The sequence below is a fragment of the Pseudogymnoascus destructans genome (assembly GCF_001641265.1).
Source record: "Pseudogymnoascus destructans isolate 20631-21 unplaced genomic scaffold scaffold_29, whole genome shotgun sequence".
In the NCBI taxonomy this organism is placed as follows: Eukaryota; Fungi; Ascomycota; class Leotiomycetes; order Thelebolales; family Thelebolaceae; genus Pseudogymnoascus; species Pseudogymnoascus destructans.
The window spans coordinates 4,372-247,674 of record NW_020167548.1 but is presented as its reverse complement, the minus strand read 5'-3'; the positions used below and the strand labels follow the sequence as shown (position 1 = coordinate 247,674).

Below are 243,303 nucleotides of genomic sequence, written 5' to 3'. Positions count from 1 at the left end.
ACCCATGCACTATCTTCCCTCGGAGGCGTGGAGAACGTGTCTAGTTGCTCCATGGCTCTCCTTTCGATGCGTGGAGTGGGTCTCGCATTTTCCCGTCGGAGCATATCTCTGGCTTTCTCGTCGTACTTCTTCAGGGCTCTCCTGCGGTCCTGGTAGTAAAGTTTGACGCTTTTCATATACTTCAGTTTAGCCATATGCTCGACATCCTTCTCCAGTTCTTCCGCTTCTTGTGCTTCCAACTTAGCTACGTCTTGGGACGTGCCAAGCAGCCTGCGGGTATTCGTTAGTTGGTCGTAGTATCTCCAGAGGTCATCCTTGCAGTCGTCCACCTTGCACTTTAACGGAAGTTCCTGTAACAGGTTCCCGTAGAGGTCTTTAAGCATGGGGATTCTCCTCTGGCCATTGGGCTTGTCTCGTTCGGCCCTAATCTTCGCGTGGGCGTGTTTTGCCATGCGTCTTACTACGCTCTTGCACCGTGGACTCATTGGTTCCATAGGTGCGAGCTCGTCGAAGGTTTCCTGTTCCGAGACGGTGAACGATTCCGCCTCCGACCCTTCGTCTGAGTTCTCGTCTTCTGGGGTGTTTTCGCCGTTTATTCCCCAGTCCTGTTTGCTCACAAACGTTGCGTTCAACTGTCCTGTCCAGGTGGCATTGAGTTGTTTGCCGACTTTGCGTCCGCCGTTCCCTTTCTTTGGCTGTCTGCAGTCTCGGGCCATGTGGCCTGGCTTGTCGCAGTTAAAACAGAGTCGTTCCTTGAATTGTCTGTCTTTCTTAGGGTCACGGGGTCGTCCAGGTTTGAACGTGGCATCGAGTTCCATTGGGTCCGACCAACGGTTGTCTCGCGGGTGTTGATCCCGTCGTCTGCCCTCGTTTCCCCGGTAGGGGTAACTTTTCTTGGGCTTGTCATAGGTCCGACGTTCCTTCTGGAATTCGTATAGTCGATTGTCGATTCGGACCGTATGTTCGATTAGCGCTACCATGTCCGTTGGTTGTTGTTCCAAACGGGCAAGTTCCATACGTATATGGCTCTTCAGCCCACGTCGGTAGTGGCTGATGAGTGCGCTGGCGTCCCATCCTGTCTGATTGCCGTATCTCTGGAATTCTGTGGAGTATGTGAGGGCGCTGCCAGTCTGCTTAAGTGCAAACAGATGGTCTTCTGCGGTCTTAATCTCATCGATGTCTCCGAACATGCGTCGGATTTCCTTACAGAATCCATTCCAGCTGCCAAACATAGTCTGCGTAGTTGTCATGCTTCCATTGGTACTTTCATATTCGAAATAGTCCTTGAGGAATGGTTCGATCCATCGCAGGGCTTCCCCCCTAAGGTAGGACGCAGTCCACAGGGCATAGCTCTCCTGGGTGGGAAACTTCTCGTCGTTGAAGTGCTGGTACAGTTCGACCTGTAGCAAAAACACCTCAAGTTCCTTTCGGTGCCCGGAGTAAGTGTCGGGCAACTTGACGCGTAGAGTTTCCTTGAGTTCGTTGACGGTGGGTGCATCGGGCATCTCTTCATTCTCAGGCTTAGACCTCTGAGACGAAGTTGGCGTGGTGGGGGTTTTCCCCTTCGAACTGACGACAGACATGTTGCTTTGTGTGTAAGCCGGTACCTCGTAGAAGTGGTGCTCAAAGTGTAACGCTGACTTCTAAACGATAGAAGACACAGAGGTTCTCTTGCGTAAAGGTTTACTTATCAGAGGAGGCAGGGGATCAGACACAAAGGCTTCAAGTAACACGTTACTAGTATATAACAAATACTGTATTGAGTTGAGCACGAAGCTCCTATCTAAGGAAATACTATCTACTTATATAGTGGCGTCGTGCCTAGTGGACTCTTGGGAACTCACTCGAGTCCTCGGAGTCCTGGACTCTTAGGACTCTTCTCATCATCCTGCGAGTCCATCACGTGCCTAGTGGACTCCTGGGAACTCACTCGAGTCCTCGGAGTCCTGGACTCTTAGGACTCTTCTCATCATCCTGCGAGTCCGTCACGTGATACTTTCGGAACTACTATTCCCCGCTGCCCCTCCAGGTACCAGGGCCGGTCTCATGCGACCTCCCTCCTTCCTGTCCTGTAGTTGGCCAGCCTTCTTGTTCCGTCGTAACAATAGGCTAGTAAAAGCAGAATGAACTACATTAGGACCCTAGGGATGCTAACCTAACAAGTAGGGTATGTCCTAGACCTTACCTTCTCTAACATACCCTTAGTATAGTCCCTAGTCTGCTATGACCTACATAGTGGTTTAGACTATGAATCCTAAGTCACAACTATCCCTAGACGCTGCCTAACGCCACTAGAGCAACACTACTACTTAAGGCACTACCCTCTACTAGTAAACCTAACATCATCCTAACTAGTAGGGAAGGCACTTAGTTAACAGGCCTTATAGCTACGCAAACATGTAAGAACTGCTCTCTAAGGTCATACTATTCGGGAGGTCTTAGGGCCGTGGGTTACACCTGCGTCCCGCTAGACGTAAATAAATATCATCATCATCATCATCATCAGCAACCTCGTGTAGAAACCCTCCCCTGCAAACCCTCCCGCAGAAAACCCTCCCCTAGAAAACCTTCCCTAGAAACTCTCCCCTAAGCCCCTCCTAGCACACGTCCGCACTCAACCTCAACCGCATACCCGCTCCACCTCCCCCCTCGCACATCAGCTACATAATTTGCCACGAGCCTCCCCTACCATTTTCCACGCCACCACACCCTCTCCTCTACCCCTCTACATTTTCATCTCCGCTAGCACCACAGGCCCTGTTACTAGAACCAAGAAGCATCAGCCTAGCCCTATTCCACCCGATTTTTTCATCCGAGCTTTCTTCCCCCCTGTCACCCCTCCTCTCAGCCCAGCCCTAGACAAGAACGAGCGGTCCAAGCTCACATCGATCACACCCCCTCCATTTCTCTGCCCTTCGCGTGGCATACCGCACCAGTGCACGTCATCAGTGCATCTGTCATCCATGCATACCGCCCGCCATAGGTCCTCCTCACCGCATCGCAGGGGGTCGGGGCGGAGATGGATGTCGATGCAGCTTAGTAGTGATGCGCGGAGGGGGGCAGTGAGGTGGCGGGGGAGCGTGTGCTGCTGGAAGGGGGGGGGTTATTGGATGGGGATGGAGGACGGTAGAAGGGGGTATAGGATGGGATTGAGGGATATACCGGTGAAATGACGGATCTGTGCGTGTTTTTTTAAGGGGGGTTGTGTCGAGGTGGTGTTATGGTGTGCTATTTCTAATACCAGTGTGCGGCACAGATACCTGATTACCTGTGGTGTTCAGGTAATTACCTGGGTAATTACCTACCTGGGCTCATTCTCAAAATACCTGAGTATCCCGGTATTTTCAGATACTTACCCAGATACATGCCAAGTATTGCCAAGTGTAGCCAAGCCGCACAAATGCTAACGTTGAAATACTCGTCTTCATGCTTGATATGGTGATAATTGCCGTGAAAATGAGTGACTCTCCATTGTCAGACGTGCCGACGGACCTTGATGGCTATAATCCTCACGATGAGCCAGCCCTACCAGGGCTTTTTACCCCTTTTCAGCAATCAAATCCAATTCCTGTCCGTCTACACCCGCCTAGCCAAATGCTACCGCCAACACAGTCGCTGCTGTTCACGAAGGAACTATATTCAAGAATACTACTTGAGAGCAACCCGCCAACTATCAAAGTATGCTGTATGCAGCCTAATTGCGGATACTCGCCCGCAGCTCAAACCCATGCTCAAGCTGCTGCTTCAACTGGCAATCTTTGGAAACACTATAGTCTTAAGCATAAAGGAATCTATGATGCTCTTAAACACAAGAATACAGCGCCTTCAAGTCAATCTAGCAGCACATCATCATTTTTTGAGCCTCAGAGACCAGCGACCCATGAATCAAGACCAACAAACAATCCAGCCAAATATAGGGAGTAGTGCTATCGTTTATAGTATCTAATAACCTGTCTTTACGCATTATCGAAAGCTATTCATATCGTCAATTAGTACGGTTCTTAAGTCCATCTGTGTTATCACTTTCGTCAAGAACATTGCACCGAGAACTACAACGCCAATTCTCATATCACCGAGGCATACTACAGCTTGAACTCCATTCTCATATTATACATGGAGGCCGGATATCCATAACGACAGATGCATGGTCTGCACGGAACTATACAGAGTATGCTGCTGTTACCGCTCATTGGATTAATGATAAATGGCAGCAGAAATCAAAATTGCTTGATGTGATACATCTTCAAGAGCCTATTCATAGCGGTGAATACTTAGCTCAGCAATTAGCAGCTGTAACAGATAGTATAGCTATTACAGGCGCTATCTTTACATGCACCCGAGACAACGCATCATCAAATACTGTGATGCTCTCAGAATATGAGAAATTGGCTAGCAACGCCCAAACATCAACTCAACAACCTTGGACATTTACTGTCAAAGAAGGCGATGTCCGGTGTATTGCACATATCATAAATCTCGCAGTTCAAGCCGCTCTTACGAGTTTAAAAGCAGAACCAGATGTAGAGACAGAGACATACCGGTGTGAGCAAGGTGCAGCTCGGATTCCATTTAGTAGAGATAGTCATGTCGAAGTCATGAATGCTCTTGCAAAGCTACGAAGACATATCTATGTCTTTCGTAATCGACGAGCATGGAAGGATGCTTTACAACGACAAGTCAAAGCTATAGGTTTAAAACCACAGCAACTATCACTTGATATGCCAGTACGATGGAATTCAACACATCGTATGCTTGATACAGCATTAAAACTCCAAATACCAATCACAGCAGTATGCATAACACAACAGCTTGATATTAGTATGAAAGATATTGCATTAACTACAGGAGATTGGGCTGTTATTAAAGATCTTGAACGACTGTTCTTAATATTTCTCAAACCATCAAGACGGCTACAAAGTGATACATATCCGTCACTTAACTTTGCTATTCCACTTTATCTTAAAATGATAAATAAAGTTAAGAAGATGCAACAAGAAGTTGGCGAGCACTCAGCAATTGGTATTGCATGCACAGTAGCTTATCAAAAGCTTCACGCGTATTATACTCTTGCAACAAATCAGCAATGTAAGCACTCAGCTGTAGCTACAATTTGCGATCCACGGATGAACCATACAGTGTTTAAAAAGATATATCCAGATAGTACAGATCATGTACGAATCACACGGGCAAGAGCACAGTTTGAAGATGTTTGTAGAACATATAAGACACGGCAATATCATCTTGATACAGAGCGTATTGAACGTGAAACAGCTCTTGCAGATGCATTAGGAAATGCAAATACTAGAGTGCAAGAACCAGATTCTGATGAAGATTTATTTGCATCAGAGGGTATATCATTTGAAGAACCAGAATGGAAACGATGGATGCTTGAACCACGGCCTGGTGAGCATACTGATATTCTCAAATATTGGTCTGCAAAGCAATATCAATATCCAATAATTGCTCAAGTTGCTCGAGACCATCTTGCAATTCCTGCGACATCAGCACCATCAGAACGGGTATTTAGCAATGGTAGCGATATCATTACTAAGAAAAGGAATAGATTGTCGCCATCGACAATTAGATATCTGCTTTGCTTACGGAATTGGGGTTATTTACCAGATGCCGACAGCGACGGTGATGATGCAGATGATGAGGCAGAAGAATAGGAATAGGGGCTGTCTATTTTATTATTATATTTGTCACGAGTTTCACTTTTCTAGTTACATATTCTAGTTACATATCATTATCTATTTCAAATATCAAAAGCGTCATTTTTGTATACGGAATTGAGGCTCAACTACCTGCTAAAGTATCTGTAAATACCTACCTTACCTGAGCAAAGTCGCTCAGATACTTACCTTACCTGGCGAGGACCCAGATACTACCTGGGTAGTATCTGCCGAACACTGTCTAATACTGATCCTCGTTGCCATGCTCAGCGATAGAGCCCATACTCGTGCCGCCGAGAAGTGATTGAGTGAGTCTGATAATTAATACTAGAGATTTAAACTGTTGGAATATTTATACTCTTGGAATATTTATACTCTTAGAATATATCTCTTTAGGGTTTGTGGGGAGATGGGAAAGGATCTAAGGGAGAGGGGGGGGAAGGGGGGGGTAGATCTGGGGTACTGGCGTATGGGATTGACGAGGGAGATGAGAGGGGATGGGAGATGGGGATGTGAGGGATCAACAACCTGCAAGGCGGGGGCTACTGTAGGTCGTTCGCGGGGTATCCCTAACCACACTCGGGTATACATTTTCGGGGCCTGGGACGGGCTGGCGTGGCGACGGTGATGCTGGCGATGGGAGACAGAAGAGGGGTTCTTGGGGATATAACTATAACGACTCGGCGTCCGACACCACCACCGGCGCACCACAGCACCACAGCACCGGCGCACCACCCACCACCACCTTCCTTCAATATCCCCAGCTCGCGCTCGGTCATCAAATAAGCAAGCATCGTAAGGGATCCCTACCTCCCATCCAGCAGCCCTGTCCTTTGTGAGGGATGCCCTACCTCCCATCCAGACTCTCGGACGAACACACACCATACACACACCATATGCATCACGGAGGGGGGTATAAGAGATCCCCATATCACATACATCTACAGGCTCTGACCCGTATGGTGTCCGAGAGCCGGGCGCTTGATGGGTGGATGGTTCAAGCCTGGTTTATCTGTGGACCGCCCATCGGGATGCCTGTCCATATCGGCCGTTTTATATAGCGGGGAGGGCCGGCGGGTTCCACAGCCCACAGCGGGAATTACAACCTACACCCTCCTTCTCGTCTCGTCCATCGCCCATCGTCCATCGTCCATCATCGTCCATCGTCCATCGTCCATCGTCCATCGTCCATCGTCGTCCATCGTCCCTCGTCCATCGTTCCTCGTCCATCGTCCATCGCCCATCGCCCATCGTCCATCGTCCCTCGCAACAAAAAATCCCTCCCATCCATCCATATGCCCTATATCCACCAACACCCCTAGCGCAACGGGCAACCCACGTGGAAAACGCCCAGCCCAGCCCAGCCCCCACTTTCCCTTCGTTTCTTCCTTTCTCCTAACCATCTAATCGTCGTGACCAAATTTTCGCTTCGCTTCAAGGTTGGAGGAAGCGATCCGCGCGGTTTCAAAATGAGCGGAAGCGATGTGTGCGGTTTCGCGACGTGCGTCCGTTCACCGCTACTCCTTAACAAACCATTTTCCATAGATGTAGATAGTAATTTATATTGTAATCCTATACAATTGATTTAATGGAGGGGACTCCTATATCAAATGCCCGTGAGTGGCTTGCAGAAAACCCTTCTGAGTCTATAACTGCTGCCTGTCGCATTTTCAAAGTCCCCAAATCAACACTACGGATGAGCCTCAAACGGCGTGCTCGGAACCTACTACCTAAGGGTGGTAGGAATAAGGTGCTCTCTACTGCAAAGTCAGAAGCCCTTAAGAAATGGATCCTTAAGCAGTATTACCTAGGGCTTAGAGCTACTAGAAGTATGATATTTTCTACAGTCTACTAGCTCTAGAGCCTACACCTACAGCCTCTGCCATCAGAGAGCTGGCTTACTAAATATATTAAGAATGAGTGTAAGGATGCCTCTCCCTCAGTGACGGAAGGTATCTGAGTCGGACAAGTCACGGTCACGTGGTGAGGGTGAAGGCAGGTTAGCCAAGTCGGACCCGTTTCGGGTACTTAAGGAGATTGACCCAATGGGGGTTCCTCTCTTCATCTTTTTTGTATCCTTCGTAGTAGACCTATAGGATAGCATCCGTTTAGCCTCCGACTTGCACTCTCATATGCTATTACTGTGGGTGCCCTGTGTCCTTACAATGAGCTTTAGGAATTCCACTTTATCACTACAAAGCCTATTACACTATAGCGTACGAAAGCTCAAGATGAGCCTACTATTACGCAGTGGTTTTGAGACTACTATGAGTTTATACTAGAGCATGGTATAAAGCTAGAGTTAATTTGGAATATAGATGAAACAGGCTTTAGGATTGGAATTCTAGGAGGTGAGAAGGTTATGGTACCATGAATAGCAAATGATCTCTATACGCCTAGCCCTAAAAATTGTATGTCTATTACTATCCTAGAGGCTGTGTCTATAGTAGGAAAAGCCATACCACCTATACATGTCATTCTAGGCAAAATACATATGGATTCTTAGTACTATACAAACCTCAAAAAGGCATAGAGCTAGTACTGCTCTTAGACTCTGGATTTTCAAATAGCCAGCTTGCTCTTTGGTAGCTAGAGCATTTTGCAAAGCATACAGCTTTAGAGGATACAAAGGTTCTACTACTCGACTCTTATGTGAGCTATACAAACCATGACTTCGTTTTTGCAGTATAAGAACATAACATCATTATAGACACCTTTCCCTCACATCTTACACACGTTTTACAGCCATTAGACGTAGGAGTGTTCTAGCCTTATAAGCACTAGCATAGAGTAGCTGTGCTCGCAGCTATATGAGATATAGACATTACCTACAACCTATATCCTTCATAAGAGATCTTACCCAAATCTAGAAGCAGACTTTTAAGGAGTCTACAATAGTCTCAGCTTCCTTATTAGCTAGAATCTAGCTAATAAGCTGTAATACAGCTATTATAAAGCTATGCACCTACTTACAGCTTATGCCTATGCCTACTATGCCTACCCTACTTAAGGCCTCTACTTTTCAGGCTGTAGAAGAGGGGCTATAGTACTAGAAACACTAGGTTCTAGAGGGCTTTAGTAGCCCCTTAAAAGAGAGCTACTACAATTGGCTTACTACCGAATTAGGTCCTAATCCTCTAGAGGAATTGGGTTACCGCTTTTACCCTGGTTTCTAGCCTAGCGGGCTACCTAGGCTTCTTTGGCTACAAGCTTCTAGGCTTAAAGCTCAGCTTTCTAGGCCTGAAGCTCGTAAGCATAAGCAGCTTAGAGCTCACCTCTGAACTAAAGCTAGGCCTAGCTTTAGCTTGCCTGCTTCTTTGACTCCTCAACCTAGCACTAAATAGCCTGTAGGTCGTGTTCTTAGAGCTAGCTGCCTACTACAACCTAGAAGCTGCTAAGAGTGAGTGCGAGAGTGAGAGCGGTAGTGAGCGTGGGAGTGAGAGTGAGTGTAGGAGTGAGCGTAGGAGTGGTGAAGTGATAATTTATTTACAATGATTGATTTATGTACCTTTACATACAAATTACTATGTAGTGATACTTATAGCCTACATATTGCGAAACCACGCACATCGCCTCCGCTCATTTTGAAACCGCTCGGATCGCTTCATCGAAACGAAAATTTGGTCACGACGACTAATCTCCCCATTGGGACATTCGAAACAAAAGCAGAAAGAAAAGAGGGGATCACGTGATTAAACCCTTCGTGGTTGCTGGATTGGGAAATTAGACTTTTTCTTGTGGGGGGCTTTTTTTTAGTGGTCGTGCGTGGTCGTGGTCGTGGTCGTGTGCTAAGGGATTGGTAAGGGAGGATGGAAGGGGAATGAGTTGTCGATTTTTGACAGATGGTGGTGGTGGCTTCCCTGGCCAGCTGTGATGACGATAGATGTCTCTGGTCAGCTCCAAACCCCAAACGACCTGTCTCCCATGCATTGTCATGATACTGTCTCATCTCACTCATGTCTCAAGCATCCTTACTCGGCAAAATACGCCTCACTTGCGTACATATGCACCGCAGCTCTGCCGTGCCGTCGGAGAGTCCTCCTCGGGGAGAGAGGAAGCCTCGGTGGGGGCAGGGAAGAAGGCATGTCGCGCCCCTATCGCTGATCTAGGCGGAGTATATCGCTCAGTGTGGTGTTAGGGTGCTGGAGAAGGGCAAGACGGGGCTGGATTGGGGTGATGGCGGGTGGGATGGCGTGCGTAGAATGTTTGTACTTGGTAACGCGCTGTTGTGCTTCCGTAGCAGCCCGAGTTGCTCTCAACACCACTTCTAACCTGTAACACTTGTAAGCCTACCAACACCACTGATGCTGCTTACCGCCGCCATTATCAAACGCACATATGATCCTTCCCCGCGGGCTTGTTTCGTGCAATCGATTACACTACTACCACGGTAAACCGAGCGTTCTCCTAACTTACTTGCGTATGGGCGAGAGCAGCTAGCTCGACGGACAGATTGGGACGGCGGATGATGGGTTGTGCATATGGCGCAGCGCTATGGGATCGTTAGCGCCAGGGGGGGGAGCTGCATAGCTCTCCCGTGTGGATGGACTATTTTAGTATGGGAGAGGTGTATTTTTTGTGGCGGGAAGGGGTAGATGGATCGGGGTTATCATACCGATAACCCCGATCCGATAGGATAGATGTGCCGGTGCCGGTGCGGTGCTACGATGTGTGGTGCTGTATCTCTAGCGAGATTTTGTATGGGTGGAAGGGTGGAGATTGACTAGGAATACATGTGGATACCCGCACACCTGGTGCTGGGAGGGAGGAGAGGGAGGAGAGGGAGGAGAGGGAGGAGAGGGAGGAGAGGGAGGAGAGGGAGGAGAGGGAGGAGAGGGAGGAGAGGGAGGAGAGGGAGGAGAGGGAGGAGAGGGAGGAGAGGGAGGAGAGGGAGGAATAGGGAGGAGAGGGACTGGTACCCCTAGAGGGATTTGTGTGGACAGATGGAGAGAGGAGACACTAGGAATACATGTGTGTACCCCCTTGCTTGTGTGACATACGTACAGCCAGCCCAGCATATCGCATCGACGGGGCCGGGACGGACACCAAGGAGACACCAGAATGGGACAGGTAGAGGTACATCTTGATTGTCAGATGTTGTCTCTGCTCCATCTGCAGGTGAATCCCCTCTAATGCACACTTATGCATATACCTCTACTTTTCCACTCTAATTTACAGGGTTACTTGCATTTCTACTACTACTAGCCACTACTAGCCACTACTAGCCACTACTAGCCACTACTAGCCACTACTAGCCACCACTACTAGCCACTACTAGCCACCACTACTCACCACTACTAGCCACTACTAGCCACCACTACTAGCCACCACTAGCCACCACTACTCACCACTACTAGCCACCACTACTATACTAAATAATAATACATCACACAATCTGAACAAATAATCTTAGCTCCATCCCTCCCACCACACCTCCCACCACACCTCCCATCACACCTCCCACCACACCTCCCCTACACCCACACCCCCCACACCACCCCACACCCCCCCACACCACCCCACACCCCCCCTTTACAGTCGGGCGCCATAAGTAATGCATACAGGTCTGTGCTTCTCCCATACAAAAAGACACTTGTTACTGCAATTTAAGCACAGACCTGTATTCATACTTATGCGCCGTACTGTACTGTACTCCCCCCCTTTTACACCCCCCCTTAAAACGCCCCACTTTAGAGTACACCCCCCCCCCCTGCTACCCCTTCCCACTGGACCCATCCCATCTTTCTTATCCTCCCTCCTCTTCTTTTTCGTGATTGTCGTCTGAGAGCCAATTTTTACCTATCCATCCCCAAACACCCACACATCATATCCAGAGAACTTTCAACTTTCATACACATACAAAAGTCTTCAATCATACCAGCAAACCAGCTATCGAATCCATTCCTTAACGACTGCAAACGAAACAAAATCCATAGACACCAACAACCCAGCGAAAACAGAACAGATAAACACGCCCAGTACACGCCTCTTTTTTTAAAAAAAATTAGCAAACGCGTCGACGACCCCCTTCTCACCCCAGATAATACCCCCGAATCCCGAATTCCCAACGAACAATCCAAACCCACCCCCCCCCCCCCTTCTCACACCACGCGAATCCGCGCACCCTATGCCCTCCATCTAACGACCACGACCCTCGGAGACGAGCAACCAGATACCAAAAAGAAAGAATACCATCACATACCCAACGCCCGTTTTGTCGCCGCGATGGCTACCTCTCCGCCGGGGTCGCCGGACGTCCCTGCGCAACGGCCGATGAGCGTGTTGATGCGCCCGTCGACGAGGAGTACGAGCCGGTTGAGCATGACGGGGAAGCTTGGGGGGCAAGGAGCGGGAGGGAGTAGAGCGGGAGGGAGTAGAGCGTCGGATGAGGATGGGAAGACGAGTGTGAGAGTTGGTGAGTCGCCTGCTTTTTGGAGTTCTGTATAATTGCTATGGGGATTGTCGTGTGGGATTATCATGGGATTGTTATTGTTGCTCGAGACGGAAATTGGGAGTGGATGTATGCTAACAGTTCCTAGCTATCCGCGTCAGGCCGCCGCTCCGACCAGAGGACCCTGGATACGAACTTGTCCCGCAGCGATTCCAGCGATCAATGGTGCAAGTCACATCCCCGACGAGCGTCACAATCGACTCCCCACAAGGCCGCAAGCTCTTCGTCTTCGACCGCGTCTTTGGCGAGGATGTCAACCAAGAAGGCGTCTGGGAGTACCTCTCCGAGAGCGTCAACGCCTTCGTCCAGGGCTACAACGTCTCCATGCTCGCCTACGGCCAGTCTGGAGCTGGGAAATCATATACCATGGGAACATCCGGCCCCGACGACCAGGGCGACATGGATGTCATGGGTGAGTCGACAGGTGCTATTCTCTCACACCCTCTTTTAATGGCGCAAATCGACCCCGCTGGCCTAACATGCTGACCAAATCTAGGTGTGATCCCGCGCGCTGCCGCAGCGCTGTTTGAGAAACTCGAAGGCCCCAAGCCAGCGAGCAATCGCGACTCCATATCCGCCCTGCGCGCGCCGAAGAGGTACTCTGCGCAGCCCGGCGCGTATGCCGGGAAGCCGGCCGAGAAGAACTGGACGCTGAAGGCGACGTATGTCGAGATTTACAATGAGCAGCTGCGCGATCTGCTGGTGCCGGAGCATGTGCCCATGGCGGAGCGGGGACAGGTCTCGATTCGCGAGGATACGAAGGGGCATATTTTACTTACGGGCTTGCACGCGGTGGATGTTAATTCGGTGGAGGATCTGCTTAATGCGTTGAATTTCGGGTCGATGATCAGACAGACGGATTCCACGGCCATCAATGCCAAGTCGTCGCGCTCGCACGCTGTTTTCAGCTTGAACCTCCTGCAGCGCAAGAGCAGCACTGGCGGTCCGACGACAAAATCAGAGAAGCGATTCTCCGTCCCGCTTGAGGCCATGACTGGCTCGGAGAGCTGGGTCACGATTGACAGCAAGTTCCACTTCGTCGATCTGGCTGGTAGCGAACGTCTCAAGAACACTGGTGCGCAGGGCGAGCGAGCTAAGGAGGGAATCTCCATCAACGCCGGACTCGCCAGCCTAGGCAAGGTCATCTCGCAACTCTCCTCCCGCCAAGCAGGATCGCATGTCTCATACCGCGACTCGAAGCTCACCCGCATGCTCCAGGACTCGCTCGGAGGGAATGCAATCACCTACATGGTTGCTTGCGTCACGCCCGCGGAGTTCCATCTCAGTGAGACCCTCAACACAGTTCAGTACGCCCAGCGCGCTCGCGCTATTCAGAGCAAACCCCGCATTCAGCAGGTCTCGGACGAGACGGACAAGCAGGCACTCATCGACCGCCTCAAGGCCGAGGTCGCCTTCCTGCGCGAGCAGATCCGCAGCTCGGGCTGTAACGACCACCCAGCCTCGCATGGAGGGACTCCGAGCGCACGCTCTGATCGCCGCAATGACGCGGAGATTGACCTCCAGAACCAGCTCTTGGATAGTCAGGAGAGCTATAATGCGCTCAGCTCGCGCCACGCCAAGCTCATCTCCGAGATGACCAAGGCGCGCGATACGGAGATCGCGGAGAATGCAACGAAGGAGGATAGCCTCGGCGACCGCGCGACGGAGCGTCTACAGCGCTCTAATGCGTTCGCAGAGGCCGTGGAGCAGGTTGTCCTCGAGTACGAGGAGACGATCCGTAGTCTCGAGCAATCGCTATCTAGCACGCGCGCGTCGCTGTCGAACACAGAGACCACGCTGCTCGAGCGCGAGACCAAGTGCGCGTACATCGAGACGGTGAACTCGCAGCTCCAAGCCCGCCTGCAGAAGCTCATGGACCGCGAGGCGAGCACTGAGAATTACCTCCATGATCTTGAGATTAAGCTGGATGGCCATACGAGCGGAGAGGAGAAGAACTCGGCCATTGTGGCGGAGCTGAGGAAGGAGATTGCGAGGGTTAGGGAGAATGAGGCCAGCTGCGAGGATTACATCTCTACTCTCGAAGAGCGCCTCGCTGAGTCTGACTCCGATGCTGAAGTCATGCGCCGTGAGATCGAGCGTCTCGAGCATGTCGTCGAGCGCCAGCGCAGCCTGGGCAAATTAGACAAGCTCCTCTACGAACTCGATAGCGTGCGTCAGGCCGAGTCCACCACCGAGACTCCCGCCCCCGCCACCAACGGCAAGATCCCGCACTCCCGCAACATGAGTTACGCGAGCAGACACGGACAATCCGAGGTTATCCACGAGCGCGACGAGATCGAAGGCTCCGAACCCCGCTCCCTCGACGATGACGACGAAAAGGAGGGACAACGCACCCCCAACGACGTCCCAGCCCTCAGCCCAGACGGCAGCACCCGCTCCGAAACCGACGGCCCCGTCGACAACGGCGAGCCCCTCGACGCAGACGAGGCATTCACCCCCTCTGATGCACGCGCGCGCACCCCTACTTTGAGCCGCAAGCCCACCATCGACGTCGTGACCGCCGAGCTTCTCGACCTGCGCATGACCCACGAGTCGACGGTGAGCGAATATGGGAACCTAGCCGCTAAATACGAAGAAGCGCTGCGTGCGCTGGCCGAGCTCCAGGATGTGGTCGAGGGTCGCCAGTCGTACGGGAATGCGAAGAGGGATAGCATGCTGTCTGCCGCGACGCCGGCGCAGACGAGACCGACGTCTTTTTTAGCCGTTGGAGACTCCGCGGGAGCGCAGTCGAGATCGCTCTCGTCGGAGTTGTGCTTGGTTGGGGAGTCGCCCTCGTTGATTACGCATGCGTCTGAGGGGGGGGATGTGGTTGTTAATGTTCCGCAGACTGAGGAGACCGCTGCGTCGGCGGCGCTGGAGGAGCAGCAGCCGAGGGGCGTTAGTGTCCAGGATGAAGCTATCGCTGCTGAAGTAGAGAGTCTGCGCGCCCTCGCCGCCGAGCGGGAAGCCGCACAACTCGCACTTGCGGAGAAGTACGCGCAGCTCGAGGAACAGCACGCCGAGACGCTGGATGTGGTCGAGGAACTCAAGACGGAGGTGCACAAGGCGAAGATGGACATGGTCCCCAAGTCACCCAAGAACTCCAGCCCCGTCATCCGCCGCAAGTCGAGCCAGGGCATGATGATCATCGACCGCGCGCACCGCTCCTTCGCATCCCTGCGGAACATCGCCACCGAGCACTTCGAGGCGCAGCCGGACGTGATGCAGAATTTCGAACTCAACCTCAATGCCGCGATGCATGAGCTGCACATGCGCTCGGAGCGTGTGCAGGAGCTTGAGGCGGATATGCAGGGTGTGAAGAGGGAGATGGAGACTAAGATGTCGATTATCTCGGGGTTGACGAGGGAGAGGACTAGTATTAGTCAGGCCCCGATTGATATGTCCGCCCTTAGTCGCATGCAGGAACAGATTATGATGAGTGAGAATGAGTTGAGGGTGCAGCAGGAGATGCATGCTGCGAGGGAGGCGGAGTTGGGTGAGGAGGTGGAGGGGCTGAGGAGGGCGATTAAGGAGGCGGGTGATAAGCCTGCTGCTGCTGTTTCTGCTGCTGCTGCGACTGTTGCTGCGAAGGATGTCGAGGCTGAGTCGACTGATCGCTCGGTGCCTTCGCAGGAGCTGGAGAGTGCTAAGAGAGAGCAGGATGGAGCCAATGCTGAGCGCGAGAGCAGGATCGCGGAGTTGGAGGGCGAGCTGAAGAGCTGGGAGGGCAGACACCAGGAGGCTCCCCTGTCGATGCAGGGTAGCGAGAGGCAGCTACAAGATACGATCACCAAGCTCGAGAACCAGATCAAGGCCGTCAAGCGGGACAATGAGATCGCCTCAGCCGCCGCCACCGCCGCAGCAGCTACCGCCGCCGCCGCAGCAGCTACCGCCATCGCAGCAGCAGGCGCAGCCGTCGTCGTCTCAGCCCGCGACACCGAGCCCGAGCCAGAGAAGGAAACCGACCGCGGCATCCCCGTCGCGGAATTCGAGGCCCAACAAACACAGCACGAAGAGCGCGTGTCGAGCCTGCAGAAGGAGATCGAAGAGCACCGCTCTGCGGTCCAGGCGAGCGCATCCCAGATCACCCAGCTGGAGGAGGCGCATGCGCTCACAAAGTCGCAGCTCGCTGATACGGCGAAGGCGCGTGATGTCACTGCCGCCGACGCAGAGGAGCACAAGTCCCTCGTGTCAAGGTTGGAGGAGCAGATTTCCGCACATGAGGGTGTAGTGAAGGCGCACCAGGATGGGTTGGCTGAACTCCACGCTAGCCATGCGAGAGAGGTGGATGGGGTCAAGGAGAGCGGGAAGGCGGAGCAGGAGGTTGTGCTGGCGAATCTGGCGGCGGAACATCAGGTGGGTCTTGAGGCTATGAATAAGGAGCTCATGGATGCACGTGAGGGTCTCATCAGCGCTGCTGAGAGGGTAGCTGCTGCTCTTGGGGTGGAAGCAAGTGTCGACGCGCTGGAGGACCGGATCGCCGAGTTGGCGACCGCCCATGCTGCATTGACCGGCGAGAAGACCCGCGCAGCGGAGATGGAGAGCCACGTCCTCGACTTGTCGTCCATAAACGACAAGGTAATGAAAGAGCTCGAGACCGTCAAATCCGAGCTCGCCACCCTCCTCTCCACCACCACCGCCCACGCAACCGTCAAGGAACAACTCGAAGTCCTCCGCGCCGAGATGTCCGCCCTCGAAACAAAGAACAAGAAGAACTCCCGCCTGGTAGAAGAACTCGAGGACCAGCTCGCCGCGAACTTCGACCAGCACCAAGCCGTACACAACCGCCTCAGCACCCTGCAAAGCGAGCGCAATTCCCAGCTCGACGAGGCGAATGCTGCTAGAGCGCGCGTCGAGCAGGAGCTCAACGCCGTCAGGGAGGAGTACGCAGGGCTCCAGGTGAGTAGTCCCAGCAGCTCTCGCGCGCAGCGCGCAGGGAGCTGGTCGGGCGCTGATGCCGTCGCACAGGCGAAGCTAGATGAGATAGCGCTGTCTGACAACACGGCCGGCGCGCGCACGTCCAACAGCAGCAGCTCCACCATCCGCAAGACGTTGAGCGTGGCGTCGCCCATCCCGTCGCCGCCACCTGCCGGGCCGCTGCCGCCGATCCCGCATATCTCCATCCCGCCGAACTCGCTGAGCCTGAGCGCGCCGCTGAGTCCGAAGGACGCGACGCTGGCGCTGGCGCAGATGCAGGAGGATCAGGAGGCGAAGATTAGGAGTATTGAGAAGCATCTTAGTGCGGAGAAGCAGCTTACTGCTACGCTTGAGGAGGCGCTGACGGATCTGGAGAGGCAGAGTAATAAAGTCAAGGCGGAGGCGGAGGCGTGGAGGAGGCGCGCGATGGAGGCTGAGGCTGCCAAGCGCGGGGGGGAAGAGGCGAAGAGGAGGCTGGAGGAGCAGAGTCGGAAGTTGGAGGAGCAGGTTGCGGAGGCGAAGAGTAGGGAGCTCGAGAAGGTGAAGAGCGAGGCGACGGGGACGGAGGCGAGGTGGAGTATTCAGCGTGGGGAGGCGGAGAGGAGGAAGAGGGGGGAGGCGGAACGGATGACGAAGCAGTTGGAGGATAGGATGGGGAAGGTGGCGAGTAAGAAGAAGAAGGGGAGCTTGAATTGCTTCTAGTCACCCCTTGCTTATGACTTCTGGCTCCTTCTAACCCTTCTGATACCCCCCCCCCTTCTTTTTTTTAATGACCAGGGGATGGGGGATGGGGGATGGGGGGGTTGTATGGATGTACGCGTTTATGTATACGCCTGTTTTTTATCAACGAGGGTTTTTTGTTTTCTATTTCAGGCTCTGTTGGTCGATGCGCTATGCGCGATGCGAATATATCTATCTGGCTTGGGAGCAGGGGGGGATCTTCGTAGTTTTTTTTTGGTTGTTTATGGTTTCTTAGCTTTTTTGGGGGGGGAGAAGAAGAGAGAGGGAGGATGAATGAAGAATCTTTGTTTCTTGATTGTGAGCGTGCTTGCGGATGTGTGTGACTGAGAGAAGTAGTCGGCTGCCGTGGCTATATGAGGAGTAGTCAAGCATCATCACCGGGCGATTAGTAGACAACTACGAGCACTGGATGAGGAGTAGTCGACTATAATCACTCTACACAGGGTAGTCGATAACGACGACTGTGCTGCTACTGTGTGATATCAATGACTGATATCAACACGAAGATTGAGAAGCCATGTGGTGGGGGGTTCATGGGTTGGTTGATGTTCAAGGGGCAGAAGATTATCAGACCTCAAGACTTGTAGACTTGTATGTTGTCGCCGCCGAGTTTATGTAGTAGCTATGGTGATAATTTGATACCATGAGTTAGTTAGCTGGCCAAGTTCTGATATTGCAGTGTGATGTTGCATGTTCTGATCTTGTTATGTGCGGCCCAGGTCTCTCCGTTGCGCACAGTCAGTTTCGAGTTTCAGGGTCCGTCACCTCGGGACTATGCGGGGTACTCGGCGCGGTAACTTAGTCGGAGCGGTACCTCATCGGCTACCAACGACCACACGCGACACCAAGTACCTGCTTTCTTTTCTCCTGGCCGGTATCAAACACTTTCTGTTCTGTTCTGTGCTGTACATATATGTATTGCACATAAGAGACATAAGAGACATAAGAGACATAAGAAACATAAGACATCTCCAGAAGCAGCAAGGCATTGATCCTCTCGTACAGCTGTACATACAAACTTACGCGCCCAGGTGGTTAAATACGCTACCTATCGGCCCGCGAGGCTATTTGATCCTTCTTCCCCACACAGCGACGTGTTGGCGACGACGACAACGACGATAACGACGAAACTGAGCCGCGAAATCTGGGATGATAGCTCTGATTGTGCCCGAGGAGAGTTTGATATACTTGAGCGCAGCCACGGGATTGTTGCTCTGAGACGCCGGTTTGGCTAGACTGCCACGCGAGTGAGCCGCTTCCAGAGAGCTTGATACCCTGTTGGCCACGCCGCCGTATACTCGACTCTCCACTCCAACCCAGCTCAGATAAGACGGTAAGCATATGGAGAAACTGATACTGCGCCTATTCTAACTTCCAGCAGTAGTAGATACGCCTAGAAACCCTCAAATCTCCACTCAGCCCAATAAGCCGCTTTCTACATGACCAAGGATACACAGCAGACAGCCTGCTCATAAGAGACTACCAGCCTTCCACCAAGGAATACAACCAAGCTCCTTCTCCAGTTTAAATACATAAACTCACTCTAACCATGATAACCCCATCCACAAGGCTTTGTGGGGCCTTGGCCAACCACACAGTATGGCTCTCCCAATCCACAGTAACAAGCCTCAACCGCTCCAAACGCCGCCTCTATAACTCTACAACACGCCTCTATGAAGAGAAGAAGCCCTCCGAGCCCGAGCCCGAGCCCGAGCCCGAACACCCAGTCAAATCAATCCCCTACTCCGAGCTCACCATCGGCGTGCCCACCGAGGTCTTCCCCGGCGAGCGCCGCGTCGCCATGACCCCCGCCAACGCCGCCCTCCTCCTCAAGAAAGGATTCAAGCGCGTCATGGTCGAGCACGGCGCCGGCTTCGAGGCCCAGTTCCCCATCCACGACTACGAGGCCGCCGGCGCCACCATCGCCAATTCCCGCAACGTCTGGACCGAGAGTGATATCGTACTTAAAGTGCGACCTCCGCGACTTACGGCCGGGAACCCTACATGGGCGAACGAGGAACCGCAGTTTACGAGCCATGTGAACAATTTCGTGGACGGGTTCAAGCCTGGATCGACTATCATCTCGATGCTGCAGCCGGGTCTGGACCGCAATAGGCCAGTCGTGGATATGATGGCCAAGAAGGGGTTGACGTCGTTTGCTATGGATATGATTCCGCGAATCTCGAGGGCGCAGACCTTCGATGCGCTGAGCTCGATGGCGAATATTGCCGGGTATAAGGCTGTGTTGGAGGCTTCGAATCACTTTGGCCGATTTATGACTGGGCAGACGACTGCGGCGGGGAAGATCCCGCCTTGTAAAGTGCTGGTTATTGGAGCTGGTGTTGCTGGACTTAGTGCTATTGTTACGGTAAGCAGTTAGCTGCAGTTCGTTATGTGGACAGTTCTGACATATGTAGGCTCGCCGCATGGGCGCTATCGTCCGTGGCTTCGATACACGAAGTGCTGCACGCGAGCAGGTCCAATCGCTCGGAGCAGAGTTTATCGAGGTCGATATGGAAGAAGACGGCTCTGGGGGTGGCGGCTATGCCAAGGTCATGTCGAAGGAGTTTATCGCGGCAGAGATGAAGCTCTTCCTCGAGCAGTGCAAGGAGGTTGACATCGTCATCACCACTGCGCTGATTCCTGGCAAACTGGCTCCTACCCTGATTACTGAAGAGGTTCGTTAATCCTGTGTTGCGATTTTAGTAGCTTACAGCTGACAAGTTTTGTAGATGGTGTCCGCGATGAAGCCTGGCTCCGTCGTTGTTGATTTGGCTGCTGAGGCCGGTGGTAATTGCGAGATCACTGTACCAGGCGAACTGGTTACTCACAAAGGCGTGACTGTGATTGGTACGCTCTCATATATTGATTCACTGTATAGACACTAACGTATGAAAGGTTATACGGACTTCCCATCTCGTCTCCCGACACAGTCATCCACACTGTACTCCAACAACATCACCAAATTCCTCCTGTCCATGTCACCCAAAGAGAAGCACTTCGGTATCGACCTGAACGACGAAGTAGTCCGCCGCTCCATCGTCACCTACAACGGCGAATTCCTCCCCGCCCTGCCTCCCCTCGCACCACCTCCCGCACCCGCGCCAAAGGCAGCCGAGGTCAAGGAAGAAGTTCTAGCCCTGACCCCATGGCATAAGGCTTCTCGCGAAGTCATGACCGTCACCGGCGCCATGGGCGCCGTCCTCGCCCTCGGAAAAGCAACCGGCCCCCTCTTCATGGGTAACCTCTTCACCTTCTCTCTCGCTGGTCTGATCGGCTACCGCGTCGTCTGGGGCGTCGCGCCCGCCCTGCACTCCCCGCTCATGAGCGTCACCAACGCCATCTCAGGAATGGTTGGTGTCGGTGGCTTCTTCATCATGGGCGGCAACTATTTACCCGAAACGATCCCGCAGTTCCTCGGCGCGGCTTCTGTGCTCCTTGCGTTTGTTAATGTTACCGGTGGCTTCGTCATCACGAAGCGCATGCTCGATATGTTCCGTCGAAAGACTGACCCCCCGGAGTACCCATGGCTTTACGCCATCCCGGGTATACTCTTTGGTGGTGGTTATATCGCTGCTGCTTCGACTGGCATGGCTGGACTCGTTCAGGCTGGGTACCTGGCTAGCTCTATGCTTTGTATCGGATCTCTCTCTGGACTCGCATCGCAGGCAACTGCTCGCACGGGTAACCTCCTTGGTATCCTCGGTGTGGGATCTGGAATTCTCGCCTCTCTCGCAGCCTGCGGTTTCACCACCCCACAGCTAATCCAAGTTCTCGCCATCGCTGGCCTAGGTTCTGGAATTGGAGGAGTAGTCGGACGACGCATCACCGCGACGGAGCTCCCCCAGACAGTAGCTGCACTGCACTCCGTCGTAGGTCTCGCTGCCGTCCTCACTTCCATCGGCTCCGTTCTGGCCGCCGTGAGTGGTGACCACATTTCGATGCTTCATATGGTGACTGGGTATCTTGGTGTCCTGATCGGTGGTGTCACCTTCACCGGGTCTATTGTGGCTTTCCTCAAGCTCGCCGGTCGTATGTCTTCCAAGCCCACAATCCTGCCTGGCAGGCACCTCATCAATGGCGGCATGCTGGCCCTGAACGCCGCAACAATGGGTGCCTTCGTCACAATGGCGCCAGGCGCCCCGGCGGTTGCTGCTATGTGCCTCAGTGGCAGCGCCATCCTGTCCTTCGCCAAAGGATACACAACCACTGCCGCCATCGGCGGCGCGGACATGCCCGTCGTCATTACCGTCCTCAACGCCTACTCCGGCTTCGCCCTCGTAGCCGAGGGTTTCATGCTGGGCAACCCCCTCCTCACCAGCGTCGGCTCCCTCATCGGCGTCTCCGGTAGCATCCTCTCGTACATCATGTGCAAAGCCATGAACCGCTCTCTCACCAACGTCCTCTTCGGCGGCATCTCCTCCGCGCCCGCACGCACAGACTACAAACTCGAGGGTGAGCTAACCACCACCACAGTCGACGAAGTCGCCACGAAGCTCCTCGAGGCCGAGAGCGTCATCATCGTTGTCGGCTACGGCATGGCGGTAGCCAAAGCGCAATACGCCATCGCAGAATTCACCGCCCTCCTCCGCGCCCGCGGCGCCACCGTCCGCTTCGCCATCCACCCCGTCGCCGGGCGCATGCCAGGCCAATGCAACGTCCTCCTCGCCGAGGCGAGCGTGCCCTACGACGTCGTACTGGAGATGGACGAGATCAACGACGATTTCAACGACACGGATCTGACGATTGTGATTGGGGCGAACGACACGGTGAATCCGATCGCGCTGGAGAAGGATAGTCCGATTGCGGGGATGCCGGTGCTGCATGCGTGGAAGAGTCGGAATACGATTGTGATGAAGAGGGGGATGGGGAGCGGTTATGCGGATGTGCCCAATCCGATGTTTTATAAGCCGAATAATCGCATGTTGTTTGGGGATGCGAAGACGAGCTGTGATGCTATTGTTGCGGCTGTCAAGGCGGGAGTGGAGTTGAAGTAGATGGGGACGGAAATGTACATATTGGAGCTAGAGAGTTTGAATGTAGATAGCTCGATGCGTTTTTTAGAATTTACAGTTTCTGTTCAATTTCTACATTTTCTTTTGGTACATGCTATGACTGTGCCGCCCGAGGGGCTACGTTAACTACCTCGTACGGCGACGACCTATCATGACGTATCAAGATTCCAATTACTTGTGTTACAGCCCAGGTTCGCGTTGACAGTGGACATGTCTTCGAGCCACGAACAATCCTGAAAACAATCCATATTGGGATCTGTCGATTCAAATGCCGCGAACAGATCGTTTGGTGTTTCAACCGGCGGGCTGGTGACGCTTTGCGCCCTTGACCAGAATGGGAATGCTGGACAGCAGCCGGGTTTTATCCGTTTATTACAAGGCTTAGCTTCGCCCACGCCGTCCCATGGACAGGTTCTCCATCAATCGAGCTCGCAGTCCGAGGCAGTTTCTTAAGCCGTTCATACGACGCCTTGACATTTGCGAATATAGGACTCATCAGCGAAAACAGGTGCCGTCCAGCGGGAGCTTATGTAGTCGAACCAGTAATGCGGTAGCAAAGTAGGTCGAGGTAGATGTCTAACCTGACTTTATCTCTGGCAACGCACACGTTCCACAGAGGAAGCTGTGGAGTGCCCATTGATAAATATAGACACTACCGATCAAGCCCCACAATTGAGGCACCGCAAGCTTGGGATACTTGGAGAGGGAGAAGGAAAGAAATGTCTCTACGTAGCATCGCGCGGAGTTAAGGAAGGCCATTATCACGTCGAGCTGACTGGACGTGGGGGGCACATTCTTGCCCCCTATCCTCTCCTTATTCACCATATTTTTACTTAAAGATTTCCATTTCATAGGCATGTAAGGTTGCAAGATGAGATGCTAGGCTTGTCGGCAAGCAATCCGAGGGCCCGTATGGCAGCACTTCATCTATCTTTGCTCGGAACGTTCTAAGATGTGTTTGGACTTGTTCTGAGCTAGATGAGCATGGGTAATCAAGATTGACGGCGAGTAGTAAATCATGAAATTCGTCGCCGAGTCTCTGGGTTTGAAGAAGCGGCAGGATGAGAGAAACTGTCTCATATTCTGGGTCTTTTGATAGGGATTGAGCGCATTGCATCATATACTTCGTATAGTGAATGTTGTTGGGTTTCTGCCAGACCCATGCCGAGGCCGAAGAAAGCTAGTAACACCCAATATACACTCTTCTCGCTGCTCTGCTAAAGAATATATCATCTGGCGTCCCACCAGCTGCGCAGTGGTGATCTAATTGCAACCCAGCCTTTCTAGCGCTGGCCGCAAGGCCCGAGATCCAGTCCCATATCGATGCATATGCTAATAGCAACATGAAGAAGCTGATTGAAGAGTCGTTTCTTCGGGACGTGGAAGAAGTGTTGCCAAGTGAGATAGATGAGAATGGCTTGTAGCAGATCCATGCTTTTCTCTCCTTCGATCATGACTGTCCTTAGCAACCGTTCGCGGAGGCTTCAAGCGTGTTCTGCAAATCTGGGTTCTAACGGGATGCTGCGGCAATCACCGCGTGTAAGAGGAACGGTTGGTCTTGCCTCAGTGACTCAGTTGTCGCCTCTTTGGGTATCACAACGTGGGGAGTATTCACACATTTTCCGGTACTTCAATATGTACCCATTGGCAGTGTCTGTGGTAAGAATACCACATCCCAATAACGTGCTCGTCCTGATCCGCTATCTGGGTACTCGAGGAACTTGATGCGATTGGCGCATCATAGCTGCTTAGACTCGGATTATCCGGACTGAGATTCTCACAAGTCGACCCTTGAAGGGACTGGAGCTGGGCGTTGCTCGCCTCTAGCTGCTTAGCCAAATCTGATAGCTTTGCCTCTAGGGCTTCGACAGTAGTGGGGTCATCGGGCGCCTTCCATTTCTTCCACTATTTTAGCTCCTCGAACACACATCATGCACCTGACCTCTGGCATTTCTGGCAAATATTTCCGCCGTCTGAAGAAGGCAGGCATCTAACTTTCAGGCCGCGGCAAGTCTTGCACACACGTTCGGTCTTCCTGGGCTTGCTTGGGCTGTTATCCATGGTGCCAGTCAATAAATAAGGTTGTGCATTGAACAAATCATCAACTATTGCATTTGTAGGTGAACGGCCATGTGAGAGGCTCTTTCCGGGCTATCTCCGAGGCGGCATTCGAATTTCTCGCTTAATTTCTCGCCGTCGGCGCCTGCTCTAAAAGTAATCTAGGCCGTATATATGGCTTGACATCTAATGATAGGGCCGAACACTACGAGTCTAAATAACATATAGCTCCTACTTGCACTGGACGATCCGGAAGGAATACCTGCATTTGTGAATATACCTCCGCACAGGTATACGAACTGCCACGGCGATCTTTCTGCTTTTACAATTCCTGCAGAAATGATATAGCCGGGTACCTGGGGAATGAGGGGCAACCCCAGATGCCACTGGCAATAGTTGCTGATCCCGAATCCTTCGAGGGTGACCAATGTTGGCGACCCCGCATTCGCTCATGGATAGTCGTACAACGTTGCGCCATCACTGTTGGAGCTGCATTGAAGCTGTAATGTGAGAGAGTGCGGGGTCAAAAGTTGGTTTCTTGGAGGCCAAATTGCAGAAATTTGGTCCCCGAAGGTCTTCCCTTTGACTGCAGATTCAGTATAACGTTAGACTCTCTGGTTCCACCTTGTCGGGTAGCGCTACCGAGCTAGAAACCAACTTCGCATGTATTTCGATGCAAAGCTTTGACTGTGGGTTGGTGGGATAAAGTGTCTCTGGAGGATCCCGCAGAGTGGGGAGCCCTGTCTTAGCCCGCGTCCTCCTAAGACAGAGGTTTGAAGGAAGACGGCTACCGCGTGTCCGGGACTCGCCATACTTCCGAGCACTCCGGCCTGCCTCTCTCATTTTGTGATCTGCAATATCATCCTGGTGAGTTGGTATCACTCGCCATGTCGGTGAGGTAGCTAGCCTTGGCTGCTTGCTGCGAGAGATGACAGACATTTATTGCGGACTCAAGTGAGAGCTAACCTTCTTAAAAGGTCGGTCCTGAACGCCCAAGAATTTTTCTTCTTCCCACTTCTTACTGCCTCTGTCGCTCCAACAAGATTCACGCCCCTGTGTTTTGAAGTTACTATTATTTTCTTATACTTGCTACTGGCAAGATGCATTTCAAAGCCGGCCTTCTTTTGCCGCTGTTGGCAGATGCTGTCCTGGCGCGCAGTCTCTCAGGGGATTATCAAAAGCCCAATATCAACCGAGCCGCTTCGTATGCTGTGAAGGAACCACCGTTGACAACGGACTGGAACTTCAAGGTTGGCACAAACCCTTGGCCCGAATATCCTCGACCTCAGCTTGAGCGCGCTGAATGGCAAAACCTGAATGGAATCTGGAAATATCAAGATGCTGCCAGCTTAAATTCCCTCAATAGCCCTCCATTTGGTCAAGAGTTGGCTCAGGAAGTCTTAATCCCTTCTTGCCTCGAGAGTGCCTTTGCGGAATCCTAGGCAGTAACACGATATATTTGTGGTTCTCCACCTCTTTCAATGTTCCATCGTCTTGGTCCGGACAGCAGCTCCTACTCAACTTTGGCGCAGTGGTTATTTGTTCCGATAATTACTGAGCAATTCTTAGGTTATTTATAACGAAGGCTGGGGAAATTGATTGATGGGTATCCTGAATTTGGCCTCACCAATCTTGTCAGGTCACTCGATCCAACACGACTGATTGACGCCACCAGTGGATGGCACGACCATGGGGCTGGAGACGTGTATCCGTTAGAACCTATATATATATATGGTTTTGGGGATCACGACTACTTGGTATCTTGTGGGCACTGGTGTTACATTCTTCGATTAAATCTCCTTATGATGCCAAAAGTCCTAAGAGGGACCGTGATGACCGCTATCAATTATAGTAACTATGACTAAAATGAAGGCTCTCAATCACCCAGGGTTATATTTATCATATTATAGCCTATCAATGAGCTAGGTACTTGGAGAAGTTGAGTTTCTTCCGCGCCGCCAGTGACGATCGATTCAGAACCCGCGACCCGCGATTTGATAGTAGGTTTCCTCCGCGATCCGCGATTTAGGATCCGTGATGACAGCCAGCGATAATAACAACTATGAGTAAAATGAAGGCTCTCAATCGCTCGGGGCTATAATTATCATATTATAGCCTGTTAATAAGCTCGATACTCAAGAGAAGTTGAGTTTCTTCCGGGCTGGCTCGACCCACAACCCGCGACCCGCGATTTGACAGTAATTCTCCTCTGCGATTCGCGGTCTAGGACCCGCGATTTATCACTTGCAACATCAGAGATCCTCCGTGGCGCCCGTGCTCACATTCCTATAACAACTCATATGCTACCCTTTGTCTTTATAGCTCACTTCACAGACGAAGAACATTTACTTTAAGGGGGCCCCCTTTCGATTCCGATTTATCCAAGATGGCACCCATCCAGTTCGGGATTCTTTTGATCCCTTTCCAAGTCCTAGACGTCGTTGGACCAGTTGATATTCTCTCGTCTTCCTCAATCACGTACCTGAAGAAAAACCAGGAACATATCGGAGAGCCACTAGAATTCGCCAACCGTGGCCTTGATATTCAATTCCATTATATCGGGGACACCATGGATGGGATCACCGGAACGGCAAATTGCACAATTAAGCCAACCACCACCTGTGCGACATGTCCCAAGCTCGATTACCTCCTCATCGGCGAGCCGTACGCCGATTTATTCCTCAACGTACCGGACGTCTTTGCAAACTTCATTCGGGATCGAGTGGATGGACTCCAGGGCCTGTTCACAACATGCAGTGGTAGAATGGTTGCCGCCATAGTTGGTGTTCTTGATGGAAAAACTGCGACTACGAACCATCAGTATCTGGCAAAGGCTGAAACCGGAAGTGAACTGGTCATCGCAGCAGTGGGCTGTTGATGGGAAGTTCTGGACGGCTGGCGGAGCAATTGCTGGAATGGATATGTTTGAGAACTGGGTCACTGAGAAGTGTGGTCAGGATGTCCCGGAGACTGGATACCTTGCGCTGGACTTCGAACCTCGGGATGTGAACGGGAAGCCGGTTCCTTTGAAGACGAGTCTAAGGATAAATAACTAGTGACTCCGCGCCCGATAGGCTCTATCGCAAGAAGTCATCGGATTGGGCCCTAACGATGGACGTTGGGCTTTTAGATATCACAATGAGGCCTAGAGAGCAGAGACACTTAGTGGTTCCATACGGATATACGACATCTTCGAATAAAATTCGGGTATTGATTGCTATGAGCCCTATCAACGCCTTTGTAGCCAGATTTCCTATCAGCTTCCCTGATCCCACTAAACGCCCCCCATAAATTCGTTAAGTCGTCTCTATCTCCTCCTTGACGACCGCGTGCTAGTAACCGGCTCGAAAGCATCATCATCATCACTAATCTCATCATCACTCAACTCTGCCTTTGCCTTCCCCTTTCCCCTCCCACCAACCTGGCTTCCCATTTGGCTAAAATTCAGCTGCGACTGTGTCGAAGGTTTCGCTCTCGTCGATGCAGCCCTCTTTGGCTGGCTTTTCGGAACTGGCGGTTCGTCGAGCATGACTATATCTTCATCGTCATCATCCTCGACGAACATCCCTGTGTTTACCTTCGACTTCGCAGGTGCCTTCTTAGGCGCAGGCGTCTTCTTCGGCGCTGCTGGTTTGCGAGCAGCGGGTGCGGCACGCTTAGCTGGGGCTCGCTTTGCGGGAGCAGGTGCAGGGGCTGGGGTATTGAATGGGTCATCGTCATCCTCCACAATTGGGCTCGCGACCCTTCCTCTCTGCCTCGCTGGTGCAGCTGCGGCAGGCGCTGGGGTATTATCCTCATCACCCTTCTCCCAGGCGCCAGGCTGGTCCTCCCACTCGCCGTCCATATCCGAATCCCAATTGTTCGGCCTCGGCTTGAGCTTCCTGGATGAGCGGCCGCGACGCGCAAGCGTCCCTTCATGGAACTGTTTGTCAATCTGGGCAGCGTAGCGTGCCATGGCAGAGTCAAGATCCTCTTCGTCGTCCTCGAGGGAAAGCAGTGTTTGCACCTGCCCCTCCAGAGACTGGTCCACAAAGACTTGCATGGCATGCTTATCATCCTTGTCCACAAACTGGCTGACAGCGTCGCCGAAAGGCGCCTGAGGGAGGATTTTGAGGCTCTGCGCGTTGAGAAACTCTCGAACGAGCTTGCTGACCTTGATATTATCGATGGAGAGGTTAGCTATGACGGACTCCTCAGGCATGTCAGCCGCGCCATCTTTCTTGCTGTTCGCGCCTCTCCTGCTCTTGCGTCGCCAGAACTGGATCACATCATTCACGTTGGCAACCTTGCCTACAAAGCGGTTGGAAAAGCGCTGTGGGTTTTCGCAATCGTAACGCCCGCCCTCGGGAGCCGTGCATTCAACTTTGAGGCGGACGAGGGGAAGGGGGACCTCGATTGGCTCGTCGCTGTCTCCGTCTTGGATTTCCAGCCAGTCACGTTTTGTTTCTTCAATTAGGTCTTCGACAACCTCCATTAGTCGCCGCGTGAGCTCCTGCTTGTTTTCCTTCTTCTTGTCCAGGCCTTTGAAACGCCGGTCATCAGCGAGAACTATCTCTTTCGTAATGAACGGCCGTACTGTTTTGATGCGGTGCTTTTCGACGGTGAATTCTCGGCCAGTTACGTTCAAGATTGCCACATGCTTTGGTACAGCTTCTCCTGGAACCAGGGATGTAGCAACTGAAGATCCGGGCTGCATGACATGGAATGATGTTTCCGGGTTATATTTAGGGTCAATGAGGCATTCATGCTCGTGCCCCCAAACAACCAGGTCCATAAATTCAGGCAAGAAGTTTTCCGGCAGATATCCCGTTTCGCTGTGAGCATGGTGGTTCTGATGGACTGCCATGATGTTGAACCAATCATCCTGTTGCACCCCAGGCTTAAAGAATGTCACTTTCCCGTCTCTGAAAGTCCTGAATAGTCGCTCATCCCTGACATTACTCATGCCATATAATGCCAGTTTCGTTTGCCCTTTTTGCAGTAGAACCGGTTTTATAGCAATATTATCCGACTCTGGCGTCTTCCCAAAGTAGTTCAGAAGCCCCGAGACTTGCAGAAGGTCGAGGGAGCAAAAGTGTCCATCTCCAGACGGATCGTCGTGGTTTCCATGTATAGAAAAGACCGGTATAGCGACGTTGATATCGGGATCTTCGTAGTTGACGTGATTAAATGCCCCATCAAAGACTTCGTTTGCATCGCTCAGCATCTCGAGCTCGCATGGTTTATCGCCCAGGCAGGTCATTCGAAGAGAACGCATGACTTGGTACATTGCCTTTCTGGAGGGCTTGTTGTCGTGGAAAAGATCGCCCGCGAGAAGAACCATGTCGACCTGCACTTATCAGCTTATGACTCTCTGTGACCGAAGGTGGTGCGAACATCTTGTGTCTTCGCAAGGGTCAAAACTTCATGGAAGCTCTTCCAGCTGTCATCCTTGCGAATCGGATCTCTTTCCTCGTAGCCAACATGGCTGTCCGTTGCAACCAAAATTCGTATGGTATCGGCATCTGCCATGATGTTAGGTTTGTTCACTGGAATCTCTGGAGCAAAGGAGAAATATTACCTCCAAGTTCAGACATCCTGCTGCCTGCCTAGTCGCAGGCACTCAATGCCCACTGCGCAAATTTTGCTTCAAATCTCCATGGACAAAATAACTCTTCAAATTCCACGCCAGCACAATCCTCAATACTATTTGTTGGAGGAATTCGGAGACGAAATGTAAAAAAGTTGTATCAATTCCCAAGAGCTCTCTCTGCCTGAAAGCGTCTAAATCTGGGGAAACGCGACCTCCGAACACTAGCGCGGATAATCCTTGTCAATCTTCCCACCCCTTCCGAAATTTATCGCGAGACGGCTCCTTTGCGACGACCTCATCCAACTCTCGAGTCAATCACCACTGGCAACCATGCTCCCGACACGAGTTCTGCTGGCGCGGTCAGTCTGGAAAGGTATGCTCTTCGTCATCCCATCCGCTCACCCCAATTGAACCCTCACTAACTCTCACGCTCGCAGGACCACATATCGTTCCGTAAGCCTCCCACAGCGACCTCCCAATGCGGACCAAGACTAACAAGCCAGACTTCCAATCGTGCGCTATGCACAGGGCGAGAAGGTGGTCCCCATCAGGACGCAGCAGCGCTCGGCGACGATCCTGCCGAACTTCGTGGGGCTGAAGTTCCAGGTGCATAATGGAAAGGTGTACCACGATGTCACGATCACGGAGGATATGGTGGGACATAAGCTGGGTGAATTTAGCACGTAAGTTTCCTCTTACTTCAGTGGAATGAGAGTGGCGCATGCAGATGGATGGGCTGGATGTTGGCAGCTGGATGAAGACACTGAGAGAGGACTGAATGAACTGAAGACCTGGACTAACTGTGGCAATAGGACGAGGAAGCGATTTTCGTACAAGCTGAGCAAGAACAAATAGACGGTGTATAGATGGGAATTTTTATGGCGTTTGGGAGGTCGCTGTATGATAGCGTTATGTACGATATGGTACACTAGGAGCTTGTAAGAAGAGAAAAGAATCCACAGAATACGACTACAACCAAGCAACCGAGAACTCTTTGCACACTTGTGATACCACCGAAACACAATAGCACCAACGTGTGTGCGCTCACGCTTTTTGTCCATCAGCAGCGGCCCAGTTTATGGTAGCACAATGTTCGTGCCGCCCGAAAGCCTGCCCATCGGACCTTTTGGCAACATCAGTTACCAGCAGCCTCCGTACAATACACCATCCCCCAGTCGATATAAAATTAGTAACTAACTTGGAAAACACGGCCCTGAGTGACCGAGAGCAATGATGATTCTTAGTTGCTGTATACCGTGCCATTGCGCACAGTCACTCTTCGGTCTTTTGGGCGGTATAGTTGCTGTACACTGTGAGATTGCGCAGTCACTCTCCAGTCTTTTGGGCAGCATAAACTGTCAAAGATTAATTCTCAATAATCTCAATTTTTCACTACTCTATCGACACACATATCGGCTCCTCCTGTCTAACGTCCTCGGACAATGTTTCCCATCCTCAATACCCCGAGAGGCCAAACAACGAATCGAGCAACGAGCACACACACGAAGAGAACAATCTGAAGCGAGTCTCATACACAGCATTCCCATAACCCTTCACTTCGTCCCCTCCGTACTAAACGCAGTGGCATCGGGAACACCGTGCCAACCCACCCAACCATTTCATAGCCACAAAAGAAAAAAACAAAGCAGCCGTAGGCTCATAAAATATCATAATCTCCGTCTCGTGCTCCTTCCTACAGTCACTGATATCCCGCTAAACACCCGTATCACCACCCAGCTGCTTAAAAGTCCCAGAAGTCGCCGCCTCCAGTCTGTCCCGCCGAGCCGGCCTTCTTCGGCGCAACACCCTTGCTGAATGCGGTGCCGGCGCCGTTAATGCCTCCCTCCTGCTCGCCATCCGAGTCGTCTCCGAAACCCCAGCTGCGGCCTGCACCCTTCTTGCCGCCCATGCCGTCACCACCGATAACTATGCCCTTTTGCTTCTGTTGACCACCGCGCGAACCCAAAGGCGTGATCTCTTCGCTCAACGCGCTAGGCTTGGGGCGGATTGAAGATGCAGCGGTGATGGGGATGTTCTCCTTCTGGTGACCCGCAGAGTTCTTGGGGGCAGGGGAGTCATCGGTCATCGCGAAATGAGGATCGAAGTCCTTGTGGCGGTCCTTAACGTTTGCAATGTTACCGAGAGGGCGTTGGCCCTGTGTCTTTATGGGTGTGTTTTCGTCAGTCATGGTGAAGTGCGGGTCGAAGTCCTTGCTGCGATCCTTCACGTTGGCCAGGTTGCCGACTTCGCGCTTGTTGCTGACTTCCGGCGATGCGCCATCCTCAGTGTACAAGTTGTTCTTATACAGGCCTAGGCCGTTGTTGGAGCCTGCCCCACGAGGACGACCGATCAGTCTAGGCTGGCCCTCTGGGATTCCGTCATCCTGGAACTCGAAGTGGGTCTTCGCATCTTTGCGTGGCTGATCCAGCTTTGGCTTGCGGATTGGGGAGTCTGGAACCTCATCGTCTTCGTTGCCCCAGTGCACAGCATCCTGTGCCCGGATTGCGAGCCCCTTTGTTGGAACGGACTTTGCAGGTGTGTTGAAGTCATCGAAACCCCATGACGATCCGTGCCTGTTCTTAAGCTGTTGGGTCTCATTTGGCTTTGCTGCGGTTGTGGTATCGTCAGATGCAACTCCCGAACCAATGTCAAAGTGATTATATTTCTTGGGGTTCGGCTTGGTGAGGCTGATAGTAGACTTGTGTCCGGTCGATTGCTTGATAGGGGTATTCTCATCGGTCTCAAAGATCCTCGAGGGGTGGTAGTTCTTTCCCGCTCCAATCTTTGGGGCAATGGCGCCGATAGCAGAGTGCCTGTGGGAGGATTCCGGGCGGCTATCCCTCGCTGACGCAGCTGAGTTATCCTCCTCGTCGTCATCACCATTGTCGAAGATTCTTGATGGCTTGTAGTTCTTTCCGGCTCCGGCTTTGGGCGCAATGGCGCCTACAGCCGAGTGCTTAAATGGAGACTCCGAGCGATTCTCGTTCGCTGGCGCATCCGAGTTCTCTGAATCTTGACCAACAAATAGATCATGGTAGTCGCGTGGTGGGGGCTTCGCAGATGAGCGTGGGGCAATCACTGTTGGCAATAGCTCTGGCTCCTCATCCGCCTCGCGGGGCGCAAACAGGGCTAATGACGAATGCGGGTCGCGAGTAACGTTCGTGGAGTTTTCGCGGGACCGGCGGAGGACCTCGCCCTCCTTCTGATACGGAGCAGCTGATGGCGCCTCAGGCTTCGCGGCTGCAACAACGCTGGATTGGATCAGCTTGACCTGGTCCTTGCCATCGCGTATAGGCCAGTTTCGTCCAGTCTTTCCGATCACGTCAATCAACTTCAGGAGCGAGCCTTGGTCCCAGTTCAGTCGGATTTGAGTTATTTTGCCATCCGCATCGAAGGAGACAATGTGGATCTAGACAGCCAAGTTTATTAGCACACATATCATACAGCAACCCAGTGGAATCAATCGAGTAACATACAACTAGAAATGTGACCTCGCGATCGGCGAGGAAGTTGTCGTCAATCCCGGGAAGGTATCCTCCTCCTCCAGTGAGGAATTCAAGAGTCAACTCGGTCTCAACAGCCAGAGAGCTTGATCCATCAACAACGTCAATGATCTTCTCAGACTTCTTCTTGATCTTTTTCGATTGGGTGTTCAGGTGCTTGATGATCTCGGCTGGGCCGTGGAAGGTCGTGAGCGTCGTAATGTAGTGGAGCGAGGCATTCTCAGCCAGAAAGCTGGAGTTTGGCGTCGCCAAGTACTGCTGGTAGGCAGCTTGAAGCGCCATCTTGTCCACGGTGTGAGAAGGACCTCAGAAGGGAAGAGTATCCCTTTGGTTACCCGATGTAATTGGAAGAGTCGCGTCGAGCAGATAGAGTGGTGAGCGCTTTCTTCTTTGACAGAATGGCAGAAACAATGGCGGGTTGTGTGTGGGATATTGGGGGGGAGACGTGTTATTCGTTTGCGACGTGACTTAGTGGCTATAACCGCCGCAGTTAATATATCAACTTTAATATTTATCCACCACAGTGAGGGCAGAGAAGGAGGAGACCAAACAGTATTTATTGTTTTACAATGTACAGGGGACTAATTCGAAAAAGGTGTTTCAAGGGGAGAGCCTAGCTTGGCCTGGATTGTTTCGTCTCTTTTTGCGATTCCAAAATTGGCAACCCTTATCACGTCTCGAAGTGGCCTAGCAACGGAATGTCGAAACGCCTAGCAACGCCTAGCAACGAGCCAAAATTTGCCATGTGCTAATGTTTTGGATTTTCTGGTATATTCTAGCATCGAACGACGCGTCAAAACAAGCGAATCACGGGCGAGAAAAGTCATCTGAAGACTGTTGAAATGTGAATTGTTCTTTATCTTACATGAAGAGTGAGTGTGTATATCATACTATCTGGCTTCTGATGAAAGGGAACCAGCTTATCCCCTCGGCGAGAAAATAAAGGCTGCTCATGTCCGAGCTCCAGACCATTGCTGCTTGTACTAAAGAAAATGGCTCTGGGCACCTGGGCACTGCCCTCCCAAAGAAAAAGAAAGGGCCGCTCATGTCCGAGTCCCGAATAAGAGTCGCCGTCAATAAAGAAATGCCTTCTGAGCACCAAACTCCAACCACACAAGAACCGAAAGCCTTAGCAGCAGCCCTTGTTGCCCTTCATCCTTCTCCAATTGACCGAATGCGCAGGCTTCCCTTTCTCTATATGACCCGCCTGGAAAACCGCAAGTCCAGGCAGGATGTAATCATGTGAGAATCCGTAAGTAAAAACCTATTGCTGCGCCAACGTTATGTTTGCAGATGGGGGTTACAGACTTACATGGCCCTTTCATCCGTCAATTGGGAAGTTAGCTGGACCCTGCTTGAGGGGTGACAGAGATCCACCGATCCCCTAGCGTCCCGCAGGGTTTATTATTCCCAATGTCTGCCATGTGTTAGCTTTCAAGCGAGGGGGGAGCACTGACCGGATTGAGCAATTTTATATCCCAATTTGCTTTTGATGGCAACTTAGAGATGGCTGACTGTTCGCTCCGGGGGTCTGAATTGGGAATCAAGTGTCCTTTGTGGTACTCCCTGTATTTCGTCAGCGTATGGGTCACAGTGGGGGAAACTCACAGGCGAGTGCTAAAGCCAACGCCATCTCTCACCCCAATATGTTTCTTGTCGAACACATATTGGAGAAACGACAGGGGGCGAAGCCCCCATATATATACAGTTGGTATACAGGGTACGCATGTGCAGCGTACTACTAGGAACGCAGTTCTAACAGTTCTTCTCCTCGCACAGGTATCTGGGTAAGCCTGTGGAAATGTTAGCAAAACACAGTAGTAATTCTTGCACTTCTCTCTCTGCCCTTTTCTGTTGATCTCTGTGTGGGCTGGCTTGATTCCTGTGAGTGTGTTTTCTCGGGAGAAAGGTCGACCTTATATCTACAAACATGTCCTTTCACCTCTGATCATCTCGCCACCTGTTTTGAATTCAATTATTTCGGAGCCTTGTTATCAATTTAGCACAATGAATATGCAGCGCTGCGTGACCCAATGGATCCAATGCCACTCATTGAGTGCTTTGTGTCCCATTGTTTAGATGTGTCAGTGAGAGACACTATCCTTTATGCCATTGGGATGGAATTGCGGCGCAGTTCACTTTGTTTGGATGGATAAAGGAGCATTGTTGAAATGAGATCTCACCGACAACCTGCAAACAATAGCGCCTGTCAAAGGCAGTCTGGAGCAGCTCACACAGCAACCAATTCATTTTGCCTGGAGAGTGGCGGTTATCGAAGTAGAACAGCGCCTGTCAACTGATGCATCTTGCCTGGAGACTGGCGGTTATCATAGTAGAACAGCGCCTGTCAATCCAGGTTTGCAAGTGCAAGCCTACCAATCAATGTATCTTGCCTGGGGACTTGTAACGGGGTGGTGATGACCGACCGTTACAGTATATATAGCGTGTTACGCGTATTCCGGGCGAGCCGGAATATTGTAGTCTTTTTGGCTCAGTGGGATGTAGCGCGAGCGTAACCGTACATCATTACAGGACTGGTGGCCAGGCATCCTCGAGCCGGAGGCAAGAGGCGACGGAAAAATGAAGTGCCTAAAACAACCCGCTTGGTATTCGGCATTGAGCTCATTGAGTGCACTCGACCAAAGTCTTCCATCTTCAACGTACTAACCCGGTTCAAACATGAGAATCACCATGAGAGATGTTGTCCGCGTCATATGCTGTCTGTATCTTCCAGCGGATGAAACCATGGAAGCGAATACCACGGACAGACAAAAAGATAATGACTGGATAAAACCTGTCTCGGCTGCTGGAGTCATTCCTGAACTTGATGCGGCTCCTGCATCTCGGCCAGCGAGATCGACACTTGCTTGGGGCATCAGACGTGGTTCAACAGCAATCACAGGCCGTCTGCCAACGCTTAATGTTGCAGTTCCAGCCGAGCTTCCTCCAAGGCAATCAAATAATAACCAAGAGGATGCTTCGACGCAGACAGATTTCGATGACTGCCTTGGGCAAAACAGCTCTCAAACATCTCGACATCGGACTTCTCTTCCTACAATTCTCCGAGTTGGTAGGGCTGTGCTATCAAGCCAGTAACAAATAAGAGGAGGATGGCTCAGTGTGGCCAAATAAGGGAGGAACAAACTGTTGCCGGGCAAGTGGATCTACAGGAGTCCCAAGGAGATGACGTTGAAGAGAGGAAAGGTGCATCCATACTACAGCGCCCCAGAGAAAACGCTGTTCAGAAAAGGAAAGAAGCAGCCCACCAGTACATCGCATACCGCCCAGGAAACCGAAAGTCTTCTCCACAAGTCCTGGTTTATAGCCTCAACTAAAAATAAATTTGGTTCAGTGAGAGGATGTGATATCGAAATGTGTGAAACTCCCGACGCCAAAAGTATAAGGAGGGGCTATACATAGCAATAATGTTCGTAGGAACTATAGTTCAAGTAACAGCGTTAAGTCACTCAGTGCTCACAAATAGAACTAAAGTGATACATTCTATAACTTTAAATTGCTGATATAAAGCCTGAGCTATACATTGTCCATCGTCAGTCAAGACTTTTGAGAGGAGTATAATTTATATGTCTGTGCGTCCTTCCCTCCCACAATTTAATATTCACATCATGTGACCACGCGTACCACCCTTGCATTGACGCGTCTGTCGCATAACTCAATGTGCACATAAACATACATTCCAATGAAATACGATGGAATCGCGTCGAGTCATTGCTGACTCAGACGATGATTGCTCGTCAATAAGTGTCGAGAGTTCCCCTCAAAAAGACAGGCCAGTCGCCCCAGTCGCACTCCCCAATGGCACTGTAACAGAAGCCACCCCGCCATCGGTTTTGGAGCCAGCCCTACGGCTAGGAACAGGCTCGACAGGTTTGCCTCCAATGCTCCCTGATGCCAGTACCCAGTCGCACTGACAACCCATACAGATTCTGTACTCTTTGAACGAATCCGCAGTGATTATTGCGGTGTTCTTGACATCACATCCACAAACGAGTCGACACCACAACTCTCCCCACGTCCGCCAGGGCTTGACGAAAGAATCATAAACCAAAGAATGTCTTCTTCAGTATCCCAGGAAAGTGTCAAGAAGCTCAAACGGAGCAAAACAATGTATGGCTCGTCGTTTGCCTCTATTTCGGAGCCGACTACCTCAAATAGGAAGGCAAAGCGCTCGAAAAGTATGAAGGCATGGGAAGGGACGACACAAGTTACAAGCCCCGACCAATCCAAAGAGCTTCAACACGAGAACAGAGGCGGAGAAGAAAGAGTAAGGGATGAGTGGGACTTCCCAGGCAGCAGTGGTCCGGGTGCTACAGCTGCGGTTCTGAGGAATACGCGGCTTGAGAAAACAACGGCTGAGAGAACGGACGAGTTGGAGCTTCTGCGGAGCATTCCATCCGCCAGGCCCTCAGAAATAAATAATGTGGGCACAGAGACCGGAAGCAGTGGGTTAATAACTTATGGAAAATTGAGGGGGACGAAGACAATGGGCAACCAAGTGCCAAGTTCGTCACCGTACGTGGAGCCACGACGAAGAACAAAGGATGACAGCGAAACGGCCGTCGAAAATAAAAAGAGGAAAACTAGGCAAGGGGGTGAAGGAGAACCGTTTGCCATGCTGCCAAAACCTAAGCGGAATAAACGAGTCCAGTCTGCCAACGACGAGACTCTCTACAATGCGAGCGTAGCCGTAGATGAGGAGCCACAGCTGCCACGGCTTAGCGCCTTCCCAACGTCCTTGTCACAGCAACTCCGTTATGAAATCGAGAAGGCCAGCACGGAACCAAGCAGCGTTCAAGTTCCTCGTAGTATCAGCCAAGAACTTCGAGCTCAATTAACTTATGACTACGAACATGTTTCAAATGATGTCGGCATCGGCGATGGCTCTGCCGAGCAAGTCTCAATCGTGAAAGCAACAAATTCCGACAAGGTGGGTTCAGATCTCACGGCCCACAAAACGCCAACAGGAACTGTTCCAAACAGCCCTCGGGATACTTCACAGGATGCCTTAGCCATCCCAGACAATAATCTTGGTCATGAGTCTTCCGAGCTACCTTCATTTGATAGAGGTATTACTACGACGTTTATGGTAAATATGTTAACAAGTAGCCAAAATAAGGAGTATATGCACTATGGGGCGGCCTCTAGCGATAACAACCACATCTACTCACTGCCAGATATGATGGAACCAGCCAGAGCATTAAAACTCACAGATGCATCCAGCACGGTTCCAAACCAGACTCCTCGCCCAGACCGTTCGGCCGTTTCTTCCGCAATAAACTCAACAGAAGCAACCTTTCCACTTTCATCATCTCCTGTCGTCAATTCGGGTAGGAAGGTCAAGAGGTCAAAGACTGGGCTTTCATCCTCGGCAAGTAAGCCGAATATGCTGAAACTGTCTCGTCACAAGTCTATGGGCTATTCCGATAGGGAAGTTTCTGTCGATGAACTCTCACTTTCGCAGCCGCAACACCAAATTTCTCCCATTCGTGCCTCTCATACTGTGTCGATTGAGCCTCTGAATGATAAAGAAATTACAGCTGTCGACACTACGATCGCCGTCAATCCGCCCACAAAGCGGAAAGCGCACGATGCAGATCTTCAAAGCTCGCAGGATTTTGGCCAAATAACAGAAATGTACCAACCGCGTCTCAGTGCCAGGAGATCGAAGAGCATGAGCGCCAAAGCAGATATCGTTGCAAACGAAGAGTTTGCGAAGGGGTTGCCTATGAAGAGAAAAAGGAGTAAAATTACCAAGGCGAAGGAGGTCGTAGAGGAACCTTCGGCTGATGAGATCGGCCCTTCAAACGAATCAGCACAGCATCAGGCGGAGGAAACAGAAAAGCCAAAAAAGAAGAGCAAAGCACCACATGCCCTCCCCGATACGCCCAAGTCTGGAACAGATTCACACTATGAAATTGTTGAGATTGACAAGGTTGTGCCCGATAAGCGCCGGGGACGACCTTCAAAGGCTCCTGCGGAGAAATCGGCGCCAATAATCGAAAATTCTGACATGGACGACGATGAGATTGAAGCCCCACAGAAGCCTGTGGGAAATAAATCTCTAAAAACCCAATCAAAATCCAAATCGAAGGAAATAGCAGCGAGCGATGAGGATGAAGATGAAGATTCTGGTGATGTCGGCACAGCCCCCGCACCAAGTCGCAACCATCCCACGAAACCCAACATTCCTGCACCGCCCCAGTCAACGCCACCCCCGAAACAGACGAAGGAATTGCAGACACCGAGCAAGCCATGCACACCGCATAGTCCTCTACAGAGTGGGAAGGTGCCGTATAGGGTTGGGCTGAGTAAGAGGAATCGGATTGCGCCGTTGCTGAAGATTATCAGGAAGTGAGAGGAGTGATATTTGGGAGGCGCCATACCCATTTGCTTGTTTTGACCCTGAAAGGGGGTTGGCTATGATGTATGACTGGGTGGGCTGTTTGCTGGCTTGGGTGTTGGGGGCCATGATTATATTACTCTGCTACTAACCACGAATGTGATTCAGTCATTATGACGAGTTCGAATGATATATTCTCGTGAAATATATGGACACCTAGTGAACTCATGCACCTGTCACAAACCATGCCGCTTATGTTACTCGGATAATAGCTGCGAACTGTCAATTGCAACCTAGCATTATAACGAATAACCTAACGATAACCTCTCATAAAATAAACGCACCGATAATAAACTAACGCGATACATACAGCAGTGAGCCCGCATTGCACTGATATTGCCTTTCCTTTTCGACCTTCAAACCTGGCAATGAGGACACGCGCTCCATGACAAATCAAGTAACAATCGACCCTACAATAATGAGATCATCTCTCGCACCCTCAATATTGAATCATCAAGATCTCGGCCTACCTCTACCGCCTTCACCCTAACATTGTCGAAGTCCTGAATCCCGAAAGTCTTCTTCTGCTGCTCCATGTCCGTTTCCAACCGGATCAACAAATGGTGTAGATCACGAGTTTTTTCAATTGCAGTGTCTGTCTCCAGTCTTGCTTGGATCGTAGCCTGTCTGAGAGGCTCATTTTTGTTGTCGACTTGGGTGGTGCTGTCTGCCGTGCTGCTCGAGTCTGTGCAACTGCCTGTGGCGATATCACTTTCTGGGGTGACATTCCCGGAGCCTACGCATCTTCCCTCAACGAAGTCTGTCTTCATTGCTTTCACCTGCCCCTCAACTTTGTCAGACTTCTCTTTTTCCACATGGCGTGAGACTCGATCCTTATAGTCGGCTACTCTATACTTCTTCAAATCCTCACTTCGTGCCTCGCGAAGTAAGTTCACGAGATCCGAGTTGGGAACCTTCATAAACACTGATTTAGGAATCCTATAGTAAGGAGTGGCTCGTGCTACGCGAAGCAACTCCATAAGGCCTAGTTTGGAAAGTTTCTCAAAAGGCATATTCTGTGCCTTAATAGACGGCGTAGTAAAAGATTTGCCTCGCGCTATGTCGAGTTCCTCCGCGAGATTTGGCCCTCGGGGCGTTAAAGCATCTTCTCGTACTGTGTCAAGAAGCTCTATTAGGTCTGACTTTAGAAGTTTCTCTAGTGACTCGTTTGATGCCGTGTTAAGTCGATTTTGGAGACCGCTGTACAATCGTCGCCTTTTTTCCTTCTCAGCTTCGGTCTCGGAGTTCCACTTCTCAACTATGTCAACCTCCCACTTCTCGGCCTCGGTCCTTTGGTTGACCTTCGACTTCTCTACGTTACTAGGAGACTGGCCCATAGTCCCATAGACATTCTCCTGATTCTTGCTTTCCGAGTATCTGGGTAGTTGCTCGTCATCTGTACAAGGTTGTAGCGCCGCTGTCTCCTCTTGGCGACTAAAATGCTCTTTCCAGCTGTGTTTTGCCATGTTTGTAGCAGAGTAATTGAGCGAAAACTGCTGCTAAGGTGATAATGATTGTGCCTCTTGTATTTTTGCAAAGGTCACGACTAGTTGTGTAGTTTTAGATGTAACGCAAAGAAAGTAGTGCAAGGGCGGATGAATCATATAGGAAATACTTAATTGCATGATAATTAAACCTAATCACATGTTATGTGCACTAACGTTGCTAGCTACAAAGCTAGACACTTCGTTTTAGGTTACTAAAATAGGCTTTTAAAAGCCTCTTAATTTTAGTGTCTTATAAACACACTTGTCTCTAGCCATAGAGCTATATGCTTCGTTAAATAGAAAACTAGTAAAAGGCTAAGTTATAACTAGTTATACAACCATACAGCCATACAACCATACAACCATCCAACCATACAACCATACAATCATACAACCATCCAACCATACAATCATACGACCATCCAACCATACAATCATACAATCATCTAACCATCCAACCATACAATCATACAATCATCCAACCATACAAACTACAAACCACAAACCACATAAACACGCAGCTTTAGGCACCTTGTCTCTACAACTACCACTAGGCCCGCGTTCCCCATCGCCCATCAGTCACACCTCTTTGTCCCGCTCTACCTCCTCTAGCTCCATCTATCTACTCTACCATCCTCCTCACCCCTAGCGACACCTCATCGCGATCCTTTAGAAACTAGATATAACAGTAGACCGGTAAGTTACTAATATAGGTAAGAGATGGCCTCTACAGATCTTCATACTTCTCCTATTACAAACTCTAGAACTCTATCCTAGCGAGATTTAGTACTCGACTGATATTAGGCATAAGAGGGGTGGCACGAGAATATGCCTCTAACTACTACTTAGTAACGTCGCTGGCGTAGAGATAGCTTCACGCGATTGTTAGTTTTTACTAACAATCGCGTGAAGCTATCACAACATGGCCTATTTTTGGAAAGGTATGTTACGATTATTGAGGTCTGGTCTGTGATTCTCATTTCGTCTAGTCGTTCCCCATTTATGGCCTTTCGTTGTCCTCCCTTCCTCTCTCTCACCTACTTCCCACCACAGTTTCCTATCACCATTCCCATCATCACCACAGACACTCGCTCAAACAACCACCAAAATGGCATCCCTCATAACCCTAATCATATTCCTCCTCCTCTCCCTCTCCCACCAATCCCCCCCCCCCTCCACCGCCCCCCCCTCACAACCTGGACCTCCCTAATCCTCACCCACCACGGCGAGCGCCGCCCCCTCCTCACCCACCCCCACTCCACCCTCACCCCCCTCGGCGCCCACCAAGCCCACTCCTCCGGCTCCCTCCTGCGCCGCCGCTACCTCACCGGTCCCTCCGCGTACAACACCTCTTTCGTCCCCCTCCACGGATTCCACAAAAACTACATCGATAACCAGAGAGTCCAGGTCCTGTCGGCGCCGGAGCAACCGGTTGTCGCGAGTGCGTGGGCGTTTTTGCAGGGCTTGTATCCTCCTGTTGATGCACCGGCGATGGTGGGGGGGAGTCCGAAGGCGGGGGTGGGGGGTGGGAGGCGCCGTTGGGGGGGTATCAGTACGGGAGGGTTGAGACGGCGGGGGGGAGGGATTGGAATAACATCTGGATCGCTGGGTCTGACCGGTGCGCTCTGCACGCTGCCTCTACTGCGGCGCAGATCAACAGCAGTGTGTATATCGACACTACCGAAGCAAGCGCGCCGTTTTTCGCGTCTATGATCCCAAGTGTGTTTGGGGGGGTGGTTCCGGAGATGATGGTGACGTACCATAATGCCCCCGCGCTGTACGACTACGCTGCGTACGCTACGCTGCATAACTCCACTGTTGCTGAGACGCTGCCTGCGTCGGCGCTGGCGAGGTTGAGAGCGTTGGCTGGGAAAAGGTTTTGGGGGGTTCACGGTGTGCAGAGAGGCACGGGTGAGGGGGAGGAGGGAGATGGCGAGCAAGACGCTATTCTGAAACCCATAGCCGGCCGCACATTCGCAGAGCGCGTTCTCTACCTCTTAACCCGCACGACAACCTCCGAGCGGCCGGGGGCGCTGAATCTGCTCTTCAGTTCCTCCGCCCCATTCGTGGGCTTCTCCTCCATCTCCGGGCTTGCAGAGCAGGATGCACGGTTTAAAGGCGTGGTGGAGCCGGGGAGTATGATGGTTTTCGAAGTCTTCTCCTATACCGACCCCGAGGCTGGGAGACCGGGGAAGGAGGATCTGTGGGTTAGATTCCTTTATCGGAATGGCACGGCGGAGGGGGCGAGGTTGGTGGGGTACCCGCTTTTTGGACGGGGGAGGAGTAAGATGGATATGCGCTTCTCGGAGTTTGAGAAGGAGATGGGGGCGATTGGGAAGGGGGTGGGGGAGTGGTGTGAGGTTTGTGGGGTGGGACCGGTGTTTTGTCCTGCGTTTGTGGAGGGGTTGGATAAAGGGCGGAAAGAGGAGGAAGAAAAAGGGAAGGATGGGGATGGGGAGGGTGGGAAGAAGAAGAAGAAGGGGACGACGGCGTTGGAGTTGGGACTTGGGCTTGGGGCGGCCGGGTTTGTGGTGGTGTTTGGGGGTTTGGTGATGGTTTTTTGTGCGAGGTCGCGGAGGAGGAAAGAGGTGAGGGATAAGGAGGAGGGGTGGGAGATGGGGGATAGGGGGGCGAAGGAGGAGAGGGTGAGGAGCGGAGCGGATTATGAGGTTAGGAATGAGGATGAGGAGACGGTTAATCCGATGAGGGAGCCGGTGAGGGTTGAGGATCGGGTTTAGGTGTTTGGATGGTTGGTTTACATTGTAATACATTGTGTCTGTCTAATGGACATTAATTCTGGAATTCTAGATCTGAAAGTAGAATCTCTCCTATAAGTGCATCAATTATGAGAGTGAGGGTAGTCTATAACAACCATATATAATTCGATTAAAATACTATAATCCTGTCCTGTCCTGGCCTGGCTGCCGCCCCTTCCCGTCCATTGCCGCTCTCCCTCGGCGCCGGCGCAGCCAAGAAAACGCACGGACCAACATGCACTTCCGCTCATCCATTCCGCACCCACCCCTGCAACCACGCACCCACGAATCACCGCGCCGACATTACGTCACCTGACAGGGACCAACAAGGCTGAAGTTCAGCCTGGTTTTCGTTTATCCTTCGGGTGAAGGGAGGGAGAATGGATGGAGCAACTTGGGACGCTTGTGCTCCGTGTAGACTTATCTTTGTCCGACTAACGATATCTCCTGATTTGTCTTCTTTGTTGACGGGTTTGACGAGAGAAGAGAAGAATCTGAGACACGAAGAGAAAGACAAAGGGGGAAGAGAAAATTCCAGACGAACCTAGGACGATCACAAGCCAACTGAAGCCGATCCAACTCTACGAAAACGCACCACGAATTCAACTATAACTATACTCTCAAACAAAAGACCTACCCCATTAGCGTACCTTCTCAACTTCCAACGACTCTCCGTGCTCAGCGCACCACACATAACGATGCCATCCGCCATCCCACTCCCCCTCCAACCCCCCCAGCCCACAACCATCCTCCAGCCCCTCCTCTCCGCCCTCCCAACCGGCCAACTTCCTCACCCCCCACCCCCCGTCCTCCCACACCTCTCCCCCATCCTCCGACAGCGCGTCAAGCTCCTCGCAGCACCAACGCAGCCATGGCTCCCCCTCCTCACCTACGCCAGCGACGACACGGGGGATAAGCTGATCGAGCTCGCGCACGGGGATAAGTTTGAACCGCACCCTGTGAGCGGGGAGATAGAGGTGGATGTTGATTGGGAGGATGAACGGGACGTAGCGGTGCGGTATCGACGCGTGGATGCGGAGACGATGTGGGCGCGGATTGAGATTGTTGGGCTCGGACTGTGGGTGCGCTGCGTGTACTGTGTGGGTGATTCGGAGGGTCCGGTGGATGGGTGGAGGATTGGGGAGGTGGGAGTGTTAAAAAACTCGGGGGAGGGTGAGAGGGAGTGGTTTGGGGGGTTGGAGGCGGCGGAGCAGGCGTTTACGGCGGGGAAGGTGGACCGGGAGGCGGTGGTGGGGATTCCGACGGTGGCGGAGCCGGTTCAGGATAATGGGGATGAAGATGATGATGCAGCGTACTGGGCTCAATACGATGCTACCCCCGCTGCGACACCAGGGCCGGACAACAGATCTCCTGCTCCAGCAAGCGTGCGCCGGGTACCAGGCAATGGTAGTACCCAAGTCGATGGCAGCGCCGAGGACGCCTATTTCGCGCAATACGCTGGTGTGCAGCCCGCACTCGACGCACATGATCCCGACGAGGCGGGCGCGAATGGAGAGGTGGAGTCGAGTCTAGGAGCACAGCACGAGCGGGAGTTTGCGAGCCTTGCGGTGCTGGGGAACGGGAATGGGAATGGTATTGGGGAGGTGGAGCGGGCAGGGAGGGAGAGGGACGCGCTGATTGAGCAGCCGAGACCGCGGTCGGCGGCGTCCAGTGCGAGTGGGCGGTCGGCGGCAGTGGAGGTGCTGGAGGACAAGGTGGAGAGGGAGGGGAGGCATGATACGGCTGTGAGGCAGCATATTGGGGCGAGTGTGAAGAGCTTGTATCGGTTGGCGCGGGCGGCGGGGATGGGGAGGGGGGAGTTTAGGGCTTTGGTTGAGACGGAGCTGGCGGTTGTTGGGGTGGAGGAGGATGAGGATGAGTACGGAGGAGAGTAGCTGGTGGGATGAGGCACGGTAGCTGTACGTATTGAGAAGGGGAACCAGGTAGTATAAGGTGGGAAATAGACTTCATATGGCTTTTTTTTTTCCATCGTGTACTGTACAATGCGGGTTATCTTTCTCCGTGAGGTAGGTGCTGCCTGTAACGGACTTTCTTGTCGGTACCGATTGTAACTGACCTTTTCTGCCTTTCGCTCCTTCCTTACAACAGGTAAGTAATCGTTTTCTTTCGTTCACTTCATCACTCATTGACTCCTTCCCTCGCTGAAGAATCCGAGGGCGACTCTGGCAAGATAAGTTTCCCATTCCCCTGTCAAAATGCTTTAAAAACTAACACCAAGACTTCTTTGGCCTGCTTTTTTTTTAAAAAAAAATTACATGATGTCTGGTAAGTTTTCCCCCTTTTCTCGACACTTTTAGAGAGTCACTAGCAGCTAACATTAATAGACTCTGCCAACACCACCGTTCCTCCCACCACCACCCAATCAACCTCTTCCGCCGCCGCCGCCACCCCCGATTCTGGTGAGCGCGCACACCCCCTCCAACCACCTCAACTCCCTCTCACTCCAAACCCGCAACCGCCATCCCCGGCTCACACACCGCCAAAGCACGCCGAGGACGCCCGCGGCCGCAGCTCTGCTCCTCCGCCTCTGAGCACTGGCTCGTTTGCGGCACCCTCTTCCAAAGCCCACCCCAGTGACGGCACCGGCCTTCCTCCTCCTCAGTTCCGTGGTTCCCGGTCTGCTTCTCCCGTCCGCAAAAAGGGGGGTCCCGGGCAGTGCTCTGCCCTCGCTGGCTTTGCCGCCGGGGCCTCCCAGGACCAACTCAGTGCTGCTGCCACTGCCGCTGCCGACCCCGCTGCAACCATCTCCAGCGCAGACCCTGCCGCGGCCGCCTCCAGCGTCGTCTCTCCTGCCCCTGGCGGTGAACGGCCGCAATTTCAAATTTGGAGAAGGAGTTGGCGAAGGAGAAGAGGAAGAGGGAGGAGTTGGAGGAGGGGATGAAGAAGGAGAAGAAGGAGAGGAACGAGGAGAGGGAGAGGGAGGGGGAGAAGGGGGAGAGGGAGAAGAGGGAGAGGGAGATGGAGATGGAGTGGGTGAAGAACCGGCTGGCCGCCCTTGATAAGAGCATGGCCGAGACAAATTCGAGGGTGAGGATGTTACTGGGGAAGGTGGTGGATGTGGAGGTGAAGGTGGTGGGTGTGGAGGGGATGGTGAGGGCGGTAGCTGGGGGGATGGAGGGGAATGGGGCGGATGGGGCGGGGGATGGGGTGCGGGGTGGGGAGGGAAATGTTGCGGTTGGGGCGCGGGCGGCGGGGGGGGATGTTGCGGTTGCGGGGAATTGGGGGGTAGGGGGATTTTTGAGGGAGAATGCCGCCGTGATTTCGGCGGTCATGCAATATATGTTTTGATCTAGCGAAGTATGTGGCGAGCTTCATTGTTAGAACGTTGGCACCACAATAGTGGTGTCAACGTCAACTTCCTAACAAGAAGTCTCGCCCATACTTCGCTAGTATTTTTATGTAGTATTAACAACCCCTGAATCCCAAAGGAATCCCAAAGGATCGGCGGCACTTGTGAGAACCTTACACTTATCACAACAACACTCAGTCACCCACAAAAACTCGTAGTCTCATAAAAAGTCATCGATTCAATTTGCCCGGCTACTACAATCCGTAAGCTATCGTACTCATTTAATCCCCCATCTCATACTGTCCCATCCCATACTGTCCCATCCCATCCCAAACACACTTAACCGAACAGGGCATCCCCAAGACGAATCGACACCGTCTTCGTCTGCGTATAGTTCGCCAGCGCCGCCTCGCCCAGCTCGCGTCCCATCCCCGACTCCTTGTACCCTCCAAACGGCGCCTGGTGGTGAATCATGTTGTACGAGTTCACCCACACGGTTCCGGCGCGGATGGAGTTCGCGACTCGCAGCGCCGTGTTGAGGTTGGTGGTGTGCACGGCGGACGCGAGGCCGTAGTTCGAGCCGTTGCTATTAGCGATGGCCTCCTCCTCGGTCTTGAACTTGGAGATGGTGCACACGGGGCCGAAGATCTCCTCCTGGACGATCTTCATGTCCTCAGTGACGTCCGAGAAGATGGTCGGCTGGATGAAGTATCCGACATCGCCGTGGCGGCCACCACCGGTGGTGACGGTCGCGCCGGCCTTCTTGCCCTCATCGATGTATCCCATGATGCGGTCGAATTGCAGCTGCGAGACCTGGGGTCCCTGGAAGGTCTCGGGGTTGAATGGGTCACCGACCTTGTTAGCCTCGGCGCGCGCCTTGAAGCGGGCGATGAACTTGTCGTAGATGCCCTCCTGGACGTAGATGCGGGAGCCGGCGCAGCAGCACTGGCCGTGGTTGAAGAAGATACCGAAGTTGACCCAAGAGATGGCGTTGTCGATGTCGGCGTCGTCGAAGACGATGTTGGGCGACTTGCCGCCCAGCTCGAGGGTCACCTTCTTGAGGTTGGAGTCGGCTGCGGCCTTGAGGATCTGGCGACCGACGAGGGTGGAGCCGGTGAAGGCGACCTTGTCGACATCCATGTGCGAGGAGAGGGCGGCACCGGCGGTCTTGCCGAAACCGGAGATGATGTTGATGACTCCGGGAGGGAAACCAGCCTCCTTGATCAGCTTGGCGGCGAACAGGGCAGAGAGAGGGGTCTGCTCGGCGGTCTTGAGGACGACGGTGTTACCGGTGGCAATGGCTGGGCCGATCTTCCACGACCACATGAGAAGTGGGAAGTTCCATGGGATGATTTGTCCACAGACACCGATCTGGCGGCTGTTAGTATGTTGGACAGGGAGAAGTCGGGTTCCTTGGACAACTTACTGGCTCCTGTCTTGTGTATGTGAAGGTCTCTGTGTTGGTGTCGATGGTCTTGCCCTCGATCTTGTCGGACCAGCCGCCGTAGTACCTCAAGCAGCCGGCCGCAGCGGCCACATCACCCTTGGCCATGGAGATGGCCTTTCCGTTGTCGAGCGACTCGATGGCAGCCAGCTGGTCGAGGTTCGCCTCCATCAGCTCGGACAGCTTGACGAGCAGCTTGCCACGGGCCTCGGGTGTGACCTGTCTCCACTCGCCCTCGAAGGCCTTCCTGGCAGCGGCAACGGCGGCGTCGACATCCTTCTCGGTGGCCTCGGCGACGGAGCAGATGACCTTCTCGGTGGCGGGGTTGATGACCTCGAAGGACTTCTTGTCTACGCCCTCGATGAACTCATTGTTGATGAAGCTGTGAGGAAGGAAGTCAGTTGGCTGTTTGTGATGTTTTGGAAGGGGTCTAGGTTTGATGCGGGAGGAACGGGAGGGTCGGGACGGGGGGGATAAACGTACAGTCCAGTTGGCTGCTGGTACTTGCCGTTGGACGGGGTCTCAAGCTCGATGGTAGTAGCCATTACGTCGTCGATATCGTGAAATTCGTAGGATAGCTTGATATGAAATGGGAAAGAAGTTTTGGGGTATATGGTTGTTTAATAAAGGAAGAAAGATGATAGAGGAGGAAGAAGAAGAAGAAGTAGATTCGTTGGGGAGAAGTACATAAGAGAGGGGAGGGGGAGGGGAGGGGTAGGACGGGGGGGGGAGCGATAAAGGTGGTGTGTACGTTGAAGGCGGGGGGGTCATCTGAGCAAGGTACAGGGGATACATTGTACTCCACCTAACTTTAGGTGGATGAGAAAGTACCGATGACGTCTGTATGTAGTCAGTGTACAGGTTAGTTAGTCATACAAGGTAAACGGCGTTGGTCCTCGGCATTGATGGATGGCATTCATTGGCTCGGGATGAAGCTGCAGCAGTTAGGAGGACACAGCGGCGACAATCGGCGACGATGCCATGGCCATGGCGAGTACGTGGGTACGACTATTGAGTGTATATGGAGAGTATATGGAGTGTCCAGTGGGAGAGATATCAGTGGGAGAGGTATCAAAGATATCCGAGAGATATCCGAGAGATATCCGAGAGATATCCGAGAGATATCAGAGAGGTATCAAAAGAGAGATATCCGAGACATATCAGAGACATATCAAAAGAGGGATATCCGACAGAAAATCATATACAAGTGCGAGTCGCACTGTATTGTATAGCATGTCCAGTATTACCAGTATTATACCCGGTGTACTTCGCATGAACAATCGGTCAAATGGGTCAATATCCAAATTCCAAACAGTCCAGAGTCGCACTTGGTTGATAGAGAGGAGGAGGAGGAGGAGGAGAAGGAGGAGGAGAAGGAGGAGGAGAAGGAGGAGGAGAAGGAGGAGGAGAAAAGAGTCGGATATAAAGAGTCAATTAATAGTCACGTGCACATTCGCTTATATCATCACGTGCATTTCAACTCAATATTGTCACGTGACCCCGCCAGTTGTAGCTTCCTGGGCAAAGATATCTATCGTAGCTGTAAACGCCCAAGTAAATTTCAGAGCCTCAATATATATTTAATAAAAACATTCTACATCCAACTCTACAGACTTATCAATTAATTTTCTTCAAATAAATTTCTTTTTTCCCTTCCCCGGATTGTTCGTTGGTGTATCTCCAATGTGAGGGCACGGGCAAAAGCGACAGGTCTCGCTGATTGGGGCTATGAGCTAATGGACGGCCCCGGCGTTTGCGCGCCGTGGGAAAGAAGTGACGAGAGATGTCGGCAGTTCCTTACCAAAAGACTTCTCACCCGCTTTTGCTCGCCCTCGATCTCGATCTCGCTCAACACCAACGTCTACGGATCCTCCAAACGAGACAGCATAGGGCTGGCCACCACCGATATGGAAGCAATCACCGCCACCATGCCTATCGAACGTGAGTTCTCACCCGCGCGCATTCCAAGCCACTCCACGCGACTCCCCCGTCCATCCACCCCCTTCACCACCACCCCCCTCCCCTACCCCATCTCCTCACCACCAGTAACTAACTCCCCTCCCTCGCAGAGCCCCAAATCAAATACGAATCCCCGTACAGCGCCGACCCCCCCCCGTACGACCCACACCAGCACTCCCCCCTCAAACGCCGCTTCTCCCCCTCGACACCCCACGCCCCAGCCTCAGATGAAAAGCGCCAGCGCATCGAGGTTCCGTCTCCCCCAGCGCTGGCAGGGGATGACATGGATTTCGCTGCTATGATTGCAGCGGCTGCTGCTACGGCGTCTGAGGAGGCTAGTGCACCTGCGCCGCAGCAACAGCACCAGATGCAGCACCAGCAACATGGTTTTGCGCCGCAGGAGCCGTTGCCGTCGGTGGAGGGGTATCAGGCGGGGGAGTTTGGGGGGGGGAGGGAGGCAGCAGCGGAGATCAGCAGTGGGTTTTTGGCGGATCCGCATCTGTACATGCGGATTTTGAGTTTACCTATCTTGGAGAGCCTGTCTACGCAGATCCTGTCGACGCTGGCGCAGGGCCCGTACTCGGAGACGATCAAGATCGTGACGCAGCCCGAGTCAGAGCTGGGCCAGGCCTACGCGACGCTGAAGTCGTTGTTTGACCAGACCAAGAAGATTTACTCGCAGCAGAAACCGTTCCTGTCTGCCGACGAGCTGAATATCCGCGAACCGGAGCACCGCGGGACGATACGCACGACGAATCTGGCGACGTTTGTGTCCTCGGTGGTGGGGGGGCAGGATGTGGGCTTCTATGAGTTGAATGATCATTTTATCGAGACGTTTGTGGCGGATGGGGCGGAGCTGCAGACGGAGCCGGGGTTGTTGTATTTGAATCTTAAGACGCAGATGTACCTCTCTGCGGTGTCGCAGGAGGAGCAGGAGCGGACGAAAGATGAGGTCTTGGATGATCTGTTTCCTGTTAGCCTTGGGGATACGCTTCGTGCGAGGCATCCGGGCTCGGATCTTACGCAGAGTGAGATTGAATTTGTCAAGGAGGCGAATGCGCGGAGGGAATACCTTCAGAATGATTCTACCGATCCAGATTCTATATGTAAGTCAACCATCGCCATCGTACGAAGCACGCTCTAATCTTGTAGCTATCCTCTCGGAGCAATACGCCTGGGAAGATTTCCTCAAGAACCTCAGCGATCATCTCAAGAAGGCGTACGAGCCATTAATAGCTCCATACATGAGGCGGCATGCCTTAACCGCACCACCTCCATCGCTCCATACCCAGCACCAACAGCATCCAAACCCCACCGCCGAGCAAACCGATCCCAAACCCACCCACGACCCCCAACAACCCCAACACCCCGAACCCGAACTCGACCTCGGCGACCTCGACATCGAGCAAGCCACCCGCGCCGCAACCCAACACGCCCTCCAAAGCATAGGCTACTCCCAATACGACCGCCAACAACAACCCCAGCCCCAACACCTCCAACAACACCCGCAACAAATGACAAGCTACGCCCCGGAATACCCCGCCGGCGCAGTCCCCTACCACACACAGACAGCACCCACACAAGTCCTCTACGAACAAGCCCGCCAAGCCGCCGTCGCCAAAGCATCCCCGCACAGCCGCCGTCCCGGCCTCCCCAGCCAACGCCGGCCATGGTCCACCGAGGAGGAAAACGCGCTTATGGCTGGGTTAGACCAAGTCAAGGGTCCGCACTGGTCTCAGATCCTGGCGTTGTACGGCGCAAAGGGGCAGGTTAGCGAGATCCTCAAAGACAGGAACCAAGTGCAACTCAAAGACAAAGCGCGGAACCTCAAACTGTTTTTCTTGAAGAGTAATATTGAAGTACCGTATTACCTCCAGTGCGTCACCGGGGAGCTGAAGACGAGGGCGCCGAGCCAGGCGGCGAGGAAGGAGGCGGAGGAGCGCGCGAGGCTGGCGAGTGATGAGGAGCAGGCGAGGTTTAATGGGATTATGGCGCTGGCGGGGGGGATGCAGAAGGGGGGACTTGGACAGCAGGGGGTGGTGGGGGGGGAGATGCATGGGGGGCATCATTTGCAGATGGAGGGGTTGCAGCAGCAGCAGAGGGGGGAGGAGCAGCAGCAGTTTGATGCGCAGCAGAATGGGCAGCAGCTTGGACAGCAGCTTGGACAGCAGGGGGATGTGAATTGTGAGAGAGAGCAGGGTGGGGTCCAGGGCCAGCAGCAGACGGGAGGGCAGGGACAGGAGGTGTCACAGTTGGATTTTGAGGATGCGTTAGGGGCGAGGCTGATGGAGAGTTTGGAGGATCATGATAAGAGGGCTGCTAGTGTTACGACTTCGTAGTATGGGGTTGGGAGGATGTGAGTGAGTGAGTGGCTTAGCAGAGAAAGAGAGAGTGTTTATTGTTCGGTGTTGGAGCATTGAGCGCTTCAGGTGGAGATTGCCATAGCGATGAGGCTTGAAGGGTTACATTAGCACGAAAATATACAACACAGTAACCCAAACCAAACCAATTTCATGATCTTTGTACTCTGTGCGCCCGAACATTGGAAATTCGGAATTTAATTCAAAGCCCACGCCAAGAAACGATAAGTCCCAATCCCCTTTACATCCCCCTTGCCGCCTTCACGTGTTTACCCCGGCCCGGCCACACTAAGCTCCACCCAACCTGATAAGCGAAAGAACACCTCGACCACTTGCGCCGCCAACCTTCCCAAAGGGCCTCGCTCGCATTGAGAGAGACGACGGAACGAATCACCAGCGGAGGGGCAATCGACGAATCTGTCCTCACGAGCTGCGACGACGACCACATTCCTTTTTGCATTTCTTTTCTCCTTCTACTTCGAGCCTCAACTCATTGAGGTTGGTTTTATTCATCTTCTTCTTCTAAGTAAGTAAGCTTGAACCCCGTGGCCCCTTAGTTAACCCCCGTTTTCGAGCGAGGCTGATACGCTCTTTCTCCCCTTGGATTGCAAACTCCCATCCACCGCGAAGCACACGCTGACGCATCATTATCAATAGATCTATAGTTCCAGCCCGCCATGGCGTCTCCCTCGCCGGCAGGCTCAGTCCGGCACCGCGGCGCCCCGGCCCCGAAGAAAGAGAAATCCCCCGCGGCCGCCACGCTCGCCGTCCCCGCCGACAAAGGGCTCGAGAAGCTGGTCAGGGCGAATAAAGCGAAGGCGCCTGCGTCGGAGTGGGATTATAAGCTTGCGCTTGTCATCATCACGGTTCTGGCTTTTGCGACGAGGTTCTGGGGTATTAGCCATCCGAATGAGGTTGTTTTCGATGAGGTGCATTTCGGGAAGGTGAGTAAACTCTAGGGATGATGGTTTGGTGCCCAGCGAGGAAGCAGTAAGCTGACGAGTGGTGGAATGGATAGTTCGCATCGTACTACCTCGAGCGCACCTACTTCTTCGATGTCCACCCGCCGTTTGGAAAGCTGCTCTTTGCGCTGATGGGATGGTTCGTGGGTTACGATGGACACTTCCACTTCGAGAACATCGGAGACTCGTACATCGCCAACAAAGTCCCCTACGTTGCCTTCCGCGCCATGCCGGCTCTGCTCGGCGCCCTCACCGTCCCGGTCGTCTTCGATATCATGTGGGAGTCGGGATACACACTGCCTGCCTGTATCGTTGCCTCTGGCTTGGTGCTGTTCGATAACGCGCATATTGGACAGACGAGATTGATCCTTCTGGATGCGACGCTCGTCTTTGCGATGGCGTGTAGCTTGCTCTGCTATATCCGATTCTATAAGCTGAGACACCAGCCGTTCGGGAGGAAGTGGTGGAAGTGGCTCCTGCTCACCGGCTTTGCGCTCAGCTGCGTTATTTCGACCAAGTATGTCGGCACCTTCGCCTTCCTCACTGTCGGAGCTGCTGTCGCCATTGACCTGTGGAATCTGCTTGATGTCAACCGTCGCCAGGGCGCGCTGTCTCTGATCGACTTCGGCAAGCACTTCGCAGCCCGCGCGTTCGGTCTCATCTTCGTCCCGTTCCTGTTCTACCTCTTCTGGTTCCAGGTTCACTTCTCCATCCTCACCAAGTCGGGCCCGGGTGATGACTTCATGACCCCGCAGTTCCAGGAGACGCTGAGTGATAACCTCATGACGACCAATGCGGTTACGATTAACTACTTTGACAACATCGTGCTCAGACACAAGGAGACCAAGACATACCTCCACAGCCACCCGGATAAGTACCCTCTTCGTTACGATGACGGACGTGTCTCCAGTCAGGGACAGCAGGTTACGGGCTACCCCTTCAACGACACAAACAACCACTGGGAGATCCTCCCCGCCGACGGCCAAGACACCCTCGACCGCGTCGTCCGCAACCATGAGCTCGTCAAGCTCCGCCACGTCGTCACAAACACCATCCTCCTCTCCCACGACGTCGCCTCGCCCTACTACCCCACGAACCAAGAATTCTCCACCGTCTCCCTCGACGACGCCCACGGCACCCGCCACAACGACACCCTCTTCGAGATCCGCATCGAGAACGGCAAGCCCAACCAGGAATTCAAGAGCCTCGCCGCGCAATTCAAACTCATCCACAACCCCAGCAAAGTCGCTATGTGGACCCACACCACCCCGCTCCCGGACTGGGCCTACAAGCAGCAGGAGATCAACGGAAACAAGAACGTCGCGCAGTCCTCGAACGTCTGGTTCGTCGATGAGATCCCGTCTATCCCAACAGACAGCCCGCGTCTCCAGCGCGAAGCCCGCCAGGTGAAGACAATGCCGTTCTTGAAGAAATGGTTCGAGGTCCAGCGCGCTATGTTCCACCACAACAACGCCCTGACGAGCAGCCACCCGTACGCTAGCCAGCCGTTCCACTGGCCGTTCCTGCTTCGTGGTGTCAGCTTCTGGACGCACAATGATACGCGCTCGCAGATTTACTTCCTCGGGAACCCGGTTGGGTGGTGGCTCGCGTCGTCGCTGCTTGCGGTGTACGTTGGTATCATTGCTGCGGACCAGCTTTCTCTCCGTCGCGGCGCTGATGCGCTTGATATCCGTAAGCCCCCTCCTCCACCCCTCCCCCATTTCCCCTCCCCACTTATCCCTGAGCACAAGCTAACCCACTCCCCTAGGCACCCGCTCCCGCCTCTACAACTCCACAGGCTTCTTCTTCATCGCCTGGGCCCTCCACTACCTCCCCTTCTACCTCATGGGCCGCCAACTCTTCCTGCACCACTACCTCCCCGCGCACCTCGCCTCCTGCCTCGTCACCGGCGCCCTCCTCGAATTCATCTTCACCATCGAGCCCGTCGCTCTCGAGGAAGCCGAGTCGGGAACCAAGCACGGATCCCCCATGGCGGCGAGAGCGCTGCCTGCGCGCGAGAGGCTGGGTGGTCAGAGTCTGCTGGCGAGCTGGGCGGCGGCGGGAGTGATTATGGTCGCGGTGGTGGGGGGGTGGTGGTTTTTTGTGCCGTTGACTTATGGGTTTCCGTTGAGTGTGGAGGAGGTGATGGCGAGGAAGTGGTTGGGGTATGATTTGCATTTTGCAAAATAGGGGGGAGGATAAAAAATATATATAGTAGGAATGAGGGAGTGGGTGCATGGGTGGGAGGAAAAGTGAAAAGCTTGGGAGTAATTTTGGGGGGGGGATGTTGCAGAGAACATATATGATGAGGGGGGGATGTACTTGTAAGATTTATGGGACTTCGTAGCGCTTTTCGTGGTTTATTGAATCGTTGATGATCATATTCTACTCTATGTGCCTGACCCTGGGGGTTCTGTTATAATACCAAGGCCGCTCAAACAATCTTAAGAAGAGCCAAGGAGACATGAAATGTGCAGTATTTTGGATGTATTGGCCATCTATATACGAGTTTACACTTCTAAATCTCTTCCACCATCCACTCCACCCCTTGGACGGCTTTTCTAACCACATTTACCCCTCAAACTCCTCCCTCAAAACCCTATGCCTACTCAACACAACATCCGTATCAATATACCCCCCCTTCAACCACCTCTCCCCCTCCCTAACATCAAACGCCGTCCTCGCATGCAACACCCTCCTATTGTTAAAAATCACCATCTCCCCCTCCCCCATCTTATACTTATATATGTTCTCCTCCCTCTCCGTGATCTCCTGGAACTTCCCCACCATCTCATGGTACTTCGCCAGACGCGCCAGGGATGTCCTGTCGGACGTCCCGTTCGCGAGGTTGAAGGGGCCTTGGAAGGGGGGGGAGTAGTTTACGTATTTTAGGGGGCGGGGAGCGCGAGTGGCGTGCGCGGTGGTGTCGTAGATGATGGTGGGGTGGGAGTGGCGATAGTGTTCCCCGGCGTTCTTGTAATGGTAGTTGACGGGGAACTCTGCTAATACGCTTGTTTCGGCGGGATGGCTCGATTGCAGCTCGTTAACGGCGTAGAAGGCATCGGTGAACATAGATTCCCCACCCTCGCAGCTGTTCTTAATACAGTGCAGTAGCTGGAATCCGGGCGGGTCGGCCATGTATAGGAGGTCCATATGGAAGCCGAGGAATTGGTGAGTGTAGGCGACGTTCTTAGCTTGCGGGACGGACTTGACGTCCCACGTCTCGCCATAGAACGTATCTCGCAGTCTGCCGATCCGCTTCCCCATCGCGGCGGGCCCGTTCTCGCCGGGGACGTTCTTGATGAACACCAGACCGTAGAGTCGCAGCTGCTCCAGGACTTCGAAGAGGGTCTTGTCGTCTTCCATGGACTTGTCGTAGTCGATGAATTGAATTTTCTCAGTGACCTGGTCTCGGTTCCAGATCTTGTATGTGTCTGCTTCGTTTGCTTGAAGGCTCTCGACCGCTACGGGGTTGTTATCGTATCGCTCTAGCTCCTTCTTTTCGTACGTGGATGTATGTTCAGGTCCGAATCCGGGGATGTCATTGTTCCAGGTCACGGAGATGGATTTGCCATCTTTGCTCTCTGTTACGCTTTTGTAGGAGATGTTGGCTGGGATCTTGGGTGTTTCAAAGACCTTCTGTCTTGTTGATGGGTCGACGCAGAGGATGCAGGAGCAGGCGTCACGGAGCCATAGTCGGTAGCCATTTGTTGTCTGGTGGCCTGTCAAAGGAGCTGTTCCTTGTGCTTTGTATGTCGACGCAGGTTGTGTTCCGGTGAGAACTATTGCCTGTTTCTCTGGTTTTGTCAGCACCAATTCACTATATCCGATGCTTGCGCCAGGATGGCACGTAGCACCCTCCTTACTATGCTTTACTGCATTGTGAGAAACTTACGTGTCGTTGTGGATACTGATCTCCGAGACTGCACCGGTGCATACGCTTGCTGAGGGCAGATATGCACTGCAGGCCTAGCAAACCTCCTGCGAACTGCGGTTCGAATTGGGCTTCCTAGGACTGCATTCCTTAAAAGCGACATCGTCGCCGGTATTTCCCACAGCGGCGAGGAAAGCCGTGGGTGGGAGGGAGGGGTAACTGGCAGCCGAGAATATGTAGTGTATTGCAGCGATCAATGGCAGTAAAACGTGCTGTTGAAACTTGTATAGGGATATAAGGGAACACTTCTTAAATATATAAATATATACAGAAATTAGAAGAAGTGAAGCAATTGAACATTTGAAAGAAGTGCTGCCTCGGCTCACAGGCATCGATCTCGTCCAGCTGCTTCTGGAGTAGCGGGTCACCGATTATGGCGGGGGAGGGAAGTCCCGAACTTCTCCCGCGCACCACCCCTGTCGCTATGACGCCTCTCGTCTCTAAGCGGCCAAATCTCCAAATTCAACGAAATAAATAGCTAAATCCCCAACTTTCACAAAACAAACAGTCTCTCGGCAACGTCCCCCGTACGGGACTATCCAGATGTATGTCCAGAAGCGCAGACCACCGCCTGAAGGATGAGGGCTCCAAGACTCAAGTCGTCCTCGCTGGAGCCACGGCCGGATTAATTGCACGGTAAGCACGTTGCCCAGTCTTTATCCTCAACAAGCAGCCCTTTCTTCATACTATCTCCAATGGCTTTCGAATTCTGTGATACTGTAAGTCGCAGAAGCTAACTGTCTCTAGCTTTGTCATCGCCCCCCTCGATGTCGTTAAAATCCGCCTTCAACTCCAAACCCATCCCCGTCGCACGACCATCCTATCCCAACCTCCTTCCACGCAACCGCCCCTCTACAAAGGCACCCTCCAGACTCTCCTCCGAATCTTTCGTGAGGAAGGCCTCACTGCTCTCTGGAAAGGCAACATTCCCGCCGAAGCCCTATACATCACCTACTCCGCCGTGCAATTCACAACCTACCGCTTCATAACACTCGGCCTGCAGTCTCTCTTCCCAACGCATCCCCTCTCCCCGCCCACGGAATCCTTCGTTGCCGGTGCCACCGCCGGCGCCGTCTCTACTACAGCCACATACCCCCTCGATCTATTGCGCACCCGGTTCGCCGCTCAAGGCACCCAGAAAGTCTACCCTAGCCTCTGGTATGGCATCCGTTCCATCGCCACAAACGAAGGTCCCGCGGGCTTCTTCCGCGGCCTGTCCGCAGGAATAATCCAAATCGTGCCGTACATGGGCCTTTTTTTCTCCGTCTACGAGACACTTCGCCCCTACAGCGCGACACTGACGCTGCCGTTTGGGTCCGGAGATGCGGTAGCGGGTGTGGCGGCCAGCGTGTTTGCCAAGACTGCCGTCTTCCCGCTTGATCTAGTGAGGAAGCGGCTGCAGGTGCAGGGGCCTACAAGGCGGCAGTATGTGGTTGGTGGGTTGGCTTATAGAGGCGTTGGAGGAAGCATGAAGGCGACTGTGAGGAGAGAGGGGTGGAGGGGGCTGTACAGGGGATTGACGGTTAGTTTGGTCAAAGCGGCGCCGGCGAGCGCGGTGACGGTGTGGACATATGAGCGCGCGCTGGCATTTTTTATAAGCATGGATCAGGCGAAGGAACAGGAACAGGAGGCGAGATCGCCGTGAATATAGTTGGGAATGGGAACTGGCGCTTTGTGGGTAAATGGATAGGGGTTATTTGTACAATTACTGTAATATGTACTAGATGCTGCTCGTGCGTCTGAGGAAGGGTCTACATAACAGTCACATAAAGGCAAGGAAATGCCAACAAACACCACCATCGATACGTTTAGAAGATTCTAGCAGTAAATATAATGAGGACTCTTTATTACATAGAAATATAATTCTTATATCACAGTCTTTCAACGAACCAGATGCTCAAAAAACGAAGTCAGATATCAATTCGCAGTTCGCTCTATATAGTATCTCTTATCGGGACTTCATTCACGCGCGCGGAATAAATAACCGCTTCTAGCGCCACCGTTGGACCCTTTAGCGTCACCAGTCAACTACCGACCGCGCGGGTCTCATAATCAACCTCGTCACGATCGATCACCACATCAATGATCTGACATTCTGAGGTGAATTCTATCTGAAGCAAAAGAAATCAGACCTCTATTTCATAAATCACTGCAATTATGCCAGATTCACCCCAAGCCAGCGGCGCGGCACGCCCTGCCGAGCCAGTATCAGAAGCCCCAGAGGCAATTGCGCCGGCACCTGAGCCAAAGTTACCAAGCCGCAAAGATGCCAGCTTGAAGGAGTTCCTGGGGAAGATGGATGATTATGCTCCTATTGTATGTTTTGCTTTCCCATATGCCTCCTTTGTCTTTTGCCACAACGGATCCTAGTCTCACTTCTATCTTGAAACGCCTTTCATCTTCCTCGGCATTCTTCTATATCACTTCCCATGCCTATCTCCCCTTTACCAAGCATCATGGTAGCCTACTGTGCAAATTCTAACTGGCACCGATAGATCCCAGACGCAGTAACAAACTACTACCTCACACGCGCCGGGCTTCCCCCACCACCCACAACCGACCCGCGCCTCTCTCGCCTCCTCGCTCTCGCGACCCAAAAGTTCGTTGCTGACATCGCCGCCGATGCATACCAATACTCGCGGATCCGCTCGTCGAACAGCTCCTCAGCCAATAACCCGATGGGAAACCTCGTCGGGGCTGCTGGAGGCGCCAGCGCGGCACCTGTGGGCACGGAGGGGAAGACGCAGAGAGCTGGTGGAGGGGCGTTGGGTGTTCAGCGGCCGGGATATGGAGGAGGTGGACAGGGTGGTGGACAGGGGAGGACTGTGCTGACGATGGAGGATTTGGGGATGGCGGTTGGAGAGTACGGGGTTAATGTTAAGAGGGGAGAGTTCTACCGGTGAGATGGTTGCCAAAGAGCATAATACCACGATGGGAGTTTGGACACGGACTGGGATTGGGGCGCACTGCTGATTATGGCGGGATGGGTTGTGCCTGGTTTGAACCTACACTAAAGGACAATCAGAGGGGCACATGGCGTTTGGGGGGCATATCTCTACATATGCTGCCAGCTTGACTGAGTGGCCAAAATGGGATACTTTCTTTAGACTAGAGCTGGTTATTCTCAATTAAATACATTTTTACAGCCTCCATCCCCAGTGGGAAAGGTTTTTATATCCACGCGTGTGACAATTTTCAGATAATCAACAAGAGAGTGATGAATGCAGCTAAGGACATGCGTTCTATTAGCTTATGCTTCTGGCATCAGTCTTTAGGACACATGGTCATGCTCTAGACTTTTGGATGGCACGATAATTGTTTAGGCTCGTCGTACAACGGCACAGTTTGCAGCCTGGTATAATCAATAACATAGCAAACATCAGATGAACGGGACCGGAACGGCGAATGGCAACTCTGACTCACGAAGACGGCCATTGAAGGTTACAGACTAAGTTATATAGCTCATACAATATTCCGTGGCGGAAGCAGCCTATCGTCCAAACTGTGCCTGAAACCTCAGAATAAACACACGATGCATGTCAAAGGTTAAAGGAAAACATTCACTGTTTTCTATGATAAGACAACAATGCATTGTTCAACATCAACGAACACAAAGAAACACTCGTTTCGGTCTGAATAGCCTCATTTGTTAGTTTCATATATGTCTCTAAACTGTAGAACTATCCACGGACTGTCAAATTTTAGGCGCGGCCATCGCCATGCCAATATTTTATATAAATATGGCCTCGAATGTCTCTTCCCAACCTTTTTTTCCCCTCTTCAGACCACTCGAGAAGCATTACCAAGAGCAAACGACAGCATCGACTCTTACCCAAGGTTCTCCAATACTCCGACTCCAAGCTGCGCAGGCAGCGGCATACAACCACCCAGGCGCTGAGGCACATCCGCCAAGATGTGCCGCACCGTCATCATTTTCAATGTTCATTGTGAGCATGAGCATGCCGAGATACAGAAGTGTTCCGATCTCCTAGCTAGAGAGCTGAAGCGGGACCGAAAAGGCTTCTTCTCGAAGATGTTCAGCTCGCCTCCCAGGAACTGCAGAAGGCCACAGCAGACTCGAGACTGCAACAAGGTCCAGGTATGTCCTGACTGCGCTTTTCGCGGTATTACTTATGAGCAACTCAGAAAAGACCGCGACAGCGCCCAGCGAAGACCGCCGCGCCCAGTCTATCGGCACCAGACAGACCTCGACATTGGTAACCCCATTTCTCACCCGAACCTTCAGAGGAGTAATACCAGGCGCCGACCTGCTGACCGAAGACCGCAGGGCCTAGAGAGGAGCAACGCCGTCCAGTTCCACGGCGAGGCTCCTCGGCTGCCCAACGTCAGAGCCACAGCCATATTTCGCGAGCCGGAGAACCTCCACCCTGACACGCTTCGCCAGTACCTTGGTTCTTCGGGTGTCCCATTTGAGGACCCCAACATTGCTGTCTTCGAGGAATCGCCGATATACTCGTTAGCGAACCGCAGGCTTCGGGGCCGTTCTAATAGCCGCCGGCATCTGCCAAACACACCACATCCGCACGACAATGGTTCCTTTGAATACATGGACAGGCCGTTGCCACCTGCTCCTCTCAGGCCCCACAGAGCGACGACAAACTCGACGTCCACATCCAGGCCACCGCCCGCCCCTAGTCGCTCTTTATCGCAACGCTACGCCCAGTCATCCAGCGAGCGGCAGCCAGACTCCAGGCGTGCTTCCTCGCAACGTCCTTCCCAGCCACCCAACAACGAGCGGCAGCTAGAGCTTTGGCGCTCTTCATCACAACGCCCATCCCAGTCATCCAACCAGCAGCTAGGTCTCGCAATATACGTACCGCAGAGCCACCCACAGAGCCCATCGTACCATCGTGGGATGCCGACCGACAAGGAGCTGAATCGGATGAGCATGGAGATCGAGTCGGTTGAGAGTGCATGGGTCAATGCGGGCAGGAGGTCTTCCCAGCAGCGACCTGTTGACCGCCAATCCATGGGTTCCCTGACCGCTCCACGCCGCCATCGCAGCCAGAGAGACGGTAAATATGCCTGATCTCCCTTTGTTAACTCCCTCACAGTTACTTTGTTGTCGCTAACTCGAAATATAGGCGATGCGCTTGTCGCAGCCAGTTCTGGAAGTATGCTCGATTGTTTCTGTCGTTTCCGATTCTTTCCATACCCATTCTTCGAAATATAGTTAAGTATTCTGACATAATATTAGGTTAGCCTTTGGTAGCAATCAAAGCTATCATGCACAATTTATAGTCTCTGGGTGCAATTAGTGATATGTGAGACCCCGTTGTCAATGGAAAATCGTAATTCATATCAGATCATTACTGACGAAAGGAATATACAAAGAAACGTGTCGCCTTCCGCTTTGCCATATTAGGGAAATCCCCGAGCGAATCTGCTTCAGTCGCTCTTCTCCAGGATGGTATTCTCAATTTCCTGCCAGCACCTGTTTCACTTCCGTCCTTCACCCGCATTCATGCGACGACGACAGTACTGTCCGAAGCCTTTCCACCCCCGAAACTTTGTACAGCCCAGACCGACCTCTCGCTAACCCCTCTTTAAGAGTCTCACAACCGTGTTTCACTACTGTGCCTTCCCGTTCTTCCCAGCAGCCTTAGCCGCCTCGGCTCTCGCAGTTTCTTCAGCAACACTCTTTCTCATTCTTGCCTCCAGCTCGGGCCTATATCCTAGCTTGAAAAGGAGCTCGATCCATTCGAAAAATGGGGCTGTAACAAGTGCCATATGGAGGTTCTCAAAGAGGGCGGGAGCGCGACCTTCTAATGCGCCGTGGCCGATAAACTGGGCGATCCAAGAGAAGATGAAAACGCCAAAGGCAATCTGGTTTGCTGGGTACGCAGACACGGTTGTAAGGTGCTTGGAGTATGCGGTTCCGGCGAGAAGGATAGGCGTTATCATGGAACCGGCCACTGGTTCGAGGAGGATGTAGAAGACGGAGTAATAGAGAGCCATTATGGTGCCCAGATTAAGGTCGAGGTTCGTGATCGTGGCCCATTCTGGCAAGGGAATGATCGTGGGGGAGTTGGTGAGCTACGTAGATGTGAGCTTGGGACGCGGAAACTTCGGACTCGGAGTATTTGACGTACAAGGAGGATGAATGAGAACAGAATCATTGGGATGCATAGCATGTGTATTCCCACATTGACCGGGTGCTGGTGATAAGAGCTATACTGGAGAAGGAACACATCAGCCAGAGGTTGTGGTCTCACAGCAAGAGATACTCACGAAGCATAGCTGCTTCTCCAGGTCAAGAGTACCACCCATCTTTAGGCGGAGAGGAGAAAGGGAATAATATCAGGTATGTAGAATATCAGAAGTCAACCACAGCCGGGAGGGAGCAAAACCATTAATAGCGACGGCGAACAGGGAAATATATTTGTTGCGTTGAGGGGTTTATGATATCCGAGACGCTCCGCACATAAGATGCAGCTCACGTTCACAACGCGGACCTCGGACCGGTGCATAGACCCACCGTTTCCGCAATACATCACATGATCAATTTGTCACGTGCGATACTGTGTTTGAGCCTCACAAAAATGCGCCGCGACCGATTGGGGCGCGTTTACTGCGATCGGCGTCTACCAACGACCTCGACGAGATCTGCAACACTCATTTATTGCCTTGTTCAAACATTGACAACCTTTGTGCACGCTCCGCGATCCAGATCAGAGAGCTTGCCAGAGTGTTTGACCGTTGTTTATAAAGAGAATCTGCTTGCGCCAGGACAAGAGAAGCGCTTCACTGCGCGTCCGTCGGATTCCAAGAGACACCCAACCTCAAGACAGCGCATATTCTGCCGAAATCCCAGGCCAGGCTAGTGCTCTATGTGCTAAATTGCCTTGGAGGTGTCTGTGGAAAGTCTAGCACGGCAGCTTCGTGGATCTTGAGATTGGTGCCTTCTCAACCGACATTGCACCGCTCATCCAAGATCCCAAACCGGCGACATGTTTTTCCTACACAACCTTGAGCGTCAGGTCACCCTGCACCCGTCGTACTTCGGCAAGAACATGCACGAGTTAGTCACTTCGAAGCTCCTCAGCGATGTGGAGGGAACCTGTACCGGACAATACTACATCATCTCTGTGATGGACACATTCAATGTTTCCGAAGGTCGCATCATCCCTGGCAGCGGCCTCGCGGAGTTCACTGTTCGATACAGAGCGGTCGTCTGGCGTCCATTCAAGAATGAGACTGTAAGGCACGCCAGTGCTTTTGTACCTCATAGTAGAGCTGATTTCCAATGCACAGGTTGATGCCATCGTCACGGCGGTGAACCCAGCTGGCTTCCACTGCATGGCTGGACCTCTCGAGTTCTTCGTCTCCAGAGAAGTAAGGACTTTGACCCAGGCCAAGTTCCCAAGATGCTAATCGCACCCCACCACAGCTTATCTCCAAAGACATCAAGTTCGACCCGAACGCGACGCCGTGGCAGTGGACCGACAATGAGGATCAAGTGATCGAGAAGGGTGCGCAGGTCCGGGTCAAGTTGATCGGTCTGCGGTCTGATGTTGGATCCATGTACGCGATTGGTAGCATCAAGGAGGACTACCTCGGGTCAGTCTGGTCCAGTTCCCACCGCAAGAGTATTTGTGCTAAACTACAACAGTGTGCCACCGCCGTGAACGACCTAGGTATACCTAATACCACGTGCGAGTGCACGCGTCGGCGATGGATATGGAAAGCTTTGAGAGTTGGTTGCGTCGCACCACTACTCGACACCATGTGGAGCTGGAATACTGGGATATTTGGCTGTCTTGAAGATCAATACAGATAATACCGGGCGAGGTTGTGCCAATACAAGGCCAATAGGAACCAAACCACTCAGATAAGTAGACGCAGACGGTACAATATCTCTCAGAATGATATTAAAGCCACCACTCAGCCTGCTCTCAACGTGATCATAACATGTAATATGTGACATTATTGCATGGGCTTTGTGTTATTATATACTCTTTTGAACATCAAAACATTTCGTCATTATCCGTTTCATCTTCAATAGCAAGCTAATCCTGCGTCAAATCTAAGGCCTCAACTTGGCTCACCCTCCATTTCTGCCTGCCTCTGCCCTTCCGCTCCATGTCTTCTACTTCCTTCTCTGTATATTTCTTCCAGGCACCGGGCAAACTTTCTCGGGGTGCAAGGAATCTCTTTTGAGGGACTTTGCTGTCGGCAAATGACAGGACGTCTGCGTGAGAAGAGGGTTTGCCCATGGCCAGCGGCGATTCGGCTTGTTTTGTCGTGGTGTAATGTGAGAGAGGAGAAGAGGACATGAGGTCAATTGCATTCTGTGTCCCTTTGTTATCTTCAGTTGAGAAGGTGTTCGTTTGGAGTGGCGAAAGTAGATAGTCAAGAGGGGGCAGCGCGTCGTATTCTTCGTCTGAGAGAGTGGGCAGATATTGGTCACCTAGATCTATATCAAGCTTGCGGCTGATTTGCAGGCTTGATGTTGGCGCATCTGATTGAGTAGTTCTTGATGTTCCACTATATCCTTGATCGCCAGTCACTGCTGTCCGTTTCTTAACTGAAGGCAACGGTACGGAACCGGTAGGTATTTCAGCGTCGGAAATAGACGAGACGTAAAGGGGCGGTGAACCATTTCTCGAATGCTTCTTTGGAAACAAGTTACGGGATGAAGAAATATCATATGATGATATCATCTGGGACGCTAAGCTTGAACTTGCTTGAGATGACCCTCCTTTGTTAGACTGACTTATTCCAGACTTTGACACATTGGCGCTCACTGGTTGAGACGAGCGAAACTGTGTGGCTGCCCAAGGGTTGCTTGGCTTGGGCGAGACTTGGCAGTAACGGTCCCCAGAAGGAGCTTTGCGGTACTCGCGGCGTGGCCGAAGAGGTTCCTTGGTTGTCCCTTTCGGCTGCAACGGCGGCTTGTCGAGAGAAGGAGCTAGATATACCGGAGGCAGTTGTGGTTGATGATCAGATTTCTTATTAGGAGACTCCGAAGACAAGGCTGCACCAGTGGCGACCGGTTTGCTTGTAACAAAATATCGATCTAATGCTCCTTGCTTCATGCCATGCTTTGTTGCTTTCGGGGCAGCTTTCCGTTTCGGCGCGTTTGCCCGCGATTGCTTCAGCATTAATGACTCTTCGTAATCCTCTACCTTGAGAGGAACACCAACTCTCGCAATGCTCCGAGAAACCCAGGTCTTAGAGGGTTTGGTGGGGTCATAAACAGCCAGTCTATTTTTCATAGGGCTCATGGATCTGCTCTTTCCTGTCGGTTCGTTGTCCGATTGATAAACTTCAAGATTCTCTTCATCCACAGCCAGGTATTCATCCTGTTGGTCCGGGTTGCTCTCATCATCAATCTCCGCTTCAATGTCTAGCCCGACTATACCAAACGGCTCAAAAGTTAAGCGTAATTCAAGTATGCCATCTGTTGAAAAGTGTTGTCTCTCGCCTGTGATCTCTTGCACAATCTCTCGTTCTTGGGCCTCTATCAAAACCAAGTTGCCATGTCCTGAGTCGACACTCTTAGGTCTTTCTCGTAGCTTATAGATCAGCATTGGCAGCGCAAGGAGGCGGATCAGCCTCTTTCCGCTCAATTTGCCAGTCCATTCGAAACATTCCTCAACAAATATCCTCAGTCTTTTCGAGTCAATTTCCCTATCCCACTGTAACCGCGACCTCAAATTTAACAGGGCGGCTTCCGAAGAGACAATAGGATGCATATAGTACTGTAAAATTTCCTCCTTCGGAAAGTCGTCTGGTACAGTGATTGCCTTGTTCTTCTGTCTGAAATAGCCACCCTCATTCGTATGAAGCTCGTGTACGAGATTTTCGCGCCAGGCCAATAACCCGGGACTGTCATCAGGGGCGAGGTCACACAGTGATTTGCCATAACCTGCTCTTGCGGCTTCGCATGCAATCTTTGCTCCGCAGCGAGCGACACCGGCGGTATCATAGTCGCCACCACTCATTAGGGCGACCAAGATCATCCCTTCTCGGTCCAAGCCAGATTTTCCCTCCTTGGTGACTTTGGCATCGTATAATGACACGTGAGTCGGAGGAGTTTTTCCAGATCCCTCACACGACCAGTCTCTGATAGTTATACCGCTGCCAAACATCAGAGTGTCCACGTCCTCACTGAGGACGGCATCGACCAAACCCCGTTGTTGCAACAACGCGCATTCGGCCTCTGCTTCTCCTGGAGCATCGTGAGACTCAAAGCCAAACAGTTGCAGCAAAAGCTTAGTTCTCCGCACGTCGGCCAGGTATGCGGAACCTCCTTTGCGTCTGGTTTTATTCCGTTTCAGGAGAGGCCTGTCGGGCCCATCAAAGACAAATATTGCCTGAACGGATGTTCCGGCAAGTCTTACGAGCCTATAAAACAGGGTTCGCAGTGCCGGATTGGGGCCACCTTAATTCGTAAGAACTGTGTTCTAAAATTGCAGAAACAGAAACTCAAACTCACCTTTGCCTCCCTGGACTTCAAAGTTCCATATGGAAATGTCAACAGCTATTCTGAACGGCCTCCCAGTTTGCTCGAATTTCTCCACCGCAAGCTTGGTCAGAGACACTCTTTGACCTGGACCTATCTCATTGTATATTCTAGATTTTATTTACGTCAGTAACTGTGTCTCCAATGATAGGTCGTAGGTCCTAACATACCCTGGGATTCCCATGTTTTCATTGTTATAATCATAATATTGTGGGGCAAAAAACAATACCAGCCGAAACTTAATTCCTTAGAGCGATGGCCCCGAATGAGCAATGCAAAGTAGCAAATGATGATACCTAGCTGGGAGGCAAAGCTATTCCCTGGAGTCCTAGGGTACTATCGATGAGGGCTGCCTACTGGATCCATTGTGACGGAAAGGGCGTTGTTGATTAAGCCTCTTGTTTATTTTATGTTAGGACTAGCTCCGAAGTCGTCCCAGCGACGCAGGGGTGGCTGAAGCGTGGACGCTGTACGGAGTACTCCGTACGTGGAAACATAGATTCAGAGTGATGGAAGGCATTGCTTTTATCTACAGTTTCTATTGACATCAAAAGAAATATAAAATCTGAACTTATAGATGTTTCTAAACTCTAAGTGACATCTCTCAGTCGTACCTTCCTAAACATGAGTACCTCGATACAAATTCGTAGATGGCAGCCTTCAAATAAAGGCCGCAGTAGTGTCGATTGCAGATATCGCGTTTGATATCTCAGAAATATCATTAGAACCAAGCTGTTGCCTCGTACGCTACACCAACGACGCAAAAACATGGCCCAAATCTAATCTATTTCCTAGGCCCCAGACAATGCCAAGCAATGGCAACGCCTGCCCACCGTAGCGTCGCCAACATTCGGCCAGTATCTGAGATCCGCTCCGCAGGAGCTCCATCGACCAGCCCCCGCACTCCAGTCCGTCCAGTCTCAATCTCGAACTTTAGCTCCCCGTCAGCTTTGCGCGCTGAAGAAGACTGCATCATTGTCGAATTCGGCAGCCGCTATCTCCGAGCAGGCCTAGCAGGAGACGCACTGCCCAAGGCGGTCGTTGGTTTCGGACCTGATACACAGAGGAGAGCTGGCGATTACCGGCAATGGCAGCTTGGCTATGGGGCTGATTGGCGGCAGAGGGCGTCGGGCAAGGCTTGGGGAGAGGAACATGAGCTGTGGAGGCCAGATCTGAGGCATGTGGACCTGGGGCTCGTCAGCGACAGGATTGAACGGGCGATGAGAGAGGCTATTACGAAGTACGTTTCCATATGGCGTTTGTTTGTTTGTTACAGTAACTGACAATTTCCAAGATATCTAGTAACCGGCTCTGGGTCTCGACGTATCTCCCTGGTATTGCCGCCCGACTTTCCTCTACCGCTTCTCTCAACAGTTCTCGATACCCTTTTCACGAGCTTCCAACCTCCAACTATCTCGCTTCTTTCTGCGCCTGTGCTATCCGCAGTAGCAGCTGGACTTCGATCGGCTCTTGTTATAGATATTGGCTGGGCTGAGACAACTGTCACTGGAGTGTACGAATTCCGCGAGATTTCTTGCCGCCGAACTGTGAGAGCAAGCAGATTACTGGGCCTAAAAATGCGGACGGTCCTTGGACGTGCTATAAAATCTCTGCTGTTTCAAGATGACGACGAAGAAGACGATGAGAGAGACAGCAAGCTGATCAGCTTTGAAGAATGCGAGGAGGTCGTCACACGCATCGCTTGGTGCAAACCATCGCAGCCCGCCCCTGGGACCGAAACATCGGACGCCTTATCAGCTGCAATGGAGAGTTTACGATTTAATGACCAACAAGACGTTGTATCAATACCTGTATCATCAACACAGCCGCCTATGACGTTGAAGATACCATTTAATGAATTGGCCGAGCCTTGTGAGAAAGCATTTTTCGTCAAGGATATCAACCCTTGCGACCTGGACGACGAAGAACTGCCATTGCATCTGTTGGTTTATAGAAGCCTGTTACTTCTCCCAGTTGATGTGCGGTCATTTTGCATGTCACGACTGATATTAGTTGGCGGTGGGTCCAATATTCCCGGCCTTAAGAGCCGCATCTTGGGTGATGTCCAGTCTCTCATTGACTCAAGAGGCTGGGAGCCTGTTCACGGGAAAGCCTTTGACCAACTGCGTGCAAACCAGAAGCTCAGGTCCCAACAAAGGAACCAGGCACAGCAGGGTCCTGTTGCTATCAAAATTGATGGACATGCACATCCAGAAACGGACGAGCACCACAGGCAAGCAGCCTTCCAGAATCAACAGCCTGATCCTATTGAGAGCCAGATAAAGAGAGAGCGAGATAAACTCGCCCCTCCGCCATGTCATGGGATGCTGAGCGCGGTTGACTCAATGGGTGCTTGGAGCGGTGCGAGTCTTATATCTCAATTAAGATTGCCTTCTGTATCAATAGTCGAGAAAGACCAGTGGCTGCAGTACGGTGCCGCTGGTGCTTCCAAAGCCAAGGAAGTTATCCCGGCAGCGAAGGCGAGGCAGAGTATGGGTCCAGCCGGGCTGAGAGCTGCGGCTGCAGAGCAGTCGAGCTGGACGCTAGGGCCATGGGGTTGATGATACCAGTGATGGAGTAAAGGAAAAATGAGAAAATACCCTGGCTCGATAGTAGATGGCTGAGGGAGCTCAAGTAACAAGATGGCCTAAAGCCCTCAATCTTGTGCGTATCACGTGATTTATGACAAAGGGGGCACCATCTTGAAAACGATGAGATGCGGTGGAGAGAGCAGGATAGATAGTACTGCAGATGTGCAGATGGGTATATAGGTTCCATAAGGGCGGAGGTTACAGTTCTAGCATCTCGGTGTCAAGGGTTATGATGGCGGCTTACCCGGCCGGAAGGAGACTGATTGCCGGTCATGTGCTACAGGGCGTGTGAGGTTGATAGAAGTCTGTAGATTAAATATGGATAAATAAAACCATTATAAACCTCTCTGACTTTGAAAAGTATTAATGATTTCTATAATAAAAGTACTCAATTAGTGCTGTTGCCGCTGTTTGTGCTGCATTATTTTGCCTGTTCTCCTATTTTTTATCTCCTTCCGGTGTGGTCCGATCCGAGGAGAGAAATATGTAATGAGCGGCCAACAAAGCTGAGACCGGCAATTAATCTCTGCATCGTGAGCGGCATTACCGTTGACTACAGCAGTTAATAAAACCAGGAAAAATCAAAATATAAATCCCCAGTCACTGTAAATAATATACCATTATCTATCAATATTTAGAGTTTATATTGTTGGCGGCACATGATTTTTTTTCCCACGGCTCATCGCTACGGATACCTCGTTTCTTTCCGAGTGGGTGCACTGAATTTCAGGCCAACCACTCACAAGCGAGATGCCAAGACTCTGGCTCGGGCTCTCTCGCATCGATCTTCTGTGTTCTTCAAGCCTCCCTTCTTACGATTGATCCAATCTCCAAAACACCTCCCTTCACAATCTCCTCTCCTCAATTGCTGAAGCAATTAATTCCTTTTTGTGTCTTTGTAGCATAGACGACGGTCACAATGTTCAGGAACGCTCTCCGACAGTCCAGCCGGACGGTGGGCGCAATCTCTGCTTCCGGCAGAGTCGCTGCAGTAAGTCCACCACGAAATATCCAACGGGGTCCAACGGAGCTCGAAGTCATCTTAATGCATCGATATATACTCGGTGAACTCAATTGAGTTCGCTGAGTGATAGATTATGATGGTTGACAGCTTTGTTGGGAGCTCTAACAGCTTCGTCTGCATTTTTTCGGGCTTTCGGCTAACTTTCATGTCAACCGCGTAGGGAAGAATTGCTGCACCAGCTGCCTTCAACGCTTCCGCCATCCAGGCCCGCACTTACGCTGAGGCTAAGGCTGCCCCGACTGAGGTTTCTTCCATCCTCGAGCAGAAGATCCGTGGTGTCCAAGAAGAGGCTGGCCTTGCCGAGACCGGACGTGTCCTCTCCGTCGGGTATGTCAACAACAATGCGACATCACGATTCGATGTCAAGCCCGGCATCTATATCGTGATATCAATGGGAATCAATGGCTGACAATAGTTGGAATATAGTGATGGTATCGCCCGTGTCCATGGCATGAGCAATGTCCAGGCCGAGGAGCTGGTTGAGTAAGTTTTTCCCGATTTATGGTGTGACGACTCGATGCTAACAACAACAATAGGTTCGCCTCCGGTGTCAAGGGTATGTGCATGAACTTGGAGGCCGGCCAGGTCGGTGTTGTGCTTTTCGGTTCCGATCGTCTCGTCAAGGAGGGTGAGACCGTCAAGCGTACCGGAGAGATTGTAAGTAGATCCATACTACAGGACCCTTAACTCCTTCTAATCCATCACAGGTCGATGTTCCCGTTGGACCAGAGCTTCTCGGCCGTGTCGTTGATGCCCTCGGAAACCCAATTGATGGAAAGGGACCAATCAACACCAAGGAGAAGCGTCGTGCCCAGGTTAAGGCCCCTGGCATTCTTCCCCGTCACTCCGTCAACCAGCCCGTCCAGACCGGCATGAAGTCCGTCGACGCCATGGTTCCCATCGGACGTGGTCAGCGTGAGTTGATCATTGGCGATCGTCAAACCGGAAAGACCGCTGTCGCCCTCGACACCATGCTTAACCAGAAGCGTTGGAACAACGGTACCGATGACTCCAAGAAGCTTTACTGTGTCTACGTCGCCGTTGGACAGAAGCGCTCCACCGTTGCTCAGCTCGTCAAGACTCTTGAGGAGAACGACGCCATGAAGTACTCCATCGTTGTTGCGGCCACTGCCTCCGAGGCCGCTCCTCTCCAGTACATCGCTCCTTTCACTGCCACCTCCATGGGTGAGTGGTTCCGTGACAACGGCAAGCACGCCGTCATCATCTTCGACGATCTGTCCAAGCAGGCTGTTGCCTACCGTCAAATGTCGCTCCTCCTCCGTCGTCCTCCCGGACGTGAGGCCTACCCCGGTGACGTTTTCTATCTGCACTCGCGTCTTCTGGAGCGTGCTGCCAAGATGTCCGACAAGCACGGTGGTGGATCCCTCACTGCCCTGCCCATCATTGAGACCCAGGGTGGTGATGTGTCCGCTTACATTCCTACCAACGTCATTTCCATCACTGATGGACAGATTTTCTTGGAGGCCGAGCTCTTCTACAAGGGTATCCGCCCAGCCATTAACGTCGGTCTTTCCGTCTCCCGTGTCGGTTCCGCTGCCCAGCTTAAGGCCATGAAGCAAGTTGCCGGTTCGCTCAAGCTCTTCTTGGCCCAATACCGTGAAGTTGCCGCTTTCGCCCAATTCGGTTCCGATTTGGATGCCGCCACCAAGCAGACCCTCGCCCGTGGTGAGCGTGTAAGTATCCCCACATAGCTATCCATCAAAATGTACAGAAGCTAATTTCTCATCCAGTTGACCGAGCTCCTCAAGCAGAAGCAGTACTCCCCCATGGCCGTCAACGAGATGGTTCCTCTCATCTACGCCGGTGTCAACGGTCACCTCGACTCCGTCCCCGTCGACAAGATCCTGACCTGGGAAGCCGATTTCCTCGCCCACCTCAAGACCAACGAGCAGAGCCTGCTCGAGACTCTCGACAAGGAGGGTGCCTTGAGCAAGGACCTCGAGGGTCGCCTCAAGGAGTCCGTCGTCTCCTTCACCAAGTCCTTCGTCGCATAAAAGACCAACACCTGCGCGTTGATTTCCTGTGTTTGTTAGATCCCCTCACTTCCGCGCTATGTATCTATCTCTTTAGTTGGCGGCGAGGCGACCGGTTGCGAGCTGTCGCGCACGAGGGGGGGTAATGCATTAGCTGTAAAATAGAAACATCTACCTTAGAAACTGGAGTGTGTGATCTGATATTGTTACCTTAAATTGAATAGTTTGTGAAGCTGTCCGCGGTCCTCTGCGTGATCCCATGTGAGGTTCCTTGAATTTTCTCCGTTTGGATTGTTGTGAAGTCCGGGTAAGTGCGTGGCCATTGTGCTTGCCGTCTGTGTCTTGGTTTTTGGGGATAGCACCATCTACCCTGGGCAAGTTTATAAAGCTGGCTGGAGTACAATATAACCTCTGCAAAAATTGTCACTGGGAGCTAGATATCAAGAACAATGGCTGAGGCCTTGTGTGTCAAGTTGTCTTTTCGGCATACTTGGGGGATCCTGGATTCGACAGTCGATCATAAGTTTTCAGTATTCTACTCTTCAGGATTCTTCTTCTGAGTCTCTACTGTGTCATTGATGAGTGAATATTCGAAAGCCAATTCTACTTTGTAGTGTATTCTACCTGGGGCGTTCTTTCATCGAGGTTCTTGTGAGGTTTGACCAAGAGGCAATGGTCGGTCTCACGGAGATGCTACCAACAGTTTGGTTTCAGCTCATATTGTGACAATTTATTTATTCCTTTTCAAGTATCGAGCCTTCTCAAAAACCGTTTTCTGTAATTCATCATTTGGTGTCTATTCACCAAAAAGAGTGGCTAGTCCGTAGATGTTTTATGAACCTCATTCTCCCATGCTCCCATTGTCAATTTCTCCTCCGCGAATATTCATCCATCTTCACAACCATCTGATCAATTCGTCCCATTTCCTTCCTCAGCCATCGTCTCAAATATCGGGTATAGTGCAAAAAAGCAAATGAACTCAGTGACGCCCGCCCTTCAGACGAGGCACTGCAATGTAACCCATCAAATCATCTCCACCTGAACACCTATCCCACTGCAATGTATCCCACCAATACTCTGTTGACGTCTATCCCGTGGTTTCGTAACCTCCCAGAACCATCCATATAGAAACCCTCCAATACACTCTCCAGATAACTCCCCGCATATAACTTCCATAGCACCTCTCCGACATCATCATGAAGGCATTTCCCTCGAACGAAAGAACAAAAGATGAATCAAGAACCATGCACCGCAAACCATAAACCATGAACCATAAACCATAAACCATAAACCATAAACCATAAACCATGAACCATAAACCATGAACCATAAACCATGAACCATAAACCATGAACCATAAACCATGAACCATAAAACGTAAACCATAAACCACGAACCATGAACAGTAAAGAAAGAATGAGAAAATGAAAGTAAAGTTGTAATCTGTACAAGTGAATTTCCGGCGATGTATGTCGACGATTGGGTCATTGGCGGCGCAGTAAACTTGCACCCAGTTGCTGTTGTCTGGTAGCAAACACAGCAACATGATTCTCGGCCCATTACACCGAAGTAGCCAAACAATTAAAACCCCAGCAAGTTTGCATCATGACAAACTGCTAATAAAAGTATGTCTAGTTGGACACAAGGTGCATTTCGCTGGTATAAGTCGGTATAGTCGCTCGAAACGAAAGACCCCCATTGATTCTGGGAGGTATATATACGCCGACATCGAATATTACCATTGAGGGGACAAGATCTCCTCCATATTGAACTTCATAACCTCTGCCACGGCTTTGGTAGCCTCCTGCACACTCTCCATACTTATCGCGTTGGGGTAATCTTCATATTCAGCTTCAAATGCCGAAACAGGATTGGGAAGCTTAGGTCCAGCGTCTTTAGCCTTTGGAGTCTCCATTGTCGATGGAATAGAGTGCTCAGGCCCAGCACCTTCGGCCTTGCTCGCTGCAGCAGGCGCAGTATGAGTGCCCACATGAGAAGGAGTGTTGCAATTGACACATGAGCTATCTTTGCGCTCTCTCTTATCATTTTTCTTGAATAAGATTAGTTTCATCGCATTGGCCGCGTTAAAGATTGTAGCCTGCTCCTGGTTGGTGATCCCAGCATCATCCCCACCCTGCGACTGCGCCAGATGAACTGCACCGTATACAATGCCTCCAGTGTGGAGGTCTCGTGAAACACCATAAGGACCCTTGGAATGAAGACGGATCAAAAGGCTTTTGTCTGTGGCTCCAGGAAGGGCATCTTTGTCGTGCCAACTCATAGCACCGAGCGGGCTGCGGAGGACCTGCAAATGAAAGTCCGTATCGAGGATCATATCATGGGGACAATTGTGGGATGCTAGTATCCTCACACCCATACCCGTGACAGCCGCTCTGCCTGGCGTCATGAGATCGCTGCTGGGAAAAATCTCAGCGACATATACTCTGTCGAATTTCAGGCTAAGAGCAACAGACTTCGCAGCGGCATCAGCTTCTGGGCGCCTGTGTGTATCCGCAAATTCCAGCGTAGACATCCGAGTGTTGAACGAAGTAGGAAGAGTTGTTGCTTGCGTCGATGGTTGTCCGGAGGTATTGGAGCTTCCAGTAACGACGGTTGAACTGGAGCCATCAATCTTTGTTGCTTGAATGTGAGCCTCACGGATATCGCTCTCCATCTTAAGCCTCTTGAGTTCTGCTTCATACTGTGAGATGCTGCGAATCGACTTCTTCCTCTGTCTTCGGATAGGTGCGTCCGGAAATTCGGATTGGAGAGCTGAAATAGCACCGTCTACGACACCTTGCACTTTCTGGGATGAAGCCTCCAGCTTATCGAATTCGCGTTCTGCAGGTGTATTCTCGTGGGGTTCTCCGGCCGTCGAAGTAAGATCTGAGACCGAGTACGGCCTCGGCGTGCAACTCCTCATTATGGGAGACTGTGGTCTCACCAGGTAATCAGTCGGAAGAGCAGACTTTGGTCCCCAAGTGAGACCTTGTGAAGTGGGGGAGTCTGGTCTCCAAACAAAACCCTCTGAAGCGGGAGAATCCGATCCCCGATTGGAGCGTCCTCCAAGAGGGGAGTCCGGCCCCTCATTATCACTCCCGAGGAGTGCATAATCCGATACCGCAGTATACCTCTCCTTTGCTGGGGTACTCGAGTTCACATCAACAGAAGAATATGTGACATTGGCATGGGCTCCATTCTTATATGGTGCCAGGAGCTGTTCTTCGGAGTCACGTGCTGTGTCCTCGTCCTCGGATTCAGTAGCAAATCCCGCCATAAGCTCTTCGAACGTGGTAGGGTATTTGATGTCTTTTTCATCCTCTCGCGGCTCTCCGCAAAGCAAGCGATGAGTTTCTTCATGCATCCACAGACTTCTAGGTCTGGGCGTTGGTTCGCCCTGGAGGCAAGTCGGATCCCATACCTCAGTAATAGCTTCTGATTGAAGCGAGTGAAGGCTTTGTTCTGAAAACGATTTCTCCAGAATTGTATTGAGCTCGGCAGCACACACGGCCGCATAGTCAATCAGGCTGTGTCGCTGCAGCGCCGGGAAAGAGTCTCTCGGCACGCGCCCGAAGACGGCGAATACTCCAACGGCTTCACCGTTCTTGGAAAGAATGGGTGCTCCGGCAAAGAACCTGATTTTTGGCTCATTTAACACCAGCGGATTTTTTGCGAACCTCCAGTCCTAAAACAGTCAGTCTCGGTAGAAATCATTGGATAACTGAAATACCTTTGTGGTATCGAGGATTACCAAGACTTCGGTGGTCAATAGAGCATGAGCTGCAATGCTCACCGATCGCTTTATCATTCGGCAATTATAGGTAGTTTCGGCCTTGAGAATTTCATTGCTGTTGTCGATTAGGCTGATAGATACTCCTGTGACTGCGAATTCTTCCTTCGAGGCTTTCACAAGCTCCTTTGCCCTGCTTTCTTGACGAGGGGTCCAAACACGTTCGATGTTGAACAATGAAGCTAGCCTTCCTTCCTCGTTCACAGGATCCATAGCTGGCAAAAATGAAAATAGAGGGTCTATGGCGGGAGGCTTAGGAGGCCTGGTGTTACTAAACACACCCTAGATTGCCAGCACATTAGTTAATAGTTTGACAAATGGATTTCCGAATAATACCGCGCGGAGTTGTTCCAAAAACTCGATCCAGTCAGCCTTGTTCCAGAGGCCCTGTACGTAGGCAGCCTCTGCAATCTCGTATACAGATCGGAGAAGGCTCATGTCGATAGGATGAGATGGCGGCTCAGATCGAGGCTCGTGAACATGCTCCGGTGGATAGCCATCAGGGAAGGACGACCCAAAGGCGCCAACCTCTTGCACATCCGTCCAAACTGCTGGTCCGCTGATAGAAGCAGAAGCTTCGTTCCACATTCTGGGAACCATTCCGGGCACCATTTCTCTTTGGTAGGCCCCATGTGGGATGGTAGTCTGACCTGGCCATATGCCCTGAGGTACTGCAGTGCCTGGCTCTCCAGATTGTTCGGGGTTAAAGTGATTAATGCCAGGCTCCTTGTAAGTGATCATAGACTTTCCGTCGAATGACCATTTCATACCAGTGGGAGGTGAAACAACCACCGAATCAGTTGAGTGGTTGTTGTCTTCTGAGTTGCCCTGATTTTGTACATTTCCTTGCTGTTTGAGTTCAGCATTTTCTTTTGCCTTTTTAGCATCTTCTTTCGCCTTGTCAGCAGCTACTTTGGCAAGGTGCTCTGGTGAGGCATGCATGATTTGATGAATCTGCATTGGCGTTGGTGGTGGGAGAGCCTCCGGATATTTCCATAATCCTGGCTTCTTGCTGCTGGCATTAACTGAGTTGCCAGACTTATCTGACTTACCCGACCCCTTGAAGAAATTCTTGAATATATTCTTGCTGCTCTTTGTGGCCGAAGCAGGTTGTTGGCTAGTCGAGTCGTCCGTGTCCTGGAGAGCATCTTGGCTATTGTGCGGAAACCCTTTGACGGTCTCACGACCATTGAATGGCGACCCGTTACCTGAATTAGAAGCCATATCGACGAAGATCTAATCGGGTTGAAATATCAGGGAGGTTCATGCATGAATAGAATACGGAAGGCCGAGTATGACTTGAATAGATGAAAGCGGATGAGTGGTATGATGGGTGTGATAGGTGTGATAGGTGTTTGATAAAAGAAGCAACTGGAACAAATCCGAGGAAGTAACTCGCTCAGAAGCAAAACAGCAACTGAAGTGAATTCGAAACATTAAGTGAAGGTAAGTAATAGAGTTGGTTTGTGGGTGACTATGCTTAACAGCCAGACCACGTGCCACAGACTCTAGCTGGTGATAATGGCAACTGCATTGAATTGGAATCCCCTCAAAGGCCTGTGAAGACAAGTAAAAGAGATCATCTTCAAACGACTGAGCATAACAAGACCACAGGACAAGAGGCTCTCTCTCTTCCTGCGTGGAGTAGAAACTGTAATAATTTCGAGGCAGTTTGAATATGATAAAATAGGGCTGGCTTATGAGGCGGCTCAGTATATCAGAACCACGTGCCAGAGACCCCTTGCTAAGAACGACAACTGCATTGGCAGAACTACATGCCAGAAGCTCTTCTTACTTAAGAATAAAACAAGCAATACAAAGCAGTGGGAGGTAATAATGGGTTGGATTTTGACCGTGGGTTCGTGGCTCACTTGCCAGAGGCTCCTTCGACGAGAGCAGCAACGATAAGGAATTTGATGGGATGTGAAGGCAAATAAAAGGTTTGATTTTACTTAGAACTGTTTCAAAGGGACACGAAAGGTTTGCAGAACTGCATCTACTATATTATGTGATCACTTCACACAGTGTTTGCACGCAGTTCTGAAATGGAAGGTTCATCAGCATTTTCATTTGTTAAATGCAACAATCCTTAGCCCGTATTCCGAACAGAAATGCTATGCGAACCCCATGCCGAACCCCAACCGACAATAAACCGTTCAAAATCCTGCAATTAATGTTAGTGGTTACTCTTCCAATCTCGTCGCATACAGCAATTGGTTTGGTATGCATCTCGCTTGGTACGTACTGAGAGGAGTGAAGAACCATCTGTTCTTGCCCGAGGTATAACGCTCCTCCAGTGCTTTCTTGACAGTCTTCTTTGCCTCCTCACGCTGCGAAACCTCCTTGAAGGTATCGGCAGTGACAACACCCTTGAGTCCCTCCAGCTCGAGCGTGTAGCGTGTTGGCATCAAGTGGTTGTAGTTGATGACCTTGATGAAAGGCTTGACCTTGGAGCGCTTGGTCTGGCGGGCCTTGGACATGCGGCGGGTGATCTGAGACGGGTAGCGCTCAATACCGGCGACCAGTGCGTGAGGGTATGGGTGCGACTTGTTGCCGGAATCCTGGGGTTGGATGATCACAACCTATTGGACCTGTATTAGCCATTTGCTCATGTTCGCACTCCATGTCCACGCTCTGCCAATGCCCAATTCGCGCTCAATATTTTTCAGTCGCATCGCAGAATCGATTTATATCAAGCCGTCGCAGTATTGGATTTCGTATCTGGGAGTGGAGGGACGGAAGAGCAATATCGTCTCACCTTCTTTCCGGCAAATCTGCCCCGGGTGATGATGGCAACACGGCCAACCTTGAGGACTATTTAAAACCATAATCAGCGACAGGTTCTGGAGTATTCGTTTTGTGGCCAGTATAACTACTTACACTTCATGTCGGCTTTCGTTTGGCGTTGAGTTGTTGGGTCGATTCGTAGAGTCCCTCGTCGAAATGCACACTACCCAATTTCGAAAGTTTCGCTTGCTTGGAAAGAGCCGCAAGGGCTCGCAAACCCTAGAGATAGATGTGTGGAAGGAGCGGAGTGGTGGCGGGGCGGAGGGCGGAAAGTCTTGGCGCCATAAAATTCCGATTGGTCCGTTACCGCATCAAATGCGCTACTCTGATACGGCCTAGCGTAGATATGGTTGCCGAGTAACGAACTGATAGTAAACAAAACTTGCAAGGGCCAACCACGTCAGAGGTGCGAGGGTTCAATTGTATATGCCCAAAGCGGCACCATCGATTATCTCTCAAATTACTCGAACCTCACAAATATAAACCATTCCATACTACAGCCGGATGTCAACATCTAAGTGACAATTCTCGCCTTGCGATAGTAACGATGCCGCCTAACGAGATGGACAGCTCGTGGGAGAACGAGAAGCGATTGAGGCACCAGAATTCCGGCTCAATCGATTTTGGCAAGGCCATGATCCCTATGTAAGAGTGCTCCATGTTACGCAACATGCTGAAACGTCGCTGACAATAACTGCTAGGTGGGATAGCTCTGATCCGGACAGAGCACCTCCTCCACTTCCATTAAACCCTTCATCACCAAGTGTTACCTCGCGGCCGAATACCTCGACTGCTATACAATCGGCACACGCAGCCCTCACAGAGAGGGGCCGAGAAGGCCCACTCGCCGCAAATAGTGCAGTAAAGCGCATGGAAACCCCAGAGAGATCTCTTATCAAGGGTGCTGCACACAAGCGCATGCAGTCATTACAAATAGGCCATGTACGAGACCTAAGCAACTTCATAGATGGTGGGGGGTTGTCGCCGACGAAGTCACCCGAGAGGACGCCTCAACGTCCTCCATCTCCAGACAAGAAGGACGACGAGGAACATAACGATATGGCGAGATCACCAGAGAAGGAAAGTAGCCGCTCAGCTACACCTACAGCGGCTCCTACACCACGAGAAAACTTCAACGTGCGGCCATCGCTACGCCGACCACAATCCAGCATTCTGAGCGACAGCAGTTCCCCACAGTCTGCCACGATGCTGGCTTTGCAATCAATGTCCAACAGAGAGAGCCGAGAAAGTAGAGAAATCAGGGAAAGCGCAAGCCCGCCACCTCCTGCGACCACTAATAACTCTACTGCTATGGTGCGCGTTCCGCAAAGTTTCGACGCTATATCAAACCAGATTCTCAGTCTTACGAGCATTGCGACGAGCCTTCAACGTGAGATGGCCCAGCTAAATCGCCGAAGCAAAGATAACGCCACGGACTTGGTGAGCCTGAAAGAGGCAACAAATGCGCGAGACGAAGATATCAGGAAAAGCCTTCGAGACTTGTCTACAAATCTGACTACGCCCACATCTCAATCGCCCTACATGCTACGCTCAAGCGAGAACTATATGCTTGACGATAAACCCCATACCCCGCAATCAAGGAGCATGAAATCCATTTCCCTGCCACGGATACCAAGTCCTACCTCGTTTTCGGCTTCAATTGACCGCGGACTAACTGGGACCCCGGCCCCCACTTCTTACAACCCCGACGGTTCTGCATCTATCGCCCTCCTGGAGAAGGTTTTGAGAGAAATGGGGACCAAAGAAGGCCAGGACCTGCTTATATCACGCTTAACCGTAGTCTCCAACTTACTCTCTCACGACGGGATAGAGACAGCGAAGAAGATGGACGAGGTTCTAGACTTAATCAAAGAGGGTTCTGGCCACCGTGCGTTGGTTGTCAACAAGAGTGGCGGCAACAATTCCAATAGACCTCGTGACTTCAGCTTCGAACAACCTCCAAAATCGGAAGTAGATTACGACGGACTCCCTTCAGGGCCTATGGTTAGTCGTGTGGAGAATCTTCTTGGCGGTGGATCGAAGGGGAGTGGGAAGTCTCGCGCATCTGACATCATCAACGAAGACGTGTTGAAGTTAATCAAAGGCATTAAAGATAGCGTGGCACAGGGAGGCGGGCTTACAGCTGAAGTCAAGGCTCTCGTGCGTGAGCTTCGGGGTGAAGTTCTTGGAATGGGCCGTGATATTGGGAGGAAACTCGAACAAGCAAGGATTGACCCCAGCGCTTCATCCCAAGATGCAGCCGCCTCGAACGAACAGGTAGCTCAGATTATAAACGAGGGGCTTCTGGATCTCAAACAGCATCTGGATCACGTACTGCGAGAAGCTCGCCGGCAATCATCGTCATCAGCCATATCTCGAAGCAATGTTGATGGCCAAGAGGTATACCACGCCGTCAGAAGTGCTCTTACCGACACCCAGCCTGGTGGAGTTGCGAAGGAAGATGTCATAGATGCTGTCCGGGAAGCATGGGAGAACTACAAACCAGACATCGAGCTACAGCACTTCGGATTAGAGCGTGAAGAGATGCTATCATGCCTTAAAACAGGCATCCAAGAGTATATGCCTCAAGACACTGGTCGCGAAGTTGGCGCTACACGAGAAGAGGTGTTTGTAGCTGTTGTCGAAGGCCTGAAACACTTTACGCCACCTCAAGTCGAGACGGAGGCAAGCCTTTCGCGGGATGAAATCCTTGACGCAGTGAGGGAATGCCTAGAGGAGTTTGAATTCCCATCGGCTCCTTCACCAGAACCCAGAGACATCGACACCATGAGAGAGGACATGCTCGATGCTGTTACAGAAGGTCTAAGTCGCTTCGATTTTCCAATCCAGACTGCGCAAGGCAACGAACTTAGCCGCGATATTGGGGGAGATTCTCTGACGAAAGATGATGTTTTCGATGCCATCAAAGCGGGTCTAGAGGATATACCACAAACTTCTGATGCCTACGGCGAGCAAATCCATGAACGTCTCCAAGAAGTTCTTGACGCTATGCACAGTGAATTTAGGGCTGTTTCCGACGAAGCCAAGCAAAATGTGGCAGCTCATGGACGGGACACCGAACAAGTTCTTGATGCGACCAAGGATGGTTTCGAGAAGCTCCGAATCGACATCGAGACCTACGTTGATCGTGCTGCTGATGTTACCGGAAAGGTCGAAATTATTGATTGCATAAGAGACAACTTCGATGGGCTACGTGAAGAGTTAGCACACACCATGGCTCAAGGCTCGGATGTTTCAATGGAATCTGTCAGGCACGAACTGAACAGCTTCCGTGAAGCAATGGCCACCTCTGTCGTCCCAGCGGGATCGAGTGTTGATAGGGACGAGATCCTTTCTACCCTGAGAGACGGGCTAGATGGTCTCCGAGCAGATATGGAGAGGCCGAGGGATAGTGGTGAGAGCATCTTATCTGGAACAGGGGAGATTCTAGACGCTCTTCATGACGGACTCAATAGCTTGAGGGTCGAAGTTGAGAGGATCGGTAGCAAGCCTGTTGATATGACGGTGAACTACGAGATTCTGGATACTCTGAAGGCCGGCATGGAGGGCTTGAGGCTTGACATCGACCGTCTACGTGACAGTGGATTACACGACAACCATAGCAGCAACGGCGACAGGGACATTGCCGCGATTACTAGCGGTGCGGTAATTGCCACCGAGGGCCTCAAACGGAACGACATTGAGAACCTTGAAGTGTTGATCTCTCAGTTGGGGGCTAAAGTTGAGTCACTCGAAAATATGCCTCCCCAGTCAACAGTGCCTCCAGCGGATTCGGTGTGTAGAGAGGATATTATTCATCTGGAGGAGACCTTACGCCATGTGCAGGAATCTGTCGTGGAAATGTCAGGCCGACAGCCTTCTCAGGTCGGCGAGGAGAGCGTGCACAAAGAGGATTTTGAGGCCATTGAGACCCTCCTTCGGAACACCAAAGCTAAAATCGATGATTTGGACCCGGAACACCTTGTCAAGAAGGATCACCTTGACGCCGTCGAGGATATTATCAGGGAGACTCGAGACTCGATCAGCGATATCTTGGCTCAAATTCCAGAAACGGCAAAGCGAGAGGATGTTGGCATTGTGGAGGCTCTGGTAAAAGACGTTATGGTCATGCTCCAGGATGTCAAAGATGTCTCAGAAAATGATGGTAACGTTGGAATCATTTTGCTCGGCGTCAAAGATCAAATTGACAAGATGATCACCGACGATCTTGCCGGGCTTGCTAGCAAAGAGGATGTTAATACCCTCGGTGACATCATCAAAGACATGAAGGGTGCAAACAATACCGCCTTCGAGGAACGCCAGGCAGAAATTGTCGGTGTCGGCGAGCGAGTCAGCGAAGTCAAAACACTCCTCGAGGAGTTTAGAGACGCAATCAAGTCGAAGGTCGAAGAAGGCACTGCAGGCGTAGACTCGATCAGCAAGCTCCTGGAAGGTCTAAGGCCTGTAATCAGCTCCAATGCCAACATTACCGAAGATGTCAAGGAGGTCTTGGAAACCATAAAAGTTGAGTTCGAACAATCCAATAATGGGGTTGTAGGCGCGAAGCTAGAATCCGAGGAGAAGTTCGAAAAGACCTGGGAAAAGATTGACGGGAAATTCGAGGACTTGATGCTAAAATATGACGATGCCCAACTAGCGGCCGAGTCCAAAGAGAAATCGGGTGAAGAGAGGAGGGTCGAGTCTGAGGCTGCACTCCAGGACACGAAGGCGATTGCGAAAGAGCTGAAGTTGCTCATCAACACGCTCGGCTCCACCTTGACTGACTCGGTTGATAAGATGGATGAGGCTTCAAAGACAGTCTTCAATCGTGTTGAGGATACCTATTCGAAACTCGAAGAGACCCATACTGAGGTTAGGACCGAGAACCAGCTCACTCGTGATCAAGTCATGAAAACCCTTTGCGCAGTTGAAGATGTGCATTCCAACGTCAACGATTATAACCCGAAGATCCTCGATTCCATCAAGGATGTGCTATTGATTGTCGGCCAGCATTACGAACACTCCAAGACATCAACCGATACCATCCAGGAAAAGATCAAGGAGCGCGACGTTGCCTCATTGTCCTCGGTTCAAGGTCTGCTGCAAAATACGCCATCAAACAAATATGATGACGGAGAGGTTCAAGAGAAGTTGAACAAGCTTGTGGACCATATGCACTCTGCGGGGAAGTCGTTTGCCCAGCTGGATATGCTTGGCGAGATCCACCGTAAGGTAATGCAGACAGCTGCCGAGGTTTCCGAATTTGTGTCTATTCAAACGCAGCGCATATCCAATGATCACGAGGACAAAGTCAAGGAGGCTGATGAAGCAGCGATTACGCTCGAGAAAAGACTGGCAGAACAGGAACGTGTCGAAGCAGATATTGCCAGACAACGCACCGAGGAGCACCGGCTGAAAGACTCTGTAGCCTCGCTCAAAGCGGAGCAAGATGTTCTCTTCCAGCAGAAGATGCGTCTCTCAGCCGATGTCTCAAGCCTCGAGACAGCCCTCCGCATCCGCCGTGAGGAGCTTCACAACATGGAAGCCCGCGCCGAGGGACTCGAGCGCCGCATCCTCGAAGGCGTCATCGACCACTCCCGCGCCTTCCTAATCGGCAAGACAAGAGGCCGCGACCTGATGAACCTCAAGCGCGTCCCCAGCCACGCGGCATCTACAACCGGCTCGGTGACGAGCGGTGCGAGCTCCTCGAGGAACCGCTCCGCAGGCACGATGCACAGCGCTGTGGGTATGGCCATGAATGCCCCGCCGCGCGCTATCGTCACTCACCCCATCTCCAACCCCGCCGGCGCATCGAGACGCAACTTCTCCCTCAACCAGATCACGAATAACGTCCCCACCGGTGGCGTCAAGCGAAGCCACAGTGTCAAGAACTCGAGTGGCAGCGGGGCGCTGAGGAAGACGAGCTGGGGTGGTAGTATGCCCCGACACGGGTATGGAGACCTGAATAAGGAGAACTTGGCGCTGAAGGAGAGTGATGAGGAGAGTGGCCATGATGACGATGGGGAGGTTAGTGATAGTGGGACGCTGAGGAGGAAGAGTGGTGGGACGGTGAGCACGATGACGGGGACGGATGTTAGTGGGAGCATTGATGAGGGGACCGAATATAGCGAGTCGGAGGAGGGGAGCTATTATGATGATGAGGAGGAGTCGACGGTGGGGGCGGAGGGGAGGGGAGTAGTGATGTATGAGCAGCCTGCTTAGTTGTTGGGATACTGTATATTTTGCTTGTGTTGTGTTTTTGTTTGTCTGTTGTCTTTGAGCGAGAGCAAAAAGGGAAGCCCTATCTGAGTGGACTTGGATTTGGCGATGGGGAAGGGTGTTTGGAATTCGGCCGGGGGGGATGGGTAGGATGGGACTGGATTGATTGGGTGTTTGATGATGAACTTCTTTTTCACTTTTTATTTTACTTTAGGGAAGCGATGGTGTTGTGGGAGGGTATTCCATAAGGGGGTTGAAGTGAATTGATTACTCTGAATTAAATCTTGTGTAGTATTTTGGACGACTTTTGCTGTGATGGTTATCTCTCGGGTCTTGAATCTTAATATGAGGATGTTTGTGTTGCTATTTTCGATTTGATGGACGGGGTTGTTTATTTGAAGGGCTGTACTGTAACACTGGGGTTTGAGTTTGATTTGAGTGAGGATAAAGTAATGGCTATTATTATTTTGGGGCTCAATTATAAAAATACTTTATTTAGTGACAACATTCCCATAACTTAGTTTATTTTGTTATATTTTATTTTTTTAAATATTCGTATTCGAGTGTTTTTTTCTACCTTTTCATTTTACCTTGAATACAGATCAGTCTAGCTATAAAGTCCAAGATAGGATCTTTCTTCAACCTATTCCATCCCCTTCTTTCTCTCTCCAACGGAACCACTCAGTTCGTCGCTCTGGCACCCCAGACCTGGAGTCTCTTGTCACCACCATCAGGGATCATAACCAGCTTCATCGCCACAAACTCATGCACCGCATCCGGCCCCGTCTTACTCGGCACAACAAGCTCGACCCCGGCTCCCCTCCCCCCCCCCCAATTCAGCCCCTCAACCCTCGCCTTCTGCGGGAAGTTCCCCCTAAAATGCGCCGTATCAACCACAACCCTCTCAATCGTCCCCTTAGCACCAAGCTTAACCATCGCCCAATCAACATGCTCCCCCCTCGTCCTCTTCGTCTCCCACCCATCACCCGTATCCTTCCCCCTCCCTGGCAACAGCAGGTTCGAAATCACCCCAAAATGCTCATCACTACACGACAGCGCCACGCCCCCATTCTGCGCCGCAGCGAGGTCAAACACTGCCTTAGCATCCGTCGGGAAAATCGGCACCGCGCGCCCGAAGAGTGACAGTCCGGTGACTTTCGGCGCCAGCTACTGGTCAATTAGAGGGACGATTAAAGCTATCAGGTGTTAGCGTCAGGTAATTCTCAGGTGATAGCGTGGAATTGAAGCTGGATTATCATGGATAAGAGGATAGAGAGGATGAAAGGTAGTATTCCTCAGGTGAGCACTGAGTTTCTATAAGGTGAGCGGCCATGGCCAGCGACTGTACCCCCTATTCTGTACCTCCGGTTCTACCCTTCCTATGATTCACATTATTCACATTTATTCACAATTTTTGAAACTATTGATCCATCCCCTTTGCTTACCGCCTTCCTGCATCCCCCCCCCTCCTGCATCTGCATCCCCTGACCGCCTTTCGATAAGCCTACCCGACCTTATCTTATCGCTGCCCACAACAAATTTCGACTGACCCCCCCCATAATCCCCATCCCACCCGATCCCTTCTCACCCTTCCCCTCCGACTCATACCTAAACCACCTTTTGTTTATACACTCAATTCCACCACAAAACTCCAACAACGCCCCTTACACATAACCAACATTATGGCTTTCAAGGGAAAGGTCTGCCTCGCCTACTCTGGTGGTCTTGACACCTCCACCATTCTCAAATGGCTGCTCGACCAGAACTATGAGGTCGTCTGCTTCCTCGCCGACGTCGGCCAGGTATGTGCAACGTCCCCAATCCCTCATCTCCCTCCCTGTCCACCAGCAACGCTCCCAATTGCAGCCCTCTACCTTATCAATGGATACACAACCTAACTCCCCACCTAGGAGGAGAACTGGGACCAGGTCCGCTCCAAGGCCGCCGCCATCGGTGCCACGAAGATGGTCATCACCGACCTGCGCCGTGAGTTCGTCGAGGAGCTTTGCTTCCCCGCCGTCCAGTGCAACGCCATATACGAGGGAAGGTACCTTCTCGGCACCAGTCTGGCCAGGCCCGTCATTGCCAGGGCGCAGATGAAGGTTGCCGCTGAGGAGGGATGTGAGTATTTCCATTCTTGGGGCGGGGTAATGTTGAAAAGAGGTGTTTTGCTGACTTTTTGTTTTTAGGTCAATTTGTTAGCCACGGGTTAGTAATTTCCTGAGTTGGTTATGGATAGGGATACGATGGTGAGGTGGATGTGCTTCTCATAAATTATGAGACTGCCATCCATTGAGCCATCAACCTTTAATCTACTACCCCGCAAATGCGTTACACAAGAACTACCAACTAATCATCACCTAGCTGCACCGGAAAGGGCAACGACCAAGTCCGCTTCGAGCTTGCCTTCCTCACCATCGACCCCAAGATCAAGATCATTGCCCCATGGCGCATGCCCGAGTTCTTCGAGCGCTTCCAGGGCCGCAACGACCTCCTCGACTACGCCGCCTCCACCGGCATCCCAGTCACCTCCACCAAGGCCAAGCCATACAGCATGGACGACAACATCGCTCACTGCTCCTACGAGAGCGGTCAGCTCGAGGACCCATCCAAGCCGCCACCAACTGATATGTGGACTCGGTGCGTACTCACTGGCGAAAATCGAACGGGCCAATAACCCAGAAATAAATACAATTGCTAACTTTAACAGCACTGATGACCCGATGACGGCACCTGCCACCCCACAAGACATCCAGATCCACTTCGAGAAGGGTATCCCCGTCAAGCTCACCACTGAGGGCAAGGAGATCACCGACAGCCTTGAGCTTTTCATTGCTCTTAACGCTATTGGCAAGCTCCACGGTATCGGCCGCATCGACATCGTCGAGGTTCGTAGCGTGTCCGGTCGCATTGTGTTTTGCTTGCTAATTGATTCCGTGACAGAACCGTTACGTCGGCATCAAGTCCCGCGGCTGCTACGATTCTCCAGCCATGACCATCGTACGTCCCCCTACCCCTGCCCTCTCTGGGACACACCCAAGCTAACCCCCCATCCCAGCTCCGTGACGCCCATCTCGACATCGAGGGCCTCGTCATGGACGGCAAGGTCCGCGCCCTCCGCGACCAGTTCGTCACCCACGCCTGGTCCGAGATCCTCTACAACGGTCTCTACTTCTCCCCCGAGCGCGAGTTCATCCAGAACTCCCTCGTCTTCTCCCAGAAGAGCGTCGTATGTCCTCCATTAACCACCTCTGTGAGAAGGAAATAGTGTGGGCTAACTATTTGACGTAGAATGGTGAGGTCAGGATGCGCTGCTACCGCGGTAACGTCTTCATCCTCGGCCGCTCCTCGGAGACCGAGAAGCTTTACTCGGAGGAGGAGTCTTCCATGGACAGCTTGGTTGACTTCAGCCCTGTTGATACCAGTACGTCCCCTTTGCCACCCTGTTGTCCCAACTCCTCCCCCCCCACACCCCCCACCCCCTTTCACCTTCCCCGGGCGCGCTAACACACTACCAGCCGGATTCATCAACATCAACGCCATCCGCCTCAAGAAATACGGCCAAGCCAAGCTCGAGGCCGGCGAGGGTCTCGGAACGAAATAAATGCTCTTCCATCCATCCCAACCCCAATTAGTGGGAGGGTGACAACAATGGAGAGAGAAGCTGGTTCGAGCCGTGTAGGGGAGTAGTTACGCAGAAGGGCGTTCTAGAAAAAAAAAGAGGTGGGGGTTATGAAAATGAAAATGATATAATACCGTGGGACTTAGTAAAAGTTTGGTATGGGAAGAGGGAAGGGAGAGGAGGGTGTGGGGGAAGGCTGAGGTAGGTAGGTAGCGAATTCAGGATTTGGCTGCCATATTTTTTTGATCGAGTGACTGGTTTACTACTATAGTACTGTTGGTGTCTGTGACCGGGGTCTGCATTGTTGTTTCTCGTGATTGGGATGTGAAACTGTTGATTTCTGTGATCGTGGTTGCGTATGAGAAGCACCGAGGAGTCGTTAAGGCGTCATCAGCGGCAAAGGCTGGCCTAGACTACCCCCCCTTTATCCCCTACTAACCTATCCCCGAGTTTCGTTTTAGACAGACAGTTATCACAACTGTACCAAGAATCCGTCCTCTCGAAACCCAAATCATTCATCGACTCGATCTCCCATCCCTGTTTCGAAAACCCCAAACACCACTTACACACGACCCCCCAGCCACCCGTCAGACCCCCAAAATACATCCGCGTGCGCCCCAAGTACCTCCCCTGCTCAATCCCACAGGGAATACAGAACCGCATCACCCTAAATTGCACTGCACTAGCCCAGATGGCCTTTCCGCGCTGCCCTTTCATCATCGCGTTAGAGAACGACAACGCGGATCGCAGCTTGAGACAGTAGCAGCAGGCGAAGAAGTCGCCCGGGCCCGGCTGCAGGTGTAGGGGTGTGGGCATGTAGCAGGGCCAGCGCTCAATTAGGAGGAGGTCGTACATGCCGTAGGTTTTGTTGCTTTGGGGGGTAGGGACTGGGTTGGTTTGTTTGACTTGCTGCGGTTGTGGGACGCTATTTGGCGGGGGGGGTGTTGGGGTTGGGGAGAGTAGAGTGTAGAGCCGGCAGCTCATGAATAGGGCGAGCGGAGGTAGCTTGTTATTTGGAGAAGAAGCTCTGTGGGCAAGTCTAGGAGGGTTGTTGGCGCCATTGTTGGTGTGGTGGAAGGTTGGTGGGGAGGGATTATCGACCGTGAGACTTGGGATGAAAATGACCCGATGAATGGCATGATATATTTATTTCATTAATGAACAAACGATGAAGCTGTCACAAGGGAACAAGAAGTGAAGAGTGAATAAACGCCATGTTGTCTCTAGAAACGCTGAGAATGGCCACGAAGAGGTCTAGAGTGAAGAAATGCCCCGAAGCTTCTATAAACACCGAGAAGAGTGATGAAACGCCATGCAGCTCCCGGTTCCTTTATCTCCTGTCGACAACGTTTTAAAGAAGGCAGAATGTGTTTGCTGTAGACCTCATAGTAGTGTTAGTGATGCTACATTTGGATTGTGGGTGCTCTACTCACTATCTAGAAAGGCGATCTAGCGATCTAAGTCGTCGTATGAGACATGAAAAGGGGCTGGGATGAGGAATTAGTAATGCTTCAGGCGAGTAAGGTATTTGAGTACTTACCATTCTTGTAGTCGGATTCCTGGGGGCAGTATTCACATCTTTTGTACCTATCCCTATAAGATTCGAATCTATACTTCTCACGCTCGAACCCACCACATCCATAGCACACAAATCCGAAGCACCCCTTCCACCCCCCGATATGAAATTGTTGCCCCAGATAGTATTTTCTCCATGTGACTCCGCAAGGTATACAGTGGCGCCTCTTCGTCGCATTCATGTTGGCTTCACCACGTTTTCCGTACCTGCCTTTCATCTTTTTGGATTAAAAGTTCGAGCCAGAACAAATCTTCATACAGAAGCAGCAAGCGAAGAAGTCATCCCTGTCTGGCTGCCGCTTTTCGAGAGGTCTGGGATGTGAGGATGCGAATTCGGGCCGGAGTTCGATTTCTAGGAGGTCTTTCATGTTGTATACGATTTCGGGGTTGGCTTTTTGATTATGATCAAGAAGTCTGGCATAGAGCTCATGACAGGTGAATGACAGGGCTAGGTGAGAGCCATAGCTGAGGTCGTTTGTTATTTGATCGAGCAATTCGAGTGGCAAGCTGAGCAAGGTCGTTGTAGTTGACATAGTGTGTGAGATTAGAGGTGATGTTGGAGTATGAAGAACGATGCTTGATGATAGGAGTATGAGGGTATGTGATAAACAAACGCTAAAAAGCTAAAAAGAGAGCACAGAAAATAGGAGTGAATAAACGCCCTGTAGTTTCTGTAAACTCTGAGAAGACTAATAAAATACTTGTTAGCTTTCTGTCTCTTTATTTCCTGTCATCACTAAATGATCTAAGAGAGACGGGAACCAGTGATTCTTTATTCGAGTGTCTGAGGATTTACTATTTGAGGAGAGATCTTGTACCCTGAGCAGTAGGCTCGTGATTCTTTGATTAAGTATCTAAGGATTCACTATTTGAGGAGAGATCTTATACTCTGAGCAGTGGCTCACATGCACTATGATGATAAATTGGTAATGCTTCATGTGAGCAAGTCATTCGAATACCCACCATATGTAAGTATCAGACGGCTCTTTTTTCTCATCACTGCTTTCCCGACAAGTAACTTATCACAAGTAAAACCAACTTTCTCACCCTCAAACCCCAGCCTCTCCAACACGAACCCTTGACACTTGACACACGTAAACCCATAACCCCCCGACATCCCACCAAAAGGAAAACTCCGATCTCTAGGATACATCTTCGCCGCAGCACCACACGGAATACAAATGCGCCAGGCGCTCTGATCTCTCCTACTAATCTCCTCCTCATCCCTATCGCGTTTTCAGTAAGCGCGACTAAGATGCCTATTAGTGAAGTTGATGGCGGAGAGGATCTTGCAGCAGTAGCGGCAGGCGAAGAAGTCGTTTTTGCTGGGCATCTGACGTGATACACGGTCGCCGCCGAGGGATGGTGCGAATTCGGGCCATAGTTCTATGGCGAGGAGTCCTTGCATGGTGTAGGGTATGGCATTGCCAGTGGAAATGGTGCGTCGCCAATTGGGGCTTTCGACTCTGGCATGGAGCTTGGGGCAGGCGAATGAGACGGCGTGGGTAGTTGAGGTAACTTGTTATTTGGCGGAGGATTTCGTGATTGACAAACGCTAACAAGGGTTGCAAAGACAGTGAGAGTGAATAAACGCCCTGCAGCCTCGTGTCTCCTTCTTTTATGCCTCCAATGTATCCTGGCAACTCTCACAAACCAACTCCCCTGAGATTGTACGAAGTTCCTGAGAGAATTGATTACATTTATAGCACATGTGCCAGTAAACCCCCTCCTCGGTCATATACCATCCATCTATCCTAATGTAATCATAAATCCCAGTGGCAGCCGCGCACTTTAGGCAAACCTGCCCAAGCTTGCATTCCATGACATTCTCCTTAGAATCTTCTGAGGCGTTCCTCTTGTAATAAAAGTACTCCTTAAAACTGGTGCAAAACTTGGTGTGGCTGCGGATTTTTAAACAGATTTTTCAGGCCATGAACTTGATCGGGCATACTTTGAACACAGGGTGTGGAGGGTCATGCTCTGGCCACTCCTCTATTTCGAGGAGGTCCTCCATTGTGTAGGCCTTGTTTTGAGTTGAGGAAGCAGGCAGTCGGTGACGGGTATCGAGTTTGGTATAGAGCTCCCGGCATGTGAATGAGAAGGTAAAATGTAAAACCATAACTGAGCTGCTCTGATATTTGATAGAGCAGTTCAACTGGCAAGCTTGGCAGGGTTGCTGTTGTCGCCATAGTTCATGAGATGTGAGATTGATGAATGTGAGGCAGTGACGAGTCTTGATAGAGCGACCTTGTGTAAGAGTCCAGGATGATTCTTAGGAGGTGCACTGGCAGGGGGTAAATATATTTTATTAACAAACAAACGCTAAAAGTCCAACAAAGAACCTGAGAGTGAATAAATGCCCCGTGGTGCCCTGTTTTACTGCCTTCTGTCTAAATCATTCACTTAACGCAAACCACTATTCCATTGTCTTCTGCCTATCTTCTGCACGCAGCGCAAAGCCATAAGCCCTTTGATCCAGCCTGAACCACCTCGAAATCACCACACTCATTGCAAACATGCAGGTGCTCCTCTGGCCGTCCCATCGCCTTAAATCGCGTTCCGTGGTGATACCATTTACGCTTGATCCCACACGGTATACAGAACCGCTCTTTTCTGTGCTCCGTGAGGTCAAGGGATACTGTACTCATATACTTGAACCAGGAAGTATAGCCCTTCTGTGGGTTGATAAACTTGGTGGCCACGCGGAGACATAGGCATATGCGGCATGCGAACAAGTCGGTTGGTTTGGGGTTCCGAAATCCGAGGTAGGTGTCCCAAAGGGCGCCGGGCTCTTCCCAGTTCTCTATCTCAAGAAGATCAGCCATGGTGTAGGTTTTGGATTTCGCTCCGGAAGGTGATGGTAGAGTGTATGGCTGACAAGGAGCATCGACTCTGCGATAGAGCTCGCGACAGGTGAGTGAGAGGGCGAGATGTGAACCGTAGCTGAGATGGTTCGTAATGCTGTAGAGAATTTCGGAGGGCAAACTGAGGAGAGATGGAGACGCCATAGTTTGAGTGGTGAGAGACTGAGATGCTGATGACATGGTTTGGGTGATGGAAGACTGAGATCTGCGATGTCGAGTGCTCAAAGCTCTTTCTTGAATTTTCAATTTGAAAGGAGTTTGAAAGCCCGATTCAGCCTGGGTTAAGGTGTCATCTGCGGTACAGATCCTCAAAGCAAAATCTTTGAAAGTTAGCTTTTGTTTATATGAACTGCAGGTGAGTGTTTTTACCTGGGGATGACAATGTCGGGTGTTGTAAAGGAGAGGATGTTTAATCTGATGGTGTTGACTAAGAACATCAAGGAGAGGAAGAGTACGTTAAGAGAGGTGAGTACCAAAGCAGTGACCCCAGCAAGGATACTTAATTGTAACAGCAACGAGTCATATTTGTCGCCTTCATGCTCTCTCTTTTGAACTGGGGCAATCTCAGTATAGGTCAGTGTTGGGCCATCCCTGTGGAGAATCCGCTGACTAGTATTCATTTGAGCTGTTCCCTGGGGCATTTTGAGTTTGATAACGATGGTCACGGAGGTCATAGTGCCAGTCCAGGTAAAGTAAGCTAGATTGAATCTAAAGAGAGAAGAAGAAGAAGAAGGAAGGAATGATTTGTTCCCAAAAGCACCATTAAAGATTTCCAAAATTTCGAAGTGAAAAGCTTGTCTCTGTCTAAGATGATTTCTTCTAGTAATCCATGATCGGCTAATATGACTCGAAGGAAGGTGTATGCGAGTGCTTTAGCATCGCTAGCTTCTAAATATGGCACAAATATTCCATATTTTGTGAGTCTTTCTGTAATAACTAGGATAGCATCAACTACTACTCCTGTTAACGGGTCCTGAGAGGGTGGTAGCTTGACAATGAAGTCCAAAGTGTTACAATTACAGCTCACAGCTTGTTACGGTTATTACGGTTGTTATAGGTATATGTAACGCTGACTTCTAAACGATAGAAGACACAGAGGTTCTCTTGCGTAAAGGTTTACTTATCAGAGGAGGCAGGGGATCAGACACAAAGGCTTCAAGTAACACGTTACTAGTATATAACAAATACTGTATTGAGTTGAGCACGAAGCTCCTATCTAAGGAAATACTATCTACTTATATAGTGGCGTCGTGCCTAGTGGACTCTTGGGAACTCACTCGAGTCCTCGGAGTCCTGGACTCTTAGGACTCTTCTCATCATCCTGCGAGTCCATCACGTGCCTAGTGGACTCCTGGGAACTCACTTGAGTCCTCGGAGTCCTGGACTCTTAGGACTCTTCTCATCATCCTGCGAGTCCGTCACGTGATACTTTCGGAACTACTATTCCCCGCTGCCCCTCCAGGTACCAGGGCCGGTCTCATGCGACCTCCCTCCTTCCTGTCCTGTAGTTGGCCAGCCTTCTTGTTCCGTCGTAACACTCGCTCCCTTCCCCTGGGCATTCGTCTCGAATCCTATAAGTACGTCCATGTCCCCGGGACTCTGCTGCTCCTCAGCGAGTCCTTCAACATGCAACATGCCTACTTACACTGCCCGCAAACTCCAGGAACGCAACGATCTTGTCTGTCGAATAAAGAACCACGGATACGAACTACCCGAAATGGATTCTTGCTCGAACTGCGTGAGGCGAAACATTACTTGCGTGTCGTCTCCAAATGATTCACGGCGGTGCGCCGAGTGCGTTCGTCGCAACTTGAAAGAAAAGTGTGACTGTATGGGTCCTGAGCATCCCGACTGGGTGAAGCTCGAACGGGAGGAGGATCGCCTGGATCGCGAAGAGGAAGAAACCCTTTCGAAGTTACTTCGTCTGCGGAAGCAGAAACGCCTCATCCGAACCCGTGGTAAAGATATGCTCCGGCGAGGTTTGAAAACCCTCGACGAGCTTGATGCGGCAGAGGAGGCCGAACGTGTGGCTGCTGAGAAGCGTGACGCTGTTGAGGCTGAGGAACAGGCAGTTAGCGCTGCCTCCTCGTCTGTGACCGGGACCCTCGCTTCCTCCGATCCACTGGCCTACTCCCCTGCATCTTGGGATCAATGGCTGGCGGATGGCGGCGTCGATATTCCTCCAGCAGTTCTTTGCTGATGTTCCTTGTTGGTTCCCACGAATTATCCGTAGGTTCGTAATTTTCCCATTTTATCAAAAACTCTTCTCGACGTCCTACTAACCTTCTGTCTAGGATCGCTTCGACCTCATATTCGATTATCTCATTCTCGGGTTGGAGTTCGGTGTCGGTCGCAATTGGGGTATTTCCTCTTGCTGGTTCCAGTAGTGAGACATGAAATACCGGGTGTAGTCTAGACTTCTTGGGTAGCTGCAGTCTGTAATTAACTGAGCTGACTTTGTTCAATATTTTGAATGGTCCCAATTTCTTGAAGTCCAACTTTGTGCTTGGTCGTTTCGTTTTGATATGTTTCCGGAGTAGGTATACTTTATCCCCCTCCTTGAAGGCAGGTTCCATACTGCGCTTCTTGTTTGCGTATGCGGCGGATCGTTCATTTAAGAATTGGATGTCCGTCGCAAGTTGTTCGTGGAACGATTTCAGTTGTTCCACCACGATCAGGGCTTGTTCAGCTCGTGATTCATCCGGTCTTGGTTGCCTATATGCTTCTGGCTGGTAGCCATAATTGGCAAAGAACGGTGAGACTTTCGTTGCTTCTGTCATCGCGCTGTTATATGCAAACTGTGCGATGGGTAAGATCTGAACCCAGTTATCCTGTTGATGATTGACATAGCTTCGCAGGTACTGTTCAAGGGTCTGATTTAATCTTTCTGTTTGGCCGTCTGTCTGGGGATGAAAAGCTGTTGACAGCTTATGATTTGTTCCCAGTAGCGCCATCAATGATTTCCAGAATTTCGAAGTAAAGAGCTTGTCTCTATCTGAGATGATTTCTTCTGGCATCCCATGATCGGCTAATATGACTCGAATGAAGGTATATGCGAGCGCCTCGGCGTCGCTAGCTTCTAGATATGGTATAAACTTCCCATATTTCGTGAGTCTTTCCGTGATGACGAGGATAGAGTCATATTCTATTCCTGTTAACGGGTCCTTGGAGGGTGGAAGCTTGACGATGAAGTCCAAAGCTATTGATTTCCACGCTCCTTTTGGTACTGGTGTCGACTTGAGTTGTCCGTATGGCAGGTGCCTATTGGATTTTGACTTGCTGCAAATGTCGCACTCTCTTACCACTGTCTCTACCTGCTTCCTCATACCTGGGAAGTAGTAGTGTCGGGTGATTCGTTCGAAGGTTCGTGTTACTCCCTGATGACCGTGTGCTGGTAACGAGTGTTGTTCTTGCACCAGCAGGCGTCTCATTTGACTTGGGACATACACTAACCCTTTGTATCGAATCAATCCTTGTTCGTCGATGGTGAAGTCACCTTCGACTTTGGACAAGACTCGCTTGGCGCATTCGTCTGTTGCGTAAGCTTTCTTGAGTCTTTCCTCGAGTTCTGTATCTTCGATGACTGAGATCGTCGCTAGTAACTCGTTGTACTGTATTCCTGCATCTGTTTTCTTCAGAATTGCTCTAGGTCTTTCTTCCTTTGGGCCGGCGTAGTCGGTCCGTCTGCTGAGAGCGTCTGCTCTTGCATTCTCGGAGCCCTTGCGATAGGTTATCGTGAAGTTGTAGGCTGCGAGGGTTTCTGCCCAGCGGACTTGTCTGCGGTTTAAAACCTTGGTCGTGGTGAAGTATATGAGGTTCTTGTGATCCGTCCATACCTGCACAGGGTAGGTGGGTCCCTCAAGATATACTCGCCACTGCTCAAAGGCAACGACAATAGCCAGTAGCTCCTTGTCGTGGATGTCGTAATTGAGTTCCGCGGGTGACAGTTTCCTAGAGTAGTACGCGATTGGTTTGAACTTACCGTTCTCGTCTGGTTGATTCAGACATGCTCCAATTGCGAAGTCAGAAGAGTCCGTTTCGAGGATGATCTTCTTTGCAGGGTCAAATGTAGCAAGGATAGGTGCTTCCGTGAACTTCGTCTTAAGTTCCTGGAAAGCAGCCTCTGCCTTGTCCGTCCATTTGAATTCGAGATCCTTTCTGGTAAGCTCCGTGAGTGGTTGAGCTACCTTGGAATATCCCGAGATGAATCTTCGGTAGAAGTTGGCGAAGCCTAGGAAGGCTTGCACTTCCTTGACCGTGGTCGGTGTTGGCCATTCCAACACTGCCATTACTTTTGCTTGGTCCATCTTGATGCCGTGCGTTCCAATAATGTAACCCAAGAATTCGACTTGGTTTTTATGGAACTCGCACTTCTCTGGTTTGAGGAGTAAGCTGTACTCCTTTAGTTTCTTCAGGACGAGTTTGACATGCTTGACATGCTCCTCCTTGGTTGCTGAATACACCAGGACATCATCTAGGTAGACAATGGTAAAGATGTCTAAGTATTCGTGCAAAGCATCATTCATCAGTCGTTGCATGGATGCGGGTGCGTTTGTTAGCCCAAAGGGCATGACTTGATACTCGAATAGGCCATAGCGGGTGCGGAATGCTGTTTTCCACTCTTCCCCAGCCTTGATTCGGATCAGGTTGTATGCTCCTCGCAGATCTAGCTTACTGAAGATCTTTGCTCCTTGAAATCTATCGTGTAGTTCGTTGATTAACGGCAGGGCATACCTGTCCTTGATTGTGATGTTGTTCAATGCTCGATAGTCCACACATAACCGTAGGGAGCCGTCTTTCTTTGGTACGAAAAGCACCGGACTTCCTGCTGGTGATGTGGATGGTCTGATGAATCCTTTCGCTAGGTTATCATCGATGTACTCCTTAAGTACCTTCAGCTCCTTTTCCGATAGCTGATATATTGGTCCGAACGGTGGACTCTTGTCTTTCTCCAAAGGTATCTCGTGATCCCATGGTTGGTGCTTAGGAAGCGCCTCGTTCTTAGGGCCTTCCTGGAATAATCGCTCGTATTCCTTGTACTCCACCGGTATACTCGTCGGTGAGGATGCCTGGGCTAGGTCATCGAGCTCGGAGGTTGCACATAACTCCTTCCGGCCCTGGGAGGGTTTCTCCCGTTGTCGCGTGTCCGTCCGTTGTTCACACGCGCACTGGCTCATCACAACTTTCTCGTTCCACCAGTCAATCTGGGGGTTGTGTTTCTTGAGCCATGGCACACCAAGGATGCACGCATGGTTGTCCATGTGCACGATGTCAAACTGAATCGTTTCCTTGTGCCCGTGTAGCATGACCATTTCCAATGGGACCGTTTCGTGGGTCACCATTCCTTCATTAGTCGAGATGGGCTCTCCATCTACGACCATTAATGGGTATGGTTCGGTTTTCAATTGCGTCTTGAAACCTTGCGTGTCTGCTACTTTCTTTGTCATAAAGTTGCCCGTCGCTCCTGAGTCAATCATTGCTCGGAGGTGTCGCTGTTGTATCTTAGCGACCACATATAGTTGCATGCCGCCTTCCGTGGCGCATAGCTGGTTCGTACTAGGCCTCTTCCTGTCGCTCGCCGGTGGCCTACCGTCGAGGACTCCTAGTTTTTTGACTCGTCCGAGGAAGGATAGTATTCATCCGCTTCCAATGGTGGTCCTTGGGGAGATCGTTTCCCTCGCTCTTCTGCTTCGTCTAGCAGATGTGGGTATTTCTCGTATACCTGTTCGCTTTTGATAGGCAAGTCCTTCAGACTGGCTTCGCCTGAGGGCGTGAACTTGCTCTGCGTCTCTGAAGTGTATCCTGGGCGAGGATCGGGGAAACAACTGATTCTGGTGTTTCTTTTTCCAGTGGAGCTTGCAGTCATCTTCGCTGCAATACTCCCAGTAGACATACGCGTGCCAGGGATGATCAGTCTCTGTTGCGTCTGTCGTTGATAGTTCCCGCTGTCCTCTCACCCATGCACTATCTTCCCTCAGAGGCGTGGAGAACGTGTCTAGTTGCTCCATGGCTCTCCTTTCGATGCGTGGAGTGGGTCTCGCATTTTCCCGTCGGAGCATACCTCTGGCTTTCTCGTCGTACTTCTCCAGGGCTCTCCTGCGGTCCTGGTAGTAAAGTTCGACGCTTTTCATATACTTCAGTTTAGCCATATGCTCGACATCCTTCTCCAGTTCTTCCGCTTCTTGGGCTTCCAACTTAGCTACGTCTGGGGACGTGCCAAGCAGCCTGCGGGTATTCGTTAGTTGGTCGTAGTATCTCCAGAGGTCATCCTTGCAGTCGTCCACCTTGCACTCTAACGGAAGTCCCTGTAACAGGTTCCCGTAGATGCCCTTAAGCGTGGGGATTCTCCTCTGGCCGCTGGGCTTGTCTCGTTCGGCCCTAATCTTCGCGTGGGCGTGTTTTGCCATGCGTCTTACTACGCTCTTGCACCGTGGACTCATTGGTTCCGTAGGTGCGAGCTCGTCGAAGGTCTCCTGTTCCGAGACGGTGAACGATTCCGCCTCCGACCCTTCGTCTGAGCTCTCGTCTTCTGGGGTGCTTTCGCCGTTTATTCCCCAGTCCTGTTTGCTCACAAACGTTGCATTCAACTGTCCTGTCCAGGTGGCATTGAGTTGTTTGCCGACTTTGCGTCTGCCGTTCCCTTTCTTTGGCTGTCTGCAGTCTCGGGCCATGTGGCCTGGCTTGTCGCAGTTAAAACAGAGTCGTTCCTTGAATTGTCTGTCTTTCTTAGGGTCACGGGGTCGTCCAGGTTTGAACGTGGCATCGAGTTCCATTGGGTCCGACCAACGGTTGTCTCGCGGGTGTTGATCCCGTCGTCTGCCCTCGTTTCCCCGGTAGGGGTAACTTTTCTTGGGCTTGTCATAGGTCCGACGTTCCTTCTGGAATTCGTATAGTCGATTGTCGATTCGGACCGTATGTTCGATTAGCGCTACCATGTCCGTTGGTTGTTGTTCCAAACGGGCAAGTTCCATACGTATATGGCTCTTCAGCCCACGTCGGTAGTGGCTGATGAGTGCGCTGGCGTCCCATCCTGTCTGATTGCCGTATCTCTGGAATTCTGTGGAGTACGTGAGGGCGCTGCCAGTCTGCTTAAGTGCAAACAGATGGTCTTCTGCGGTCTTAATCTCATCGATGTCTCCGAACATGCGTCGGATTTCCTTACAGAATCCATTCCAGCTGCCAAACATAGTCTGCGTAGTTGTCATGCTTCCATTGGTACTTTCATATTTGAAATAGTCCTTGAGGAATGGTTCGATCCATCGCAGGGCTTCCCCCCTAAGGTAGGACGCAGTCCACAGGGCATAGCTCTCCTGGGTGGGAAACTTCTCATCATTGAAGTGCTGGTACAGTTCGACCTGTAGCAAAAACACCTCAAGTTCCTTTCGGTTGCCGGAGTAAGTGTCGGGCAACTTGACGCGTAGAGTTTCCTTGAGTTCGTTGACGGTGGGTGCATCGGGCATCTCTTCATTCTCAGGCTTAGACCTCTGAGACGAAGTTGGCGTGGTGGGGGTTTTCCCCTTCGAACTGACGACAGACATGTTGCTTTGTGTGTAAGCCGGTACCTCGTAGAAGTGGTGCTCAAAGTGTAACGCTGACTTCTAAATGATAGAAGACACAGAGGTTCTCTTGCGTAAAGGTTTACTTATCAGAGGAGGCAGGGGATCAGACACAAAGGCTTCAAGTAACACGTTACTAGTATATAACAAATACTGTATTGAGTTGAGCACGAAGCTCCTATCTAAGAACTAACTATCTACTTATATAGTGGCGTCGTGCCTAGTGGACTCCTGGGAACTCACTCGAGTCCTCGGAGTCCTGGACTCTTAGGATTCTTCTCATCATCCTGCGAGTCCGTCACGTGCCTAGTGGACTCCTGGGAACTCACTCGAGTCCTCGGAGTCCTGGACTCTTAGGACTCTTCTCATCATCCTGCGAGTCCGTCACGTGATACTTTCGGAACTACTATTCCCCGCTGCCCCTCCAGGTACCAGGGCCGGTCTCATGCGACCTCCCTCCTTCCTGTCCTGTAGTTGGCCAGCCTTCTTGTTCCGTCGTAACACTTAGCCACCAAGGCTACAACCGCTAAGCGGACAACTGTATATCAACAGCTTTCCATCCCTAAACAGACGGTCGAACAGAAAGACTAAACTAAACCCTTGAACAATACCTACAGAGTTATGTCAACCACTAACAGGACAATTGGGTTTAGATATTACCCATCGCACAGTTCGCATATAACAGCGCGATGACTGAAGCAACAAAAGTCTTACCATTCTTTGCTAATTACGGCTATTAGCCAGAGGCATATGACAACCATGACCAGATGAATCAAGAGCAGAACAAGCTATGATTGCCGTGGAACAACTCAAATCATTCCATGAACAGCTCGCAACAGATATACAATTCTTAAATGAACGATCTGCTGCATATGTAAACAAGAAGTGCAGTATAGAACCTGCCTTTAAGGAGGGGGATAAAGTATATCTACTCCGGAAACATATCAAAACGAAATGACCAAGTACGAAGTTGGACTTCAAGAAATTGGGACCATTCAAAATATTGAACAGGCTGCAGCTACCTAAGAAGTCTAGACTACACCTAGTATTTCATGTCTCACTACTAGAACTAGCAAGAGGAAACACCCCGATTGCGACCGACACAGAACTCCAACTAGAAAATGAGATCGTTAAATACGAAGTCGAAGCGATCATAGACAGAAGGTTAGTAGGATGCAAAGAAGAGTTTTTGATAAAATGGAAAGGTTTTCAATACGGTCTGCAAGAAGATGACGTTCTTTGATTTTTGTGTGTCTACTGGAAGACATGCCAAGCAGTGCAACCTGCTTGGCAATTAAGTAGGCATCACCCTACTTAAGTAAACTAGCGATTTCCTTAATTAGCAAGACCTAAGGGACTAGGCCTTTAGGAGGGGACCTAGTGTTACAGCTATGGTAACATGACGTTAGTTACAGGGCTAGCGGAACTAGGCTTAGTAACATAACCTAAGAAGTCACAGGGCTAGTGGGGCTAGGCTATAGCATGACAACCTAAGATCACAGGGCTAGTGGGGCTAGGCTGTAGCGTGACCAGGCTAGTAGATAGTTGTAGAAACTAGTGGATATTAGATAGTTGAGCTATTCATCAACTATCTAGATTATCTGGCTATCCATCAACTATCCAGATTACCCCGCTACTATATAAGTAGATAGTATTCCCTTAGATAGGAGCTTTGTGCTTAACTCAATATAGTATTCTTTACAATACTGTAACGTGTTACTTGGAAAGCCTTTGTGTCTAATCCCCTGCCTCCTCTGTCAAGTCAACCTTACGCAAGAAACCTCTATGTCTTCTATCGTTTATGTAAGGATGCCTCCTTACCTAGATGCTTGAAGAACCCGCCTCAGAGCTGTTACGGTCACCACAAGCATGAAATCCGACTCGGTGTGATTTCAGACCAGTAGAGGAGCACATAGCGAGTTACACTATAGTGGGGGACGGTAAGGGTGTAGGGTTCAGGGTTGATGCGGACCTGTTGTGGTGGAAGGTTCAGGGCTAGAACCTTTGGGATAACCGAGTCGGGCCCGTTTCTGTAAGGACACAGGGCACCCAGCTCACAGTAATAGCATATGAGAGTGCGAGTCGGAGGCTAAACGGATGCTATCCTATAGGTCTACTACGAAGGATACAAAAAAGATGAAGAGAGGAACCCCCGTTGAGTCAATCTCCTTAAGTACCCGAAACGGGTCCGACTCGGATAACCTACCCTAATGCTCCCCACGTGACTGTAACCTGCCCGACTCCGATGCTTTCCATCACTGAGGGCTTTGGCATCCTTACAGTTTCGGGTACTTAAGGAAACAGACTTAACGGGGTTCCCCCTTCATCTTTTTTGTATCCTTCGTAGTAGACCTATAGGATAGCATCCGTTTAGCCTCCGACTCGCACTCTCATCTGTGAGCTGGGTGCCCTGTGTCCTTACAGTTTAGAAGTTAGCGTTACAGTCATGTTATAAGTAGTCGATTTGCCATATCTTTAACAATAGACAACTAAGGAAGAAACTCTTTAGTAGCTAGGTTGAGTATGTATTAAACAAGGACTGATTCCTCTAGGTTAGCTATTTCTGTAAATTGGCTATAATATCACGTTGTGGTTACATACCTTAGAAGCTTGCCCTAACTCGAGGCTGACATGACAAATTCGATCTTGCTGCAGAGAGAACGACTAGAATCCCAGACATTAGACCCTAAGAAACTCTGCTTAGTCACCAAAACTTAGTTTAGCGAGCTGGCATCATTATGGCTTAAGCTCTAGTCATAGATTCGAAATAAAATCATCATCGCCCCATGCTGATACGGCCCCTACCCGAATGTGCAACACTGTGTTATCGGGCTCGAGCTGTCCCATGGCTCTCACCGAACTAGGGGACTCAACCATGGTTCTCACAATTCTGGTGAAAACTCTACAGCGGAAGGGGCGGCTTACTCGGAAGCCTCGGGGGTTACTGGGAGTTATTTAGAGCCTATAAAAAGTATGCGTAGTTCCACTAGAATAGCAAAATCAATTGTACCATTTTACTCTCAATATTTCGGTCCTCCTGCAACAGACTGGTGGGGGACCGTGGGTTATTTATTGGCTTCGGACCAGACCACGGTCTGGTCCGAAGATTTGGGACCGGACCGGACCATGGTCTGGTCTGGGGTCGGTACCGACTACCATTGATATAGATTCGTTATATATATCCCCGCAAATATCCCATATATATTTCCATATACCATACATACATACACTATCATGTCTGCCTCCCCTATCGAAACCAGGCTATTCATCAATGGCGAGGTGCGACATAGGTTCCATTTAAACCTTCAGTTCGAACCCCCAATCCCATCCGTAGCTAACCCCCTTGTCCTCTCCTCCAGTTCCAAGCCATTGATGAGTCTCAAACTTTTGACCTACATTCGCCTTCCACCGGCGAATTCATAGCCAAAGGTACTGTGCATCGCATGCCCGGACCCTGCTTCTTCACTCTTACCCGTTTACGTATCTTGGTCCATACTAATCGGCCACAGTTCCTGAAGCAACCGCTAAAGATGTAGACGCCGCCGTCGCCGCAGCCAAGGCTGCCTTCCCAGCTTGGTCCGCCCTCTCCCCCAAAGAGCGCAGCGTCTACCTATTCCGTCTCGGTGTCCTCTTCGCCGAGCACTCTGGTGAGCTTGCACGGCTCGAGGCAAAGTCGATGGGACGTCCAGTCACCTCATTTTTCGATGCTGGCGCCGCTTCGGACTACTTTCGTTACTTTTCTGAGGCCGCCTATCCTATGGGTACCTCCAGCCTTAACACCCCCGGGTTCGTCAACATGGGCGTGAAGCAGCCATATGGTGTCTGTGGGATCATCATCCCATGGAATGCGCCGCTGATATTTTTCTCAAAGAAAGGAGCTGCAGCACTGGCAGCGGGTAATACCGTGGTACTGAAGAGCAGTGAGAAGGCACCTTTAACCGCAAGTTGCTCCCCTTAGAAGGTAGGACTAGCTAAATTTACATAGTGCGCGAAAGCTGCCGAGCTTGTGGCGAAAGCCGGCTTCCCGCCGGGAGTGTTCAACATCCTCTCAGGACATGGCGAAGCTGGAGCCGCGATGTCGTCTCACATGGACATCCGCATTATCTCATTCACAGGTAGCACGCGTACAGGGCGCGCTATCCAGAAGGCTGCTGCGGATTCGAACTTGAAAAACTGCATTTTCGAGCTCGGTGGAAAATCACCAGCGTTAGTTTTTGAGGATGCAGATATCGAGCAAGCAATCCAGGCGACTGTGCCGAGTATTGGATGGAACAGTGGGCAGACGTGAGTTGTCTTCCCATTCCTGGAGGCCCCCACGGACCACTGCCGCGGTAACTAACGGGATACATAGATGTTTTGCGAACTCAAGAATCTACGTCCACAAATCAATCGCCCAAACCTTCATAGAAGGATTTAAAACCAAATTCATGAGCGCCAAGCTCGGCGACCCAACACAACCAGGCACAACCCAAGGCCCCCAAGCCGACAAAGTCCAACACGAAACAGTCAAGCGCTATCTGGCCCTGGCTGAAAAATTCGGCACCAAAATCACTGAAGACCTCCCTAACGTCTCCGGCCTCTACATTTCCCCCACCATCTTCACCGACACCCCCGAAGACGCACAGATCATGAAAGAAGAGATCTTCGGACCTGTAGTGCACATCAACACCTTCGAGGGCGAGGCAGAGGCTATTGCCAAGGCGAATGATACAGAGTACGGACTCTATGCATCGGTGTTCACCAAGGACATCGACCGCGCGATGAGGGTTAGTAAGCAGCTGGAGGCGGGGACGGTGGGGGTGAACTGCTCCAGCCCGACGAAGGGGAATGATATGCCGTTTGGAGGGTGGAAGGGGAGTGGGATTGGGAGGGAGGGCTATATTGGGGGTGTGGAGAGCTTTATGGAGGATAAGGCTGTGCTGATTAAGGTGGCGCCGCTGTAAGAACGGAGGGGAGTTGTTTTAAGATGTTCCTCTGAGACATCGGTCCAAACTCTTGTCGATCTGGTTGTCAATCGGACTCTATCCCCATCTCGATGGGCCTTTCACACAGAGTCACCAATAGACTTCAACGACAGTATTTATTAGGCATATACCTCACAGTTTTCGTAACTGCAACTATTATTCACATAAACTCAGTAAACATGCTCTAATCGTTGTAGTAATTCCTTACATGGTACTCCAGCTATCGTACGTACGCTGCATAATTTAGTCAATGCCACCACCCACCCACATAAACTACTCGATCTCCTCAATCCTTGGGCCTGGGCCTGGGCTTGGGCTAGGAGCCGCACTTCGCGGACCTGAAGACAAACCCCGTAGTGACCCAAACTGTAGCCCCAAGTTGATGTCCAGATTTCTTTCAATACTAGGTCCAGAAAACTCATTCATCTGCCAATCTTTCAACTGCTCCAGCGTCTCCGTGGCATGTTGCCTCACCAACCCATCATTATCTGTCTCGGATATGTAAAGGAATATCCTCGTCACATCAGCCAGACTCTGGCCTGCAAATCCAATTCCTATATCCTTGCCGGCCTCCCTCGCCGAGCTAATAGCGTTAACGAGCGCCATAACGACCATAATTGCCGAACGTCGCAGAATAGCCTTTTCAGGCTCCGGCTCAAGGGGTAGCATATTGATGGCGAGGTCCACTCCGCCACCAACAATAGCAGCACCAATACCAGCGACATTCGAGTCAATGGCAGAGGCAAAGATAGACAGCGCAGATGCACGAATACGGACATCTTCTTCGTCGCGCTTACCCTCCCAGCCCTCAACAATCTGGTTCAGAAGCGCATCCACCTCAGGATCGTGATCTTCAGGAATATCATCAAGCTGTGGCACTAGCCCTCCCCAGGCTTCTTTAGCAGCTTTGTTTTTGCGCTCCTCGGCCGCACGTCGCTTAGTCTTCTCTTCTTGCGATTTAGGGCGATGACCCCGCCGACCTGCAAGTGCGAGAAGCCCTTCACATACGTGGTGGGCCACGTCTCCCGTGAATGCCTCGCCCGCCTTCTCGATAACCTGCGAGAGGGCTTCACCGAGTCTCAGGCGCGTGTCGAGGTTCAGATCTTCGTTGGCGTCGAAATATCGCTCGAGGATGCCGTTCAAAACGGTTTTTGGGTGTGTTATAGATAGCTGAATAAAAGATTTGATGACTCGGAGGTAAATGTATTCTTCTTCATCCTGGACAAGGGATGATAGCAGAATCATCGCCGCTGGGACATCGATAATAGGGCTTCTTCCTGTTATTATTGTCGTCAAGAGATCTAACCCTTCCGCTCGTACAGGCGCCGGCGAGTCTGGGGACGTAATGTAGCCAGTAGCTAGCTTGTAAGTACGCCTGTCCTCTAATACTCGCTCGGAGACCGTTGGAGGCGGGACATCAAATGCGTCTGGCTCTATCAATTTGAAATCTAACAACATTAACAGATTTTGGGCTGTTGTTGACGACTCAGTTTGTGCCTCCGCCGTGGTGGCGAGCGCATCTTTTATTGAAATGACGAAACTTGGGTTCATGGACGACGCTTTGAAGGATGGAGAAGTGAACACCATATTCAGTAGGCTCAGCGCTATGGCGACGGTATCATCGTTTTTCATATCTTCTCTTCGATTGGCTCGAAGGAGAATATTGCAACTCAGTTCTAGAACTTGCCCGGATTCCTCAACGAGCCTGTCTGGTACAGTTTCAATGAGGCCTTGAAGCAATTTGGCATCTATTATCTTTTCCTCGAAATTTCGTGGTGGGCGAGATCCAGGGGTCGACATTACGAGTTCTGATTGGGCAAGTCCGTCCTCTTCCACCAGCCAGCGTCTACATATTGCGATAAAAAGGTTTGATATGCCGAATGCATCACTCGTAGAAGCCAACTTGACAACGTCCAAGAAAGCATTAACTTTGAAGTCAATCGACTTGTAATCGACAACTTTGTTGATATTGAGGAGTTTTCCCATAGGTTCATCGTCCATCGGAGTAGCTTTCTCAATGCGAATACCCCCTGTTGGAGATTCGGCATATTTCCATCGCATTAGCCTCCCGCCGTGGGTTCTTGTGGACATCAAATTATCAGCTATGCGGATCAGCTGGGCTCCGTCAACTGAAAGCTGAAGAATAATATGCAAGAGAAATCCAGCCGGCGCACGATACTCTTCCAGTTCGTTGTCCTTTGCTGTCCATGACGCGAGCGACCACAATGGAAGCACAATGTTTCGTAGAAGTCGTCTTGACAGACCCGGGTTCGGATGTGAGCTGATTAATGAAGCAAGTCTCCGGAGCCCATCTGTCAGCTCAGCTGGAGAAGAAAGAATACTCCGCCCCACTCTTGTTTCACTATCGCCCTTGGCAAGAGACCGACCCTGGCTGGGATCAATACTTCTTAGAATGGGCTCCGCCAGGAGCTGCCATCCTGGAGCGTCTGCACCAATTTTTAGAATCTACTTCTACCAAATATTCGGATTGCTACTTACCTGGGGGCGCGCCAAACTGAGGTCTCCCGAGAATCCCATATCCAATTACGTAGGCTGCCACTTTAACCATATCGAGCCCTCCGTTACCATCCAGCAATGAGAATAGTTGGGGAGCAAGGTGCTCAAACCAGTAGTATGGCGCCACGCCTTGTGGCGGAGAGCAGATCAACTGCGTAGCAGAGGTGAGTGCTTCCGGTGAAATTTGAGGACCTTTGGATCTTGCCTCCTGCCCTTGCGTCTGAGAGGTGGTAGCGGTGGTTGGATGCACAGAGAGTACAAATTCGATTGTGCTACGGACACCTCTTGGTCGAAGTGGGAAAAATGCTAGCGCACGAGAAATATGAGGATGAAGCCATGGCTTCACCCTGTCAGGTTTGACAAGTGAGACGAGAGCCGGAAGTAGAACATACGCAGCCGTCCTATGAATGGTTAGCTGTTGGTACCGGGGCAGAGCGGGTTCAATCTTCAAACCTTTCGAGAACAGTGTCAAATTCCTGGATCCCTGCTTCAGCTGCTTCTTTTGATAGCTCGGGATCGTGTGCTGCCTCTCCAAGCCTGATGATGTCTTCCTCCAAAGCGAGGGTAGCTTTGCGGTCGATGGGTGCCATGTCCCCAGGATGGGCGGCCAAAAGTAGTCGCACCTGGGTTAAATGCTGGGAGAGAAAATGATGGGAAAATAAATGGATATTTTGAGCCGGCTGTGGTGTTTGTTGATACAGTAATTTGTAGCTCTGGTGCAGTATGATGGTCTGATAGGAACTGACGGAGACAAGAATTCAAAGCGATTACTTGGTAATATAATCAGCAACTGTGGGTTCTGGTATAGTGCTGTAGAAAAAGAATAATTTGGATGAGATTTAGATTGCTACCTTGTATATGATTAAAGAATAGGAAATATGGGAATGTAGATAGAGTAAAAGTGGTCGAACCTGTCGTCATGTCGTGTGAAGTTCACGAGGCTGAAGCCTCGCGTTGTCAAATCCCCCACACGTCAACATACCGACCACGACCCCACATATGCGCAACGACAGTTAGATTCACCTCTGTGCACACTGCGATACTCTCCAACCACCCAGCAGAGACGATTCAGTCCTCTCACAAACGATGACTACCGACCTCAATGATGCGGCTGCGTCTCTCTCCCTCACAAGTCCCCCGGGACCAGACGACCTCTCCCCTCTCGAACAGGACGTCTTGGAGGAGTATGAGCGCCTGGCTGACAATATGAAGAAGGTATGTATTAATACCGTTCAGTATCTGTCTACCTATGCTAATATAACATGCAGCTCGCATCCCTCCTTGACGGATTAGCAGGCGCACCGACCGCTGAGATTCTGGATGGGCTTCTACAGCTGGAACGCAAGACGAGCTTGGTGTTTACGCTGCTCAAGGCGAGCGTGTACAGTATTGTGCTACAGCAGGAGATTTACTCTGGCGATCAAGGTGCTGGACAGGATCAGTAAGGGCTGCTTATGGAGATTGGCTCCTCTGGGAAGGCGTGTGAGCTGAGGGAAAGGGAGTTATGGTGTTAAGGATACCCAGGATTGCTGGTGCGAGAATGAATAAAGGCACGAAAATAAATGACCGGGCAGCAGTGGCTTCTTATCTTATATATACTACAAATTCGCTATACAGTACCAAACCTATCAGTACACTGTCCCAGACCTCAAGTCCCTTTCTTTACACTTCAGCATCATCCGTCCTCTGCCTTTTGGGAAGTTGCTGGTCTCCTCCATAATAAACCTTCCGCACATCGATTAGCTTCTTGCCCAACCCACGAGCAACCTCATCCGGGATCCTCTGGTTCATCAACGCCTCGTATGTGGCTTTGGCCGTGTTCATTTTGTTCCTCGCGAACGGGACACGCGCAGCCACGTCTCTGATACCAGCAGCGCGACACATTTCGAAGATAAGGTATTGGCAGCGGAGTCCAAATCCTGGGAACAAAATTAGCACCGCATTGGAAAAGGCGAGACATAAAGGTTGTCGTAGGAGCACTTACCAGGTGGCCTCGACATCAACTGAACCCTCACAGCCGAAACTTTCGCCTCAACTTCGCCAAATATCGTCCTATCTTCGTAGCGCGGGATCGGCTTCATGTTTTTGATAGCGGCCATGCGAGACTGATTCAATGAATCTACCATTTCTGCAGACTTCCCCTCTCCCAATCCAAGCATGCCATTCCCATTGCCAGCAATAGACAACGAATAAAAGCTCTGTACTCGGCCTAAACGTGTCATATTCACAACTCTATGAGCCACGATATTCTTCACGTCCAGGGCCAAGATATCATCAAGGCTCATTCCAGTCTGCCTCCTCACTTTGTCGTAGGTACCGGTAGGGTCGCGTTTGTCGACAAGAGTCGAGTTCTGGTACATCCCTACCATGCTCGGAACCTTTGGAAGGGCAGGCGCAAGGACGTCGGACCCAAACTTGCCGCCGCCTGTCATCGATGGAGTTTCATCGATGAACTTCTGCAGGTCTAGCCGCGTTATGGGCACAGCATTGGGCTCAGTCAGACCCTGTAGTTCTTTCTCCTCCGTCATCTTCCCCAGCCATTCGTTGACCTGATCAAACCGCTCTGTCTCATTTAACCAGCGTGCGCCTTTAGGAACAGTGCTCGGGGCCTTGGGTATTTTGTCCAGAGTAGGGCGAAGGACAGAGAAGTCGTCGAGGTATTTGAATGCGTAGGGGTCGTTGCGGACGACACCTTGGCTGCGGATATCTTCGAGGTCGATTGCCTCCTCGCCAGCGGCGATGACACGCATTTGATCGGGGGTGTATCTTTTCGACAGGTTTTGCTCATCTTTCTTGGTGTAGCTCTTCAGCACCTGGCTTGTGGGAGCCTGAGATAGCAATCCCATATCCTCGGCCTTGACACTAGCAAACCGACGACGACGTCGGCCCGGAAGAGACTGGGTCGTTGAGAAATCTCGGCATTGGACCATTGGTCGCGCCTTCGCAATTGACGATGCGGAGGAGAACACACATCGTGCTGGGCGTGAGACGCTCATCATGAACACCGCGGTATGAGGCGGCTTTTTTTCTCGGCTTCCTCCCTGAGTATACGAGGTTGTTACAGCCGCCGTACCTTTGGCGATAAATTTAAGTTGCCGCAACAATGTTTATCCGGCGCCGAATTGGCCTCGAAATTATTTTGAAATAGATGTACTCTGATTCGATATTCAACTCTCAATGTACAAGCTTTCCAGGGCAATTTCTAGGAATCTGTTTATACCATTGAGGACGGTAAGACAATTTAATTACCGGTCAATGGAGATTGAACGAAAGATTGCGCCGGCGGGCGCCGAGAATCGCAAGAGAGACCACCAAGGTGGTCGCGGGAACCAAGGCGGCCGTGGAAATAAGAGGCAGAAGACACAAAAACAAAAACCAGTCAAGGAAGGATCAACAGAAGAGGTGTTGTTGGCAGATGTGACGGACCTCTTTTCGAGGCAGCGACTGGAAGACCCCAAGCATGGCGAAGCTAGCATCGCAGAGGGCGAGTCAGAATCGAAGACGAGCCTACCAGCACCATTCACAGAACTCGATGTGAAAGTGTTGGAGATATCATCTACGGGCGATGGGTTGGCTGTAGCCCCTGGCTCAGACCAGATTTACGTCGTCCCATTCACGGCACCAGGCGACATTGCGCGAGTCAAAGTCATCAAGCATTTTGAGAAGCACCACTACTCTCTCGCCGATTTCCTCAGTGTCGTCGAGCCATCACCACTCCGAGACGATAGTCGAATTGGCTGCCAGTATTTCTCCAAATGCTCGGGCTGCCAATTCCAGATGCTTGATTACCCCGCTCAACTAGACCACAAGAAGTCCATCGTCGAAAAAGCTTACAAGAACTTCTCACATATTCCAACAGAGCTGGTACCCGCTGTTCTAAATACGATGGGCAGTCCATTACAATACAACTACCGCACGAAGCTCACGCCCCATTTTGACGGGCCGCCAGGATATAGGAGTCGCGCCGATGCAAGGGCAGGCATTAAGAAGGAATTCGAGAAGACCCCAGAGATTGGCTTCATGCAGAAGAATCGCCGCATAACTCTGGACATTGAGGACTGTCCGATCGGCACTGACGCCGTTAGAAAGGGAATGAAGAGCGAGCGCGCCCGCGTAGCCGTCGAGCTGGACAAGTACAAGCGTGGTGCTACGATTCTGCTCCGCGAGTCCACTCAGCGAGTGCCCAACTCCGAACTCCCGTCGCCCATCCCGGAGAACACAATCGCTGTCCCAGTCGAGGGCACCGAGACTACAGATCTCAAAACATGCATCACTGACAATAACGCCACCTCAACCGAATACATTGAGGACTTCACTTTCACAAACCCCGCTGGTGCTTTCTTCCAGAACAACAACTCTATCCTCCCACCATTTACACAGTACATCCGCGAAAACATTATCCCCCCCGTTTCCTCGAGCGAACTGCCAGTCAAGTATCTAATCGACGCCTATTCCGGCTCTGGCCTCTTCACCATCACCCTCTCCTCCCTCTTCGAATCTAGCACCGGAATCGACATCTCCATTGATTTCGCCTCCAAGAACGCATCTCTCAACAATATCCCCGAGTCCAAAGCCTCCTTTCTCGCCGCCGACGCTCCTGAACTCTTCAAATCCGTTACATACCCAGCCGACGAAACGGTGGTGGTAATTGACCCGCCGAGAAAAGGCTGTGATGATAGTTTCCTCAGACAGTTACTCAGCTTCGGCCCAAGGAGAGTGGTCTATGTGAGCTGTAATGTTCACACGCAAGCTCGTGATGTGGGTGTTATGGTACACGGGTACGTTAATGGAAAGGATGGGCATGGAGGGTTGGGCAGGAGGTATAAGATTGAGAGCATCAGAGGGTTCGACTTTTTCCCCCAAACCGGGCACGTAGAGGGTGTTGCCGTGTTATCGAGGATTGATGAGCATGAGCCTCTGCCAGAAATCCTAGTTACGGATGTAAGGGGGGGGGTGGAAGAGAAGCTGGGCGCAGATGTGGCTGATGCAGAGGGTATCATCGCAACTGGTGCAGTTGAGGGTGTGAAGCCAACAAGCGATGCATAATTGTCTCGTTGATGTATAATATAGACAAAGAGGACAAGATAAATAACTACTATGACAACATGCCTACCACCCCTTTACGCTTGATCAAATTCCCTGGCTCCAGACCCAGGTTATGCAGCCGCCGCCAATTGAAGTGACTTCGTGCCACTATCCCCCAGCAGCTTTTGCAGCGCTTCTACTGCTATTTCCAAGACCTCTTGGTTCCGACTCTTCCTCGCGCACTCTTTGAGCGCCTCCACACCATCCGCCTCTTTCACTTTCGCAGCGGCCTTCTCGGCTCCATCTCCCGGTGCATTCAACATGTTCGACACACACACGACTCCCCTGTGCCTCAAATCTTCTTCATCCTCCTTGCACAACTTAAGCAATATAGCTACACCACGCTCGCGTCCCAGAATAGCAGTAACGGCAGTATCCCACTGCGTCAAGCTGGCTAGCGCACCGCCTGCAGCTCGCCGAGTCGCGAGGTCCTCCGAATCAGCCAGAGCAAGTAGAATGTGCAGTCTATTGCTAGCCTGTTTGCTCCCGTCCGCAAACTTAGCGACGCCGATGGGGCTCTCCATCAGATTGCAGACCAATTCCACTGAAGCTCGTGTAACCAGAGTGTTGTTCGACAAGAGGAGCTCGTCGATACTAGACCAACCATCACGGATAATGGGATCTCGCGCATCGTTGTCGACAGACGCGAGGTTCGTGAGCGCAAGGAGCGCTTCGAACGCAGGGAGCAAATCCCGTATCTCAGTCGTTGGATCATCAGATAGGAGAGATATGAGTGGCCGGATCGCTAGATTGAGTGGATGCGGATTTGAGCCACCAAAGATGTGGATTGGATTCGTGGATATGAGAATTCTCGCAAGCGCATGCGCTGTCGTCCTCTTAGCGTTTTGGTCGGTCTCGGGAAATTGGTTGTATGCTTGTAATAGTAGCTTCACTCCGCCTTGCTGTGCAATACGCCCGCGTAGTTCGGAAGAGCGGGATATGGACAGCAGAATCTGGACGATGAGCTTTAGGGATGCCAAAGAGCCTTGTACAGAGTGAGACACAAGGACAGGTATAGCCTCTGCCTTGAAAACGGCATTGCACCTGGCGGCGACATGAGCATCACTATTTAGAGGGTCTGCCTCATGAGATAGGCGAGAGGCATTGGCGTAGGCTTTCAGTTGAGTTATGCGTTTTTGCTCTTCTGTTAGCGACGGGAGGTAGGTGGTGAGGTTGACGAGGATGGAAAGGCCTCCATAGGTAGTAGAAGACTTTGGAGGGCTGGTCTCGAGAACATGAAGTATGCTCTTGAGAAATGCTGGGTCATTGGCAATCTTCTCCTTTACCACCGGTTGCAAAGAGGCGTATGCAAGGCCTTCTATTGAACCTTTGTGGAGCGACTCGTCGCTAGTGGTAAGGTATTGATTGAAGATATCTGTTAGTTCGTCGATGTTTGTCACTGCTGGCTGTATTTTTTCTTTCGAATCAGCTGCTGGAGCCGACGGGACAGCCTGGAGACCGAGTTAGCTTATCTACTTGTCATGTTTGGATACAGTAATGCAGGTAGCTTACCTGGAGCTTGGCCAATATAACAGCAGCCAAATTCCTGACGGCAGGTGTATGCAGGCGCTGCTGAAGAGGCCCATCCTCAACAACAGCATATCTGTCCGACTTATGCAAGTCGTCTATAGCCTTAGGCGCCTCGACCACGATCTCCTCCAGCCATTCCGTGCAGTACTTCTGAATTGCCTCGCGGCAAGCACCATGCATGCAAGCGACATTGAGCATATCAAGACACGCCTGTTCCACTTTCTTGCTCTTCCATTTTCTCTTTATTAAAGGGCCCAGGCCATAGACAAACCCAGGGCTAAGGAAGAGCTCAGCAGACACATCTGGTATGACTGGAAATGTACACGCCGCAACTGAGAATGCGATGATGAAGTCGTCATATGTGCCCTTCTGCACTTTTTCCTTGAAAAATTGAGTTAGGAAATTGACACCCTGCTCACCAGAAGCTTTAAGATATGCTGAGAGTGTCATGGTTGCATGTCCCCGTATGGCATCTCCTTGTCTCATATCCAGATAGGCGGCAAGGGTGTCGAAACAGTCGGCATCGATGAGAGGCGCCAGCTCTTCTCCCACCGGGGGATTACTCTTGTCGTCTCTGCTCAAGAGACGTGTTAACGCATCGAGAGTAAGGCATGTCTCGTCGTCATCCTGCCCACCCTCGACGAGACCGGCGAGCACAACCAGAACCTCATCACTAACTGATTCGGATCTGCTAAAGTCGACATTTGGCCCAGCCTTGACGGTGGGTTGCCGCGGCGGGGGAGTAGCTGCATCAGACATATTCCGATTGCTGCTTTATGTAAGGTCCATAGTTGATATGAAGGGATACAAAGGAGAGAGAGAGAATTAAGATGATGGGCGAATATGGCGGGGCACTTTCTGCCCCTCTTATCGTAGCTCTTTAGTCACATGCCAGGGCGTCATCAAGGCGATGGCTGACTGGGGTCCGGAAATGGAAATTCGCGGTCGCCTCTCCAAAAAGTCCAAAAAGTCGCGCTCTACGCATGCAAATCAAGATTGCATGGCTGTCGCAGGCGACGGAACCAATTTTGACGATATAACGTTCTTGCGACCTATTAATCTATTTACAATCCCCGGATGCCATATGAGAGAAACTAAAAAGTAGTCGACGAAACGGCTCTGAGCCACGGCAACCCTCGTGGACAGCCTGAAGTCGGCTTGGAATCTGTTTGCGGATCCTCCTACAGGACAGGCCTCAAGGCTCCAAGTCACCATGAACGCCGTTGATGGATCTGATCACTATGAGCGGACCATAACTGGTACTATATTCCTTTCTGGGTGGGTGCCAGTACTAACCCTTCGCCAGAGGAGTCCCCATCACTTCTAACAATCGTTCTCGACACGAATCCACACGCCTGGGCGCTCCTCCATGACACCCTACCTCTTTCCAAAGCCGTCGCTAATCTTATGGTATTCATAAATGCCCATCTAGCCTTCAACAATGCCAACCAGGTGGCAGTTGTCGCGAGCCACAGCCATCGTGCGGCATGGCTCTACCCCCGCCCTCCCAATGCGCGCGGGGCTGGAGAAGATACAGTGATGACCGATGGGTATGATCGCATGACCAAGGCCCCAAACGATGCGAACAAGTACCGCCCATTTTCTCTTATCGAGCACGACCTTCTCACTTCCTTGCGAGAGCTCATCGACTCGACGACTACAGAAGACGTCTCCTCCACAACCACTACTCAAATGGCTGGGGCTCTGACCCTCGCGCTTTCATACTCGAACAAGGCCACAGTGACTTACAACGAGTCCGGTGTCTCTTCCAGCGGCAAGTCCCATCCCGACGGAGGTGAGAATCCCACAGATGATGTCCCCCGAGGGCTCCTGTGTCGCATTCTCGTCATCTCAGTATCAGGAGACTTAGCACATCAATACATCCCCATCATGAACACCACATTCGCGGCCCAACGACTGCGGATCCCAATCGATATTCTCAAGTTGTCAGGAGATACTGTGTTCCTGCAACAGGCTTCCGACGCCACGAATGGAACCTACATGCAACTACGCAACCCTCAAGGCCTCCTTCAATCCCTTATGCTCGGCTTCCTTCCGGACCAGAGCGCGCGAACGCATCTGATATCTCCAACACAGGAGGTAGTGGACTTCAGAGCGGCTTGCTTCTGCCACAGGAATGTGGTGGACGTTGGGTTTGTATGCAGCATTTGCCTAAGCAGTACGCCCTTCCCCTCATACATAGAAGGCACCGCTAACATGCGTAGTATTCTGCTCGCCCCCCGAAGGCGCGATTTGTCTTACATGCGGCACACATCTCGCCCTCGGCAACTACGGCGCAAAACCAGCGGTCGTGCCAAGGAAAAAGAAGAAGAAGAGGAGGGTTGTTAATGGCACCGAGTCTGGTTCAAATGTTGGGACACCAGTGCCCCGCGAATAATATGTATTTTGTACTCGGTTGTCCTATAATAGGCAGGTTATAAAACGATATCAGGACGTTACAATGATGCACAGTGGGTAATTAAACACAGAATGTGTGGAAGTATATGACTATAATCATTCAACTCAAGATCTAGCTAACTAAGTAATCAAAACGCCAGATCCCTGTTACCGAGAGCCAATTCTAGAAATGACTGTCCTCTAATAAATGTTTCCTCGGCCTTGGTTGATGATATAACAGAAAGAAATACGGTCCAGTGTTGATACAATGCTCCTTCTTCACAGGCTCCCAACTCCTTCAAAGGCTCCTCCGTCACCAAAGGCTCTCTCCTTCTTCAAAGGATATCCCACGCTTCGGTTCTCTGATTCTGCCGACAGCCAGACTGAGAGACGATTTGCAAGAGGCTCAGCGCATTGTGCAGCTGATCTACCCTTCCTTCCATCTCTCAGGGCCTTTACTAACTCGTCGACATCCAAGCTCTTCCTCTCCTTCGGTGTCGGCATCGGCATCGGTGCACCCGGTCGATTGCAGTGACGAGGGTCGAGGAAAGCATCGCCCTCCACAGCATTCAGGCCGCTCCATCCTGGGAATCGGTTTTCCAACCTCAGGAAAGTTGTCTGCTGGCATCTCATATATCGGGAACGGCGATGGGGTGCGTGGTGGAGTGCGCGGCAACGTGAATTGCGGCGAAGAGAACTGAGACGAGCCATACTGTGGCGAACTGAAACTGCGCCGAGGGGAACTGTTCCTCCTCCCTATCATTAATCCACCCTGACTCGGCGCGCCTCACGAACCGATAGAACTTCTACCTCGACTCCTTGCGCAGCATATATTGCACGCCATCATCCCTCATCCACCCCTACAAAATATCAAGTGGTACCTCGCGGCACTTGTCTAAGCGCACCCAGCTGGTCTTCGTCAGCTGCGTCACGCATCCTGGGGTATTGACGAGGTTGAGCTTGGGACCAGTCTGCTTATTCATCCTGTTCGGCGTCGCGATCTGTAGGTAGTTCCGCGGATCAACGGCATCGTCCCGGGTCGAGGTCAGAGAGACCATTTCAGCGCGGTCGTGGCCTAGCTTGCGCACCACGAAGACGGGGTGCAGGAAGGAGGAGTCGCAAAAGCCGAGCTCGCTGCGTGCAGCAGCGGGCCAGTCGATGCGAGGCTTGAAGCGGAAGGCTTTGCCTTCGATGGAGGGTGGTTTTGGGGGTTGATATTGGCCGAATGCGGAGGCTTCCAGTGTTGCCTTGGGAATATGCCAATAGAAGATGGAGTTGCGTGTTACAGAAGAATGACCCTAACCATGCAGATGCAGATCGTGATATATATATATGTGTGTGCATGTGTCACGAACCGAATCACGTGCGGGCAATACTCACGTGCCCTTCAGTGCCAAGACGGAGGCATGTCGGTCCGGACAATAAACGTAGAACTATATAGTAGGAACGCGGACCTTCGGAGGGTGGTCAGCGTTCAGTCTTCGTATCAATAGACCAGGATTCTACATATATTCCATCCCGTGACTTCCCACTGCCCTACTCGCCAAGAAATCCTTTACATTCTGAATGCTCCATCATTCCTACGATTAGGAAGAGTAGCCCAGTTAGGGAAGTCAAAGAAGAACCAGAAAAGACTACAGTATTCCGCCAGGGAAGCCGAAACCATGCCGCCACACACCCGCACTCAGACCGCAGACACTGAAGGAAGCGGCAGTCGCGAAGCAGCGTCTCTGCCGCCAGCTGAAAGTCAGCAAGGGATCGAGGCCCAGCTAGCAACTGCCCAGGCCATCGAGGAAGAACTCCTCGCGAAGCTCCAGCTCAAGGAGGCGGCCGAGCGAATTGAGCGGCTAAGGAAGCGGTTGGAAGACGGGGACGTTGCGGAAGTTCTATCGCCAGGCCTCCCCGTCGACGACCAAAGTGTCGCATCATCCAGCTCCGTCTCTTACGGGGGACTGCCGAAGAGCATAAGACCCCGGCAGATCGCCCCATACAAGGGAAGAACGGTCAGAGAGCACTCGGAATTCGTCACAAGCTGCGAATTAAGCTTTCGGTTGGAGCCAAGTCTGAATAAATCAGACGAGCTCCGCTGCAACTTAGCGGCAATGTGGCTCGAGGGCGAACCTCGAGACGCATGGCTTCGACACGAGAAGGAACCTGACTTCCAGAAGACTTGGAAGGGGTTCAAGAAGTTCCTTCTTGACCTCGTTGAGGATCCAGTTAATCGGGGCCTCTCGACAGCGATCAAATACGAGGAGGCGCGCCAGCGACCCGGACAGTCTGCGCAAACCTTTGCGACCTACCTCGAGACGTTAGAGGGGGAGTTGAAGGCATACAGTGAAGAACATCTGTAATGGTGGGTGCACCAGATATGAGAATCTAGCCACCCAAGGAAGGGATGAATTTACTAAGACAACACACTGTCTTAGGAAACAGAGCCAAAGGGTTGTAGCTTAGACTATTCCACAACGCAGCAATCAGGTGTATGATGTGGTGAAGTGGTCTAGACAAGTTGCAACAAATGTTGAGTCTGAGAACTCAGGGGTAAGTCAGAGGTTAGCACCTCACTGACTTTTCAAAAACAGAGAATAACAAGATCAATGCTTGGAAGCTTGGAAAAGACGTAGAAGTATGTGCTAGTCGATTTACTGTATTGCCTGCTTGCCCTTTCTTAAGGAAAGGGCAATCCTATTTATGCCAAAGGAGTGTAGTTCTCTCATTTTCCATGACTTTCCATGACTAACCAGGCTTGGTAAATGTATTAGAAATCAAGTGCGACCCACAACTAGCTTGCTAATCATGTAGTGAACGTAAGAGAATCCCATAGAACCATCTCTTGGGTTCCTAGCCTATAGGAAGTGAAAAGGAGGTCCAAGGTCAGAGTACCTATAGATAAATTATGTCATAACTTAACCAATCTTGTGGGTAACTAAGGAGCGATGACGTGTAATGAATCATAGAGGGTTGTAGAAGCTTCTAGAGCTATCGTTCATGTTCCTAGGCCTCTAGTTGGTAGAGATATGCCATGTGGTAGTATTGGCCCACCCCCTTAAGGAGGAGATTTTCTTAATAACTTGTTCAATGAGTGTTCAAATGATATGCCGTGATGTATGTAGCATAAACAGATGTAGTAGAAGAGTTTGCAGCAATCGTTGAGTAGTATTGCTTCTGTTGTTGGTGTGATAAGCCAAGATATGTATGGTGACTTGTAGGTTTGAGGAGGAGATTTCTAAGTTTGCTCTTGAGTTTGATAGCAAACTGAGTGCAACGAATGTCAGTATGACAACATCGAGTTCAGCACTTCCTCGCAAAGCTCCGGCCCGATCTACGCTTGAGGGTAATCACTTATCCTAAGATTCCGCGGATGCGAAGCGCCCTTATAGCGCTCGCCTCCCAGTTTGAACAAGCCAACCTACCAAAGGGCCAGGAAAAGGGGGGTCAGAAGGACCACAAGGAAGAAAAGAGGGGGGAGAATCCTCACAAGAGGGGTTCGCACCCCCACCAGGGAAGTCGAAGCGGAGAAAGAGCGGGAGTGAAGCGCTCGCGTCTCTCAGATGAGGAAGAGAAGCGGCGAAGGGACAACAACCTCTGTTTCCATTGTGGAAAGGAGGGACACCGCACCGCTCAGTGTTTCTTAAGGAACGGCGAGGGTGCGCAGTGCATCCGAGTGGTACAGCAGGGGAGCCAGCTAAAAGGCATCCTGCAACCAAAAAACTAGGGCCCTCTATCCAAATCCCGATGGATGGAGCGGTTACCCAGGGGAAGAACAGCCTGTCGATTCTTGTCAACGTACGAGGAGTGGAAGCGTGGTGACCCCTTCGCGCGCTCGTTGACAGCGGCACAACCGCCAACCTCATATCCCACTTAGTGGCAAAATGTAATGGTGGGTGCACCAGATGTGAGAATCTAGCCACCCAAGGAAGGGATGAATTTACTAAGACAACACACTGTCTTAGAAAACAGAGCCAAAGGGTTGTAGCTTAGACTATTCCACAACGCGGCAATCAAGTGTATGATGTAGTGGAGTGGTTTAGACAAGTTGTAACAAATGTTAAATGTTGAGTCTGAGAACTCAGGGATAAGTCAGAGGTTAGCAACTCACTGACTTTTCAGAAACAAGGAGTAACAAGATCAATGCTTGGAAGCTTGGAAAAGACGTGGAAGTATGTGATAGTCAATTTACTGTATTGTCTGCTTGCCCTTTCTTAAGGAAAAGGCAATCCTATTTATGCTAAAGGAGTTTAGTTCTCTCATTTTCCAAGACTTTCCATGATTAACCAGGCTTGGTAACTATAGTCAACGTAAGAGAATCCCACAGAACCATCTCTTAGGTTCCTAGCCTATAGGAAGTGAAAGGAGGTCCAAGGTCAGAGTACCCCTATAACAAATTATGTCATAACTTAACCAATCTTGTGGTTAACTAAGGAGCGATGACGTGTAATGAATCATAGAGGGTTGTAGAAGCTTTTGGAGCTATTGTTCATGTTCCTAGGCCTCTAGTTGATAGAGATATGTCATGTGTAGTATTAGCCCAGTAACTAAGGAGTGATGTCATGTAATGAATCATAGAGGGTTGTAGAGATATGCTATGTGGTAATATCGGCCCAGTAACTAAGGAGCAATGATGTGTAATGAATCATAGAGGGTTGTAGCAATCGTTGAGTAGTATTGCTCTTGTTGTTGGTGTGACAAGCCAAAATATGTTAAGTGACTTGTAGGTTTGAGGAGGAGATTTCTAAGTTTGCTCTTGAGTTTGATAGCAAACTGAGTGCAACAAATGCCAGTATGACAACTCCACTACATCATACACTTGATTGCTGCGTTATGGAATAGTCTAAGCTACAACCCTTTGGCTCTGTTTCCTAAGACAGTGTGTTGTCTTAGTAAAATCATCCCTTTCCTTGGGTGGCTAGATTCTCACATCTGGTGCAGCCACCATTACATCAACGGCGAGAGAGACATCGAAGGGTATAGCACTACGTTTGGATCATTCTGTACTTTTTCAAGTAGTAGCCCAACTTGGCATATAAGAAGTCATGAATATTACAGCGAGGCAAAAATTATAAAACCGTGATTGCTAACACCGTTGCAGGAGGCGGCACCTATGATTACTAAACTGAGGTTCCAGTAGGGAGGCAGCGATGTCATATTGGCTATGTTATCAATGATAATCAGCGACGAGATCCAGCAATGGATATGGAACAGACACTACATTATGCATCACCATCACTAATCTCTTAATGCGGAAGGATGGCGTTAAACGATGTTGGATAATCCCCAGATCAAGATTTGAGAGTCTGATGACGGACCTGGCTCGGGTCAGGAAGTTATACCATACCATATTCAGTTTGATAAAGATCATATTCTCATAAATATACTGGTGCTATCACCGCTTATCAGTAACTACACAAGCCGTTTTAGGGACCACAAATGCTCATCTAACCCCGCCTTGACACTAGCGGCTGCACTTGGCGGGGTGACGATGAGGAGATTCCATGTCGATGCCAACATCCAACAAAGACATGACGCGATTGAAGTATCAAAGGAGCAAGGAGCACTCTACTGTGCTGTACAGAGTCTGATTGAGACTGATACTGAATTTGAAGCTACTGGGACTTCCCATGTTAATTTCATCTCTGAGCAACTAACCGTGATAATTACAACTTCAAGTGCTCGGAGCCTTGGTATATTCATAGTTGCCGTGAAAACTTAGAGTGACAATAGGTTATATCAGCCATTCGCAAGCTTTGAGTAACTATTGTCACTACTTCCTCCGTTGTGTTCAAACTTGCCCGCCACGAGCTGTCAGAAAATATGATACCTGTCTCACACAACGACGCCTGGGACTCTAGCTCCCGCCATCTTGCGTGCGCTTCGTCGATCAAACCGCCCATCCTCCCCCAATATTCTACTTGCTTGTGTCAACTACTATCCTCCCCGCTACCTTCCCGGCGCGTAATCTTTCGAATATCTCCTGCAACTGACTGAGTCCCATCAGCTCAAGCGGGGCACTAACCAACCCCCGCGCAAAGAACTGGATCGCCTCCGCCGTATCGCGCCTGTTCCCAACATAGCTCCCTTTAATCGTGATCATCTTGACGACCGTTTCAAACACAGGCGCCCGAAGGATTGCATCCGCGGGCATTCCTATCGCGACAATCGTCCCACGTGGCCGTATATACTCGCAGGCTTGCTGGAACGGCTTCTCGAACGGTGCAATCAGTAACACGGCGTTAGGGCCAGCATGCTCGTCTGTTTCTGCTTTGACATCCGTTACGATGTCCTTCGCTGTCTCAAAATCAATATAGGTCCGCGCGCCGAGCTTCTTGCACAGCTCTCCCTTTTCAGAGCCACCGTCAATCGCCAGCACCCGAACGCCCATCGCTTTCGCAAATTGGATAGCAAGCGTACCGAGTCCGCCTCCTGCCCCGACAATGGCGACAGTCTGTCCAGGACGGGCATTCGATTCCTTCAGTGCCTTATAAACCGTGATGCCAGCACAGAGAATGGGTGCCACGGATGCTAGGTCGACCCCTGGCGGGATATGTGCGACGTGTGCTGCCTTAGCAATACAGTACTGTTGAAAGGTGCCATCACCGTGTAACCTGACAGAATCGCTTTGGGACATAGCGGCTCATCCGAGCCTGGCAGAACGAACAATAGAGACAGGAACCGTTCAGCCATTTTACACCGACATGGTCTCCGATTTTGACATCGCTGATGAGTTCGCCGCGCTCGACTACGACGCCGGCGCCTTCATGGCCTCCAATTAAGGGCCATTTGGTTTTGAGAGGCCAGTCTCCGGCCAGGGCGTGTAAATCGCTATTCTATTAGCACGATCTTTGTGATGCTTTGATATGTGATGAGAGTATAGGAGACGCACGTATGGCAAACCCCAGAGAATTTTATATTAACTAGGACTTCATCTGCGGGGATAGGGACAGGGATCTTCTTGTATTCGACCTCTAAGACAGCTTAATGACCGCCTTTCTCTGACAGAGGAAAGGTCATGTCGAGAGACATGAAGAGAGAACAGGGGGTAGAGCCTACTGTCACCGGGACCTTGGGCAACTTGTGCCCACTGAGTATCTGGTAAATTGTCCATAGTCTGTGATTGCCCACGATTGCCGTAGTCGACTTGGTAACTGCAAATACAAGGCTGCCCTATAGCTATAAATTATAATATGGGATTATTTCAGACATTAGGAAAACAAAGTTATGGTCCCGAATGACAACATACGGAATGCCCTGAACAGGTGACTTTCAGGCCCCATTACGTAGGTGGTGTCGTGACAGGTTATAACTTCTCCCGAAGCACCAAAGAAGGAGATATCCGTCTTCACTCACTCCCTTGCTCCAATCGTATGTGAAAACCTATAGCGAATTAAATAGAATATGTGAGGGGACTAGGGGTTGTCAAAACCCTGGGACCGGTGCCATTGCAAGGGTCCCTTGACAACTCTCCGTCATAGTGACCTCAATCAGGCCATGGCCACAAATATAAGGGATAAATGACAGAATCAAACTCTAGCTCTGCCACCAATCCTGACATCCCTCTAGACTGGGAGCAGAATCCACTCTAACAGAGTCCGGTTATGCTGATGAGGCTGTAGCCTTTTTGGAATGTCCAAGGCTTTCTCAGGCAGGATAGTCACCAGCCGTAGCATAAGTCAATATCAACTTCAATGGCGCTTGAAACTACAGTATCTATAGCTTTTCCTCCCCCCTATCTCACCCACTCACTACCTCCCGAACCCATCTCACTCTATGAGCCACCTGGACCTCCCAACAGAGCAAATCTCCGCACAATGGATGGGCCTATCTCATCATACTCCGCCTATAAAATGTTAGCGCTGCATCTGGAAAGAATATATAGCACCCAGCAAGACATACCTTGGTGTGGCAGTAACTCCTGAACTCGGGCGTCTGTCCCAATAAACTTCCACCAAACCATGGACCATGTCTCTGGCGCTTGTGCGTAATAACCTGTACCTCCAGGCCGCCAGACTTTGCGCCTCCGCTCTTCGCTTCCGAGGCGCGGATGCGAGCGTCAACGAGATGCTTGATGTCGCGCTGTAACCGGCGACCGAAATCTTTGTAGAGAGTGGATCCACCCGATAGGACAATGTTCTTGTAGAGGCCACGACGCACATCAATGGGCGAGGTTTGGATGACGGTGTCGACCACTTGTGGGAGGGGGGTCAGGAAATCGGAGGAGTAGATCTCGGGGTTGAAGAAGATCTCTGGGGCCAGGAAACGCTCGTAGCCAACGTCGACCGAGACCTTCCTTCCGCCGGGCTGGGTGACAAGGTGCTTCACGAAACGTGTGGGGTCCTTATCAAACCTGCTGAACTCCTTAACAATATCGGGGCAAACGTAACAGTATTCTTCCTTGATCTCTCCAGCAGTCTTCAAGCTCGAGTCTGCCTCGCCGCGGTCTCTCAGCAGGGATTGCACGAAGTAGGTAATATCACGACCGGCGATTGGGATGGACTTGATGGATGAGCCGATAACGTATCCCTCAGCAACGGGAATGACGTGGGTAACACCATCACCAGAGTCGATAACCGTTCCGGTAAGAGACCGGTCGGATACCTTCGAGGAGGTCCACGAGGCAGCGAGGGCGAGCACTGCTTGGACAGCGATGTATAGACCGGCACAGTTGAACGATTCGAACATAATCTCGGCGGTATTCTCGCGGTTCTCCGGTGGGTTTAGCGGAGGTTCGGTGAGCAGGAAGTGATGGTCTTCTGGCTCAACGCGCAGGTATTTGAATATCGAGTTCGACCAGAAGCGCTCCATGTGATCCCAGTTCTCAACTTGACCGTGGCGAATGGGATAGTGAATTCCGTATCCTGCACTGGGGTTAGTCTCACTCCCCTCCAACACATAGGCTACAACGTACCTGGTCCATTCGCGGCTGCCAAGGCCTCGTCACCGATGAAGAAGTCCAGGTCCTCTGTCCCTCTCTTCATAGATAGGTTTCCACCACCTGATCCAGTTCCACCAGTGAGAAACGATGGCTTCGCTCCGACACCTGGGCGGCCAGATCCAGTGCCTCCGGCTCCTGGTGCCCCGCCCTTGGTCGCGATGGCGGTAGGGAATACGAAGGACGGCGAGTCATTCCCAGCGAACCCTAGAGAGATATGGTCAGTTGCGTCCCAATTATGGGTTTTCATTCCATCTCACCGAGCTTCGAGAAACCTGTGCCGCTGTAAATAGTGTCAGTATGTCTTACAATGCCACAGTCGGCGGTCCATTGGGGACGGAGTGGGGTAAAAGTGCTTACTTGTCCATGACAACGGCGGGGGTATGGTTCGCCATCTTGGGGGTTGGGGGGCTTCTTCAGGCGCTCAATATACCAACAGCTTCAATGAAAATGGACGAAGCTGTTGTAGAGATATATAGCAGCGGCGTCAGCATCGCAGGGAAGTTGTTACCTTCGAGGTTTGGATGACGACGGAAGCTGGTGGGCGACGCAGCCTATCGGAAGCCGCCCCACCAAGGATTTAGCGTGAGGCTGGAGAGGTTGGAGGCTGGTGGCTGTGTATCACGTGACCGTAGATTTTTATATCAGAAAGTTATGGAAGGACGACTGGCAGTTTCGCTGCATCTCACGGTTTACAAAATAAGAAAGAGCGGCCCTCTGTCAATAATCTGTCAATAACTGGTCAATATACTTGCACGCCATGGCAGCTGCGAGTAAGTGATGAGGAGGTAAGGTAGATAAGTCTCTCTGAGCAGCTTCTGTGCTCCATTGAAGCCCAGCGAGGGATCTTCTCACCACCCTACTCGGCCTCCTCCTCTTTGGCTCATCTTCATCAAATATCTCATCTCCACCGAAACCATTCATTCCCAATCATTCTTTATCCCTTTTTTGTCACTGTCATTATCAGTTTCCTGAAATCCCGTGCTGTTGTGTGTCAAGCCGCCTCGCCTCCCCATCCATAAAAAGACTCTGTATAACGGATCTTTTGTCCATATACGTGCCACTCATTTGTATAGCAGTTGGTTTCTGTTTCAACCTAGAATACTTGGCTTTGGGTTTTTCTGTGCGGATTCCATGAGACGGTCAACAGACGTGTCTGTTGTACAAAGAGCTCCGGTTTGTTGCCAGTATCTGAACGTTCTTGGGCGTCTCCGTTAAGCACTTGAAGGCTGATACTGCAATATTTCCCAGGTCGTCTTCTTGTTTTGATCTTGATACTCTTTCCCATCCTTCAATCTCGACCTTTCACACATAACAAACCACCTGCACCCCAGTCTTAGTGGCGAGTGCACACGTCGCCGGTGAGCTGAACGCCAGGCAACTCACCGGACAAGAATTCCTCAGCCTTCATGTTGATTGCACCTGTTCTCTCGCAAATTCGCCCACTTTACAACGCGTTGGAGAAACAGCCGATCTTCAGCCGAACGCACCAAGAATTCATACCACATTACGCGTATAATTGTTCCTACAACCTTTGTTGACCTCACACGTTGGCCCACTCTATGCAAGAACCAGAGACAACTTCCAGACGCCACATCCTCTCCAGAAGACTTGACCACGCTCGAACCCGCTTTAGAATCATCCGAAGTCAAGTCCATGACCACGTAAGGAATACAAATACAAGCCTAACCCACATTATTTCGAGGCCATTTCCAAGGTACAAAGAACAACGCTTTCTGGGCTATATCCGACTCCAAGCGCCACCCCCCACGCCAGTACTTGGCGTCGCAATGGACGGCGCTGGGGAGAAACGGCCGGGGTTAAATCGACAAAGTCATGCTCCAGTGGCAGCCATATTCGTCCATGCTGGTGCTGGATATCACAGCACAACTAATGAGAAAATACATCTCGGTGCATGTGCAGAGTGAGTTTACCTATGCCACTAACATCCCCCTCCCTCTGACAAACAACATCTGACAGGGAGATGTCATACCCAGATCGTGCTAACAAATTTTTAGCGCATGCATAGTTGCCATGCGTTTTCTTCGTGGAGGTGGAACTGCGGTCGATGCAGTCGAAGCAGCAATCAAAGTCCTTGAAGACAAAGAAATCACCAATGCCGGATACGGAAGTAACCTCACAATCGAGGGTATTGTCGAGTGCGATGCAACAGTCGTTGACCATCTGGGTCGAAGTGGAGCTTGTGGCGCCGTTGCGAGTAGGTTTAGAAGACCAAGTGAACTTAATGACCATGCTGACATTTGTACAAGAAATCAAAAATCCTATTCACCTCGCCCGAATCGTTCTAGAAGAGTCCAACCGCCCATTGTCGCTCAGACGCGTACCACCAAACCTGTTGATAGCTGACGGTGCAGCAGAGTTTGGGTTTGAGCATGGGATGGACATAGTTCACCACGATGCGCTCGTGTCTACTAATGCCAGAGAAAGATTTATCCGCTGGCGGGAGGACCTGAGGAAAGCTGGGTTTCCCCGCACTCCCAACAGCCCAGGCAGCCCAGGCGAGGAAGTGGTTGACCATGAATACGAAGAAAGAGTGCGTGAGAAGCAAAGAAGAGATCACTTCAACGCTCTCATGAGTGCTACATGGAACGAAGGCCAACCAGGTACTCCTCAGGCAGCATCGCCGTCGACTTTTGCAGACGACAAGATGCAAGATGTCTTCCAACCTGAGCATGATATGCTACCAACCAGGATTCCAGCCTCGGCGAACCCGAAAACACCAAGAACCCCTGACAATAAAATTCAATATGAGTCAAACACGCAATCGCGTATTCCTGTTAGTCCATCGATGCACTCGGCCAAGCGCCCCAGGTACAGCGGTAGCCGTTCCAGTGAAGGACATGGACCACGTACTCCCTCTTTGCTTAAACCAAACAGGAATGTGGATGCGGCTGACGAACCGTCTAAAAGTGAGTCTGATACACCATCGGGACTGACACGCCCTCCTACCGGCAAGCAACGCAAAGGCACCGATGGTTCTGATGACACACAAGAGCCCGCTACACTGCCAGAACTCGAAGACGAGACCCCCAAGCCGTTCCCTGCTTTTATGCTCTCCGATATCGACGAAGACCGCATTACCGATACCGTCGGCGCCATCGCCATTGACATCTTTGGCAACATCGCCGCCGGTTCATCCTCCGGCGGCATCGGCATGAAGCATCGCGGGCGCGTCGGACCAGCCGCTCTCGTCGGAGTCGGCACAGCCGTCATCCCCGCCGACTTCGAGGACTCCGAAAACGTCACCGTCGCCGCCGTCACCAGCGGCACCGGCGAACACATGGCCACCACGATGGCCTCTCAGAAATGCGCCGAGCGCCTGTACTTCTGCACCAAGCGCGGCCGCGGCGGCACCAACACCGAGACCAACGAGGAAGACGCCATGGAATCATTCGTCCTCAACGACTTCATGGAGCACCCCGGCGTCAAGAACAGTCACTCTGCAGGCGCGATCGGCGTCATGGCCGTCAAGAAGATGCCGGAGGGGTATTTTTTGCACTTTGCGCATAATACGGATTCGTTTGCGCTGGCGAGCATGCATTCGGGGGAGAGGGAGCCGAAGTGCGTTATGAGTCGGATTGGGGATACGGGGGTTGTGGTGCAGGGGGGGAGGAAGATTAAGGTTGATGGGTAGTTCGCTACTAAATGGTAGGCGACGGTGCGGTTTATGGGTGAGGTTGGGTGTGTGGGTGATAGATGGGAAAGGGGGGGGGGCCATTTGCGGGTGGGATGTCCGGTTGCTTGAGCAAGATGTGGAAGCATCAGATTGCCTCGCTCGCTGTCTATCGTCTTTTCGTCCCTAGTTTTCCGAGCGAGTAGACTCGGAGTTAGTGAGTGGAATGGAAACTTTACATGATACTTTCTCTTAGTTGTCATTTTGAGGGTGTGGCGGGACAACATGAATTATGAGGGACAGGCATCGTAGAAATTATTCAACTGACTTCACTACCAGGAACGTCATAAAAATGGATTCAGTAACTGTAGCATCTCTACCTCTTGTCTACTACCAGCCATCATCATTCCCCAAATTGAGGTTTATCCCAACTATACCTATAGGAATGTATCATAAGCCAGGTTATACCATAGCCACGTATCTTCTACCACTTCTATCAAGGAGCTAGTAGGTAATCTATTCCACCGAAACACTCCCATTCAGAGCCTGCACAGCCTTAGCAATAACCCCCTCGCTCGCCTCCTTAGCCAGCTCCTCGCTCTGCTGAAGACCCTTCCGGATCGCGAGGACGCTGTCGACGATTACAGCATCGATGCCTTCTTTGACTTGTAGCTGTTGTCACGTATTAGCCTCATATCATCTGACTCATCTCCTCTGATCTCCTTATATCCCCCTCAACTACATCCAGACGTGGGGTTAAGGTTGGTAGTGTGGAAGGGGGGGGACTAACCTGCACCATCTTCGGATCATTATTCTGCGCCCCATAACTCACACAAACCAACCCCTGCTCCTTAACCACCCTCACCAACCTCGGCGCCGCACAAAACGCCGCCGCCTGCGCCACAATCCCCAACAGATTCCAGCGACTCGCAAACCGGATCGCCTCCTGCAGACTACTCGCCCTCACATCGCCCACCGGCGAGGCTCCCGCGTCTGACAGAAAGAGGATCGGGAAGTTGGGCTGCTTGAAGGAGAGAACGAGACAGACGTCGGGGTTAAAGGAGGAGAAGATTAGGTGCCGTTGGCCGCCGAGCTCGTAGGCTTGGGAGAGCACGGCATCGGTGAAGGAGTTTAGTTCGACGGCGTAGGCGTCCATGTGGTGCTCCTCGCTCTCGTGTAGCATCGGGTACTTGAGCTCGATATTAAAGCCGACTTTCTCAGGGAGCTTGCGGAAGAGCTCTTCGAGTGTGGTGAAGGGCTGCTGGATGAACCGCCCCCGTGAATTGGCCTTGTACCCGTTCGCCTTGAAGTCGTGGGTATATTTCATCCGCTCCTCCATCAGGGTATTCGTGTCCGTCGGCGTGTATCCCACTGAAAGCGAGCGCGGGCGCGGTGTTAGCGCTGGGAGGACGGGGAGCGCTTGGGAGGGCGTATCGGCTTTCCGCAGCGGGGAGGGCGGTTGCGAGAGTGTGGGCGTGTCGTTAACGTGGAGGAATTGCTCGAGCGTCAATGTATGCACTGGAGCATCAATCCCCGTCTCCGAAACCAAAAAATCATGATAGATGACCGGAACATGGTCTTTCGTAAGCTGGACATCGAACTCCACATAATTCGCCCCCAGATTCGCCGCCGAGATAAACGACTGAATCGTATTCTCCCCCAACTGCAGCGACTTATTCGTCGTCTGATTCTTCCCCAGCCCGCGGTGCCCAATCACCATCGGGCTCTGCAGACTCTTCCAGTACGTCTGCGTCTCTGTGATCTCCATGTTGGGGTGCGCGAAGGGCGTGATGATGAGGAAGTTGAAGTTTACGGTCCCCAGGACCTCGAGGGTGTTGGCGGCGACGAGGGGGACGGAGAGGTCGCCGGCGAGGTTGGCGCGCTGGGAGCCGACGGTGGAGCGGATGGAGGAGAGGAGGGCGACGGCGCGGCCGAGTTTGTGCTTTTGGTTGCCGGAGTAGGTGGGGACGAGGTCGAAGAGGAGCTTGACTTTGGAGGGGTCTTTGGTTAGGAAGGTGAAGGGTTCGGTGGCGATGTTCTCTTGGACTGGGAGGTCGATTGTTGTTTGATCGCCTTCAGCACCGACGGCAGAGACGAGAATCGACAGTGCGGTGTCCAGCTGAGTGGAGTGGGCTTCCGCGATAGGGATCTTCTCGAGATTCACAGCATCATTCGGCTTCCTCATATCCATCGACCCGAGACTGACGAGAACCATACTCTGATCCGTCAAATAACGATGACCAAACGCCCTAACCGGGTTCGATTCCTTGACAGTAGTCGACGGGTTCCTCTCCTCCAAAGACGCGATACCAGGCGGCGAACCACTCGATCCCGTGCTACCGTCAAGAGATTCCGCGTCATGCGTTATATATTCGGCGAGCAGCTCCGCGATATTAATATGGCCTCTCAGCGCCGCATGCTCACGCGCATTCCACCCAGAAGAGTCCTCCCGGTTGACGTCCGCATGAGCTTCGAGGAGTAATTCGACGATGGGAAGGTGTCCGTCAACGGCCGCGATATGCACAGGCGTCCACTCGAAATACTTCTCGCAGATATCAGGATCCGCCTTCTGCTCCACAGTGCCATCAAGGAGGATCTTGGCACACTCGACATGGCCGAATCTGGCGGCGACGTGGAGAGCCGTCTCGCCAGCGGCATCTTGCCAGTTTACATCAACGCCAGAGTCTACCAAGAGCCGGACAATCCTGTAGTAATTCGACTTTGTAGCGAGATTCAAGACGGCGCTGGACTTTGAGCTTCTAGCAGCCTTTCCAGTTACGCCCTCGGCTTCAAACAGCGCTTTGGATGTAAGATAATGCCCACCGACAACGCTCAAATGCAGCGGCGCCAGGCCTTCATGATCTTGCCACTCCGGCGCATCGATTCCGTTCTCGACATTAAATAAACCCCATTCGCGCATAAATTTCATCAGGACCTCACAGACGACGACGATGCCGAGTTGTGCAGCGTAATGGAGCGGTAGTCGGCCATAAGAGTCTTTAGCTGCGATCGCATTATACTGGGAAGGTTTCATCCTCTCCAGCACGTACGACAACATATTAACCGTCTCGCCATCAAGACTCGGGGTTTCAGCCTCGGCGCATTTGTTTGCGCGTGGGCCTAGGAGTGGCTGAGCAGCTGGATGGATGAACTGATTCGTCTCGAGTAGCTGGGCCGCCTGGTCTTTGTTTGTCTTGTTAATAGCAAGAACCAAACGATGCAGGCAATTGCGCTGGTTGATATCATCTGGCTCGTCAAAGTCCTTGACCTCCGCTAAAAGGAAGGCAATGCATTTCTTTGACTTGCTCGAGATGGAGCGTTGAAGTAGAGTGAGTTCGAGGCTATTCAGGGCAGGGTCTCCCGCGTCAAACTCAGCGGTCGCCAATGTCTCCTTCAGTATAGACGCATCATCGTTCCGCACCGCTCCCTTGACCGTCTCCAGCAACCCAGATGGCAGGTTGAGCATCGGCTTATGCACCGAGTGTATCGACTTGCTCTCCGGCGTCTTCGCATCATTAAGCGCAGAAAGCCAATCATTAATCGACTTCATACTCTCCGCCAGCGCCTGGTTCGTCGCAAACTGCTTCGGATCCACGCGCGACGCGATATACGACTGCTGTATAAACGAGCTCTCCACCTTCTTATCCAACTTCTTCGTAATCTTCACAAACCCCCTACGATTCACCTCCCCAAACCACTGCAGCTTCCGCAGCTGCCCGCGCAGATCCAGCAGCGCCGCGCGCAGCTCTTCGAGGTCGTCATGGTCGCGGTGCTCGAGCAGGCGCAACCGCCGCGACGCCTTGCTGTACTTGCGGTTGTAGAACTCGTCGACGGTCTCGAGGTTGCGGTCGAGGGAGAAGAAGAATTCTGCCAAGGTCAGAGATGGGGGTCTGGGGGGAAGTTTGTGGGTTCAAGAATGCGGACCTGCCAGATCGGCGTGGTCGGGTTCCGCGGCGACGACGGTTCGGATGAGCTTCTTCAGGCCTTTGTAGTTGATGTAGCTGGATGCCCATTCGGGGACTTGGTTTCGGGGGAGGCTGGAGGGGGGGCGGTCAGCGGCTGGATGTGTTACGGGGAGGATGTGTGAGTGAGAGGATGTGTGAGTGAGAGGATGTGTGAGTGAGAGGATGTGTGAGTGAGAGGAGGATGCACTTACTTGCGACCAAACTTCATGATGGGCTATGAGGCGTAGCAGCAAACTTAATGAGCGGTGAGTTGCAGCGCCGGGTGGCGTGGCGGTCAAAGGACAGGATGAGACAGACAATGAAAGGTCAACAGCAGGTCCATTGAGATATATGGTCCTTGGGAGCGGGATATAGAGAAAGATGAGAGCAAGTATAGGTATATGCAGCAAGTTGGCGCTATGGACGTAGGGGACCGGGAGAGAAATGGGAAATGGGAAATGGGAAATGTAGAAGTAGTCGAGTAACAAACTGACTCTCATCCACGCCGCTCAACGCCAACGCCGGCACGGCAGAACAGAACAGGCCGTGTCCCGACTGGCGCTGGTGACTGGCTGGAACACCAACACACCAAGATCGAGGCGAATAAGGAGAATATCTTGATTGCACTCTCCCATATATCCCAAACTAAATAACATATTCACATCAAAAGGGCCTGATAGTTCAGTGGTAGAATTCTTGCTTTGGGAGCGATTCAGCATTCAAATTGTAAGAGGTCTCCGGTTCGATCCCGGATTAGGCCCACTTTTTTGTCCTTTTTGTCCTTTTTGTCCTTGTTTATTTTTGGTCTCAACAGCGACGACTGTGAAATGGGATAATGGATTCCATCACCCTGACGCAACTCCATCAGATCAGTTTTTCAATCTCATTCCCTATATACGCGCAATCATGGTCCCTGTCCACATTTGTTGCCCCCCCCCTTTTCCCCCCCGAGTCCCCGTTCTGACCAAGAAAAATATGAGATGTATAGATAATAAAACAACGAGAAAACACCATGCATCCCATCACCGCCAACAAACACGCTCTTCCCCTCCGTATATCCAGCATATATCCACAAACCCCACCTAACCAACCCCTTTTCGAATCGAACATCCCCCTCCCCCCCCTCTACAAAAACCCATCACCCGCCGAAATCTTCTTCGCCTCTGCAATACTCCACTCCGTCCCTAGATCATCCTCCATATCCATAAACAAGTCATGCGTATCACTATACGTACTCAGCTGCGCCCCCGCACTCTCCAACGCATTACTAATCCTCCACGTCCCGTCCAGCACGCTCCTAATATTCCACTGCTGCCCCGTCGCCGTATCATCCGCCGTCGCCATCAGCGGGCTGATGCGATCCGACGGATCCAGAAACAATCGGATGTCCTTCCCGAGGTACTGGCACGCGAACCAGTACCGCTCGTCTGCATCGGGGACTTTCTTGATCTGCCAGTACTGTCCGCTCGTGTCCCCCCTGATCATCATGTTAAGCTTGCGAGAGAGGGTGCCGTTGTCGTTATGGATGTCGAGGGAGTAGCCGGCCTTGAGATATTGGTTCGAGAGGCGGTAGAAGATCCCCTCATCGAACATCGCGGTCGTCGTTGTATCCGTTGAAGTAAGCCCCGTCGTCGCAGTCGGCGTACCCGTCAAACCCGCCGACACCAAAACCGACGACGACGAACCAGCCCCCTTCGAATCCTTTGCCTTCTTACTCCCCACCACACCACCCACCACGGCGCCCGCGACAATTAACACCGCTGCGACGATGAGACACCAGAACACCACCACCGAGAGTCCACAGATCCGCTTCTTCCCCCCCTTCTCATCAGGTTGCGTCGCGTACGGCGCAGCCTGGAGTAAACCACCCGGTTGATTCTCCGCATACTGCATCTGTGGGGGGGAGTTGATGTACTGCCCCTGCTGCTGCGGCGGCTGCTGATATGGCTGCTGTTGGTATGGTTGCTGATACGGTTGCTGAGGCCCAAGTGCAGGGTTATCGGGGTAAGGCGCCTTATTGCAGTTCTCGACATACACGCTGTGCACTTGTAACCCCTCGGACTCGGGACGCGGACCGCCGTAGTAAGGGCCCGTGTGCGCGGCGTGAGGGGAGCCTTGGGGAGGAGCCTGGTAGACTTCGGGGGCGTCGGCCATTGTGTGGGTGATGGGGGTTTAGGGCGAGGAGGGTGAGGAGGGTGAGGTGGCGGTGATGCGCATTCCAGGGGCCGAAGCTCGCTGGGTGAGGTCGAGGCTGTGGCTGTGGGGGGCGAGTTTGTTTGTTTGTCGTCCGATAGTCGTGTATGTGTGTGGTTGTGGAGAGTAGCGACTGTATTCAATACTCAATGCACGGAAGCGCTCACGAAAAGAATGATGATGAGATATCTTTGAAGTCGGAAAACAATGCTCCCCTGCCACATGGCGCGTCTCATCTCCCATCATCCATGCGCGAATATCCCAGTCGGGTAATTAGAGCGTTTTACAGTCCACTCTCGCCAAGACGATATCGGATTAGTCGATAACACCGCTAAGTCGATATTTTTTTCAGCACCAATTGATTCTCGCACTCAATTAGGCCACTTCAGTTTTGAGTGTAGCAGCGTAGCAGCTTTAGCCTAGATAGGAAATGATGTAACCATAATCCTTGCGCCCCCCTGTTGCCACTATTTCCTAATGTAGTCTAAAGCTGATACAGTGTAGCAGCGAGCTGCTACACTGTAGCAGCTCAGGTCTTGGCAGTCTGGTCCTAAATAGGTTAGTATTATAAGTAAAATCCAACGTTGGAAAATGAAGTTGTAGATATATTATCAATTGTATAGTTATATATAATAATGAATAACGCTTTTACCAACCCCTATTTGCAATATCAAGTGCCTATGGCGCAGCCCTGGCCTACCCAACCACCACCTCACGAACTCTCAACTGATACCGCCAGCGAACCTTGGCTTGAATTGCCCCAAACCAGCAATGAAACTAGCGATTCCACTATCCTCGAAGACTCTCTAGCAGCTACAGCTCAAAGCGCTTTAGCTCAGAGTAGCCAGGCTGATGGCGTTATAACATCGAAAAGGGGGGGGGGAAGGGGCTTACGAGAGACCAAAAGACAACGATTATCCGGCTTTGCGTCCAAAAAAGGGATATATATGGGGTTATTGCAGATAGATCCTTTTGGCGGCTTATAACTAAGGAGGCGGAACACTTGCTAGGTTTAACCCATAACTCTATTGGAAGAGTTATTACCAGTCTTATTCGAGAGCGTCGGAGCGAAGTCTCATTACGGCCAGAAGGACGAAGTGGCGAAGAAGATCCTCCTTCTTCATATGACGATGCAGTTGACCAATGGATTAATATCGTTGATATACGGGCTAATAAGGAATCGATTCGAGATGCAGCAAAATGTAATGGTGGGTGCACCAGATATGAGAATCTAGCCACCTGTTACGACGGAACAAGAAGGCTGGCCAACTACAGGACAGGAAGGAGGGAGGTCGCATGAGACCGGCCCTGGTACCTGGAGGGGCAGCGGGGAATAGTAGTTCCGAAAGTATCACGTGACGGACTCGCAGGATGATGAGAAGAGTCCTAAGAGTCCAGGACTCCGAGGACTCGAGTGAGTTCCCAGGAGTCCACTAGGCACGTGATGGACTCGCAGGATGATGAGAAGAGTCCTAAGAGTCCAGGACTCCGAGGACTCGAGTGAGTTCCCAAGAGTCCACTAGGCACGACGCCACTATATAAGTAGATAGTATTTCCTTAGATAGGAGCTTCGTGCTCAACTCAATACAGTATTTGTTATATACTAGTAACGTGTTACTTGAAGCCTTTGTGTCTGATCCCCTGCCTCCTCTGATAAGTAAACCTTTACGCAAGAGAACCTCTGTGTCTTCTATCATTTAGAAGTCAGCGTTACACCACCCAAGGAAGGGATGAATTTACTAAGACAACACACTGTCTTAGGAAACAGAGCCAAAGGGTTGTAGCTTAGACTATTCCACAACGCAGCAATCAGGTGTATGATGTGGTGAAGTGGTTTAGACAAGTTGCAACAAATGTTGAGTCTGAGAACTCAGGGGTAAGTCAGAGGTTAGCACCTCACTGACTTTTCAAAAACAGAGAATAACAAGATCAATGCTTGGAAGCTTGGAAAAGACGTAGAAGTATGTGCTAGTCGATTTACTGTATTGCCTGCTTGCCCTTTCTTAAGGAAAGGGCAATCCTATTTATGCCAAAGGAGTGTAGTTCTCTCATTTTCCATGACTTTCCATGACTAACCAGGCTTGGTAAATGTATTAGAAATCAAGTGCGACCCACAACTAGCTTGCTAATCATGTAGTGAACGTAAGAGAATCCCATAGAACCATCTCTTGGGTTCCTAGCCTATAGGAAGTGAAAAGGAGGTCCAAGGTCAGAGTACCTATAGACAAATTATGTCATAACTTAACCAATCTTGTGGGTAACTAAGGAGCGATGACGTGTAATGAATCATAGAGGGTTGTAGAAGCTTCTAGAGCTATCGTTCATGTTCCTAGGCCTCTAGTTGGTAGAGATATGCCATGTGGTAGTATTGGCCCACCCCCTTAAGGAGGAGATTTTCTTAATAACTTGTTCAATGAGTGTCCAAATGATATGCCGTGATGTATGTAGCATAAACAGATGTAGTAGAAGAGTTTGCAGCAATCGTTGAGTAGTATTGCTTCTGTTGTTGGTGTGATAAGCCAAGATATGTATGGTGACTTGTAGGTTTGAGGAGGAGATTTCTAAGTTTGCTCTTGAGTTTGATAGCAAACTGAGTGCAACGAATGTCAGTATGACAAGATTCTCACATCTGGTGCACCCACCATTACATTAGCGCTGTTAGCTGTAGGAGGGATTGCTCGAACTTGGCTAGATGGGGTTAGGCGCTCATGCTACAGTAATGGGGCTAAGGTAGGTGTCAAAATAGCTCTTCATCTTCTTCATCTTCTTCATCTTCTTCATCTTCTTCATCTTCTTCATCTTCTTCATCTTCTTCATCTTCTTCATCTTCTTCATCTTCTTCATCTTCTTCATCTTCTTCATCTTCTTCATCTTCTTCATCTTCTTCTAGATTGGAATAGTTTTAGTAGTTTAGTTTCCTCATTATTCAAGGCTATCATTACTTTTAGTACAATATGTACAACTATCCTACTAGTACATGTACACCGTAGGGTATCCTAACCCGACTCCCTCTAGTCTATTCTATTCTAAAAACACCCCGCCAGCGGCCCCTCCTCGGCATACTCCTCCCTGAAAGCTCCAACTGGCCCAGAAGTCACCGCCATAGGTCGAAAGTTGGATTTAGATTCATCAACCTCCACCCGGGAAGGCGTCATAAACGCCCCTCCATCCGCCTCACCCCATCCGTCCTCCTCCACCAGCTTCGAAATCTTCACAAAGCTAGGCGTGTCCGCTATCAACATACTTCCAAATTCCCTGGGTATCTCCTCTATCCGCGTCCGGCTCACCTCCCCATCACTTCGCACCCAGGACGGATGAGGCAACGGCACCTTCCGTGCCCGGTAGCTCGCCATATCCTTGGCCTCCTCGGCGTGGAAGTGCCGTATCATCGCCGCGAACTGCTCGGGATATATATACCTCGCCAGCGGGTGCTTGACATCCAGAATCACCTCTGCCGCGTCTACCGCCCCCGACAACGCGGAGCCCAGACCACAAGCTTCAAGCACATCGTGGATCTTACCCCGCACATCGGAATTATAGTCCAGCCCGCCGCCAGGCTTCTCCTTCTTCCCAAACTGCCACGATAGCGCGGTGACGATGCGCAGGAGCGCGCTGGTCCGCTCGGGGCAGGTGAGGCTGTAATAAACTATATCGGCAAAGACCTGGGTGCGCACGTAACACCCCTCTTTGATGGCTGTCTTGAGGTAACGCAGCGCGCCGTCCAGGTTGTGGAAAGTCATGCAGCCTCGGATCAGAGACTCGAAGATATCCGAGTTCCGGTGCGCTTTTTGCTGTAGGTAGCCGTCGCGGTGTATGACGTCTGTGTCCAGCGCCCATTTCTGAACTGTGGGCTTGGTTAGGTCGAAGATATGGTGTCTTTCGAACCCGAGGCCGTCTTCTAGCCCGGCCATTTGCCGGACTGTTGTGTAGAACTTCTCGGGGTCGCGTGACATCCCGTAATGCACGAGTATCGCGGATAGTATTCCCTCGTCCGGACGCAATCCGTTGTTTTTGAACTGGTGCACCACTACCTCGGCGAGTTCGGGTTGTCGTAGCTTCGTGAAGGCCTGGATCAATAGCTCGTATGTGGCGACGTTTGGCACCGATGTCGAGGTTAGGAGGTTGTAGCAGATATTCGCAATCATCAAATCATAATTGCGCTCCTTGAAGCCCAGTGTCTTTGTAATAGAATCCAGTGTTGCGTTTAGACTTGTCGTGTCCGAATTGCTCCCCACGGTGCCCACCCTGGGATACTCCGGCGCTGGCGTACTGCCATCCAACATCGGCATCATGAGCTCTGTCAGCCGCCTGATTTCAGACCTGGGCTCCACCTCAGTGTCCATCACCGCATCTGTTCCGACTCCGCGCTTTGCGCTTCCTTTTTGCCCCATTGATGTAGCTTGCCAAAGTTCGTGCACGAGCGCGTTGACGTTGCGCGCCAGTCGATCCAGTTGATATGTCGTCCGGGGCTCCCAATGCGACATTGTCGAAGCGGCGAATTCACTCCCTTCCAGTAGCCTGCGATCGCTTTCCACTGCAACCGGGGATCTCTCCTTTGTAGAACCCCCCCGCCGATTCGCCTGGTTTATATTATTCCAATTCCCCGACTCTTGAACGCTTTCCCACAGAATACCCTCCAGTTCGTCCCACACTGGAGTCATCGATTCCCTCCGCCTCGGCGTCGACTGGGGTGCATCAAGAATCGGCATCGGCACAAAACTCATGAGTTTCCGCACCGTCGTGGCGCCCTCTTCTAGCTTCCGACATATATTCGCATCCGGCGTATACTCCTCTACCTCATTCCCCATAATATTCGACTCCTCATCCGCCGCCTTCCCTATCGAGACCCGACCCGGCGTCGAGATACTCGCCAGGTCCTTCCCCGACCTCACCTCCTCAATCGCCTGATCCCACTGCAACAACCGCTCATCCTTTCTCCTCGTATCATACACCGCCGCCGTCGCAAGCATCGCCGAAAAACTCGCTGTGAAAACATCGCTCGGCCGTAACCGTCGTCGCGCCGCCGCTGTGCTCCTGCTCGTCCGAGCGACCCTCGCTCCGGCTTGGAGACATGGCCCACACTGACAGGACCTGCTGGCCTGCACGGTGCGAGACCAGAGAGCCAGCATTATACCATGCCGGGTCGGTCGTATCTGTGAAGGTCTATAAACGGCTCGTAGGGGGTTCGCGATAGCCGTGGGGGGCTCAATTAGCGTGTCGGGAATATTTTTTGAGAGGCTCCGAGGACCTTCGTTATGCCCAGCAGTTATTGCCAACCTTCTGCGTTTAGCGCGCCAAGCGAGGGACGCCGCTTTAACTTATCATGAGCTGGATATCAGGACAGCGATTTGGGTGGAACTGCGTTGTTTCCGCGATAATACGAACACAAGTCAGTTTAAACTCCTCCGGAAGACCTCTTGATTTTTGAAGACATGCTTTCTCTTACCCTGACTGCTGATCTCTCCGGGTAACGCGATTCCCATCCGCTCCTACATTTCACATGCTTACAACCTCTCAGAGTGACCGATTTGCGCCCCGATGATACTCCAGAGGATCCCTTCTGGTACACGTTTAAGGTGCAATGTACATCCTGCAGGGAAGTTCACCCTAACTGGGTCAACGTGAGCCGATTTGTATGTCTGAACGTCTATCTCCTTGGCTCCACAGCAGTTAACGAGGGATTTAGGAAATGAACGAGATGAGCGGCAGCAGAGGCGAGGCCAACTTCGTCTGGAGGTGTAAAATGTGCAAGGTAAGATTTATCACTGAAAAGCAAGGTTGTAGCCATATTTAATCCTTTTGAACAGAGAGAGTCTTCGGCGACAATCATGGCACCACCAATTTCATATCAGCAGTCCTCGCCTCCAAAGGCCCAGAAGGTCATTGGTTTTGACTGCAGAGGTCTTGAGTTTATAGATTTCAAACCTGAGGTATGTGTTATATCTTACATATGTATATGCGCGACTCTAACATAGCTATAGGGAGATTGGCTGGCCACGGGAATCGATTCGGGAACCAAGTTTGAGGCTATCAACTTCGAGGAGGGAGATTGGTACGAGTATGATGAGAAGGCAGGAGATGAGGTTAGCATTAAGGATTTGAAGTGGGAGATCAAGAAGGCTTGATGGGCTGTAGTAGCAATTGCAATTAAACCAAACTTTTCCGCAATGTTGTTTTTAAATTGATATTCATGTAAAATAATTTAAATTTGGATACAAAATATTATACAGGCCGATGTGATTCAAATATAACAAATAAAATCCTCTCATATAAACCTCTCATATAAACCTCTCATATAAACCTCTCATATAAACCTCTCATATAAATCTCTCATATAAAGTCAATTTTTGCATTATATCAGACCCCCAACTAATCTCCAGATTCTACATTGTAGTCTGCTATAAATCTCCAAACTCAGAAATATAATAAAGTCGATCTACCCCTCATTAAGCGCCATCACCAACATTCGACAGCCTCGCTTACATAATCACACCCACTCAAAAAGTAACAACCGCCAAGAATGTTCAACATAAAGCTCCAGCCGCGTCGAAGCCCAAGACCCTCGTCCCAGACCAATATACCCACAACAGCGCCAAAATGAGTGTAAGTGCCTTCCACCTCCTCGAAAGCCTCGACGATGCTAATATATCCCAGGTTATGCCAGTTAACCCCCGACCGATGCTACAATCGCTGTGTGTATCCCCCCAAGCCGTCAGCCCAGCCCACCCGCACCACCCCAAGCACAACACGCGGAACGACGATCCTCCCCCCCCATCCCCTAACCGTATTTGCGCATATCTAACTATCAGCAGTGTGAACGAAGAAGTAGTAGTACGCCTCAAGTGGGGACAAACCGAATACAAAGGCATCCTCGTCTCCATCGACAGCTACATGAACATCCAACTCACCAACACCGAGGAGTTTATCGACCAGAAGCTGACCGCCGCGCTCGGCCAGGTGCTGATAAGGTGCAATAACGTGCTATGGATCCAGGCAGCGCCGACGGGCAAGGAGAACGGGGGGGACACGAATATGGAGGGCTGAGTGGGAGGATATCGGAGGATGTTGGGCGCAGATTTCGGAACATGCATGGGAAGGCAGTGAAGCACCTGGGGTGGGATGCTGTACATGCTAGGGGTTCTGGCAGGAGTGAAAACTATACAGGAAGGCAGATACCATAGGTGGTGAATTGAGGCCGGGGTATGGCGTTACGACTGAGCACAAGATAGAGCTTTCATGTAACAAGGGAAAAGGAAAGGCATTATGAATCTTGACTGGCCATATTTGTACTTTGCCGCCCAAAAGTCTGGATAAGTACTGTGCTAAAAAGCAGTGATTATAGTGACTGTGATTAATATAAAGGCTTTCAATCACTCAAGGCTAAATTTGCCATAATAGTCATTCACGGACAGAGCAAAGAAGAAAACATGTGAGCTTAAATCGCTGGTATCAAACCTCACCTGTAGGTAGTCTCAGGCTTTTGACTGGCACGAGTGATTTGTCATGATATTTTCGTGCATTGGCCCTTGTCTACATCAAGCATCCTTGCTTGCGACTGCTGCCTACATCGCTGATACCGACTCTGAGTCGCTTTCGGGGGCCGGTCATAATGAAAGCCTCCACAATCCACTCATACCACACCTTCCTATCATCTGTCTGCCTCCAGATGCTAACCTCCACCTCTGCGTCATCTGGAACGTGTAGCGGGTTCTGTCACAGTTAGAGCTTCCCAATGCAACGAGCGCTATTAAACATACCTTCAAGGGGAAATATATCGGAAACCAACTGATCATATCTTTGCTCTTCGCATCAATGGTATCCGGCCTTGTGCTCAACTCCACAATCTCCCCCACCTCCTCACCATTTGCAGATTTCCTCCGCCCATCGTAAAGCACGGTCTCGAAGTATCCTGCGATGCCGTGTACCATACCCCTGTTCAGGCATACGAATTTACATCTCGAATATCTCGCATTATGATCATTCGCACCATCTCCACCTGCCATACTACCGCCACCACCACCGCTCACACCACCCTGTCTCCGTGCCTCTGCCAACTCAAGAGTGACCGCAGGAAGCGGATGCACAAACTCCCACGCTTGCTGGATGCGAGGGTGGTCAGGGACAGAGGTTGCCAAGAAGTCAATCGCATGGAGCATGACAACATACGGCGTATCTGTCGCATCTGCGTCGTTGACAGCACGGTGGGAGATGTCGGCATGGAGACGAGGAGCCAGAACTGGCGTGAGATGCGCAGTATAGCTGCTCGGAATAGAAATCCCAAACTCAGGAGCCAGAACGTGCTGCACGCCATCAAGGCACTCGGGGCTCAACTCGTTATCGGCAAATGACCCAAGAAGCTCCGACACGATGATGTCGACCTTTCCATACGTCGGCAGCTGTGCTTCAGATGACCCAGAAGCCGTAGTGGTGCCTGACCGACGAAGCGGGCCCTTCCAGGCTCGCATATCCGACTTGACGACATTCACAGCGTTGTCCCAGTCCTCCTCGTTGTGGCGCTGGAGGAGCACATAGGCATTTGGGTTCTTCTCCACCGCCCATGCCTCGATTGGAATGCCTGTTTTGGTAGATGCTCTCAGTGCTCTTGTGACGAGTGGTCCGCGGCCAGAGCCAGCTACCGCGAGGACCACAGCGCCAGATGCGGAGGAGGTGGGTTTGTTCAAGGCCTTCCAATCTGTGAGCGCGAGCGCAATGGCGCGCTCGTACCAGTCGTACTTGATAGGATCTTTCTCGAAGACTTCGTAGGTCACAGACTCGAGGTTGTCAGCCAGCGGCTGCAACGGGGCCTGCAAATAATCCTGGTACCCGGACCCGAAACGTTCAATCACTGACCTGGGAGGCTGGTTGCGTTGGAGGTAGCGGAGGTAAATGAGGTGAGCCGTTTGATCCTTTGCTTTGGACTTTGAATTCTGGCTTTCGCGCTTGATTAAAGAATTGAGGTCGGCTACCACAGGCATGGGTGCCCCCAATGCGTCTGTGATAACACTTGGGGAAGGCAAGCCGTCCGCCACAGGATATGGCTCGTAGGGCTCAACGTCGGGGATTGGCCCAATATCGCAGAGTAACAGCCACGGCGCATGCTTCAGGCGCATATATCGAGAAATGAGGGATTGGTGGCCCTTTCCAAGGACTGGGTGGCCGCCCTTATTCTTCAAGAAGGTTGAAGCATTTAATGAGAGCAATCGCAAAGGCTCAGCGTACCAGCGAGATTGCAATGCTTCAGTTGGAAGCTGACGAGGTATAGCGAGTGCTAAGTGTTTGCATTAGCACCTCTGAGGCAAAACGTAAAGATGAATCCAAACTTCCGAGCCAACAGGCTCATACACAGCGAATGGTTTAAAACAGCGAGGAGACGGATGTATTGAATCGTTTCATTGGTTTCTTACCTACGGATAGTCTTGAGTTGTATTTACATACACTTCGAATGACGTTCCATGCATCCCAGCTGTCGAATAGCTCATCATCTTCATCCGAATCATCTGACAGATATTCGGCTCTAGTGAAAGGTTTCATGTCACCCAGAAGAGGGACGGCGTTGCTGTCTTTCTGGTGATACATAGGGATATGTATGGCCATATGAACATAACCGGCAACGCCGAGGGCCTCATGTACGGCGCGAGCATATCGGGCCAATCCGTCGGTGGTGGCTGCGCTGCTGTTATACTGGCGAGGTCCGGGTATAATGATGTTGGTGATGCCGCAGAAAGAGGCAAAGGCAACTTCCATAGTCAGGACTTGTCTAGATATATTGGAGATCAACGGATCCGGGGATCCCAAGTCGATCCATGAGCTACAGTAGCCAACCAGCTGGCTGACCGTCTCCCCAGGCCCCAATGGAGTATCTGCCGAGTTGAAGGGCGGCAGTATCGGTGGAGGTAGCTCATTCAAAGAAGAGTCGGCGGACTTAGATAATTCGAGCTGGTTTGATAGGAGGGAGAGAACTCGTGAGTGAAAGTGCGGTGTGGTTATTGGACTTGTAAGCATATCATACTGGGAATGTCAGCATCGTTCAACATGGGCGCATAGAGAGCAGCTGCATACCCCAACATCCTGTCCTTGACGCAAGGTTCTCTCCGAAATTGGTAGAGCTCTCCCGGCTTCGTGGTGCCCAACGTAGAACGTTGGCATATAGTCGTCCACCATTGGTGGTCGTGAGGTTTCGGGATCCATTTGGGCTCAGCTATTGGCAACGAAAGGACGCTATAAATGCGCGAGATATGTAGCAACTGGCTTATCGAGTTGACCAGCAATCCTAAAATATACAGTAAGCAAAGGACAAACTATGTGTCTTTATGAAGATTGTTCTGGGCCCATGGCTTTCGTGGGTATGTTTCCTGTAACTTAATCCCTCGAAAGGCTGCTATGGTGGGGGGAACTTTTGACAAGGTAGACAAACCTAGGCGAACACAGATAAAGATTCCCAAGAAAAATACAGTAGTAATATATCCCAATATTAATGGGATATATGGCATTTTGTGAATATTATTTGTACCAATGTGTTATATATAAAAATATGATAATCGAGAATCCACAAACATTCCGAGACACAGGTCCCGTTTGTAGACAATTCCCAGGCCAGCCTGATCACATGATTGTAAATAAAGGAAGGTGGGCCTAGCCACAAACTCACTAGTGTATTCGTGTGGATTATACTTTTTCTTCCAGGCGCCAAAATATCTCAGCCTTGCGCCGAAACCGAACTATTTTTGAAGAGTACGAACTCTTATACCCCCCATAACACCAACTTCACAATGGCTGACCGTCGTCCAGAGAGTGAAGAAATGTCGCGCGCAAAGAGAGCAAAGGTCGATCTCGACCCGAAGGAAAACCCGTACCTCGCCCACATGTACGAGAACAACGAGGAGGGGGGTTACTCGAACGGTCAGAGGCAAAATGGCAACGGCGATTCTTCCATATTGTCAACTTTCACCAGACATGAGACGACTGCTGCGCAAGCCCACCAGGCCGAAGATGGCCCAGCCAACCCTTTCAACAATCAGCCGCTCTCAAACCAATACTTCAACATCCTGAAGACTCGCCGTGACCTCCCGGTCCATAAGCAGAGGCAGGAGTTTCTCGACATGTTCCACAAGACGCAAATTCTTGTCTTCGTAGGAGAGACTGGTTCCGGTAAAACGACCCAGATTCCTCAGTTTGTGCTCTTCGACGACCTCCCACATTTCAGGAACAAGCTCGTGGCGTGTACGCAACCTCGTCGTGTGGCTGCCATGTCCGTCGCGCAGCGTGTCGCTAATGAGATGGATGTGAAGCTTGGGCAAGAAGTTGGTTTCAGCATTCGTTTCGAGGACGTTACGTCTTCAAAGACGATTCTCAAATACATGACCGATGGTATGCTTCTGAGAGAAGCCATGCACGACCACAACCTCTCGCGCTACAGCTGCATCATTCTCGATGAAGCCCACGAGAGGACCCTTGCCACTGATATTCTTATGGGATTGTTGAAGGAGGTTGCTGTGAGACGACCGGACTTGAAGATCGTTATCATGTCCGCGACCCTTGATGCGCAGAAGTTCCAGAAATACTTCAACAATGCCCCACTGCTTGCTGTTCCCGGAAGAACTCACCCTGTCGAGATTTTTTATACCCCTGAGCCAGAGCGCGATTACGTTGAGGCTGCGCTACGAACGGTTCTTCAAATCCACGCAACCGAGCCCGAAGGAGATATCTTACTCTTCCTGACTGGTGAGGAAGAGATCGAAGATGCTTGCAGAAAGATCTCCCTGGAAGCAGATGAGATGGTGAGAGAGGCGGATGCCGGTCCGCTGAAGGTTTACCCGTTATATGGTACTTTGCCGCCTGCCCAGCAGCAAAAGATTTTCGAACCTGCCCCTGCCCCTATACGACCTGGTGGCAGGCCCGGACGCAAGGTCATTGTCGGAACCAATATCGCCGAAACTTCGCTGACAATCGACGGTATCGTCTACGTGGTGGATCCTGGATTCAGCAAGCAAAAGGTGTACAACCCCAGAATCAGAGTCGAGTCTCTCCTTGTGTCTCCTATTTCCAAGGCCTCGGCACAACAGCGTGCTGGTCGTGCTGGTCGTACGCGTCCAGGAAAGTGCTTCCGTCTGTACACAGAAGCTGCGTTCAAGAAGGAGCTGATTGAGCAAACGTACCCCGAGGTTCTCCGCTCCAACCTTGCTAATACGGTTCTGGAGCTCAAGAAGCTCGGCGTTGAGGATCTGGTGCATTTCGATTTGATGGACCCTCCCGCTCCGGAGACCCTCATGCGCGCTCTGGAGGAACTCAATTACCTTGCGTGCTTGGATGATGATGGAGAGCTCACTGAGCTCGGAAAACTTGCCTCGGAGTTTCCCCTGGATCCTGCTCTTGCCGTCATGCTTATCACCTCCCCTGAATTCTACTGCTCCAACGAGATCCTCTCTCTTACTGCCCTGCTCTCTGTTCCGCAAGTATTCGTCCGCCCAGCATCGGCTCGCAAGCGCGCCGACGAGATGAAGGCCCTGTTCGCGCATCCAGATGGCGACCACCTCACCCTCCTCAACGTTTACCACGCCTTCAAGGGCCCGGCTGCGCAAGCCGACCAAAGGCAATGGTGTCATGAACATTTCCTCTCCCTCCGTGCTCTGCAGTCTGCCGACAACGTGCGCCAGCAACTCGAGAGGATCATGCTGAAGTCAGGCCTCGACCTCATCAGCACTCCATTTGAGAACAAGGATTATTATATCAACATCCGCAGAGCTCTGGTGGCTGGTTTCTTCATGCAGGTTGCCAAGAGAGAGGGCAGTGGAAAGACGTATAAGACTGTGAAGGATGACCAGGCAGTGATGCTGCATCCGAGCACAGTGCTTGGCCATGAGGCTGAGTGGGTTGTCTACAACGAGTTTGTGCTTACTACTAAGAATTATGTGCGAACTGTTACGAGTGTTCGGCCTGAGTGGCTTCTGGTATGTTTATCCTGTATCCAAACCGAATCTTGACTGTGTACTGACTGCTTCTGTAGGACATTGCGCCAACATACTATGATCTCGATTCTTTCCCCAAGGGCGAGATTAAGACTGCCCTCATGCGTACAACTGAGAAGATCCGCAGGAAGCAGGCGATGAAGGCTGGGAGATGAGAGGCTCTTCAGATATGAGAATGAATTAGCTTTGGGTAGCTTGAACTGGAAGGCAACTCGACGCGGAGCCGGGTTGCTCTTTGTAACCCATTGGACGGCAAGGAGTAAATACCAACTGTCGCCTTCCAATGCCGAACTGGAGAATATGGAGTTTCAAAATGGGTAGACGGCCGTGTCAATCACGAATAGCCATTGATTGAATCATATTATAGACGAGTCATGAGTTATGGCTAAGCAGACGGAATAGATCACTTAGACTCGACTGAATAATTCAGCCAAAATATACCAATAAGCCAAACTTTGTTGCTATTGACCGTTGAGAGTAACTCATTTGTTAAATAAGGCCCCTAGAAATTGATAATTTAGCTTCTGATCTACCAATTGGGTGGCGGACAAGGGGTGCAAAGGCGGTATCATTTTTAGTCTAGCGCATGCGGCAGAAACATACTACATCCCAAAAAGTTTTCGTTCCGTTAGCTGAGAGGCTAAATAGTCGTCCTCCCGCCGCCACTATCTCTCATTATGTTAACAAGTGTAAACAAACTTATCGCATCCAACTCGCGACTTCGACTACCACTCCTCATAAAGACTTCAACCACCGCAATGATGAAAGAATCCAGAGATCGACCTTCCCAAAGGCGCGGGCCATATAACGCAGCGAAGAGAGATATGACCACAACTGGACCAAGGCGCAACAATGCTGCTCCAGGATCTCAAGAACAATCACCAATTCCGAGAGTGTCTACTCCTCCTTTGGCCGAGCCTGTTCCGCTTGACACGCCGAGATTCGCGGATCTAGGCAAAGAGAACCTCCTCGACCCTATCCTGCTCCAAACTATCACCGAAGACCTCAAGTTCGACCACATGATGCCGGTGCAGGCAGCGACATTACATGACCTCCTCCAGAAGCGAACTGATGTCCTTGCGCAAGCCAAGACTGGTACGGGAAAGACGATTGCTTTCCTCCTGCCCGCTATTCAAACCATGCTCAACAAGGGCAGACAACAAGGTGGCATTTCGCTGCTTGTCATCTCCCCGACGAGGGAACTGGCTATGCAGATTGCAAAGGAGGCATCGGCTTTACTCCAGCGTCTCCCACAATTCAAGGTTCAATTTGCCATCGGCGGTACAAACAAGGACAGAGAAGAGAAGCAAATCCTCGGCAAATGCGATATTCTGATTGCCACCCCTGGACGATTATACGACCACCTGAGCAACCAGAGAATCCGCGACTCTTTCAGGAATCTTGATACTCTCGTTCTTGACGAGGCTGATCGCCTCCTCGACATGGGTTTCATGAACGCGCTGAAGGATATCATCAAGTGCCTCCCAGACAAGGAGATGTCCCAGCGCCAGGGCATGCTCTTCTCCGCAACCATCGCACCGCATGTGCAGAAATTTGCCCATCTTGTCCTCAACAATGAGTACAAATTCACATCCACGATCCCCAAGGGCGAAGTCAACACCCATGAGCGTGTTCCGCAACTCCTGGTCACCGTGCCCACATTCTCCGCCGTCGCACCCGCACTCATCTCGTCCCTACGCTCCGAAATGGCTATTGCCGGGAAGGAGAACTTCAAAGTCATCATCTTCGCCCCCACCGGCTCGCTCGCCGACTGGTACGCCGCCATCCTCTCCTCCCTAAAGGACCTCCCCGAGGTCTCCGTCCTTCACTCCCGTCTCTCCCAATCCAAGCGCACCAACGTCACCGAGGCTTTCCGCAAATCCTCATCCTCCATCCTGGTCGCCACCGACGTCGTCGCCCGCGGCATGGACTTCCCCAACGTCTCCAACGTCTTTCAGGCTGGCATCCCCGCCGACAAGGAATCCTATATCCACCGTCTCGGCCGAACCGCGCGTGCCGGCCGCGAGGGCCGCGCCGTCTTCATCGTCACGGAGGCTGAGTCATTCTTCCCCAAGTACACGCTCAAGGAGATTACATTCGAGACCTCGGCGCCTGATCTTTCCCCCGCTGCCGAAATCGCAAAACCAGCAGCGGCGTTTGATAACAAGGGTAAGGTCTACCAGGCCTGGTTGGGATACTACAAGAACTACGTCAGACAGCTCGGATGGGACCTCGAGAGGCTCGTGGCGGAGGGGAACCAGTTTGCATTCGATGCGCTGGTTGCTGGTGAGGTGCCGGGGATTCCGAAGAGCACGGTGGGCAAGATGGGACTTAAGGGCGTGAGAGGCGTGAATATCGTTGCGAACTTTGAGAAGCCGCCGAGAGGAGGTGGTGGAAGGGGTGGTGGTGAGGGACGCAGCAGAGGTGCTGGTGGTCAGGGCCAGGTTGGCGGTGGCCATGCGAATGCCAATGGTGGTGGACAGGCACCAGGAAGTGGTGGTGGTGGCCAGGGCCGCGGTGGCGGTGCTGGACGGGGACGTGGAGGTGGTGGCAGAGGTGGTGGACGTGGTGGAAGGAGCTGAAGGGAGCGAGGCAATGCAATGACCTGTTCGATGGGTGTGGTTTCTTTTGTTTTGTCAACGGCAATCAATAGACGGCATGTTCAGGGATAGAGGATCTGGAGCACTGGATGTGGGGTGGAAGATACCCTTTCCTTGTTTGTGACTTTCATTGCATAATTAGACTAGCAGATAGAAAAGTTTTGTCTTGGTATACCTGTACGCATGGAGTTCTACTGTAGTTCTATTTCATGCAGCGCTTCTACTATCTCTCATTTCTTTGACAGCTTCTCTGTACAGCTTGCTCTCACGCAGTGATACGCCCTTTTCTCCCAATCGATGCAGTTCCATCTCGTAATATCCAAGTAATTATTTAAACCTCGGCATCTTTTCAAGGCGCTTCATAATATCATACATACATACTTCAATCAATTAAGCAAAAGTACATACACACTGCCAAAAAACAACAAAAAAATAATTTCGTGCGTCGACCGGGACTCGAACCCGGACCGTGAGCAAACAGGGTTTGAAGTCCACGTTACCGCAGACCCCAGCTATTTCTAGAGACTGGGAAGCTCACATTCTACCCTTAAACTATCGACGCAGTTGATTGTGATGAGAACGATAAGTTGAGGTTATAGAGGGGTGAGGACTGGGAATCTTTCTGAATTATATTCCACCGTGAGCGAGACATTGCGATGGAGGAGTTATGATGATGGTACGCATGTTTTATAAACTGACTCGTACGCAGTGGGTTTACTCTAATGTCACCTCTGTACGAGAAAGGAATGACGAGTTTATTCCATTTGGGCTCTGGATATATTTCTTGCCAACAGAAAAGTCACCAGTGGTCTGCTCTTCACCAGTCATCTACAGTATCAAGCCCTACTCCTACTCCGGTGATTGGTAATATAGGAATTGTCTACCAAGTTGCCTTGCCGCTATTCGGAAGATGATTGGAAAGCAATATAAGGGGCATGGCCTGAGTTCCTCTGCAAGCAGGTAGGGTTCTTTCACCGCAGTTCCTCACTAACTGTCCATCAGATCATCAGATAACGAACGACTGACATGCGATTCTCTTACGGCCTCGGCACTCCATTCAATCTTGAGTATATCATATTATATATATCTCGACTCTCACCAGCCTACATAGCTAGACAGTATCGCTCCATCGATGCTCTAGAAGACTCTTGGTGGTTCTTTCAATGTCCACCTGGGATGGAAACCCCATGGGGACCCTGGCTTAAACACCCCCCCCAGAGCGGATCTAGATCCGCACCCTTACCTCACCTCGGTCCGACCATCGGTCTCTCACCACCAACCCCAAAACCCGAATGAAAAAGAGGGGAGAGAGGGAGGGGGATACTGCTGCATACGGATATATATGGATGGGCCTTGTGGGTGATGACCTGCCCCTCCTCCCCGACCTCAAACCCCAAGCCACCACGAGGGAGGATGCTACGGGAGTACGGCACACAGGATCGGTAGCTCCCTCTGTACTCCACGCCCGCGAGAAAAATCGAGCTGCCGATTGGAGTAAAATCCACCGATTGGCGCCCTTCGCGGCGCTCCATGCTCTTTTCACTACGGGGAGGGGGGAGTCATGGCATGCGATTACTGTGATCGGGGCCCCGTCAGAACCGAGCCCGGCCCAGCTCGTCTGGGTTTCTACAACGTTAGCTGGCTTTTAGGACGAGATGGATGACCCATCCAGCCCAGCCTTAAAGGCGCCCAGTCCCGCCCCACGACGACTATTCTTGGGCCGCGGTGATTTTATTCAGTTCTTTATTTTCTATAGTGACCTTGCTTGTCCGTGCTGCTGCTCCTCCTTGTTGTTTAATGCTTCCTATGGGTTGAATCACTGCCATGACCACCTCTGTCCCTTCCACACAGGCATCCATCATCCTCGATGAGAAGGACTTAGAAGCCTCCGCCGAGCGTAGAAACAGAATCCTGAGCCACCATGGCAAGGATGACCTACTGCCGGCGCCCACGCGCGAGGCCATCCTCGCCGTCCCTGGTCTAACTGCTGATCTTGAGGCTACGGGTGTTTACATCGTCAGCTGGGATGGCCCAGACGACAAGGCCAACCCGCTCAACTTCTCAGCTTCTCGAAGATGGCTCACAGTAGCCAACGTCAGCCTCATCACCTTCATCACGTAGGCCCAACCCCTCATGCACCCCCCAAAAAATCCATATCCATATCTAACAACACCCCCTAGCCCTCTAGCCTCCTCCATGTTCGCCCCCAGCGTCCCAACCCTCATGAAAGAATTCGACGTCCAATCGCCCCTCCTCTCCGCCTTCGTCGTCTCCGTCTTCATCCTCGGCTTCGTCATCGGCCCCGTCGTCTGCTCCCCCCTCTCAGAGCTCTACGGCCGCCTCCCCATCTACCATTGCTCCAACGTCCTCTTCTTCCTCTGCACCATCGCCTGCGCCGAGGCAAGGTCCTTGAACATGCTCATCGGCTTCCGCTTCCTCGCCGGATGTGCAGGAGCCGCTGCGTTGGCTATTGGAGGCGGTACTATCGCTGATGTGATTCCCGTCCACCACCGCGGGAAGGCCATGGCCCTCTTCTCCATGGGACCCGTCCTTGGCCCCGTTGTAGGGCCCGTGGGCGGCGGATTCGCAGTCCAGTCACTGGGTTGGCGCTGGATCTTCTGGATCCTCACTATGCTCTCTGGCTGTGTCACGCTGCTGACATTTGTTGTTATGCGGGAGACGTTCGCGCCGACGCTGCTTGGACGCAAAACTACGCGCATGCAGAAGGCTTATCCTAAGTACAAATTCCGCTCGCAGTATCACACTGGTATGAAGGCTAGTGCCTATCTTCGCCGCTCGCTCGTGCGGCCACTGCGCATGCTGGTCAATCCGATAGTTCTCATACTGTCGGTATACCTCGCAGTTGGCTATGGATACCTATACATCCTCTTCACGACATTCGCGATCGTCTTCAGGGACCAGTACGGTTTCTCACCAGGGGCTGTGGGATTATCGTTTCTGGGCTGTGGTATTGGTTCCTTGTTGGGGGCAACGCTTTATTACTTCATGAGTGATAGAATCTTGGATCGGCTGTCCCAAGCAACGGGACCTCAGCCTGAGCATCGTGCCCCGGCTATGTGCCTTGGGGCTATTTTAATGCCCATTGGACTGTTCATGTACGGCTGGGCAGCTGAGAAGCAAGTACACTGGATTGTGCCGATAATTGGCACTGGAATATTTGGCCATGCGCTGGTCATGATATTTGTAAGTACACCGAGAATGCACGTTATAAGTCCCTGCTAATGATCACCCCAGCAATCTATATTGAACTATATTGTCGACACATTCGACATCTATTCGGCATCGGCTCTGGCCGCGAATATGGTTCTGAGGTCTCTCGGCGGGGCGTTTTTGCCGCTGGCTGGCGAAGATATGTATGCTGCATTGGGACTTGGATGGGGCAACTCTCTTTTGGCATTTATTGCGGTTGCCCTCGTACCAGTGCCATTTGTCATTTTCAAGTACGGCCATCGCATAAGGGCAATGGCAACTGTCAAAATCTAGAATAAAATTAAATGGAATAATCTAGGGTTAATAGGCTTCTACTTCTCTATGGGCTTCGTATTATGAGCCTAGAGTGCCTCGGCGTGGTTGTGTTTGCTGGCATGAATGAGTGTTAGCGATCTGAAAGTATGCATTGGGCAAGGGAGACTTATCGAAAAAAAAAAGGGAACGATACCTCAGTTAGAGATACCGCTTTCAAGAGTCCATCCAACTCATCACAGCATCCCAAGGCCTCGAAAGAAAACCTCACTAGCATCAAAACTAAACCCTTCCCCACAAGTGTGGACAGGCACTAAGCCTTGACTCCAACTCGAGATGGGTCCCACACAAGCGGTTTCGGGCCGTTCTTTAACTAGTGATGCACCGGAGGGCAAGGTCAGTCGTGTGAGCAAGAGGAGTGGACTCGCCACCGCAACTACACCAATTTCACCCCTGGCATGCATCCTGGCGAATATGCTCCCGTAGGCCTCCTTCAAAATACTGTTTTCCCGGAAGAGGCGCACAACTCCGACAGGCAACCGGTCCACTGTCAATTCGAAGCTCGGGTCCAGATCATCATCGCGCGGAGAACCAGCAGACTTCTCTCTGTTTGTAAGCAATGCCCTCAGAGATAAGTTTTTCGATTCCTCGCTTGGAATAAACAAGCGGGCACAAACGGACAAAAGACATCAACAAAAACCGTGAAGGCACGAACAGAAGCTTTGGGGGCGACTGGTCGCGCGGTGGCCAATTCCAAGAAGGAACTGACGTTGTGTTGGCGCCCTCCAGTCATCTCATGGACAGGGCTATGAGGAGAAGGTTGATGCAGCTGATCGTGACTTTTATGCAAGCATCAACAACGCCTGTGGCTGTTGCCTTGGCAGAGGTTTCTTGGGCTTATTAATGGTCGTCAAGGTACGATGGGGTGGATACAGTGATTGACAAAGTAGTCAATAGGAACATATGGAATGCTTCCCTGAACTGAATTCGCAATCTGCCATCCCTGAAGTCATTGCAACAACGTCGAGCTTTGGGCAATACAGGAGCCAAACAAATACAGCCATTTCTTGGTGAAGCCAAGTACCACCTTCTGCACCATCTCTGTATGAAGACCTGAAATCCTGCTAACTGGCAGAACGAAACTAGGTCATTCAAGGCTGGAAGCTCTCTGTATGGAAGCCATCGAAACCTCGCTCTGCCAGATTCTGACAATTCCCACGAGTTGGATCGAGGCAAGAATGAGAGAATAGCCAAGGAGATGGTGTAGAAGGCAGTATGTATGTAGGAAATGTATTTGAGCTCTACCGAGACTCATCGGTCGAGGAATGTCAACAGAATTGATAGGCAGAAAGTTGTCAAAGACTCTCATCGAAATCAGTCTAGTCGAAAGCACCCGAATATAACCTCCACACCGAGAGTTGCATATATGTAACCAACACGTATATCCCACCGCACCAATGACTTGAGCACCAAAGAAACAGTCGGGCCTTGATCAGAGTATAACGCCCAGCAGACGAGCCTGACGAGCTCCCTCGCGGAGGGTATTACCAGAATGGCTCATAGAAACATCTCTTTTGTGTCCGAAGACTCTAGGCTCCCCAGCTTGTGTTTCGGCCCCTTGGTCTTCCATTGCGCCACTTTTCAGCTTAACAAGTTTCGTACCAAGAGACGTAGTAAACAAGCCGAGCAACATATCCGCAAAACTAGAAAAAACCAACGATTACTTAGGGTTAAGTTCCAATACCCATTCCCAACTCCAGTCCATGTTGCCCGCCCACCGGGGGGGGCTGCAACCAGACGCGGAACCGATCGCGGCATGCTCAAAGTGAGGCTCGCGTGGAGCTCGAGGATGCGACGCCGCGAGAGGTTGCTGAACCGGAGAAGCGGCCAGAGGCATTCCTTTCGGAAAATGAGTACCGGATGACTGTGGAGAAGGCGCGTTGCTATTTTGTGACCTCATGGTACAGAGGTTGAGAGAAGTTGCCAGTGTGCGATGATGATGATCTGGGCCACGAACCCCAAGCTGCCAATGGATTGGGTCCTGTAGTTGAGAAGTTGAGTCCTCTGCCGGTCGAGTATTCCTAGTGAGGATCTAAAGGGAGCATATTGGCCAAGGCAACATGTCGGGCGCTTTGAAATTGGCGATGAGTTGCAAATAGGTTGGAGGAGGAAGGTAGTGGTCACCAGCCAGGGAATATATGAAGACGCGAGTAAAAGACGCGTGATCACGTGACATCCCAATACGAACTAAGTCAGTTAACTAACTTAACTAAGTTAACTTAAGTGTGTTAACGTACTCCACAAGCGAGCGGCGCACACAAGTGAGTGGCGCACGCATCACGAATTCTATAACTCTAGAGGTTAATTTCACAACAATACAATTTATTAAACCCTATAGAACTACCCTAATTAGAAACCTCCCTTAATGGACACGTACGGGCAGTATGCGCGAGTGATTTACACATACTACACGTCCGTGGTGCACGAGTTTGTGGCTCTGTAGGTTGACCTGCAACCCTACCTACAATATCTATATCTGCTGTTTGTAGTCGATCTAGACCCTCCTGGACTGTCAAAACACCTCCTTTAGCTACATACGACCTCCTTACTGCTCTCTTCTTCTTTTGTCTTTCATTTTCGGTCCGCAATTGCTTGTTTTCCTCCGTTAGAAGAGCCGCATTATGCATAGCCATTTGACAGCCTTTAACTAGCTGCTGGAACGCCTGATCTGTAGGACTTGATAAACCTGCTGTACGACGTTGAATGCGCCCCTTAATTGCTGTAGCCTGAAGCTCTAATTGACTAGCATTATGAGGCGTTTCGGGTACCCAACAGTCTCGTAGGGCAGGAAGAAGCAGAGGTGGAGTTGGCGTCCGTAACTGAGTATTAAGCTTTGACAGCACTCGTTCTGGGTCGTACGGGACTAGACCTGTAGCTGCAAACCCACTACGGACCACATTAAGGGCCATAGACTCTTTGCGGGCCGAAAGGTAGGCTGTAAGGAAATCCGGTTTGTCAATATGGTTTAGTCCAACCCGCATATATCTTTCAATTTGTTGTCCGTATGACCGTTTTAGAACTGCAAAACAGCTAACGTCTAATGGCTGTAAGAGATGTGATGAATGCGGCGGCATGCAAAGCGTAATAATTGAGTGCTCGGAACAGAATAGGTCAAACTCTGGAGTCGAATGGCTCCCGTGTCCGTCGAGAATAAGAAGCCGATAAACCCCCTTCGTACGGTCCTTTGTATGCTTCTGAAAGACGTCCGTAAGCCAAGCAAGGCCTAGAGAATCGTCTGTCCACCCGTTTTCACTAACTGCAATTGTCCAGTCTAAAGGCAAAGTGTCTGTGTACCAAGTCGATATATGAACCTTGCCCTCAAAAATAACCATTGCTGGCAAGCTCCATCCGTCTGAAGATATTGATTCAATAACAGTAACCCATTCACGGTTCCCTGGCTGTACGCAAACTGGCTTGCCAGCCCGCTCAGAACCTGTAATTACCTTCGCGGTCGTGACTACTCCCATTTGAAACCCAGTCTCGTCAAAGTTGTAGATGTCCTCCTCTTGAATCCCATATTTAGCAATTGTATTCCGTACAAGCTGAAACCAGTCCCGAATAATCGTAGGATCTTCGCATTTTGCCCGCTGATAGTCGTATTTACGGGTGTATTTTGATTGGAGGGAGTTGTGTCGTCGTACGAAATTATAAACCCAGTTCTGGCCAACTGTAGGAGTCTGATCCTGGTCTGCGTCAGTCCGTTTTTGAAGAAGTAGATTTGCCATTTGTCGAAAGGAATTAGCTCTAAGTGGTAGGCCTCGTTCCTCCATAGATAATATCCATTGGATAAGTGTTAACTCCTCAGTAGCTGTAAGTTTGAGGTTTGCGGACCGTAAATCGCGTCGCGCGGTCCGTCCTTTAACACGCGCTCGCAGAGTGGACTCAGGAAGATCGTACGCGACCGCAGCACCTCTAACACTCGTAAAATGGCCGTTTTTATAGGCTTGGAGTGCAAGAGTCATTCGACCCTCTTTGTGGATTAATTGCAGGTCAATTGGTTGAGACATATTGATTTAAAGGATACTATACGCGTTAGAATTCGTGATGCGTGCGCCACTTACTTGTGTGCGCCGCTCGCTTGTGGAGTACGTTAAGTTATCAGACATTAGGTAATCATTGCTTACCTAATCCATGGAGACGACAACATAACATAGGAGTTAGGAGTAGTGTCAACGTCAAACATAGAAGCAATATCAAATATGAACTTTGCAAGGGGTTTATTATTTCCTTTCTTATATGGACGTGTACGTATGGAGCTTCCAGAAGTCTGTTGAGGCTTCAGATGCACAACAGTACTCAGTAGGAAACAGAGAAGCATATGCTATTGGGGAGGGGGCTCATTTCATAGAGTATGGGATTCAAGATAAGTGAATTTTTGTCTACCGTCTCTCTCTCAGATTATGCTTCCCACGTAGGCCAGTATTATCAGGTCTCACCATGTGAGATCGTGTGATTGTTATGCCCCCTTTCTGGCCTCTATATTACATGATCCGTACGGCTAGAGGTTGAAACATGGAATCTTTATCACGGGGATCATATAGCATATCTTCCGGCGCGCGTCTTTTCATTTTTAATATCTGTTATTTAAATGTTTGTGTGCAGGAAGTGCTGTGCAGTATTGAAATTGTTGGCGAGAGTTGCACCTTCTTTGCCGCCTCTCTGCTCCCTCTGTCTCTGCCTTTGTTGTCGTACATAACCCCCTTCTTACCCTCCGTCGCGCTTTCCCCCACAACAACCTTCTTACTTTGCACCTTTCTGCACAACAACAAACTCTACATCGCATCTCCTTGCTTCCTCTTCTTCCTTAATTTCATCCCTTCGCCACCAAACCCCCTTCCCCCAAAATTTAAACTTGTTGATACCCCTTTCATTCAAACCTGCTGGATGCTCAAGATCGAACCCCTATCAATGTCAGCCACTGAATCCAGTCGCTCAAGCGGCCAGATTTTAAAAGAGCTGCGCTACTCGAGGGAAAATTTGCTCTTCTTGCGAGACCAATTACCTGTAATCATTTGCGACGTTACAAGGATGAATAATGCCAGTGCTGGTACGTGTTCACGACTGTCCATGACCCTACTGGCCATCCAGAAAGTCACTAACACATACCCTCCCCCAGATTTGCTACGATTGCCATCACAAATAATGTCTGATCCTGGCCTCAAGTCGTGCCCTACAAGGGTTTTGCGACGTGTCCCAAACTTCAAGAACAGAGACGATGTTGGTGGCTCTGGAAACAGTCGTCTTCACAGACACAAGATCTCTTTGGAGTCCGACGAGGAAGAGATTGTGTACCGTGGACATCCAATCCGCCACTCTCTCAAAGAAACCCAATGGCAGTTCAAGCGTCGTGATGACTCTGATAGATCGAGCCAGCCTCTCTCCGCACCACCCGGATACCATGCGCAGAAGGCCGAAAACTTCCAGAAATTCTACCGTGCCGTTGTTTCGCCAACACACGTTCGAGTGACAGCTGGCGGCCGAATTGTTCCAAATATTCGTGCCCCCCCACAGCCGGTATTCGTCTGGAACCGTGACAAATTATTCTTCGAGGCGAAGCAAGACAAGAAGGCTCCAGGAATCGGAGATGCAAACTGGCAAGAAGGTGCAGCTTTGAGACCCTCCGACCCAAACCAATTGCCTATCAATAACCCAACCACAAATGCGAACATTGCTACTGCTCCACCCTCTCACTCTTTAGAGAAACTATTAAACCCCGGCACCGTACAGCCGTCGACAATTACTGAGCCGCAGGTTCTAGCTCCTGTCCCAACTCTTCCGAATGTCTCGGACCAAAACAACTCGGCTGGCCCTCACCCGATCAAGCTGTCTCCGCCAGGCCAATTCGATATGACAAAGCCTTTCATGGTTAATGGGCAGATGGTTTACCCTCTCCCATCGGACTTTCAAATCCCCCACGGCGTTCCTGTGATCCCATTCAATATGCTTGGGAATACGATTCCTCTGCAGAATCTACAGCCTTCCCAATACCCTCAAATGCCGCTTCACCACGGCTTGTTCAATCCCACAGAGCCTTCTCTGGGCCAGGCACAACCAATTCCCTATAATAACCCGCTCACGACGCCACCAATCGTGCAGAACCTTCCACAAATTGGTTTTGGAGGCATACCGCCTATTATTCCTCATTCGAAGGTGGGAGACCGAAGTGGTAGCAATAACAGGCTGGTGGCTATGCCGCCTCTACCCGGTCTTGATCACCCTCCATATAATCAGCCAGGGTACGTGAAGCAAAAGATAAAGTCGCTCCAAGATGAGATCAAGAAGTTCGATCATCAGTTGGATCACAATAAGCACCAAATCGATGAAATCCATGTCAAGAAGCAGCGGTTCTATGTTGAGAGCCAGATCCAAACTCTTGAAGCAAGTTTGGCCCTACTGCCTTCAGAGGATTTCAATCACTCTTTTCCAGGAGCTCATCCTCGGCCTCTGGCACCACCCATCCCAAGTTGGGTCGCTACACCAGTTTACCACCCGAGAAGTTTCGATGGAGTATATGATCAAGGGCCGCTTCACCAACCCGCGTCATCGAGGGTGATAAATCGATCCGAGCCCTTTCATAATCCCGCTCCTGTGCCAGCTTACAAAGCTTCGGTCGCCAAATCCGCTCAGCCGAGCCGAACGCGCTTGAGCCTCTCTGCGGCAAAGGCAGCCCCTTTCAAGCCTAGGTCTCAGCAGGGTTCGCAGCCTGCTTCTGTTGTTCAGCAACCTGTTGTGCAGCCACATACTGCACCGTGCGAGGTGGGCGAAACTAACAGCATCATACTGGGCGAAACCACTAGTACCCCAGCAGAACATGGCCAAGATATAGAAAGCCGCCTGAAAGGCACGGGCAATGCATGGGCTGGGCCAAAGGGTGCGGACAACCATCCCATGTCGTCGTCAAACACTACATTGGTTGAAAATCCGGAAGCTCTCGAAACCCAGAACTACAAAGGTCGCCATTTGATGCTACCAGGACAACCCCAGGACAATGGGTCTACGCCAGTGCTTGCAGATACTCGTGGTTTGGGCTCGGCTTCCCATCATACCCCGATGCCGTATTTGATGGGATTTCCTCCGCCTGGAGTACCGTGGAAAGAGGCTCGATCTCACGAACTCATGTATACGAGACCTCTCACTCCTGAAGAAGTTCGTGCTCGACACTTGTACTGGGGCAATGCCAGCAAGGAATTCCTCAAGGGCCTACCGAAATTTGACGGCCAAGACTTTTATCCGCCATCCCCACAGAAGGGACCTGCTCTTCCGGTCGGCCAAGGTCGCCACAGTGAGGCATCAACGATCATTCGGAAGTCAAAGGATAGTAGTGCCACGTCCAAGGAACAGGGGTTAGGCGAAGAATCACAAGCTCTAGTTCTTCGAACAGAGGCAGTCGTGGGTGGTAGAACTTCGCCAGACAAGAATGTTGCCCTGCACGACGACAATGATGATGTGGTATCTGTAGACTCATGGGGTGCTTCTAAGAGCGTGTGCTCTCCCCCGCAGCATGGCTCGAAAGTTGTGGCGAAATTTAACAAGCCCTATAGCGCAACCACGTCGGCGTTTCTACTCGGGATGCTTAAGAATAGCCCAGCCGTGTCTTCACCACTTTCTGGGTTGTCATCAACGCATGCTGTAGGATGCCTTCCGAACTATGGCGGGACTGCAATTCTCTCACTGGCTCCAGGACCAAGGCAACGCTCATCGTTCACATTTGACGCCCCAACCGCCAAGGTTGTACGGTCTGCTTCTGGTCTTTCGGTTCGACATGAAAATCGGCCGCCATCAAGGGCAGGGTCCGCGTCAGTGGGGGGGTATACTGCCGCCGAATTTCTAGCCAAAGTTAACCGTCAAAACGAGGAACGCCAGGGCAACGCCGAGCAAGATTGGAAAACTGCGGCTAATGGAGTTGGGTCTGTTGCCAACTCGAGCTGGTAATTCTAATGTAACTATGGAGCTGCCTTATCAAAATTTCCGGATTCTGGGTCACCAGTTGCCTTTCGAGTTGTTGGGGAGGGAAGTTATATGTTTCCATACATACATATCCAAGGTTCTTGTCTTCCGGATTTTCTTCGAGGGGTGTTTGTATCGGTCATTGCGGTTCACAACTAATACGACATTCCACCAGTATGAATACGCCTTCGCTGCAATTCTAATTGGGGAATTGTGACGTGGCTTTGAATAGCATTCCTACGGTGGATGTTTCTCTTTTATCAAGGGCGTTCTGTTCAGGATTTACTGGCATAGCATACATTACTTGTGGTACGAAGGAGACTCTTGAGGGTTGGGTTTCGGTATTTTCTTTTCACGCTTAATATTTGCTTTTACTTGTGGTGTACTGGAGTCATTGGGGAGGAAGAATATATATATGGTATGGTAGTGAATGGGTGAGGGGGTTTATTCTGAACAGTGGTATGGTGGAGGAGGAAGTTACCTTGTGCTTTTCGGCATGATAATAAGGGGGTGTATGGGGGGATTATAATTGCCGGATTGAAGAGGTCAGCATTCATTGTGTAAGAGTAGCAGAGAAATAAAAATATTTTTCCAATATGCGGCTTATGGGGGTGTTGAGTGTGGTTGATTGATGTTTGATTAGCAGTTATATGTATGATGTTGCGCCTGAAAAACATAGTATTTGCGAGGATTCTATGACCTTGCATTCTGTATATACCAAATAGGCCACCCAATATGATTCAGGCATTACTCTCCTCGCCATTCCTGTCTCCAGTGCAAAGTGAAGAGCCACATGGATGATAAGACCTATGCAAGCAAATATTCTACCCAAAAATTCAAAATTGCGCCATTATCTGACGTAGACCGAGCAGCTACTTTAGATACCCCCAAATCTCGGTATGTGTTTGTGTGTGTGTAGTTTATAGTCCCGCAGACTCTCTGTATCCCCTCCTCCGCTCTAGCAAGCATATATATGTAACCTCTATCTCTCTCTCTCTCTTTATACCCCCCTCTTTCCCACATCATTCTACGCCCTCTCCCCCCTCAACTCCTCCTCAACCTGCTTCACTACAATCTCCCTCACACCCTCCCACCCCGCACCAGCAGGTACATCCGTAACTCTCCTCTCCTTCTCCGCGAGCCCGACAAACTCCTCCGGCAGCACACTGGAGAAATCGAAATCCCGCTCCTTGAGAGCGACCTCTACTGCTCCCGCGAACTTGGCCGGATGCGCGGTGGCGAGGGAGATGTGCGGTACGCCTTCTGCACGGGACATGCTGCGCAGCGACGCGGCGATGCCGACGGCGGAGTGGGGGTCGAGGACGTATTTGGCGCTGTCGAAGAAATCCGCGATGGTGGCGGTGGTCTGGGCGTCAGTCACGCGCTCGCTGTCGAAGTCGCGCTGGGCGAACTTGAGGATGTCGGCGTTGACGGAGAAGCCGCCCTGAGACTTGAGCTGTGTGTGCCATGCCGCGACTTCCTGACCGGCTTGCTGCTTCGTCCATTCATCGTCCATGCCGGCACCGCTGGCGTACTCGTACGCGAGGAACCAGAGGAGACGCTCGAAGTTGGAGGAGACGAGGATATCCATCGCCGGGCTCAGGGTCTCGCGGACACCATCGGTATGCGCCTTTGCGCCATCGACAGCGAGTCCCTCAGCCGCGGAGGGGGAGTGAGAAGGTTTCTTCTCGTAGGTTCCAGTGCGCCAGAAGCGGTCGAGGATGTCGTTCTCGTTAGTCGCGCACACGAGCTTGTCAACGGGGAGACCCATGCGCTTGGCGAAGTAGCCAGCCAGGATGTCGCCGAAGTTGCCGGTGGGCACGACAAAGCGCGGCTTTGCGGAGGCGGGGATGCGCTTTTGGAGGGCGAAGTAGGAGGCGAAGTAATAGGTTGTTTGGGCGAGGATGCGCGCCCAGTTGATGGAGTTGACGGCGCCAAGCTTTTGGCTGGCGTTGGTGATGGGGTCGGCGAAGAGGGCTTTGACAGTGTCCTGGGGGTTGGGTTAGTGGGGTGAGGTGGGGTGGGGAGGGGTAGCGGTGGGTGAGACATACTTGACAATCGTCAAAGGTGCCCTCGACGGCGAGGTTGTGGATGTTGGCATCGAGGACGGTGGTCATCTGGGCCTCCTGGACTGGGCTGACGCGCCCCTTGGGGTGCAGGATGAAGACTGAGACATCCTTCTTGCCGCGCAGACCGTAGATGGCGGCGGATCCGGTGTCGCCACTTGTCGCACCGACGACGGTGAGATGATGCCTGTCCTTTCCGGTCTTGCCCTCATTGCGCCTCACGAGGAAATACTCAAAGAGGTTACCGAGTAATTGCAGCGCAACATCCTTAAACGCCCACGTCGGGCCGTGGAATAATTCCAGCAGGTACAGGTTCTTCTCCTCGTCGAGCGGGACGAGGGGGGTGGTCTCTGGTGCGCGGAAGGTGGAGTAACTGCGATCGATGATCTCCTTCAGGTCGGCGGAGGGGATCTCAGAGGGCGAGATGTAGAGCGAGAGGATGGCGTGGGCGAGGTCGGCGAAGGAGAGGTCGCTCCAGGCGGACTCCCAGTCGGCGGGTAAAGAGGGGATCTCCCCGGGAATGAAGAGGCCACCGTCGGAGGCGAGGCCTTTGAGGACGACATCTTCAAAGGAGAGCTGGAGAGAGAGATATTGTCATCAGCGACTGTGTTAATCAATTTATCAAAGAGACGTCAATTGGTGGCGTACGCTGTATTCCCCGCCGCGTGTGCTTAGGTAGCGCTGCGAGGGGGTGTGGCTGGCGATATTTGCTTTTTTTTGTGAAGCCGCATTCGCATTGGCGGCGGCGGTGGCGAGCTTGGAGGGGACATCGCCCGTGAAATGGACAGCGCTGGGAGCCATAGTTTGGAAGAATGGGAGAGATCTCGAGATAGGACGAGGATCTGGAGATGGTTCGGAATATGGGGAAGAGGGCCAGAAGGGTGCGATGCGGTATTTAATATGAGTCAAAAATGGAAATAAATACATGGAATTTAAATCCATTAATTGGAATTGAATTTCCGATTCACCGTATGGTTCCGGCGTAAGCCAAGTTTTGCCAGTTTCTCACGTATTTTCTGCCATTTTGGCCCGATTTCGGTGGCAATGAAGGAGGTGAGAAGGCGCTAAGCTGGATTGGGGGTGGCGTGTTGGACTGGCTGTGGTAAAGGATCATGTCACTTTATGTCGCACTCCAACTCTCCTCTCCATCCTCATCTCCAGCTCATCATCTCCAGCTTCATATTATCCAAATGTAGGCCTTCCTCAGCCCATGTGCTCGTGCTCATGCCGTGCTATTCTATATATGCAGCGCTGCACAGTTACTCAGCCGCCTTGCAAGGATGACATTCACAACATGCGCCCCGTCCCTCTCAGTGCTGGTAAGTTACTCGTCGCACTCTTGATGCAGCTTCTCAGACTAATCATACCACGGGCAGAGAGGCTACACGCATGCACCTTTGCCCCCATTTCCTCACCGAGTTTTCCACCCCCCAGCCAATCGCTGCGCCTGCATACTCCCAATCCTAAGCACTCACACATGCAAGCGCACCCAATCAATAACGCCCTGCGAGGAGCCCCGCCTGGCAGCCGAACTGTAGCCTAGCCTTCCGCTCAGCTCTCAGCCACAGTTCCACATGTTTAAAAAGTCTCAAGAGACGAGCGTATGACGCTCATGACACGGACAACGTGTTTATGCCCTGCAACTACGCTCAATGGGTTCCTTCCGCAGCTCAGCGCCAGATTTGAATCCCAAGGACGAATTCCTCACCGACTTCATGGCCGGCGGGAAGCAGCATCGGAGGAAGAGTGCTACCATACAGCGATGTGCCTATGGAGAAGGCTGTCGGACGGTGGTCACCTCGAAGAACATGGGGACCGTGCCGATGCCACGGCCTCGGATTTCTGTGATATTCGTACGTCGCCTTTGTAAATTAAACCTCCAGATATGCATGTACATATTTACTCCCCAGTGCCACGCTAACGTTCATTTTGCTCCAAGATACTTGTATCGGCTTCCAAGGCGAAGCTCCATGCTTCAACAAAGTGATAAAAAGCGGAGTGACAAGATGTGTAGTCCATGAGTGCCACGACTCCTCAGGCACCATGTTCTATTGATTGGAGAAGCCACCCAAGCTGTTCTTTGCAATCCATGGCTCCTAACCGCCCCAACTTCATAAATACTCACCCGGCCTAGACTACCAATGCACTATTACTGGTTGCTCTGAACAACGAGTAGGATCTCCAAATGGGGGATGGTGGGACTGCTGCGCGCATCGTAAATAAACACATTTGAGAGCCTAGAGTGAGAGCATGATTAATAACCAATCTCCAGATCAATGCGACGCGGACGGATGCTATGCTTCCAGAAAATACAACGTCCTGAAGGGAAGGCATTTTATATACTGCCCGAAGCGTAAGCTCCAATCGACATCATCTACAACCAGTAGTCTCACATTCTACAGACAAATGCGTGAGAGAAACCTGCACACGAAGTCACCCATCGCGGCAACAGCACTGCACCGCACGTACGTACGAGATTCTACTTCAGCACACTGACACTAACGGCAACCAGACACGTGCTCCAAGGAAGGCTGCAATGTTATCGTAGACGGAGCTGCAAAGATAAAATTAAGTCTCACGCATGAACAGACATGAAATGCGCGCACAGTAGTTGCCCAAGCAACCGAATACGAAAGGACGGGGAATACCAGCCGTTCTGCTCATGTCGTATGCCTTCCATCTTCTGAACCCTCCCTGAGCGGCAACGGAACCCTAACCACCCTCACAGACACGGCATGCACGAGCTCTCAATGCACAAGAGACAAGAAACGAAGCTCCGAGTTTTGCAGCCTGCGTAAGTCTCCCTATTGCCAGTCATGGTATCGACTCTAACGTACATAGACACCTGCCACATCGGCGACTGCAGCAAACGCTGTATTGGCGACCACTTCTACTGCAGTGATCGTAAGCCTCCTGTCTCCCGTCAGCTACCCAGACCCCAACTGACACTTCAAGATATCTGTGAACTCGACATGTGCCGTAACCCGCGAACATTCTATTTAGAAAGGGACAACGTCGTGCTTACCCGCTACTGTCCCATCCGTACGTTCCAAGCAATGCCATGCAAAACCACAATAGGAATAAGAACTGAAGCCTCTCAGATGAATACTGAATTGCCATCTCAGTGCCCGCAATCAAACATATGGGTACTGCCGAGCGCGTATGTAGCCCCCGTCTGCACAGTCAAGATCTCTACTAACAAACCCCAGATAACTGCGAAATCTCAAGCTGCAACAACCTCAAAATGATCGACCCAGACAGCTACCCACCCCTCACCATGTGCGGACAGCGTAAGCACCCCTACCCTCCCTCCCCTTCACCCAAACTAACAACACCACACAGAGTACGACGAATCCCTCGACCCCCCTCCCCTTCCCGGCTCCCCCCGCACCGCTCCCCCACCCGACGCCATAACCTTCAAAACCCTCTCCTCCCAACTCGCCAAGCTGCAACGCACAGCCGATAACATAGAGGCGAACTCCTATTTCAACAACGGCGGCGCTGGAGTCGGGGGCGGTGGGGGTGGGGCAGGAGTTGCCCAAGCGAGGGCGGCGGAGGAGGCGGCGGAGACGAGGAGGAGGTTGGAGGAGGTGTTGAGGCAGCAGGGGTGGGGCAGGGGGTGCCCAAGCGAGGGCGGCGGAGGAGGCGGGGGAGGCGAGGAGGAGGTTGGAGGAGGTTGGAGGAGGTTGGAGGAGGTTGGAGGATGTTGGAGGAGGTTGGAGGAGGTTGGAGGAGGTTGGAGGAGGTTGGAGGAGGTTGGAGGAGGTGTTGAGGCAGCAGGGGGGGTTGATGCATAGTCTTAGGCAGCAAGGGGGGAAGGTTAATGCTATTTGGGAGGAGTTGGTGGGGAGGGGGAGGGGGTTTGGGGGGCAGATATAGGGGAGTGGTGTTGGGGGAGACTGTGGGAGAGATGTAAGGGATGAGTGAAAAGGGGAGAGATATTGAGGGTGAGATATTGAGGGTGAGATATCGGGGGCTTGTTAGCTTCAACGGCGGTGGGAGGCATGTATTCTTTATAATGAAATATGTCGTTGTATACTTTGAGTCAGTAAATATGCAACAGTTAAGCACAGTCCAGTATCACATTCAGTAATCACATATACACTGTAGTTTAAAATGAAGTGTGGAAATCATCGTATTCATTGCTATCAGTGATGCTACAGCCATATCCGACCATAGTCCATCGCAAACCACGCATTCCGACTCCCAACCCCGACCCGAAAGCCCATCCCAAACAACATTTACTTGAGGGGAATGAAACGGGAAGAGTGGGTGGCACCAATACCGGGCCGACCGTGCTTGACTGGGTGGCTGTTTCGCTTGTTAGCGACTGTTCCCAAACGCAACTCACAAAAAGGGCTCAAGGTAAAACTTACTAAGAGATAGAGAACTCGGCGAGGTAGTGACCGACCATCTCCGGCTTGATCTCGACCTGGTTGAACTCCTTTCCGGAGTAGATACCGATGACCGAGCCGATCATCTCTGGGACGACAATCATGTTACGCAGGTGCGTCTTGACGAGGTCTGGCTTCTCGTTGGGCTTGGCCTCCTGCTTAGCCTTACGGAGCTTCTTGATCAGACCCATGGGCTTGCGCTTGAGTCCGCGGTTAAAGCGGCGACGCGCACGCGCGTGGACGATGTCGCGCAGCTGGTCGGAAGAGAGGTCGAGCAGTCTGAACGAGGGTTAGCTGGGGGCTCCCCTTTGTGTTCTGGACGTGCTGTGTGACATGTGTGTATGGGTTTTGGTATGGGTATAATGGGGATATGAAGAATTCGGGTTATATGGGTGTGGGAGGTCGTACTGCTCGAGGTCTACGCCACGGTAGGAGAACTTGCGGAACGCTCTCTTCTTCTTGATCTCGGCAGCCTCAGCTGCGTTCTGTGCGCGATAGACATGTCAGCTTGGGATTTCACTTTGGGATAGTTGCGCTCTCGATTGAGAGGGATTGGATTGGGTAGGCTGGGCACTCACGTATTCGTCGTCAGCCATGATTGCGGTATATCGTCGAGAGTTGTCGGCGATTGTGGTTGATGAGGAGGTCGTCGAGATGGGGCTACATCTTTTCGATATTCCGTGAGGCGGGCGGGCGCTAAGCGGGCACGGGCGGAGTTTGATTAGGGCAAGACCCCAGCGGAGCGGAAAGGCTTGGCGGGAATTTTGGTTGAGCCTCAATCGGACAATATGGGCGTCATGCAGAATGGTCAGTTCAGTAGGCAATCTCTTTGATATTGACAATTGGTATTTATAGATGGGTTTCCGGTGTGATTCAGTATCCAATTTTGCGGGTTAATAATGCATTCGCCGCGCTTCACAGTCATTTCAAATGTCAGGTATCAGCAACAAACACAGTATTTAGCAACGGCTTTGCATGGAGGAAGGACGTCTCATTGTATTGATGGATATCGTGTAAACAGAAGTTATCGAGTGACATGAAAATCAATCTCCAGGCCCTTGTTCCAAGTATATTCCCAGCTCAAGAGGAGATCGCACAGCTTGCACCATAACCCCAGCGCTACACTCTTCCCATGCTTAATCGAAGAGACCGAAGCCCATATCCTCATCGGACTCCTCCTTCTCCTCCTCCTTCTCCTCAGCGGGGGCGGCCTCAGCAGCACCGCCAGCGGCGGCGCCAGTGGCAGCAGCACCACCACCGCCACCAGATGGGACGGAGGCGAGCTTGGCAGCACCCTCAGAGATCAGCTGCAAAAATATGTTAGCATAGGTAGGTGGTAAATATGTCTCAATGATAGCGTACGGTGTTGATGTCCTTGTCCTTGAGCTCGGAGATGAGGGCGTCGAGACGGTCAGAGTCGGCCTCAATTCCAACGGAAGAGAGGACGGCCGAAACGTCAGCGGCGGAAGGGGACTGGTTGCCACCGAGGGCGAGGAGGAGGTATGCTGCGAGGTGCTTCATTTTGTCTGATGTCTGGAGATGAAGTCGTCAGCGAAACGATCGAGCGGCAAATGTGTGAGATTCCACACCAGGAAGAATTCTCTGATGATTCGGGTCGTTTGGATGTGAGTAAACTTACACTTGATGTCGAAAACAAGAGATTCAATCAATTTAACCGCAGGTTGGGCGGAGACTGAAACGTCGAGTTGGTTGATCTTTAAAAAATATCAGAAAGTTCGCGATCGGATTAGCATCTGTGTGAGTTGGCTCTAGCGCCGAGGCGGACCTTAGCGAGAATCGCGATTATTAGGGCTGCTATTCCCGATTAGGCAATAACCGACGTTCGCTCGGCGGGCTGTTGGATGTCTTACAGAGAGGCGTGCTACTGGTCATACTCGAGGATTAAGTGAACACGTCGCCATCAACCCTTATATGCCCCTCAAGGACATATATATGAAGTGCGACCTGTAGAGAAAGGCTTCTTCGATCTACTGCTCTATGCGTTGAGGTTGCTCGCCTCAAAACGTGCCTGATGCACCTGCAAAGAACAAAGCCAGTGACCGATTAGGTTTGACAAGCACTCTCAACTTCGCCGAAGTCGACAGTCAAGATGCCAGTATGTCATGCTATCCAACTTCAGAACGTTTTCACAACTACTCCCTCGATGGCAACTAACCTTGTGCAGATCGGAGATCTCCTCGCGCAAATAGGTGGCCACCAGCCAAAGCCGTCGACCACCTCTACGTTTGTCGCGCCGCTAAAGCGCAAAGCCGACGGCGACCTGCCACGTCACAGTGATAAATCCTCCCGAAATGAGTATCCCGCAACCGCTTCACCAAGTGTCGCTACGCCCGTGCAAAAGGCTTCGGGAACATCAGCGTCGATGTCCAGGCCTGTTCGCCCGCTCCCGGGTCGCTCGTCGGCCTCCACAACTCCTGTCACGAAGTCGACCAGTGCCCCACCAGGCTCTGCGCCCTCTCAAATCAGCAGAGCCAAAGTTCCAAAGAAAGGCTCGTTCGCCGAGATCATGGCTCGCGCAAAGGCGGCGCAAACGAACATGACTCAGGTTGGCAAGATCCAGCACAAGCGCATCGAGAAGGGTCCAACCAAACGGGAGCGCGAGGAGATGAAGTCGACCAGCAAGGGCGCAACCGGCAAGGCAAAAAGGAAAGGCCCAACACCGCCGCTTCGCGACGGCCGCAATTGCGCGAGAGAGAATGGGAGGGGATCCAGAACAACTTCGGCCGAAGCAGAGAAGAGACCGAAGAAGGCGGCTGCTGCTACCACAGGGTACACGGGTACAGCTCGGCCAAACCTAGCTGCAGCCAAGAAGCCACAGCCATCTTATGGAAGTTCTGGCAGAGATCGAGATCGCCCAAGCCCAGGGCCCTCGCGGCCTCAATATACATACGCCGCCAGCGAGGACGAGGAGGATTACGAATCTGACGTTTCGTCTGACATGGAAGCGGCCGCATACGAAGTCGACGAAGAGGAGGAGAGGGCTGCCAGATATGCTCGCAAGGAGGATGCCTTAGCTCTGGCCGAGGAGAACAGACTGAAGATGGAGAAGGAGGAGAAGCGGAAGAAATTGGCTGCCATGGCCAGAAATAGACGCTGATTGCATTACCTCACTGTTACCGAGCATAGTTGGAGTTTGCAGTTATTTTTTCCTTTGCGGTCTCGATTAGCGGTTGGCGCGTGGATGGGAGAGACGTCTGCTTTTGGCGTATTGTAGACATTGTCATCAATGGCGCGTTATTCAAAGAGCGGCAACATTTTATTGTATGGTGTGTTATGAATTCAAGAACTTATTAATTATTTGCTATGCTTTTCTGCAATTCGAACTGACTGTGAATGAGGTTTCATGCATGTTGCTACTTAGAGGCTCTGAAGATGGTACAAGTACCATCGCCGCTTTGAGTGTTTATAGCAACCGGACCAAAACAAAGGATTATGGTACATTAGTTACGGCAATGGAGTCGAAAAGATAAATTTTATAAACTTAAATAGCTAGCGTCGATTTCTATTCATACTTTAAATGGCAACAGTAAGTTCAACAATAGAACCTCAGAATAAACTTTGATATGCATTTTGGTGCTGTTAAACTCTGTGAGAACAATGTGAATTGGACTTAACACATCACAGCAGCCTGTGTACTGTGATGATGAACGGTCAACCTGCCAAGATCGAGACTCGCAACAAAGGAATGGAATATGAGATCTACGTGGCTGTGCAAGATTGGTAGCAGTAGGTACAAAATATAAACAAGATCACAATAAACATTCACGAGGCAGTTACTAAGACATGCATTCATGAAGACATTTCTCATTGATTCCTTTCCTTTATCTCGGGCGCCTATTCAGTTCCTTGTTCAGATGCTCACAAACGGCTCAAGGCCAGGAGCTTGAAAGCTTGTGCACTACATAACAGCGCAGATGCTCTCATCATCCTCCTCCTCTACATCATCCTCAGGAAAATCACTCTTGGGGACCTTGCAGACCTTGCAGAAGCAGCTGTAGCCAAACAGCTTTGTGCACTTAGCAGCCTTTTCGCCATGGCGAATAGGACCACAGTGCATGTCATTGTGGTAGCTGATGGTGAGCTCCTCATCTCTCTTCACGTCCTTCGTGGTGACCAGGAACATCATGAATGGAGGTGCCTCGTTGATGTCCACGATGCAGTTGGGGTCAGCCGAGTGGTTGAGACGCGAGGCATCCTGGTACATTCCGTACAGGGGCTCACGGACGTCAATGCACTCAGCATCATCACTGATCTTGAAGCGGTTGGTGACATACTGTCTCAAGATAAGATTCTTGAAACTGGAGTTCTGGTCTTTGATGTCGACGTAATGGAGATGCTTTGGGAGTTTGAACGTCTTGTTGGCAATCATCTTCTTGATGTTGAGGCGGCTGTTGTGTGTGAACAATCGAGTAGAGAAGTCCTGGGCTTGTCTCATTCTGGCAAAGGCTTCATTTTCTGGGAATGGAAGCATCAAGACTCGGGCAATGACCTGATCGAATCCTTCCATGTCGTTGGCACTCGTGTAGAAAATCGGAGTCTCAGCAATGATGACAGAGTTGACTGGCAGATCCATGGCAGCAACAACCTTGTATTGGTTGTTCTCCATCATCTTGATTCTGTAGCGGATACGATAGCGCTGATCGACCCTAATATTGACTGTAAAGTAGTTAGCACATGCAGTTGCAAGTAGCAATAATATGAAGCACATACAAGGGAGGTTGTCCACAAGCGCCGTCAGGTCTATGTCGCGTGGGTCCATAACGTCTCCAAGAGTCGGGTCAGGACGGGGAATCGCCTTAGGCTCCTCTTCACCTTTGGCCTCCTTTTCAAGCCTAGCCATCTCACGAAGTTGGTCATGATAATCGCTAGGAACGCGTGGCAAATTCTAAGCACCAGGGGTTAATTTATGCATAATGAATATTCTTTGGGTGACCTACGGCGACTTCCTGGTTAATGGGGCGAATGGGGCTGGGCTGAATGGCGCCGGGGCGATGAAGGCCCAGCTTTTCAGTGAATTTCACACCCATGATCAACCAAGAGGTTATTCAAGGAAGGTGTGTGAGCTACTCATCAGAGTTAATAAGGGGCCAATGTGCTGGTCTCGATCTTACTCACCTTATGCTCTAAGAACGGTGGTAGACTTGTGATATGGAAGGGTGATAGCTTGATGCTATTAAGGGGCACCAGCAATGGTGCTGAGAGTGGATGTGTTGACAAAAGAAAAGGGTAAGAAGAGAAGAAGATCAGAAAGAAAACAATAAGGTAAATAAGTGAAATTGGCCAGCGTGCGACGTGCGCGCGTCATACCCCGTCCCCATGACCGCCAGGCGCTACCCCATCGGATACACGAAATAGTTGCACTATTGCAACGGCTAGACTCTTCCTCTATGCCCATCAAACAGAATCATAGACACCCCATGGGGCAGACTAGTCTTTCAATGCTTTATGGATGCACTGAGGCAAGATATCAGCGTTGATAAACCCCCTTGATCATATGCAACCGCTGACATAGCCAACTAGGCAAGCAAACAGTCTCAACTCTGCCCAGGCCTCTTGAAGAGACAAGTAGAACATCTGTGATATTCAGGGGGTGCCAAAGATGATAGAGGCATCAACCCTTTATGCATCCGATCAACGGCTTCAAAGGATGCTGACACAAAGAAAACTTCCATGAACATACCTGTTGCAACTCTGATGCCAACGGGCAATAGCCAAGTGTATCCAAGAAAAGAGTCAAGCCTACCTTTTGACACCTCGACAGACGATTTGGCCCCTGTGCAATCTCATGGAAGATAGCCTAGATGTTAGGACACAAATAATGGCGGCATCATATGGTAAGGGGTATTCTATTTCTTCTATGTCACCGACTTCAGGCCTGCCTTGCGAGGACCTTCTTCTCCTCAGCCGCATTGTTCAACTGCTCATAATGGGCAACAAGCTTCTCGATATCCCTTGGGCCCTGGCCAGCGATGACGTTATGTGGAGACCCTGTGTTGAAGGTTCTGGGCAGATGTTAGTAACAGCGTCCGTCTGTATTCGAGTATGCACTTACTCAGGGAACCGGAGGTTGACGTGCTCTGTCTTCCTGTCGCTTTGGAAGAGGTTACGATCGAATGCAGCCTGCTCAATTGCTGCAGTGTGGAGCTTGTTTCTGGCAGCAAATGTATCCTGGAGGTGGGAGTAGCTGTTGATGAGCCTCTCGAGAGCCGGCTTGCTCCCATCAGCAGAGGGCTGAGCCAGGGAGTAGACGATGTAGACGGCGGGAATAGCAGCGAGTGTCATATAGACGGAGAGCTGCAGCATTGTCAGTGGTGTTCAGGTTCTTCAGTTGGCCATTGCTCACTCCTAGAGGCTCATCCTTTGGAGCTGCATGCCCGTGGCCTGCTTCATGGGCGGTCCGGGAGGTCGATGAGGAGAATTGGGCGGTTGAACGGGCTGTTCTAATGCCTCTGGCAGATTGAACAGCCTGACGCCGAAGGACGAACATGTTTAGGATACGAATTGGTCCTCAATGGCAGACTCGGAGTGTTTTCCTTGAGGATCAATATCAAGTGTCGTCGGCTATGGGCGCTACCACGCAACAAACGTGCCGCTTTTAGCGCGACTGGACAAGACTCGGTCACGTGAGGAAACAATCGAGGATGAGTCGTCGATTAGTCGTTTGATTAGTCGTTAGCGACGGCGATAGGGGGGGTAATGCATCGGAGTCGGCACAGAGGTTTTTCCGGAGGCTTATCGATAGCTCCCTCACACTATCGTTGCCCTTATCATTAACGGGATGTGGCCAAATCCAACAATTTATGGACACTTGTCCTCACCTTGAAAACCATACAATAATGATTACTTATGCGGGTCAACTATGAGTTTCTACTATGAGTTTCTACCATGATCTAAATGACAACAACGACGCAAGTGATAGAGAGCCCTCAGACGTAGAATACAACGAGGATCTTGACGACGCCGAATCTCTGGCCTCACTTGCAAGCAGCAACCAAGAACATACTATAGAACAAGTCCTAGCTGAGAATACTCGGACAGATTGGGAGTCGAATTTACAAGGAGGCACGCTTTATCGCTGGGTTCTCATCAAGTGGACAAACAGCCCAGTACTGGAATCAAGCTGGGAACACTACTCCATCCTCGACGATTATCCCACTGTTCGCGAGGACTGGGAAGTTGAACTGAAGCGGCAAACGGACGGCAAATCAGTTCCTTTCGACCTGGTAGAGTTCAATTTAAAACTTACGGAACAAGAAGTTCTCAGGCGCCAACGACGAAAGCTGCGCCGTTTTCGAAGGCACATCGAGCATATCTTATCAGTCCTCGAGACAGACTAAGACCCGGTTTTCATAGCGATGAGGGCCTTAATGCAGCGATATCTCTCTGGCGGCCTTTTCCTCGGTCTTGCCGTCGCTACTTCACCGGCGGACCCTTCGTCTTCCCCGAACAGCGATTTAATATGCCACACGAGCAACCCCGCGGAATGCTACCCCCGACTTTTCGAACCGACGGAGGACTTTCAGGTTATACATGACGACCAGGACATCCCGCCTGGGCTGCATGTCCGCATGGATATCTACTCGGGCTTAAAACAGGCTAGGCTTAATATCCCGATGGAAGGCGAGGATGACAATTCTGGTATCCCAATAGAGCAGGCCATGGTTATTGTCGACCAACCAGAGCAAGATGTGGCAGAAGAGAGGGAGGAGCGCGTTTCTCTCCGGGATAAATCGGGCAAGAAGCCACCCGCATACCAAGCTGCGGGCAAAATATTACCACCGAGAGAACCAGATGGTGGCGTTTCGGAAGCAGAGGAGTTCCAGAGAGCCGTGGCCATCCTGGGCAGTGACCAGGCCGACAACTATACCATGTCGGTCTCGGCTCTAACCACTCTCCTTGACCTGTCTCATGACATCTACTACGGCGTGGAGCTCATGAAAAACAGCGCGGTAATTCGGCAACTCACGTTCTGCCTCGACGGAGACTTATCAGATGCCTCCACTTCCGCCTCCCGCCGTCGCCTCGCAGCTGGTGTCATTTCCAACTCCATCCAGAACAACCCAACTGCATTGGAAGAGGCACAGAAGTCGTGGCGCTCCTACCTCCCGTATCCGCATAGCGCAGACTCTTCGAGCGCCCTCCAGCAATACGCTGCGGATCAGGAGTTTCTCTCGAGGATAATACTCACACTACGCTCGGAAACCGATCCTGGTGTCGCTAAGGCTAAGGTAAACGCGCTCAGCGGGCTGGTCAAGAGCCCAGAGCTACGTGATGCGCTGCTTCATCTTGAAGGGCTGGAGGCGCCGCTTGAGTTGTTTGCCAGGGCGGGTGAGGAGTGGGATGTTGTGCGGAAGAAGGTCGCGGAGTTCGTGACGGATAACTTCCTTGATGAGGACATGGGAGCCGAGATTGGGAAGTGGCCGACGAAGCCACAGAGGATGGATTATGCGTGTGCGTTTAGGCCAGCAGAAGCAGCCGTGGCTGCGGGTACGGTTGGAGATGAGTGCTGGGTGTACCATGTGATGAATTATGTGCTTGAGAAAGAGGAGGCAGGAGAAGACGACGGATGGAGCAAGCCCTTCTTGCAAATGTTGAGGGGGGAGACGGAGAAGCTGGGGAAGTTTGTACATCAAGAATTGTAAGCATGGGAAACCGGTGCAGAGCTTGGAGCTGAGAATCAGCGTATATGATACGGCGGCATTGGGATTGGAGTACGGGTTCGACGAAACAGTCCATAGATTTATATACAAGATAATGATAATGCTCTCTCGCTAAGGCAGTCAATATGGCCACGTTTTAAGTGATCTCCTTCATGTCGGGTTTGCAGGGGATGGCGCCGCAAGAATAAAGCACCATAATGATGGTGTAAACTCTAACACAGTCATGCAAACTTTTATAGAAGGGGAGGAACGAATTTGACCTGCGGTCTTTCGTCGTCGGCAAGGTAAGCGTCTACGGTGTCTTGGGCCAACGGCTAGAAGTTCGGTGACGCCCACCAACGGCAAGAAAAGGAGAGAGGTGACAACACCGCAGTGACAACGATAGTCGCATGGTAACAACACCGAGCATCAAGAAAAAGCTTCTCGGTAGTAGAGCCCTACTTGTTGAAAGAAGTTCGGGCCTTGTATTTTTCTCGCCAAACTTCTCGTAATCATTGCATTTAGAATTGTAACGAGTACATTTACTATAACGATGATTACTAGCAACAACGATACAAGATCATTTATTATAAAGACAGCTAGAACATAGCGACATTAGGTTGCTGTTCTTTTTGATATACAGTTCTCACGCGACAATCAAACCATTACATAAGCCAAACGTCCAATGTGCCCTAAATGCCCTCATTTGCCCTTTTGACCACTAATTCCCTTTCTATACGCTCTAAAGAACAAAGCGTAACTGCCAGCTCCCTTATGCTACTATTCCTAGTGTCTATAAAGTCAATTAGAACTTAGAGGGCTTGTGCCTACGTAGAATGAACCACTAGCAGTCTAAGTGTAATGGTGAGTGCACCAGATGTGAGAATCTAGCCACCCAAGGGAAGGGATGATTTTACTAAGACAACACACTGTCTTAGGAAAAAGAGCCAAAGGGTCGTAGCTTAGACTATTCCACAACAAAGCAATCAAGTGTATGATGTAGTGGAGTGGTTTAGACAAGTTGTACAAATGTTGAGTCTGAGAACTCAGGGATAAGTCAGAGGTTAGCACCTCACTGACTTTTCAGAAACAAGGAGTAACAAGATCAATGCTTGGAAGCTTGGAAAAGATGTGGAAGTATGTGATAGTCGATTTACTGTATTGTCTGCTTGCCCTTTCTTAAGGAAAGGGCAATCCTATTTATGCTAAAGGAGTGTAGTTCTCTCATTTTCCAAGACTGTAAGGATGCCTTCTCGTCTCTCATTCTAGGGAGTAGACTCCGGGTAGCCGCGGGGTCACGTGTGATCATTTGGGTGGGCTAACTGAGTCGGAACCGAGTCGGATGGGTTTCGGATACTTGAGAAAATCGACTGACGGGGTTCCCCATCATCTTTTTTGTATCCTTCATAGTAGACCTATAGGATAGCATCCGTTTAGCCTCCGACTCGCACTCTCATATGCTTTTATTGTGAGCTGGGTGCCCTGTGTCCTTACAAAGACTTTCCATGACTAACCAGTGTAAGGATGCCTTCTCGTCTCTCATTCTAGGGAGTAGACTCCGGGTAGCCGCGGGGTCATGTGTGATCATTTGGGTGGCCTAACCGAGTCGGAACCGAGTCGGATGGGTTTCGGATACTTGAGAAAATCGACTGACGGGGTTCCCCATCATCTTTTTTGTATCCTTCATAGTAGACCTATAGGATAGCATCCGTTTAGCCTCCGACTCGCACTCTCATATGCTATTACTGTGAGCTGGGTGCCCTGTGTCCTTACATTATACAAAAAAGATCACGCCTGCCGGGGACGGCTGTACTTAAATAATATCCCACACTGGAACGACTCAGGAGAACTACCGTTACACCATCGACTGCGACTCGGTGATGTTTCGGAGGAGAGACCTGACGACTTCAAATAGCCGTGATTCCAGAGATCTCACGGACAGCCAGTGGATCAGGGTTTGATTCTTCAGAACAAGCTGGTAAAGTCGCCGACGCGTTGGCGCAAAATAGGACACGAGATCCTTAAGAACCCCCTTATAGCACAGAGGAAATTGTGGACAAGAGTGTTGATAGCTACGAGCTACCGGAAGTCAAGCTCTTTCGTATCGGTACCGATACACACCCGAGGCAATATGTCGAAAAAGCCGACATCAAACATACCCCAAGACAACGACGGTCAACTGCCCAGAATGACTACCAGACAAACCACCGCTGCAGCTACGACCGCTGTGCCATCCGAAGACATCCCGAGTCGAATGGCCTACCTCGAAGCACAGATACAGGAGGTCAAGGATCTACTAGTTATCCTGTCGGCATCCCAGACCAGAATCCCGTCCACACCGCCGGTGGACGCCCCCATACCCACAGTAGAAGTTACGGAGCAACGAACGCCTCGTACACGAAACACCCCCGAGACAGTTCAATTGCCACCTCTTCGGAACACTCGTTCTCCCTCAATTCCAGGGTCATCACAAATGCACACCGAGGACCCTCCGAATCGCTATAAGAAATCAACCATCTCTGAGAAAATCCTTCCTCTCAGCGATGGGGTAGAACATACCTTCTTACAATGGAGCGCTTCGATTCGGGATCGACTCGTAGTCAATGAGGACCACTACCTTACCGACGTCTCGAGAAGAGCGTTGATATGGGGAACTACGACCGGCCTACCTAGAGCCCCAATACCTGTCCGCTACGCATGGGTTCCGCAGTGCTGAGGAGATGATGGATCTACTAGGTTCATACTACCTCACAGGCAACGAGACGGAACAGGCCAGGAACCTCTTCGACGACCTGCAAATGGGAGAGAAAGGGCATGCTAGCGAAACCTTCCCAGAGCTCAAGGCTCGTTTCCAAAGTGCAGCTATCACAGGACAAGTCTCTGAGTCGGAATGGTTTCAGCACATGTGGAACAAGTTGACTCCTGAATTCCGCAGCCGCGTCGCGATCATCAAAAACCAATGGAAGGGAGAATACCAGACCATGGTACGAGAACTTACCGCCTTCGACCAGGAACGGCGCCGGAACAACGAATTGAATCTGCTACCCGCTCTCGCAAGGACGTCCACACGTACCACGGATACGGCAAAGGCATCATCAGCGTCGAAGCCGACTCGAGCGACATCCGCTCTGTTCACCCAAACCGCGTTCCTCCCCAAGCCAGCCATACCGGAACGTCTGAGAACCACAGTCCCTGCGCCCTCAGGAAACTGTTTAGTGTGGCAAGCCCGGCCATTTCCAGGACAAATGCCCCCTTAACGCTACTATCAAGGAAATGGACCGTAACGACCCCGAGGCAGAAGAACAATGGGAAGAAGCTGTGGAACTTCAATCGGATGCGTCCCTCGAGGAAAACGATGAGGCCTAGGAGAAGGCTCCTTCCTAGGTCTACGCAAATGTGACCTGCGAGGACTAGACTTACGAGAACTCCTGGGAGGCACCCAGTTCTTAGTCGACACGACCCTGAGTATGAATGGACTCGGTGTGCAAACGAAGTCCCTAGCAGACACAGGAGCAAACGGCTACCTCGTCTAACAAGCCTTTCGCAATACGACTGTCGAAAGCGCTTCAGAGCCCTATATGGAAACTACCCTACTCTGTACCCATACGTGGATTTCAGCGCAAAATCCAAGGCCACGTATCGGAGTATATTCGGTTACACTTAACAGTCGAAGGACGCTGAATATATAACTGCCCCTTTGTACTCCTGGACCTCGGAGCACCAGATGTGATAATTGGGAAGAAGCTTTTCAGCCGCTTCCAAATACTACTCGACTCTGCAAAGAGCCAGTTAGTATGGCCAAAGGAGTACCCGCCAACTCCTAGCTGGAGCAAGGAGATCACCTTGCCCTACCACTCACGCGAAACGTCCATTAAACATCCTGCATACCAGTCGGATGCGAATCGCCGGGATTTCGCAATCCACCGCGAAGACAGACGCCGCGCAGGCGGACGTTCAATGGAAATGAAAGTGATAACTTCCGACTACGAAGAGATCACCGATACGCCATCGAACCCACCACGAAACCAGGAGGTTTCTCCCCCACCGCAGAAAACCCTAGTACATAGGTTTACGCCCATGCATATATGCGAAATCAGTGCAAATGCTTTCCACCACGAGATGATGCGAAACTCCGAGTTTTTTCAGACTAGCATCTACGAAATCGATCAGATCATTCATGAAAAGGAGTTGGTAGAGGACGAAGAAACGCTCCGCCTCATCCAGCAGAAGCTTCCGCATATGCACCGGAGGTACACCGATGTCTTTTCGAAGTTGGAATCGGATCGAATCCCCCCCCACCGCATATACGACCACAAGATACAGCTCGAAGCCCCTTTACCAAACGCTTTCTCCCCGTTATATCGACAGGGCACTGAAGAGCTTAAGGCTACGAAGCAATACCTGCTGGAAAACCTGGAAAAGGGATTCATCGTCAACAGCAACAGCCCCTTCGCGTCCCCTATCCTAACGTAAGTCGTGGCGTAACGCGGGGGATGGCGTAACGCGGGGAATTCACCCCGCCGACTTCTGATAACTGTGAATAACTCAACAATGGTTCGCTGTAAAAGCCTGGGTGTTGCTGAGCGTGAAACTTTAATAGCCCAGGCAGTATTAGACGTCCAATCTAAGAAGTATAAGAGTGCATATCACGCTGAGAAAGTGCTGGGGCTGCCGAAGAGTTCAGTGACGCGACGCGTCAATGGAGGTTTGACACGCTCCCAAGCCCGCCAGAAACAGCAGAATTTATCAGGCGCGCAAGAACAGATACTTCTAAAGTGGATTAAAAACCTAACAATCAGCGGCTATTCTCCAGGGCATCGGTTGTTGAAGGAAATAGCTGAAGAACTCCGGTCGCACCGGTCACTCAATTTTGACGACGCGACGCCAAACTTACTTCTACCCCAACCACGATTTTCCCTCGGTCGCGACTGGGTACCACGATTCATACAACGACATCCCCATATACAGGTCGCTATTGGGCGACGGATCGAAACTGTATGCATGGACGGTGCAACAAAACCAGTGCTTACGGCATGGTTTAACGCGTACACCAAGGTGGTTCAAGAGTTTGGAATCACGCAAGAGAACACATATAACATGGATGAATCCGGATTTTCGATTGGGACAATGGAATCTACTCGAATTATACTTGATTCAATGCTTCGTACGAAGCATCAAGCGCATCCTGGCCGTCAGGAATGGGTTTCGATGGTCGAATGCATCTGCGCAGATGGAACCATCCTCCCACCCCTCGGGATCTTTAAGGGCAAGAACGTTCTCCAATCATGGATTCCGCCCGCAGTCATCGACCAGTGGTTCTTCTCTGCGAATACAAAAGGCTGGACAAGCAACCTTCATGGGTTGGAGTGGTTAAAACGCATCTTCGAGCCAACAACACGTACAAAAGCAGATGGTCAGCACCGGCTTCTTATATGTGATGGCCACGACTCACACATTAGCGGGAGTTTCATTGCGCATTGCATGCAGAACCATATTGTATTACTGATACTTCCCCCTCATACATCGCACTTACTACAACCACTGGATGTTGCGATATTCGGCCCGCTAAAAAAGCGTCTGACAGCAGCGCTGTCCCCACTCAACCAAGCGCAACTTGCGCGCATACAGAAGTATGAATGGATGGAGGCATACATCCAGGCACAGCTTGATGTATGCAACCATCAGAACATTGAGTCAGCATACCGTGGCGCTGGCTTGTTTCCTTTTAATCCCCAGCGAGCATTGCGTACGCTGCTCAATGCTGAACCATCAGTCGAGGCTGACCAACCAAAAACACCACATCAGTATGATATTTTTGACTGAGTCTTTATCAACAGCTCCCCCCCAGATGGGATGACCTTACGCTCTGCAAATGCGCTTCTTACAACTACGATTAATAGTGGTGGAGTGCTGTCAACACCAGTGCGGACGTACATCCAAAAACTCACAGTTGCGTCAGAGCAACTTCGAGCACGCAGCATTGTCCACCAACTCGATGCCAACAACCTGCGATCAGTTATAAAGCAACGTACGGTACGTACGAATGGGAAAAGGGTTATTCTGAAGGGTCACTTTCATGTTTCTACGCAAGAGTTGTGTGATGCGGTGATGGAGGCAGAAAAGGCGACACATAACCCAAGTAAGAAAAAGCGCAAAACAAAGGATAAGAACGCCTCCTCAGACATTGAAATTGACGAGTATATTGAGGAAGAAGCAGGGGAACAATCTAAGAGTGATGGTGGATCATGTATTATCGTTGATTGTAGTTAAATTTACAGATTTGTTGTGTTCTCTTCAAATTTCCACCGCGTTACGCCATCCCCCGCGTTACGCCACGACTTACGTTATTCGTAAAGAAAGCGGATGGCAAATTAAGATTTTGCATCGATTACCGGAAGTTAAATGGTCTCACCCGGAACGATCCCTACCCCATCCCGCGTATCGATGAACTACTAGGACGGGTGTCAAAAGCAAAAATCTTTACGAAGCTAGATATCAGACAAGCCTTCTGTAACGCTGACTTCTAAATGATAGAAGACACAGAGGTTCTCTTGCGTAAAGGTTTACTTATCAGAGGAGGCAGGGGATCGGACACAAAGGCTTCAAGTAACATGTTACTAGTATATAACAAATACTGTATTGAGTTGAGCACGAAGCCCCTATCTAAGAACTAACTATCTACTTATATAGTGGCGTCGTGCCTAGTGGACTCCTGGGAACTCACTCGAGTCCTCGGAGTCCTGGACTCTTAGGATTCTTCTCATCATCCTGCGAGTCCGTCACGTGATACTTTCGGAACTACTATTCCCCGCTGCCCCTCCAGGTACCAGGGCCGGTCTCATGCGACCTCCCTCCTTCCTGTCCTGTAGTTGGCCAGCCTTCTTGTTCTGTCGTAACACTCGCTCCCTTCCCCTGGGCATTCGTCTCGAATCCTATAAGTACGTCCATGCCCCCGGGACTCTGCTGCTCCTCAGCGAGTCCTTCAACATGCAACATGCCTACTGACACTGCCCGCAAACTCCAGGAACGCAACGATCTTGTCCGTCGAATAAAGAACCACGGATACGAACTACCCGAAATGGATTCTTGCTCGAACTGGTGAGGTGAAACGTTACTTGCGTGTCATCTCCAAATGATTCACGGCGGTGCGCTGAGTGCGTTCGTCGCAACTTGAAAGAAAAATGTGACTGTATGGGTCCTGAGCATCCCGACTGGGTGAAGCTCAAACGGGAGGAGGATCGCCTGGATCGCGAAGAGGAAGAAACCCTTTCAAAGTTACTTCGTCTGCGGAAGCAGAAACGCCTCATCCGAACCCGTGGTAAAGATATGCTCCGGCGAGGTTTGAAAACCCTCGACGAGCTTGATGCAGCAGAGGAGGCCGAACGTGTGGCTGCTGAGAAGCGTGACGCTGTTGAGGCCGAGGAACAGGCAGTTAGCGCTGCCTCCTCGTCTGTAACCGGGACCCCCGCTTCCTCCGATCCACTGGCCTACTCCCCTGCATCTTGGGATCAATGGCTGGCGGATGGCGGCGTCGATATTCCTCCAGCAGTTCTTTGCTGATGTTCCTTGTTGGTTCCCACGAATTATCCGTAGGTTCGTAATTTTCCCATTTTATCAAAAACTCTTCTTGACGTCCTACTAACCTTCTGTCTAGGATCGCTTCGACCTCATATTCGATTATCTCATTCTCGGGTTGGAGTTCGGTGTCGGTCGCAATTGGGGTATTTCCTCTTGCTGGTTCCAGTAGTGAGACATGAAATACTGGGTGTAGTCTAGACTTCTTGGGTAGCTGCAGTCTGTAATTAACTGAGCTGACTTTGTTCAATATTTTGAATGGTCCCAATTTCTTGAAGTCCAACTTTGTACTTGGTCGTTTCGTTTTGATATGTTTCCGGAGTAGGTATACTTTATCCCCCTCCTTGCAGGCAGGTTCCATACTGCGCTTCTTGTTTGCGTATGCGGCGGATCGTTCATTTAAGAATTGGATGTCCGTCGCAAGTTGTTCGTGGAATGATCTCAGTTGTTCCACCACGATCAGGGCTTGTTCAGCTCGTGATTCATCCGGTCTTGGTTGCCTATATGATTCTGGCTGGTAGCCGTAATTGGCAAAGAACGGTGAGACTTCCGTTGCTTCTATCATCGTGCTGTTATATGCAAATTGTGCGATGGGTAAGATCTGAACCCAGTTATCCTGTTGATGATTGACATAGCTTCACAGGTACTGTTCAAGGGTCTGATTTAATCTTTCTGTTTGGCCGTCTGTCTGGGGATGAAAAGCTGTTGACAGCTTATGATTTGTTCCCAGTAGCGCCATCAATGATTTCCAGAATTTCGAAGTAAAGAGCTTGTCTCTATCTGAGATGATTTCTTCTGGCATCCCATGATCGGCTAATATGACTCGAATGAAGGTATATGCGAGCACCTCGGCGTCGCTAGCTTCTAGATATGGTATAAACTTCCCATATTTCGTGAGTCTTTCCGTGATGACGAGGATAGAGTCGTATTCTATTCCTGTTAATGGGTCCTTGGAGGGTGGAAGCTTGACGACGAAGTCCAAAGCTATTGATTTCCATGCTCCTTTTGGTACTGGTGTCGACTTGAGTTGTCCGTATGGCAGATGCCTATTGGATTTTGACTTGCTGCAAATGTCGCACTCTCTTACCACTGTCTCTACCTGCTTCCTCATACCTGGGAAGTAGTAGTGTTGGGTAATTCGTTCGAAGGTTCGTGTTACTCCCTGATGACCGTGTGCTGGTAACGAGTGTTGTTCTTGCACCAGCGGGCGTCTCATTTGACTTGGGACATACACTAACCCTTTGTATCGAATCAATCCTTGTTCGTCGATGGCGAAGTCGCCTTCGACTTTGGACAAGACTCGCTTGGCGCATTCGTCTGTTGCGTAAGCTTTCTTGAGTCTTTCCTCGAGTTCTGTATCTTCGATGACTGAGATCGTCGCTAGTAACTCGTTGTACTGTATTCCTGCATCTGTTTTCTTCAGAATTGCTCTAGGTCTTTCTTCCTTTGGGCCGGCGTAGTCGGTCCGTCTGCTGAGAGCGTCTGCTCTTGCATTCTCGGAGCCCTTGCGATAGGTTATCGTGAAGTTGTAGGCTGCGAGGGTTTCTGCCCAGCGGACTTGTCTGCGGTTTAAAACCTTGGTCGTGGTGAAGTATATGAGGTTCTTGTGATCCGTCCATACCTGCACAGGGTAGGTGGATCCCTCAAGATATACTCACCACTGCTCAAAGGCAACGACAATAGCCAGTAGCTCCTTGTTGTGGATGTCATAATTGAGTTCCGCGGGTGACAGTTTCCTAGAGTAGTACGCGATTGGTTTGAACTTACCGTTCTCGTCTGGTTGATTCAGACATGCTCCAATTGCGAAGTCAGAAGAGTCCGTTTCGAGGATGATCTTCTTTGCAGGGTCAAATGTAGCAAGGATAGGTGCTTCCGTGAACTTCGTCTTAAGTTCCTGGAAAGCAGCCTCTGCCTTGTCCGTCCATTTGAATTCGAGATCCTTTCTGGTAAGCTCTGTGAGTGGTTGAGCTACCTTGGAATATCCCGAGATGAATCTTCGGTAGAAGTTGGCGAAGCCTAGGAAGGCTTGCACTTCCTTGACCGTGGTCGGTGTTGGCCATTCCAACACTGCCGTTACTTTTGCTTGGTCCATCTTGATGCCGTGCGTTCCAATAATGTAACCCAAGAATTCGACTTGGTTTTTATGGAACTCGCACTTCTCTGGTTTGAGGAGTAAGCTGTACTCCTTTAGTTTCTTCAGGACAAGTTTGACATGCTTGACATGCTCCTCCTTGGTTGCTGAATACACCAGGACGTCGTCTAGGTAGACAATGGTAAAGATGTCTAAGTATTCATGCAAAGCATCATTCATCAGTCGTTGCATGGATGCGGGTGCGTTTGTTAGCCCAAAGGGCATGACTTGATACTCGAATAGGCCATAGCGGGTGCGGAATGCTGTTTTCCACTCTTCCCCAGCCTCGATTCAGATCAGGTTGTATGCTCCTCGCAGATCTAGCTTACTGAAGATCTTTGCTCCTTGAAATCTATCGTGTAGTTCGTTGATTAATGGCAGGGCATACCTGTCCTTGATTGTGATGTTGTTCAACGCTCGATAGTCCACACATAACCGTAGGAAGCCATCTCTCTTTGGTACGAAAAGCACCGGACTTCCTGCGGGTGATGTGGATGGTTTGATGAATCCTTTTGCTAGGTTATCATCAATGTACTCCTTGAGTACCTTTAGCTCTTTTTCTGATAGCTGATATATTGGTCCGAACGGTGGACTCTTGTCTTTCTCTAGGGGTATCTCGTGATCCCATGGTTGGTGCTTAGGAAGCGCCTCGTTCTTAGGGCCTTCCTTGAATAATTGCTCGTATTCCTTGTACTCCACCGGTATACTCGTCGGTGAGGATGCCTGGGCTAGGTCATCCAGCTCGGAGGTTGCACATAACTCCTTCCGGCCCTGGGAGGGTTTCTCCCGTTGTCGCGTGTCCGTCTGTTGTTCACACGCGCACTGGCTCATCACAACTTTCTCGTTCCACCAGTCGATCTGGGGGTTGTGTTTCTTGAGCCATGGCACACCAAGGATGCACGCATGGTTGTCCATGTGCACGATGTCAAACTGAATCGTTTCCTTGTGCCCGTGTAGCATGACCATTTCTAATGGGACCATTAACGGGTATGGTTCGGCTTTCATTGTTGTTTTGAAGCCCTGTGTATCTGCTACTTTCTTTGTCATAAAGTTGCCCGTCGCTCCGGAGTCAATCATTGCTCGGAGGTGTCGCTGTTGTATTTTAGCGACCACATATAGTTGCATGCTGCCCGTCGTGGCGCATAGCTGGTCTGTACTAGGCCTCTTCGTGTCGCTCGCCGGTGGCCTACCGTCGAGGACTCCTAGTTTTTTGACTCGTCCGAGGAGGGATAGTATTCATCCGCTTCCAATGGAGGTCCTGGGGGAGATCGTCTCCCTGTCTCTGCTGCGTCGTTCAGCAGGTGTGGATATCTTTCGTATACCTGTTCGCTTTTGATAGGCAAGTCCCCTTCAGACTGGCTTCGCCTGAGGGCGTGAACTTGCTCTGCGTCTCTGAAGTGTATCCCGGGCGAGGATCGGGGAAACAACTGATTCTGGTGTTTCTTTTTCCAGTGGAGCTTGCAGTCATCTTCGCTGCAATACTCCCAGTAGACATACGCGTGCCAGGGATGATCAGTCTCTGTTGCGTCTGTCGTTGATAGTTCCCGCTGTCCTCTCACCCATGCACTATCTTCCTTCGGAGGCATGGAGAACGTGTCTAGTTGCTCCATGGCTCTCCTTTCGATGCGTGGAGTGGGTCTCGCATTTTCCCGTCGGAGCATATCTCTGGCTTTCTCGTCTTACTTCTCCAGGGTTCTCCTGCGGTCCTGGTAGTAAAGTTTGATGCTTTTCATATTCTTCAGTTTAGCCATATGCTCGACATCCTTCTCCAGTTCTTCCGCTTCTTGGGCTTCCAACTTAGCTATGTCTGGGGACGTGCCAAGCAGCCTGCGGGTATTCGTTAGTTGGTCGTAGTATCTCCAGAGGTCGTCCTTGCAGTCATCCACTAGACATTCTTGTGGTAATCCCTGCAGTAGGTTTGTGTAGATTCCTTTAAGCGTAGGGATCCTCCTCCGGCTGTTAGGTTCGTCTCTCGCGTTCCTAATCTTTTCATGGGCGTGTCTGGCCATGCATTTTACTACATCCTTGCACCGAGGACTCATTGGACCTGTGGGTGCGAGTTCGTCGAAGGTCTCCTGTTCCGAGACGGTGAACAATTCCGCCTCCGACCCTTCGTCTGAGCTTTCGTCTTCTGGGATGCTTTCGCCGTTTATTCCCCAGTCCTGTTTGCTCACAAACGTTGCGTTCAACTGTCCTGTCCAGGTGGCGTTAAGTTGCTTGCCGAACTTCCTTCCACCGTCCCCTTTCTTTGACTGCCTGCAGTCCCGGGCCATGTGGCCAGGTTTGTCGCAGTTGAAACAGAGTCGTTCCTTAACTTGTCTCTCCTTCTTTGGGTCATGGGGTCGTCCGGTTTTGAATGTGGCATCAAGTTCCATAGGGTCTGACCAACGATTGTCTCGTGGGTGGTTGCCCCGTCTTCGGCCTTCGTTCCCTCGGTACCTGTTGTACTTCTTTGGGTTGTCGTAGGTTCGACGTTCCTTCTGGAATTCATACATCCGGTTGTCGATTCGGACGGTGTGCTCGATGAGAGACACCATATCCGTTGGTTGAGTTTCCATGCGTGCAAGTTCCATTCGGACGTTACTCTTCAGCCCACGGCGATAGTGGCTGATGAGTGCGTTGGTATTCCAGCCGGTCTGATTGCCGTATCTCTGGAACTCCGTGGCATACGTGAGAGTGCTGCCAGTCTGTTTTAGTGCATACAGATGGTCTTCCGCAGTCTTGATCTCATCGATATCGCTGAACATGCGACGGATTTCCTTAGAGAATCCTTTCCAACCGCCAAACATGCCTTGGGTAGTTGCCATGCTTCCATTGGTACTTTCATATTTGAAATAATCCTTGAGGAATGGTTCGACCCATCGCAGGGCTTCCCCCCTAAGGTAGGATGCAGTCCACAGGGCATAGCTCTCCTGGGTGGGAAACTTCTCGTCATTGAAGTGCTGGTACAGTTCGACCTGTAGCAAAAACACCTCAAGTTCCTTTCGGTTGCCAGAGTAAGTGTCGGGCAACTTGACGCGTAGAGTTTCCTTGAGTTTGTTGACGGTGGGTGCGTCGGGCATCTCTTCATTCTCAGGCTTAGACCTCTGAGACGAAGTTGGCGTGGGGGTTTTCCCCTTCGAACTGACGACAGACATGTTGCTTTGTGTATGAGCCAGTGCCTCGTAGAAGTGGTGCTCAAAGTGTAACGCTGACTTCTAAACGATAGAAGACACAGAGGTTCTCTTGCGTAAAGGTTTACTTATCAGAGGAGGCAGGGGATTGGACACAAAGGCTTCAAGTAACACGTTACTAGTATATAACAAATACTGTATTGAGTTGAGCACGAAGCCCCTATCTAAGAACTAACTATCTACTTATATAGTGGCGTCGTGCCTAGTGGACTCCTGGGAACTCACTCGAGTCCTCGGAGTCCTGGACTCTTAGGATTCTTCTCATCATCCTGCGAGTCCGTCACGTGATACTTTCGGAACTACTATTCCCCGCTGCCCCTCCAGGTACCAGGGCCGGTCTCATGCGACCTCCCTCCTTCCTGTCCTGTAGTTGGCCAGCCTTCTTGTTCCATCGTAACACCTTCCATCGTATACAGATGCACCCCGACTCGGAAGAGTACACGACCTTTCGGACTCGCTATGGATCCTATAAGTGCAAAGTGCTGCCATTTGGACTGACGAACGGTCCCGCAACCTATCAGCGGTATATGAATGACGTCCTGATGCAATACTTAGACGACTTCTGTACCGCATACCTAGATGACATCCTAATCTATTCAGAGGACCCTACGGAACACATAGAGAATATGCATAAGGTCCTACAGCGTCTCCGAGAAGCTGGACTCCAAGCCGATTTGAACAAATGCGAGTTCAACGTCACCAGGACAAAATACTTGGGTTATGTTCTCACTACCTCCGGTGTCGAAGCGGACCCTGACAAAATTGAACCCCTTCGTAACTGGATCCGACCAACCACTGTTACGGGTGTTTAAGTCCTACCTGGGATTCTGTGGCTTCTATAGACAATTCATTCGTAATTTTGGCAAAATAGCAAAGCCCCTCACCACCATCACTAGCCCCTCGGAGCCGTTCCGGTGGACAGACAAATGTGAGGATGCGTTCGAGGAATTGCGACGACAACTTTTAGTGGTACAGGCACTTCACCACTTCAACCCCGAATTGCCTACGAAGCTGGAGACCGACTCCTCTGATGGAGTGGTAGCTGGTGTCCTGTCTCAAGACACCCTGACAAGCGATGGTACCCTGTAAGCTTTTACAGTCATGTCCTATCCGGACATGAGATCAATTGGGAGATCCACGACAAGGAACTATTCGCAATAGTAAAGGCCTTCGGAAAATGGAGGCCCGAGTTGGCTTCGGTGTGCCACCGAGTCGACGTGTACACTGACCACCGTTCGCTGGAATATTTCATGTCTACCAAGGTTCTCACCGCGAAGCAGGTTCGATGGATGGAGCTACTCTCCGACTTCAACTTCTGCATTACGTACACCGCGGGCAAAAATAACCAGAAGGCTAATATTCTGAGCCGAAGAGACCAGGACTTGGTAACGCAGCAGAAAGTCAAACTTGATAGTAGGGCGAGGGTATTGTTAGGTCCAAGCCGCCTACACCCCCGAATCAGCTCCGAACTCGCCGAGAGCTACATAGCATCCATTAATTCGATGGACACCCCCAAGCCCCAGGTGCCCTTCAATTTAATAGAGGCGCTATGTGCGGACAATCGGAAGTCGTTCACTGAGACTCGCGCGAAACAACCCCTACCGGACGGATTCGCGATGAACGACCAGCTCCTCCTGTATGTGTGAATCGCCACACTGACCTATGTATGAAACTGATCCGGGAAGCGCATGATCAAGTGTCGTCAGCACATCCAAGTGGCAGTAAAACCTACCAATTGCTCACCCCAAAGTATCATTGGGTCGGGATGGAAGCGGACTGTTTGCGGTATGTACGAAACTGCGTGACATGCCGGCTTTCTCACACCAATGTCACTAAGCAATAAGGATTTCTACACCCTTACCCGTACCCGAATACCCTATGCAACACCTCACCATGGACTTCAAGGAGTTCCCAAGGGACAAGCATGGATACGATAGCATCTTAGTGTTTATGGACTGACTCAGAAAGAGTTCGGTGACAATACCTTGCTACAAAACCACAACTGCCCGCCAGATGGCGCAATTGTTCATCGAATGGATATACCGATTCGGACACACTCCGGAGTCAATTGTAAGCAACCGCGGACCCCAATTCTTATCATCCTTTTGGCAAGAGTTCTGTCGAATTATCGGCGTTAAGGTTAAGCTGTCGACTGCCTATCATAAGCAGACTGACGGGCAGACGGTAATCATGAACCGATACATCGTTCAGAGACTGAGCCCTTCGTATCCCATTATCAGGATAACTGGAGCAAACTAATCCCCATAATGGACCGCGTGCAAATGACACTCCCCCACGCATCCATTGGCATGACCCCCTACCGACTCAAGTATGGAACCGATCCGCGTACAAGTTGGGATTGGAACACTCCGAAAGGCACCAACCCCGGGAGACCCTAAACCGAGAGGAAGCCAAGGCGGTGGCAGACCGAATGCATACCGCATGGGTCCACGCAAAGGAAAACATGACAAAGGCACAAGAGGAAATATCTAAGCACGCGAATCGACGCCGAAGGGCCATCGACTGGGACGTAGGAGATAGAGTGTACCTATCGACCAAAAATTTGAAAAACTCTCATCCTAGCCGCAAGCTGGGCCAACAATGGGTCGGACCATATATGGTGTTGGAACGGATTGGGCACGTATTTCGATTGGAACTACCTACCGGTTCGCAAATACACGATGTGTTCTCACCAGACGTACTCATGAAGGATCCGAACAATCCCCTACCTGGTCAGGATCCGCCTGAGCCTAGCAGCGAAGTGATAGACGGCGTAGAGGAATGGGAAGTGGGAAAGATCCTCGCCGTAAGGCTCCACCGGAAGCAACTACAATACAGGGTTAGTTGGGTCAGATACGATCTGGACCCGGAGTGGTACCCAGCATCAAACTTCATGAACTCTCCCCAGAAACTCAGAGAGTTTCATACGGAATACCCAGATTTACCATGTCCACCTCAAGAACTACTCGGAGGGGTTATGGCAGGGGAGACGGGAAAGGAACAAAACTACGATCACGGAGGGAAAGACAAAGTGGAAGAAACAGAGTCGTTGCTGTCTGCGACTCTAAACTAAAATACCCTCCGAGCCAGGGCGCACTCACCACCGTAACCCTTGCGGGAGCCACCCTTCCCAAACGTCTCACCGGCGTCGCAACAAGCGGCTACCACCATGAGAGACGAAGGGTCGAAGTGACCCCACGCGAAGGGCCAGGCCCGAGTCCCCTCCGACACAAGGTCTTCCCCCACCTAGGCCCCATAGACCGCCCCAACTTCCCCATCCTCCCCCTCCCTCCTTCCATCACCCCGAGTCAGAGCGACCACGGGAGCGGCAGCGGTGGGCAGTTTGCCCACAGCAGCCACCAACTCCCCCAAGAGAGCAGGAACGCTCTCCTGTTCCGTCCGGAGACGGTGCAGCGACGACTGAATTTGCTGCCCAGAGTCAGCATCGGAACCACACCGAGTCACGAGGGGAAGGGGGTCTACTCACGGCCAGCCCCAACTCGAGGGCAGCCCGAGTGGCGCGTGCCTCCTCGTAGAGGTCACGCTCTGCCTCGGAGCGGAACTTTGGCACGCTCTGGGCAGCCAGGAGGGCCACCTGATTGGCCTCGGTGGCGGCGGCGACGACGTCGGCGGGGATGAGGGGGGTGGCCTCTTCGGCGGCCAGGAGGGCCGCAAACTCTTCCCCAAGGAACCAGGGCAGCTTTCACCAAAGTCAGCAACGGCCAACCAAACCAAACTCCGAACCCCACAAGAAAACCTACCGGGACGCAAGGCGAGTGCTGCGACATGCAGTACCCACACTTTGAACTGGTCGATAACCAGACGCAGTCGTGGGACTGGATCCCACGGGCTTTGGCCTGAAGGCAGCGCAAACAGAGCACACGGAAGGCGACAGTAAGAGCCCCGGAGGGGGTGGGAACCGGCATCTTCAAATTTGGAATCTGTGATTCTGTCAGCCCAGCACAAGTTATCAACACCGCGCCAACGCGCTCCCATCACCTACTCGTTCTTTGGATTGGAGGATACTATACAATCTATCAGTATCATAAACAAACGGACGGGGAGGGGCCACTTACCGGTCTCGGGCGGGAGGGTTGCTGGCATTGTTGTTGTAAGGTAAAAACAAGAGGAAGTGGGCGAAGCGGAATACTCAAATGTTGGCTTACAACTGTCACGGTTCACCAAGGCATAGGGCGCCAGTTGGGTATTATGAATTAAACTCAATCTAGAGAAGAAAGGAAAGAGAAGAGGAGCACTCGAGCAGTGGCTCGATCTATATACAGCTATTGTGGAGTGAATTCTCTTTAGCGAGACCAGTTCTGAGAATTCACTCCACAACTGAAAACTTCGCTCCAACCCCGGAAAGCTCCCCACACCCCTGAACCCCCACTCGAGCTGCAAGGCGCACTTGATATCGTAACACTACCCCCCCCCTACTCCAGAGTTGATCTCCTGATCAAGAAATCCCATTTTCAAAAAAAAACAATTGTCTCCAGCTCTGATTTTGGTTTCTGAGGGTGTTTTCTGTGATATGCTTGGGTAACTTCTGGAGAATTTTCAAAGCTCTCTGCAGTATACCATGTCTCATCTGGTGGATAGTTCTTCCAAGCTGCCTTGTAGAAAAGCTTCTTTCGAATAACTTTTGAGTCGAGGATTTCGTCCACTTCCCACTCCTCTTCGCCATTGACAATGACTGGAGGCTCTGGCTCCTGTTGCTGCCCTTCGATTGCATCATTCGAGTCAAGTCTTAATAGATTGGCATGAAATACTGGATGAATCTTCATGCTGTTTGGAAGTTTGAGCCGATATGCAACTTGCCCAATTCGCTCTAGAATTTCAAAAGGTCCCACTTGCTTGTGGTCTAGCTTCTTTGATGGCCTCTGTGTCTTTATATTTCGAGTTGAAAGCCATACTCTATCTCCCACTTGATAGCGTGGTGCAGGTTTCCTTTTCTTGTTCGCGAAATGTTCCATTTTTGCTTGCGAGAGCGTGATTTCATCCTGCAGAAACTCCCAAACCTTTGCCATGGTCTGAGCTATGTTCTTGTGCTCTTGTTTGGCTTCGTGATATGCTTGCTGCTCTGTATCGAAGCTCATTCTTGGTTCATAGCCCTTGTTCGCAAAAAATGCACTTGTCTTGGTTGCATCTGATGGCAAACTGTTGACAGCAAACTCCGCCATGCACAAGTATGAAACCCAATTGTCTTGAAGATAGTTCACATGAGCTCGCAAGTAGCGTTCGAGCTCTGCATTGAATCGCTCAGTCTGTCCATCTGTTTCTGGGTGGAAGGCAGTTGAAAGTTTGGCTGAAATTTTCCAAATTTTGCAGAGCAAACTCCAGACTTCTGCAATGAACTGAGGACCTCTGTCTGATATTATCGAGTTTGGTAGACCATGGTGCTTCCATACATGTCGAAGTAAGAGCTGTGCTGTAGCTTCTGCAGTAGTCCCTTCTTGCCCAGCGAAACACGGAATGAAATGTCTTTCTTTCGTCAACCTGCATGCAACAACCAAGATAGCATTGTTCCCTTCACAGAGTGGTAATCCTGTCACGAAATCCATTGATATATCCATCCATGGTCGACTGTCAATAGGGATTGGTTGTAGAAGTCCATTGTAGGAATCTCAAGATGGTTTCGATCTTCGACAACTATGGCAGTTTTTGATATATCGAATTATTGTTTTGTCCATGTTTGGCCAGTAATAGTGCTGTTTCATGACTCGCAGCATCTTTCCAGCTCCTGGATGTCCCATAGAAGGTTGTTCATGAACTTCTCTCAACAAGTCCACCTGAATGGTTTCTGGCACCCAAACTCGATTTTGATATTCTAGTATGCCGTTTTTGAGTTCGCAATAAGCCAATGCAACCTCTTTGCTTGTTCGATCACCATTCTCAAGCTTCTGTAGTGTAGCCTTGCAGAATTTGTCTTCCAGTTGAGACTTTTGGATTTTCTCAAGAATTGTCATTTCTCTGATATGAGTTTCCACTGGAGCTAGCTGAGCTGTTTGGCCTTGTTCTTTGAGTTTCAGAATGTCTGGATGTAGCCTCGAAGGTGGTAGCAACACCTGAAGCTGTTGCTTTTGTCGATCATCCTCATCATTGCCTTCTGGTCTGTCACCAGGCCTTCGAGTCAAAGCATCTGCTTTTCCATTTTGCTTCCCAGGCCTATAGATGATCTGGAAGTTGTATCGAGAGAGTAATTCAGCCCATCGAGCTTGTCTTCTTGTCAGCTTCTTGGTGGACATGAAGTATTCCAAGCTTTTGTGATCAGACAAGACTTGAACTGGAAAATCTGTCCCTTCAAGTTCTGGTCTCCATGCTTCGAAACATCTGATGATTGCAAGCAATTCCTTGTCATATATCTCGTAATTGCATTCTGCAGGTGCTAGCTTTTTCGAGAAGTATGCCACTGGATGTAGAACCCCTTGATCATCTTTTTGTGACAAGACTCCTGATGAGATGAAGTCTGAGGAATCTGCTTCGACATAGGCTGTCTTGTTTCTATCGAAATGCCTCAAGACAGGAGCTTCTGTGACTGTTTGTTTCAACAGCTCAAATGCAGTTTGGCATGCATGAGTCCATTCGAATATCTGATCCTTTCTGGTAAGGTTCACCAATGGCCTCATGATGCTGGAGTAATTTCGGATGAACCTTTGATAGAAATTGCAGAATCCAATGAAAGCTTGCATATCCCTGAGCGATTTTGGAGTTCGCCATTCCAATATAGTAGAAACCTTTGCAGGGTCCATGCGAATGCCATTGACTCCCACAATGAGTCCTAGGAATTTGGTTTCTTGGACGAAAAACTCACATTTTGAGATATCTGCTTGCAGTCCAGCTTCTCGAAGCTTCTGTAGGACTTTCCTTATGTGCTCTGTATGATCCGCTCGAGTAGCACTGTAGATAAGAATGTCATCCATGTATGCGGTGACGAATTGGTTGAGGTAATCCATGAGGGTTTCATTCATGTACCTCTGGAATGTTGCTGGACCATTTGTGAGTCCGAAGGGCATGACCTTGTATTTGTAGGATCCAAATCGAGTTCTGAATGTAGTGAGGTCTTCATCTTCTTCTGTCTGCATTCGAATTCGATTGAAGGCATGTCGAATGTCCAGTTTGGTGAGATATTTTGCTCCTATGACTTGGGCCAGCGTTTCATCAATGAGTGGTATGGGATATCGATCCTTTTTCGTTATGGCATTTAGCTTCCTGTAGTCAACACAGAATCGAAGACCACCACCTGGCTTTCTCACAAACATAATGGGTGAAGAGTATGGGGCTTTGCTTGCTTCAATGAACCCTTTTGGCAAGTGCTCGAAGACATATTCTTCGACCAAATCAAGTTCTTCCTTTGACATATTCCAGAGTGGTGCATATCCCAGCTTTGCATCACCTTCGAGTTCAATATGATGGTCTGAAGGTCGATGGGGAGGTAGCTTGTCTGCTGCCATTTTTGAAAAAACATCCAAAAATTCATGAAATTCCTTCGGAAGGATCAGTCGAGAGTCAATTTCTTCAGTTTTGGTCTTGTTCTTGTGCTCGATTATGTCCTTCATTGATATAGCAAAGACTTGAGCTCCTCTTTGCTTCATGAGCATTTGAAATGGTGCTGCGCCAATCATTGCTATGGTGCAAGGTTTTGGTTTTTTCCACTTTCGGAGCAGGTTCCGGAGGAGGCATTTCTTTGGCTATCCCTTCGATTTCACATATTCTTTCTGCATCAGCAGCATTAATAAAGTTTCCACCTGTGGCACCAGTATCGATCAATGCATGGACAATAGCTTTGTATTTTCCTATTCTACAAGTAGCTAAGAAAGGGGTGTCCGGATCAAAACTGGATCTCGAGGAAGAAGCTGCAATTCTGGCTGCACTGCCTCTAGTGATGACTTGTCTAGAGGCTATTCGTTTTCAGAGCTTTGAGCTTCTGGGGACAGTCTCGAGCTCGATGTCCATTTTGTCGGCATATGAAGCATTTCCCAAGTTTCATGAGCATTTCTTTTGCTGGATCTTGATGCGGTGGTCGATACAGCTTCTGCGTCTTGTTTTGCATGTTCGAATCCATTGTAGGTTGAGGGATTGAAGTTCGAAGTGCCTGGCCCTGATTTTGAGTTTGGCCCATGTTGTTCGAAAATGACTTTGGCTTCCTTTTGTCTTCTTGTTCCTTGATCCGCTGAATGTTCTGGTCGATGAGCATGCATTTCTTTGCAAACTCGTAAAGTGTAGTAGCTCCAACTTCAGCCACTAAGGCTTTCTGCATCTGTTGGTTGACTTTGAAGCGCAAGTCATCCAGCAAAGTTTCTTCAGAGTAATCAAGCTCTGTCGTGAGCCTTTGGAACTCAGCCCAGAACACTGCAAAGGTGTTGTTTCTCTGATACAGCTTTCGATACTCAGTTTGAGCTGTGTGCCTTCGATCGGGATCACTGAAGACTTTTTCCAAAAGTTTGAGAATTTCTTCTGCTGTCTGCAATTTGTTTGTAGAGTTTGGTCGAAGCCTTGGATTGACATGTCGAACTGCCAGTCCTCCCAGTCGACTCTGAATGTAGCTCATTTGTAAAGTCTGTGTTGGAAAATGATCAATGTTGGCTTCGAGCTTGAGGCGAATTTTCACAACCCAGTCTTCAAATGCTGGCTCTATCCCATCTGTGAGGATTGGAGGGTCTGGAATCCGAGCTGACAGTCGACTGTGAGAGTGGTGTCCTGGTTCATTCTTCAGAGCTTGTTGGGTTTGCTTTTCAAGATATTTCTGAATTGTTTGTTGCTCTGTGATTTTTTGCTCGTTGCTCTGGATCAGTTCCTGTAACTGGAGAATGGCATCATCCTTTTCAGCCAGTATCGAATTTGAGTCCTCTGCTAGGGCCAAATAGTCCCGAACAATGTTCTTGTGCAAAGTCCATGCCATTTTCTGGTTGGCGACAGATAGTTTCTGAAATTCGTCAAAGGTTTCAACATTCCATTCAGCCTTTTCATGTCGATTTGCAAGTATAAATTCATGTCTCTCTTGAGCTGTTTTGCCCAGAGTGTGAAGGAAGGTTTCGGATTTGAAATTAGGATCATGAAGTTCATTGGTTTGGTTTGCAGAGCTTGGAATTGATGCTCCTTCTGCCAGGGATTCCTGGTCTTGTTCTGGATCATTTCGAGCTGCCATTGCAGCTTTTTCTTCAGCTGCATAAGCCATAGCGAGTTGCTATTTCAATTTCGGTTTATATCGTCAAGTCAGACACATATTGCCAAAGGCCCTATTGTGCAGTTGTTGGCTGTAGGAGCCACTCGAGAGGAGCGCACTTCCCTCACAGTTATATCCTTGTCGAGGGAGCGTTGTAAAAGGTCTGACTTGCGAAGGTGGTGTGTGTGTGTCGAGCTGACTGTCGAAAGCCAACTTTGAGAGGTTGCCTCGAGATCGTCCTGGAATCGACTTCAGGATAAGGTTTCTGGTTCTGGGGTTTTCAAAGAGTGGATTTCGATTTCGATTTCAGAAGAGGGTTCAGCTCAAAGAGCAGGAAAAGAGGTATAAGAGAGATTGAGTTTTATGTCACGGTTCACCAAGGCATAGGGCGCCAGTTGGGTATTATGAATTAAACTCAATCTAGAGAAGAAAGGAAAGAGAAGAGGAGCACTCGAGCAGTGGCTCGATCTATATACAGCTATTGTGGAGTGAATTCTCTTTAGCGAGACCAGTTCTGAGAATTCACTCCACAACTGAAAACTTCGCTCCAACCCTGGAAAGCTCCCCACACCCCTGAACCCCCACTCGAGCTGCAAGGCGCACTTGATATCGTAACAACAACAATGAATGCCGAATCGGGTTAGCGCGGCAACTTCTTCTTTCACGTTTTACGAAAATTCTACTCAAACGGGTAGCGGACACCTTCCGGTACTGTTTCGGACCCCAAGAACGAACGTGAGATCCAACAAAAGCGAACTCCAGTTTCACATGCCACACGGACCCTAACGCGATACCACCTCGGGATGACTACGGTGGCAAACAAAGCACCTTCCCGACACGCACGACAAACGAAGTTGTTCCGGATGCAATTACCAGCCAACATTATGATAACAAGAAACGCTCCGTTCACGGAGACGATACGGAGACGATTCGGAGACGTTGCAGACAGGATACTAACCGCGTGCATTGCGGACATGATACTAGCCGCGTGCCTTGCGGACAAAGCACTCTCTCAGGAGGGGGGTAGTGTAAGGATGTAACGCTGACTTCTAAACGATAGAAGACACAGAGGTTCTCTTGCGTAAAGGTTTACTTATCAGAGGAGGCAGGGGATTGGACACAAAGGCTTCAAGTAACACGTTACTAGTATATAACAATACTGTATTGAGTTGAGCACGAAGCCCCTATCTAAGAACTAACTATCTACTTATATAGTGGCGTCGTGCCTAGTGGACTCCTGGGAACTCACTCGAGTCCTCGGAGTCCTGGACTCTTAGGATTCTTCTCATCATCCTGCGAGTCCGTCACATGCCTAGTGGACTCCTGGAAACTCACTCGAGTCCTCGGAGTCCTGGACTCTTAGGACTCTTCTCATCATCCTGCGAGTCCGTCACGTGATACTTTCGGAACTACTATTCCCCGCTGCCCCTCCAGGTACCAGGGCCAGTCTCATGCGACCTCCCTCCTTCCTGTCCTGTAGTTGGCCAGCCTTCTTGTTCCGTCGTAACAAAGGATGCCTTCTCGTCTCTCATTCTATGGAGTAGACTCCGGGTAGCTGCGGGGTCACGTGTGATCATTTGGGTGGCCTAACCGAGTCGGAACCGAGTCGGATGGGTTTCGGATACTTGAGAAAATCGACTGACGGTGTTCCCCATCATCTTTTTTGTATCCTTCGTAGTAGACCTATAGGATAGCATCCGTTTAGCCTCCGACTCGCACTCTCATATGCTATTACTGTGAGCTGGGTGCCCTGTGTCCTTACAACCAGGCTTGGTAACTGTAGTCGACATAAGAGAATCCCATAGAACTATCTCCTAGGTTCCTAGCCTATAGGAAGTGAAAGGAGGTCCAAGGTCAGAGTACCCCTATAGACAAATTATGTCATAATTTAACCAATCTTGTGGGTAACTAAGGAGCGATGACGTGTAATGAATCATAGAGGGTTGTAGAAGCTTTTGGAGCTATCGTTCATGTTCCTAGGCCTCTAGTTGATAGAGATATGTCATGTGTAGTATTAGCCCAGTAACTAAGGAGTGATGTCATGTAATGAATCATAGAGGGTTGTAGAGATATGCTATGTGGTCATATCGGCCCAGTAACTAAGGAGCAATGACGTGTAATGAATCATAGAGGGTTGTAGCAATCGTTGAGTAGTATTGCTCTTGTTGTTGGTGTGACAAGCCAAAATATGTATAGTGACTTGTAGGTTTGAGGAGGAGATTTCTAAGTTCGCTCTTGAGTTTGATAGCAAACTGAGTGCAACGAATGTCAGTATGACAAAAGACTAAGGCAAACTGGCACATTACACAGGCAGTGACTAATGTGCTAATAAAGAATTAGGCCAAATAAGGAGAAGTAGAACCACCAAGCAAGGTTGCATTAAGGAGGTGGCTGATTAAAGTATATTCATACGTATTAGCAAGGATTATCTATAGCTTTTTCAAGCCATGTGTATCATTAGGTGGTAATTAAAGATTGCTGCTATTTCTAGAATCGTAAGCCACTTATCTCTAAGTTAATTGTAGTGTCAAAAGTAGTCTGACTACACTGCCTGACCCTATAGATGCTGTGTGTTAGTAGAGCATGCTAACTTAGGGCCGTTTTATATATTCGTTCCACCTCGACTGCCAGTCCGGCCCACTCCGGCTGCCACTCCTGCTGTCATCTCGACAGCCACTCCGACAGCCACCCGGCTGTCGCTCCGGCTGTCGCTCCGGCAGTCAATTGATGACCTAGAAGACGAGTAAAGTGCAGCTTGAAGTGTTAATGTCATCATATCAGATTTGGTGTACGAGGATCCGCGAGGGACTAGCGCTGACGCCGTACAACCGCAAGACGTTCTACAACGCCATGCAAGAGGAGGGGTACACCGATGTGTTTTTGGCTAGTGGAGAGGCGCCATTGGAGATTAAGAGCAAGGCTTGAATGGCAATGGTTTTTGCATAGCGTGGATATGGGAGTTTAGACTTGTTTTGCGATTTGATACCAAATTATATCGTTGACTCGAGTCTGATGGAAGTGTGTGACTGTATAGTAGACCACAACATAAGAATGTGAGTCCCGTCATACTCGTGCGGCATAAGAGTCTTCGTGGGGACTACGCTGAAGATCTAGCGGCTGAACAAATGTATAGCTAGCGTCTAACTCGCACATAAGAGAGAATATTCATGTCATAAAACAAGAACGACATCTCTAGCCCGAGGGAACTACGATTCATGCGAGCTGAAGTCATTCCTTCTGCATGATGGAAACTGCTAGCGTAGAAACCCGAGGCATTAAAGAATTACAATTGTCATTCTACCGCATCTTTCATCTGTCAGATATTCACATCTCCACCCTCCTCATCATACTCCCATGTATCCCCTTTCCTCTCTCAGTGCCCATATCTCATCCCTGCAACCCCAAACTCCCTTCCCCGCTCCCTCTCTCTCTCTCTCGCCTCCCCTCCGCCGCCAATGACTCTCTACTAATCGTCCTCACCTGATTCTGCCCAAACGCCACCCTCCGCTTGTCAATCTAATCATTCGCCGTTAAATCGCTTGGCTCCTCCTCTCCCTCGGAGTAAAACACCACCCTCTCCCTTGACCGGCTACGCGACGAGACCCTTGCCCCTTCACTTCCTCCACTATTTGTATCCCGCACGTATGGCGAGCGGTATCTGCGCGATTCGCGGCTCGTGCGGGTAGGCCAGCGTTGTTGTCTCGAAGCCCGTGGCGAGGCAACAGGAGGCGACGCGGCATGCAGCGATGAACCGGAGTCAGAACTAGGTTGGTACTCGCCCGGGAGACGAGAAGGGCGATAGACACGTGGCTAGTTAGAGGGAGTGTACTCTGTCGTATCGCGTGAGGAGTAACTGTATGTATCCACGCTTCCAGTGGTTGCCGTCGAGACGCTCGGAGGTGTTGGTGCTGGTGGGAGGAGTGGTCGAATATTTGTGTCTGGTTTTATATTAGCATTTGTCTATGTGTGCTCGATCATTCGATGCAAACCTTGATGGTAACTCAGCTGGTCGATGCTTGCTTCAGAGCTCCCTGGTCCGCTCGGCAGAGCTGCACCGTCCAGGTCGCGTGGTCGAATTCGCTGATACCTAGTGTGTCGACCGGTACGGCTTCTAGTCCGACTCCATTCTTCGGGAAAATACTCCGCAGCATCATTCTGGCTGATGAGCCTCTGTGGAGCTCGATGTGGTTTTCTGCCTCGGTCCGCCCGTTCGTCTCTCAACTCACCAACGGCTGATGTAGATTTCAGTGGCCGGTAGACGTAGCGCTCGGTGACAACAAGCATCTCATCGTCTTTGAGGTTCTTCAACTCTTTTTGAATCCCAGGATGGGCACTGCGAACATTTTGTGGTGGCAAACTTTCCCGCTCCTTCCGTCTGGTTGAGGCGGCTTCACGGAATCTGGCCAGGGAATCCTCGGAAAGATAACCCTCCAAAGCTTGCGCTGACACTCTTCGTCTATGGACCTGTGCCTGTGGCGATCTTCGTTTCGAGGGCCCTAGTGAGAGATCTCTCTCGTGAAGAGGTGCGCCGTCGCTGAGATAATCCCTATACGCTTTCTCGGCGAGTCCCTCCAAATCTGAAGATTCCTGGCTATCGTATTCATAGTGTTCCGAAAGTGGTTGAGCTTTACCACGACGAGTCCTCCGCCGGGAAGAACTTCCAGTTCTCCGCACAGCTGCTGGCAACAACTCGCTAGACCTACGCCTGATTGGTTTTCTAATAGCCGCTAGAGGGGATTGTTGCAGTTCATCGCCATCTCCTTTGAAATGACGCTGGCTTTGGCGCCCTTTCTGTCGTTGGTCGCTTGACCTCTCGGTGACGACGATACATTCCTCCACGGGCGTGCTTGCGCGAACCTTCTGGCCGAAAATTAGAGTCTGGAGAAGGGTGATTTGGTTGGCGTTACCTTGGATGCAGTGCTGCCAGATTCACCATCTAGATCGAGGTAATGGCGTTGATTGGTGCTCTTTGAGATATTCTTAAGAGCATCAGTGAATATCCTATAATATACCTTTGTAGTAATGGAGCTCGCGGTTTTCACACATACCTTTAGCCTTCGGTCTCGATAATATTTTCGGTCTGTCTCATGCGTATTTCTTCCCTTGGTCACATATGTCACCGTCTCTCCTTCGCTTCCAGCACTATCCTCGCTCGACGTCACCTGCTTCTGGCACTTTCCACAATACGACACAGGAGGGGTTTCTCCAGCATTGATCGGATGCGTCGCCTGGTACTTTCTTGATCTGGGATTGCCGCACTGGGCGCAAATATGGGTCGCCGGAAACAGATCCTTCTCATAAACCACTTTTTTGATATGCTTCTCCCTCTGCACCTTTCTGTAGTGCCTCCTACTTTTCTTCAGTGGAAGTTCTATCTCGATCTCTGAATCAGTCGATCTAAACTCCTTTTCACACTTCCTGCAGAACGACACCGGCGCTGTATCGCCCGCCTGGAGCGGGTGTGCGGCCTGATACTTCCTCGATCTCAAGTTCCCGCAATTTGCGCACAAGTGCCGCGTAACGGTGATCGAAGTTGGCGTAGCCACAGGCGCAGTAGCCGGAGCAGGTTTGTCATACTGTGAATTGAAGCCGCCGAATCCCGTATTCCCCATCATGGACACCATCTGTGGCTGGCCACCATACATGAACGGCTGCTGTGGGTATCCGAAGTGGCCTTGGTGCATCATCGGCGGCGGTCCATGTCCTGTAGGAACTTTGGGGAGCAAGACAAGCTGGCGGTTACCTTGCTGGTATATTCCTGGCTGGGGAGGGGGCACCGCAGGTGCCATCGGATTTGGCTCGTGTACATGATGAAGCACAGAAGACTTCACGGCCTCAGTCTCTGCTTTGTCCTTGTCCATTCTGAAAGCGACGCCGTCGAAGACCTCACTGAGAAGATTGTAGCCAATGCCGAGCACGTGTCCCAAGTCGTAGGATGAGCTGCTTCTCGCTTTTCGACGGCTGGGGCGAACTAGACAGAGTTTCCCGTTAATTCTCTTGACACTGGTGTCGTCGCTCAGGAAAGGGTGCATTGTTTGCCTTTGATGGCCAGCACCAGGAGCGATGCAGAAATTGGACCAAAGCGAACAAATGTAACATTTTATAGATTGTGGTGGGACTGGGAAGTGCAGTTGCTGAGATGAAAGGTGAGGTTGAGGATGCAGGTGCTTAACTTACCAGGCAAGATAGAGTTGTTGATCTGTGGTTGTAAGGTTGGTGGTTCTGTTGCCCAATTTGGAAAGAACGTGTTTGGATAGAGCAGTGTTATTTTGCCTCACAAATTCAGCTCCAGTCGCGTCAAGTCCATCAAGTCCAGCCGACAGAGCTGGACAAAAGAAGGAACATAAAAGATCAAAAGAGACAGCCAACAAAAATGAATTCTTAGAATGCTAAGGTTCTATATTTTACTCCCCAATTTTGACAGAATGAAGCAGTACGTACGCTCTGCTTCCCATCGATCCTCGCACCCTTTGAGCGAGGTGGTCACTCTGGGATAAGGCTAAGTTAACTCACAGACAACAACGTCCATCTCCATCTCCATCCTCCATCAGGTCTAAACCCTCGGAATCAGAGTTGGAAGCTCGAGGTCGAACAAGAGGTCTAAACCCTCGGAATCAGAGCTGGAAGCTCGAGGTCGAACGAGAGGTCTAAACCCTCGGAATCAGCACAATCATACGTGTCTTGCATTCCAGATCCGACATGTCCACTCCATCTCGTCCCGTTGAGGCTCTCAACGCGCCTCAACACCTCCCAACGCTATCAATCCTGTCTCTCTGTGTCGTGCAAAGCTCTCTGAAGACAAGGTCTCGGAAGATCGATAGTCCGCCATTGAAGATTTGCCAGAGACATCATTGTTTCAGACTGGAGAGGGGTTTCTATCTGTTGGGCGTGACGGATGTATGTGAAACGGAGCTCGCGTGTGGGGATTTCGTTTTCGGCATGCTGAAACGCGGGAGTCGGCTGTGCTATTTCTGGGCTTTGGTCCATGGTCGTCATTCCAAGTCCAGTATACGGAGTAATGTATAATCCATTCCCAATCCTAGCGCCACGAGCGACGAGCGAGAAGAGCCCCGCGATGGGATATATTGGACGTCTCGAGCGAGAAGAGCCCAGATGGGATACATTGGACGTCTCGAGCGAGAAGAGCCCCCGATGGGATATATTGGACGTCTCGAGCGAGAAGAGCCCCCGATGGGATACATTGGACGTCCGAGCGAGAAGAGCCCCCGATGGGATACACGATGGGATACATTGGACGTCTCCAGCGAGAAGAGCCCCCCGATGGGATACATTGGACGTACTCGAGACGATCAGATCATCCATCCAGCTTCACATCACTCCTTCATTACACCCCCCGTTTCACGCCCGGTCCTGTACGAAATGACTGCCCCTTGCCCTGTGCCCTGTTGCCGCATCCTCCCCCCATATGGCATGGCTGCTAACGTCAACGTCAACTTAACTTATTACTTCTGCTCTGCTTACCACACACTCCGTACCAAAGTAAATTAATTCTCCATACGACGGTAATCCCACTTCCTTCTTTCCACTACTGCACCTCCCACATGCCCCGCAGTCGGCCTTTACCTTGTGTTGTGGCTTACATAAAATCCCCCCCCCCGCCCCCCCCCCCCCCCCCCCCCCCCCAAAAAACACCAACAGAGCTTCTAACTCTCTCCTACTTCCTTCCTTTCTCACTCTAACGTTTTGCTCTTCCTTATACTCACTTTACCTTCGACTTTTTTCACTTCTCTCTACCCTCTTTTCTGTTTCCCTTGATCCCCCCCCAACCAAGGCTGCTTGTCCAGCCTCTTCTGCTTCTTCACAAACATCTTCGAGAGACACCTGTAGTTATTTATCACTATAATCCAACTTTTCCCCCATTTCCACACCCATGGTCCCACCACACCGGTCCCGTTAGAGCGCCATCGTCATGTTACTCACCCTGCAACCGCCCTCGAACCACGCCTTCAAACCCTTCCATGACTACTCCCCCCCCACACCGCCATCCACGTCGCGCTTCTCACCAGCCCTCATAACCTCCGGGCCCGCCTACCCTCCGCCGCCCAGGATCACCACTCCTCCCTCGATGTCTACACCGCACCGCGGCCTCCCCCATCTCGCCGTTCCCGCCCTGCCTTCCTCCCAATCGCAGCCCTCCCAGTCCCAGCCCGCCCAACAGCCGCCAGCTCCCGCACAGCCTATGACGCAACAGCAGCCGCTTGGCCAGCTACCCTCGCCGCCGCAACAATGGCATGGTGCCGAGGATTCCATGCGAACCTGGCTACAGGCGAAGGCGGAGGAGGACAAACGCCGCCAGGAGGAGGAGAGGACGGCCCAGGAGTCCCTACGCCTCGAGCAGCGCCGCACCGAGCACGATATCATCCGCACTTCGCTGAGCGGCGGCATTCCACCTCACCTCATTCCATTGGTCTTCGCCGGCATGGGCAGTGGCAACCTACCTAGCGCAGGTCTAGAATGGGCGCAGCGCTACGTGGCGCAGGAACAGCCGCAGCTCCAGCAGTTGCCGCCGCCGCCGCAACAGCAATCCACCAACTCTCTCGCTGCAGCGCAGCCTGCCTCGCCCATGCTAAGGAGGGAGGATAGACAAATATCCCACCCGTATGGACACTCACACCTAGCTCCCGCTCTAGTCCCGTCGACGCCCGTCGCCTCTCTCACTCAACAAACCCCCTTTGCACAAAGTCAAGGACAGGGTTACCCAGCTTCTCCACCGCGCTCGCGGACCCTCCCAGGCCCCTCAGCACTCGCGCGCACCCCGCAGTCCGTAGGCCTCCCGCGCTTAAACACAGGCGATTTCCGGATCCTGCAGTCCGTTCCGCAATCTCAGTCTCAGTCGCAGACGCAGCCTTCAGAACCCTCTCCACAGCAGAGTCCAGGGATCTACTTTCACCACTGGCAGCCACCAACCTCTCAGGCGCCGCCGCCGCCGAGCACGCAGCCGCCTACGCCATCAGGTGAATAACCCCCCAGCAGTTTTCCCTTTGATCACGACGCTAACCCCCAGCAGAAGCGCCCCGCGCTTCATCCCCTCCGAAGAAGCGAAAAGCGCAAGGTCCTCCACCAGCGAGGCACCCCCACCACTCGCCGCCCTACTCCCAGGGCCCCGCCCGTCGCCGCGCACACTCCCACCGCAGCGGTTCGCTAGATCCGGCGCGGCGCGCACAGTTCCAGGATGGCGAATCGGCGCCACGATCTCCTGAGGGTTATGGATATGTCGAGGTGGCGCAGAGCGGGAGGAGGAATACCCTTCACTCTGAGGGCAGGCACCCGTTGCCGATGCCTCAGCAGCAGCAACAGCAGAGGGGCGCGGAGTGGCGTTATGAAGAGCGAACACCTGAGCAGGAAATCCGGCGGAGAGAGGGGAGAGAATGAGCGGTGTACCTACTTGGACGCGATGAAAACGCGCAAAATACCGAGGACCTAGTCTTGTTGATGGGGAAATGAACCCTGCTCCATGACTGGGAGGGGACAGAGATGAGAGATTGGGGACGATACACCCACCATTTTTACTACTTTGAATACCAGCCGATCAATTGATGCTGATGCAACTTTTGCCACAATGCGGCTAGCACCGCGACAGTTGCGATGTCTCAGTCTGCGGGCCTTGTGATATATCCGGATCAGTTCCGAGACATTCAGCCAGGGGTCACGGACTGATACCAACCCTTCTTCTGCCAACCCTACTTTTACTTCGATTCTTTTCAACTTCATTCAAACGGACGCATCTTTAGGGGCTTCTTCTTCTTCTTCTTCACCCACTTTTTACTGCTCCGCCGCCGCCACTTGCGCATTTCTTGAGCTCAGCTTCGGTTTTCACACCATCTTCTATTCGGAAATTCAGAAACGAATAGAGTACGCAGGGCATGGCATCGAGACTTGACCGTTTTCTTCCTCGACCTTTCTATTTCGTGTGTGTTTGTGTTGTAATTCATAGGGCCGGTTCCAGGATGGGCGACACTGCCACATGAGAGATGGAGGAGGGAGGTTTGGATAGCTTGCTGTTGCGAAGAACGGTGCAGCAGCATTGTCCGCACCGTTTCGATCGGCTATTGCGCGACGGATAGGGCTTTTGGGCTCGGAGGAGCGGCCCATGTAATATAGACCGAGAACTGGGTGCGTGTATCTCGAATATCGAGACAACAAGGACGGGGGCTTAGATACGCATCCGTCTGCTCCATAAAAACAAGAGAACAGACAGATGGGCTGGGATGCCTGGACTTATATGCATCAATACCATCTAACTCACACTCAATTCTCGGGCTTTTTACTCAGCAGGTGACTGACTTCACTATACTCGTGACATGCTTTTGAGGAACAGATGACGCTATTCAGGTGATATACGCGCGGCAGGGCGGCAATGGCCAGGGACATTATATCTCGTCCATGGGTACTGCAAGTTGTTTTATTTGATTGCGACTTCCCTATGCAGTCACACTACCTACTGGATTCGCTCCTTCCTCCACAAGCTCCATACTGGCGCCTCCACCAAATAGGTCGCGCCTTCCGCTGTGCTGTTAGGATATTTGGATATATGCATATCCACCCCCCTGTCTTTGTCCGCGCATCCTTCCTTTCACAAGAGCTTCATCATCCTGCTTGCAGAATTCCAGCTCGCTCCCAATAGTCCAGGTATACAAATAGCAAAGAAAAAGAAAGGAGGTCTAGATGGATTAGTATGATTTGGGTATAAATTAGATCGTTGTGAGTCTCTGAGTCGTCGTCAATCGGAGGTTTGGTGAGAGATATTATGTTGTATTGTCGTAGCTCAGTAATTAAGGTGGTTGTGGTGTATATTGATAATGAAGGTATGGGAGGGTTAGAGTGGTGGTATTGAGGGTTGATATGGTCCATACAGTAGGTTGTCGGGCACCAGTTTGCTTCATCTCGAGAGACGGACAGTTCCAGTTCCATCCATGTCGACAGATCCTCATCGCGCTCTCCTCCTCCTTTGATGTATCTTCCACTCGGCCCTCGCGACTCTCATGAACAGCGCTTCATCCTTGATCGGCACCCAGCTCGTGAGCACCTTCATCGCATTATCGAAGTCCGAATCGAGCAGGATCTCCCGCGTCCCATCAATCAGCGCACAGCTGCACGCATGCAGCACATCCAGACCGTTCTGGAATGGCCGCTTCCGCGTTGCTGGCACAGAGGGATCCAAGTCGCCAAGCAGCATGAAAACGTCCCAAACACGCAGCTGTGACGCGAAGGGGATGGAGTAGTTGAACAGCGTGAGGTACCAGCGTGTCCCATACGCCGTGGGGCCGATATCCAGTTCGTCCTAGCGAAATCAGTATTTTCTTTCTCGAAAGATTTGAGTGTAACTTACAAGTTGGCGGGATACATCATGTCCCCTCATCCAATCCACCTGAAACTCATCCAACGCAGACATCAGCCCAGCAAATCCATGTGCATACAGCTTATCAAGTCCCCTCAACGTCCACAGCCTGACACACATGATAAATGTCTTTTCTTCGTCATAATAGCACAGCAGTGTGGCCGCCAGACTAGCCATCCCCTGCACATATCCCGTGTCGGGGAAATATAGGGCGAGGCAGTGCAGTACGCGAAATAGCAAGCGCTGCCCGCCACGATACCGCTTCCGAAACATGATATGACTGTTGATCGTGCGCGGGACATCCATGTCTATCTGCACATCGTCGGCGCTGCCCTCGCCTACGAGCCGCTGAAACGCCTTGACCAGAGACGCTTCTGTCGGGCTACCTTCAACCTTCTTCGCGCTAGCGTTGAGGAAACAGCGCCAGGCTGTCGCGCGCCACACGTCCGGGATTCCCTTCCATGTTCGGTCGATGAGCTTTGGATGTGCGACGTCAAACTCGAATTCCATGCCTTCGCCGTCCGGGCCTGGGTTGACGAGTTTGGCCATCCGGCGCCACTTCTCTGAGCGCGCCCATTCGCGCTTCTTGGTCGCTTCGGCGGCCGTGGTTCTTTCGTCGACTTCGGTGATGTCAGCGAGGCCGTGGGGAAGTGTCAGCATGTCGCCTGCTTCATCCATCCAGCGTCTGTCTTGGTTGCCGGGCAGGCGGTTGGCAAGTGTCCTCAAGGGACTTGACACACTTCGTTGAGATGCGGTGGTGTTTTGTGTTCTAAGAGACTTAGCCGCGGTATTTTTGGCTGGAGATTGTAGTCCAAAGCCTCGCTGCTTCCTAGGCGCTTGAGAGGCAAGCTGGAGGGATGTCGATACACGTTGTGGTGCTCGAGGTTCTGGTGTCTCTGATGTCTTAACGATGAATCCATATCGATCAACGTCCTCGCCGCAAATATCTTCCCAATCCTCAATGCCACCAGCAAGCTCATGTTCACGTCTTAGAACACTGTACCTATTTGCGCTGGGTGCCCTCGCAGTCTGTGGTCTAGGCCGTAGCTGCACCTTGAAAGTATCGTTGCTCGGTCCCTCGTATTCTTCGGCCAGCGGCAGGGGATGGTTTATCGGATTACCATCTCTCCAATCCGTTATCACGTCCTCTTCGTACATAGACCTGACCTTTAAACTCTCTTTCGCGATCTCCTCTGGCAGCACCGCAAGTAGTGATGGCTCCAGCGCAGTCCTCGGTGGCTCTAGTGAAACCTTCGATAGGTTTGGTGCAGTCCGCAGTGGTTCTGGCGCGGTCCTTGGTGGCTCCGGCGCAGGGTTTGGTGGCTCCAGCACAGACTTTTGTGGCTCAACCATAGTATTGGATGGCTCCGGTACGGTATTCGGTGGATCGATCACTGTATTCGATGGCTCGGGCACAGCCTTTGGTAGTTCTGGCGCTGTTCTCAGTGGCTCCGGTGCAGTCTTAAGTTGCTCAACCACAGTATTCGATGGTTCCGTCGCAGCCTTCCGTGACTCAACCGCAGCAGCCACCCTTTCTGAGGCCGGCTTGGAAACCGACCTGGCATTAACCGCCTTCCTCCCTCCCAGAAGCACGCTGCCCCGAGTCGAAAAGCTGACCTGATTGATAAAATCCAGTTGCGTATCCGGCAAGCTCGTCGTAAGCGGTGTAAATTCCCTCTCAGGGCCCGGGTTTAGTGTCGGCACATCACCATTCGAGCTGGGTGTCCTTGGTTTGTTCTCGCTGCCTTTGTCCCCGTTCTTGCTCCGTATCCTCCAGCGGCTCCCCACTGTTCTTAACGAGACGTCGCTCAGCGCTATGCTTGGTGCTCTCGGCGCATTCCCTTCCCCCTGCGGTTGTGCCGTCACTCTCAAACCACCCCCTTCGCTGTTTGTCCCCGGCCTGCTCTCGGTCCCGCTGCTGGATATGGTCTGTTGGAGCCCCAAACCCCTGGTGTCGTTTTCCGGGCTCACAATCGCATTTGGCGCCGTAGTCGTTGCTGCTGTTGGTGGTCTATCCTGCGCCATCTCTTCACAGGGCACTGCCTTCGCTTTGCGCCTCAAGAAGGGCAATAGCCCAGATGCTGTAGTCGGGCGGGCTTGCGTAGAGCCGGTGATGTCTGGCGCCATTGCGCATGGCATCCCCCTGGTCTTTCAATGGCAGTGTCGTACGTCAGAAGAAACGGCGGATTAGTTAGTTGAACGCTGAGAGATTGTGGCGCGATCTCCAACTTATGCAGCCTTGCGGACGCTTGCAGTTGCTCTCCGCGCAAAGAATGGACAAAACTGTGTCCTCTGTAAGGGGAGTATATGTTTCGGAGAAGACGAAGATGGAGATCCAAATCTCAATTGGCAGCGTGCCACGCAAGGGGATATTTGCGGTGGTACTCGATCTCTCTTTTCTGTAAGTAAGGAATACGAAATACGGGTGCTGAAACCACTAAGAGATCCTAGCGATAAGGGGAAGGGAGGGAGAAACCGGAGTGAACTGTCCCCAATTGACTCGGCCTATTTTCAGACTTTCAATTAGCTAGTTACTATAATCTTAAGCCAAAGGAATAAATTATAGCAGATTTTGCTTTAGTTATAAACCTTCAGCTGTTCACAGTCCCTCTTCAGACTTTTTGGGCGACACAAATAAGCTTGATGGAGGCCCAAGCTCGGCATGTGGCGCAGGATAGAGTAGCTTCAGCCTCGCCTCATGTATCCACTGGCTATTCAAGCTTTCAAACCGTCAAACTAGACACCACCACCACCAATACACGAATGCAGACACTGAAACTGCGGAAAACACAAATATGAAGCCATAACTCGCAAAACCAACTATCGACACCCTGATTCACCCAATGCCTCCCCCGGAGCTCAACAAAACCCGCACCCGCACCCTCCCAAACTCCACCCAAAACGGCCTTTTCGCCTCTGTCCCCGTCTCTCCACAAACTCCGATACTCAGGCTCTCACGACCGCTCCTAGCCCTCCTCCAGAACTCAGCCCTCGAAGCACACTGTTCGAACTGCCTTCTTCCCGCCCCGCTGCTCCTCCCATGCCGTCTCTGCGAGGCAGCGCGATTCTGCGAGGGTTGCAAGGAGGCGCACATTGTGTCGCGGCGGCGGGGCATGGCGGGGCGCCATGACGCGGAGTGTGCTACGTTTAGGAGAGTGACTCAGGAGCGGGGAGATGGGGAGAGGCTCCCTACGCCTGTGAGGGGGGGCGCGCATGTGTTGGCGCGGTTTGGGGAGGAGGGGGTTAGGGAGCGGGTGAGGGGCATGGTGGGGTGGAGGGATAAACAGGTGGGGGGTGGGAAGGGGGTTGAGCTGCAGGCGAAGGCTGTGGTGCATTATTCGGGGATGGAGATGAGTAGGGGCAGGTTGGAGGATGCGCTGGAGCTACTTTGCGTTGTAAGTTTGATCGGTGTGGGGGTGGTGAGAGGAGCGGGTGGCTGACAGCAGCCAACAGATGAATGTGAATTCCTTCCGCATCACAGATGCCAGCGGCGACGAAATCGGGATCGGTTTCGATCCGCTGCTCGGGATGGCAAACCACAGCTGTGCGCCGAATGCGTCCCTCAAGTTCGACGGGCGGTGCGCGGTTCTCACTGCACTAAAGCATATCGAGGAGGGCGAGGAGATCACCATCTCGTACATTGGTCAGTCCAGTCTCCCACTTCTCCTAAATTCTTCCACAGAGACAAGACTCCCATCCTCTGTGAAACCGTAACTAACAACCCAGATAGACACAACCCTTCCCCGCGCCGCCCGACAAGCATTCCTCCAGAAGCACTACTACTTCACCTGCACCTGCGCCGCCTGCACCACTTCTTCCACCCCGCCCTTCGCTGTCAAACCCGGTAGTTGAAGGGAATACGAAGGAAAAGAAAACTCTATTACCTATATACGAGATCAGCAATGCACATAACGAAGCGTATCTGCCTGTGCGTTGAAGACGAGATCGGCTCGGACCGCGATAAGATCCCCTTGCATTCCCCACGCATACTCATCAGACAACACCCCGCATCGACCGACATTCGTAGAAACTCTATTATATATATAATAGTACTGAACAGACAGACGAAAGATTGGATGGCTCGCATTGACAGACAACAGTCTGGGGACTCTCAGCCAACAACCGAGACGCAGACGCGGAGCACAATACATAAAAACATTGTATTCCCTCACACAAATTATAGCTCCCACTTTATGTGAATAAATCAGAGCCTACAGAAAACGCCATGCATCGTGACACACAACTATATCCACGAAATAAAACCCTATCTCACCCATTAAATCCTCCTCCACCCCGCCGCCATGAAATACAACAAACCTCCTCTTCGTCTCCCCTCTCCTACCGAACTTTTGGTATCAAGGTGATCACGCATCCACGCTCTACAACAGCAGCATAGCAGCACCAACGAAGCCCATGAGTCCAGCGCCGACCTTGGCGCCGCCGGTCGCGGCAGCACCCATGCTAGACGAGGTCGCAGCGGCGTGCGAGGTGGTGGCTGGGGCCGACTTGGTGGTGGAGGCGGCGGTGGTGCTGGCCTTGGTGGTCGAGCTGGCGCCGGTGGAGGTGACCTCGGAGGTGGTGGATGACTGCTCAGTGGTGGAGGTGGATGGCTTCGCGGTGGAAGATGGGACCGCGGTGGAGGATGAGGCGGCGGTGGAGGAAGCCGAGGTTGGGGCGGCGGCATCGGTGTCGGTCTTGATAGGGAATTGGAGGGTGTAGTTATATTCGTCTGGGTTGGCGTCGTTTACAATCTTGAGTGCGTAGCCTTCGCCGTTGACGATGGAGGAGGAGGGGGTCCAGGTGAAAGAGCCAGAGTTGGGGATGCTGGCTGGGCGGGTGTTAGTTGTGCGCGATCGTGGTAGGGTGGAAAAAAAGAGAGGGAAGAAGGAAACTAAACGCACCTTGAATGGTAGAAACAGGCTTCAGATCGTCGCTGTTGCCGGTGTCGCTGTGGACGAGCTCCAGCTTCACTTTGCCGTTGGTGGTTGGCGTCCAGGTGATGGTGATTGGCTTCCCAGCAGCAATACCCGTGAAGTCGGTGTTGGTGAAGGGGTTTGGCTGTGTGCCAGTCTGGGCTGCGGCCACGACGGCGAGGGCGCCGGCGAGGAGAGCGGAGATGAAGCGCATGGTGACTTGTTTTGTGTTGTGGTTTTGGTTGGTGATGATGAAAGAGCTGAGCGATAAAAGAAGAAGCAATATAACAATAACAGCGAGTGAATCCAGTTAAGCGCAAGATACTCGTACAAGGTGCAAATCTCTCTCAAAGACAAAATCTCCTTTCAACGCTTGACAGCTTGGGGGGGTGAGAGGGGGGCATGCGTGTCTTATGGGGATGATTATGCCGCCCCATGGCCCGATAGTCCCCCATTTCCACCCATTTGCACATTTGCAGGGCGCTCATGGGGAAGTTGTGGCGGCGATGTTCTGGATTGGGATATATTGGGAAATGAGTGGTGGATGTTCTGGATTGGGGTATAACTTATTGGGAAATGAGTGGTGGATCAAGATGACGGCGGGTGGGGAGGTCGCGCCAAGGAATAGCACCCACTCACCACCACTGAAGGTCTCACACGTGCAGTTCAAACGGCGGTTTGTCTCTCTGCCATGGACATTCTACGCGTCGACAAGTCAGTCAGTATCGCGTGAGGGTTAGTCGCGTTACCTGTTGAGTAAGTTACTCTTTGATCATTCCTACGGCTTCATTCTTCGTCGCCGTCGATGGGCGACAGCGAGTTCGTGTGAGCGACAAAGTGACATGCCAAGTTGTCGGATTCCTGCCGGCTAATCCACCATTTTCAGGGATACAGGGGAGACGAAACTAGAATGCTGGCGGGGCTAATTATACTTGAAGAATCAATACGGAGATCCCAATATAAGACTCAGCCACAGCCCACAGCTGAAGGCACAAAATATACCCAAATGTCGGATATAATACCTATGCTACTCCGTACGCCGCATCCATTGATACGCCGCATGACGTGGTGGAAATAGACCCTCCGTTTCTTCAGCCATCATCAGCCTCATAAGTTGTTGTGGCGTGAGCCGATTGCCTCGGAACCCCAGCGCATTAGGTTTCAGGCCCAAACCCTTCTGCTACTCAGTGGGTTTGGGCAGGCCCTCCGAATAACATAAATAATACGTACGGAGTAGGCTCCGTAGATAGTGTAGTAATTCAATTGATCTTTATATTCTATACTCCGTATATTTGTAGTTTCTGCGAAGCCTTTACGGTTGCTGGAGATTTACACGCCTAGAATTACCTCCAACACCGAGTCACCATACCTATGTCTAGGTAGACATAACTGCACTGTCGCAAAAACCCAAAATCATAAGGTAGCTGCCAGTCACCACAAACATCACTGCACAGTCATCAAGTCCAACCAGTAGTTGTGAATCCACCTCTCATTCCTCACTCCCTATCCCTATCCCTCTCCCTATCCCTATCCCTATCCCTCTCCGATTTTTTTTTATAATCATACCCCTCGCCCGTATCTCTGCTGGTACAGTAAAAACAAAGAATAATGTAAAGGGCTAAAACCTTCACAGACAATAAACACAATAAACCCATTCCACCTTCACCACCTCGTACCATGACACCAGCAGCGGAAACTATACAAATATGAGCCTCCGCCAAACCTGATCCTATCAGTTGGCAATGCCCAGCGCAAGTGCACCGAGAAGGCTTAACACGAGTCCATTGAACGGTGACACATGGTGGGCTGCCTTGGCCGTAAGGACGCTCGACGTTGGTGGGGAGATGCCTGCAACATGGTCAGTATGAGAACGTCATTACCATCTCAGGGTACATACTTGTGTTGGTCGGTGTGCCGACGGTGTGGTTGTTCACGCCGGTGGAAGAAGTCACCGTGGCATTGTGCACCGGAACCAAGGTGGGGAACGCGCCAGCATGACCAGTGGTCGCGGTGACATACTCAGTGGTTTCAGTGCCAATAGATTCAGTGGCATTGTGGAGGAAATGGCCCGGAGCCACGCTGTGGTGCTGGGCGTCGTCACCCTCGCCATCATCGTAGGCGATGCCGTGGTCAATGCGGAACTGCGGGCTGTAGTTGACGCCGCCACTGGAATCCTTGATCTCCAGGTTATAGATGCCCTCTTCGAGATTTCCCTCGGGGTACCAGGTGAATGAAGTGCCGGAGAGTCCATCTAGTTGCGGGTCAGCACGTCCGATCTGGAAAGTCTCAGAAGGGCAACTTACCAGCAATGGTGTCGACCAAGAGCTGGTTGGATGGCACGCCATTCTTGAGAAGCAAGCTGACCATGCCAGTTGCACCCTGCCAGGTGACCGTGAATGGATGGTCGAAGGTAATGCCGCTGTAGTCGGCATTGGTGATCATGACCTTGGCCATGGCAAAGGCAGCGCCCAAAACGAGGATCTGCGAGAAATGCATCTTGATAATTAAAGTGTGTTTGGAGTGTTGCTGTGGTGGTTAGCTACTGGAATGCAAAGAACGTTTTGATCTGTTCTGGCAGATGGATCGAGGTTTGGAGAGGAGAGGAGAGGAAAGGAGAGGTGAATTCTGGTGAATATAAATGGCGTGAAAGTGAAAGTGAAATTTACTTACTGAGATATCCGTCCTCCCAAAAGCTGCGAATAAAAACGTAAGATGCCTGGAAAAGAAGATGTTGAAGAAGAATCAACAAGAAGAAGCAGAAGCAGAGATGTTTGTTGACAAGAGAGTGTGGGTTACTGCTGGAATGGGAAGTTGCGATCCTAAGGGGTTGCTAGAAAGAGCGATGTTGAGATGTGAGAAGGAAGGTACGATCGTACAACAGTCACACAAATTCACAAATTCACTCTTGCACCGCCAAACCTTTGTTTACAACATTGAAAGCTATCTATTATCCTCCACATAATTGGCTTAAATGTCTTCTCTTTATCCAATTCCGTCAACTCATACATCACCGCCCCCTATATTCCACACCTCGGTCACGTGAACCCATTTCCATCATGGTAATTACTGGCGACGCAACGCGTCGTCTCAGTTACTGCTGTATTATAACGTACATTCAGTGTCTGTTGTCTCGGTTCAGCAACGTAGGACTATATAGAGGGTATATACGACGCCAAACAAAACGTACACGTACCCAACCCCTCACAACAACGCACCACCCATCCCCATCCCCTGTCCCCCCAACCCCGCTGCCTCCAACTTCGCCACCAACTTCTTCATACTCGTCCACTCCTCGCTGCGCGAGCTCTCCTTCCCCCCCAAATCCGGCCCAACCTCAAACACCGTCAACTCGCCGTCAATACCACCCGTCGCAAGCCTCTTCCCCTCCGTCTCCTCCCACGCCATGCGATTCAGGCTGCGGCTGAACTGGCTTCTCGCACCCAGCCGCGGCTTCGTCTGCAGCCGCGCGCAGGGCACTTCGGTGTCAATATTCAGATCCCAGACCTCGACGAAGCCGGCGCCATCGACGAGCGAGAAGACGCCGGGCTTGCTCGGCGACCACGCAGCGTCGTAGACGACGTCTTCGCGCACAATGTCCAGTAGCGGCGCCACGACCTGCGCTTCGCCAGTGATGCCTGTCGTGGCCGTGGCGGGTGCAGGCATGCGCCACAGCTTGACGCTCCAGTCGAGCGAGCTCGAGAGCACGAGGTCGCCGAGATCGATGGGCCCACGGGCGGGGTGGAAGCTGAGGGACATGACTGGGGCGGCGTGGCCGCGGTAGCTGACGCGTTGGTCGACGCCGGCTTTGGAGCCGGCGCGGTCGTAGCGGTGGCAGGGGTAGATGGTGCCTTCTTCGGAGCCGACAAGGAAGTAGGTCGGGTCCGTTTGGGGGAATGCCATGCAGGTTGGGCTTAGGTCTTCGGTCTTGGCGGGAGGGGGAGTGGTGAGGGTCAGGAGTTCCTGCGGCTGCGTGAACATGTCGACGGACCAACCGCAAACTACGCCATCCGTGGAGCAGGAGAGGATGTTGTTGGCGTTTTGGGTACCGACGATGTCGACTGAGTAAACTGGATGGGTATGGCCAGAACCGGTCAGGGGTGTCTTCTGAACGGGTGCTGATTTCGCTCGTGTATCCCATAGCAAGACTTGTCCACTGTAAGCACCACCAATGATAAGATTGGGGTGGAATGGAGAAAACTTGGCGGTGAGAACATCTGACTGCGCGTGGAACACAAACTCCGGTCGGTCGTGGAGATGGGTATTCCATACTTGGACAAGTCCGTCTGGGTCGTGAGGCGCCGAGGGGTTTTTCGTATATGAGGCTAGTACAAGCTCTGGAAATTTGGGCGAGAAGTTGATAGAGCTAATCATCCTCTTCTTCGACCACCTCTCATCGTAAAACTGGGCTACTTGCTTCACCTTGCGCCGACCTTTGCCAGCGACGTTGTCATTCTCGTCGTCTTCATCATCCATGCCAAGGCTGTTATTGTGTGCGTAATCTGCCAGGACATCATATTCTTGGTCCAAGGCTCGTTCGATAACCTTGCACGACCTCTCGAGGAAGTCTTGGAGGTCGTCTGACTCTTTGATAGCGGCTAGCTCCTCATCTGACAATTCTCGAAGCGGGAAGTTCGCAGCGGCCCCTGTTTGGGACGCTGGTTTGAGTGGCCCATCCGAGATACTATCTCTAGCAGCCTTGAGCTCATCTTCGATCTCCTTCCTTAAATTCTGACGTAGCTCCTCCTCTCTATCCCTGTCCCTCCTGCTCAGTCTCTTTGTGTTTGGAGTGGAAGGTAATGGCCCATCCTCGTTATCCGACTCAGCAAATGGACGCGCTTGTTCTGGCTTTGTCACCCAGTCTCCTGATGTTTGGACCCCCTTACTATATGAGAAGACTTCCTTGACTGGTGACGGGGGGCACTCGTAGACTGTGGATAATGAGACTGTCGAGAGAGTCTGGGTGGAAATTGTATGTGTTTGAGACTGTGGCGCTGCTGGACCATCCGCCGGGCTCACAATGTCGGAATTCTCATTGCTTAATGCCCCTGCGCTCAGGACGCTGTTCGGCCTGCTCCCTCTGTGCGCCGGAGACCCTGCACCTCCTGCACCTGTTGAGCCCGGCCTGCTGTCGCCAACTAAGCTGGATATAAGGTTGTCGAGTTCCCGACGATTGTCTGATCTCCCTGGCGTCGGAGATATCAACTGCGCGGGTTAGAAACGTACATGGTGTAAAGCGAGGGTTCGTACATCTACAGGGCTCCCTATGCTCTGCCTGGTTGCTGAGACCTCTCTTGCCCTGAGGGCTCTCTGTCTCTTCAGCTCTTCAAGCTTCGCCTTCTTTGCGAGAATTTCATCTCTTCGTTGTTGCATGATGTCGGTGCCAGACAAACATCGTCTTCACTACTCCCCCTTGTATTTTTCGTAGATTTGGACCACGATATGACCAGCCTCAGGCACTCTAGTCAAAATATTCGCCCATATAAACCCTTCACAAATAAAGTAGGAAGACCGTTTGAAGTTATGTACTAGATCGAACTAAAGACCCTGAATATTTCCTTGTTGACCGCGAAACATGTTGATGTTTGTTTGTATGGAGCACCCGCTTGTCCCTAAAAATAAAGTCACGTGAAAACTGTCAGGGATCCTCGGGAGCAAGCTTTATTCGAATTCGCAACATCACCCGAATTATTTCGAGAGACTATCCATCCCGCGCAACACTCTCTCGCTGTCCGTTCAGTTGCGATCACGTCGCCATATCCACTTTGACAAACGGTCCGAAGCCAATTGGCATATTTTATCACAGTCCCTGCGCCAACGAACGAAACTACACGTCGACATTCCCAATGGCTTCCACCGGTGTTAACGTATGTCCTCCACCACTTCTACGGCACATCCCGTTGAGCTTGGCTTGCGCCGTTGCCCTTGACATCAAAGGAGCGCTCTGGGGGCTTTTTCGATGCTGCTAGATCTCCCAATCATGCCCGCCTCTACAATCGCGCATTCGCTGACTTTGAACGCGATAGGTTCTCCGATACTCGGCTCTTGGTGCCGGTGTCTTCTACGGTCTTTACCACCAGGCTACTCTCTCTGCTTCCGCAAAGCTCAACGCTGCCAACCGTGAATACGAGCGCAAGCAGGCCCTGATCGACAGGGCGAAGAAGGAATACGTCAAGAAGACTGCTCCACCTGCGGCTGATGGTGGTATGTACTGCGCTTTCCCCCCATTGTTTGGATATTTCACGTTCGGCTGTTTCGGGGACATTGCTGGAGAGACGAACAGCTCTGGCACGAATCTGTGAAGACGGTTATAGAGACAATTGCTGACGGATTTGCCTACAGTTATCCGTGACCCCGAGGACAAGAACTTCGACTTAGAGAAATACCTGAACGCCGAATTCGGTTCCAAATAGAGGATCTGAACCGTTATGATGATGCGGAGATTGGGCAGAGGAAGAGGAAGATGATCGAAGACATGGTTACTCCTGGAAAGATGAAGGATGGGGCATGGGCTGGCAGGATTTAGAATGGTAAGCCGTAAAATGGCTTAGACGTCGGTTTAGCATACTTCCTGTACATTGTATTGTACTTTATTCCCAAACTATTCAAGTGGTATATCTGATTGTAAAAGGTGTGACAGTCTGAGCTGCCAATGGAGAGTTGGAAGAGCCTGTTTGACCGATATGGAAAGAGGCCGCCATTTTTTAGTATCACCATTCCAATACCTATGTATACACAAATCCTTTAATAAAGTCAATTGATCTATCCCCCATACCACAATAAACAATAGTGATTTCCCAATTTGCCAGTGGCTTTGGTGGCATGTGGCGGCAGTTTGGCATATCCCTGCCTCCATCCGAGTTCGACGCCTCAGGCACAAGCGCAACATCAGGACGCGAGCTCAAGACACCTAAGCATTCCCCTGCTGGCTAGGATCGTGAAGCAGTCGTCCACTCTTTCATTCACGACCACCATCATGACGGTCACGACAGAAAATTCCTACCTGACGGGTGCAAAGGGGAGGAATACAAGGGGGCTTCTTCGACTGGTCATTCTTTGTACAATTGCGGCAGCAGCTGTTTCCAGTCGGCTGTTCTCTGTTATAAGTATGTATATGCGCAGCTCTGGATATGCATGTCTTGGCTAGAGAAATCTACGTCTTGCGATTGCTACAACAGAGAATTTACTATGATATTGTGTCTGCTTCAGTGAAACTCTTGCTAACTTTCTTCTCTCTTAGGATTCGAAAGCATAATTCACGAATGTGCGTTGTCTCCCAATTCTAACAGCTTACGACGCCATAGATCTGAGGGACGAACGCTGACATAAAATAGTCGATCCTTGGTTTAACTTCAGAGCAACGAAGTACCTGGTTGCTAATGGATTCTACGACTTTTGGGATTGGTTTGATGACCGGACGTGGCATCCACTTGGCAGAGTCACTGGAGGGACGTTGTATCCCGGCCTCATGGTGACCAGTGGAGCTATCTACCACACACTAAAGGCATTGACACTTCCAGTCGACATCCGAAACATCTGTGTCCTTCTCGCACCGGGATTCTCAGGCCTGACGGCATTTGCGACTTACCTCTTCACAAATGAGATGTCCTCGACCCCCTCCGCGGGACTTCTCGCCTCCATCTTCATGGGCATTGCCCCTGGCTATATTTCTCGTTCAGTTGCAGGCAGCTACGACAATGAGGCTATCGCCATTTTCCTTCTCGTATTTACGTTCTACTTGTGGATCAAAGCTATCAAGCTCGGATCAGCCTTCTGGGGCGCCCTTTGCGCCTTGTTCTACGGCTACATGGTCTCTGCGTGGGGAGGATACGTCTTCATCACGAATTTGATTCCTCTCCATGTATTTGTTCTTGTCTGCATGGGACGATTCAGCTCAAGAGTTTACGTGAGCTACTGCACATGGTACGCTCTGGGCACGTTGGCAAGCATGCAAATCCCCTTTGTTGGATTCTTGCCAATTCGCAGCAGCGAGCACATGTCCGCACTTGGTATGGTCCAAGCCATTCCATGAAGTAATGACTCTTTGCTGACCTTTCAGGTGTCTTTGGTCTCCTCCAGCTTATTGGATTTGTTGAGTTCGTCCGAGCCGGCGTTCCCAGCAAGCAGTTCCAGACCCTACTGAGAGGATTTGTGGTTTTGGTGTTTTCCGTCGCCCTCGGAGGCCTAGTATTGTTGACCGTTTCTGGCGTAATTGCTCCCTGGACCGGGCGTTTCTACTCTCTGTGGGATACTGGCTACGCCAAGATCCATATCCCAATCATTGCATCCGTTTCCGAGCACCAGCCGACCGCATGGCCTGCGTTCTTCTTCGACTTGAACCTTCTCATTTGGCTGTTCCCGGCAGGTGTCTACTTGTGCTTCCTGAAGCTGACTGATGAGCAAGTGTTTGTTGTCGTCTACTCCATCCTGGCAAGCTACTTCTCTGGAGTCATGGTCAGACTGATGCTCACATTGACCCCTATTGTCTGTGTGACCGCAGCTATGGTCCTGTCCACCATTCTGGAGACTTACCTGTCAATGAAGTCCCCCAAGTCGGATGCCGAGTTTGTCGCGACTGAGGCAGCGGCCACCAAGAATGCCCCAGCCAAGGGTGGGCTGCGTAGCATGAGGAACCCCCTTGTGGGTATTTATACCGTGGTGTCGAAGTCAACCGTGGTGGGCGCTATGACGCTGTACCTTTTGGTCTTCGTCCTCCACTGCACATGGGTCACATCCAATGCCTACTCTTCTCCATCCGTTGTTCTCGCCAGCAAATTGCCAGATGGAAGCCAGCATATCATTGATGATTACCGTGAGGCATACCAGTGGCTGCGCCAGAACACCAAGGAGGATGCGAAGATCATGTCATGGTGGGATTACGGCTACCAAATTGGTGGCATGGCCGACAGACCAACTCTTGTCGACAACAACACCTGGAACAACACTCACATTGCTACCGTCGGTAAGGCCATGAGCTCTAGCGAAGAGGTCAGCTACCCAATCATGAGGCAACACGAGGTGGATTACGTTCTTGTTGTCTTCGGTGGTCTCCTGGGCTACTCCGGAGATGACATCAACAAGTTCCTGTGGATGGTCAGGATTGCCGAGGGCATCTGGCCTGAGGAGGTCAAGGAGCGTGACTTCTTCACCCCAAGAGGCGAGTACAAGATTGACCACGAGGCCACCGACACCATGAAGAACAGCTTGATGTAAAGTACTCACACTACCATAAGCCATCCCCTCCCCTAACAATCAACAGGTACAAGATGTCTTACTACAACTACAACGGCCTCTTCCCACCTGGTCAAGCCCAGGACCGCGTTCGTGGCGCCAGGCTCCCAGATGTCGGACCAGTCCTGAACTCGATCGAGGAGGCATACACCAGTGAGAACTGGATCATTAGGATCTACAAGGTCAAGGACCTTGACAATGTCGGCCGAGAGCATGGAGCAGCTGCGTCATTTGAGCGGGGGAACAAGAAGAAGAAGGCCGCGAAGAAGAGAGGGCCGAAGGTTCTAAGGGTAGAGTAGAATAGAATAGAACCAAGGAAGCGGCTGGTGTTTTGTGGCTATAAAATGTACATTAATGTACATTAAGGTCTGTAATGTTAACGGGCTATTAACTTGAAATGACTTTGTTGTAATTTATTAGTGACGGAATATATAAAAAATTATCCTTACGCTCAGCAGGGCCGCATCGCCCATCATGGAGATCTCGATCTCTTGCGCACACATAGAGCACTTGATCGTCGGCAGGAAGCCTGACATCCTGCTGGTGTCCGCATCTGCGAGGTGGAAATCCGCGAGGTGGATTTCCCTGGACGAGGGCTATCTATGCCTTTAATCAATTACACCACACTATATAGCGATTTTACACAATAGGTTCTATGACTATATATGTGCTCCTAAGGCATGCGAAACTTTTAAAATCATTCCCAAGTCGATAGCTCTTTAGGTACAGAAGTTATTCAATGTTGAAGTTGTAGGGGTTGGATTTTAGTAGGGTGAGGGTACATAGGTACATAGGGCCGAAAAAGCGAAAATGCAATTAATTACACCTAGTACATAGGCTACACCCTCTACATGTATACCACACTATATAGCGACTTTACACAATATGTTATATGACAATATATGTGCTCCTAAGGCATGCGAAACTCATAAAATCAATCCTAAGTCGATAGCTCTGTAGGTACAGAAGTTATTCAATGTTGAAGTTGTAGGGGTTGGATTTTAGTAGGATGAGGGTACATAGGTACATAGGGCCGAAAATGCGAAAATGCAATTACACCTATATTGTAAGTACATGTCATTTAATCAATCGTACTGCACTATACAGTGATTTGACACAATAGATTATATGACTATATTTGTGCTTCTCAGGCATGCGAAACTTATAAAATTACTCCTAAGTCAATAGCTCTTTTGGTACAGAAGTTATTTAATGTTGAAGTTCTAGGGGTTGGATTTTAGTAGGGTAAGGGTACATAGGGCCAAAAATGCGAAAATGCGACACCACCAACACCGCCCACACCGCCCACACTAACACTGCCCACACCGCCCACACCAACACCGCCCCATGCTGCCCACACCATGGCTGGAGCGCATAAAGTAGTACCAACGCTATAATCGACCTACCCGGCAAAAATTGAAAAAAAGTCGAAAATTCAAAACTGGCTGCGATGGTGGCCGCCTACCTAGTAAAGGTCTCAAAAGTCGAAAATTCAAAGGCCAGCTTCCTAGTAAATGTGTCAAAAGTCAAAAATTCCAAACTCAATTATTTATTATAAATTCCGACTATAATGGGTTGGTCGACATTGTATATAGGGGCTGTTTTACAAGCAGAAGAAAATGGCTTTTTCGGAATTTTGATACAACTTCAAATGAGAGAGATATTCCAGATTTGTTAGGCAGGAAGCCATGGTATGAGATGTGGCCTAGGTCTTGCAGCAACGGGCGAAACATAACGTCTAGTACTGTCATTGAGAGAGATTTACAAGAGGAATCGAATGGCCTCTTACGAGTTTTGATACGAGGGAGGGAGCTAGAGTTTTCAGGCCAAGTAAGAAGCGGGATGTGATGGATAGGGTGGGAGGTACAGGTCACAGGCCAAGGAAGGAGCAGGAGGTGATGGAATAGGGAGGTAGAAGTGCCCAAGCCAAAAGGCGAAGCTGCCATGAAAGGAGCCCATGGCAGGTGTTCTGGTTAGTGGAGGTGGAGGTCAAGGAATAACGAGGGAGGTAGAGGTCACGGAATAAGGAAGGAGTTATAGCAGGATTAGAGTGATAGAAATAAGAGGGGAAAGGATAAGCTGATTCCAAGCCATAACCCAAACCCATCCAGGCAAAGTGTCATACTGACATTCATTGCACTCAGTTTGCTATCAAACTCAAGAGCAAACTTAGAAATCTGATCCTCAAACCTACAAGTCGCTATATATATCTTGGCTTATCACACCAACAAGAGGAGCCTTACGTTTATTGTAGAGCGAGCACTTATGTGAGCTGCGGTGTCATACTGACATTCGTTGCACTCAGTTTGCTATCAAACTCAAGAGCAAACTTAGAAATCTCCTCCTCAAACCTACAAGTCACCATACATATCTTGGCTTATCACACCAACAACAGAAGCAATACTACTCAACGATTGCTGCAAACTCTTCTACTACATCTGTTTATGCTACATACATCACGGCATATCATTTGGACACTCATTGAACAAGTTATTAAGAAAATCTCCTCCTTAAGGGGGTGGGCCAATACTACCACATGGCATATCTCTACCAACTAGAGGCCTAGGAACATGAACGATAGCTCTAGAAGCTTCTACAACCCTCTATGATTCATTACACGTCATCGCTCCTTAGTTACCCACAAGATTGGTTAAGTTATGACATAATTTATCTATAGGTACTCTGACCTTGGACCTCCTTTTCACTTCCTATAGGCTAGGAACCCAAGAGATGGTTCTATGGGATTCTCTTACGTTCACTACATGATTAGCAAGCTAGTTGTGGGTCGCACTTGATTTCTAATACATTTACCAAGCCTGGTTAGTCATGGAAAGTCATGGAAAATGAGAGAACTACACTCCTTTGGCATAAATAGGATTGCCCTTTCCTTAAGAAAGGGCAAGCAGACAATACAGTAAATCGACTATCACATACTTCCACGTCTTTTCCAAGCTTCCAAGCATTCATCTTGTTACTCCTTGTTTCTGAAAAGTCAGTGAGGTGTTAACCTCTGACTTACCCCTGAGTTCTCAGACTCAACATTTGTTGCAACTTGTCTAAACCACTTCACCACATCATACACCTGATTGCTGCGTTGTGGAATAGTCTAAGCTACAACCCTTTGGCTCTGTTTCCTAAGACAGTGTGTTGTCTTAGTAAATTCATCCCTTCCTTGGGTGGCTAGATTCTCATATCTGGTGCACCCACCATTACATGCGGTTGAACCGGCACCCCGCACAGGCGCCGTAGAAATATCTGTCAACCACAACACACTCAGTGAACGGCCCATTTTTAGCTTCGCAACGCTCGCAGCAAACTTTAGATAGGGTACCGACCACCTGGGCGAATACCGCCTCTCGGTTATGCTCATCACGCAGGTTGATACTTTTCTGCTGCGACCGGACCCGTAGCTCCCGCATGCGAGGCATGGCCAAGAGTCTGGCCTGGCTATCTGTTCTTGCGGTTACACCCTCCAGCAGCACAATCCCAGCTTGACCATTGACGGAGAGCGGGTGTATGACATCTAGTTCGCGTGCCTGATATGCACCCTCTGAAGGCTCAAGCACCATGGCGGGTGGGCGGGAGTTGCCCGGATTGCGTTTTCTCTTCCGGCCTTGGGTATGACGTGTCGCATCATGTAGCACACTGGAATCCGAGTCAGATTGGTACATTTCACTCTCGCCATTGCCAGCATCAGAGGTCTCAGCAGATTGGTGTCGATGCTTGTGTTTAGGTTTTTTTTTCTGCGCTTGTGTACTCGATTGGTGCAGCTTCTTGCCAGCCACGCCTTCGCTGTTGCGGGTGACATGGGTCGACTGATATTGCACCTGAGGTTTTGAGACACTGCCTTGGCTATGGTATAGCATATTATTGCTGCTGCTGTTGTGGTTCTGTCTCTTACGGTGACGGCAGGTAGTTATTTTGTCGCTTTCGCTATCCGGGTTGGTATTTTCGTATGGGTGAGCAGCTCGGTCATGACGCACCACTCTCTCGTTGTCCAGAACCTCTTGCCCTCCCCGAGGAGAAAACCGATCCTTGTCTGAGGCGCCTTCGTTATTTTCAGGCTCATTCATTTGCCTTTTGGAGTTGGTTCGGTCGCCACGCTGCACGATATTCCCACGGTACACCTTCTTTCCCTGTCTCTGGCGGGTAGGTTTGTCTGTAGGGCTGCTCACTCCACTGGTATTGATAGAAGCACCATCGTCAACACCCAGATCTTGACTGATATCTCAGGTGGGCGTGCCGTCAAATTCTTTTACTGGGCTACTAAGTATGCTGGTAGGCATGACGCCGGAGGGGCCCAAAGTTTGTGTTCCTGGAGGAACCCAATGCGATGCAGCGTTAAGAATGGTCAACACTGTCATATTCGAATTGTTTATATCCGTGGCCTCTTTAGGATCTCTAGTGGCAGTGCTTTCACGAGCTGGCACTGTCTCTGCTGATTTGGCTGGGGCTTCTGTTGGTGCTTGTGTATGGTTGAGAGCTGGGAGCTTGGGGTTGTTGACATCGTCAACCACCTTCGGGGCTTGCGTGTGCTTGAGCAGAGGGAGCTCTGGTTCGCTGAATTCAGCATCCAGTGACTCCTCAAGACCTAATCCTCCTTGATCAGAACCATCATCATCCTCAATAGCAGGCGGCATAGCATAGTGGGAGTTGAGTGTGTTGGGTTGCTGTGGGGTTTATTGTAAACAAAGAGGATGTTAAGCAGCTGGCGGGTTACTCAACGCACCCACAGTCATGTGATTACACAATAACAAAGGCCTAAGCACCGAGTCCTTGGGCCAAGGCAGAATATTGGTTCTGGTGAGGTATATATCACATATTCATATTTGGAATAAGTTTTTTTTGGGAATTAAGATGACACAAGGAATTAGAAAATACCAAGGACGTCAAGGGTAGGTGGGGTTGCTGGGGTGGTTTGTAACGCGATGCGTGGTCATGTGTTCAGGCTTAATTATTATTTTACAGCGTATACAAAGTATAAAATGTCATTCCTATAAGTTATTCCCTATTGCTTTCAAGCCCCCCGGGTTCATGATAGATGGGTCTGGGGTTTCTATCTTCCACATAGACCACCCTGCCCATTGTGCCAGCTCATATGTCTTATATTAGGGGCAGTTCAAAGTCCTCAATGTACCCCATCAGTTCCTCGCGACTGAAGTCGACCTCCTCCGGACAAGGCTGTGGATAACCTGGCCGGCAGTCTTCCCGAGCCCAGAACATGTTTCCGGGCTCGCCCATGAAGCTAATCCAATGACGAAGCCCCCCGGCCTTGGTCACAGAACAGAGTGTGCCATTAGAGTTGGGGTATGGAAACACTGGTATTCGAAAAACAAGTGTTGGAAAAGGTTTTCGTATGACCGCAGGTCCACACCGCTCTCCTGGACAAAAGTCTTTGACTTCCTATACATGACGCGGAAGGCAATCTTATCGAAATGCTTTCGAAAAAAAACTTGCGGCGGGTCTGAATAGGTTATGTCGTCGCCCCAGAAGTGGCGGAACATAAGGTCAGGCGTGTGCAAGGCGGTCTTGTTGCCTATGACAATGGATACACCGCAAGTAATCCCTTCCTGGACACCAGCCCAGCTAAACTTGAGCGAAGTGTCATCATCTATGCTGTCAGGACTCAGGAGCTCTGACTTTAGCGTCTTCCGAACATCGTATCGGAACTGGCGAAAGCACACATGGCACATGAGCTGCAGGATGAGCAGGACCTTCACATCATCTGCAGCAAACACCCTCAGCAAACCTGAAAACAGTTCGAGGGCATCGCCTGTGCTCTGGATAGGGGCATGGGATCCTCGGAACATGCGTGCGTACTTCAGGTCGAGCGAAGGAACCCTGTCTGCGTACTCATCCTTGAACCGGAATGCCTCCCATTGGATGCGGTCCATAAACCAGGCATAGCCATACTTCTTGATAGTCACTTCCATCCCAAGTCCCATTTCAACTGCAGCTCTGCCCTCGCCCCTCCATAGCATTGGCTGGCTTGGTAGAACTCAACACTATACTCCTTAGTTTACCATGAATATTATTATAATTGGCTCTTATTCTCAAAGGCCCATATTACTGAAACCTACTATAAAAATATACTCCACAAGCAATCTAAAATATTCTAAAGAGGAAACTTCAAGCGAACAGAGATGATGCTACAGTATATTCCAGACTGAAGCCCAAGGCAGCCAAATACCTGTGATAGGACAAAGGAACCAAGACTGGTTTGATTTTATTCAATCACGACGAGCCTTTATACATTACCAAGGGTACAGCGATTCAACCCCAGCACCGAGGGCAACACTGCCAAGTTCGTTACCAAAGTCAGGCTAATACATCAACATTTGACTTAATTGACCCAGAGTTAGAAGATTTAGAGGGGCTACCCCCAAGCCAAGATGGGTGTGATTACACCCTACCTTCCCTTGCAAGGCCATAGAATGACAGTTGCCTCGGGGGGAAGTAGTTGAAACAATTGAGTTGAGCCAAGTCCGTAATAAGTCTCGGTCTGGTCGGGAAATTCAGGGGTCATGGCGTAATATAGATTATAGCAATAATTATAGTAATTGCCATCTACTACAAATTGCACATGAAAAATAAGTCATTATACGTATTATCTACACGTGATTGTTAACCAACCCTAGTCCCGTGACCAGTTTCTTGGCAGACTGATGGGGTAGGTCCCCCGTGACACTACTTCTGGGGGTCACCGCCTGGAGGCGGTTGGGGAAAGCGAACTGGGACGCAAAAGTGATATTACCTAGTTTTCAGCTCTTTGGCTATAGGGTTGGAGTTAGAAATCTTGCCCCATGGGGTGAAAATAAGACCAAAATATTTTGGTCATGATTTTTGTGGGCAAAGGTTTCACCCCATGGAAATTTATAAATCTCTATAAATTTATCAGCTCCTATAAACTTTATAAACTATAATATATCTATAGCCTCTTAATAAGCGAAATTAGGCCTATAAACATTGTAAATAAATGCTAAGCTTAATATATTATATCATATTAATATTAATATGATAACGTACATGTATAGCGAAAGCGCCAAACAAGCGAAAGCGCCAAAATTATCTACCCTCACGACAAACATTGCGATAAATCTACCACAACATTAGAAATCAATTGAAACTACTCGGAGTCCTCTTCCTCAGAGGTGTCTATTACAATCTGACACGTGCGCGCATTGTGCCCAGTCTCACCACACTTGCCACAGCGACGGGCACGGGTTTCTTCCCTTGGCTTCCGACCACGGCTTGCCCTTATTTCCTGCTCTACCTGCTGCACAACATCCCTCTCATCCTGTAGCTCTTGCGCCCCTTGTTGACTAAGTGATCCTCCTTGCTGTAGTCGTGTTTTCCTAGCTCTCCGGCGCTTGCTTAGTACTTCATTTGCCTGTCGTAGGTTTTGGTTCTCTCCCTTTAGCAGTGCTAATTGATGCATTATTTGCGATGCACCCTTTGTAAACTGGTCAACAGCTGCATAGATTGAGGTTGGAGAGCTATTTTGATGGCGTGAAATCCGAGTTTTAATAAATGTAGACTGTGACATAGCTTCAATTGGGTTGTTTGGTGTCTGAGAAACCCAAGGTTGAGCAGTACCTGGGCTGGAGCTTGGAGGCGTTGGTGTCCTTAACTTAAGATCAAGTGTAGATATCACTCTCTCAGGGTCAAATGGAAGAAGCCCTGCCCCTCGGAACCCGCCTCGAATGTTACTTTCCGTCATTGTAGTGTTAAATGCAGTGTGGAAGGCAGGAAAGAAGTCATCCTTTGTAATATGAGAAATATGAGCCTGCATCATATCTTCAATTTGCCGACCATAGGCCTGCTTTAACGGGCCGAAACAGCCAACATCAAGTGGCTGGAGTAGATGAGAAGAGTGAGCAGGCATACAAAGCGTAATAATGTTGTGTTCCTTGCAGTACTCCTCAAACTCATCTGAGTGGTGGCTCTCATGACCATCAAGGACTAACAAGCGATAACCACCAACACTCCGGGCCTTTGTATGCTTCTCAAAGTGCTGAATCCAATCCATGCCTCTCTCGTTTGTAGTCCAGCCATTTTCAGTAACAGAAATCACCCAATCGCTTGAAAATCCACTATTCTCATACCAAGATGTAAGGTGGTTTTTGCCTGCAACAATGATAAATGGTGGTACTGCCCAACCTTGAGAACTAACGCCTTGGATTACTGTAACCCATTCCCGATTACCAGGCTGTACCTTCTTTGCTTTTGCCTGCCCGTCTGAGCTTGTTACAACCATAGCAGTTGAGATAACGCCCATCATAAACCCAGTCTCATCAAAGTTGTAGATATCTGCTTCATCGATACCATATTTCGCAATTGTGTTACGCACAAGCTCAAACCAGCCATTAATAACTTCTGGATCTTTGCACTTAGCCCTCTGGTAGTCATATTTGCGCTGAAAGCGTGTCTGGAGCTCTACACGCCGCTTAACAAAGTTTGAAGCCCAACGCGACCCAACGCGTGACGCGTCGCGTGTTGCAAGTAGTCGACTTGCCATATCTTCAACAACAGACAGCCGAGGAGGAAACCCTTCGGCAGCTAGGTCGAGTATATACTGAACAAGGACGGACTCCTCTAGGTTAGTTAATTTCCGTGAGTTGGCTTGGATATCGCGTCGTGAAGGTACACCTTCTAGACGACGACCTAGCTTGCGGTGGTCCACAGAATAGATCCTAGCAGCAACTCGAAGGCGTAACTTTGGGTCACTTTGCATAGCCTGGATAGCTAGCACTAATTGGCTTTCATCGTTTTTATGGGGCATGTTTTGTTGTTGAGGAATTTAACATTTAGTTGGGGGGTTTGGTCACCGCATCATTTTGGCGCTTTCGCTTGTTTGGCGCTTTCGCTACCCCTAGAAGCGGCCGTATCTGTAGTGCAAATTGGGAATCCCCACGCGAGCGACCCCTGTCGCTCGCGCGCGCACGGGCCATTGTGGAGCGATTATTGTGCAGCAAATTGGGAGACCCCCGGGACGGCGCAGGCGCATCAAGCACGCATACAGAGCATGCAACGAAGGGCGAATAGCGCACACACACCGCTCGCGCAAGGGAAGGATGGCGGCCAGCTTCTCCTACCTCGCAACTCACGGGGTGCTGCTCTGCCGCGACTGCGGGACCTGCCTCATGCCCGCGCGCGCCAGCCAGGAGTGGCACCTGAGGCACCCACCCCACGACCTCAAGGGGCCGGAGCTGCGCACCCTGCTCGACCTCTTCGCGACGCATGAGCTGCGGCCCCCGGGACAGGTCGCCCTGCCAGACCAGCCCTGCATCGCCATCGAGGGACTGCGCCGCCATCCGGCATTCTCCTGCATCCTCTGCGACGACGGCCGGCCGACCCTGACCCGGTCCGGGCCGGCCATCAGGGCGCACGTGTCCCGGGAGCACGGGCAGAAGCCGTCGCAGCAGAGTGAGGGTGGCGCGTGGCAGAGATGCACGGTGCAGACCTTCTTCGCAAAGACCGAGCATGTCCGGTACTTTGTGGTTACAGACGACGACAGGGCGGAAGGGGACGCAGCTACTGCCGCCATCGCCCTCGAGCCGCAGGAGCAGGCCTTCTTCGACCTGGCCGACGCGGACGCGACCATGGTAGCGGACGACATCAAGACGGAGGGCAACAAGGTGCACGGCTTCGACAGCCACCCCTCGGCTGCGGTCCCGTGGCTGAGGCGGACTGGCATCGAGAACCACGTGCGGGGCCTAGAGAAGGACGAGATGCACGCCTCCTTTGCGCTGCCGAAGAGCGCAGATGAGGGAGAGCCCGAGCTGTTCCTGATGCTCGAGGTCATGGACGAGATCCTCGCTGAGGTGCACGGCTGGTGCTTCGACGGGCCGGACTGCATGCTGACGTGGCCGAGGCAGCTCGCGCTGAGCCGCTTCCATGGCGCCCCTACCTCATCGGCACCAGCCAGTTGCAGGGCAGGCAGGGTGCGCGGCTTCGACCCCAAGAAGGAGCCATCCACACTGCGCACAAACTTTGGGTACTGGAAGCAGTTCATGGCGTACTGCTACCGCGTCGCCTACTGCGGCAGCCACTTCACGCCACCTCTGAGCGCGGACCAGGGCAGGCGCCCCGAGGACCGGATCCGGCTGACGGACGAGCAGACGACAGCTTGGGAGGCCGCCCTGGAGTGCGCTGCCGACGGAGACCGCTTAGCGCTGAACGACGCCCTCCGATCCCTCTGCATGGCCCTCGTCTGCCACGAGTTCGGCGGCGACCGCTTCAGCTCGCCGCTCCTCAGCTTCTGCGCGATGCTGAGCGTCAAGCCACGCACCAAGTCGTGGAAGGAGCCGGGCAACTTCAACAGCTGCCTGTCCGGCCTGATCTGGGCTGTGCAGCTGCTCATCTTCAGCACGGCCGCATACCTCGAGAGGTCGGGCGCCGGCAGCACGCTCGAGCACATCAACAGCATCTGCGAGCAGTACCTGCGGCCGGACACGGAGACGCCCATGGGCGAGATACTGGGCTGGCGCCTGCTGCTGTTCGCGGTGTCGAAGGACGGAGTGGGCTCGCACCAGGCGCACTGGGACGAGGACGAGCAGATCCTCACCTACAGGGACGTCGACCTGAACATGGACGAGGTGCAGCAGCTGCTGCTGTCGGAGTTCAGGCAGGCGCAGCATCTGCTGCACGGCGAGCTCATGTTTGGCGCAGCGGGCCTGCCACGGATGCGCGCGTGGGCACTCAAGGACAACCTCGACGCCGACAACTTTAGCTGGCACTTTGGCGAGCACCGGGAGAACGCGGCACTGCTGAAGCCGCTCGCGGGCTCACTGCGCAATGTCATACGGGAGTCGCAGTCACTCCGAGCGTCATTCCTCGACACCACTGCTGCACCTACTGCTGAGGATGGAGAGGATGGAGAGGCTGATGCAGGGGTCACGAGGGTCATGTGGCGACAGAAGGCCATCGACCAGTACGAGGCCGTCGCTGACGAGTTCCTCAAGCGGCTCCTCGTCCTCATCCACATGGCCTCGGGCCAGCTGCTGCGCGAGAGCGAGCTGTTCTCCCTCACCTGGCGCAACACGCAGCGGAGGCGTAGCGTCTACCTCAAGCACGGGCTCGTGATGCTGCACACCACCTACCACAAGGGCCAGCAGCAGACGGGCAGGTTCAAGGACAACATCCGCTTCCTGCCAGCCGCCATCGGAGACCTCCTGCTGGACTACCTCGTCTACGTCGTGCCGCTCCGCCAGGCCTTCCTGCGCCAGTCCTCCCCACGCGCAATCATGTCCGCGTACCTGTGGTGGAAGGACGGGGCCGTGTGGGCCGACAACCGGCTGACGCGGTGCATGGAGCAGGCGTGCGTGCGGGCCAAGGTGCCACGGCTGCACATCGCCAACTGGCGCCAGATGACGGTCAACATTGTGAAGACCAAGTTTGCGGGCGACCTTGCGTGCTTCGAGGGCATCGGGGCCGACGACGACGATGAGGATGCAGAGGAGATGGAGGATGACATCCGGACCATGACGAGGCAGCGGAACCACAGCACGCGGGTGGTGAACCGCAGCTACGCGAACCAGCTGAACGCGAACTTTGGGAATGTGTGGGATGGCCTCATCCGTCGGAACCTGCGCGCGTCATCCCTGTGGAGGGGGCTGTGGGATCTCGACACGGTGCTCGGGGATGCGGTCGCAGCAGCAGGGAAGAGGAAGCGCGAGGCGGCAGAGGTGGCAGGGTCCGACAGGCCGCGGATGCTGAAGAGGATTGCCGTGGGCGTGCACCGGCCGCGGAAGAGGTGGTCTGCTGCAGCCCTGCTGAAGTGCGCGAGGGGGCTCTACCACGACGACAAGCTGCAGTGGAAGTCGGCCGCACAGGAGCGGGCGATGACGGTCGTCATGTCATGGACGGAGCAGGTCGTCGTCATCCTGGGCACCGGCGAGGGGAAGAGCCTGCTGTTCATGCTGCCCTGTGTCCTGCCTGATGCGGGCGTGACGATCCTCGTGCTGCCGCTCGTGTCCCTGCGTGGCGACCTGCTGCGGCGTGTGCAGGAGCTCGGGATAGACCACCTCGTGTGGGCCCCGGGCGAGGAGCGGGACGCACCGCTGGTGTTCGTCACGGTCGAGGCCGCGAGCACGTCTCAGTTCCGGGCGTATGCGCACAGGCTGGCCGCGACGCAGCAGCTCGGCCCGTCGTGATAGACGAGGCGCACCTCACAATCACGGCGTCCGAGTACCGTCACGCCATGGCCGACCTCGCCCTCATCCGCAGCGTGCGCACGCAGTTCGTCTACCTGACGGCCACCCTGCCGCCAATGCTACAGGCCGCGTTCGAGAGGCAGAACAACCTCGTGAAGCCAAAGGTCGTGCGGGCCTCAACGAACAGGCGGAACCTCTCGTACCTCGTGCAGCGGGCCACAGGGCAGGGGAGCCTGCTAGAAGAGGGCGCGCGGAGGGCCAGGGACGCGTGGCGGGCGAGCGGGCTGCTCGACCAGACCCGAGACAAGATCATACTCTACGTGCGGACACGGGAGGAGGCACAGGACCTGGGCAGCCTGCTCCGCTGCCCGGTCTACACCGCGATGGCCGGCACGGCAGAGGAGAAGCAGGAGCTGCTCAGGACGTGGCTCACAACACCCGAGCTGCCATACATTGTGGCGACGTCGGCCCTTAGCGCCGGCTTCGACTACCCAATGTCCGGCTCGTCATGCACCTGGACGAGCCACGCTCCCTCGTCGACTTTGCGCAGGAGTCCGGTCGGGCTGGGCGCGATGGGAGGGAGGCATACTCAGCCGTGCTCCTGCCGCACAAGTGGCAGTCGCAGGCGGGCAACGCCGGTATGGATGTCGAGACGAGGGCACTCTACCGCTACCTCGAAGGCCGGGAGTGCAGGCGCACGTGTCTGAGTGCGCACCTCGATGAGGCATCAGAGCTTCGGCAGTGCGATGGCACCAGGGATGATGTGGCGTGCGATGTCTGCAGCAGTGGCCCCAGCCCATCACACGTGCCCCGTGACGATGCCACAGAGGCAATGCCGCACACAGGGAGTGCAGCCATCCACGAGAAGCGGCGTTTGGCATACCTCGAGCTCAGCCGCTACAAGGAGGACCTCCTCACCGTGAAGGGGACGTGCCTGCTCTGTCGAGGGCTCGGGGAGCAGTGGGACCACCAGTTCACCAAGTGCCACCAGCGGTTCGACTTCTTCAGGGCGCGCGACCAGGCCAGAAGGAGGGGGCAGGGCCGCGGGCCATGGATCTCAGCTTTCGCGGCGTGCTACTGGTGCTACAACCCACAGTCGGTCTGTCAACGTGCAGACCCGGCCAGTGGCCTCGAGCAGTGCAGGTACGCAGACATCGTGATGCCGCTCTGCTACGGCGTGTTCCACAAGACTGGGGGCGAACAGTGGCTGCAGGAGAGGTTCGGTGAGCAGGCAGTGAGGGCAGGGGCAGCAGGGGCGTTCAATGACGTGGATGTGTTCCTGTCATGGTGTGGGCAGGTGGCCGAGTTTGCAGGTGGGAAGGGCATCTGGGGGGTAAAGATCGCAGCAGCAGCGCTGCTCGAGTTCGAGGCATATTAAACTAGCGAATGGGTGTTCGACTGGTAGCGCCATGTATTTATAATATAGACTGTAGCCATAGAGCCATATTAATTATGTCGTGAGTTGAGAAATATTATTCTCTGCAATTTAAATAAATTGGAACGGATTATAATAATCACACTCCTCGACGAGATATGAACTGCATTAAATTACTGACGATGACACATACCGCCAATACATATGATCTTATTACAGCAATATAAGCTGTATATTAAACGTCGAACTCGAGATGTAGGGTTGACATCTTTTTAAGGTTTTCGCCTAACCGCGTTTGGTTGTGACACTCCCGAACATTGATCGTTGCTATGTTTAGGGCATGGGCTGCCCCCTCCCCATCACCCCCAATTAATCGGAAGCGTTTATAGACCCCCATAGCTCGAATACCAGACTAGCCCTTGGGATATTTCGAGGCAATACTCTAGTTCTGATACTCGTACGATTATCTTATAATTACATACCCAGGTGAGACTGGCAAGGACGAATCCCAACATGCAACTCCCATGTCCACACCACTGCCATGGCCTCTCCCGACCAGGGTTAGAAGATGGGGCATTTTTTAACCGAGATCGCCATTTTCTTAGCGAGATGCCATCAAATCCATCCCCCTTTTCATGTAACTGCGTAGCCCTCGCCCAGACGAACGCAGCCATGCTCCTCCCGGCCTCGGATCTCGACGTTTTTTTTTTTCAACCCAATTTTGATGGGGTGGTCAGTCATGTGAGTTGCCACGCAGCTAGCGGGCGTGGCTCGTCTCAGTCTATATCAGAACTTCTACCGTCAAGTCCAAACTTAGTCCTTTACACATTTTTTCCTTCTCGCGCGGCAACCACCCGGCATTTCTTCACACTTTCTTCACGCCAGCACACAGCTCAGTCTCGAGTGGCAGAGGGGCACACCATCTTGTGTCATCTGTCTTTGGGGATCCTAGACTATACCATCTTATAGTGAGGTACCATCAAAACCTGAGCTCGCGCAACAACCACCCAACATTTCTTCACACTTTCTTCACGCCAGCACACAGCTCAGTCTCGAGTGGCAGAGGGGCACACCATCTTGTGTCATCTGTCTTTGGGGATCCTAGACTATACCATCTTATAGTGAGGTACCATCAAAACCTGAGCTCGCGCAACAACCACCCAACATTTTTCCACGCTTTCTTCACGCCAGCACACAGCTCAGTCTCGAGTGTCAAGAGGGGCACACCATCCTGTGTCATCTGCCTTTGGGGATCCTAGACTATACCATCTTATAGTGAGGTACCATCAAGACCTGAGCTCGCGACACCATGCCACCAGTACCCTCCATCCAGAAGCGCCACCAGCACCACACAGCCCACTCGCCATATGAGTGGAAGGAGAGGAGGGAGTTCTCCCATAACTGGAAGGCCAAGTTCCGCGGCAATGCCCGGGTCATCACCACAGACCTCGCCTGGACCAACCTCATCACGCCACCCAACCCCAAGGTCACCACCACACTGGAGCAGGGCCTCGAGCTCAGCAAGCACCTCACGCTGCTCCAGGGCATCCCCAAGGATGGTGGGAAGGATGGCCTCGACATCCAGCCCGTCACCGTCTTCAACTCTGCTGACAAGGACCCAGAGCAGCTCCTCGTCTACATGAGGGGGGGGCTGAGCCTCCCGGACAGGAACAAGGACCTCTGCCGCCTCATGGCTGGTGCCATTGAGCAGTACACGGAGCTCGCGCCACCCCCCAAGCCCAGCAGTGACAAGAGGCACGAGATGGAGCAGGCCAGGAAGGCTGAGCGCGAGG

At 51.3% G+C, this 243,303-nt stretch overlaps 77 protein-coding genes and 2 non-coding genes across 79 annotated transcripts; 42 read left to right on the top strand and 37 right to left on the bottom strand.

The window, feature by feature from the left end:
- Window positions 1–5,421: 5,421 nt before the first annotated feature.
- On the bottom strand, window positions 5,422–7,182 carry VC83_08678 (uncharacterized protein; the record flags this gene model as incomplete). The annotated part of the gene is made up of 2 exons (XM_024472224.1): window positions 6,783–7,182; window positions 5,422–5,493 (listed from the first exon to the last, which is right to left on the bottom strand). The coding sequence occupies exons 1-2, from the start codon at window positions 6,957–6,959 to the stop codon at window positions 5,422–5,424; spliced, it is 249 nt and encodes an 82-aa protein (XP_024320150.1). The 5' UTR covers window positions 6,960–7,182.
- Window positions 7,183–10,010: 2,828 nt separating this feature from the next.
- VC83_08677 (uncharacterized protein) lies at window positions 10,011–10,572 on the top strand (the record flags this gene model as incomplete). The annotated part of the gene is made up of 2 exons (XM_024472223.1): window positions 10,011–10,062; window positions 10,400–10,572. 2 exons carry the CDS (start codon window positions 10,011–10,013, stop codon window positions 10,570–10,572), a joined length of 225 nt encoding a protein of 74 aa, XP_024320157.1.
- A 1,325-nt stretch (window positions 10,573–11,897) lies between these two features.
- On the top strand, window positions 11,898–18,064 carry VC83_08676 (uncharacterized protein; the record flags this gene model as incomplete). Its single annotated transcript, XM_024472222.1, has 4 exons — window positions 11,898–12,087; window positions 12,212–12,535; window positions 12,620–17,022; window positions 17,092–18,064. 4 exons carry the CDS (start codon window positions 11,898–11,900, stop codon window positions 17,740–17,742), a joined length of 5,568 nt encoding a protein of 1,855 aa, XP_024320156.1. The 3' UTR covers window positions 17,743–18,064.
- Window positions 18,065–18,703: 639 nt separating this feature from the next.
- On the top strand, window positions 18,704–22,811 carry VC83_08675 (uncharacterized protein). Its single transcript, XM_024472221.1, has 5 exons — window positions 18,704–19,114; window positions 19,163–20,149; window positions 20,199–20,459; window positions 20,514–20,631; window positions 20,680–22,811. Exons 2-5 carry the CDS (start codon window positions 19,331–19,333, stop codon window positions 22,776–22,778), a joined length of 3,297 nt encoding a protein of 1,098 aa, XP_024320159.1. The 5' UTR covers window positions 18,704–19,114; window positions 19,163–19,330; the 3' UTR covers window positions 22,779–22,811.
- Window positions 22,812–24,407: 1,596 nt separating this feature from the next.
- Window positions 24,408–24,857, bottom strand: VC83_08674 (uncharacterized protein; the record flags this gene model as incomplete). Its single annotated transcript, XM_024472220.1, has 2 exons — window positions 24,408–24,695; window positions 24,792–24,857. 2 exons carry the CDS (start codon window positions 24,855–24,857, stop codon window positions 24,408–24,410), a joined length of 354 nt encoding a protein of 117 aa, XP_024320158.1.
- Window positions 24,858–25,954: 1,097 nt separating this feature from the next.
- On the top strand, window positions 25,955–26,296 carry VC83_08673 (uncharacterized protein; the record flags this gene model as incomplete). The annotated part of the gene is made up of 1 exon (XM_024472219.1): window positions 25,955–26,296. The coding sequence occupies one exon, from the start codon at window positions 25,955–25,957 to the stop codon at window positions 26,294–26,296; it is 342 nt and encodes a 113-aa protein (XP_024320153.1).
- Window positions 26,297–26,858: 562 nt separating this feature from the next.
- Window positions 26,859–30,724, bottom strand: MRE11 (meiotic recombination). Its single transcript, XM_024472217.1, has 3 exons — window positions 30,415–30,724; window positions 30,231–30,358; window positions 26,859–30,183 (listed from the first exon to the last, which is right to left on the bottom strand). The coding sequence occupies exons 1-3, from the start codon at window positions 30,428–30,430 to the stop codon at window positions 28,162–28,164; spliced, it is 2,166 nt and encodes a 721-aa protein (XP_024320155.1). The 5' UTR covers window positions 30,431–30,724; the 3' UTR covers window positions 26,859–28,161.
- Window positions 27,241–28,003, top strand: VC83_08672 (uncharacterized protein; the record flags this gene model as incomplete). The annotated part of the gene is made up of 3 exons (XM_024472218.1): window positions 27,241–27,596; window positions 27,676–27,874; window positions 27,929–28,003. 3 exons carry the CDS (start codon window positions 27,241–27,243, stop codon window positions 28,001–28,003), a joined length of 630 nt encoding a protein of 209 aa, XP_024320152.1.
- RSM19 (mitochondrial ribosomal small subunit component) lies at window positions 30,725–31,796 on the top strand. Its single transcript, XM_024472216.1, has 4 exons — window positions 30,725–30,799; window positions 30,864–30,879; window positions 30,930–31,109; window positions 31,239–31,796. Exons 1-4 carry the CDS (start codon window positions 30,757–30,759, stop codon window positions 31,279–31,281), a joined length of 282 nt encoding a protein of 93 aa, XP_024320154.1. The 5' UTR covers window positions 30,725–30,756; the 3' UTR covers window positions 31,282–31,796.
- Window positions 31,797–34,527, bottom strand: VC83_08669 (uncharacterized protein). Its single transcript, XM_024472215.1, has 2 exons — window positions 33,903–34,527; window positions 31,797–33,835 (listed from the first exon to the last, which is right to left on the bottom strand). The coding sequence occupies exons 1-2, from the start codon at window positions 34,209–34,211 to the stop codon at window positions 32,168–32,170; spliced, it is 1,977 nt and encodes a 658-aa protein (XP_024320189.1). The 5' UTR covers window positions 34,212–34,527; the 3' UTR covers window positions 31,797–32,167.
- Window positions 34,528–36,620: 2,093 nt separating this feature from the next.
- Window positions 36,621–37,497, top strand: VC83_08668 (uncharacterized protein; the record flags this gene model as incomplete). Its single annotated transcript, XM_024472214.1, has 2 exons — window positions 36,621–36,999; window positions 37,490–37,497. The coding sequence occupies 2 exons, from the start codon at window positions 36,621–36,623 to the stop codon at window positions 37,495–37,497; spliced, it is 387 nt and encodes a 128-aa protein (XP_024320200.1).
- On the top strand, window positions 37,473–40,556 carry VC83_08667 (uncharacterized protein). The gene is made up of 2 exons (XM_024472213.1): window positions 37,473–37,817; window positions 37,874–40,556. The coding sequence occupies exons 1-2, from the start codon at window positions 37,640–37,642 to the stop codon at window positions 40,303–40,305; spliced, it is 2,610 nt and encodes an 869-aa protein (XP_024320207.1). The 5' UTR covers window positions 37,473–37,639; the 3' UTR covers window positions 40,306–40,556.
- A 6-nt stretch (window positions 40,557–40,562) lies between these two features.
- On the bottom strand, window positions 40,563–42,045 carry VC83_08666 (uncharacterized protein). The gene has a single exon (XM_024472212.1). The coding sequence runs from the start codon at window positions 41,814–41,816 to the stop codon at window positions 40,761–40,763; it is 1,056 nt and encodes a 351-aa protein (XP_024320208.1). The 5' UTR covers window positions 41,817–42,045; the 3' UTR covers window positions 40,563–40,760.
- Window positions 42,046–42,700: 655 nt separating this feature from the next.
- Window positions 42,701–44,575, top strand: VC83_08665 (uncharacterized protein; the record flags this gene model as incomplete). Its single annotated transcript, XM_024472211.1, has 3 exons — window positions 42,701–42,778; window positions 42,827–43,355; window positions 43,406–44,575. Exons 2-3 carry the CDS (start codon window positions 42,840–42,842, stop codon window positions 44,573–44,575), a joined length of 1,686 nt encoding a protein of 561 aa, XP_024320205.1. The 5' UTR covers window positions 42,701–42,778; window positions 42,827–42,839.
- A 301-nt stretch (window positions 44,576–44,876) lies between these two features.
- VC83_08664 (uncharacterized protein) lies at window positions 44,877–46,569 on the top strand. The gene has a single exon (XM_024472210.1). It carries the CDS (start codon window positions 45,292–45,294, stop codon window positions 46,486–46,488), a length of 1,197 nt encoding a protein of 398 aa, XP_024320206.1. The 5' UTR covers window positions 44,877–45,291; the 3' UTR covers window positions 46,489–46,569.
- Window positions 46,570–46,579: 10 nt separating this feature from the next.
- On the top strand, window positions 46,580–47,659 carry VC83_08663 (uncharacterized protein). Its single transcript, XM_024472209.1, has 2 exons — window positions 46,580–46,879; window positions 46,939–47,659. Exons 1-2 carry the CDS (start codon window positions 46,870–46,872, stop codon window positions 47,493–47,495), a joined length of 567 nt encoding a protein of 188 aa, XP_024320203.1. The 5' UTR covers window positions 46,580–46,869; the 3' UTR covers window positions 47,496–47,659.
- Window positions 47,660–47,985: 326 nt separating this feature from the next.
- ALD5 (aldehyde dehydrogenase (NAD(P)(+)) ald5) lies at window positions 47,986–50,044 on the bottom strand. The gene is made up of 3 exons (XM_024472208.1): window positions 49,831–50,044; window positions 49,330–49,729; window positions 47,986–49,274 (listed from the first exon to the last, which is right to left on the bottom strand). Exons 1-3 carry the CDS (start codon window positions 49,890–49,892, stop codon window positions 48,243–48,245), a joined length of 1,494 nt encoding a protein of 497 aa, XP_024320204.1. The 5' UTR covers window positions 49,893–50,044; the 3' UTR covers window positions 47,986–48,242.
- An 881-nt stretch (window positions 50,045–50,925) lies between these two features.
- On the top strand, window positions 50,926–53,808 carry TBF1 (TTAGGG repeat binding factor). Its single transcript, XM_024472207.1, has 3 exons — window positions 50,926–51,288; window positions 51,417–52,412; window positions 52,459–53,808. Exons 1-3 carry the CDS (start codon window positions 51,084–51,086, stop codon window positions 53,643–53,645), a joined length of 2,388 nt encoding a protein of 795 aa, XP_024320201.1. The 5' UTR covers window positions 50,926–51,083; the 3' UTR covers window positions 53,646–53,808.
- Window positions 53,809–53,841: 33 nt separating this feature from the next.
- VC83_08660 (uncharacterized protein) lies at window positions 53,842–56,940 on the top strand. The gene is made up of 4 exons (XM_024472206.1): window positions 53,842–54,192; window positions 54,324–54,610; window positions 54,685–56,320; window positions 56,397–56,940. The coding sequence occupies exons 2-4, from the start codon at window positions 54,344–54,346 to the stop codon at window positions 56,816–56,818; spliced, it is 2,325 nt and encodes a 774-aa protein (XP_024320202.1). The 5' UTR covers window positions 53,842–54,192; window positions 54,324–54,343; the 3' UTR covers window positions 56,819–56,940.
- Window positions 56,941–57,169: 229 nt separating this feature from the next.
- On the bottom strand, window positions 57,170–58,705 carry VC83_08659 (uncharacterized protein). Its single transcript, XM_024472205.1, has 2 exons — window positions 58,524–58,705; window positions 57,170–58,425 (listed from the first exon to the last, which is right to left on the bottom strand). Exons 1-2 carry the CDS (start codon window positions 58,663–58,665, stop codon window positions 57,200–57,202), a joined length of 1,368 nt encoding a protein of 455 aa, XP_024320161.1. The 5' UTR covers window positions 58,666–58,705; the 3' UTR covers window positions 57,170–57,199.
- A 178-nt stretch (window positions 58,706–58,883) lies between these two features.
- Window positions 58,884–60,402, top strand: TPC1 (mitochondrial thiamine pyrophosphate transporter). Its single transcript, XM_024472204.1, has 2 exons — window positions 58,884–59,198; window positions 59,310–60,402. Exons 1-2 carry the CDS (start codon window positions 59,110–59,112, stop codon window positions 60,205–60,207), a joined length of 987 nt encoding a protein of 328 aa, XP_024320160.1. The 5' UTR covers window positions 58,884–59,109; the 3' UTR covers window positions 60,208–60,402.
- A 69-nt stretch (window positions 60,403–60,471) lies between these two features.
- VC83_08657 (uncharacterized protein) lies at window positions 60,472–61,710 on the top strand. The gene is made up of 2 exons (XM_024472203.1): window positions 60,472–60,878; window positions 61,058–61,710. Exons 1-2 carry the CDS (start codon window positions 60,720–60,722, stop codon window positions 61,463–61,465), a joined length of 567 nt encoding a protein of 188 aa, XP_024320165.1. The 5' UTR covers window positions 60,472–60,719; the 3' UTR covers window positions 61,466–61,710.
- A 765-nt stretch (window positions 61,711–62,475) lies between these two features.
- Window positions 62,476–63,612, top strand: VC83_08656 (uncharacterized protein; the record flags this gene model as incomplete). Its single annotated transcript, XM_024472202.1, has 1 exon — window positions 62,476–63,612. One exon carries the CDS (start codon window positions 62,476–62,478, stop codon window positions 63,610–63,612), a length of 1,137 nt encoding a protein of 378 aa, XP_024320164.1.
- A 542-nt stretch (window positions 63,613–64,154) lies between these two features.
- VC83_08655 (uncharacterized protein) lies at window positions 64,155–64,853 on the bottom strand (the record flags this gene model as incomplete). Its single annotated transcript, XM_024472201.1, has 3 exons — window positions 64,155–64,619; window positions 64,676–64,759; window positions 64,815–64,853. 3 exons carry the CDS (start codon window positions 64,851–64,853, stop codon window positions 64,155–64,157), a joined length of 588 nt encoding a protein of 195 aa, XP_024320163.1.
- Window positions 64,854–65,533: 680 nt separating this feature from the next.
- Window positions 65,534–66,211, top strand: RPB7 (DNA-directed RNA polymerase II subunit; the record flags this gene model as incomplete). Its single annotated transcript, XM_024472200.1, has 4 exons — window positions 65,534–65,782; window positions 65,838–65,918; window positions 65,974–66,143; window positions 66,196–66,211. 4 exons carry the CDS (start codon window positions 65,534–65,536, stop codon window positions 66,209–66,211), a joined length of 516 nt encoding a protein of 171 aa, XP_024320162.1.
- Window positions 66,212–66,592: 381 nt separating this feature from the next.
- On the bottom strand, window positions 66,593–69,235 carry VC83_08653 (uncharacterized protein; the record flags this gene model as incomplete). The annotated part of the gene is made up of 3 exons (XM_024472199.1): window positions 66,593–68,970; window positions 69,025–69,161; window positions 69,222–69,235. 3 exons carry the CDS (start codon window positions 69,233–69,235, stop codon window positions 66,593–66,595), a joined length of 2,529 nt encoding a protein of 842 aa, XP_024320169.1.
- A 344-nt stretch (window positions 69,236–69,579) lies between these two features.
- VC83_08652 (uncharacterized protein) lies at window positions 69,580–71,964 on the top strand. The gene is made up of 2 exons (XM_024472198.1): window positions 69,580–70,291; window positions 70,346–71,964. The coding sequence occupies exons 1-2, from the start codon at window positions 69,867–69,869 to the stop codon at window positions 71,610–71,612; spliced, it is 1,692 nt and encodes a 563-aa protein (XP_024320168.1). The 5' UTR covers window positions 69,580–69,866; the 3' UTR covers window positions 71,613–71,964.
- A 497-nt stretch (window positions 71,965–72,461) lies between these two features.
- On the top strand, window positions 72,462–75,016 carry ATP1 (Alpha subunit of the F1 sector of mitochondrial F1F0 ATP synthase). The gene is made up of 6 exons (XM_024472197.1): window positions 72,462–72,633; window positions 72,827–72,993; window positions 73,093–73,149; window positions 73,203–73,323; window positions 73,374–74,360; window positions 74,418–75,016. Exons 1-6 carry the CDS (start codon window positions 72,562–72,564, stop codon window positions 74,679–74,681), a joined length of 1,668 nt encoding a protein of 555 aa, XP_024320167.1. The 5' UTR covers window positions 72,462–72,561; the 3' UTR covers window positions 74,682–75,016.
- A 995-nt stretch (window positions 75,017–76,011) lies between these two features.
- VC83_08650 (uncharacterized protein) lies at window positions 76,012–79,674 on the bottom strand (the record flags this gene model as incomplete). The annotated part of the gene is made up of 3 exons (XM_024472196.1): window positions 76,012–78,345; window positions 78,391–78,732; window positions 78,787–79,674. 3 exons carry the CDS (start codon window positions 79,672–79,674, stop codon window positions 76,396–76,398), a joined length of 3,180 nt encoding a protein of 1,059 aa, XP_024320166.1. The 3' UTR covers window positions 76,012–76,395.
- An 824-nt stretch (window positions 79,675–80,498) lies between these two features.
- On the bottom strand, window positions 80,499–81,337 carry VC83_08649 (uncharacterized protein; the record flags this gene model as incomplete). The annotated part of the gene is made up of 4 exons (XM_024472195.1): window positions 80,499–80,614; window positions 80,696–81,032; window positions 81,209–81,264; window positions 81,331–81,337. The coding sequence occupies 4 exons, from the start codon at window positions 81,335–81,337 to the stop codon at window positions 80,607–80,609; spliced, it is 408 nt and encodes a 135-aa protein (XP_024320217.1). The 3' UTR covers window positions 80,499–80,606.
- A 296-nt stretch (window positions 81,338–81,633) lies between these two features.
- VC83_08648 (uncharacterized protein) lies at window positions 81,634–87,944 on the top strand. Its single transcript, XM_024472194.1, has 2 exons — window positions 81,634–81,882; window positions 81,939–87,944. The coding sequence occupies exons 1-2, from the start codon at window positions 81,785–81,787 to the stop codon at window positions 87,457–87,459; spliced, it is 5,619 nt and encodes a 1,872-aa protein (XP_024320218.1). The 5' UTR covers window positions 81,634–81,784; the 3' UTR covers window positions 87,460–87,944.
- Window positions 87,945–88,021: 77 nt separating this feature from the next.
- DAL2 (allantoicase) lies at window positions 88,022–88,931 on the bottom strand (the record flags this gene model as incomplete). Its single annotated transcript, XM_024472193.1, has 2 exons — window positions 88,022–88,623; window positions 88,902–88,931. 2 exons carry the CDS (start codon window positions 88,929–88,931, stop codon window positions 88,138–88,140), a joined length of 516 nt encoding a protein of 171 aa, XP_024320213.1. The 3' UTR covers window positions 88,022–88,137.
- Window positions 88,932–89,034: 103 nt separating this feature from the next.
- On the top strand, window positions 89,035–91,253 carry ASS1 (Adenylosuccinate synthetase). Its single transcript, XM_024472192.1, has 9 exons — window positions 89,035–89,258; window positions 89,367–89,577; window positions 89,646–89,664; window positions 89,821–90,096; window positions 90,167–90,344; window positions 90,400–90,456; window positions 90,515–90,685; window positions 90,748–90,880; window positions 90,975–91,253. The coding sequence occupies exons 1-9, from the start codon at window positions 89,139–89,141 to the stop codon at window positions 91,058–91,060; spliced, it is 1,251 nt and encodes a 416-aa protein (XP_024320214.1). The 5' UTR covers window positions 89,035–89,138; the 3' UTR covers window positions 91,061–91,253.
- Window positions 91,254–95,022: 3,769 nt separating this feature from the next.
- Window positions 95,023–95,931, bottom strand: VC83_08645 (uncharacterized protein). Its single transcript, XM_024472191.1, has 2 exons — window positions 95,887–95,931; window positions 95,023–95,837 (listed from the first exon to the last, which is right to left on the bottom strand). Exon 2 carries the CDS (start codon window positions 95,695–95,697, stop codon window positions 95,089–95,091), a length of 609 nt encoding a protein of 202 aa, XP_024320215.1. The 5' UTR covers window positions 95,698–95,837; window positions 95,887–95,931; the 3' UTR covers window positions 95,023–95,088.
- A 10,341-nt stretch (window positions 95,932–106,272) lies between these two features.
- On the top strand, window positions 106,273–108,211 carry VC83_08644 (uncharacterized protein). Its single transcript, XM_024472190.1, has 5 exons — window positions 106,273–106,352; window positions 106,433–106,502; window positions 106,583–107,013; window positions 107,059–107,357; window positions 107,425–108,211. The coding sequence occupies exons 1-5, from the start codon at window positions 106,308–106,310 to the stop codon at window positions 108,014–108,016; spliced, it is 1,437 nt and encodes a 478-aa protein (XP_024320216.1). The 5' UTR covers window positions 106,273–106,307; the 3' UTR covers window positions 108,017–108,211.
- Window positions 108,212–108,219: 8 nt separating this feature from the next.
- VC83_08643 (uncharacterized protein) lies at window positions 108,220–111,535 on the bottom strand. The gene is made up of 3 exons (XM_024472189.1): window positions 111,008–111,535; window positions 110,537–110,955; window positions 108,220–110,484 (listed from the first exon to the last, which is right to left on the bottom strand). The coding sequence occupies exons 1-3, from the start codon at window positions 111,142–111,144 to the stop codon at window positions 108,311–108,313; spliced, it is 2,730 nt and encodes a 909-aa protein (XP_024320209.1). The 5' UTR covers window positions 111,145–111,535; the 3' UTR covers window positions 108,220–108,310.
- Window positions 111,536–112,191, top strand: VC83_08642 (uncharacterized protein). Its single transcript, XM_024472188.1, has 2 exons — window positions 111,536–111,769; window positions 111,823–112,191. Exons 1-2 carry the CDS (start codon window positions 111,641–111,643, stop codon window positions 111,997–111,999), a joined length of 306 nt encoding a protein of 101 aa, XP_024320210.1. The 5' UTR covers window positions 111,536–111,640; the 3' UTR covers window positions 112,000–112,191.
- Window positions 112,192–113,600, bottom strand: MRPS5 (mitochondrial 37S ribosomal protein mrps5). Its single transcript, XM_024472187.1, has 2 exons — window positions 112,539–113,600; window positions 112,192–112,473 (listed from the first exon to the last, which is right to left on the bottom strand). The coding sequence occupies exons 1-2, from the start codon at window positions 113,551–113,553 to the stop codon at window positions 112,217–112,219; spliced, it is 1,272 nt and encodes a 423-aa protein (XP_024320211.1). The 5' UTR covers window positions 113,554–113,600; the 3' UTR covers window positions 112,192–112,216.
- Window positions 113,601–113,809: 209 nt separating this feature from the next.
- Window positions 113,810–115,600, top strand: TRM2 (tRNA(m5U54)methyltransferase; the record flags this gene model as incomplete). The annotated part of the gene is made up of 1 exon (XM_024472186.1): window positions 113,810–115,600. The coding sequence occupies one exon, from the start codon at window positions 113,810–113,812 to the stop codon at window positions 115,598–115,600; it is 1,791 nt and encodes a 596-aa protein (XP_024320212.1).
- A 110-nt stretch (window positions 115,601–115,710) lies between these two features.
- VC83_08639 (uncharacterized protein) lies at window positions 115,711–117,928 on the bottom strand (the record flags this gene model as incomplete). Its single annotated transcript, XM_024472185.1, has 2 exons — window positions 115,711–117,090; window positions 117,152–117,928. 2 exons carry the CDS (start codon window positions 117,926–117,928, stop codon window positions 115,711–115,713), a joined length of 2,157 nt encoding a protein of 718 aa, XP_024320178.1.
- A 454-nt stretch (window positions 117,929–118,382) lies between these two features.
- On the top strand, window positions 118,383–119,567 carry TFB4 (RNA polymerase II transcription factor B subunit 4; the record flags this gene model as incomplete). Its single annotated transcript, XM_024472184.1, has 3 exons — window positions 118,383–118,428; window positions 118,476–119,348; window positions 119,395–119,567. 3 exons carry the CDS (start codon window positions 118,383–118,385, stop codon window positions 119,565–119,567), a joined length of 1,092 nt encoding a protein of 363 aa, XP_024320177.1.
- A 278-nt stretch (window positions 119,568–119,845) lies between these two features.
- Window positions 119,846–120,277, bottom strand: VC83_08637 (uncharacterized protein; the record flags this gene model as incomplete). Its single annotated transcript, XM_024472183.1, has 1 exon — window positions 119,846–120,277. One exon carries the CDS (start codon window positions 120,275–120,277, stop codon window positions 119,846–119,848), a length of 432 nt encoding a protein of 143 aa, XP_024320171.1.
- Window positions 120,278–120,426: 149 nt separating this feature from the next.
- On the bottom strand, window positions 120,427–120,872 carry VC83_08636 (uncharacterized protein; the record flags this gene model as incomplete). Its single annotated transcript, XM_024472182.1, has 2 exons — window positions 120,427–120,813; window positions 120,870–120,872. 2 exons carry the CDS (start codon window positions 120,870–120,872, stop codon window positions 120,427–120,429), a joined length of 390 nt encoding a protein of 129 aa, XP_024320170.1.
- A 4,389-nt stretch (window positions 120,873–125,261) lies between these two features.
- On the bottom strand, window positions 125,262–126,229 carry ADH1 (Alcohol dehydrogenase). The gene has a single exon (XM_024472181.1). The coding sequence runs from the start codon at window positions 126,189–126,191 to the stop codon at window positions 125,472–125,474; it is 720 nt and encodes a 239-aa protein (XP_024320173.1). The 5' UTR covers window positions 126,192–126,229; the 3' UTR covers window positions 125,262–125,471.
- On the bottom strand, window positions 126,230–129,010 carry ARP3 (actin- protein). The gene is made up of 5 exons (XM_024472180.1): window positions 128,853–129,010; window positions 128,753–128,775; window positions 128,469–128,699; window positions 127,457–128,418; window positions 126,230–127,400 (listed from the first exon to the last, which is right to left on the bottom strand). The coding sequence occupies exons 1-5, from the start codon at window positions 128,885–128,887 to the stop codon at window positions 127,329–127,331; spliced, it is 1,323 nt and encodes a 440-aa protein (XP_024320172.1). The 5' UTR covers window positions 128,888–129,010; the 3' UTR covers window positions 126,230–127,328.
- A 168-nt stretch (window positions 129,011–129,178) lies between these two features.
- On the top strand, window positions 129,179–132,185 carry VC83_08633 (uncharacterized protein). Its single transcript, XM_024472179.1, has 4 exons — window positions 129,179–129,668; window positions 129,744–130,416; window positions 130,511–130,710; window positions 130,763–132,185. The coding sequence occupies exons 2-4, from the start codon at window positions 130,055–130,057 to the stop codon at window positions 132,145–132,147; spliced, it is 1,947 nt and encodes a 648-aa protein (XP_024320175.1). The 5' UTR covers window positions 129,179–129,668; window positions 129,744–130,054; the 3' UTR covers window positions 132,148–132,185.
- Window positions 132,186–132,431: 246 nt separating this feature from the next.
- Window positions 132,432–136,538, bottom strand: GDE1 (Glycerophosphocholine phosphodiesterase). Its single transcript, XM_024472178.1, has 4 exons — window positions 136,283–136,538; window positions 136,051–136,163; window positions 132,917–135,993; window positions 132,432–132,798 (listed from the first exon to the last, which is right to left on the bottom strand). Exons 1-4 carry the CDS (start codon window positions 136,297–136,299, stop codon window positions 132,643–132,645), a joined length of 3,363 nt encoding a protein of 1,120 aa, XP_024320174.1. The 5' UTR covers window positions 136,300–136,538; the 3' UTR covers window positions 132,432–132,642.
- Window positions 136,539–136,740: 202 nt separating this feature from the next.
- Window positions 136,741–136,832, top strand: VC83_08631 (the record flags this gene model as incomplete). Its single annotated transcript has 1 exon — window positions 136,741–136,832. It is a non-coding gene; the product is annotated as a tRNA-Pro (tRNA).
- A 355-nt stretch (window positions 136,833–137,187) lies between these two features.
- On the bottom strand, window positions 137,188–138,660 carry VC83_08630 (uncharacterized protein). The gene has a single exon (XM_024472177.1). It carries the CDS (start codon window positions 138,222–138,224, stop codon window positions 137,196–137,198), a length of 1,029 nt encoding a protein of 342 aa, XP_024320176.1. The 5' UTR covers window positions 138,225–138,660; the 3' UTR covers window positions 137,188–137,195.
- A 2,340-nt stretch (window positions 138,661–141,000) lies between these two features.
- Window positions 141,001–143,233, bottom strand: VC83_08629 (uncharacterized protein; the record flags this gene model as incomplete). The annotated part of the gene is made up of 2 exons (XM_024472176.1): window positions 141,001–141,143; window positions 141,298–143,233. The coding sequence occupies 2 exons, from the start codon at window positions 143,231–143,233 to the stop codon at window positions 141,001–141,003; spliced, it is 2,079 nt and encodes a 692-aa protein (XP_024320128.1).
- Window positions 143,234–143,284: 51 nt separating this feature from the next.
- On the top strand, window positions 143,285–144,476 carry VC83_08628 (uncharacterized protein). The gene is made up of 5 exons (XM_024472175.1): window positions 143,285–143,730; window positions 143,782–143,896; window positions 143,950–144,015; window positions 144,071–144,193; window positions 144,245–144,476. The coding sequence occupies exons 1-5, from the start codon at window positions 143,696–143,698 to the stop codon at window positions 144,386–144,388; spliced, it is 483 nt and encodes a 160-aa protein (XP_024320129.1). The 5' UTR covers window positions 143,285–143,695; the 3' UTR covers window positions 144,389–144,476.
- A 276-nt stretch (window positions 144,477–144,752) lies between these two features.
- VC83_08627 (uncharacterized protein) lies at window positions 144,753–145,625 on the top strand. Its single transcript, XM_024472174.1, has 3 exons — window positions 144,753–144,866; window positions 144,918–144,955; window positions 145,076–145,625. The coding sequence occupies exons 1-3, from the start codon at window positions 144,861–144,863 to the stop codon at window positions 145,305–145,307; spliced, it is 276 nt and encodes a 91-aa protein (XP_024320126.1). The 5' UTR covers window positions 144,753–144,860; the 3' UTR covers window positions 145,308–145,625.
- Window positions 145,626–145,669: 44 nt separating this feature from the next.
- On the bottom strand, window positions 145,670–148,804 carry SKB1 (methyltransferase protein). Its single transcript, XM_024472173.1, has 5 exons — window positions 148,678–148,804; window positions 148,323–148,533; window positions 147,668–148,271; window positions 146,021–147,531; window positions 145,670–145,973 (listed from the first exon to the last, which is right to left on the bottom strand). Exons 2-5 carry the CDS (start codon window positions 148,449–148,451, stop codon window positions 145,794–145,796), a joined length of 2,424 nt encoding a protein of 807 aa, XP_024320127.1. The 5' UTR covers window positions 148,452–148,533; window positions 148,678–148,804; the 3' UTR covers window positions 145,670–145,793.
- A 172-nt stretch (window positions 148,805–148,976) lies between these two features.
- PRP43 (DEAH-box ATP-dependent RNA helicase prp43) lies at window positions 148,977–151,692 on the top strand. The gene is made up of 3 exons (XM_024472172.1): window positions 148,977–148,994; window positions 149,052–151,210; window positions 151,267–151,692. Exons 2-3 carry the CDS (start codon window positions 149,063–149,065, stop codon window positions 151,381–151,383), a joined length of 2,265 nt encoding a protein of 754 aa, XP_024320121.1. The 5' UTR covers window positions 148,977–148,994; window positions 149,052–149,062; the 3' UTR covers window positions 151,384–151,692.
- Window positions 151,693–151,875: 183 nt separating this feature from the next.
- On the top strand, window positions 151,876–154,056 carry VC83_08624 (uncharacterized protein). The gene has a single exon (XM_024472171.1). The coding sequence runs from the start codon at window positions 151,906–151,908 to the stop codon at window positions 153,808–153,810; it is 1,905 nt and encodes a 634-aa protein (XP_024320122.1). The 5' UTR covers window positions 151,876–151,905; the 3' UTR covers window positions 153,811–154,056.
- Window positions 154,057–154,269: 213 nt separating this feature from the next.
- VC83_08623 lies at window positions 154,270–154,391 on the bottom strand (the record flags this gene model as incomplete). Its single annotated transcript has 1 exon — window positions 154,270–154,391. It is a non-coding gene; the product is annotated as a tRNA-Gly (tRNA).
- Window positions 154,392–155,120: 729 nt separating this feature from the next.
- VC83_08622 (uncharacterized protein) lies at window positions 155,121–155,477 on the top strand (the record flags this gene model as incomplete). Its single annotated transcript, XM_024472170.1, has 1 exon — window positions 155,121–155,477. One exon carries the CDS (start codon window positions 155,121–155,123, stop codon window positions 155,475–155,477), a length of 357 nt encoding a protein of 118 aa, XP_024320125.1.
- A 175-nt stretch (window positions 155,478–155,652) lies between these two features.
- Window positions 155,653–157,332, top strand: VC83_08621 (uncharacterized protein; the record flags this gene model as incomplete). Its single annotated transcript, XM_024472169.1, has 3 exons — window positions 155,653–155,945; window positions 156,009–157,032; window positions 157,084–157,332. 3 exons carry the CDS (start codon window positions 155,653–155,655, stop codon window positions 157,330–157,332), a joined length of 1,566 nt encoding a protein of 521 aa, XP_024320123.1.
- A 4,261-nt stretch (window positions 157,333–161,593) lies between these two features.
- Window positions 161,594–165,894, top strand: VC83_08620 (uncharacterized protein). The gene is made up of 3 exons (XM_024472168.1): window positions 161,594–162,418; window positions 162,488–165,415; window positions 165,494–165,894. The coding sequence occupies exons 1-2, from the start codon at window positions 161,884–161,886 to the stop codon at window positions 165,301–165,303; spliced, it is 3,351 nt and encodes a 1,116-aa protein (XP_024320124.1). The 5' UTR covers window positions 161,594–161,883; the 3' UTR covers window positions 165,304–165,415; window positions 165,494–165,894.
- A 451-nt stretch (window positions 165,895–166,345) lies between these two features.
- On the bottom strand, window positions 166,346–168,185 carry THR4 (threonine synthase; the record flags this gene model as incomplete). Its single annotated transcript, XM_024472167.1, has 3 exons — window positions 166,346–167,308; window positions 167,370–167,960; window positions 168,033–168,185. The coding sequence occupies 3 exons, from the start codon at window positions 168,183–168,185 to the stop codon at window positions 166,346–166,348; spliced, it is 1,707 nt and encodes a 568-aa protein (XP_024320180.1).
- A 1,790-nt stretch (window positions 168,186–169,975) lies between these two features.
- Window positions 169,976–171,181, top strand: VC83_08618 (uncharacterized protein; the record flags this gene model as incomplete). The annotated part of the gene is made up of 6 exons (XM_024472166.1): window positions 169,976–170,051; window positions 170,113–170,178; window positions 170,226–170,288; window positions 170,340–170,426; window positions 170,594–170,674; window positions 170,727–171,181. The coding sequence occupies 6 exons, from the start codon at window positions 169,976–169,978 to the stop codon at window positions 171,179–171,181; spliced, it is 828 nt and encodes a 275-aa protein (XP_024320179.1).
- Window positions 171,182–171,507: 326 nt separating this feature from the next.
- On the bottom strand, window positions 171,508–172,407 carry RPS15 (ribosomal protein S15). The gene is made up of 4 exons (XM_024472165.1): window positions 172,357–172,407; window positions 172,187–172,263; window positions 171,761–172,057; window positions 171,508–171,695 (listed from the first exon to the last, which is right to left on the bottom strand). Exons 1-4 carry the CDS (start codon window positions 172,372–172,374, stop codon window positions 171,626–171,628), a joined length of 462 nt encoding a protein of 153 aa, XP_024320188.1. The 5' UTR covers window positions 172,375–172,407; the 3' UTR covers window positions 171,508–171,625.
- Window positions 172,408–172,914: 507 nt separating this feature from the next.
- Window positions 172,915–173,543, bottom strand: RPP2B (60S acidic ribosomal protein P2; the record flags this gene model as incomplete). The annotated part of the gene is made up of 3 exons (XM_024472164.1): window positions 173,418–173,543; window positions 173,141–173,311; window positions 172,915–173,085 (listed from the first exon to the last, which is right to left on the bottom strand). The coding sequence occupies exons 2-3, from the start codon at window positions 173,297–173,299 to the stop codon at window positions 172,915–172,917; spliced, it is 330 nt and encodes a 109-aa protein (XP_024320187.1). The 5' UTR covers window positions 173,300–173,311; window positions 173,418–173,543.
- Window positions 173,544–173,681: 138 nt separating this feature from the next.
- Window positions 173,682–175,063, top strand: VC83_08615 (uncharacterized protein). Its single transcript, XM_024472163.1, has 2 exons — window positions 173,682–173,894; window positions 173,964–175,063. The coding sequence occupies exons 1-2, from the start codon at window positions 173,889–173,891 to the stop codon at window positions 174,894–174,896; spliced, it is 939 nt and encodes a 312-aa protein (XP_024320186.1). The 5' UTR covers window positions 173,682–173,888; the 3' UTR covers window positions 174,897–175,063.
- A 634-nt stretch (window positions 175,064–175,697) lies between these two features.
- On the bottom strand, window positions 175,698–176,826 carry SET5 (putative protein lysine methyltransferase set5; the record flags this gene model as incomplete). The annotated part of the gene is made up of 3 exons (XM_024472162.1): window positions 175,698–176,455; window positions 176,510–176,684; window positions 176,737–176,826. 3 exons carry the CDS (start codon window positions 176,824–176,826, stop codon window positions 175,698–175,700), a joined length of 1,023 nt encoding a protein of 340 aa, XP_024320185.1.
- Window positions 176,827–177,668: 842 nt separating this feature from the next.
- Window positions 177,669–178,286, bottom strand: VC83_08613 (uncharacterized protein; the record flags this gene model as incomplete). Its single annotated transcript, XM_024472161.1, has 3 exons — window positions 177,669–177,801; window positions 177,852–178,093; window positions 178,143–178,286. 3 exons carry the CDS (start codon window positions 178,284–178,286, stop codon window positions 177,669–177,671), a joined length of 519 nt encoding a protein of 172 aa, XP_024320184.1.
- Window positions 178,287–178,671: 385 nt separating this feature from the next.
- Window positions 178,672–179,136, top strand: VC83_08612 (uncharacterized protein; the record flags this gene model as incomplete). The annotated part of the gene is made up of 1 exon (XM_024472160.1): window positions 178,672–179,136. One exon carries the CDS (start codon window positions 178,672–178,674, stop codon window positions 179,134–179,136), a length of 465 nt encoding a protein of 154 aa, XP_024320183.1.
- An 18-nt stretch (window positions 179,137–179,154) lies between these two features.
- VC83_08611 (uncharacterized protein) lies at window positions 179,155–180,441 on the top strand (the record flags this gene model as incomplete). Its single annotated transcript, XM_024472159.1, has 1 exon — window positions 179,155–180,441. The coding sequence occupies one exon, from the start codon at window positions 179,155–179,157 to the stop codon at window positions 180,439–180,441; it is 1,287 nt and encodes a 428-aa protein (XP_024320182.1).
- A 25,460-nt stretch (window positions 180,442–205,901) lies between these two features.
- VC83_08610 (uncharacterized protein) lies at window positions 205,902–208,686 on the bottom strand. The gene is made up of 5 exons (XM_024472158.1): window positions 208,658–208,686; window positions 207,529–208,451; window positions 207,388–207,459; window positions 206,470–207,340; window positions 205,902–206,418 (listed from the first exon to the last, which is right to left on the bottom strand). The coding sequence occupies exons 2-5, from the start codon at window positions 208,339–208,341 to the stop codon at window positions 206,291–206,293; spliced, it is 1,884 nt and encodes a 627-aa protein (XP_024320181.1). The 5' UTR covers window positions 208,342–208,451; window positions 208,658–208,686; the 3' UTR covers window positions 205,902–206,290.
- A 1,437-nt stretch (window positions 208,687–210,123) lies between these two features.
- VC83_08609 (uncharacterized protein) lies at window positions 210,124–212,696 on the top strand. Its single transcript, XM_024472157.1, has 2 exons — window positions 210,124–211,455; window positions 211,509–212,696. Exons 1-2 carry the CDS (start codon window positions 210,411–210,413, stop codon window positions 211,871–211,873), a joined length of 1,410 nt encoding a protein of 469 aa, XP_024320130.1. The 5' UTR covers window positions 210,124–210,410; the 3' UTR covers window positions 211,874–212,696.
- On the bottom strand, window positions 212,697–217,046 carry VC83_08608 (uncharacterized protein). Its single transcript, XM_024472156.1, has 2 exons — window positions 213,831–217,046; window positions 212,697–213,782 (listed from the first exon to the last, which is right to left on the bottom strand). The coding sequence occupies exons 1-2, from the start codon at window positions 215,976–215,978 to the stop codon at window positions 213,429–213,431; spliced, it is 2,502 nt and encodes an 833-aa protein (XP_024320131.1). The 5' UTR covers window positions 215,979–217,046; the 3' UTR covers window positions 212,697–213,428.
- On the top strand, window positions 216,683–218,325 carry VC83_08607 (uncharacterized protein; the record flags this gene model as incomplete). Its single annotated transcript, XM_024472155.1, has 3 exons — window positions 216,683–217,234; window positions 217,293–217,482; window positions 217,570–218,325. The coding sequence occupies 3 exons, from the start codon at window positions 216,683–216,685 to the stop codon at window positions 217,689–217,691; spliced, it is 864 nt and encodes a 287-aa protein (XP_024320132.1). The 3' UTR covers window positions 217,692–218,325.
- VC83_08606 (uncharacterized protein) lies at window positions 218,219–219,277 on the bottom strand (the record flags this gene model as incomplete). The annotated part of the gene is made up of 2 exons (XM_024472154.1): window positions 218,741–219,277; window positions 218,219–218,667 (listed from the first exon to the last, which is right to left on the bottom strand). Exons 1-2 carry the CDS (start codon window positions 218,964–218,966, stop codon window positions 218,219–218,221), a joined length of 675 nt encoding a protein of 224 aa, XP_024320133.1. The 5' UTR covers window positions 218,967–219,277.
- A 976-nt stretch (window positions 219,278–220,253) lies between these two features.
- VC83_08605 (uncharacterized protein) lies at window positions 220,254–221,409 on the bottom strand. Its single transcript, XM_024472153.1, has 2 exons — window positions 221,056–221,409; window positions 220,254–221,003 (listed from the first exon to the last, which is right to left on the bottom strand). The coding sequence occupies exons 1-2, from the start codon at window positions 221,246–221,248 to the stop codon at window positions 220,612–220,614; spliced, it is 585 nt and encodes a 194-aa protein (XP_024320134.1). The 5' UTR covers window positions 221,249–221,409; the 3' UTR covers window positions 220,254–220,611.
- Window positions 221,410–221,703: 294 nt separating this feature from the next.
- On the bottom strand, window positions 221,704–224,326 carry VC83_08604 (uncharacterized protein). The gene is made up of 2 exons (XM_024472152.1): window positions 224,000–224,326; window positions 221,704–223,954 (listed from the first exon to the last, which is right to left on the bottom strand). The coding sequence occupies exons 1-2, from the start codon at window positions 224,120–224,122 to the stop codon at window positions 221,954–221,956; spliced, it is 2,124 nt and encodes a 707-aa protein (XP_024320149.1). The 5' UTR covers window positions 224,123–224,326; the 3' UTR covers window positions 221,704–221,953.
- A 56-nt stretch (window positions 224,327–224,382) lies between these two features.
- On the top strand, window positions 224,383–225,569 carry VC83_08603 (uncharacterized protein). The gene is made up of 3 exons (XM_024472151.1): window positions 224,383–224,616; window positions 224,776–224,953; window positions 225,092–225,569. Exons 1-3 carry the CDS (start codon window positions 224,596–224,598, stop codon window positions 225,160–225,162), a joined length of 270 nt encoding a protein of 89 aa, XP_024320135.1. The 5' UTR covers window positions 224,383–224,595; the 3' UTR covers window positions 225,163–225,569.
- A 121-nt stretch (window positions 225,570–225,690) lies between these two features.
- On the top strand, window positions 225,691–228,407 carry STT3 (oligosaccharyl transferase stt3 subunit). Its single transcript, XM_024472150.1, has 5 exons — window positions 225,691–225,855; window positions 225,990–226,013; window positions 226,084–226,758; window positions 226,809–227,958; window positions 228,009–228,407. The coding sequence occupies exons 1-5, from the start codon at window positions 225,726–225,728 to the stop codon at window positions 228,277–228,279; spliced, it is 2,250 nt and encodes a 749-aa protein (XP_024320136.1). The 5' UTR covers window positions 225,691–225,725; the 3' UTR covers window positions 228,280–228,407.
- Window positions 228,408–231,156: 2,749 nt separating this feature from the next.
- Window positions 231,157–232,620, bottom strand: VC83_08601 (uncharacterized protein; the record flags this gene model as incomplete). The annotated part of the gene is made up of 2 exons (XM_024472149.1): window positions 231,157–232,196; window positions 232,248–232,620. The coding sequence occupies 2 exons, from the start codon at window positions 232,618–232,620 to the stop codon at window positions 231,190–231,192; spliced, it is 1,380 nt and encodes a 459-aa protein (XP_024320137.1). The 3' UTR covers window positions 231,157–231,189.
- Window positions 232,621–233,083: 463 nt separating this feature from the next.
- On the bottom strand, window positions 233,084–233,961 carry VC83_08600 (uncharacterized protein; the record flags this gene model as incomplete). The annotated part of the gene is made up of 2 exons (XM_024472148.1): window positions 233,084–233,225; window positions 233,261–233,961. The coding sequence occupies 2 exons, from the start codon at window positions 233,959–233,961 to the stop codon at window positions 233,084–233,086; spliced, it is 843 nt and encodes a 280-aa protein (XP_024320138.1).
- Window positions 233,962–243,303: the final 9,342 nt, after the last annotated feature.

Bases quoted from the DNA above. Each gene is read 5' to 3' on its own strand.
- VC83_08660 (XM_024472206.1), top strand. From the start codon at position 54,344: ATGGCGTCTCCCTCGCCGGCAGGCTCAGTCCGGCACCGCGGCGCCCCG. The intron at 54,611-54,684 runs GTGAGTAAACTC...TGGAATGGATAG, and splicing joins ATGAGGTGCATTTCGGGAAG to TTCGCATCGTACTACCTCGA. The intron at 56,321-56,396 runs GTAAGCCCCCTC...CCACTCCCCTAG, and splicing joins CGCTGATGCGCTTGATATCC to GCACCCGCTCCCGCCTCTAC.
- MRPS5 (XM_024472187.1), bottom strand. From the start codon at position 113,553: ATGATGAGCGTCTCACGCCCAGCACGATGTGTGTTCTCCTCCGCATCG. The intron at 112,474-112,538 runs GTAAGTGCTCCT...TTTTGTTCCCAG, and splicing joins GTTGATGTCGAGGCCACCTG to GATTTGGACTCCGCTGCCAA.
- VC83_08669 (XM_024472215.1), bottom strand. From the start codon at position 34,211: ATGGCGCTTCAAGCTGCCTACCAGCAGTACTTGGCGACGCCAAACTCC. The intron at 33,836-33,902 runs GTATGTTACTCG...TTGGCTGTCTAG, and splicing joins GCGAGGTCACATTTCTAGTT to ATCCACATTGTCTCCTTCGA.
- VC83_08642 (XM_024472188.1), top strand. From the start codon at position 111,641: ATGACTACCGACCTCAATGATGCGGCTGCGTCTCTCTCCCTCACAAGT. The intron at 111,770-111,822 runs GTATGTATTAAT...TATAACATGCAG, and splicing joins TGGCTGACAATATGAAGAAG to CTCGCATCCCTCCTTGACGG.
- STT3 (XM_024472150.1), top strand. From the start codon at position 225,726: ATGACGGTCACGACAGAAAATTCCTACCTGACGGGTGCAAAGGGGAGG. The intron at 225,856-225,989 runs GTATGTATATGC...CTTCTCTCTTAG, and splicing joins TCGGCTGTTCTCTGTTATAA to GATTCGAAAGCATAATTCAC. The intron at 226,014-226,083 runs GTGCGTTGTCTC...GACATAAAATAG, and splicing joins CGAAAGCATAATTCACGAAT to TCGATCCTTGGTTTAACTTC.
- ASS1 (XM_024472192.1), top strand. From the start codon at position 89,139: ATGGCTTTCAAGGGAAAGGTCTGCCTCGCCTACTCTGGTGGTCTTGAC. The intron at 90,686-90,747 runs GTATGTCCTCCA...TATTTGACGTAG, and splicing joins TCTTCTCCCAGAAGAGCGTC to AATGGTGAGGTCAGGATGCG. The intron at 90,881-90,974 runs GTACGTCCCCTT...ACACACTACCAG, and splicing joins CTTCAGCCCTGTTGATACCA to CCGGATTCATCAACATCAAC.
- VC83_08604 (XM_024472152.1), bottom strand. From the start codon at position 224,122: ATGCAACAACGAAGAGATGAAATTCTCGCAAAGAAGGCGAAGCTTGAA. The intron at 223,955-223,999 runs GTACGAACCCTC...TAACCCGCGCAG, and splicing joins GCATAGGGAGCCCTGTAGAT to TTGATATCTCCGACGCCAGG.
- VC83_08648 (XM_024472194.1), top strand. From the start codon at position 81,785: ATGCCGCCTAACGAGATGGACAGCTCGTGGGAGAACGAGAAGCGATTG. The intron at 81,883-81,938 runs GTAAGAGTGCTC...AATAACTGCTAG, and splicing joins GGCAAGGCCATGATCCCTAT to GTGGGATAGCTCTGATCCGG.
- VC83_08610 (XM_024472158.1), bottom strand. From the start codon at position 208,341: ATGGACAAGGACAAAGCAGAGACTGAGGCCGTGAAGTCTTCTGTGCTT. The intron at 207,460-207,528 runs GTATGTGTGAAA...GATGCTCTTAAG, and splicing joins ATCGAGACCGAAGGCTAAAG to AATATCTCAAAGAGCACCAA. The intron at 207,341-207,387 runs GTAACGCCAACC...ATTTTCGGCCAG, and splicing joins CTGGCAGCACTGCATCCAAG to AAGGTTCGCGCAAGCACGCC.
- VC83_08666 (XM_024472212.1), bottom strand. From the start codon at position 41,816: ATGGCAAAACACAGCTGGAAAGAGCATTTTAGTCGCCAAGAGGAGACA.
- TBF1 (XM_024472207.1), top strand. From the start codon at position 51,084: ATGGACGGCCCCGGCGTTTGCGCGCCGTGGGAAAGAAGTGACGAGAGA. The intron at 51,289-51,416 runs GTGAGTTCTCAC...CCTCCCTCGCAG, and splicing joins CGCCACCATGCCTATCGAAC to AGCCCCAAATCAAATACGAA. The intron at 52,413-52,458 runs GTAAGTCAACCA...CTAATCTTGTAG, and splicing joins TACCGATCCAGATTCTATAT to CTATCCTCTCGGAGCAATAC.
- VC83_08624 (XM_024472171.1), top strand. From the start codon at position 151,906: ATGTTAACAAGTGTAAACAAACTTATCGCATCCAACTCGCGACTTCGA.
- VC83_08609 (XM_024472157.1), top strand. From the start codon at position 210,411: ATGTTACTCACCCTGCAACCGCCCTCGAACCACGCCTTCAAACCCTTC. The intron at 211,456-211,508 runs GTGAATAACCCC...AACCCCCAGCAG, and splicing joins GCAGCCGCCTACGCCATCAG to AAGCGCCCCGCGCTTCATCC.
- VC83_08627 (XM_024472174.1), top strand. The intron at 144,956-145,075 runs GTGTGTATCCCC...AACTATCAGCAG, and splicing joins CGACCGATGCTACAATCGCT to TGTGAACGAAGAAGTAGTAG.
- VC83_08633 (XM_024472179.1), top strand. From the start codon at position 130,055: ATGCAAGAACCAGAGACAACTTCCAGACGCCACATCCTCTCCAGAAGA. The intron at 130,417-130,510 runs GTGAGTTTACCT...ACAAATTTTTAG, and splicing joins CATCTCGGTGCATGTGCAGA to CGCATGCATAGTTGCCATGC. The intron at 130,711-130,762 runs GTAGGTTTAGAA...CATTTGTACAAG, and splicing joins AGCTTGTGGCGCCGTTGCGA to AAATCAAAAATCCTATTCAC.
- ATP1 (XM_024472197.1), top strand. From the start codon at position 72,562: ATGTTCAGGAACGCTCTCCGACAGTCCAGCCGGACGGTGGGCGCAATC. The intron at 73,324-73,373 runs GTAAGTAGATCC...AATCCATCACAG, and splicing joins TCAAGCGTACCGGAGAGATT to GTCGATGTTCCCGTTGGACC. The intron at 74,361-74,417 runs GTAAGTATCCCC...TTTCTCATCCAG, and splicing joins CCCTCGCCCGTGGTGAGCGT to TTGACCGAGCTCCTCAAGCA.
- VC83_08652 (XM_024472198.1), top strand. From the start codon at position 69,867: ATGGCAACGCCTGCCCACCGTAGCGTCGCCAACATTCGGCCAGTATCT. The intron at 70,292-70,345 runs GTACGTTTCCAT...ACAATTTCCAAG, and splicing joins ATGAGAGAGGCTATTACGAA to ATATCTAGTAACCGGCTCTG.
- ARP3 (XM_024472180.1), bottom strand. From the start codon at position 128,887: ATGGCGAACCATACCCCCGCCGTTGTCATGGACAA. The intron at 128,776-128,852 runs GTAAGCACTTTT...CACTATTTACAG, and splicing joins CCCGCCGTTGTCATGGACAA to CGGCACAGGTTTCTCGAAGC. The intron at 128,700-128,752 runs GTGAGATGGAAT...ATATCTCTCTAG, and splicing joins CACAGGTTTCTCGAAGCTCG to GGTTCGCTGGGAATGACTCG.
- VC83_08675 (XM_024472221.1), top strand. From the start codon at position 19,331: ATGATAACCCCATCCACAAGGCTTTGTGGGGCCTTGGCCAACCACACA. The intron at 20,460-20,513 runs GTTCGTTAATCC...CAAGTTTTGTAG, and splicing joins CTACCCTGATTACTGAAGAG to ATGGTGTCCGCGATGAAGCC. The intron at 20,632-20,679 runs GTACGCTCTCAT...AACGTATGAAAG, and splicing joins CAAAGGCGTGACTGTGATTG to GTTATACGGACTTCCCATCT.
- PRP43 (XM_024472172.1), top strand. From the start codon at position 149,063: ATGTCGCGCGCAAAGAGAGCAAAGGTCGATCTCGACCCGAAGGAAAAC. The intron at 151,211-151,266 runs GTATGTTTATCC...CTGCTTCTGTAG, and splicing joins TTCGGCCTGAGTGGCTTCTG to GACATTGCGCCAACATACTA.
- VC83_08630 (XM_024472177.1), bottom strand. From the start codon at position 138,224: ATGGCCGACGCCCCCGAAGTCTACCAGGCTCCTCCCCAAGGCTCCCCT.
- VC83_08643 (XM_024472189.1), bottom strand. From the start codon at position 111,144: ATGGCACCCATCGACCGCAAAGCTACCCTCGCTTTGGAGGAAGACATC. The intron at 110,956-111,007 runs GTTTGAAGATTG...AACCATTCATAG, and splicing joins TTTGACACTGTTCTCGAAAG to GACGGCTGCGTATGTTCTAC. The intron at 110,485-110,536 runs GTAAGTAGCAAT...AAATTGGTGCAG, and splicing joins TCAGTTTGGCGCGCCCCCAG to ACGCTCCAGGATGGCAGCTC.
- VC83_08645 (XM_024472191.1), bottom strand. From the start codon at position 95,697: ATGTCATCAGCATCTCAGTCTCTCACCACTCAAACTATGGCGTCTCCA.
- VC83_08667 (XM_024472213.1), top strand. From the start codon at position 37,640: ATGGAATCGCGTCGAGTCATTGCTGACTCAGACGATGATTGCTCGTCA. The intron at 37,818-37,873 runs GTTTGCCTCCAA...CAACCCATACAG, and splicing joins GCTAGGAACAGGCTCGACAG to ATTCTGTACTCTTTGAACGA.
- VC83_08657 (XM_024472203.1), top strand. From the start codon at position 60,720: ATGCCAGATTCACCCCAAGCCAGCGGCGCGGCACGCCCTGCCGAGCCA. The intron at 60,879-61,057 runs GTATGTTTTGCT...TGGCACCGATAG, and splicing joins TGGATGATTATGCTCCTATT to ATCCCAGACGCAGTAACAAA.
- SKB1 (XM_024472173.1), bottom strand. From the start codon at position 148,451: ATGGATCCCGAAACCTCACGACCACCAATGGTGGACGACTATATGCCA. The intron at 147,532-147,667 runs GTAAGAAACCAA...GCAAACACTTAG, and splicing joins CAACTCAAGACTATCCGTAG to CACTCGCTATACCTCGTCAG. The intron at 145,974-146,020 runs GTATGTTTAATA...TAACTGTGACAG, and splicing joins CGATATATTTCCCCTTGAAG to AACCCGCTACACGTTCCAGA.
- VC83_08620 (XM_024472168.1), top strand. From the start codon at position 161,884: ATGGAATCTTTATCACGGGGATCATATAGCATATCTTCCGGCGCGCGT. The intron at 162,419-162,487 runs GTACGTGTTCAC...ACCCTCCCCCAG, and splicing joins GATGAATAATGCCAGTGCTG to ATTTGCTACGATTGCCATCA.
- ALD5 (XM_024472208.1), bottom strand. From the start codon at position 49,892: ATGGCTACTACCATCGAGCTTGAGACCCCGTCCAACGGCAAGTACCAG. The intron at 49,730-49,830 runs GTACGTTTATCC...CCTTCCTCACAG, and splicing joins TACCAGCAGCCAACTGGACT to CTTCATCAACAATGAGTTCA. The intron at 49,275-49,329 runs GTAAGTTGTCCA...AACAGCCGCCAG, and splicing joins CATACACAAGACAGGAGCCA to ATCGGTGTCTGTGGACAAAT.
- VC83_08603 (XM_024472151.1), top strand. From the start codon at position 224,596: ATGGCTTCCACCGGTGTTAAC. The intron at 224,617-224,775 runs GTATGTCCTCCA...TGAACGCGATAG, and splicing joins TGGCTTCCACCGGTGTTAAC to GTTCTCCGATACTCGGCTCT. The intron at 224,954-225,091 runs GTATGTACTGCG...ATTTGCCTACAG, and splicing joins TCCACCTGCGGCTGATGGTG to TTATCCGTGACCCCGAGGAC.
- VC83_08605 (XM_024472153.1), bottom strand. From the start codon at position 221,248: ATGCATTTCTCGCAGATCCTCGTTTTGGGCGCTGCCTTTGCCATGGCC. The intron at 221,004-221,055 runs GTAAGTTGCCCT...ACCCGCAACTAG, and splicing joins CTTGGTCGACACCATTGCTG to ATGGACTCTCCGGCACTTCA.
- VC83_08644 (XM_024472190.1), top strand. From the start codon at position 106,308: ATGTCTGCCTCCCCTATCGAAACCAGGCTATTCATCAATGGCGAG. The intron at 106,503-106,582 runs GTACTGTGCATC...AATCGGCCACAG, and splicing joins CGGCGAATTCATAGCCAAAG to TTCCTGAAGCAACCGCTAAA. The intron at 107,014-107,058 runs GCAAGTTGCTCC...AAATTTACATAG, and splicing joins GTGAGAAGGCACCTTTAACC to TGCGCGAAAGCTGCCGAGCT.
- TPC1 (XM_024472204.1), top strand. From the start codon at position 59,110: ATGTCCAGAAGCGCAGACCACCGCCTGAAGGATGAGGGCTCCAAGACT. The intron at 59,199-59,309 runs GTAAGCACGTTG...AACTGTCTCTAG, and splicing joins ACGGCCGGATTAATTGCACG to CTTTGTCATCGCCCCCCTCG.
- VC83_08628 (XM_024472175.1), top strand. From the start codon at position 143,696: ATGCTTTCTCTTACCCTGACTGCTGATCTCTCCGG. The intron at 143,897-143,949 runs GTATGTCTGAAC...CGAGGGATTTAG, and splicing joins GGGTCAACGTGAGCCGATTT to GAAATGAACGAGATGAGCGG. The intron at 144,016-144,070 runs GTAAGATTTATC...CCTTTTGAACAG, and splicing joins GGAGGTGTAAAATGTGCAAG to AGAGAGTCTTCGGCGACAAT.
- RPS15 (XM_024472165.1), bottom strand. The intron at 172,058-172,186 runs GTACGACCTCCC...ACCCTCGTTCAG, and splicing joins CGTGGCGTAGACCTCGAGCA to ACTGCTCGACCTCTCTTCCG. The intron at 171,696-171,760 runs GTAAGTTTTACC...CAAGCGAAACAG, and splicing joins GCCGAGTTCTCTATCTCTTA to CCACCCAGTCAAGCACGGTC.
- VC83_08659 (XM_024472205.1), bottom strand. From the start codon at position 58,665: ATGTCGCTTTTAAGGAATGCAGTCCTAGGAAGCCCAATTCGAACCGCA. The intron at 58,426-58,523 runs GTAAGTTTCTCA...TGACAAAACCAG, and splicing joins ATCAGTATCCACAACGACAC to AGAAACAGGCAATAGTTCTC.
- VC83_08608 (XM_024472156.1), bottom strand. From the start codon at position 215,978: ATGCCATGCGCAATGGCGCCAGACATCACCGGCTCTACGCAAGCCCGC. The intron at 213,783-213,830 runs GTAAGTTACACT...TGATTTCGCTAG, and splicing joins ATGATGTATCCCGCCAACTT to GACGAACTGGATATCGGCCC.
- GDE1 (XM_024472178.1), bottom strand. The intron at 135,994-136,050 runs GTCCGCATTCTT...TGACCTTGGCAG, and splicing joins CGACCACGCCGATCTGGCAG to AATTCTTCTTCTCCCTCGAC. The intron at 132,799-132,916 runs GTTAGTCCCCCC...ACGTGACAACAG, and splicing joins ATGATCCGAAGATGGTGCAG to CTACAAGTCAAAGAAGGCAT.
- MRE11 (XM_024472217.1), bottom strand. The intron at 30,184-30,230 runs GTTCGCACCACC...TGATAAGTGCAG, and splicing joins CCCTTGCGAAGACACAAGAT to GTCGACATGGTTCTTCTCGC.
- VC83_08664 (XM_024472210.1), top strand. From the start codon at position 45,292: ATGCCATCCGCCATCCCACTCCCCCTCCAACCCCCCCAGCCCACAACC.
- ADH1 (XM_024472181.1), bottom strand. From the start codon at position 126,191: ATGTCCCAAAGCGATTCTGTCAGGTTACACGGTGATGGCACCTTTCAA.
- RSM19 (XM_024472216.1), top strand. From the start codon at position 30,757: ATGCTCCCGACACGAGTTCTGCTGGCGCGGTCAGTCTGGAAAG. The intron at 31,110-31,238 runs GTAAGTTTCCTC...CTGTGGCAATAG, and splicing joins AAGCTGGGTGAATTTAGCAC to GACGAGGAAGCGATTTTCGT.